At 37.8% G+C, this 230,864-nt stretch overlaps 2 protein-coding genes and 1 pseudogene across 6 annotated transcripts; all 3 read right to left on the bottom strand.

Annotated features, from left to right (window-relative positions):
- Positions 1-28,042: 28,042 nt before the first annotated feature.
- Positions 28,043-57,947, bottom strand: PLSCR4 (phospholipid scramblase 4). 3 transcript variants are annotated; one of them, XM_030873286.3, is made up of 9 exons: positions 57,806-57,947; positions 46,049-46,075; positions 44,750-44,854; positions 37,758-37,993; positions 34,319-34,361; positions 33,164-33,390; positions 31,440-31,601; positions 29,924-30,082; positions 28,043-29,025 (listed from the first exon to the last, which is right to left on the bottom strand). In XM_030873286.3, exons 2-9 carry the CDS (start codon positions 46,053-46,055, stop codon positions 28,972-28,974), a joined length of 993 nt encoding a protein of 330 aa, XP_030729146.1. In that variant the 5' UTR covers positions 46,056-46,075; positions 57,806-57,947; the 3' UTR covers positions 28,043-28,971. The 3 variants fall into 3 exon arrangements, with proteins under 3 accessions (XP_030729146.1, XP_030729147.1, XP_060154495.1); XM_030873287.3 differs by having other exon boundaries at positions 57,351-57,941; XM_060298512.2 differs by lacking the exons at positions 44,750-44,854; positions 46,049-46,075 and having other exon boundaries at positions 57,806-57,942.
- Positions 57,948-61,665: 3,718 nt separating this feature from the next.
- On the bottom strand, positions 61,666-160,974 carry LOC115862104 (phospholipid scramblase 2-like; annotated as a pseudogene).
- A 21,621-nt stretch (positions 160,975-182,595) lies between these two features.
- PLSCR1 (phospholipid scramblase 1) lies at positions 182,596-213,766 on the bottom strand. 3 transcript variants are annotated; one of them, XM_030873281.3, is made up of 9 exons: positions 213,214-213,766; positions 207,041-207,066; positions 204,472-204,552; positions 199,657-199,859; positions 197,409-197,451; positions 194,458-194,678; positions 192,772-192,933; positions 185,958-186,119; positions 182,596-183,588 (listed from the first exon to the last, which is right to left on the bottom strand). In XM_030873281.3, the coding sequence occupies exons 2-9, from the start codon at positions 207,051-207,053 to the stop codon at positions 183,535-183,537; spliced, it is 939 nt and encodes a 312-aa protein (XP_030729141.1). In that variant the 5' UTR covers positions 207,054-207,066; positions 213,214-213,766; the 3' UTR covers positions 182,596-183,534. The 3 variants fall into 3 exon arrangements, with proteins under 3 accessions (XP_030729141.1, XP_069901497.1, XP_060153609.1); XM_070045396.1 differs by having other exon boundaries at positions 213,403-213,766; XM_060297626.2 differs by lacking the exon at positions 213,214-213,766 and adding an exon at positions 210,937-211,049.
- Between the last annotated feature and the right edge of the window lie 17,098 nt (positions 213,767-230,864).

Raw genomic sequence — 230,864 nt, 5'->3', positions numbered from 1 at the left:
TCAACGTAGGTTTTGAAAAGGATCACAGATGCTGAGTGAGACTAAACCAAGGGAGATGGGTGGGAAAATGAACCGCAAAGTCTGGAGGCCAATTTGGAGTCTAAGGCAGTGGTCCAGGAGACGATGGTGGTTTCAGCTTGGTTGGTAACAGTAAAAGCAAGTCAGTTTCGAAATAGATTTTTGATTGTAGGGCCAACAAAACTTAATGGTTTGATTGTGGGTGTTAAGAGGGAAAAAAAGGAGTCAAGATATTTATTCAATGAATATTTGTTGAATGAATGAAAGGTAAAGCCTTGAAAACACATATAAAAGCCCTGGGGGTGGAGAAGGAGGGAGGGGTTAAATGCAGTAGATGAGAAGGAAAAACAACCAGACAGCCAAGAGCTGAAACTCGGGGAAGCCAGACCCAATAGGGGGTGGAGGAGGAGAGAAGTCAGCAAAGGAGACTGATAAAGTCAGACAAACAGGAAAACATCTACTGAAGAGAGACTTGGGAAATGGGAAGAGGAAGCCTGAGAAAAGGTCATTGATTTTTAGCACTGGGGACACGAGTTTCCTATCAAACTTTAGATGGGAGCAGAAAGGACAGTGAACGTAAGGTCCAAACTGGAGATGAGGGAGTGGAGGGTCCCGTGAGACAGAGCTTTCATTCTGTGACTCTTCAACTAAATCAGACCTCTCCTGCCCATGTCAGGGGGCCACCTTTCTAATTGTAGGGTGAGAAAGTTGCCACCAGTCTGAAGGTACCCTCTATATATGAGAGGCTTGTGGCCCCAGCTGTTTTCTTTTTAAATTCTTTAAGTTGCAACTTGAAGAGAACAATTTCCAAAGTGACTTTTTCAAGAGTTGGAAATCCAAACAAAACCAGTGTGAGAAAAGAAAGTGAACTGCTTAACAGATGGTAAGCAAAATAGATTTCTTCAGCCAACAAAAACAATTATTTATCACAGGGGAAATGTGCCTTGCTTATCTTCTGAAGGTTTTTACTCCTCCCTCTGGTTTCAAGAACCCTTTATTTATGAACCCTGGTTCTCATTCAGCACATCTAGACAAAGCACCATTTTTTTTTAACCTCCATTATATGTTTTAGTCATCTGAACATGATTATATAGAATCTTCCCTCTGCAGATATGAATTGTGAAACCCTTGTAACTAGCAGAATGATGTCAGATGTAAAACTATACGCAGCCAGATTCAGAGTTAGAAGAGGAGGCCAGGATAGTAAAGAGAGCCAGAGTATACAAGTGTTCCAAAGATGATCCTAGCAGATGTTTTCTGACTAGTCACACTGATTGGGATAGAACTATCTAGGCCATGAGTTACCAGCAGACATTTGTGGCTTCTGCATCCAGTCTTCCAAACATATTTTACCAAAGTTTTAAGCTATGACATATTTATTGACATAGGTAACTCCAGAATAACATTAATTATGATTAACATAATTACATAGCCTCGTGTCAAAAATTTCTTGTTCAGCTGTAGTTTCTCATGTTTTTTTATGGCTCTCTGCTCTTATGGTCCCTCATTCTCCTGCTTCCCAGGACCATTGAACTCCTTTCTCTGGAATCATCTCTGTCCAGAGGCAGATTTGCCATGAAGCTAATAAAGTTTAAGTGTCAGTGTCCCTCACTTGCAAAGGCCTCTGTGAGTGTTGGGAGTGGCTGGGGATTGTACAGTATCCTGGGTTGGGAAGGAAGCCAGTTTGTTATCAGGAACTATTACTAAGAAAGCATTTCTCAGAAACTATCCAAGGAGATCTTAGGAAAAAAAGACTCGAGCCCAAGAATCCCATAAATTTTTAAGTGGTTAGATTTTCTTTTCTTATCCTAAATAAGTACTCACTTCTTTACCTTATTTTATATTTGTACCTCTATTGTCTTTTTTTTTCTTAACGATCCCTAAAATGATATAAACCTTAGGCCTCATTAAACTTTGATTCGCTCCTTGTCCTATCCCTAGAATCTAGACCCAATCCTTTCCATAAGTATTGCGAATATAAGGAGTCTACAGTCAACTATTTCTGGGCTCAGCACCGAGATGGGTCTTACTTAGTCAACTAGGATCCTACACTCTGCCCAGTTTCCTATAATGAAATTGTTACCTTATTCCTCTGTGACTGAGCTCTTCCTTACACACCTGTTATTTTTTTTAAATTTTATTTATTTTTGGCTGCGTTTGGTCTTCGTTGCGGTGCTCAGGCTTCTCATTGCAGTGGCTTCTCTTGTTGCAGAGCACGAGCTCTAGACACAGGGTTTCAGTAGTTGTGGCGCACAGGCTCAGTTGTTCCACAGGATGGGGGATCTTCCCGAACCAGGGCTCGAACCAGTGTCCCCTGCATTGGCAAGCCGATTCTTAACCACTGTGCCACCAGGGAAGTCCCCCTTATGCACCTTAGCTCAAGCATCTTAGTCCTTATCTTGGATCACTGTCTGATAGCCTACTTCATCTCAGACCGAGATCTTTCCTTGTCATCTCGTAAATCTCCGGAGAACAGAGTTCTGTAACTGCCTCCCACGTCTGAACCCCCTCCAGGCCTCCTGCTGGTACTACCTTACCACCTGCTATTGGATGCTTCCTTATGTCCCCTGCCCCATTACTGGCTGGTCTGCTTGTTCTGGTCATCTCTGTCCTGGCAGAGCTGATTTTGATAGAATTGAACTTAACATATGTTGATTACAAGTGTCTGATTTAACAGAATACTATGAGTTAAATAACTGAATTATAATGTCACTTGGTGAGATCTCCAAGAATGCTTATTTGAAATGAAGCAGAGCCTAACTAAGAAAATACACAGATCCATCACCCAATAAAACAGATGTAAGTAACTCTAATATTAGATATCATAAAAAGAACAGAGAGGATAAAATAATAGAAAATCATAAAGCTTATTATAAATGGATATTATTTAGAAATGTGTCATAAAAGTGCTAGTATTATTTTTAATCCATCATTCCTAAAATCTGGAAAATGAATTTCGTGACCTACACTAAGGAAATATCTTGGCAATGGAACTGAAGGAGAATTTACTGTAAAGGGTGTAGCAATAGGGAAGAGCATGCCGTGCCCAGTCTGAATGCAACACCCAGGATTATAACTATTGTCTTCTTTAGAGCATTTTCCATTACAGGTTTCCAAAAGGGATGGTTTGCTTCAGATATAATTTTCTGTACTATAGACACAGATCATAATTCACAGAGCCCCTTCATACTTTTCGAAGCTAGCCATAATGATCATGTAACCCATCTGCTGACTGCTTCTGAGCGTCTTCATATTGTATGTGAAATGTTCAGTGAACTCCCTGCAGGTAGCCATTTGGTGACTGCCTTCTAATTTATATTTTACTTCAATCACAGTGTTTTTCTTAATTGCTGCTCTAGTGTTACTTTTTTCCCCAACGGTTAATATGATTCTTAAAAATCACAATTTAAAGATAACTATTTGGCCAATTTTAGCCCAAAGTGAAAACACTATTTAGGTGCACAGGATTATGGGTATTTTTTTGTTTTAGGTATAGACTATAAAAGGCAAATAATCATTTAAAGAAGAAGTTTTGGGCTTCCCTGGTGGCGCAGTGGTTGAGAGTCTGCCTGCCGATGCAGAGGATACGGGTTCATGCCCCGGTCCGGGAAGATCCCACATGCCGCAGAGCAGCTAGGCTCGTGGGCCATGGCCGCTGAGCCTGCGCGTCCGGAGCCTGTGCTCCGCAACGGGAGAGGCCACAACAGTGCGGGGCCCACGTACCGCAAAAAAATAAAAAGAACAAGTTTTTAAACAAGAATTGGTTTTTTTTCCTTAAAAATTTAAAAAACTCTCAAAATGAGAAATATTAGCATTCAATTACTCTAATATTTCCTTTTGAATTCTACAGTTTTTCAGTAATTATAATTTATTGTATGAACAAATAAATGTTTAAACAAATTAATGTTACAACTAGCATCCACACAGAAAAATTGCCCCAAATCCATCACAAAGGCAAAAATCCCTTTTCTTCCTTATTCCACCCATGATTTCCTTAAAGTAGGTTCACAGTTGTTCGGCTATTCATGCATGTGTAAATCAGTGTGCTAAATAGTAAACTAAATCATATTATGCATTTCTGTAGTCTATAATATACATAAATTAAAATTTATTAAAGAAAAAATATTAACCATCTTTTTTTTTGGATATTACATTATTTTGTATATCTTAATGTCCCAGATAAAATAATAATTTGAATTACCCTCTAAAGATAATATATTTTTGTCATTTGTTGTTTGTAAGGATAAGGTATATTGATTTTGGTATATAGTTGAATAATAGAAGTATGAAATATTATGTACTTTCAGGTCTTTTTTTTTTTTTTTTGGCCATGTCAATTCTCAGTATCAGTCTTTTTGGGAAGTATTGATATAATGTAGACCAAGGAAATAATTAATTTGGATACTTCAGTTACCAAAAAAAAATGCCCTTTTTATTGCAAAAAATAAAGCAATGAAAGTTATTAGGGTTTTAATGTAGTCTTTACTTTTGATTAATAGGGCATGTAACTTAAATTTCATATGCCTACATTTCTTTCTCTGCCACAAAATTGATTTTACTTTTTTTTTTTTTTTTTTTTGCGGTGCGCGGGCCTCTCACTGTTGTGGCCTCTCCCGTTGCGGAGCACAGGCTCTGGACACGCAGGCTCAGCGGCAATGGCTCACGGGCCCAGCCACTCCGCGGCATGTGGGATCTTCCCAGACCGGGGCACGAACCCGCGTCCCCTGCATTGGCAGGCGGACTCAACCACTGCGCCACCAGGGAAGCCCTGATTTTAATTTTTAAGGTATACCCTAAAGATAATTCAGCAATGCTGATATGGCATTATGTTTATCTCAAATCTTTGACTCAGGACAACATGAATTCCAATCCTAGTTCTACCACTTAGTACCTGTGACTGGGTTTCTTAATCTCTTGAACTGGCTGAAATTAAAGAAAATTTACTATTGCATATCCAAAGGTGTCCAGAAGTAGGGAGGTCCCCAGGCACAGTGTGTTAAGCCTCTGGCCATATTTTTTTCTGATGTTCTTGACATGCCCTACTCTGGTTCTTGGGCTGGTAGTAACATGCATGCAGGGGTTCTGGGCATTACATTTACAGGAAGATAGCCAGAAAAAGGAAAGAAGCTGCTTTTTTCATGTCCAGAAGCTGCCCCCACCCCCCCGCCAAAATACATATCAAAAGACTTCCCCTGATGTCATTGGTGAGAATTAGGTCACATGGTCATCTTTAAACCAATCACGGTGGGGGAAAAAGGTTGTTTAGCTAGTGGGGATCTTTCCCTAGAGCTGTGGATAGGGTTGGCTTTCTGTGAGTCACATGAAGAGAGTTTGTTTTGGAAACTTAAACAAAGTTAGCTTCCATTAGGAAGAATGTGTAAATGTTGACAGCCAACATATCTCATTATTTATTAGTTGACTGGCTACCAAGGAAGTTGGGGATTCAGTACTCACCACACACACACACACACACACTCACACACACACACACACACACACACACACTTCTTCTCCAAACCTTCCAAAGTATGTCATGATTTTAGTTAGATTAATATCTAAGGTTTGCATGATTATGGCCGTGTAAATAATATTCACTGTTAAGCTAGATAATTTACTTTGGTTTTGTTTCCTTTTTTATACTCTCTCTGCTTTTCCTGGAATTAATAATTACATTTTTTAAAAATTTAACTATCTTGTTTTCAGTGTGGTATTTTATATCATTCTCAGCGGATCTGGGTCCCTGTGTCCATGCCTCTCTGTTCCATATTCTGCAGAGAATAAACCTCCATGCTCCTGGAGGGTAGGGAAGGGGGAATCCACTGGAGGGATGGGTTTCTGGCCATGCCTGTTAGGATAGGGGATCTACATAGACCTTCCTATACATACCTTAAACCAATCCTTTTGCTTGTAGCTTTACCACTTAAACTTACATTCCAAGGAGTTTGATAGTTCCCAATTATGAGCCTTTCACTAGAAAAAACTGTTTTGTTTCTTGTTGAAATCCCTGTTCTGCAGGCAATCAGGTTTCAGCTTCCTCCTCCCTGCTAAGAGAGTTAACATGGATTTATCTGCTTTACATCTGCCCATAATTTACTGACATCATCCACTCCCATTCTACTCATATCACCTTTTGGGTTTACCCATTTGGATTTTATTCCTTCACTTACATTTTAGTGGGATTTCTGGAGAAAGTAGACATAAAAGCATGTGTTTAATCTTCTATGTTTAACCAGGTTTCTCTTTCTTAGCTATAGTAAGTCTCAACTTCCCCATCAGTAAAATGAGAATATTAATAGTACCTACCTCATGGTGTGGTCAATGGATTAAAGGGGCAAAGCATGAAAAATTTTAGTATATTTCCTAACACATAGAAAGCAGCAACTTAATATTTATTATTATTCAGGTTATATAAGAAATATACATACATTTACATACAGTAAATAATGCATAGGAAAATATATTTCCCTCTGCCTCACCCAGCAAATAATTATCTCTTTGTGTTGGTTATAAATAACTATATTTCTGTAATCCTTTCCTAAAGGAAAATTATTGATTTTAATAAAATAATTTGTGAGAGGGAGGCAGATGAGACTTGAAAATGGATCTATAAGTATTTCTAATATTTCTAATTCTGAAACTTTCATTTATCAAAAACTGAGGGACTACCCTAATCTTGCCCGATAGAAAATATCATCACTAAAGGATACATAAAGTCCAAGTGATCAACATATTATTAAAGGTATGTTCTTAGAAAACTGTATCATCAAGATGAATGCAGTCACTAAAGAATGAATTTAGTGGTGCCTGGACATTCCATTGAAAAAGGGAAGCAGTTAATCATCTTATCACTAAAGGGTTTCCCTGATCCCAGCAGCTGCAAGTCCTCCCTCCCTCTCTGCCCTGCCTGGTATTTCATCTGCATCCCTTCATCACCCTTGTTATCTCAAAGTTCACATACTTCCTCACACATGGGTTGTATTCTCCTTTGGGGCAGAGCCGGGCCTGATTCATGTTTGTATTTCTCACAGTCCTGGCATAAAGCCTTGAAAACTGCTGGCGTGCCATAAATATCTGATGAATGAATGACTACATTTGTTATTTTCTCCCTTTCTGTCGCATGCAAAAATCTAATTCATTGGCTCCCTTTTCTAACCCAGGTTTCACTAATTGATATATTTTTATTTTACTTACTATACTCGGAATAGTAAAACAGGACATTGACTTTTCTTTTTTTTTGTTTTAGGACATTGACTTTTCATACATAATTTTAACCACCCCAGATCCAAAGACTATCATAATTGCACTTCCCTGTCTTTAATTGCTCTCTTCTTTTGCATCATTATATATGAATCTCCACTTCTCCACATCTTTTTGGTCAGATGCTAGGAAGCTGGTATTAAGCCTGTCAACATGTATCATTTTGGAAAGAGCGATACATGTACTTTTTCAGTCCTGTGAGGGGTGTTTGGTTGAACCATACTTTTTTTTTTTCTGCCATATTCTAAACTTTTATTATAAATGAAAAACAGTGTTAGTTTGCAGTCTTACATTTTAACTTATTGTGAAACTTATCAGAATTTATCTCAAAACTGGCATTTAAAAAATATTTAAAAACAAGTGTGATAATTTATCAGGTTTGAAATAATATGTCAATAAGAACCAAAAATGTTTTCTATAGGAGTACCTCTCTCATTGGAATCCAAGTCAATGGAAAGACAAGAGGCAGCTTATAGGCACGTTTACAAAACTATACCTGGTTGATAAAAACTTTTTCTGATTTTAATAATATATAGGCCAGTACTTTATAAAGTCTACTAATCTTGACTGGGCTTTATTAATAACACGATGTCATGATGATTTCCTCAGAAGACATTCATTTTCATATCAACTGTTTACTATAAAATATTTGTTGTTTCTCCAGTGTATAGAATTATGGAATTTTTTAAGGACAAAAGTTGCATGTATTTTGAGGGGCTAAATATGTAAGGTTTAATTTGGGGCCATGGGAATTTATTTAAACATATGCTTGTTTTCTTATTGTATAGATAAGTAGGTCTTGGTGTGCCCCTAGCAATCATTACACATATAATAATATAATTCATTGCAATCATGGGGCTAGAAATTTCAAAAAATGAATACGGTGTATTGGATGAAATTTGAAAGCATAGAAGTATTTGAAGAAAGAATTTTTGAATTAGCAATCTTTCTTGTATTTTTAAAATGTTTCCCATGTGCCTGCCTCCAAAGCCTGAGGACCAAGACTTGCTATGCGTCTTAGTGCAGAGCAGATCCTTATCAGTACGTGACGGCAGCCAGAGTTATGTTGAAGGAAGCATTTTAAAATCTGGTTATTCACAGAAATGGAATCATAGTGTGGGTTCTTTGTGTCTGGCTTCTTTCACTCAACGTAATATTTTCGAGATTCATTCATATGGCTGCCTGAATCGATTGCTCCTTCTTTTGTGTTGCTGGGAATAGAAATCAGAACAGTAGTTGTTGCTGGGGTAGGAGGGGGATTGACTGGAAAGCAAAATGAGAGAATATTCTATGGCGATGGAAATGCTCTATATCTTAACTAGTGTACTGTTTACATAGGTTATATATTTGATACCATGTTAAGATTTGTGCATTTGATATATCTATGTAATTATACTTCAATACAACTTAAACTTGATCTAAAGGAATGAGGTGATCTGGAGAGAAATGTTTTAAAGAGGTTTTTATAGATAGTCTGTGCTTGTTTTATCTGTCAATAGAAACGCATTTGTGCTTCCAACTAAACTGCCCTGCTTTATTATTGCTTTCCCTTGAAGAAATAAAATGTGCTAACAGTATTCTAAATCAACAGAGGTAGTTCAAAAGGTCTGGATGAAAACATCTTTTATGAAAACCATTTTGATGCTTTATTAAATGCCAAATATATTAATTCATTTTTGAAGTTTTGAGCATTGTGGACATCCTGAGTGATGGGGCTAGAGTGTGTTGAACTCAACAGAAGTATTCGCAATCCTCCTGGAACCTCCAAGCTATCAGAGAGGACAAAGGTGGAAAGAGGAATTACAAGCGTGATAAGTGTCTCGAAAGGGGGAAGCACAAAGTGCTTGGAATTGGGTGAGTGTGGGAGGCTAACGTAGCCAGGGAAGACTCTGATGAGGAAATGTTTAAACAAGGACCTGAAGGGTGAGCTGAAGGAGGAGCTGGGGAGAGGGTGTTCTAGGAATCTGAGGATCACAGGCAAGAGAGCAAATATAAATTGCTGACTAGTAATGAGCAAGAGGTGTGGGAGGAGAAATGGACTAGAGAAGGAGAATGGAGTGGCGGTGGGCGGGGCGGAGGGTTCATACTGGCAGAGGAGACAACATAGAGTATTAAAGGCTACGGTGAAGATTTGGGCTTTGGCCCTTGGTCACCATCAAGAAAATCCAAGTTGGTATTGTGCTTTTCTCGTCAATTGTTACTGAGACTTTCATATGTCCATCTATGAAAGATATCTATGTGGCTTTTTGACGCATCATTTGAAGGAGGGTTTTTGGTCCCATGACAGCATGAAGAGGTTGTCATTGACATGAGACATAGGTTTTACATTTCCCTGAATCATCACAAGGCTCTGCTGATACAATTTGACATCATCGTTGGTGTCACTAATCTCTTGTGCAGTTCAGCAATAAAACATGTAGCCTCTCCTAGAGGGATGTAGCTGACTGTAAAAAGTAGGATGATTCTATTGATATAATAATGAATAAGGTCACCTTTTGTGCCTCAAGGTCTTCTGCTTCTCCACTGAGTTCTCACTGGAAATTGCCTTCTCTCACCTCCCAGCCCGCTTCGCGTGACAGGCCCAGAGTTATACCAAGGCCTTCCATCTGCCTTGCAGGCTCTAACTCCGAACCAACTTCCCCCATGAAAACATTTTTCAGCATTCTGAAATATGAATTAAGTTGATATAGCATTTTAAATATACTTTCATAGAATTGCTTGAGAAATAGACATGTCTTCTTGGGTTGTAACAAAAACAAGGTAGAGCCCACCACGTATTTTTAAAGTTATGTCAGTGCAATTCTGTTTTAGGGAACTTTGCGTGCTAGTTCCAGGAAAAGATTTTTGATCAAGTGTGAATTTTCAACCTTACAAATAGTGTAACTCTTGCCCTACCCTTTTAAACTACAAACTAAATTTGAAATAATCACATTGCTTTTACTCTACAGTAGGACATGCAAAAAGAAGATGGGTAGTGACTTTTCTAAAAGAAAAAAAACCCATTGATTTGCTGTGCAGTTTAGTAAGATTTACCTAAGATGTTTAACTCCAAGATGTTGTCATATCTTTTTCATAACAACCTTTTCCTCATTTTTCGTTCTTCACATGAGCTAAGCACATATGAAAGAACCAAATTCAACAACAACAAAACATTTGTTTTTCCATAGGAAGTTTCAGGAATTCAAAAATTCATTTTTAATCATTTGCCGACATAAGACTACACGCTCCCAGGGAGTTTTCTCTACCATTTCCATAATAGTTTGTAGAGTTCTTTACTTCTTTCCTCAAGATTCAACTCACAGTTGCAATCTCAAAAGAATCCTTTGTCTTCTACTTAATAGAAAAAGTGGAAGCCACAAGTGTGAAGGTTTTTGAACTACCTTCTCTCCCTATTCCCATTGCTCCGATGAAAGATGTAAGTTCATTCATTGCCATCACTGACCCTCCCAGGTGGGTCCCTCCACCTGTGCTCTGGGATGAATCACTTCAACTCACTCACATACTGGACCTTATCAATGGTCTTCTCTCCTATACCTGCAACACCTTTCTTTGCACTTTGCTAAAGCGCTTGTATACACTACAGATTCCATTATAATAAAATCAAAAGACCCACTTTTTTGGCTCCACATAACCATCCACCCAATTTCAGGACCAGAGACTCTCAAACTTTTTGATTTTAGGAACACCTTACACCCTTAAAAATTATTAAAGGTCTTGAAGGACTGAATGTTTGTTTGTCTCCCCAGAATTTATTTGTCCATATGCCCCAAGGCTTAATCCCTAATGTGATAGCATTTGGAGGTGGAGCCTTTGGTAGGTAATTAGGTTTAGATGAAGTCACATGAATGGAACCTCCATGATCGTATTAGTGACTTTTTAAAAAGACCTATCTTAACCTCTGCCATGTGAGGATACAACAAAAAGATATCAATCTGCAAAACCAGGAAGAGGGTGCTTACCAAACATGGATTCTCTTGACACTTTGATCTTGGATTTCTCAGCCTTCAAAATTAAGAGAAATAAATACTTGCTATTTAAGCCACCCAGTCCAAGATATTTTGTTATAGCAGCCCAAATTGCCTAAGACAACTCCCAAAGACCTTTTGGTTATGTAGGTTATCGTCATTGATATTTAACAATTCAAAATTAAAACAAACTTTTTAATAATATTTATTCATTTTAAAGTACAAGTGAAAAAGCTACTATACATAAGTAACATATTTTTATGAAAAAAACTATATTTTCCATAACAAAAAGTTTAGTAGGAAGAGCGGTAAATTTCTTTAATATGTGGCTTAATAGAAAACAGCTAGAGTCTCATAGCTTCTTCTACATTCAATCTGTTGTAATGTTTTTGCTTTTTGGTTGAAGTATATGGAGAATATCTAGTCTCACACAAATATGTAGTCTAAAAAGACAGGATTATTGTAACTGACTTTTCACATTCTTCCTTGACGTCACATGAACATTTGAAAAGTAGCAGTTTCTGAAAGATTAGTTGCAAAGTGAAACCTCAAAGCATGTCAGTGAACGTTTGGCACCCTGTTACATTAAAATCCGTTGGTCTATTTTGCGCTTTGAAATGATCTTTGACCCACATGTGATGTTATAACATTGTGCATTGGAAATTTGAGAAACATTGGGTCTTTGAGTTATGCAGCTGTTCCCAATACACAATGGAAAATTCACTGCACACTCATTAGAAAATAAGGGTGAAAAAAGTCAAACTTTAATATTATTATGAAAATAGTTTTGACTATTTCTAGACTGTATGGTCTAGTGGTTAAGAGGGCAGGATCTCACGTCAGACTCCTGGATATGACTATCAGCTCTGCCACCCTGGGAAAAATCTGTACATCCATTTATTATGGGGATAATAAAAATACCTTCATCACTAGGACTGATGTTATATTGAAATAATATAATACATGTAACATACTGGCACCCTGTAAATAACCAAGAATAATTCTTTTCACATTTCTTTTAGTTCCTAATTTTCTCCTGTACTTTCCATTTCTATTCTTTTTCTTTACCTTTACCTCATCTCCTCTTCAGATCTCTGACATTCGTGGTATATGTGACCTTAGGTCAAGCCTGAAGAAAATTCTCAGAAATTAAAATCTTCAGCTAAATCCAAATTGGAGGGCCTGGAGGCAGGATAATGCACGCTTTTTAGGAAATGATAAGATTTCTAGGACCTGGGAGGCAAAGAAAATGAGCCCTTAAATTCCAAGGGTCCAAAAGTTTCACAGAGGAAGGAAACAACTTATTAAGGATATTTCCTTATTAAGGAAAGGATATAACATATTAAGAGGAGTCTCTAACAATTCCTAGGGCCTCCTTGGGCATCTCTGTAATAAGAAGCAGAGTTTCTCTTTCAGGTTCCTTAGACTGATGAAACACTTGGGAAAAGCATTATATCAACCTGAGGAGAATGGTTGCATTTGGCTCCTGGGCCGTTAAAAAAGAAAAAAAAGGCTGACCAGCTCTTTGTCAGAAGTCTGACTCAAATTGGGTTCAAGTTTCCTGTTTTGACTGCTATTGCTGTGTAACAAATTACCCCCAAATTTGGCAGTGCATTTTAAAACAGCCATTTTATTAAGCTCAAAGATTCTCCTGTAAAGAATTCAGACAGGGCACAATATAAACAGCTTGACTTTGCTTCACCATGTCTGGACCTCAGCTGGAAATATTTGAAGGTGGGGAGAAACCCTACAGAGCTGGGATCAGCTGAGAGCTCATTCACTCTCATGGTTGGTCTCAGCACCTACACATGGTGTTTCCACGGATCGGAGGTTAACTCACAACATGGCAGCCTCAAGGTAGTCAGACTTGACACAGGGACTCAATGTGAGTATTCCAGAAAACAAGTTAGAAACTGCAATGCCTTTTATGACACAGATTCATAAGTCACATAGTGTCACTCTCACCACTCTGGATTGGTTGAAACAGTCTATCACAAGACTGCCTGTATTTAAGGGGAGAGGACATAGACCCCACCACTCAATAGGACTAGTGTCAAAGAATTTTGTGACAATGTTTTAAAACTGCTTGAGTTCCAGGCAAGGAAGCTATTCTTTGGAGCTTAAGGTAAAGAATGTCTAACCCTGTGAGCTTGGACCCAGGGATGAAGAATGAACAGGAGTGGCTTCAGAGCCCAGTGAGTGAGAGGTAGACTTGGACAGCTTGGAACTTGGCTGGATTGGGCTTGAGAAGAATCAAGGGTTCTTTGGGTGCAGAGCTGGGTATGAGGAATTTGAATGAGAAAGCTCGGTGAGCTAAATGGGAAAATAACGTAGAAATAAAATAACATCACTCATAATCCACTCATCACCTAGAAGTGACCAGAGTTTACATTCTGATGTGTTTCTTTCAGTGTTACGTCTGCATGTACGTGAGTGAGAATGTTTATGAGTTGTGTGAGTCTGTGTGTGCATACACGTGTGTGTACGTATAATGTGTTGTATTTTCAAACAAAAAACTTCTTTTTTTCTTATGGCCAATGAATATGTCCAAAAAAGTAGTGTCTCATTCAAAGTAGCCATCATGGCTAGAGATGCAATTATTCTAATGATGCTGTTCTCATTCATACCCTTTTAAATTCCTCTTTTAAAACTATCTTCACAGAAACTATCATATTATTTTACCTATATTCAATGGCATTTATTCAACATTCATTAGTCTCTGCTTCTTGTTTGTCACTCTTGTAGGCACTGAGGATATAGTGATAAACATGACATACAAAATTCCTGCCTTCTCAGTAATTATTATAAACAAAAAATAATATTTCTGATGGTGTTGGGTGCCGACAAGGAGAGAGTGAATTTGGGGGACTTAGAAATATTTTAGATAGGGGACTAGGGCATGCCTTTCTGAGGAGGTGAACTGTGAAGACAAGGAAAAAGCAAACTTAAGATCTGGGAAGAATGATCCAGGGCCCGGAGAGGAAACACAGTTTGCTTTTTGACATGTGGATAAATGGAAAGCTACTGCAGCGTTTTCAGAAGGCAGTAACTTAATTTGGATAATCTTTGAGAGTAGATTTGAGATAAGTAGGTGAATGTCGTCAGTGAGTCTTTGGAGTCATAGAGTTTATGGTACAAACTGAGTTTTGTAGTTTGGGAAGTCATTTCTAAAGGATGATTTTCAAAACTCTGTTAGCAACAGAGACCACAGAAGGCTCCCCACACCAGCCTTGCCCTCACTGAGTCCTTACAAAGAGTAAATATATCATTAACACTGGATGTATATATCCGTTGTTATATACATTGTGTATATACAGTGGAAGTATATACCATTGTTAATGAGATATACAAATATATAATATATAATGAGGGCAGATAAGTTTATAAAGAATTTAGTGTAAAGGACTGAACATGTAAATTATATGTAGCTAGATAATATGGTTACTTATATTACTTTTTAATTTTTTTTCTTTTTGGGAGGATTTAAGTATACTGTTTGATTTTTTTTTTTTTTTTTAGATTCTTCATGAAAACTGTAATAGTATACTTGACTCCAGAGCTTGTCCAAATGATCACATATTCAAACTTAGAGAAGCCAGATGTAATGCAGTTTCCTTGAACTCTAAAAACAGAAATGATTCTGGTTCATAAGGGAAACTTAACCTAGCTAATCTATTTAAGTACATAGAGACATGGCATCCACACACATTTTTTCCATCTCATTGACTTTACCAGTCAGACTTTGAGGATCTTCCCGTAAGTTTGTCTGTGACTCATCCTTGGTTCAGATGACTTAATGCTTCCATCTAACCCAGGGAAGGGAACATGATCATTTAACAAATCCACGATCCCCAGTTAGGATGCCAGGAGGCTCTGAAGAAACTAACCTTGTGGCTTTGGCACTTTTCATCTTTTCTTTTTCTTTTAAAAAAATCAGTGCTTACAGTTGGCCTACTAACTGGAATTTCTTTCATCCCTTGTAGGTATTTCTGGACCAGTTTGCTTTGATATCTCATTACAGACTACACAAGAGCCTGGCTAAGTTTCCTCGTATATATACAGCAAAACAAACCCTGTCCTACTCTTCCTTCTTTTCTTGTACTTAGTAAAAATGCTGATGTGTGAAAAAGTCCAATTTTACACACATAAATTGTCTCACTGAAATTCTCACAATAACACTGTTATCAAAACAAGTCAGGCATAATGGTTTTGGGGCTTCCCTGGTGGCGCAGTGGTTGAGAGTCCACCTGCCGATGCAAGGGACATGGGTTCGTGCCCCGGTCAGGGAAGATCCCACGTGCCGCGGAGTGGCTGGGCCCGTGAGCCATGGCCGCTAAGCCTGCGCGTCCGGAGCCTGTGCTCTGCAACGGGAGAGGCCACAACAGTGAGAGGCCCGCGTACCGCAAAACAAACAAACAAACAAAAAGAACAAGTCGGACATTATGGTTTTAATTTTACAGATATAGAAGTGGTGGAGCACAAGAGCTTCATTTCAAGCCTAGTGTCACTTAGTTAGCAAGGGCGGCTTCTGAACAGGGAGCAAAGTCTGGGCCCCGCAAAGTCTACTACATTCTTTCTGATACATCACATGTCTCTGCAGAAAACACCCAATACTTACCTGATACAAGCTTCCCCACCGCCACCTGAATATTAGACATTGTATACAATTTAAACTTTCTTGTTTTCTTATCATATATTTGTTATCTATAGCTGCTATTTGTGATCTATAGCTGCAATTTGTGTGGTTAACGGAGAATTCTAGACAATGAAATTTTCAAGTTGGCAGAGACAATAGCCTTTCTTTCTCTTCAACAGACCATTGACTGAAGGTGACTCTGTGGTTTATGTTGAAACTGACACTGAAAGCAGCAGTTAGCCAATAAATTTACCCAAATTCCTAGTTCAACACTGACAGGATATATACCCTGAAGCTTACATTTCCACGTGAATTTTAAAAGCAGGATGACACCTAAAGAAAGGTTTCTAATAGCTCTGCACAGGCGCACACACACACACACACACACACACTGGTCAACCCATAGGAACATTTTCTTGGTTTAGTACCTTTTCTGTGTGGCTCAGATAAAAAATTACCAACATCTGAAAGTAGGTTGATTTAGTTGGTTGGTTGGAAGGAGGAAAGATGGAGGGTGGTGTGGGAACGACAGGAGCAGAGTTTTGGGGTAACTCGCTCATGTATTAAGTTGGGTGGAATCCAGCAAAGAAACTGAGCCAGTTGTTATAAAACATAGGACTACTGGGTAAGAGGGATGAATAAAAAAGACTTTTTGGCTGTTTTACTGGGCATTAGCAATGTGATCTCTCTTTGCTTTCTCCTCAAGGGTTCAACCTCCTTAAAGATCCTTTACATACAGAGAAAGTCTACATTGCTCCTCTGTGATTTTTGGAGTAGCATTTGTTTTGTTGGTAGGAGTGCCAGATTTCACAAGGAAAAATACAGAAAGCCCAGTTCAATGTGAGTTTCACGTAAGCACTGAATAATTCGTGTGTGTGCAAGTCTCAAATATTGCATGGGATAATCTTTTACTAAAAATTGATATTTGCAATTCAAATTTAACTGAGCATCCTGTATTTTATCTAGCAACCCTATTAGTTTGGCTAAAACATGGATACAAATAAGAAGGTTTACTTTATGGGCTTATATACAAATTGGAAGGAAGTTTCCTGGAGACTTTCAGGTTCTGGTGCTGTAGCTCTCAGACTCAGCCAGGGGACGGAATTTTTCAAAGCATCCCAGGTGACACTGGAATAGCAAGAAGCTGGTGACTGACGTCCAGTGATTCTCATCCTGTACTATACAAAACAGAAGTCTAAAGAAATTTTTGAAAGCACTTGTGCCTGGATCCTACCCCAGAGCAATTAAATCAGTATCTGGGGAGGGGGGTGGGCAGGCCCCCTACACTGCAATTAAGGAAAAGTCAATTTTCAGTGTTCCTGCAGCATTAGGAAGCCCTAAATTATAGCCTAAAATATGACATCCTAGAGACAGCCAGCTATAGAAAACTTTTTAAAGTTTATTTTTAATTTTCTAAATTATGAAAAAATTATAATAAAAATTTATTATAATAAATCCAAGAAATAAAATAGCATCTAAAATAAAGATGAACTTCCCCAATTCTACTTCCCAGAGGTATCCACTATTAAAAGCTTGATCTGTTTTGCTAGCCTTCAGGAAGGAGGAATCAATGAGAGACAAAAGATATGTCATTTGTCTTTTAAAGAAGTTGCCAGACTTCACATTTAATGGACCAGAATTTTGCTGTGTCACCATGTCAAGGAAATATTATGTGTATTCAAGGCTTCACTGTGAATCAATGAAATCAGAAGCTAAAATATAAGGGAAGGTGAGAGGAGACTTGAGGGGACAGAACCACTTCTACTGCAATAATTCACTACTCCTGACACTGCATGCGATGGCAGTGGCACTGGAGAACACTGCTGGCTACTCTCCTTCCCCTCATTTACTTGCCTCAGGGAGCAAGGATGACTTATCCAGCTAGTGAGTTTAAAAGAAGGAACGGGACATAAGCAGTTCCTTGTTTTTGCCTCTCTTTGGGGAGGCAGCCTGACATTCCCAGCTCTTCTATGGGGTAAGTTTTATAGGTGCAAGTTTCCACCAGGGACCCCTCCTGTCTTCCAGCTCTGCCTGAGACAGGGAAGGTAACTGATTCTATACCACTCTGTAAACCTACTGTTGCCAGAGAACCCCCAATATCCTTAAAACAGCCTTACAAGGATAAAAATAATTTGTGCTTCCCTCCCTTGTCTACCTCGCAATTAATTTCACTCACAAGATAAATCTTTCAAAACACCAGCAATATAGATACAGTTTCCCTTTAAAAGTTATAGAGCTCGGCTTCCCTGGTGGCACAGTAGCTGACAATCTGCCTGCCAATGCAGGGGACACGGGTTCAAGCCCTGGTCTGGGAAGATCTCACATGCCGCGGAGCAGCTAGGCCCGGGGGCTACAACTACTGAGCCTGCGCTTCTGGAGCCTGTGCTCCGCGACAAGAGAGGCCGCGACAGTGAGAGGCCCATGCACCGTGATGAAGAGTGGCCTCCGCTCGCCGCAACTGGAGAAAGCCCTCGCACAGAAACGAAGACACAACACAGCCAAAAATAAATAAATTAATTAAAAAAAAAAAGTTACAGAGCTATCAGTGAGGGAAATGGCATAAACTCTTCCCGATTTCCACATCCAGGCAAGTCCTGTGGCCTTATCTCAAACATGTGCCATGAACATGTTGTAAATAGAAATACACAAAGCCCTATAGAATGGGGAGAGATATAAAAACACAGAAAACAGAGAGAAAAATAGAAATGGCCTATCTAGTAGAAAAAAATGATAGCAAAGCAACTTAAGGGGATAAAATAGACACTGAGCATTATCAGGAATAAACCTTGTTGCTGACTCTCACCCCCTCTACCAGATCCCTGAATAAAATATTCCCACATCCTCAGCCATGTCATCTGATAGGCCAGCAGGCAGACCAGGACACATGTAGGCAAGAGTTGTGTTCAACTGTCCATTTGTCTGTATTTCCATTTCCCTACTAAGGGTAGTGCTATGATTGTCTTTGCACAACTGATACTCCATTTTGAACCAGCAATTATATTTCTTCAAAGCAGGAAAATCTATCAAACAATGAAGAGACTTTTACCAAAAAATCTAAATACATATTTTAATCAGGAAATTGAACTCAGATGTGAGTGGTGACTATAAAAGGTATCAATTGTATCAGTGGATAAATGGATAATAAATAAAGTAACCCTCTATGTTACCCATGACATAAACATTTTAAATGTTTTTGTTGTTGTTTTTGTAACATTGTAATTTAGTTTCTCCTTTGTAGTTAGAAGACCTCTGTGAAATTAGTATGGTGTACTGAAGTACTGTAGACTCCTAAGCATGTGCTTAAAAATGAGTTAGAAGATTAGAAAAATTTTAAATTGGGTTTTACTTTTTTTATTGGTTAACATTCTGGTGTTATGAAAGATGTTGCATTAAAATGTTTTAAATCGCTGCTAAATTCTTGGTCTGGTGGAAGGAAATTGGAATAAAGAATGGAAATCTGGGAATTCCCTGGCGGTCCAGTGGTTAGGACTCAGTGCTTTCACGGTGGCGGCACGGGTTCAATCCCTGGTTGGGGAACTAAATCCGGCAAGCCTCATGGCGCAGCAAAAAAAAAGAATGGACATCCATTTTTACTTCTGGTTCTGCTACTAATTCCTGCTATAACTTTGGACACATGACCAGGGCCTCTCTCAATTTCTTCATTTACATATTAGAATGTAGAGCAGATAGACCTTAATGCTCTTCTAAGTCTAAAGTCCTTTGATTCTACTCATTAAAAGTTACAGATTAGGACCAATATATCCCTGACTGAAAAAAATGAGCAGAGCGTACTAAAGAAATCCATGAGCTGGTGCTGCCCCCTATAGTAGACTGACAAGGTGTAGGGCGTGCTGTAAAACTAGACAAATATTTTGTCATTCTAATTGTGTCTCTCTGGCACCCTCTATGTACCTATTGGAAAATCAAGAGTTTTTAAAACTGTCTAATTTCTAACTGTTTTTATGTGTTATAATGAGAAGAATTAAAAAATAAATTATATTTAATGACTGTTAGCTAAGACAATTTGAGCAAACATTTTTTTTTTAAAACTGTTCAAGGAAAAGAATGTTCCTGTAATTTCCCCAAATAAATTTATCTGAGTCTGATTTACAGAAGAGCTGGCACCATTTAATTTATTTTTAACTATAATATTTTTATTATACCTAGTTAAAATTTTTTTTCATTGAAATATAGTTTATTTACAATGTGTTAGTTTCAGGTGTACAGTAAAGTGATTCAGTTACATATATTTATATAAATGTGTGTGTGTGGTTTAGATTTTTTTCCATTAGAGCTGGCACCATTTTAAATGAATCACTTTTTACTTAACAGCATTAGAAACATTAAACATATTTAGTGCTGCTGGAGGGGCAGGATGGCATTTGGGACTCTCTCCAGAGAAAAAGGCAATGGTTGACGTCATTTTTGCACTCTCTCTCTACCCTGACAGCACAGGAGGGCATATGTGGATGTGACACCCTCACACTGCCTTGCTGAGGCTGGCAGGGGTCAAAGGTTGCAGCACCCCCAAGCTCCCTGGCTCGGACCAGTGAGCATGAGTTGTGGCATCATTCTCCCGCTCCCTTGCTAAAGCCTGCAGTCATGCACACAAAGGCACTCTCTTGCTGCATCACTGAAGCTGTCTGGTAGGCACAGTCAAGGCATTTTCCCACTGCCTCTCTGGCAGTGTGATCTGACTCCAAAAGTAAAGGCAACAAAACAAAAATAAGTAAGTGGTACTACATTGAACTAAAAAGCTTCTGCACAGCAAAGGAAACCATCAACAAAATGAAAAGACAACCTACTGCACGAGAGAAAATATTTGCAAATCATATATCCAATGAGGAGTTAATACCCGAAATATACAAAGAACTCATAAAACTCAATAGCAAAAGACCAACAATATAATTTAAAAATGGGCAGAGAATATGAATAATTTCCCAAAGAAGACATGCAGATGGGCAACAGGCACATGAAAAGATGTTCAACAACACTAATCACCAGGAAAATGTGAATCAAAACCACAATGAGATATCACCTCACAGCTGTCAGAATGGCCATCATCAAAAAGACAAGAAATAGGGCTTCCCTGGTGGCGCAGTGGTTGAGAGTCTGCCTGCCGATGCAGGGGACACGGGTTCGTGCCCTGGTCCGGGAAGATCCCACATGCCGCATAGCGGCTGGGCCTGTGAGCCATGGCCGCTGGGCCTGCGCGTCCGGATCCTGTGCTCCACAACGGGAGAGGCCACAACAGTGAGAGGCCCGCATACCACAAAAAAAAAAAAAAAAAAAAGACAAGAAATAACAAGTGTTGGCAAGGATGTGGAGGAAAGAGATCCTTTGCGCACTACTGGCGGGAATGTAAATTGGTGCAGCCACTATGGAAAACGTTATGGAAGTTCCTCAGAAAAGTAAAAATAGAACTGCCATACAATCCAGCAATTCTACTTCTGAGTATTTACCCGATGAAAACAAAAACACGAATTCAAACAGATACAGGTACCCTCATGTTCACTACAGCATTATTTACAATAGCCAAGATACGGAAACAACCTAAGTGTCTACTGAAAGATGAATGGATAAAGAAATTGTGGTATATCTGTATATACATGTATCTCTATCTATCTATCTATCTATCTATCCACACACACACAATGGAATACTACTCAGCCATAAATAGAAAGAAATCTTGCCATTTGTGAGAATATGGATGGACCTTTGGAAGTTATGCTACAGGAAACAGATAAATACTGAATGATTTCCTTTATATGTGGAATCTAAAAAACAAGACAAAAATCATAGGTACAGAGAACAGAATGGTGTATGCCAGAGGGGAAGGGGGTTGAGGAGTGAGCCAAATGGGTGAAAGGGAGTCAAGATGTACACACTTCCACTTATAGAATAAGTAAGTCATGGGGATGGAATGTGCAGCATCGTGACCATAGTCAGTAACATTGCAGAGCATACTTGAAAGGTGCCAAAAAGTTAATTTTGTATGGTGACAGATGGGAACTAGAGGCATACCTCATTTTATTTCACTTCACTTTATTGTGCTTGCAGATACTACGTTTTTTACACATTGAAGGTTTATGGCAACCTTGTGTAGAGCAAGTCCATCAGTGCCATTTTTTCCAAAAGCATTTGCTCGCTTCATGTCTCTGTGTCACATTTTGGTGATTCTTGCAATATTTCACACTTTTCCAACATTATTATACTTTGTATGGTGATCTGTGATCAGTGATCTTTGATGTTACTATAACTTGCTAAAGGCTCAAATGACAGCATTTTTTAGCAGTAAACTATTTTTAAATTAAGATCTGTACTCTTTTTTTTTAAGACATAATGCTATTTTACACTTAACAGACTTCAGTATAGCATTCACATAACTTTTACATGCACTGGGAAACAGAAAACAAATTGTGTGAATCACCTTATCGCAATATTTGCTTTACTGTGGTGGTCTGGAACCAAGCCCGCAATATCCCAAGGTATGCCTGTAGATTTACTGTGGTGATCATTTCATCCTATACAATTATCAAATTATTGTGTTGTACAACTGAAACCAGTGTAACATTATATGCCAATTTTACATCAATAAATTTTTTAAAGATAACGAATGTTCATTGAGCATCTTAAATGTACAACTGTCTAGAGCTCTATGTTTACTGTAATAAACCATCAATCCCCGCTTTGTTTGATGAAGATTTACTCAACTGACCATTTCAGTTACATTCACCATGTATTCAGTTTGCCAACGCACTGTAAAATGCATCCTACTCATCTCCAGCCATGCCAGGGAGTTTACCTGAGCTTATGACACAACCAGCCAGCCTGACTGTCTGATTAAATGGGACAGAAATATATCACCCAACACTTTAGATTGTGCTAGTGACATGGCCTCTATTGAATATGCCAACATCCCATTGAGCACATGTCCACCCTGGTCCTCAAAGACGTGTATTTTGTTTAAAAATCTGTCTCATCCACTAGCCTGTGAGCCCCTGAGAGTAGTAATTATGTACTTTTCACATTTGTGCTTCCCTCTGCTTCAGAAATAGCTCAGTGTCTGAATTTAGAAGATGCTCAATAAAGTAATGATTGATAGAGCGAAATAGTGGAGAGGATGTTAAAACTTTTTACAGGCTACTATAACAAATATTGCAAAAATATATCTACTGACTTTATTGTTATTCGTTAGGCAGAGGTGAATGTCTACTGAGTGAATGCCTACCGTGTGCTATTACTAACCATACTACGTATAATCATGTAGCATACTATGCTGCCTCACTCTGACTACACTTGGAATGTGTCATTCTGTTTTTCTCTTTTCTGGGTTTTACAATTTAGGGAGCTAGAGGCAAATGGGAAATGCATTCTGCAATGGTCGACCAACTTATGGGAATAGATCCATTTTAAATATCAGCTATCACCAGCCAAAAAGCTGAATTTGGTATTCGTTGATTAAATCCAGACTATGGGTTTCCCAAGCTTGCATCTTTCAGTATAAATTACATTAAACTTTGACTACTGGGGGGAAAAAGGACTGAAAAGTAGCCAGCAGTCCCATCAGAGGCAGGATGACATTCCCCAGAATCACTACTTATTCCAGACTTGAGCTTAATTTAACATCTAGTTGTTTGGAAAATTCAGCTAGTAAATTAGTCTAGTAACCAGATTTTTATAAAATTTCTGGGAAATCTGTCATTAAGAAAAAAAAATGTTTGAAATGTACCCTTCACCAACAGTTACAAATTCTAGCAGCTTTTCTTCATGATATACTGGCATTGAAATCATACTTAAAATTTAAATGTGTCTTAAATAAGTGAATTACAAATAAGCACTTATAAATAACTTGGTTATATCAGAAAGCTAGTTATTCCTACAAAGTCCAAAGTCTTATTTAAATATTGGCCAAGTCAGCTATGGGTGAGACGCAAGGTGTGATTTATCCTGAGGCAAATTGTTCTCCAGCTGTGAACCTATGAAACCAAACAAGTTGCGTGCTTCCAAAATACGATGGTGGGGCAGGCATAGCATAGACATCTCCATTCCAAAAGGGTAAAACAGGAAAGAATAAAGGAGGACAGTTCCCAGGTATGCCAAGACCGAACAGAACAAACAACGTTAAACCTTAAGGCTCAAGAATAATCTTCTTTGACTCAATGATCTGCCTTCTAGACCCACTGGGATGGCAATATCATCCCACGGCTCAGGAGGAAGGCCTGTAGCGACTCTCTGCCTGGGCTCCATGGCTCTCTGGGTCTGGCGTCCTTGGCCCATGAGTCTCCCAGGTGGCCCCATCCTCTGAAATTTAGGTAAAGGCAGCCATGCCCCACCAGACCTGAGCCAATGGAGACAGGGTTGTATGGTCATCACCAAAGTTTGCTGCCTGTGCCCTTTGGAAGGGCAACCACTGAGGCCCATGCTACACTGGGGGTCTACCAGAGTTTCGTCTGGGGTGTTGGAGGAGTGTGGCACAGACTACAGAGATCAGAGCTCTACATGTGAATGGCACCATACAGCTGGCACAAAGGTCTCACAGGTGCTGGTGGTCCCTTCTTTGAACCACTCTGCTCCCCAGGCCCTTGCACTCAGGGTCTGTGATGGAAGTGGCAGCTCTGTTGATCTCTGAATCCCCTTTGGGGGTCATTCTTCATTGCCTTGGAGAATAGGGCCTGGCTTCTGATCAGATGGCTGATCCATACTAATCTCCTTATCAGTCACTTGACCACGCCCTTAGTGTTCTACCTTTTTGCAATATGGATAGGCTGAGAATTTTCCTAATCTTAAGTTCTGCTTCCCAGTCTTGAGGGAAAAAAACGGAGCTGGAGGAATCAAAGTCCCTGACTTCAGACTATACTACAAAGCTACAGTAATCAAGACAATATGGTACTGGCACAAAAACAGAAATATAGATCAATGGAAAAGGATAGAAAGCCCAGAGATAAACCCATGCACCTATGGTCAACTAATCTATGACAAAGGAGGCAAGGATATACAATGGAGAAAAGATAGTCTCTTCAATAAGTGGTGCTGGGAGAACTGGACAACTACATGTAAAAGAATGAAATTAGAGCGCTCCCTAACACCATACACAAAAATAAACTCAAAATGGACTAGAGACCTTAATGTAAGACTGGAGACTATAAAACACGTAGAGGAAAACATAGGAAGAACACTCTTTGACATAAATCACAGCAAGATCTGTTTTGATCCACCTCCTAGAGTAATGGAAATAAAAACAAAAATAAACAAATGGGACCTAATGAAACTTAAAACCTTTTGCAAAGCAAACTACAAACAAGACAAAAACACAACCCTCAGAATGGGAGAAAATATTTGCCAACAAATCAACAGGCAAAGGATTAATCTCCAAAATATATAAACAGCTCATGCAGTTCAATATTAAAAAAACAAACAACCCAATCAAAAAACGGGCAGAAGTACTAAATAGACGTTTCGCCAGAGAAGACATACAGGTGTCCAAGAAGCACATGAAAAGCTGCTCAACATCACTAATTATTAGAGAAATGCAAATCAAAACTACAATGAGGTATCACCTCACACCAGTTAGAGTGGGCATCATCAGAAAACCTACAAACAACAAATGCTGGAGAGGGTGTGGAGAAAAGGGAACACTCTTGCACTGTTGGTGGGAATGTAAATTGATACAGCCACTGTGGAGAACAGTATGGAGGTTCCTTAAAAAACTAAAAATAGAATTACCATATGACTCAGCAATCCCACTACTGGGCATATACCCAGAGAAAACCATAATTCAAAAAGACACATGCACCCCAATGTTCATTGCAGCACTATTTACAATAGCCAGGTCATGGGAGCAACCTAAATGCCCATCGACAGATGAATGGATAAAGAAGATGTGGTACATATATATACAATGGAATATTACTCAGCCATAAAAAGGAATGAAATTGGTTCATTTGTAGAGACGTGGATGCATCTAGAGACTGTGATGCAGAGTGAAATAAGTCAGAAAGAGGAAAACAAATATCGTATATTAACACATATATGTGGAACCTAGAAAAATGGTACAAATGAACCAGTTTGCAGGGCAGAAATAGAGACAGATGTAGAGGACAAACGTATGGAAACCAAGGGGTGAAAGTGGCAGGGGGGTGGTGAGATGAACTGGGAAATTGGGATTGACATGTATACACTAATATGTATAAAATGGATGACTAATAAGAACCTGCTGTATAAAAGAATAAATAAAGTAAAATTCTAAATAAATAAATAAATTCTGCTTCCTTGTTGCTTAACAATCCCATCTTTACGTCCATTCTCTCAGGTTGAATTTTACTGTAAGCAGTCAGGAGGAGCTAAGCTGCACTTCAACACTTTGCTTAGAAATTGTTTCACCTAGGTATCCCATTTCACCACTTGCAAGTTCTACCTTCCACAAAACACTAGAACATGGACACAATTCTGCCAGAGTTCTTGGCCACTTTACGATAAGGATCACTTCTCCTACAGTTTTCAATAACATGTTCCTCATTTCCATCCTGGTCTTTATTGTCCATATTTCTACCAATATCCTGTTCATGTTTAATTAGGTATTCTCTAAGAAGACTGAGGTTTTCTCTACAGTTTGCCTCTTTTCTTCCTAAGCTCTCATCAGAATTATCTTTAAAATTCTGTTCATGTCAATATAGGTTTTTACCAGTATGCACCTTAAAACTTCCAGCCTCTATTCCTCACCCAGTGCCAAAGCCAGTGCCACATTTTTACATATTTGTTATGCAGCATCCCCATTTCTCGGTACCAATTTCTGTCAGTTTGTTTGGGCTGCTATAACAAAAATACTGCAGACTGAGAGGCTTAAACAACAAACATTTAACTCTGGAGGATGAGAATTCCAAGATCAAGGCTGGCAGATTATAAGGGCACTAATCCCATTCATGAGGGCTCCACCTACATGACCTATCACCTCCCAAAGGCTCCACTCCAAATACCGTCACACAGGTAATTCATAAATTTGGCGGGGGCAGGGGGAATACAAACATCCAGTCTATTGCAAAGCCTCAATCACAAGTCAAAAATAAAACAGTATTTTACTATAAACTATATTATATTTATTTAGAAGCCAAAAACAATATGATGAAACATGAAAACACACACATTTCAGAGAATGGCTTGTTTTGTTAATCAATCTGATCAGTTTTACACAATGAAATATCGTTAAGAAATATAAAAATTATAATATAAACTGTAGTATAAAAATACAAGAAACATAGTATTATTTTTAAAGAAAGAAATTGTAAGAGACATGTTAATACCACAACAACTTTAAACAGAAATTTAAAATGTCATGCTAGAAATAATTTTTTCTTAGTATTATGCATCAGGTCTTAGAATGTAGGGATGTAGGCAAGTAAAAATGAAAAGTTTATATAGTAAACTTTCTGAATACTATTGTCTGATTTGCTCTATCAAATGTCAGACATCATTATAAGAAATAATATATCTGTCCATTTAAGACTACAATTGCCTTAAATATAAGGTAATTATTATTTTAGAAACAAGCAGTTTTTACATTTTTTTAGAAAGCTAGTAGTAGCATATAAAAATGAACATTACAAGAAACTGGGTAAAACAACATTTACCATGAAAAGATGAATATAATTTTAAAATGAGGCACCTTTCTTTCACTTCAATAGGAACTGTGGGTGAAGGCCTTCATCTCATACCAAAGAACACTCAGTCTTGCTTCTTTTAATAAAGAGCAGTGGAAGAATACATTCCATTCTATGTACTGGCTGTGTTGAAAGAACAGAGTTCAGGTCCAGATAGGAAGCTAAAGTGCAGTAGAGGCAAGTTGACTTATCACAGTGTATTCACTAATACACTGTGATTTTAACTAGTTAATACAAATAAGTGTAATTTATACTTTTACTATGTTGATCCAAATAATCTTTACTGATAAGCTATAGATCCCAGAGAAGCAGCATGTTTGCTGTGTTTTATCATTTTCTTTGCATAGATACAGATTTATCTACCATTTAAATAAAAAACAGCAAAACAATATTAAGCAGTGTCTGCATTTGTAATTTTTGCTTTTACAAAGTGCTATGCAGAATGTCACATTTCAAAATTTAAAAACAAAACTCCAACTCTTGCAATTTGAACAGCACAGTTCAAATCAGGGTCTTCTTGTAAGAAAAAAAAAAATCATCTCCTCTGTGTCATACCAAATGAGACACAGGTTCAATAGGCAATCCTAGAGATTCGACCAAACCTATTTTACATGTAAGACATCTATAACCAAGAGAGGTTAAATGTATTAAATACAAGCTTCTCATAAGGGCACTGATGTCTCTAAATTGCTCAGAGATCTAGATTGGTTAATGGCCCTGGTAGTCTGACTCTATCTTCATACAGAGGCAGCTCCTGATTGTGTATGCTAGTAAATGAGGCATAGAAAATATAACCTTATGATATGAAAAACATGTTTTATTTTGTAATAAAATAAAAATTTCCATTGAAATTTTTATGAAGTTTGCAAAATAAGGTTCTGATACATTTGCACAAGTAAAATTTTCCTTGGGCAATAAAACATAGTATTTCTCTCTGCCTTCCGTTTTGTTTCTAACAATGAAGAGTATCATTCTTTTCACCTGGAATCAAATTTGTCTTCAGTAACTGGACATGTTGATGGAGAGGAGAGGGTCAGAGTTAGAAGCTATATTACTCTATCTAAACAAAGATTGCTCTAAAAAGCCCATCATTTTACTATCAATTAATGTGAAAGCTTTGGGATTCATTTCCCCTCATCTCATGTTTAAAGCGTTTTCAAGTTCACTATATATATGTTTACTTGGTTAATGGGTCATAACTTTTTCAGGTAAACTCCTAGTCTACCAAGTAGAAGGGTAGACAGATACTCAATTGAAACACATGTTTAGATGTGTTCTTTCACTTACACGCTCAGCCTACCTGTCAAAGCTAATATCCAATAACAATAATCTGCAAGAGCAGATAAATATATTTGTGAATAACTGAGGGCTGACTGTAAGCCCAACCAACTTTTCTAAATTTTTTTCATTAATCAGAATTGCTGATTTGTGGTATCCATCAATTATGAGTGGATGAACGTTGTGGTGGAGAGCTTTCAAAATACATGAAGTCCTGAAATTGGAAAAAGAAATATATGTATAGATAAATATCAAATTAGATAAATAATTATATAAATAAAGAATGTAAATAGATAATTAGGTGCAATGCACAAAATGTTATTCTTCATAATTTATCAGCTGATCTCATTCCAGTTAAGAATAAATCAAGCTAATGAAATTTTCATGAAGAGAACCTAATATGAAGAACAGCAATTGCAAATCTGAAACTGTGGGTAGTCAATAAGTTTTCCATTTGGGGTACCAATTAACTAAATTTTCCTTGTTGAAAGGAGGAAAAACTTGATAATCAATATTAAAAATGTTAAATATACCAATTGCAATATGTTAATTAGGTTTTTAAGGTAAATGTTATCAATTTTATTTCTATGATTTATGAATATTAGCCACTAATCAGACAGGAATACAGCAAGGAAATTGTACCTAATAAATCTTAGGTATATTGACAAAGAGGTAATAGATGAAGGGAGAGAACATCAGCTTTAGAGTTATTTTATTTCACTAAGAAATCAAAGAACAGGAATCTTTAAGTAGTGAGAATGGTAAGTAACATGAAATGATGACAATTACACCCACTGGATGCCTAGTATCTTTCAAGCACTCTCCTGGCCCCTTTACTCATATGATAGCTAATACTCATAACCCTGAAATATATATATATATATATATATATATATATATATATGTGTGTGTATATATATATATATATATGTATTTTCATTTCCATTTTACAAATAAGGAAACTGAGGCTTGCAAGTGTTAAACACTTTGCAAGACATATAACTAGTAAGTGGCAGGGACAGCTTCAAATCGTATTGCCTTTCTACTGCACTACACTGCTTCTCATCAGAAAGAATAATTCTCTCAGGATAACTCAGAAGCAAAATGCTTACAATGAGGAAGCAAGCTCCAAAAATCATGGCTTTCATTGTCACATCCAGGTCTAATGGGAAGTGAATTTCAAAGTGGTCAGCATCGCTCATTGCAGATAACACACCATTCCACTTCCGAGTAATACTTCCGATACTGGATACACCATCAAGGGATATGACCTAGAAAGACAAGAATGTGACTTTATGATTGAAAGGTGTTAAACTACATGCTTTATTCTCCTGTTTATAAGCAGTTTACACTGAGGTAGTATAAATATGGTGCAGGAAATGAATATAGTAATAATATAATTTCAAATAGGGAATTATGGCCAAGAAGGGTTAAGTGCCTTGCAACTGGTTGACAACCAAGCTGGGGAGTATCTTACAATTCTCAGGCCAGTGTTCTTTCTTCACCCTCAAATGAGTTATTAGGGAAGCCTGTCAGAGGAGGTACGATTTCAACTGATTTTGAAATTCTTTTTCATATAGCAAAGGGTGGGAATTGGGGATTGGGAGGGAGTCTTTCCCAGTCGAGGGAAACATGTTAGCAAAAGCAAGGTGGTATGGCTCTTTTCACTTCACAAAATCCATATGATCACTCAGGCTTTTGTGGGCCCTGTCTTCTTAAAGTATGTCAGAATCCCAAAGGGCTTCAGCTTCTAGAAGGCACCTGCCACAAGGATAATAACCAAACACTACATTTTGGTGATTAAAATGACCCACACACCCTGCCCTCGAAATCTGGCTTATCTACATTTTCTATCTATCTATAATGGCCTTTTAATAAATAAGTCATGGTTGATGATATGGTTATGTAAAATGAGAACTAAGGAGAGTTTATCGGGTGTCATAGAAAATATTTGAATGAGCAATTCTGGATTATCAATTTTGTTGAACTGTGAGGCATTTAGAAAGAACTCTTTAAGAAGCCCAGGAATCTCCTTTGTCACAACTGTTAAGAGTAATAAGCTATCATTTTGTGGCCATTGAGATGAAGGCAGAACAGAAGGATTTTCCTTCTTCCAGAAAATGTTATAATCCACTATAAGATTTATTCTGGTTTATGAGTGTTGTCTTGTTTCTTGAGGATGCAGACAGACTTCTATCTTGCAAATAAGCAATTTGCACAACCTCAGGGGTGCTCTATTGGTTCTGTGATATGTGGGGCCTTTTCATTACTCAGGACCTATATTCTGTTCCTGGAAATCTTTGGTAAAAATGGTTAGTGAAATACAGCCAAGAATAAAATAGACGGATTAGGTTAGGCTATTTATTCTCAGGTTTAATGTTTTAAATGGTTTCTTCTTATCTTTATCAAACACTGAAATCATGCAAAAGAAGCTCACATTGTGGGAAACATGAAGCAATCCTCTAATGATAATTTGAAAATTTTTCAATGTCAACTGGTTAGTTAACTCTTTCCTCACATTACTTTATTCATTCACACACAAAAAAATCATCTAAAAGCACATCATTCTGAGGTCTGTTAGTAGATGTAGAAAAAATAGTAGAAACATTTATTTTTATATTTGTTTACCTCAAAAACAGAATCTGAACCACAGCCATAGGTTGAGCATGGCCCAAGCACTCCCATCATATCTTCTTTCTTCTCATTTTGGATGCTGTACACTGCCCTGCACAGGTTCCAGTGTTCGGCAACAAAGCCAATGGTGACACCAGGAGGACACTGCACCTCCAGCTGCAAATGAAGCAGTGACAGAGGCGAAGATGCTACATGTATAGGTATACACATACACAGAACATCCTAGGTATGTTCCTAATTCATTCAAGAACTAGGGAAACTGTCACTGGGAAAGAGTCTTCCATTATCCCCAGGCTATTTCTTAGGGCTGTATTTCAGTGAACAGCCTTGAGAGATGAAGTCATGTTCCCTTTGGGACAAAATTACTCCTTGTTATGAAATGGTCAGTTCTCCAAGCTCCATGTCCCTTAGCTGCATATGTAGCATCTACCTGGGATCCGCTGAGTCATCCTTGTAGAACTTGGGGATGAGGGGACCTACGCACATGTGCTGGAGCTCATGCTGCTTACTGTGCTGTAATAAAGTTCTTTGCCCCTGACCTAGGGGTCTCATGTCTTCTGGCACAATCCATGAAAAAGTAACATGCTAGCTTCTTAGACTGACATCTCAGACATGACAAGTGTAATAGGAAACAAGAGGAAAGAGGCATTCTGAAAATTGTAGGTTGTGAAGACAACAGTATGTGTGTATAAGTATACGATGAAGTGCAGACTGAAATCAAATATAAGACTGCTATTATACAAAGACAATAATGACAAAGGAGTAAGCTATCTGACAATTGCTAATATTCACTGAGCACTAAACTATTTGCCAGGCACTATGCTAACACAGTTGACATTTATTTACTATATAATCCTCAAAATAACCATCCTATGAGATAGGTACTATTAATACCTCCATTTTATAGGTGAATAAATCAAGGCACAGAGGCTATAAGTAAATTCTATTGAAAATGCTGGTACTTAACATATAATTAAAATCCCAGTAATCCTAGGAGGTATTTTTTTCTGCCCAGTTAACGTATTAAGAACACTGAAGCTAAAACAGGTTAAGTAAATTGCCCACTTTTAAGTAGGTGGCATATTTGAAATTCAAATTCTCTTGGATCTCTCTCTAAAACTTTTCTTTTCCCTGTAGCAAACAATTTTCCTAGGGCAGCACAGATTATAGAAGAGCAACTAAACTGTAACTTGGCACAACTGCTTTCTAGTTCTAGCATCTACCAAGTGTAACACCATCCTCAGGCACTTATTCTTTTTTAGCCACCCTTTCTTTATCTGTAACAAGGTGTAGATTATGATGGGTAGAGTAAAAGTATCTGAAGTTTCTTCCAATCCTATTTAAAAGCATGTCTACATTTAGTGTGACCTTATTTGGGGATATGTAGGCACATTTAGACAAATGTGTGTTCTAGGTAACAGACTAATTTCTAATTCAGTAGACACAACTGATAGAATTGCGATCACTGACTAAATAACCCTCATTTGTGCTTGACCCCCGCCCCCCGCAACTAGCACCTGAAGACATGAACCCACATGAACAATGTCTTTGTGGTTTTTCCATAGGTAAGACAATTTGGCATTTGGCTTCCTTCCTCCCCCCACCCCACTATCTTCTTCCATTCTGCCTGTGCCATGAAAGTCCCCTCCTGTGTAGCTTTGGAAGGAGCACAACCGTGGATCAGGAAGAAACAACGGATGAGACTTCTGTCCTCTTACCTCTTGCCTGGTGGAGGGGCAACAGAAGCAGCAGCAGGTGCATCTGAAAGGTCTCTGCATGGTCATGATTTCTCGGCCCATACAGTCAGTGACCCGGAGCACAAAGGGCCTCAGTGTCCGATAAGCATTCCTGGTATAATCATCTGTGTCTTCGGTCACAAAGTAAACCATCTGGCCCAGGTTGTTTTTAATATCATATGTATTAGTAGTTTCAAAACCTGTTATCACTAAAAATGAGAGAGCCGTCTTATTTTAGAAGCAGTTAAAATGGGCCTCAAGAAGTCCTTTTGTAGTATTTCACAGGGGCCTAAAGCAAAAGAGCTTTTTAAAAAATTTCAGGTGAAAAATATGCAATTATTAGAACGTCATTGTAATTCACATGCCCTATAAGTATATAGGTAATTTTGAAATTTTAAAACATTTCTTCTGAGAAGTTCAGTGTAAAATGATTTTTAAAACTTTTCCACATAGAAGCAAAGATTGGAAACAATATTCCTGGAGTACTTGAATTAAGAAAACTTTAATTATAAAAACATTTAAAGGAAATTATACACCAGACCATGAATTAATCAGCTTATGAAATATGCTGAGAGGATTAGGGTCATTACTAATTGCAAATAAGAAAACCAAATAAGAAAAGTCAAAGGCTCTATGTGGAGGTAAAATGAATGAAATGAGGGTGTAGATCTGATACAGTGAGGGGAACTGAGAACAGGCCTTGTGCTTACCGTGATTTTTTCTTACTTCCACAGCATTGGACTTAGAACTCAGCAGACTGAGTCTCTATTTCCAGCTCTGCCATTGATTAGCTGACTAGGGTGCCCTTGACTAGCTCCTCTAGTCTTTTTGCTCCTTCTTTCCCTTGTCCATGAAAAGTGAATATGGAGGAGTTGAGATGGGTAAAGGATAGGGCGTTCGATCAGGTAAAAATGTTTAAGTCCTTTTGAAATCTAAGAGCTCATGTATGATGTGTAAACATATAAAATTATACAAAGTTAAGTCCCTTTATTACTTTCTTGAAGATAGGGTAATAGAGGATAGTCTTTTCTCTTTGAACCACTAAAAAATGATCAATATAAATAAGGAACTAGATATTGGATGATGCAAATTTTCACCTGATTCAAATATTGCTGGACACTACAAAAGTATACATACTTTCCAGGGGTTCAAAATGCTGAAGAACATGTATGTTGTCCAACTGTTGGGAGAGAACAAAGCAATTAGGAGAGAGAGAAATAACAGAATCAAATCAAACCAGTATTAGAAAAAAAACTGATGAGACAGAAATTAAATGTATCAATTGATACAAAAATATCTCTCTGAAACTGAATGGAATCAAAAACATTTTTATCAAGTAAAATCAGCCCATCTGCACCTGATCAGATGGTTATTAGCAGAGCTGTCCAGATAGAACACTTTCCTCCAGGTCCACTGTAAAATACTGAAACAATTCTCTAAAATATCAGAAAATCATCTTCCTGCTTCAGTAACAGCACCCAGAAGAAGCTATGTTGCCTAGTTCAGTTCCTACTCATTGGTCTCTCTGATATGTCACCCACAGACTGGACTTGTCAGGAAGTTCGGGACCGTTTAACATGGACCAGCCACAGAGAAGCCAATTTTCTCAGTGGCTTAGGGAGAGTGAATGAGGTAGGGTGGACCTTGCACAGGAATGTCCAATCTCATTTTACTTCACAGTACCTCTGAAAGAGGTTAACACACTGACTTCCATTCACTTGGGCTGCTGATGCCAGGGTCTTCCCTAAGTGCAGACTTTAATAGGGGAAGATCCAAGAGAGCTGGAAGCATGTGAATAGGATGAGGGCAAAGGAGAGGAAACATTCTCCAAGGATGGAATCCCTTGAAAAGGGAGGTTGGTAATACCATTAGACCAACTTCTACCTTAACTTTACTTAGGAATCACTGTAAAGATAAACACTTTGGCCCATCATCTGTTATACTTGAGAACATCCTAGCAGAAAAGAAACCCCCTTAAGGACAGACTACTCATATCTATCTAATTGTAGATAATTTAGATCATTAGATCATTCCTAATGCCTGAGCCCAGAACATTGCCTGAAATGCCATATTTTACCAAATGTTTGTTGAATACATTAATTAATAAACACTACATTACTGGGTAATAAATAAAATTTAAAATAATGTAACCTGACATAAACATTTTGTGGCGTGATCCATTACAGGAGGGTATAGAGAGGATACAATCTTTCTTTCATTAAAAAATTTTTCAGGCTTCCCTGGTGGCACAGTGGTTGAGAGTCCGCCTGCCGATGCAGGGGACATGGGTTTGTGCCCCGGTCCGGGAAGATCCCACATGCCGCGGAGCGGCTGGGCCTGTGAGCCATGGCCGCTGAGCCTGCGCGTCCGGAGCCTGTGCTCCGCAACGGGAGAGGCCACAGCAGTGAGAGGCACACGTAGCACAAAAAAAAAAAAAAAAATTTCTCTTATGAAAACACAATCAGGTGAGAGGGCCTAAACATGTCTTACAAAATTATCAAAAGTGGCCACTAGGGTGGTTTACAGTCCCTTTGAAAAACTCTAGGGACTCTTAAACATCTATAACTAAGAAGTAAAAATATTCACTACTTGGTAAGAGCTTCTACTGCTGAGCAAAATATTCTAAAGAAATGCCTGTTACTGTGAAAGCAGTTTACCCAACAAGACACTATGGTTGTTAAGAAGCAGTTCTAACAAAGTGTGGAGTCACTGGCCAAGCCGATATTCTAGAAATAATGTAAACCTGCTACTCTGGATGTTAAAGTGTCAGGATAGTCCTGATAATGATTCATGTAATTTGCACACGAGATGGCAAAAAGACTATGATAGGGACTTCCCTGGCGGTCCAGTGGTTAAGACTCCACACTTCCACTGCAGGGGGCATGGGTTCAATCCCTGGTCGGGGAACTAAGGTACAGCCAAAAATAAAAAAATAAAAGCGTAGGATGAAAAAATGCTTGGATGCCTGGCTCTGTGTCTTCCACATACACACAAGGTGTTTCAACTAAAAACATCCACACAGCTATTATCCACTGGCTGGGTCCCATGTGCCAAAAATATTAGGCATGTTACAAACTTATCTCATTAAAAATTCTCCTAACAACCAATAGAGTAGGTATGACTAGCACTATTTTATAGATGATGAAATTCAAGCACCAAGAGTTTAGAAAAGTTACTCAAGGTAGCAGAGTGAGGAGAGAGTAGAGCTAGAATTAAAACCCAGGTTTGTCTGGCTCTAAACCTGTTTTATTTGTTTCTTTTTCAATTTTTTTTTTAACTAAAAACATTGCTGAAAGGGAAAATAGATTTCATAAAATATGCCCATTTAACTTCACCTAAAGTAATAGAAGAAATTAAGAAAATGGTTTTTTAATATTTAAATGAACAATATTAAAGCTATACATTTTTAAAAAGAAATGACTCTAGATATTGGATTTCTAAGGAAATTTTCTACATTTATCATCAAGTAAAAAAATAAACTTTCTAAACTTGGTTAACTTATAAACATTTTATAAGCTTCCAAAATAATGTAGGGGTTACTCTAGCACTGTACCTGAATGACTGGCTTTGCCAAACAACAGGTTAATAAAGTTTTTGGTTTATGTAAAATCCAAATTTTCCTGATACAACTGTATTACTTTCAAAGATCAACACTAGAACTTTGTAACAATGGTTTTCAATACACAGGATTAACAGTCAGTATATAAAACTGAAAAGAGAAACATGTCAAACTCCAAGGAACATTTGGTTGACTACGGTGGGGAGACATGTATTGAATTGGCAAGTCCCTTGCTTATAATGTATCAATATTCCAACACTTGCTTTTTCTAAAAGTGAAACATGATTTAGTAGTTTCTAGGGGATTTGCAATACTAGGTTTATCTTATTTTCATTAAGCAACATTTTTATTTCTGATATGGGTTTTTAAACAGTACCATTTGATGGTACACAAACCTGTGGGCATGTTGCCCCAGTTTCTGAAATGGGTGGCCCAGTCCTAGAATGTGCATCTAGATAAAAATTAGAGAGTCTCTGTGTTGTGGAAAGGGGTTCTCCGGAACTTGACCTGAAACAGTATCCTTGGAGGTCCCCTATTTTTATTTACCTTGTATGCTTTGGGAGGTGACAGGACTGGTTGATGAAAACTATGGGTGGTGAGAAACAGCAATGGCCTGAGGCACTGTGTGATTTACTCACTGTCTACCGTTCTGTTCTGTTCCTTGTAATGTTGCTTTTCTTGACATTCAGCCTTTACTTCTAAGCAAATGACACTCCAATTAACATCTTTGATAATTTTTCTTCTATTCCAATTCCTAGTTTTTAAACTGCCTTCATAGGACATCTTGAATGTCTTAAAATTCAATATACAACCTTCACAAAAACCGTATCATCCCACCAAAAAAATCCCTATCTTCTTTGTTCCCCATTCACATTTCTGAAATTAGCACTACCACTCCTATAGTCTCACAAACATCTGTCATCACTGACCCATCCCTTTATCCACTCTATCCAGTCTCTTTTTGTTGGATCCCCAGTCATACTTTGTAAGAAAATAATTTGGATTTGTGTGGAGTACCTGGGCTAAATATTCCAGACCTGGAGGACAGTTTGGCATAACAGTTGGCATTGGCATCCATACTATTGGAGCAGAATGTTGTGGTGCAGGATATTTTCCAGGCTGGTACTGGATAGGATGGCTACCACCAGTTTGCATGTACAAGGGGAAGGTAGTGGGCTGATGTGGACTGTAGTATCCCACAGGCAAGCTTCCTGGGTGGCCTGCAGGAGGAGGGACAGCTGGTCCAGGGGGCCCTGTGTTCAAAAACAAATGAAAGTGTTATACATTATAAACACTACAATATATTGGAAATTAGCATGACTTTTTACATGGAGATGATATGGCTCACACAACCTCCACTTAAAAATAACAAGGTGTTCCATTTTACGAGTGTGTAGGATGTACCAAAATGTACTAAGGGGATTTACACATTAACTCACTTAATCCTCTTAAGCCTTATGAGACAATTATTCCCATTTCAGAGGTACAGAAGTAAGGTTGAAATATCAAGTTAACATGTTAGCCTCTAGGCATTAGCTTCCTTCTTTGGAGATAATAATATACCTACTTCATTAGGTTATAGTAGGATTAGCGCAAGGTCTAGCATATAATTAGCATGGTTAATTTTTTGTTACTACGTTTACTGTTATTATTGTTTAAGGTCATAAAGATAGTAAGGTCTACTTAACTTCAAAGGGGTTCTTCTTTTTTTTTTTTCTCTTTTTGCGGCTCGCGGGCCTCTCACTGTTGTGGCCTCTCCCGTTGCGGAGCACAGGCTTCGGACGCGCAGGCCCAGCGGCCATGGCCCACGGGCCCAGCTGCTCCGCGGCATGCGGGATCCTCCCGGACCAGGGCACGAACCCGTGTCCCCCGCATCGGCAGGCGGACTCCCAACCACTGCGCCACCAGGGAAGCCCCCCAAAGGGGTTCTTTTAATGACTGCTGTCTAACTCCAGAACAGTTTCATCACCCGTCCCAAAACTCCCATACCCATTAGCGGTCATTCCCCATCTTTTCCCCCAGTCCCTGGAAACCGCTATCTCTATAGATTTGCCTAATCCAGACATTTCATATAAATAAAATCATGTGACATGGCCTTTGTATCTGGTTTCTTTTACTTGGCAAGTTTTCAAGGTTCATCCTTGAACTTTGCATTAGTACTTCATTAATAAAAACTAGTGAAATAACAATACTCATGTCAGACAAAATATACTTTAAGACAAAAACTGTTACTAGAGGTAAAGGACATTTTATTATAATAACAGAAGTGTCAGTCCATCAAGAAGACATAACAATTACATACACCTAAAAACAACTTCAAAATACATGAAGCAAAAACTGACACACTTTTGTGAAATAGGCAATCCAACGAACGATAACTGGAGGCTGCAATACCCCACTCACAATAAGGGATAGAACACCTCAGCAGAAGATCAAAAAGGAAATAGAAGCATGAAAAACACTATAAATGAAACAATACATAACAGGCATGTATAGAACACTCTACCCAACAACTACAGACTAAACATTCTTCTCAAATGCACATAGAACCTTCTCCAGGATAGACCTACTGGTTGGCCATAAAGCAAGTCTCAACAAATTTAAGATACCTGAAATCATACAGAGTATATTCTATTACAATGGAATAAAACCAGAAATCAATAATAATAGAAGAAGTTTTGGAAATCACAAATATGAGGAAATAAATCAATACACTCTTAAATAAACCAAGGGGTAAAAAGAAATCATGAGAGAAATGAGAAAATACTTTGAGATGAATGAAACAAAAGCACAATATACCAAAGCTTATGGGATGCAGCTAAAACAATGCTTAGAGGGAAATTGACAGCTGTAAACACCTACACTAAAAAAGAAATATCTCAAATCAGTAACCCAACTTTCCACCTTAGAAATAAATCAAACCCAAAGCAAGCAGGAGGAAATAATAAACACTGAAGTAGAAGTGAGTGAAATGAAACAGGAAAAACAATAGACAAAAATCAGCAAAACTGGGCTTCCCTGGTGGCGCAGTGGTTGAGAATCTGCATGCCAATTCAGGGGACACGGGTTCAAGCCCTGGTCTGGGAGGATCCCACATGCCTTGGAGCAACTGGGCCCGTGAGCCACAACTACTGAGCCTGTGCGTCTGGAGCCTGTGCTCCGCAACAAGAGAGGCCACGATAGTGAGAGGCCCGCGCACTGCAATGAAGAGTGGCCCCCGCTTGCCACAACTAGAGAAAGCCCTTGCACAGAAACGAAGACCCAACACAGCCAAAAATAAATTAATTAATTAATTTTTAAAAAATCAGCAAAACCAAAAGTAGGTTCTTTTAAAAGATCAACAAAATTGAGAAACCTTAAGCCAGACTAACCAAGAAAAAAAAATAGACTTCAATTATTAAACACAGGGGTGAAAATGGGGACATTACTAAACTTACAGAAATTAAAATGCATCATATGGAAATATTATGAACGGTTGCATGCAAAAGCAGGGTCCTGTGCATGATCTCTGCACATAGCACCACCAAGGGGGTGGGAAGACCACCCAGGCTACGCCTCCTGCCCAACCCACTGACCCGTCCCTACCCTCACCCCATTTAAGGAACCAGCTCAGCCCCTGCCTCGGGGAGTGAGCAAGGCCACCTGCTTCTTGTTCTCGCTCCCTCTGCTGTAGCAGGAATCCCAGTAAAGCCCTGCTTCAACTTCTCATCTGGCCTCTTAACAATTTCTGTTGATTAAATTGTCCAAGGACCTGGGTCTGTAACATATTCACTGGTAGACGCATAGTATGTGAAGTGATTAGAGAGGAGGGGCAACTAACCTAGACAGAAGAGATACCCTGTGATGTAAGTGCTGACACATTAGACCCAGCCAGCACCTTTAAGATGAGCAAAGGTTTTAGATACAGCAGGTACAAAATGAGCAGCTGCACAGAGGAAGCTCAGTACCACAGGAGTAAAGGCCATGCATATATAGAGATTTAGCAAACAAAACAGAAAGGAAGCTGGGGAGGAAGTGACGATTATGAAAGACCTATGCTCTGTGCAAAGAACCTGAACTTTATGCTAGTAAAATGTAAAATGGAGTGACCAGTTTTACATTTAGAACCTTTATGAATGAGAAGGTTAAATTAGGAAGGAGGTGCCTGCAGGAGTCTAGATGTGAGGTAAGGAAGTTTAATTGTGATGAAAAGAGTAGAAAGTGGAGAAATAATAATCGACGTTTAAGAGACATATTGTCTTGGCAATAGACCGGATGTGAGGAAAGATTCTCAAGTTTCTGACGTGGGTCCCTGCAGGCCTCCAGTGTAGAGAAAGAACAGAGGGCACGTGTTCCGGAGTGAGATGCCCAAGATGCACTGAGGAATCACTGAGTTTGAGATCCTGGGTCACCCAGGGCAAGTGGTCTACAGGCAGGTGGAAATGCAAGTTTAGAGCAGAGGAGACTGATGTGGGTAGGGGCTAAGGGATTCGTAAGTGGTTAAAGGCAAATGAAACCATATGGGGTATTCCCAGTATAACTTAGGAGAGTGTAAAAGGACAGATGAATGGAAGAGGTGAGAGAGAGGACAGGGCAGGGCAGGGCTGGACAGGGGAGTGGCCTAAGGACTTCTGGGGAATACCCATTTTTAAGGGTAGAGAACACAGACCTCTTGACAGAGACCAGGAGTCAGGAGAGACTAACAGAAAAATAATGGTAACTAGAAACAATGTTAAATTAGAGCTAAGTGAGAAAAAAAGTGCTAATGTCTTTAGAAAAAATGGAGGAAATTTCACGTTTCAGTTTGTTGTGAAGAATAGACTTTAATTCCTTTAAGAGCTGTGTTTAAGAGTACCCAAATTGGATTGGAAATCGGATATCCTGCTCATCATTTTTTTAGAACTATTATTAAAAAGCATACAATGCACCTAAAAAGTCACACAAACTATCTCAAAAATACTAATTGTTATATCACTTCAATGAGTTGATGATTAATTCTTCTGGTATTAACCATGTGATTTTAAGATAAAAGTACGTCACGGAACAAAATTTGAGGATCAATAAATTAGAAAGGAAATTACAATTTAGATTATGGTGCTATTCAGTTTAGAGACTATACTTCTAAAAAAATTGTATACAAATGTATGTAATCAAATGATTTTTGTTATAAGTATGTATTATTCAGAGATGTTAAGAGAAGTGAAGAAAAAAACATAATCTAATTACGTGCGGTAAATGTTTTATACTCTCTTTTAAGCTTTAAAATTGCCGTTAAGGGTTCTGATTGTTCTGCAGGAAAACACAACAAAACATGTTTAACTTTGTGTAGCTATAGTATCCCACACTTATTTAAATAGAGAACTCTGTTATGGAGCATTTTCCTACCAATGCTAGTGTGAGAAATACTGCTTTATGGGATTTGTGTTTTCTTAGTTATTTTGAATATTATCATCCTTTTTTATTTCAAAAAAGTATGTCATTTTCCTCTTTAAATAGACTACATATAACAAAGGCTTCTTTATTAACTATGTTTTTAAACATATTTGGCTCAAAATTATTTTCAATGGTAACAAATATCCAGTAATGTAATGCAAATGGAATTATATAATTGAATTTAAAGAAATTCATTAAAGCTAAAATTTCAAGTATAGTATTTCAAGTTCCTTAATGTGAATCAAGGGCACACAATTTGCATCAGTATAAATAAGTATATAGTTCAGCCACTAGATGGTGATCACAGTGAATTTTTGTTGCTGATTTTCATAACTGAAAATTCATTAGTTGTGCTATTTTTTTGATACAGAAAGGAAGAGACAGACACTTTCCCAGATGAGCAGAACATGATTTATAACCAAGGTTTACTTCTTAGAAACGGTGGAGTTTCTGTTCTACTGGAACCTAAGTTCTCGGAGATAGAGTGACTGGTGAATCTAAGACAGATTATGTAGATAATGTTGATAGCCACTGAAGTAAAACATAGAGAAATGTATATATAGTGATATTACAATGTAGGGTTGTCAAAAACTTGGATTTAGCAGGGGTTAAGCCATAATGAGGGGTTATACTGGATCAGATTCACACAACATGCATACACATGAGGGAAAGGGGAAAAGGAAGCCCTGTTTTCAGAAAACACTGCCGGGGCAAAGGCTACCTGAGCTCCATGAATCGTATGTCTGGAGCCAAGACAACATCCTTGCCATCATCCTGTGGATACTGGGGTTTCTTCTGCTCTTTCACAGCCTAACTCACTGGTTTCTGCCTCTAAACAAACACTTAAATATATATTTAAAGAAATATCACTATACTTTATCATTTTCTAAATCACTAAAATGTATTTGAATATAATCCTGATTAAAACTATTTCCTTAGTCAAAAGTAAGAGTTGGTTTTTTTTTTTTTAGATGTTTTAGGGCTTTAATGTCCTTCACACGGTCAACATAAAACACTGACAATGGATGAACAATAGGGGAAAAGACTGTTCAGCGAAGATCTTCCCGAACTCACGGCATCACTGGTCAAACACCATAAAGAGAACGGTCACATGAACAGTAAGGGAGTTTAACAGAGATTTTTAGTTTAACAGCATAACTGAAAAACAAAGAACCAACCAAGTAAACAAGCAAGCAAGCAACCAACCAACCGTTCTTCTACCCACTGAAAGGAAAGTAAAAGTGAATCAGGGAGCTTCCAAATCTCGTGAAGCAGCTTAAAAAGGGAGAGGGGAGGGGGAAGGGGAGGCACACAACAGTTGAGAACGTAACACTCTAATGAACAAGGTCAAGGATCCTAACATTCTCAAAGTCTCAACATATACCAACAAGAACCATATTATTAGAAATATAAAGGCACAGAGATATAAATGCATAGAGATATAAACTATTTGGTATTAAAAACAGACTTTGCTATATAAACGTATAGTATGTCACTTTTATCTCTTTATGAGAATAACAGTATAAAGAAATATCTCCAGTTTGCCTTTTAGTCTGGAACATCACAACACGGTCGGTGGTGACCTGAATTAACAGCTGCAGAATCCAGAAGACCCCACTGCTGTCATCTTGCAAAGGATCAAAATTCAGCACCCAGAGGGCTCCACCCACCCTCCATGCTGTGTGTCTGTGTGTCTCTAAAAATAATAACGTGCAATTTGCATATAATTAAACCCATAGGCATCTTTGAATATGAGATCTAGGGAGAAAAACAGCAGCAAAGACAACAGTAGCTAGAATTTGGTAGAAAAGCAAGAGAAGATTTTTTAAAAGCTTCCACTTCAAGTCAGGATTAAGGTTAAGTTTCAACAGCTGGGCTTAGCTGTGGATGTTTTGCTGTTCTCTGGAAAAAAAAGAAAATCTATCATAAGGATGTTCATTCGAGAAAAATACTGTTTGTTTAGTTTTTTTAGCCATGACCAAGTGAAAGAGTAAGAGTATTTTTAATTTTAAAGAATTTACATATTGCCCAAATACTTAGGAGTATCTATTTTCCTGAGTCCCTGAGTACAGTATGAGTTGTGTATTCAGACTTATAAAAATATTTGCTGAACTACAAGCTCCTGAATCAGAACTCAAAGCCATTCACTTCCATTTTTCTGCACTTCTCCTGCCATTTGTCCCAACCAGACCTTCATGACCCTGAGCTTTTGGACATATTGTTCTTTCTGCAAGTATGGCCCTTTCCCCCTTTCCTTCGATTGATAAATTCCTCACGTGCCAGTAAAACTTGATTTCCTCAGTTAGTGCTTCCCTCAAATCCCCAGTAGAGGCAGTTACTGCCCTCTGTGCTCTTCACGGGAAAACGTTCTCTTCACATTCAAGCAAAGAGAATGCCATCAATGTTTGCACAACTTCCTTCCTAAGACAGGAATATAATTCTAATTAACATCTAGTAAACGACTCGGCCCGCTGTAGGCATCCAGTATTTATTTACTGAATCATTCCATTAATTAATTAGTTAATTTTAAAAGCAATCTTAACTATGAGCATGGTTTTCTGGAGAGGGGCAAGATTCTTTCTGAATACTTAACCTACCTGGTACAAAATGGGAATTGTACTCAGGAGGGGCACCAGGCCTTGGATCAGGTGATTTTATTTGATTCTCCATTTCATCTGCAAGTTGTTCAGGGCCTGTGGGGACTATATTTTGGGGGAGAGAAAGGGGACCTGATTTACAATGGGAATGATAATATGATTACAGAAGATACTCATTTTTTAAATTTTGGTATGCATCAATGAATATAACCAACATGACATACACTCATTTTTTATAAAAAAGCAATTCATTATGTAATTAGACATCAACCTATTAATATATTTGATGAATTTTTAGCTTGAATATGGACTTAAAAATAAAACTAAGCAATTATATTGTTATGATCAAAGCAACAGGCTTTCATGCTAGTGTTCAGCTGACCTGATGCTCATTCCTATCTACATAAACTCCTTGCACAGTAGCAAAACTTCTTTCTCCTATTATATAATAGGGAGAGTACAGTCATTTATAGAGTGCATCTGATTTAGTCCCGAATTCTTTTTGGAAAATGGCTGTGTTTAAATAAATTCAAAGCACAACACAATAAATACTTAATAAATTTAATATATAACATGATGAATACTTAATAAATTTAAAACATAACACAATGAATACTTAATACTTTAAATAGCAGTAATGCTACACACAACTCAGCTGGAGGTGGTTCAGTCTTCATCTCCAGTGAGTCACATTTTTACCATATTCCGCCTAAAAGCAACCTAGATCATGGTAATTGCTGCAAGGGAGGTACTGAAGTCACTTTTGTTATGTTATAGCTTGTCCTCTTGTTGAAATTAGAGAAATTACTCACTAGAAGGTAGTCCTAAATCTCTTAACTGGTTGACTTTTATCTCATAAGAAACACAAATCCCACAGATGTGGTGTTTCTCTCCTTGTATCATCTCCTACATTGCTTGAAAAAGCAGCGCTACTTTTGAGTCTTCTTCTGTAAAGGCAAGCTGCCATCACAGGCTTTTTATTACTATTACCTCTCTTTGCAGATTTACTCTCCTACCTGTATTTTTCCTTTACCTAACTTTCCCCCACATACTTTAGAGATTTTTGCAGTACCTATATGCCAGTATAAAACCCTTTTAATCCTTTTCTGTCAAAGATAAAGAGGAATGTTCATATATATAAATGAACAAATGAATGTATATATATGTATATATATATATATTCTTCAAATATTAAACAAGTGACTTAAAAGTGAAATAAACTCCAATTTTTTAAGGAAAGGAATCACACAGTTCACATTTGAAAATAAAGCATATTAAAATTTATTCACAAAAACTTACCTGACATTTGAAGAATTCTAATTAATCCTGAAAAAAAAACCACATTTTATACCTTTAAAAATATATTTATATAGTTAGTATTATTATTTAGTGATACATGTAACAAGTTCTGTGATTCTTTTAGTCCCCAGTTACCTTTCTTTCATTCCTTCATTAATTCAACAAATATTTCCTGAGCATCTATTATGTACCAGGGACTATTATAGGTGTTGAAAATACAGCAGTAAACCAGATGGACACTCTGCTGGACATTATATTCTAGTGGAGTGAAACATATCAAGAGATATTTAAGATTAAATTTAGATAGTACAGTTATGAAGAAAACAAAGTTAAAGATTAAGAAAAACATGGATGAGGTGCTCGAGGAGGGTCAGGGAAAAGCTCTCTCAGGAGGTGAGCTTTCAGCTATCTGAACTATGACAGAAAGCATTATACTAAAAATGTAGGAAGAGAGTTCCCAAAAGACAAGAAAGTAAGTGCAAAGGCCTTGAGATGGCAACGAGCTTGGGCAATGACCAAGGGAGAGAAAGAGGTCAGGTGTGACTGGAACACAGGGAAAGAAGAGAACCGAGGTCAGAGATGGAGACAGAGGTCTGATCATACCTGAAACTCATGGCAAAATGTTTGGAATCTGTTGTAATTGCAGTTGGGGGTCTTTGGAAGACTTTAATCAGTGGAGTGACCAGATCTGATTTAAACTTTATCTTGAGGGGCAGGAGTAGAAGCAGTGGGGGAGGGATGGCAGCAGTAATCCAGGTGGGAGCTGATGCTGGCTTAGACTGGGGAGGTGACATGAGAGAGGGTCAGATGCCGTCAGATGCATAACAAGATTTGGAAGCAGAACCCACAGGAGTTGCTGATGGACTAAGTAAAGAGAGGAGTCGAGGATGAGTCTCATTTTTTAAGCCAGGGTACGCGAGCTGATGGTGATGCCATTAGCTGAACTAGAGAGGAAGATGGTGGGAAAATGTTGGGACTGGGGAGGGCAGGAATCAAAAGTTTAAATCGGGACATGTTATGTTTAAAGAAGAGTCCAAGAGAAGACATGTTAAACATTTAAATAAAAAACATGTATATGTGAACATTATGAGAATAACTCAGAGAAGTAATCTAGAAGTTGGGATGATATTTGAAACAAGGGGTGGAGGTTGGGGAGAGAGTTCATTGATTTCATTAATTCAATCAAGGGGAAAAGATTATTACAGAAAGGAATTTCAGTATTTCAGGTTTCTGAGTTCTGGGTGATGACAAATAACAAGGAGAAAACATCAGCAAAAGCTATAATACACTGAATGCTTAACAAATGTCAGGAAAAGGCAGAGCACTTTTCATATATTATCTCCAATTTGCACAGCAAAGAAACCATAAACAAAATGAAAAGACGACCCACAGAATGGGAGAAAATATTTGCAAATGATACGACCAATAAGGGATTAACCTCCAAAATGTACAAACAGCTCATGCAGCTCAATATCAAAAAAACCATTCAGTCAAAAAATGGGCAAAAGATCTAAATAGACATTTATCCAAAGAAGACATGCAGATGGCCAAGGGGCACATGAAAAGATGCTTAACATCACTAATTATTAGAGAAATGCAAATCAAAACTACAATGAGGTATCACCTCACAGCAGTCAGAATGGCCATCATCAAAATGTCTACAAACAACAAATGCTGGAGAGGGTGTGGAGAAAAGGGAACCCTCCTACACTGTTGGTGGGAATGTAAATTGGTGTAGCCACTATGGAGAACAGTATGGAGGTTCCTTAAAAAACTAAAAACAGAGCTACCATATGACTACCATATGATCCAGCAATCTCACTCCTGGGCATATATCTGGAGAAAAACATGGTTCGAAAGGATACATGCACCTCAATGTTCACTGCAGCACTGTTTACAATAGCCAAGACATGGAAGCAATCTAAATGTCCATTGACAGATGAATGGATAAAGAAGATGTGGCACATATATACAATGGAATATTATTCAACTATTAAAAAAATGAAATAATGTCATTTGCAGCAACATGGATGGACCTGGAGATTATCATACTAAGTGAAGTAGGTCAGACAGAGAAAGACAAATATGATAACGCTTATATGTGGAATCTGAAAAAAAATGATACAAATGAACTTATTTACAAAACAGAAACAGACTCACAGACATAGAGAACGAACTTATGGCTACCAGCGGGGGAAGGGTGGGGGAAGAGATAGATTGCAAGTTTGGGACTGACATGTACACACTGCTATATTTAAAATAGATAACCAACAAGGGCCTACTGTATAGCACAGGGACCTCTGCTTAATACTCTGTAATAACCTAAATGAGAAAAGAATTTGAAAAAGAATAGACACATGTATATGTATAACTGAATCACTCTGCTGTACACCTGAAACTAACACAACATTGTTAATCAACTATACTCCAATATAAAATAAAAATTAAAACCAAACCAAAAAAAAAAAAAACAAGGACTTCCCTGGTAGTGCAGTGCTTAAGAATCCACCTGCCAATGCAGGGGACACGGGTTCGAGCCCTGGTCCGGGAAGATCCCACATGCCGTGGGGCAACTGGGCATGAGTGCCACAACTACTAAGCCTGTGCTCTGGAGCCCACGAGCCACAACTGCTGAGCCTGTGCGCCTAGAGCCTGTGCTCCACAACAAGAGAAGCCACCGCAATGAGAAGCCCATGCACCGCAACGAAGAGTAGCCCCCACTCGCTACAACTAGAGAAAGCCCGTGCACTGCAACAAAGACCCAACACAGCCAAAAATAAATAAATAAATAAATAAACTGGAAAAAAAGTAAATAAACAAAACAATGTAATAGTGAAAAAAACAAATGAAAACATCTAATACGTAAATGGCCAATGCTGCTAAACTCAAGTACTTCTAAGTTCCCAGTCCATGTTCTTTCCAATGAGTTGTCCTGCTTATCAGAGTACAGAATGTGGTCATTTGTGTTGCTCCAGTAGGGTAGAAATCACCGATGCAGGGTAGGTATGCCAAAGAAGCATTAGAACACTATATGAGTGAGTAGTCAATACAGACTGAGTTGACCCAGCAAATGTTACCATGGCATAAGCCAGTATGTAGATTCTAGCCTCCTGCCAAGCCTGCGTCAGTCTTGGACCATTTCCTCTCCCTCTCTGGAGCTGGAGTTAGTTGTACAACGTCCTACGTGTCTTAAAAGTAAAAACAGCTCCCTGGAGCACATCACAAATCCGGACCCAACTGCAGGCCAACCAAGAGTTTCAGGAACTGGTCCTATTCCTTTAATGATGGTAATATCTGGTGTTTAGGAAAATGCCCCTACCTTTCTAGAACCTTAAATTCTGGACATTCCTAGGAATGTACTCTCAAGTGACTGCATGTGTACACACAGGTTATATACGAGAATATTCTTGACACACTGTTCATACTAAAAGAAACTAAAAACATTTCCAGTGCCCATCAGTGGTACACTGGATAAATATATTCTGGTATATTTATATGATATAATAGTATACTGTAGTGAAAACAAAGTACAGCCATACCCATCAACAGAGATGAATCTCGAAATTACAACACTGTACAAAAAAAAAAGCAGTCATAGGAGAACACATATGAGTCCATTTAAGAATGTTCAAAAGCAGGAAATGAGACAAAACGCTTTTTTTCTGATACATGTATGGGGGAAACTTTAAAGAATAAAATTAGGTAATTAATAACACAAAATTTAGGAAAATGGTTACCTGTGGAAAAGAAGTGATGTGGGTAAACTGTTTAGCTCTGGCCCCCAAGGGGCTTGAAGTTCCTGCTAATGTTCTAGTTCTAATAGGGTGGTGAAACAGGGGTGATGGGTTGTTACTAGTTTTTAAAGAGTACATATACGTTTATATCTGCATATTTATATGTATGACATTGTTTCACAATAAAAAAGAACCATCTGACAGTTATATGTTTAGTGTAACTTTCTAACTAAACATCTATTGTTCCTTTCTACATCAAGCCTGGGGATTGCAAACTGTCAAATAACTGTGATGGAAAGTAATTAGAACAGATTATTGAGTGCCTTAGTAAAAACAGGCCAAATTATCAATCTATCTATCCATCTATTCATCCATTCATCCATATATCCATCCAACTATCTAGAGTGGCAAATGGTACAGCATAGTGCAAAAGTGGCATATGTTAACAATTGCTGAAGCTAAGTGAAGACAGATTTGAATATTTTTATTACAAAAACAAAAAACTTGAAGGAAAACAAGTACATAATTCTGGACCCCAAAAGTGAAATAATACCTCTGGGGTCCAGGCCTGGAAATCTGTACTTTTAACACAGTCCCAGGTGATCCTTTTGATCAGGCATGTTTGGACTGATATAGTGTAAAGAAAAATAACAGCTCTCAACCATGCCAGGCAGAAATTAGCATTCAAATGTGATTCCAGTGATTGAAAAACACCTTGAAAAAATAAACCAATTTTGAAAAAATTTTAAATCTATAAAAATGTTTTTTAAAGTAACTAATATCAATGAATTTAAAGTAAAATACACCTACACATTGCCTAACAAGCTGCAGGTGCTCTTGGAATTTGTTTAGTCCTCCCTCCTTTGAGCCACTGGTTTCTTTTTTCTCCACCACTCTAAATGCTCTCCCCATTCTTAAAAATTTTACAATATAGTTTTGGTTTTTTTTTAACATCTTTATTGGGGTATAATTGCTTTACAATGGTGTGTTAGTTTCTGCTTTATAACAAAGTGAATCAGCTATATGTATACGTATATCCCCATATCCCCACCCTCTTGAGTTTCCCTCCCACCCTCCCTATCCCACCCCTCTAGGTGGTCACAAAGCACGGAGCTGATCTCCCTGTGCTATGCGGCTGCTTCCCACTAGCTATCTATTTTACATTTGGTAGTGTATGTATGTCAGTGCTACTCTCTCACTTTGTCCCAGCTTCCCCTCCCCTGCTGTGTCCTCAGGTCAGTTCTCTACATCTGCGTCTTTATTCCTGCCCTGCCACTACGTCCATCAGTACCATTTTTATAGATTCCATATATATGCGTTAGCATACGGTATTTTTCTCTTTCTTACTTATAAAAGAACCTTATCTTAATAAACTTCCTTTAAAGTTCAAATATGTTGTAAGATTTTTGTTTTAAGTGATACATTCTCATTCTCATAGGAGTACAGAATGAAACAGTAGTAACTGTAAACTACATAAATATCTAGCACATAAATATCTAACACATATAAGAAAACACATTATAGTGAAACGTTATAAAAATCATATTCCTTTAAAAATATGGTCACAATAATTTCATAAAAATAATTAAGATGCTTACAATAATCTGCATAATTATAATATGGAAAGTTTTGTTTTTAAAAGTATTTAAAATCTAGAGAATATGCTAAAGAATAAATAATATTTCCTTTTCAAATTTTCTATAAGAAATGTATAATAGGGCTTCCCTGGTGGCGCAGTGGTTGAGAGTCCGCCTGCCGATGCAGGGGACACGGATTCGTGCCCCGGTCCGGGAAGATCCCACATGCCGCGGAGCGGCTGGGCCTGTGAGCCATGGCCGCTGAGCCTGCGCGTCTCGAGCCTATGCTTCGCAACGGGAGAGGCCACAACAGTGAGAGGCCCGCGTACCGAAAAAAAAAAAAAGAAATGTATAATAGATTTTATAATCTGAAATGAAAAAAATAATAGAAATAGAACTGACAATCTAGACTCTTACAGTGAATTTAACTAAAAAGACCTGAGATCTATAAAAGATGAAAACTTTACACACCCTTCCAAACACAATTCTCTTTACAGACTTGAAGCCAAAATCTTGGCTCCTGTGGTGTATTGTGTTAGTTTTATGGGTTTCCTAGTCACCAGGGAACTAGATAGTTGAGTGGACTCAGTGTGAATGGATTAAAGTCCGATGATTGTGAAGGATTCTGTCATTTCTGTTCCACACCTTGGCAACTTAATAGGTTGCTGTTACATGGGCTGGAATTAAGAAACTATCCTACTCAAAAAGCAATTACAGAGGCCTGCACTAACAAGATAAATTTAGGTCTGTTACTTTGGAATAAAACATGCAGTAGAAGTAACCCAGAGACACATAGAATCTTTCATTAGAACAATACATGGAATATACATTTAATTATATATTTGCATGAAATTAATCCTACAAGAAACTTGACAGAAATGGTGACTAATTTTCACTATGAACAAATAAAAATGTTGGAAAATCTAATCAATTTATGAAAAATCTAATCAATTTATGTTCTGTTTTTATAATTTATACAAATATTTTTCTTATTTTAGTCACACTATGGTTCCTTCCAAACAAAAGGTCTATGGTAGGACATTTCCTTTTTTTACCAGGAGGTTGGTTATTCAGCTTTATTTAAAAACAAAAGAATTAGATTAAATGGGAGCAAACTGATAGTCACAGTTGATAGATAACTTTTTTTTTTTTTGCGGTACGCAGGCCTCTCACAGTTTTGGCCTCTCCCGCTGCGGAGCACAGGCTCCGGACGCGCAGGGTCAGCGGCCATGGCTCACGGGCCCAGCCGCTCCGCGGCACGTGGGATCCTCCCAGACCAGGGCACGAACCCATATCCCCTGCATCGGCAGGCAGACTCTCAACCACTGCGCCACCTGGGAAGCCCGATAGATAACTTTTATTAAACGTATTAGCTTAATTTTTTAAAAGAGAATATGAGGTCTCTCCATTTTAGCTTTCAGAGGAGGCATGTTTTTGTTACCTGGAGTACAAAAAATTCCAGAAGAATAATATAATCATGATGTTTATATAATACATTTTAGGAAACATTACCATGACAATCATGATATCTAAAAGATTGCCAGATAATGCCTTATTGTGTCATTTTCTGGCTAGTCTTCTAGTATTAAAAACTGTAACAAAACAGGATGTCAGGTGACCTACAATTAAATCATTTTGATAAGTAACCTTACATTTTAAAATGTGTTATCTGCAAAAGTACATATATTTATATCACAAAAAGGATCCTTCCTACCTAGAGCCCCATTTCCCTTCTCAAAAGGCAGCCACAGATACTAGATTTTTTGTGTCTTTCAAGAGGTTTTCTAAGCAAACACAAACTAATATATATGCCTTTTAATACAAACGGCAGTTTCCTATATACTGTTTTGTATCTTGTTTTTTCATTTATTAAAATTCTTTGATGTTGATTACATTTCAGTTCATATAACCTTATTATTTTTAAAGGCTGCACCACAGTTCAACCGGCTGCTTGATGAAAATTTAAATTGTTCCCAAATGTATGCCATTACAAACAATGCTGAAATAAATTTATATATTTTATGCACCAGTGTATTGACTCCCTGGAAGCAGAACTGATGGATAAAAGTTTTGAACATTTTTATTTTGACATATATTGTCAAACTCTTCACCAAGAATCTGAATCAACTCACATACCAGACAAAAATGTGTTACATTTCTAACACTATGTTTTATCAAAATTTTGTCATTGTTAATCTGAAAGGTGAAAACATTCCAGTTTTATTTTCCATATCTTGAGCATTTTTTACTCTTTGCTTAAAAGTCATTTTCAGCTCCATTTCTGTGAACTGCCTGTTTGTCATGTGCCCATTTTTCTGTTTGCTAGGTTTTGTAAAAAGTTTCTTTTCAAGCTGCTCAACATCACTAATTATTAGAGAAATGCAAATCAAAACTACAATGAGGTATCACCTCACACCAGTTAGAAGGTATCACCTCACACCAGTAGATTTTCATCAGAAAATCTACAAGCAACAAATGCTGGAGAGGGTGTGAAGAAAAGGGAACCCTCTTGCACTGCTGGTGGGAATGTAAATTGATACAGCCACTATGGAGAACAGTATGGAGGTTCCTTAAAAAACTAAAAATAGAATTACCATACGATCCAGCAATCCCACTACTGGGCATATACCCAGAGAAAACCATAATTCAAAAAGACACATGCACCCCAATGTTCATTGCAGCACTATTTACAATAGCCAGGTCATAGAAGCAACCTAAATGCCCATCGACAGACGAATGGATAAAGAAGATGTGGTACAGATATACAATGGAATATTACTCAGCCATAAAAAGGAACAAAACTGGGTCATTTGTAGAGACGTGGCTGGATCTACAGACTGTCATACAGAGTGAAGTCAGTCAGAAAGAGAAAAACAAAATCATATATTAACCCATATATGTGGAACCTAGAAAAATGGTACAGATGAACCAGTTTGCAGGGCAGAAATTGAGACACAGATGTAGGGAACAAACATATGGACACCAAGGGGGGAAAGCGGCAGGGGGATGGGGATGGTGGTGTGATGAATTGGGCGATTGGGATTGACATATATACACTAATATGTATAAAATGGATAACTAATAAGAACCTGCTGTATAAAAAGAAAATTTCATTTTATGTTAAGAATTTTTTCTCAAATTTGTCATGAATGTTTACATTTTTGCCACGCATTCTTTTTGATTTTTTTTGTAGTCTAATTTTTGCCTGTTTTACTGATTTTGAAAATGTGATAATACTCAGTAGTGTTGATAATGTGATGAGAGAAATATACTCTTACAAACTTTTTGAAGTACAGCATCTCTCTCATCCTGAAGAATGAGTACTATAAAAGTGATTTTAGGACAATGTTACTGAAATATATAAAGAGTATAAAAACTACTGTATTTTCTGTTTATAAAAATGTTAACAGGCTGTGAAATCCCTCAAGCAAAACTTCAATTATGTGCTTATAGGAAACATCATAGCAATCAATACTGAGGAAGTAGATAAAGGAAGGGATTTTCAAAGAAAGAAGCTGAAAGAGAACATTCAAAGAGAAAGTAAATGAAGTGAACAATATGAAAAGCTCTGTGAAAGAAAATATATTTCTTCTACACTGAATGATAACTAATATATCCAGAAAGGAATTATATACCTAAATTACTAATTATAATCTCAAGATCTTTACTATTTATTATTTTATTTTTCCTATTATAAAAATATCACATTTTATTTACAAATATGCATATATTTACAGAAAACATGAATCTACATAATATATGCATACCTCAGAGCTATTGCATGTTCAGTTCCAGACCACAATAAAACAAATACACATATATACATATAAATATATGTATATATACACACCATATACATAAACATTTATACATACTGTGGTACAACTTGTTTTTTGTTTCTGTTTGTTTTCAATTTATAATATACTTCGGACATACTTCCACCTTAGAACATTTAGAACTATCAAATGTTTTAAACTATTATTATTCCACTGTAGATGTACAATTAATTATGTAACCAAATTCCAATCAATGGTTACAAAACTATTCCCAAGTTTTCTATTACAAACAATCCTACTGTGACCATCTTTTTTGGTTTTTTTTTTTTTTGTGACCATCTTTGACACAGATTTTTATGTGCACACTTAGGAGCACGATGAATTCCAATAAATGAATGGATATTAAAATTTTTAAGTTATCACCATAAAAAAGTTTTACCAATACATTTCCACTAAGAGTTTGTAAGAGTATATTTCTCTCACCACACTATCAACAATACTGAGCATTATCACATTTTCAAAATCAGTAAAACAGGCAAAAATGGTCTTACTTTAATTGCATTTTTCTGATAATTAATGTGGCTGAGTCTTCATTCCCCTTATCATTTGTGTTTCTCTTACTTTGAAATTCACACTTTTTATTCTCAGATTGGATGGCTGATCTTAAAAGTCCTTAATGAGAGTTCTAGGCATATTAGAAAATAAGCTCTTTTTCTGTTAACAATTTCCATTTGTATCTGTTTTGTTTTGTTTTTCTTGCACGCAAATGTTAAGAATCATGTCCCTACATGGGCTTTAGGTTTTTCTATCAACCTCAAAAATGCTTTCCCACATGCTACACTAACAAACATTCATTCAGCTTTTCTTCTTTTTTAGGTTTCATATATTTCAACTTAAATTAGTAAATCATCTAGATTTCATTTGTATGTTAAGAGTGAGGGAAAGTTCAAGTTTTATTATTAGGTTTCCCAAATAAACACCTGATTGTCCATACATGATGGATTAAATGTTATTTATTCTCCATTCCCTATTTTAAATGTATGTTTATCAAATGTCAGCTTTCCTTTTATTCTTAAATGTCTCTTCAGTTTCTTTGATTTGTCTGGTAGTAGATCTATTCCCCCTAGTGGCCTTTTAATCACTACAGCTTTATAAGACCTTTTATTATATTGCAAAATCCCCAGATATATGTATACATATGTACATTTTTCTTTGAATTGAAAACTTCCTGGCAAGTAGTTATTTTTCCCCTTGAGCTAAACAGTTGCTTTAAAAACAAACAAAAAAATTCGGTTAGGATTCTGTTTAATTTATATGTTCTTTTAGAGAAATGATACCTTTGTCTAGAAGAATGTTATGTATTTCATTGTATTTTTATCTATACATTCTCATATATAGTATATTTTCATCTATGTCCCTAGATCTTTACATCTTTTTTAAAATACGTTTTTCAAGTTATTTCATGCCAAACGGAATGGTTTATTTTGTTCTATTTTCCAGTTTATATATATATATATATATATATAAAACATCTATTGATAACTAAATTGCAGTTAGATGCAATTAGACACTTCACTAAATTTTCTTATTTTTTCTATGAGATTTTCAGTTGTTTTCTGTTGATTCTCAAGGTACACGATTGTATTATGTGTAAAAAGTGATAATGTTGTGTCTTCTTTTCTAATCAGAATGTTAACGTGTCCTCCTGCCTACCTCACTGGCCTATACAACTCAACAACGTCATAGAGTATGATGATGAGCATTCTTGGCTTTTCCAAATTTCCTGGAAGTGATGCTAGTGTTCCAAGATTTACCGTAAGAGCAAGACAGACAGATGGAGGGTATCCTACTCGTAATGCAGTAACACCCAATATAAAATATTAAAGCTTTACCCTTTTACGTAGGTGGGAAATCGACCTTAGTGCATAATATATTCATCTCTGTACTAGTTTGGGTAGATAACACACTAAATACGCAACAAAGTAAAAACTCAACTAAATCGTAGGTCCTAAGAGCAGAAAACAAATGAAAGAAAATTCTAAGTCTTGAAACATAAACGTTTTATTTTATAGAAACAAACCAACTGTACGCCGAAATAAATTACCACCCGCCCCCCAAATCTGCCTGAATGCTAAAGCGAGAGTTGGGTTCTCTCCTGTAACTCCCGTCGCTCTGCCAGCAAAGCACGTCAAGAAGTGGCTGCAAACCCTTTTACCTGCGAGTCGGCCAGGCCCGGGTCCGCAAAGCTGCGCTGAGCGAGCGCCCGCCAGAGACGCCAGCGGAGCCGCCTCCGGGGCAGGAGACGCGGGAAAGGTGCGCAGCGCGGCCGGGCAGCGCAGCCAGCTCTCCGGGGCACGCTTCTCCGCGGCCGGAACGCTCTCCCCAACACAGCCTCAGTCCCGGGGCCACGACCGCCGACTTCAGATCCAGGGGGCCCCGACCCCTCACCCAGCGCCGGAGACGGCTCGCTGCCAGCCAGGCCCACGCGTCCACCTGGCAGACATGCGCCGAGCGCCCCGAAACTTCGGAAACCACCTGGGGATGCGGCGCGGGGCGCGGCGGGCCGGGGGGCAGCCAGCCCAGGACACGGCGTGCCCCCGCGTCCGCCGGCCTCGGGCCTCTCTTCGAGGCGCCCGCGACCCGGCTCTCCGCCCGCCCGGCCCCACTCACCGCCCGGCCAGCCGTCCACTCGGCATCCGCGACGCCAGGCCTGGGGTCTGAGTTTATCCAGGGAGAAAAGAGAAAGGGGCGGGGCGGGGAAATGGAGAAGGAAGAGGAGGATTTTGCAATGAAAAACCACACAGAGCCCCGCAGGCGACTGGGAGGAGGGTCGGGGGCGTGGTCCCGCGGGCGGGGACCCTCCCCGGGGCGCCGTCTCCCCGCCCCGCCCCCGCGCTGGGAGCTCTGCTGCCGCGGGTCCGCTGCCCCTGGAGGCACGGGCCGCTGCTGAAGCCGGCTTTCCAGTAAAAATGCACAGGAGACAGGAAAAGAGGGAAAACTAGTTGTCACCGCTCACATGTGAGGTGAAGAAAAAGATAAAAGCAAGTCGACGGCTGCCTCTAATCCTAAAGGCACTTTCTAGAGCCTGTGAGGCAGGGCTTCGTGGCAGAGAGCAAAGAGCCCAGAAAGGAAAAGAAGAAGCCAGCCTTTCCTAAGAGCCCTGTTAATTTGCATCTGTCCCACACCCCAGACCCTTGGCTTGGAGAATTGACCTTGGCGATGCAATGCGGGCTGGAAACACTCAGGCGCGGGGCCCAGGCATTTGTTTTCCTTTCCACTGGATTGGAGGAGGCCAGTTTGATGTTAGAGGGAGGTAGGGAGGAAGGGGTGCCAGAAAAGAGGAGTGGGGGAGCTGGATCGCCTATGTTTTCTGAGAGAAAAATGGCATTTGTTAATTACTGTTGTTAGGCACAAGTATTGGTTTCAAACTAATGAAGTTTAGATCTGTGGTCCATGGGAAGGAACACAACCCACTGACAGGAACTTAGGGAATCTAGATATCTCTGACCTTATAAAGAATCAGAACTGGACAGAAGTAAATTAGATTAAGTTCTGAAGAGTACTTGGCAGTGCCCCACTATGGGAGAAGTTTGGATAGGGGAAGGCGTATGGGAGTGGAGTTCTGGAATTTTCCATTTTCCCCTTATGAATGCTATCTGCTACTGTGTATGTGAAATAGATTTTAAAAATTCATATTGCATTTCTCAGTAGTAATTGCATGGGACATTACCCAGATACTGAAATAATGTTATATTGAAAGCATAAAACGAAGTAGTGCCGAAACTACAGCTAAATATGATACTATTTATTAGCTTTGTTTTAAATTCATGAGAGTGATTCAGAGATTGAGTTTATGAATGCAAACCTCCAAAATGATCACATGAATGATCCCCAATAATTCAGGAGCAAAACATGGCTTGTGAAACATATTGCTTTGGGGAGGGATAAAGAAACGATTGAAAGTATTTCATATGCCCCAAATCCCAAGTTTTGAGGGGAAGAATAATGATCAAACCTATGTCTATGAAATTCCTGATCTGGTGATGTTCCAACTCAAATCCTTCAGGGGATGAAAACTTTACTGTTTTTTGTACTAATCCTACGTTACTTGCCCTATTGCTCCTTAGCTACATCTCTTAGTATTATTTTATTTTTATTGTTTTTTCCCACATTACCACAATCTTCTTAGAGTTAATATTGTACCTCTTCACGTGAAATTAGGAAGTTTGCAAAGCACTTTTTGGTACCTCAATTCTATATGTCATTGCTATCATGTTTTACATGCACACAAATTATAGACTACATAATTAAATGTTATGTTTTGCTAAAGCAATCAGTTGTCTTTACAGCTATTAGGAGATGAAAAAATAGTTTTTATATTTACCCACAAATACACAGTTATCTGCTTTTCATTTTTTCTGGTAGTTAAAGAGTTTTATCTATTGTCACATCCCTTCAGGCTGGGGAATTTCCTTTAGCATTTCTTGTAGTGCAGAACAGCTAGAGATAAATTCTCTCAGCACTGTTTAATCTGAAAGTATTTTTTTGCATGCATTTTAAAATATCTTCACTGGATATAGAATTCTGAGTAGACAGATTTTTCTTTTCTTCCCCAACAGTTTTGAGTTACATTTTTATCTAATGGGATTCAGATTTTTGGCTTTAAGGTAAAGTTTTTAGCTTTGGTTTTCTGCAATTAGGCTGTGATGTGTGGTTTTCTTTGTATTTATCCTCATTGGAAGTCTTTGAGCATCACAGACAGATGATAGGTTGATATTTTCACCATTTGGGAAACTTGCAACCATTATTTCTTTAACTTACCTCCCTACACCATTCTCTGTTCTTTCCTTCTGTAAATTCAATTAAATGTATCTTAGACCATTTAATGTTGCCTCACAGGTCAGCAAGACTTGTTTACTTTTTTCCAATACAGTAAGTCCCCTACATACGAATGAGTTCCATTCCGAGAGCATGTTCGTAAGTCCAACAAAGTTAGCTTAGGTACCCATAACACAATCAGCTATATAGTACTGTAATAGGTTTATAATACTTTTCACACAAATAATACATAAAAAACAAACACAAAAAATAAAGAAAACATTTTTAATCTTACAGTACAATACCTTGAAAAGTACAGTAGTACAGTACAACAGCTGGCATACAGGGGCTGTCATCGAGTGAACAGGCAAGAAGAGTTACTGACTGGAGGAGGGAGAGGAGGTGGGAGATGATAGAGCTGAAGGATCGTCAGCAATAGGAGACGGAGGGCAAGCTGCAATTTCACTCACACCTGACATAGATGACACGGGTTCTGATTCCTTACTGGATTCAATTCTATCTACCCTCTTGAAAAAACAATACAGCGATGTCTGGGTAGTAGCTCTTTTTTTCTCATATAGATAACAGAGACTGCTTTCTGAACAGCTGCTGCAACCTTCGTGAACCATTCTACATTCAGGTACTGTGCCTCGAAAACTAACCGCGCCTCCTCAAATAAAGAAAATCCCCTTGCCATTTCCTGGGTCGTGAATCTCTTCAGTTCTTCAGTTACTTCTTCTTCCTCTTGTCTCTCTTCATCCTTACTCTGGGCCACCAATTCCATCAGGTCTTCATTAGTAAGCTCCTTGTGTTGCAGAGCAAGGAGTTCAATGAAATTGTCCTCTTGCAGATCTATCTTCTTGCCAAGGGTCACTAAGTTGTTGAAGACCTCTTTGGACTCCTCATCCACCTCAAATCCATGAAAATCATGAACAAACTGCAGGCAAATGTTCTTCCAAATCCCATTCATGGTAACGGCCGTAACCTCACACCAAGCAAAGTCAATGTTTCTTATGGCCTTGTAGATGTTATAGTCCTTCCAAAATTGTTGCCATGTTGTTCCTGATTCATCACTTACCTGTATTGCCTGACGAAAAATGTGACATAAATAATATTTCTTGAAAGTTGCTATAACTCCCTGGTCCATAGGTTGGATGAGCAACATGGTATTCAGTGGCGATGCACTACTTTGACATTGGGATGAAAGTCATCCATGAATGGGAGGTGGCCCAGAGCATTATCAAGCAGCCAAAGAATGCTGAATGGGATCTCCTTCTCCAAGCAATATTTCTCTACCTCTGGGATAAAGTGGTAGAAAAACCCATCCTCGAAAAGGGCCTGTGTAAACCCAGGCTTTGGGATTACTCTTCTGTACAACAGGAAGAGAGCCCGTGGCTATGTTTTTAAGGGCTTTTGGGTTCTCTGAATGATAAACTAAGAGAGGCTTCAGCTTCATATCACCAGAAGCATTGCCACCAAACAACAGAGTTAGCCTGTCCTTTGCTGCTTTATAGCCTGGCAACAACTTCTCCTCCTTACTGATGTAACTTCGGTCTGGCCTCCTCTTCCAGTACAGTCCTGTCTTGTCCACATTAAAAACCTGCTCAGAGTGTCCTTGTCCCCATGGTGAGCCACAGCCACTGCCTGCCTCTGCAGGAGACCCTCCAACACTAGCAGGAGAGGGGGAAGATGGTGGAAGAGTAATACGCAGAGATCACCTTCCTCCCCACAGATACACCAGAAATACATCTACACGTGGAACAACTCCTACAGAACACCTACTGAACGCTGGCAGAAGACCTCAAACTTCCCAAAAGGCAAGAAACTCCCCACGTACCTGGGTAGGACAAAAGAAAAAAGAATAAACAGAGACAAAAGAATAGGGACGGGACCTGCACCAGTGGGAGGGAGCCGTGAAGGAGGAAAGGTTTCCACACACTAGGAGCCCCTTTGCGGGTGGAGACTGCGGGTGGCGGAGGGGAAAGCTTCGGAGCCGCAGAGGAGAGCACAGCAACAGGGGTGCGGAGGGCAAAGCAGAGAGATTCCTGCACAGAGGATCGGTGCTGACCGGCACTCACCAGCCCGAGAGGCTTCTCTGTTCACCTGCTGGGATGGGCGGGGCTTCGGTTGGAGCGCAGGGAGAGGACTGGGGTTGGCTGCGTGAACACAGCCTGCAGGGGGTTAGTGCACCACAGCTAGCTGGGAGGGAGTCCGGGGAAAAGTCTGGACCTGCCGAAGAGGCAAGAGACTTTTCTTCCCTCTTTGTTTCCTGGTGCGCCAGGAGAGGGGATTAAGAGCACTGCTTAAAGGAGCTCCAGAGATGGGCGTGAGCCACGCCTAACAGTGCAGACCCCAGAGACAGGCATGAGACGCTAAGGCTGCTGCTGCCACCACCAAGAAGCCTGTGTGCAAGCACAGGTCACTATCCACACCTCCCTTCCGGGGAGGCTGTGCAGCCCGCCACTGTCAGGGTCCCGGGATCCAGGGACAACTTCCCTGGGAGAATGCACGGCACGCCTCAGGCTGGTGCAACGTCACCCTGGCCTCTGCCGCCGCAGGCTCGCCCCGCACTCCGTGCCCCTCACTACCCCCGACCTGAGTGAGCCACAGCCCCCGAATCAGCGGCTCCTTTAACCCTATCCTGTCTGAGCGAAGAACAGACGCCCTCCGGCGACCTACATGCAGAGGTGGGGCCAAATCCAAAGCTGAACCCCGGGAGTTGTGCAAACAAGGAGAAACGGAAATCTCTCCCAGCAGCCTCAGGAGCAGCAGATTAAATCTCCACAATCAATTTGATGTACCCTGCATCTGTGGAATACCTGAATAGACAACGAATCATCCCAAATTGAGGAGGTGGACTTTGAGAGCAGGATTTATGATTTTTTCCCCCTTTTCCTCTATTTGTGAGTGTGTATGTATATGCTTCTGTGTGAGATTTTGTCTGTATAGCTTGGCTTTCACCATTTGTCCTAGGGTTCTATCCGTCCATTTTTTTGTTTGTTTTTTACTTAAAATATTTTTTCTTAATAATTATTTTTTTATTATAACTTTATTTTATTTTACCTTACTTGATTTTATTTTCTTTTATCTTCTTCCTTCCTTCCTTCCTTCCTTATTTTTCTCCCTTTTATCCTGAGCCGTGTGGATGAAAGGCTCTTGGTGCTGCAGCCAGGAGTCAGTGCTGTGCCTCAGAGGCAGGAGAGCCAAATTCAGGACACTGGTCCACAAGAGACCTCACAGCTCCACGTAATATCAAACAGCGAAAATCTCCCAGAGATCTCCAACTCAACACCAACACCCAGCTTCACTCAACGACCAGCAAGCTACAGGGCTGGACACCCTATGCCAAACAACTAGCAAGACAGGAACACAACCCCACCCATTAGCAGAGAGGCTGCCTAAAATCATAATAAGTCCACAGACACCCCAAAACACACCACCAGACGTGGCCCACCAGAAAGACAAGATCCAGCCTCATCCACCAGAACACAGGCACTAGTCCCCTCCACCAGGAAGCCTACACAACCCACTGAACCAACCTTAGCCACTGGGGACAGACACCAAAAAGAAAGGGAAATACAAACCTGCAGACTGCAAAAAGGAGACCCCAAACACAGTAAGATAAGCAAAATGAGAAGACAGAAAAACACACAGCAGATGAAGGAGCAAGATAAAAACCCACCAGCCCTAACAAATGAAGAGGAAATCGGCAGTCTACCTGAAAAAGAATTCAGAATAATGATAGTAAAGATATCCAAAATCTTGGGAATAGAATAGAGAAAATGAAAGAAACATTTAACAAGGACCTAGAAAAACTAAAGATGAAACAACCAACGATGAACAACACAATAAATGAAATAAAAAATACTCTAAAGGGATCAATAGCAGAATAGCTGAGGCAGAAGAACGGATAAGTGACCTGGAAGATAAAATAGTAGAAATAACTACTGCAGAGCAGAATTAAAAAAAAGAATGAAAAGAACTGAGGACAGTCTCAGAGAACTCTGGGACAACATTAAAATCACCAACATTCGAATTATAGGGGTTCCAGAAGAAGAAGAGCAAAAGAAAGGGACTGAGAAAATATTTGAAGCGATTATAGTTGAAAACTTCCCTAATATGGGAAAGGAAATAGTTAATCAAGTCCAGGAAGCACAGAGAGTCCCATACAGGATAAATCCAAGGAGAAATACGCCAAGACACATATTAATCAAACTGTCAAAAATTAAATACAAAGAAAACATATTAAAAGCAGCAAGGGAAAAACAACAAATAACACACAAGGGAATCCCCATAAGGTTAACAGCTGATCTTTCAGCAGAAACTCTGCAAGCCAGAAGGGACTGGCAGGACATATTTAAAGTGATGAAGGAGAAAAACCTGTAACTAAGATTAATCTACCCAGCAAGGATCTCATTCAGATTTGATGGAGAAATTAAAACCTTTACAGACAAGCAAAAGCTGAGAGAGTTCAGCACCACCAAACCAGCTTTACAACAAACACTAAAGGATCTTCTCTAGGCAGGAAACACAAGAGAAGGAAAAGACCTACAATAACAAACCCAAAACAATTAAGAAAATGGGAATAGGAACATACATATCGATAATTACCTTAAATGTAAATGGATTAAATGCTCCCACCAAAAGACACAGACTGGCTGAATGGATACAAAAATAAGACCCATATATGTGCTTTCTAAAAGAGACCCACTTCAGAGTAGAGACACATACAGACTGAAAGTGAGGGGATTTCCATGCAAACGGAAATAAAAAGAAAGCTGGAGTAGCAATTCACATATCACACAAAATAGACTTTAAAATAAAGACTATTAGAAGAGACAAAGAAGGACACTACATAATGATCAAGGGATCGATCCAAGAAGAAGATATAACAATTGTAAATATTTATGCACCCAACATAGGAGCACCTCAATACCTAAGGCAAATACTAACAGCCATAAAAGGGGAAATTGACAGTAACACATTCATAGTAGGGGACTTTAACACCCCACTTTCATCAATGGACAGATCATCCAAAATGAAAATAAATAAGGAAACACAAGCTTTAAATGATACATTAAACAAGATGGACTTAATTGATATTTATAGGACATTCCATCCAAAAACAACAGAGTACACATTTTTCTTAAGTGCTCATGGAACATACTCCAGGATAGATCATATCTTGGGTCACATATCAAGCCTTGGTAAATTTAAGAAAATTGAAATTGTATCAGATACCTTATCCAACCACAATGCTATGAGACTAGATATCAATTACAGGAAAAGATCTGCAAAAAATACAAACACATGGAGGCTAAACAATGCACTACTTTTTAACGAAGTGATCACTGAAGAAATCAAAGAAGAAATCAAAAAATACCTAGAAACAAATGACAATGGAGACACGACGACCCAAAATCTATGTGATGCAGCAAAAGCAGTTCTAAGAGGGAAGTATATAGCAATACAATCCTACCTTAAGAAACAGGAAACATATGAAATAAACAGCCTAACCCTGCACCTAATGCAATTAGAGAAAGAAGAACAAAAAATCCCCAAAGTTAGCAGAAGGAAAGAAATCATAAACATCAGAGAAGAAATAAGTGAAAAAGAAATGAAGGAAACGATAGGAAAGATCAATAAAACTAAAAGGTGGTTATTTGAGAAGATAAACAAAATTGATAAACCATTAGCCAGACTCATCAAGAAAAAAAGGGAGAAAACTCAAATCAATAGAATTAGAAATGAAAAAGAAGTAACAACTGACACTGCAGAAATACAAAATATCGTGAAAGATTACTACAAGCAACTCTATGCCTATAAAATGGACAACCTGGAAGAAATGGATAGATTCTTAGAAATGCACAACTTGCCAAGACGGAATCAGGAAGAAATAGAAAATATGAACAGACCAATCACAAGCACTGAAATTGAAACTGTGATTAAAAATCTTCCAACAAACAAAAGCCCAGGACCAGATGGCTTCACAGGCAAATTCTTTCAAACATTTAGAGAAGAGCTAACACCTATCCTTCTCAAACTCTTCTAAAATATAGCAGATGGAGGAACACTCCGAAACTCATTCTACAAGGCCACCATCACCCTGATACCAAAACCAGAAAAGGATGTCACAAAGAAAGAAAACTACAGAACAATATCACTGATAAACCTAGATGCAAAAATCCTCAACAAAATACTAGCAAACAGAACCCAACAGCACATTAAAAGGATCATACACCATGATCAAGTGGGGTTTATTCCAGGAATGCAAGGATTCTTCAATATACGCAAATCAATCAATGTGATACACCATATTAACAAATTGAAGGAGAAAAACAATATGGTCATCTCAATAGATGCAGAGAAAGCTTTCAACAAAATTCAACACCGATTTATGATAAAAACCCTGCAGAAAGTAGGCATAGAGGGAACTTTCCTCAACATAATAAAGGCCATATATGACAAACCCACAGCCAACATTATCCTCAATGGTGAAAAACAGATAGCATTTCCAATAAGATCAGGAACAGGACAAGGTTGCCCACTCTCACCACTATTATTCAATATACTTTTGGAAGTTTTAGCCACAGCAATCAGAGAAGAAAAGGAAATAAAAGGAATACAAATCGGAAAAGAAGTAAAGCTGTCACTGTTTGCAGATGACGTGATACTATACATACAGAATCCTAAAGGTGCTACCAGAAAACTACTAGAGCTAATCAATGAATTTGGTAAAGTAGCAGGATAAAAAATTAATGCACAGAAATCTTTGGCATTCCTATACACTAATGATGAAAAATCTGAAAGTGAAATCAAGAAAACACTCCCATTTACCACTCCAACAAAAAGAATAAAATATCTAGGAATAAACCTACCTAAGGAGACAAAAGACCTGTATGCAGAAAATTATAAGACACTGATGAAAGAAATTAAAGATGATAGAAATAGATGGAGAGATATACCATGTTCTTGGATTGGAACAATCAACATTGCGAAAATGACTCTACTACCCAAAGCAATCTACAGATTCAATGCAATCCCTATCAAACTACCACTGGCATTTTTCACAGAAGTAGAACAAAAAAATCTCACAATTTGTATGGAAACACAAAAGACCCGAATACCCAAAGCAATCTTGAGAACGAAAAGCAGAGCTGGAGAAATCAGGCTCCCTGATTTCAGACTATACTACAAAGCTACTGTAATCAAGAGAGTATGTACTGGCACAAAAAGAGAAATATAGATCAATGGAATAGGATAGAAAGCCCAGAGATAAACCCATGCACATATGGTCACCTTATGTTTGATAAAGGAGGCAGCAATGTACAGTGGAGAAAGGACAGCCTCTTCAATAAGTGGTGCTGGGAAAACTGGACAGGTACATGTAAAAGTATGAGATTCGATCACTTCCTAACACCAAAAATAAGCTCAAAATGGATTAAAGACCTAAATGTAAGGCCAGAAACTATCAAACTCTTAGAGGAAAACATAGGCAGAACACTCTATGACATAAAGCACAGCAAGATTCTTTTTGACCCACCTCCTAGAGAAATGGAAATAAAAACAAAAATAAACAAATGGGACCTAATGAAACTTCAACGCTTTTGCACAGGAAAGGAGACCATAAACAAAACTGAAAGACAACCCTCAGAATGGGAGAAAATATTTTCAAATGAAGCAACTGACAAAGGATTAATCTCCAAAATTTACAAGCAGCTCATGCAGCTCAATAACAAAAAAAACAACAACACAATCCAAAAATGGGTAGAAGACCTAAATAGACATTTCTCCAAAGAAGATATATAGACTGCCAACACACACATGAAAGAATGTTCAACATCATTAATCATTAGTGAAATGCAAATCAAAACTACAATGAGATATCATCTCACACTGGTCAGAATGGCCATCATCAAAAAATCTAGAAACAATAAATGCTGGAGAGGGTGTGGAGAAAAGGGAACCCTCTTGCACTGCTGGTGGGAATGTGAATGGGTACAGCCACTGTGGAGAACAGTATGGAGGTTCCTTAAAAAACTACAAATAGAACTACCATATGACTTGCTTGCTTTTATTCTATCAGTCTTCTCAGAGTAGAAGCCAATGACCTACGTGATCTGGCAACTCTGACATCATCTCCCATTGCTCTCTCACTCTCTTGCTTTTACTTCAGTCACTGGCATCATTCTGATTCCTGAATATCAGTCACACTCCTACCTCAGGATCTTTGTAACTGTTGTACCCTCTATCTTTTTCAAGTACTATGGAATATACTTATTTTAACTTCTTATATCTATGAATGCATTTATTACATTTATTTTCTGCCTCTCTCAAGCAATATCATCTCCATCCGTCCTTAAAAAGGAAAGAGTTAAAAAAAAATACTATGCACAGTGGAGACAACTTTGAAATTTAAGAATAAATTTAACAAAAAAATCGATAGGGCCTTCATGAAAAAGACTGAAATTTTAATGAAATCTGTAAAATATAGGATATGTAAGCAATGTTTTTGGATGAGAAGAATCAATATTTTTAAAAATCAATACATTAAAAATTAATATATTAATAATACCTGACAATTTCTAACTTTCAAATAATTGACTAAAATGATCTTTCAATATAGAGGGGAAAAATAAATGTCCATGAACGTACAAGGAAAATATTGGAAATGCATTATAATTTAGTATATAATTCACAGTAACAGGGCCATTGAATATTTTTTCCAGTGATTCAATATGAAAAATGATTTTGCCAACCATGTCCATTAGCTTTCAAATCTGATTTATTTGTCAGCAACTCAATTATATATACTCACAAACATAATTATTAAAAGTTTTGCTAATCTATTCGTAGGCTTGTTTAAACCTCATAGTATATTTCTTCCTAATATAATTATACTGTGATGACTTATATCTTAGGGACATAAGACTACCAGAAATGGGTTTGTTTACAGGTTCTAAAAATGAATAATAAAGCATTTAAAAAATAAGTCTGGTAATTTCTAGTCAATATGTAGAATTAGTTTGCTTTCAATGTTTGTATTTATTTTTTCTAAGTATGATACCTGTGGGTCTAGTGCCTTCTGAGTTAATGTAACAAGAAAGGAACTCTGTCCATTCCCCTCCCATTGAATTTAGTCAGATGTTTTCCTTCAATTTCTCTAGCCCATTGATTCTTGTTATGTTCATGATAGCAACATTCTTAACATTTTTCTGATTGTGAAAATGATCCATATATATATTATGAAGACTTGAACAATACAGAGGAGAAGAAACACATACTCAAACACACACAAGTGCAGGATAGAAGAGAAAATTAAATTCATTCTTAATTTGAATATTGCACTTACTGAATACAAAACAATTCCAGTCTGGGAATATGTGAAATTTAGGTGTGGTAGCCTGGTCTAGCCAAATCCATCTTAACTAACCAACCTGTGTCGATGCACTGCCAACCTCTGGACCCTGAGCATATAGATATTTCCTTTCTGGATTGATAACATGAAACAGAAACCATCTGTCTTCCTCTTATCTCCTTTTCTTCTTCCTGGCAATTCCTCTGAATTTTCCACTCCTATCCCTTTGAAATGTCTACCTCCTGTATCTTCAACTACTTTCTTTCTTTTTTGTTTTCTTTCCCTTAGACAAAATTTAGGCTTATCCCTCCCATCCGAAAAAGTCATCTGTTGTCTCTACTTTTCCCTATATCCACTATAGAGTCTAAAAGCATTTCTACTATCTTATTTTCCATTTATTTCTCAATTACTTGCAATCTGGCTTGCTTTATCAACTCTCTGTGGAAATGATTCTGGCATAGTTCACCAATTACTTCTGTATTTCCAAATTCAGTGGAAACAATTTAGCTTTTATTTATTTATCCTCCATGGCTCTCTGCTCCCTGATATTACATCCTTCTGGTTCTCATACTTTTGCAGATATTTGTCTCTTTCACAACTTATATTTCCCACATAAACCTTAAATGTCCTGTTGCATAGGATACATTATGTAGCAAATCCTTATTTGCTAAAATGAGATGGATAATCTAATCTTTTAAAATGTTTTCAATGATTACCCACATATACAAAATTCCCCAAACTCTACTTCCCACAGATATCTCTGTCCTCAGCTACAGATTCACAAACTCAGTTCCCTACTGGACGTTTCTATCTGGGTATGACAGTGGCATCCCAAATTCAACAGATTTAAAACAAAACTGATTTTACCTTAGGCATCTTCTTGTATGCTCCCTGTCTTAACTGGTAGTACCACAATCCACTTAGCCAGAAACCAGTTTTTCTCAAAATTTCTCTATCTTTCAGGGTTCGAATCAAGATGGCAGAGTAAGAGAACATGGAGCTCACCTCCCCCCATGAACACATCAAAGATATATCTACATTATGAATAATTCTCACTGAAAACTAACAGGAAACTGGTAGAAGAACTTCCGTACAACAAAGGCTGTAAGAAATATACACATGTAATTGAGTAGGAAGGGAAGAAAATTGATTGGGTTGGGATCTGTGCCCCTGGGAGGGGATCAGAGGAAAAGAGACATTACATGGGCAGATACCCACCTTGGGAAGTGAGAAAGTTGAGCCACAGATTGGGAGCTCTAGTCCTAGGGTCCTACACAGGGGAGACAAGCCTCCTTGGCTGGTTGGAGGACACTGGGACAAATGGAAGAGTTGTGGGAAGCCTGGACTCCATTCATGAGGAGTCTGCACATGCTGGCTAGACCTTTAGGCAGGGCAGAGAGAGGTCTTCTCTACTGGCTGCCAGGTTTCCTGCAACCACCATGTCATGTGTTCCAGCCCAGACTGAGTGAGTGCTGTGGCCCTACTCACTCATGTCACAGCATGGCACTGGATCTAGGGTGGCCACAACCCAGTAAAATACATGACCATGGGATGCAGAAGTGACTTGGTCCAGGGAGAGCGACTGCATGGGGTGGTGGTGGCTATTGCTTGTGTTTGCTCAAGCAATGCCTCAGAAGCAGCCCAGATCTCTGATGGTGGCTACTCCACCATAGCTTACCTTGTATACATGCCAAGAATCCATGCAGGCCCCACCTGCCCTGTGGAGCAGTTCCACAACAGGGCAGGGATGGCAGAGGCTGGGGCACTCAGAGGCTGTGGGGGACAAAGGGGGCTTGCATCCAAGGCTGCATTCGAGCAGAGCTGCAGGTTCTTGCACAGGCAGAGCACTGGTACTCTGTCTGCACATGGGCCCCACTTGCTTCAACACTCCCCCTCTCCAGGACAAGGGTCCTGGTACAGGGAGAAGGAAAAACACACACTTAAAGGGAACAGAGCAAGCTTGGGCCCAACCCACAAGACTTCTGCTCTAGCAACTTGGGATCAGACTCTGCCTCCAATAGGGTGGTGCTGGCCACTGAGCAGATGGGAAGACCTGAGTCATACCTGGTGCCAGCTCTAGCCTCTCCAGCTCCAGCCCCACTTCCCAAAAAGGTGATAGCTGCCAGCACTCCCTGAGAAAAGATGTTCCTAGAGTCCTCATCAAATCAGCTCTCCCACCAAAGGCACTGGGCACGTTCAGCCTGTATAGGGATGCTCCCACATAAGATCACCTCTTCAAGACTGCAATACTTAACTGTTTCACCTAAATTCATAGAGGCAGAGAAAGTTAAGCAAAATGAAAAGGCAGAGGAACTAATCACATTTGAAAGAGCAAGAGAAAAACATCTGAAAAAATAAATAATGAAACAGAAATAAACAATTTACCAGATAAAGAATTCAAAGCATTGGTAATAAAAAAAACATTAATTGGATTAGGGAAAAGAATTGATATAAACATTGAACACTTTAATGAGGAACTAGAAAATAAAAAAGACCTAATCAGAAATGAAGAATTCAGTAGCTGAAATAAAAAACACACTAGAAGGAATGAACAGCAGACTAAGTGATACAGAAGAATGCATAAGTCATCTGGAGGATAGAATAATGGAAATCACCCAATCAGTACAGCAAAAAGAAAAACAAATTTTAAGAAATAAAAGCAATTTAGAGATCTCTGGGATAACATTAATCATACCAATATTCACAACTCAAAATTCACACTCAACATTCTCCCAGAAGAAGAGAGAGAAGGGGAATGAAAATGTATTTGACTAAAGTATAGCCGAACACTTCCCAAACCTGAAGAAGGAAACAGATACTCAGATACAGGAATCATAGAGGGTCCCAAACAAGATGAACCCAGGCAGACCCACATCAAAACACATCATAAGTAAAATAGCAAACGTTAAAGAGAATTTTAAAGGCAGCAAGACAAAAACAAAGAGTCATATACAAGGAAATCCCCATAAGGCTATCAGCTGATTTCTCTGCAGAAACTTGGCAGGAAAGAAGGGAGTTGCATGATATATTCAGAGTGATAAAAGGGAAAAACATGCAATCTAGGATGCTCTACCCAGCAATATTATTATTTAGAATGGAAGGAGAGATAACGAACTTCTCAGAAAAAGAAAAACAAAAGAGTTCATCAATACTAAACCTACCTTAAAGGAAAGGTTAATGCATCTTCTCTAAGTGGAAAAGAAGCAAGAACCTATAGGAAATGGAAAATCCCACTAGGAAAGGCAAATATATAGTCATGACTGAGGATCAACCACTTAAATAAGCCAGTATGAAGATTAAAAGTTAAGGGATAAAAATGAAGATGTAAAATATGAGATCAAAAACACAAAATGTGGGGGAGATGAGTAAAAAATGTGATCTTCCTGAATGTGCTTGAACTTATGAGACTAACAGTTTAAAACAAGTAAATATAGGTCAACATATATGAACCCTAAGGTAAACGCAAGTCAAAAACCTACAATAGATTCACAAAAACTAAAAAGAGAGGAACACAATCATACTAGTAGAACCACAAGGGAAGAAACAGAAAGAATAAATAAACAGAGAAGAACAACAAAAACAACTGGAAAGTAATAAAATGGCATTAAGTACATACCTATCAATAATTACTTTACATGTCAATGATTAAATGCTCAAATCAAAAGACATGTGGTGGTGGATTGAATAAAAAACAAGATCCACATATAAGCTTCCTGAAAGATATTAACTTCAGAGCTAAAGACACATAGAGACTGAAAATGCAGGGATAGAAAAAGATATATCATGCAAACAGAAATAAGAAGAAAGGGGAGGTACAAGACTCATATCAGACAAAACAGACTTTAACACAAAGGCTATAAAAAAAGATGAAGAAGTGCATTATATAACGATAAAGTGATCAATATAAGAAGAGGATATAACATTTGTAAACATATACGCACCCAGTACAGAAGCACCTAAATATATAAAGGAGATATCAACAGACATGAAAGGAGAAATATACAATAATAGTGTGGGACTTTAACACCCTAGTTACATCAATGGACAGATAATTCAGACAGAACATCAATAATGAAAGAGTGGTCTTAAATGCACAATAAATATCTACAGGACATTCCATCCAAAACAAGCAGAATACACATTCTTTTCAAGTGTACTTGGATTGTTGTACAGGACAGATCACACGCTATGCCACAAAACAAATCTCAACAAATTTAAGAAGACAAATTATTTCAAGCATTTTTCTGATCACAATGGTATGAAACTAGAAATCAATTACAGGAAGAAAAATGGAAAAAGAACAAACACGTGGAGACTAAACATGATACTAAAAAACCACAGGGTCAACAGTAAAATCAAACAGGAAATCAGAAAATACCTCAAGACAAATGAAAATGGAAACACAACACTCTAAAATCTATAGGATGCAGCAGAAGCAGTTTTAAAAGGAAATTTCATAGTGATACAGGGATTCCTCAACAAACAAGAAAAATCTCAAATAAGTACTCTAACCTACCTCTTGAAAGAATTAGAAAAAGAAGAACAAACAAAGCTCAACTTCAGCAGAAGGAAGGAAACAATAAAGATCAGAGAGGAAATAAATGAAATGGAGATTTTTAAAAAACAGAAAAGATCAATGAAATCAAGAGCTGATTTTTTTGTAAATGTAAACAAAAGTGATAATCCTTTGGCCAGGCTCACCAAGAAGAAAAGAGAGAGGACCCAAATAACAAAATAAGAAAGGAAAAAGAAGAAATAACAACCGATACCACAGAGATACAAAAAAAATCATAAGAGATTACTACAAACAGTTATATGCCAACAAATTGGACAACCTAGAAGAAATTAAGAAATTTCTAGAAACATACAACTGGCTAAAACTGAGTCAAGAAGAAACAGACAATTTGAACAGACTGATCACTATTAGTGAAATTAAATTTGTAATTTAAAGAAAAAAAGACTCAGCAAGCAAAAGTCCAGGACTGGATGGCTTCACTGGGGAATCCTCCCAAACATATAAAGAAGTAATACCTATTCTTCTCAAAATACTCCCCCAAATTGAAGAGGATGGAATAATACCAAATTCATTCTCTGAGTCCAGTACTACCCTGATAACAAACCCAGAAAAAGACACTACAAAACAAAATCACAGGCCAATAACTTAGATGAATATAGATGCAAAACTCAACAAAAAGAATCCAACAATATATAAAAAGGATCATACATCACGATCAAGTTGGTTTTGTTCCAAGAACGCAAGAATGGTTCAATATTCACAAATCAATGTGATACACCACATTAACAAAAGCAGGATAAAAATCACATGATCATCTCAGTAGAGGCAGAAAAAGCATTTTACAAAATTCAACATCCATTCATGATAAAAACTCTTATCAAAGTGGGAATAGAAGGAACATAGCTCAACATAATAAAGGCCATTTATAACAAGCCCTCAGCTAACATCATACTCAACAGTGAAAAGCTGAAAGTGTTTCCTCTAAATTCAGGAACATGACAAGGAGGTCCACTCTCACCACTTCTATTTAACATAGTATTGAAAGTCCTATCCACAACAATAAGACAAGAGAAAGAAATAAAAGACATCCAAATTGGAAGGAAAGAAGGAAAACCATTACTATTTGCAAATGTCATGATACTTTATATAGAGAACTCTAGGGGACTTCCCTGGTGACACAGTGGTTAAGAATCCACCTGCCGGTGAGGGGACAAAGGCTCGAGCCCTGGTCTGGGAAGATCCCTCATGCTGCGAAGCAACTGGGTCTGTGTGCCACAACTGCTGAGCCTGTGCTCTAGAGCCCATGACCCACAGCTGCTGAGCCCGTGTGCCACAACTACTGAAGCCTGTGTGCCTACAGCCTGTGGTCCACAACAAGAGAAGCCACTGCAATGAGAAGCCCACACATTGCAATGAGGAGTAGCCCCTGCTCACCACAACTAGAGAAAGCCCACGTGTAGCAACGAAGACCCAACGCAGGCAAAAAATAAATAAAAATAAATTTAAAAATAATAAATAAATATGAAACTGGAAAAAAAGAGAAAACTCTAAAGCCTCCAACAAAAAGCTATTAGAACCAATAAATTAATTCAGTAAAGTTGTATGATACAAGATTAATATACAGAATTTATGACTTTTCTATAAACTAACAGTGAAATACAGAAAGAGAAAGTGAAAAAAACAATCTCGTTCAAAACTGCAACAAAAAGAATAAAATACCTAGGAATAAACGTAATCAAGGAGGTGAAAAGCCTATACTCTGAAAACAATAAAACATTGATGAATAACACTGAAGATGATAAAAAGAAATGGAAAGATATTCCATGTTCTTGGATTGGAAGAATTAATATTAAAATGGCCATACTTCCCAAAGCAGTCTACAGATTTAATGCAATCCCTATCAAAATACCCATGACATTATGATAACAGAACTAGAACAAATAATCTTAAAATTCATATGGCACCACAAAAGATCCCAAATTGCCAAAGCAATCCTGAGAAAATGAACAAAGCCAGAGGCATCACATTTCCAGATGTCAGACTATATGACAATGCTACAGTAATCAAAACAGCATGATATTGGCACAAAAACAGACAAATAGATCAATGAAACAGAATAGAGAGCCCAGAAATAGCCCATGCACCCTATGGTCAATTAATCAATGATAAATGAGGCAAGAATATGCAATGGAGGAAAGACAGTCTCTTTAATAAGTGGCACTGGGAAAATTGGACAGTTATGTGTAAAACAATGAGCTTAGAACATTTCCTCACACCATATACAAAAATAAACGCAAAATGGAGTAAAGACTTAAACGTAAGACATGAAACCATAAAAATCCTAGATGAGGACACAGGAAAGACATTTTTAGACATAAATTATAGCAATATTTTTTTTGGATCTGTCTCCTAAGGAAAAAGAAATAAAAGCAAAAATAAACAAATGGAACCTAATTAAACTTAAATGCTTTTTCACAGCAAAGGAAACAAATGACAATATGAAAAGACAACTTCCAGAATGGGAGAAAATATTTGCAAATGATATGACCAACAAGGGGTTAATATCCAAAATATATAAACAGCTCAAACAACTCAATGTGAAAAAAAGAAACAATCCAATCATAAAATTGGGCAATGACCTGGATAGACATTTTTCCAAAAAAGACATACTAATGATTAACAGGCACATGAAAAGTTGCTCAATATCAGTAATTATTAGAGAAATGCAAACCAAAACAAAAATTAGATATCACCTCACACCTGTCATAATGGCTATCATCAAAAAGTCTACAAAGAACAAGTGTTGACAAGGATGTGGAAAAAAGGCAACTCTTGTACACTGTTAGTGAAAATGTAAATAGGTGCAGCCAATATGGAAAACAGTATGAAGGTTTCTCAAAAAGACAAATATAGAACTGATCCAACAATTTCACTCCTTGGTATATATACAGAAAAAAATGAAAACACTTATTCGAAAATATACATGCACTCCAACATTCATTTCAGCACTATTTACAATAGCTGAGATATGGAAGCAACCCAAGTATCCACAAACAGACAAATGGATTAAGAAGATGTGGTGCATATGTGTGTATATATGAAATTTTGCCATTAGCAGCAATGTGGGTGGACCTAGAGAATATTATGCTTAATGAAATGTCAGACAGAGAAAGACACAATACTGTATGATAACACTTATATGTGGAATCTAAAAATAATACGAGGGATGTGTATAGCAAAACAGAAGGAGTCACAAATATAGAAGACAAACTTGTGGTTATCAGTGGGGAGAGGGAAGGGGCAAGGGGAAAGCTAGAGGTATGGGATTAAAAGATACAAACTACTATGTATAAAACAGATAAGCAACAAGGATACATTGTATAGCACAGAGAATTATAGCCATTATCTTATAATAACTTTTAATGGGGTACAATCTGTTAAAATACTGAATCACTATGCTGTATTCTTGAAACTATTACAATATTGTAAATCAACCATACTGCAATGAAAAAATAAAAAGATGTACCAATGACATAAAAAATCTCTTTCACTAACTCACTTCTAATCAATGCTCTATGTGTATAGATCTTACACCCCAAATATTTCTCAAATAATTTTCCTCTTTTCTTCCTTAGTACCACTAACGTACTGCTTTCTATACACAGTCATAAAGATGTAACCAAAATACAATTCAAACCACATTAGTCAACTGTTGAAATCTTTCAGTCCCTTATTAACACATTCAGGATAAAGCCCAACCTCTTAGAGTGCACACATGGCCCCTCTGCCTCTGTCACCCTCTCTCCCATCACTTCCCAACACTGTGTTTATCATAATCCAGTTGCTAGCAAACTCCCCATTCACTATGCTATTTGTCATTTCTGCTCCTTGTTTAATTTCATCCCTTTGTTCTGGAATCCTTTCCTGTTGTGAGCTCCCATATCTGCTCTTTACCTGGGTAATTCCTATGTAAGACTTGGCTCAGGCCTTACTCCCAAAGTCTTTCTAAGTCTTCTTGCTATTCTTTTTTCACCCCATTGTGTTAAATACTCTTTCTATGGTCTTCCCAATGCCTCTCTCTATCATCAACCTCACACAGTATGTTACAATTAGCTTTGTAGGTTCATGTATTGCCTTCCCAGCAGACTAACAGCCCAATGGGGGCAAAGATTGTGTACAAGTTGGCACCTGTACAACCCCAGTTCTTAGCACAGTAGTTGGCATGTGATTGGATTCAATACATACTTTTACTGGACAAATGCATTGTATCTTTTACTAGAATTCTTGAATAGTCTCTTAGAGAGTGCCAACTAAATGGAAAATAGCACAGGCATTTTGGCCAAAGACATATTGTTTGTTCTATTTTTCTGATTTTCATCTAATTTTAATTATATTAAGATTCAAGAACATTTGAAAATGCATCTTGAAAACAAATTAACAGTACACTGAATACCTACTTGTTAAACGTTTCGATGACAGTTGTAATTTTTTCTCCATTTCTCTGGTACACATCCAAAGAGGAAGTTACAATCATTGTTTTATTTAACCATGTTTACACATTCCCATTCCTTTACTCTGCAGAGGTTTTCAACAAACTTAAAATGTTCTTGGACACAAGAACAAATATGATACAATCTACTGCAAAATTAGACATGAGCTAAACATGATCTAATAATACCCATTATGTGTTTATTTTACATTTTAATATTTATTTGCGCTCTGCTAGACCTGAGCCAAGTCTTAAATGATTGGCTTTAGTACACTGAGACATGACTGAGTTTCATACAGGTAAGAAAAAAATAAAAACCAATGGAGAGATATCAACTACACCACATATGTGTTTTAAAATAATTGTAGAATAAGAACATATTTTAGATGATTTAAAGAAAGCATTTTATATGAATCATATCATTCACTGCATAAAAATATGATTTTTAATACTTATTTGATATTCCTAATAACTCTGAATACTGCACAGTAGAAAATTAACTCCTTACTTTCACATACCAAAAACATCCTGCTTTTCAGATGAAGAAAACTAGTGCACATAATCCTCTGCTGCTCTCTTAGATCTGTGATGTCATGACTTGTGACTGCTAGAAGCCCTGGCTAGAGGTGCCATTTCACCTTCAGTTCCATGTATCCACAAAAGATTTTGTGTTAACATCTAAGGATTTTAGGATTACTAGGTAAACAGTTTCCTGCCACATTCTTTCTTCTTGATTTTTTAAAATCTATTTCAATCATATACTTTTTAAAAAACAGATTTATTTAGATATAATTCACATACAATAACATTTACCCTTTCAAAATGCACTGTTCAGTATTTTTTGGTATATTCAGAGAGTTGTGCAACAATCACCACCAAGCAAATAATGAGCCCAAAACACACAATAGTCTGGCTGTCATCCCAGACCATCCCTACTCTTATGTTCCTGGCCTGCTCACTCTTAAATTCCATCTCCATCTGTTTCCTGACTTTTTGATCCTTTTTCTCATGTAACGCTTGCTTCTGCCCCGGAGATTTGGCATTTATATTTTGTCTCTGGTTTCTGACAGTCTTCAAGAACTTTGGCATAGAGCTGCTCACCAGCTCTCTCATTTTGGTTACCTCCCGGGGTGCTCCTGTCTTAGCTGTTCTTTAAAAATCTATGCATGGTTATAGCCCACCCCAACACTCCAGCCAGTTAACTATTTCCTGTAAGAGGGTCATGCAAACATTTTGCTCCCAATTTTTGTTTCTTGGGACTCTGTCTTCAATGAAGCTCTAACAACAGGAATGAGCCCAGAATATCTTGATATACATCGCTTGTGAAACAAGAGGTGAAGAAAAAGTAGAGATCTTGTTGAGGAGAAATTTAGGGCATCCTCAGGAATTGGGAATTGCTTCTAGGCCAGGTACATAAAGATATGAGGTATATATACCCCAGAGAGGTGCAGATGAGTTGCCTATGGCTCCTGAGTCTAGATCATCCCTGAAGGCTTTGCACAGATATACACGGGTGATTCTCAGCACAGAATGAACCACGTCTCAGAGTTCATGTTGGGAGTGGGAGAGTATGTGAGGAAGCATTTATGGCTGTCACTTTGATAGGGACATTACTGGCATTGAAAGGACAGGGACCAGAGATGTTGAACTTCCTGCAGGACATAGGGCAGCCCTGCACAAAGAGTATTTGTTAGTGTCCTGCATGACTTGGAATGCCTAATGGGAGACATGAAAAAATAGGTGTCATCAAGTGTTAAATGAGTCTGAATGGGTGAAGACTACTGACCTATCCCATCAGCACTCTGCATGTCTGCTGCCTTTGGTCTTACACCCTGCCCTAACCAGTGACGTGGGCCACAAACCCTGCCCTGCCCTCCTGGGGCTGCCCTGAACACCAACCTGACCTCTGACAAGGAGATCTTTCTTTTCCTTTTCCTCAGAATAAGCTGGTTATGAGGCCCAGGAAGAGCTATGGTTGGACAGCTCCAGCCCTGGGAAAGGGTTTCAGAGCCAGAATAAGAGCGTGGACTCTGCACCCAGACCGTGTAGATTTGAACTACAGCTTTGCAACTTACTATCAGTTAAGACCTTGAGGAAAACACCAAACTTTCTCTTGCCTCAGTTTCTCCCTCTGTAAAAATGGGGTAATATTGGTCCCTGTCCTAGAGGTTTGTTGTAGGATTAAATGTGTCAATAAGTATAAAGTGCCTGTGAGAGGATCTGGTATAGAGTAAATAATATGTTAGCTATTATTATCAAGAAGCCTACATCACTGATGACTTATCCCGGCATAGGAAGGTCAAATGCCACATCAATCAAGATATGTGACCTTGAGCATTTCACTTTATCCATCCGACTTTGTGTTCCTTACTGTAAAATGAGATGAATAATTCCTGCCCCTATTTGTCCCACAATGACTTAAAGGTTATCTTGCAAAGGCTCAGGGCACACAGCAGCAAGAACCACATAATGCAGGCAGGAACTCACAGGTGAGTGCCAGCACGAGCAAGAGACCCCTGCTTTTACAATTTCCTGGAGAGATGTGTTTGGGGCATAGGGCTGGGTGCTGGCAGAGGTACTTTGCCTCCTGCTGTTTTCTTTCTTTTTTTTTTCTTTTTGCGGTACGCGGGTCTCTCACTGTTGTGGCCTCTCCCGTTGCGGAGCACAGGCTCCAGACGCGCAGGCTCAGCGGCCATGGCTCACGGGCCCAGCCGCTCCGCGGCACGTGGGATCTTCCCGGACCGGGGCACGAACCCGCGTCCCCTGCATCGGCAGGCGGACTCTCAACCACTGCGCCACCAGGGAAGCCCCTGTTTTCTGTTTTTAATGGGGAGTGCGTACCAGTGATATGCCTTTGGGGAACAGATGCTTTGAGCTTTGGTGTCAGTTTTTTAAAGATGTACTGGAAAAAGCCAGGTTTCTAGCACCTGGAGACGGTGAAGGAAGTGGCCTGGCCACCCACAGAGACAGGTCCACAGTCAAGAACCAGCACTCCTGTTTTTCAGTACAAGAGTAAAAGATAAAATGTAAGTAAACAGATTTTTAGAATTGTTAAGCACTATGTAAATTATTCTACTTATGAATATCAAAAAGTCATGGCAAAAGATTACAATGAAGAATACCATATGTAGACTATATAGTGCCCACGATATTATGTTCTTAATCCTAAATATATAACTTTGTTTAAATAATAAGCGTTTCTGATTTTAAAATGACCTTTACTTATGACTGATAGCTCACAACTGGGAAAAGGGACCCCAAGGATTGTGGGGGAGAAAAGCAAAAGATTGTTTTAATTAATGTAATTCTTGTTTCTAACACTAATAGCAAGATTTTAAAGTCACTAATTTTATAACTTTTGTAATACATTCAGTTATTTGTAAATTCACTAGAATAAAATTCACATGTGTAATTCATATGCGATGCTGGAACTCGCAATGGAAATTTAATTTGCATGGCCACATTTCGGAGAGGAAACTGAAAATAACTTGTCCCAAATCCAACAGGTGATATGTGACAGAGCTAGGACTCACATCTGCATCTGCAACACTGTAAACCAACAATTTCCAGTACCAGACAGAAATGGAAAATATTTAGCTTGCTTCAATATGTAAAGTGATACTGCCAGCTGGCCAGGGCTGGCCTCAAGGGCCTCAGAGAAAGTGCAGTTGCTTGGAGTGCCACATGGTAACCTAACCCATTATCAACATGTTAAATACTAGCCGCAGTCCAGAAAGCTTCCTCATGCCCCTTTCAAGCAAACCCCCACTCCACTCATTATAGGTAACAACTGTTCTGATTTTTTTCTTACCATAGAAATTTTTGCCTGTTTATAGATGCTATAAACGGAATCAGTATGTACTCTAGGTGTGCAGCTTTTTTCGCTCAGCAGAATATTTATGAGACTAGTCCATGCTGTTGTATATACCAGTAGTTCATTCATTTTATTGCTATGAAGTTTTCCATTTATGAATATATTACAATTTCTTTATTCATTATCCTTTTTTTCTGACCCAGATCCTTTTACTTATTTATTTTTAAATATTTTTTATTGAAGTATAGTTGATTTATTTTTTGTTTCGGGTGTACAAAATAGTGATTTGATGTTTTTATAGATTATACTCCATTTAAAGTTACTATAAAATATTGGCCATATTCCCTGTGCTGTACATTATAACCTTGTAGCTTATTTATTTTATATTTAGTGATTTGTACCTCTTTTTTTTTTTTTTTTTTTTTGCTGTACGCGGGCCTCTCACTGTTGTGGCCTCTCCCGTTGCGGAGCACAGGCTCCGGACGCGCAGGCTCGCGGCCATGGCTCACGGGCCCAGCTGCTCCGCGGCACGAACCCGTGTCTCCTGCATCGGCAAGCAGACTCTCAACCACTGCGCCACCAGGGAAGCCCGGTTTGTACCTCTTAATCCCCTTCCCCATCGTGCCCCTCACCTACCCATCTCCCCACTGGTAACCACTAGTTTGTTCTCTGTAACTGTGAATCTGTTTTTGTTCTGTTATATTCATTCTTTTTTTTTTAGATTCAACATATAAGTTAAAATATACACTATTTGTCTCTCTCTGACTTACTTCACTAAGCATAACACCTTCCAGATCCACCTATGTTATTGCAATGCAAATGGAAAAACTTCATTCCTTTTATGGCTGAGTAATATTTCATTGTATATATGTATATCTACACCACAACTCCTTCTTCTTCCTTTTTTTTTTTTTTTTTTCAGTTGCATCGCGTGGCTTGTGGGATCCTAGTTCCCAGACCAGGGGTCGAACCTGGGCCACCACAGTGAGAGTCCCAACCACTGGACCGCCAGGGAACTCCCTATACCACATCTTCTTTATTCATTCCTCTGTTGATGGAAACTTAGGTTGCTTCCATATCTTGGCAATTGTAAATAATGCTGCTATGAACATTAGTGTTACTGTTTTTGTTTCCTTTGAATACAATATCCAGAAGTGGTATTGCTGGATCATATGGTAGTTATGTTTTTAATTTTTTGAGGAAACTCCATACTGTTTTCCATAGTGGCTCTACCAATTTACATTCCCGCCAATACTTCACAAGTGTTCTCTTTTCTCCATATCCTTGCCAACACTTGTTGTAGACATTTTGATGATAGCCATTCTGACGGGTGTGAGGTGATATTGTGGTTTTGACTTACATTTCTCTGATTATTAGTGATGATGACCATCTTTTCATGTGCCTGTTGGCTATCTGTGTGTCTTTTTTGGAAAAATGTCTCTTCAGGTTTTCTGCTCAGTTTTTGGTCAGGTTTTTGTTTGTTTTTTGATATTGTGTTGTATGAGCCTTTATATATTTTAGATATTAACACCCTAGCAGATATATCATTTGCAAACATCTTCTCCCATTCAGTAGGTTGTCTTTTCATTTTGTTGATGGTTTCCTCTGATGTGCAAAAGCTTTTAAGTTTGATTTGGTCCCATTTGTTTATTTTTGCTTTTGATTCCCTTGCCTGAGTAGACAGATCCAAAAAATATTGCTAGAATTTCTGTCAAAGAAAGTACTGCCTATGTTTTCTTCTTGGAGTTTTTTGGTTTCTGGTCTCAAATTTAGGTCTTCAATCCATTTTGAGTTTATGTTTGTATATATTGTAAGAAAAAGTTCTAATTTCATTCTTTTACATGTAGCTGTCCAACTTTCCCAACACTACATATTGAAGAGACTATCTTTTCCTCATTGAATATTTTTGCCTCCTTTGTCATAGATTAATCGACCACGTAAGCATAGGTTTATTTCTGGGCTCTCTGTTCTGTTCTATTGATCTATATGTCTGTTTTTCTGTAAATGCCATGCTGTTTTGATTACTGTAGCTTTGTAGTATGTCAGAAGTCAGGGAGCATGATACCTCTGGCTTTGTCCCTTTTTCTCAAGATTGCTTTGGTTATTTAGGGTTCTTTGTGGTTCCAAAAAGTTTAGAATTACTTTTTCTAGTTCTGTGAATAATGTCATGGGTATTTTGATAGGGTTTGCATTAAATCTATAGATTGCTTTGAGAAGTATGGCCATTTTAATAATATTAATTCTTCCAATCCAAGAGCATGGAATATCTTTCCATTTCTTTTTATCATCTTCAGTTTGCTTCATCAATGTTTTATAGTTTTCAGAGTACAGGCCTTTCACCTCCTTGGTTAAGTTTATTCCTAGGTGTTTTATTCTTTTTGATGCAATTTTAAAATTAAAATTTTAATATTTCATTATTAGTGTATAGAAAAGCAGTGGATTTCTGTAATTAATCTTGTATGCTGCAACTTTACTGAATTCATTTATTAGTTCTAATAGTTTTTTGTGTGTGTGTGGAGACGTTAGGGTTTTTTACATGTAGTGTTATGTCATCTATAAATAGTGAAAGTTTTACTTTTTCCACTCCAACTTGGATACCTTTTATTTCTTTTTCTTGTCTTATTTTTGTGGATAGACTTACAATAATATGTTAAATAGAAACAGCAAGAATGTGGATCCTTGTCTTGTTCCTGATTTTAGAGGAAAAGCTTTTAGTTTTCACTAGTGAGTATGATGTTAGCAGTGGGTTTGTCATAGATGGCCTTTATTATGTTGAGATGTGTTCCCTCTATGCTCACTTTGATGAGAGTTTTTGTCATGAATGGATGCTGAATTTTGTAAAATGCTTTTTCTGCATCTACTGAGATGATCATGTGATATTTATCCTGCTTTTGTTAATGGGGTGCATCACATTGATTGATTTGTGAATATTGAACCACGCTTGCTTCCCTGGAATAAATTCCACTTGATAGTAGTGTATGATCCTTTTATAAAATATAGCTGAATTCAGTTTGCTAATATTTTGTGGAGGATTTTTGCGTCTATATTCATTAGAGATATTGGCCTGTAATTTTCTTGTTTTGTAGTGTCTTTGTCTGGTTTTGGTATCAGGGTAATGGTGGCCTCATATAATGAGTTTTCGAATGTTCCCTCCTTTCGAAATTTTTGGAATAGTTTGAGACAGATAGGTATTAACACTTCTTTATGTTTGGTAGAATTCCCCTCTGAAGTGGTCTGGTCCTAAGCTTTTGTTTTGGGGGAGTTTTATGATTGCTGATTCAATTTTAATTCTAATAATCTGTCTGTTCAAATTATCTATTTCTTCTTGATTCAGTCTTGGAAGATTGTATGTTTCTAGGAATATATCCATTTCTTCTAGGTTGTCCAATTTTTTGGCATATTATTCTCTTATGATTGCTTTTATTTCTGTGATATCAATTGTAATTTCTCCTCTTTCATTTCTTACTTTGTTTATTTGGGCCTGTTCTTTTCTTAATGAGTGTAACTAAAGGCTTATCAATTTTATTTATCTTTTCAAAACACAGCTCTTGGTTTCATTGATCTTTTCTATTTTTTTGTTTCTATTATATTTATTTATGTTCTGACTTTTATTATTTCCTTCCTTCTGCTGACTTTAGGATTTATTTTTCTTATTTTTGTAATTGCTTTAGATGGTAGTTTAGGTTATTTATTTGAGATTTTTGTTGTTTCTTGAGGAAGGCCTGTATTGCTGTATAAACTTCTGTTTCTGTAGAAAAAATCAGCTGATACCCTTATATGTAACTCTTTTTCTCTTGTTGCCTTAAATTTCTCTCTTTATATCTAACTTTCACCATTTTAATTATGACATGTCTTGGTGTGGATCTATTGGGGTTCATCTTGTTTGGGACTCTGTGCTTCTTATTCCCAGATGTCTCTTACCTTCGCCAGCTTAGGGAATTTTTCAGTCATAATTTTATCAAACAAATTTTCTACCCCTTTCTCTCTCTTCTCCTTCTGGGACCTTTGTAATGCAAATATTAGTATGCTTGATGTTATGTTAGAAGTCCATTAAACTATCCTCATATTTTAAAATTTATTTATTTATTTTTGGCTGTGTTGGGTCTTTGCTTCTGTGCATGGGCTTTCTCTAGTTGCGGCGAGTGGGGGCCACTCTTCATCGTGGTGTGCGGGCCTCTCACTATCGCGGTCTCTCTTGTTGCTGACCACAAGCTCCAGATGTGCAGGCTCAGTAGTTGTGGCTCACGGGTCTAGTTGCTCCGCAGCATGTGGGATCTTCCCAGCCCAGGGCTCAAACCCGTGTCCCCTGCATTGGCAGGCAGATTCTCAACCACTGCGCCACCAGGGAAGCCCTATCCTCATATTTTAAAATTTGCATTCCTTTTTGGTATTCTGATTGGGTAATTTCCATTATTCTGTCTTCCAGATTACTTACGTATCACTGAATCTGCTAATTCCTTCTAGTGTACTTTTCATTTCTGTTATTATTATTATTTTTTTTTTAGCTCTGATTGGTTCTTCTTTACATTTTCTTGTTCTTTGTTGAAATTTTCACTATGGTCATCTTTTCCCAAGTTCATTTAGCATTCTTATTACTACTGCTTTGAACACTTTATCAAGTAAATTATTTGTGTCTGTGTCATTAGGGTTTTTTCAGAGATTTTTTTCCCTTTTTTCTTTTGAAACATATTTGTCTTTTCATTTTGTTTAACTTTCTCTGTCTTTGTAGATTAGATGAAACAGTTACCTATCCCAGTATTAAAGGCGTGTCCTGTGTGGGAGCATCCCTATGCAGTTTGTGCCCACTGGCTTTGGTGGGAGGGCTGGATCTGAAGTGAGCACAGGCTATGTCTTCTCCAGGGGTACAGTGGCAACCAATGCATTGGTGGGATGTAGGGCTGGAGTGGGAGGATCTAGAGCTAGAGCCAAGTATGAGTCAGGGCTCCTCCTATGCTCAATGGCAGTCACCACCTTATCAGGGGTAAGGGTAGGACCCAAGGGGTGGGCAGGAGCTGTGAGGGAGTTGGGTCTCTCATGGGTGTGATGGCAGTCTCCATCTTGGTTGGGGGTGTCACCAAGGCCCAAGGACTTGGGGCTGTACTTCTGTGCTTGTTTGACATTTTCCCCCAGTGTGCGTGCCCTAGTTTTAGGCTTGGGTGGGGCCAGAGAGGTTGGAGCCATACTACTGAGTAGGTTTCATTCCCTCCCAAGTGTAAACATGGATGTTTGTGCCAGAAATGCTGGTCTTCTCCCTGGAGCTGGTTTTACGTCCTCCTAAATGTGTGCACACATGCATATATCTGCAATGGCTGCCTCTGTCCTGGTCAAAGGCAGTGCCAGGGCCCAAGCCAGCTATGTTCCCTCTTAGTGTGCACACCCTCATTTGCAATGGCTGCCTCTGTCTTAGTTTGGAGCAGCACCAGAGCAAAAGGGGCCCAAGCAAGAGCCCAGTGAGAGCTGGGGTGTATGCTAGTGGTGGTCCTGGCAAGCCAGCCAGAACACCAGGCAGTTTTCAATTGGCTGTCGCCATGCTGTGACTGGGAGTAAGCAAGTTTGTGAGTATAATCTTGAAGGGCAGAGTCTCAGTTTCTTACAGCCCTCTGGTAAGCTTCACTGATTTTTTTTCTTTTTTTTAAAATTTATTTATTTATTTATTATTACTTGGCTGCATTGGGTCTTCATTGCTGTGCACAAGCTTTCTCTTGTTGCGGTGAGTGGGACCTACTCTTCATTGTGGTGCATGTGCTTCTCATTGTGGTGGCTTCTCTTGTTGTGGAGCACAGGCTGTAGGTGCATAGGCTTCAGTTGTTGTGGTGCACACGCTTAGTTGCTCTGCAGCATGTGAGATCTTCCCAGACCAGGGCTCAAACCCATGTCCACTGCACTGGCAGGCAGATTCTTAACCACTGCACCACCAGGGAAGTCCCAAGCCTCAGTGATTTTCAAACCAGCTAAGAGGGCTCATCTTCTTAATGTCAGACCCCAGGGCTGGGGTGCCTATTATGTGACTTGAACACCTCACTCCCCAGAGGGACTCCCCAAGCCTGTGATATCCCCCTATCTTCTGGGTCCCCAGCTAGGGGTGTGGGTCCAGACTAGAGCGCTCCTCTTCCCTACCTACCGGACTCCATGTGGATCTTTCTTTATAGCCTTGGTGGTATACGAGATGTTCTAATAGTCTTCAGGTCAATTTCAGAGAGAGTTGTTCCCTATGTAGTTGTAGTTTTGATGTACGTGGTCATGATGAGGGAAGGTGAACTCAATGTCCTCCAACTCCACCATCTGGATCCCACCTTCTTTATCCATTGTCCTCAATGGAATCATGAGCTATTTCCAGGCTTTGGCTATTACAAATAAAGACTGCTATGAATATCTTTATACAAGTGTTTTTGTGAACATGTGTTTTTATTTCTCTTGAATAAACATGTAGGATTTGAATTACAGTGTCAAAATATAAACATATGTTTAGTTTCATAAAAAATTGCCAGAGCTTTTTCCAATTTGGTTGTACGATATTACACACCAGTTAAAAATGTATGAGAGTTACAAGTGCTTCACATTCTTCCCAACATTTAGTTAGGTCATTCTTTTTCATTTTAACCATTCTGATGAGATGTGTAGAAATCTTCATGTGAATTTATTAGACATCTTCCTGTCACAAGCAATACTGAGCAGTTTTTCATGTGCTTATTGGTCATTTATCTCTCTCCTTTTGTCAAATTTCTGTTGAAATATTTTTCTCATATTTAATAGATTTTCTTTTGTCTGTTAATTATTGAGTTATAGGGTTTTAAAATATATATATTGTACATAGCAGTCTTTTGTCAGATATGTTTGTAAAGTTTCTTCCCTGTCTTTGGGTTACCTATTAATTTTTTTAATGTCTTTTGATGACAGAAGTTTTTACTTTTCATAAAGTCTAACTTATATTTTTTCTACTCTAGTTATTGCTTTCTTAGTATTCTACAAAACTTTTGATTAAATCCACATTTCAAAGATATTATGCTATGATTATTTTTCTAAAACTTTACAGATTTAGCTACTATATTTTAGTTTATGTTATAGCTTGAGTTAATTTTTCTGTATGGCATTAGATAGTGTTTGAAATTAATTATTCCCATATGGATACCCACCTTTTCTGGATCATTTGTTGAAGACATTCCTATCCCTTTTGGAGTTCAGGGGCACCTTTGTCAAAACTACCATCAATATATGATTGTATTTCTGAACTCTATTCTGTTACTCTCTATTCTGTAATTTGTTTATCAGTCCTAGACTGATTATATTATTAATATATAATATTATATATATAATTAATATATAATAATAATAATATTATTATTATTATCGTGATTGTGTTAGGATTGCCCTAAATCTATAGATCACTGTGGAGTGAATTGATGCCTTAACAATTTCAGGTCTTCAAACCAATAAAACCCAGTAAATTGATTCCATTTATTTAGGTCTCCTTTATTACCTTCCATCAATGTATAGTAGTTTCCAGTGTGAATGTCTTTCATAGCCTTTGTTAAATTTCTAAATATTTTATGATTTTTGATGCCATTATAAATGGAATTATTTCTGTAATTTCATTTACCAAATTTTTTTCCTGTTAGTGTATGAAAATACAATTGATTTTTAATTATAATCTGTGAGCTTGCTAGCTCATTTATTATTTTTAGTATCTTTATTATAGTTTCCTTAGTTTTTACTATGTTAAAAATTATGTCACCTACCAACAGAGACAGTTTTGTTTATTTTTGAACTTTAGGCCTTTTAAGTATTTTCATTGCCTTACTGCAATCAGCTTATAGCTCCAGTACAAAGTTCAGTAGAAATGGTAGGACTGGGGACAGAGTCAAGATGGTGGTGTGGGAAGACACGGACTTCGCATCTCCCCACAACTAGGGTGCCTGCCAGATGCTGGCGGGGGACCCTAACGCTTAAGGAGATGGGAAGAACCCCCAAGCGAACTTGTAGGAAGGACATGGGGGGACTGATGGGGGAGGAGAAGTGGAGGGCAGACAGGACTGGAGCCCCTGAGGGGTGGCTGAGAGAGGGAGGGGTTCCCATGCCTGGGGAGACCCTCAGGAGCTTGGATTGGGGGGGAGCATGGTCAGAGTTTCCCCTGCCCAATTAGCCAGGGAAGTCTGCCCAGCTCTTGGGCTGGGTCCTATGCCCTCAGAGGTCCCCTCTGGGCTGGGTTGGTCCTGGGGGCGTAGGAGGGAGGCCAGGAGAGAACAGGAGAGGCAGGTGGGAGAGGCCCTCTGGAACCAGAGGAGCCAGAGAGGAGCAGAGGGCATTTTCCCCACCTCTCAGGCTCAGGAAGCCTGCTAAGCTCCAAGGCTGATCCCCTGCCCTCCAAAGCCCACTCCAGGCCATGTGGTTACTGGGGGAATAGAAGGGAGGCCAGGGAGATCAGGAGAGGCAGGTTGGAGGGGAACCCCAGGACCAGAGGAGCAGGAGGCTGTATGCCCTTCCCACTCGAGCCCAGGAAGTCTGCTGGGCACCCAGGTGGAGTGCCCCACCCTCTGAGATCAGAGGTGGGAGGCACGCCTGGGCCCCTTCTGTTCTGTTGGGCCTAAGCCCCATCCCCAAACCCCCAGAGCCATTTCCAGCCCCGTGGGGCCTAAGCATAGGCCCCACCCACCACCCAAACCTCGCCCCTGCTTAGGCCTTGCTCTCCACAGCCAAGGCCTTTTCCACTTTTTCTTTTTTTGTTCTCTTTTTTACTATTCTGGTTCTGTTTTACCTTCTGGTTGTTATTTCATCTATATTTTTATTTTTATATTTTTTCTAACATAGCTATTAGTTTCCTAGTCTAATTTTATTTTTTACTTCATTATTCTTCTTCTTCTTTTTTATTTTTGCCACCCCACACAGCTTGTGGGATTTTGGCTCACAAGCAAGAGGTCCAGCCAAAGCTCCTGAGGTGGGAGCTCTGAGTCCAAGCCAGTGGACTAACAGAGAACCTCAGACCCAAGGGAATATTCATTGGAGTGAGGTCTCCTGGAGGTCCTCATGTCAGCACCAAGACCCAGCTCTACCCAACAGCCTACAAACTCGTGTTGGAAGCCTCACACCAAACAACCAGTAAAACAGGAACACTATCCCACTCACAAAAAAGAAAAAAAAATGAGGTCAAAAAAACATGTCACAGATGAAGGAGCAAGGTAAAAACCTACAAGACGAAATAAATGAAGAGGAAATAGGCAATCTACCTGAAAAAGAATTCAGAGTAATGATAGTAAAGATGATCCAGAATCTTGAGAATAGAATGGAGGCATGACTGAAAAGATACAAGAAGTGTTTAACAAAGACCTAGAAGAACTAAAGAACAAACAAACAGAATGAACAACACAATAACTGAAATGAAAAATACATTAGAAGGAAATAACAGAATAACTGAGGCAGAAGAACGAATAAATGAGCTGGAAGACAAAATGGTGGAAATAACTGCTGAGGAGCAGAATAAAGAAAAACAGAATGAAAAGAACTGAAGGCAATCTCAGAGACCTCTGGGACAACATTAAACACACCAACATTCAAATTATAGGGGACCCAGAAGAAGAAGACAAAAAGAAAGGGTCTGAGGAAATATTTGAAGAGATTATAGTGGAAAACTTCCCTAAGATGGAAAAGGAAATAGTCACCCAAGTCCAGGAAGCACAGAGAGTCCCATACAGGAAAAACCCTAGGAGAAACACACACCAAGATGCATGTTAATCAAACTAACAAAAATTAAATTTAGGGAAAAATATTAAAGCAGCAAGGGAAAAACAAAAAATAACATGCAAAGGAATCCCCATAAGGTTATCAGCTGATTTTTCAGCAGAAACTCTGCAGGCCAGAAAGGAGTGGCAGGATATACTTAAAGTGATGAAAGAGAAAAACCTACAACCAAGATTACTCTACCCAGCAAGGATCTCATTCAAATTCGGCAGAGAAATCAAAAGCTTTCCAGATAAGCAAAGCTAAGAGAATTCAGCACCACCAAACGATCTTCACAACAAATGCTAAAGAAACTTCTCTAGGTGGGAAACACAAGAGAAGAAAAAGGCCCATAAAAACAAACCCAAAACAATTAAGAAAATGGTAATAGGAACATACATATCGATAATAACCTTGAATGTAAATGGTTTAAATGCCCCAACCAAAACACACAGATTGGCTGAATGGATACAAAAACAAGACCCATATATATGCTGTCTAAAAGAGACCCACTTCAGACCTAGGGACACATACAGACTGGAAGTGAAGGGATGGAAAAAGCTATTCCATGCAAATGGAAATGAAAACAAAGCTTGAGTAGCAATATTTGTATCAGATAAAATAGACTTTAAAATAAAGACTGTCACAAGAGATAAGGAAGGATGCTACATAATGATCAAGGGATCAATCCAAGAAGAAGATATAACAATTATAAATATTTATGCACCCAACACAGGAACACCTCACTACATAAGGCAACTGCTAACAGCTATAAAAGAGGAAATCGACAGTAACACAGTAATAGTGGGGGACTTTAACACTTCACTTACACCAATGGACAGATCATCCAAACAGAAAATAAAGAAGGAAACACAAGCTTTAAATGACACAACAGACCAGATAGATTTAACTGATATTTATAGAACATTCCACCCGAAAGTGGCAGAATACATTTTCTTCTCAAGTGCACACGGAACATTCTTCAGGATAGATCACATCTTGGGTCACAAATCAAGCCCCGGAAAATATAAGAAAATTGATATCATGTCAAGTATCTTTTTTGACCACAACTCTATGAGATTGGAAATCAATTACAGGAAAAACACTGTAAAACCCACAAATACATGGAGTCTAAACAGTGCACTTCTAAATAACCAAGAGACCACTGAAGAAATCAAAGGAGAAATTTAAAAATACACAGAAACAAATGAAAATACAACAACCCAAACTATGGGACACAGCAAAAGCAGTTCTAAGAGGGAAGATTACAGCAATTCAATCTCACCTGAAGAAACAAGAAAAATCTCAAATAAACAATCTAACCCTATACCTAGAAGAATTAGAGAAAGAAGAACAAACAAAACCCAAAGTCAGTACAAGGAAAGAAATCATAAAGATCAGAGAAGAAATAAATGAAAGAGAAACAAAGAAAACAATAGCAAAGAACAATAAAACTAAAAGCTGGTTATCTGAGAAGATAAACAAAATTGATAAAACATTAGCCAGACTCATCAAGAAAAAAAGGGAGAGGACGCAAATCAATAAAATTAGAAATGAAAATAAGAAACCACAACTGGCATTGCAGAAATACAAAGGATTATAAGAGACTACTACAAACAACTATATGCCAATAAAATGGACAACCACGAAGAAATGGACAAATTCTTGGAGAGGTATAATTTTCCAAGACTGAACCAGGAAGGATTAGAAAATATAAACATACGTATCAACAGTAATGAAATTGAAACTGTAATTAAAAATATTCCAACAAGCAAAAGTCCAGGACCAGATGGCTTCAGAAGTGAATTTTATTAAACATTTAGAGAAGAGCTAACACAGACCTTTCTCAAATTCTTCCAAAAAATTGCAGAGGGACGAACACTCCCAAATTCATTCTATGAGATCACATCACCCTGATACAAAAACAAGAAAAAGATATCATAAAGAAAGAAAATTATAGACCAATATCACTGATGGACATAGATGCAATCCTAAACAAAATAATAGCAAACAGAATCCAAAAACATATTAAAAGGATCATACACCATGATCAAGTGGGATTTACCCCAGGGATGCAAGGATTCTTCAATATACACAAATCAATCAATGTGATACACCATATTAACAAGGAGTAAAAACCATATGATCATCTCAGTAGATTCAGAAAAAGCTTTTGATAAAATTCAACACCCATGTACAATAAAAACTCTGTAGAAAATGGACATAGAGAGAAACTACCTCAACATAATAAAGGCCATATATGACAAGCCAACAGGAAACATCATACTCAAAGTTGAAAAACTGAAATCATTTCCACTCAGATAAGGAGCAAGACAAGGATGTCCACTGTCGCCACTATTATTCAACATAGTTTTGGAAGTCCTAGCCATGCAATCAGAGAAGAAAAAGAAATGAAAGGAATACAGATTGGAAAATAAGTAGTAAAACTGTCACTGTTTGCAGATGACATGATACTATACATAGAAAATCCTAAAGATGCCACCAGAACACTACTAGAATTAATCAATGAATTTGGTAAGGTTTCAGGATACAAAATTAATGGACAGAAATCTCTTGCATTCCTATACACTGACAACAAAAAATCAGAAAGGGAAATTATGGAAACAATCCCATTTACCATCGCAACAAAAAGTATAAAATACCTAGGAATAAACCTACCTAAGGAGGCGAAAGACTTGTACTCAGAAAACTATAAAACACTGATGAAAGAAATAAAAGTTGACATAAACAGATGGAGAAATATACCATGTTCTTGGATTGGAAGAATCCATATTGTGAAAATGACTCTACTACCCAAAGCAATCTACAGATTCAGTGCAATTTCGATCAAATTACCAATGGCATTCTTCACAGAATTAGAAGAAAAAATTTCGCAATTTGTATGGAAATGGAAAAGACCCCGAATAGCCAAAGCAATCTTGAGGAAAAAAACAAAGCTGGAGGAATCCGGCTCCCAGACCTCAAACTATACTACAAGCCTACAGTAATCAAGACACAATGGTACTAGCACAAAAACAGAAATATAGATCTATGGTACAGGATAGAAAGCCCAGGATAAACCCATGCACATATGGTCACTTAATTTAGAACAAAGGAGGCAAGAACATACAATGGAAAAAAGACAGCCTCTTCAATAAGTGGTGCTGGGAAAACTGGACAGCTACATGTAAAATCATGAAATTAGAACATTCCCAAACACCATACACCTTACATTTAAAGACCTAAATGTAAGACCAGATATTATAAAACTCTTAGAGGAAAACATAGGAAAAACACCCTTTGACATAAACAACAGCAAGATCTTTTTTTTGACCCACCTCCTAGAGTAACTGAAATCAAAACAAAAATAAAAAATGGGGCCCATTTAAACTTAAAAGCTTTTGCACAGCAAAGAAAACCATAAACAAGATGAAAAGACAATTCTCAGAATGGGAGAAAATATTTGCAGATGAAACAACGGACAAAAGATTAATCTCCAAAATATACAACCAGCTCATGGAGCTCAATATCAAAAAGCAAAAAACCCAATTAAAAAATGGGCAGAAGAACTAAATAGACATTTCACCAAAGAAGACATACAGATGGCCAACAAACACATGAAAAGATGCTCAACATCGCTAATTAGAGAAATGCAAATCAAAACCACAATGAGGTATCACCTCACAACAGTCAGAATGGCCATTATCAAAAAATCTAGATAACTACAATCCTGCAGCCTGTGGAACAAAAACCACAGTCACAGAAAGATAGACAAGATGAAAAGGCAGAGGGCTATGTACCAGAGGAAGGAAAAAGATAAAACCCCAGAAAAACAACTACATGAAGTGGAGATAGGAAACCTTCTAGAAAAAGAACTCAGAATAATGATAGTGAAGATGATCCAGGACCTCAGAAAAACAATGGAGGCTAAGATCAATAAAATGCAAGAAATGTTTAACAAAGATCTAGAAGAATTAAAGAACAAACAAACAGAGATGAACAACACAACAGAAATGAAAAATACACTAGAAGGAATCAATAGCAGAATAACTGAGGCTGAAGAACGGATTAAGTGACCTGGAAGACAGATTGGTGGAACTCACTGCTATGGAACAGAATAAAGAAAAAAGAATGAAAAGAAATGAAGACATCCTAAGAGACCTCTGGGACAACATTAAACGCAAAAACATTCGCATTATAGGGGTTCCAGAAGGAGAATAGGGAGAGAAAGAACCCGAGACAATATTTGAAGAGATTATAGTTGAAAAATTCCCTAACATGGGAAAGGAAATAGCCACCGAAGTCCAGGAAGTGCAGAGAGTCCCATACAGGATAAATGCAAGGAGAAACACACCGAGACACATAGTAATCAAATTGGCAAAAATTAAAGATAAAGAAAAATTATTGAAAGCAGCAAGGGAAAATGACAAATAACATACAAGGGAACTCCCATAAGGTTAACAGCTGATTTCTCAGCATAAACTCTACAAGCCAGAAGGCAGTGGCATGATATACTTAAAATGGTGAAAGGGAAGAAACTACAACCAAGATTACTCTACCTGGCAAGGATCTCATTCAGATTCGATGGAGAAATCAAAAGCTTTACAGACAAGCAAAAGCTAAGAGAATTCAGCGCCACCAAACAAGCTTTACAACAAATGGTAAAGGGTCTTCTCTAAGTGGGAAACACAGGAGAAGAAAAGGACCTACAAAAACAAACCCCAAACAATTAAGAAAATGGTAATAGAAACATACATATTGATAATTACCTTAAACATAAATGGATTAAATGCTCCAACCAAAAGACAGAGGCTTGCTGAATGGATACAAAAACAAGACCCATATATATACGGCCTACAAGAGACCCACTTCAGACCTAGGGACACATTCAGACTGAAAGTGAAGGGATGGAAAAAGATATTACATGCAAATGGAAATAAAAAGAAAGCTGGAGTAGCAATACTCATATCAGATAAAATAGACTTTAAAATAAAGAATGTTACAAGAGACAAGGAAGGACCCTACATAATGATCAAGGGATCAATCCAAGAGGAAGATATAACAATTATAAATATATATGCACCAAACACAGAAGCACCTCAATACATAAGGCAACTGCTAACAGCTATAAAAGAGGAAATCGACAGTAACACAATAATAGTGGGGGACTTTAACACCAACTTACACCAATGGACAGATCCTCCAAACAGAAGATAAAGAAGGAAACACAAGCTTTAAAGGACACAATAGACCAGATAAATTTAATTGATATTTATAGGACATTCTTCCAAAAACAGCAGATTACACTTTCTTCTCAAGTGCACATGGAACATTCTCCAGGATAGATCACATCTTGGGTCACAAATCAAGCCTCAGTAACTTTAAGAAAATTGAAATCATATCAAGCATTTTTTTCTGACCACAACGCTATGAGATTAGAAATCAATTACAGGGGAAAAAAACGCAAAAAACACAAACACATGGAGGTTAAACAATACGTTACTAAATAACCAAGAGATCACTGAAGAAATCAAATAGGAAATCAAAAAATATCTAGTGACAAATGATAATGAAAGCACGAAGATCAAAAACCTATGGGATGCAGCAAAAGGAGTTCTAAGAGGGAAGTTTATAGCTATACAAGCCGACCTCAAGAACAAGAAAAATCTCAAATAAACAATCTAACCTTACATCTAAAGGAAATAGAGAAAAAAGAAAAACAAAACCCAAAGTTAGCAGAAGGAAAGAAATCATAAACATCAGAGAAGAAATAAATGAAATAGAAACAAAGAAAACAATAGCAAAGATCAATAAAACTAAAAGCTGGTTCTTTGAGAAGATAAACAAAATTGATAAACTGTTAGCCAGACTCATCAAGAAAAAGAGGGAGAGGTCTCAAATCAATAAAATTAGAAATGAAAAAGGAGAAGTTACAACAGACACTGCAGAAATACAAAGCATCCTAAGAGACTACTACAAGCAACACTATGTCAATAAATTGGACAACCTGGAAGAAATGGACAAATTCTTAGAAAGCTATAACCTTCCAAGACTGAACCAGGAAGAAATAGAAAATATAAACAGACCAATCACAAGCACTGAAATTGAAACTGTGATGAAAAATCTTCCAACAAATAAAAGCCCAGGACCAGATGGCTTCACAGGCGAATTCTTTCAAACAATTAGAGAAGAGCTAAAACCTATCCTTCTCAAACTCTTCCAAAATATAGCAGAGGGAGGAACACTCCCAAACTCATTCTACAAGGCCACCATCACCCTGATACCAAAACCAGACAAGGACGTCACAAAGAAAGAAAACTACAGGCCAATATCACTGATGAACCTAGATGCAAAAATCCTCAACAAAATACTAGCAAACAGAATCCAACAGCACATTAAAAGCATCATACACCATGATCAACTGGGATTTATCCCAGGGATGCAAGGATTCTTCAATATATGCAAATCAATCAATGTGATACACCATATTAAAAAATTGAAGAAGGAAAACCATATGATCATCTCAATAGATGAAGAAAAAGCTTTTGACAAAATTCAACACCCATTTATGATAAAAATACTTTCCAGAAAGTGGGCATAGAGGGAACCTACCTCAACATAATAAAGGCTATATATGACAAACCCACAGAGGGAACCTACCTCAACATAATAAAGGCCATATATGACAAACCCACAGCAGACATCATTCTCAATGGTGAAAAACTGAAAGCATTTTCTCTAAGATCAGGAACAAGACAAGGATGTCCACTCTTCCCACTATTATTCAACATAGTTTGCAAGTCCTAGCCACAGCAATCAGAGAAGAAAAAGAAATACAAATTGGAAAGAAGAAGTAAAACTGTCACTATTTGCAGATGACAGGATACTATACATAGAGAATCCTAAAGATGTCACCAGAAACTACTAGAGCTAATCAATGAATTTGGTGAAGTTGCAGGGTACAAAATTAATGGACAGAAATCTCTTGCATTCCTATACACTAATGATGAAAAATCTGAAAGAGAAATTAAGGAAACACTCCCATTTACCATTGCAACAAAAAGAATAAAATACCTAGGAATAAACCTACCTACGGAGACAAAAGACCTGTATGCAGAAAACTATAAGACACTTTTGAAAGAAATTAAAGATGATACCAACAGATGGAGAGATATACCATGGTCTTGGATTGGAAGAATCAATATTGTGAAAATGACTATACTACCCAAAGCAATCGACAGATTCCATGCAATCCCTATCAAATTACCAATGGCATTTTTTTCAGAACTAGAACAAAATATCTTAAAATTTATATGGAGACACAAACGACCCTGAATAGACAAAATAGTCTTGAGGGAAAAAAATGGAACTGGAGGAATCAGACTCCCTGACTCCAGACTATACTACAAAGCTACAGTAATCAAGACAATATGGTACTGGCACAAAAACAGAAATATAGATCAATGGAAAAGGATAGAAAGCCCAGAGATAAACCGACGCACCTATGGTCAACTAATCTATGGCAAAGGAGGCAAGGATATACAATGGAGAAAAGACAGTCTCTTCAATAAGTGGTGCTGGGAAAACTGGACAGCTACATGTAAAAGAATGAAATTAGAACACTCCGTAACAGCATACACAAAAATAAACTCAAAATGGGTTAGAGACCTAAATGTAAGATTGGACACCATAAAACTCTTAGAGGAAAACATAGGAAGAACATTCTTTGACATAAATCACAGCAAGATCTTTTTTGATCCACCTCCTAGAGTAATGGAAATAAAACCAAAAATAAACAAATGGGACCTAATGAAACTTAAAAGCTTTTGCAAAGCAAAGGAAACTACCAACAAGACGAAAAGACAACCCTCCGAATAGGAAAAAATATTTGCAAACGAATCAATGGACAAAGGATTGATCTCCAAAATATATAAACAGCTCATGCAGCTCAATAGTAAAAAAACAATCCAATCAAAAAATGGGGGGCTTCCCTGGTGGCGCAGTGGTTGAGAGTCCACCTGCTGATGCAGGGGACATGGGTTCGTGCTCTGGTCCGGGAGGATCCCATATGCCGTGGAGCGGCTGGGCCCGTGGGCCATGGCTGCTGGGCCTGCACGTCTGGAGCCTGTGCTCCACAGCAGTAGAGGCCACAACAGTGAGAGGCCCGTGTACCTCAAAAAAAGTGGGCAGAAGAACTAAATAGACATTTCTCCAAATAGAAGATACAGATGGCCAAGAAGCACATGAAAAGCTTCTCAACATCACTAATTATTAGAGAAATGCAAATCAAAACTACAATCAGGTATCACCTCACCAATTAGAATGGGCATCATTGGAAAATCTACAAGCAACAAATGCTGGAGAGGGTGTAGAGAAAAGGAAACCCTCTTGCACTGTTGGTAGGAATGTAAATTGATACAGCCACTGTGGAGAACAGTATTGAAGTTCTTTAAAAAGCTAAAAATAGAATTACCATATGACCCAGCAATCCCACTACTGAGCATATACCCAGAGAAAACCATAATTCAAAAAGACACATGCACCCCAATATTCATTGCAGCACTATTTACAATAGCCAGGTCATGGAAGCAACCTAAATGCCCACTGACAGACGAATGGATAAAGAAGATGTGGTACATATATACAATGGAATATTACTCCACCATAAAAAGGAACAGAATTGGGTCATTTGTAGAGACGTGGATGAATCTAGAGACTGTCATACAAACTGAAGTAATTCAGAAAGAGAAAAACAAATATCGTATATTAACGCATATATGTGAAACCTAGAAAAATTGTACAGATGAACTGGTTTGCAGGGCAGAAATTGAGACACAGATCTAGAGAACAAACGTATGGACACCAATGGGGGAAAGCAGTGGTGGGTGGGGGTAGTGGTGTGATGAACTGGGCGATTGGGATTGACATGTATACACTGATGTGTATAAAATGGATGACTAATAAGAACATGCTGTATAAAAAAATAAAATAAAATTCAAACAAACAAACAAATTTAGAAAGAATAAATGCTGGAAAGGGTGTGGTGAAAAGGGAACCCTCTTGCACTATTGGTGGGAATGTGAATTGGTACAACCACTATGGAGAATAGTCGGAGGTTCCTTAAGAAAGTAAAAATAGAACTATCACATGACCCAGCAATCCCACTACTGGGCATATACTCTGAGAAAACCATAATTCAAAAAGAGACATGTACCACAATGTTCATTGCAGCAGTATTTACAATAGCCAGGACATGGACTGATGAATTGATAAAGAAGATGTGGCACATATATACAATGGAATATTACTCAGCCGTAAAAAGTAACTAAATTATGTTATTTGTATTGAGGTGGATGGACCTAGAACCTGTCATATAGAGTTAAGTGAATCAGAAAGAGAAAAACAAATACCATATGTTAACACATGTATATGAAATCTAAAAAGAAAAATTGTAATGATGAACCTAGTGACAGGGCAGGAATAAAGATGAAGACATAGAGAATGAACTTGAGGACACAGAGGGGAGGGGGAAGCTGGGGTGAAGTGAGAGTAGCATCAACATATATACACTACTGAATGCAAATTAGTTAGCTATTGGGAAGCAGCAGCATAGCACAGGGAGATCAGCTCAGTGATTTGTGACCACCTTGAGAGGTGGACAGGGAGGGTGGGAGGGAGGCTCAAGAGGGAAGGGATATGGGGATATATGTATGCATATGGCTGATTCACTTTGTTGTACAACAGAAACTAACAATATTCTGAAGCAATTATACTCCAATGAAGATCTATTAAAGAAAAAAAAATTGTAGGACTGAACATCCTGACTTTTTTTCAGATCTTAGTGGAAAAGCACTCAATATTTTAGCATTAAGTAGCTTTCCCATATACCCTTTATCAAACGGAGAAAGTTTCTTACAATACCTTGTATGTTGAGAGTTAATCACAAATTAGTTTTTATTTTTTTTTTTTTGCGGTATGCAGGCCTCTCACTGCTGTGGCCTCTCCCGTTGCAGAGCACAGGCTCCGGACGCGCAGGCTCAGCGGCCATGGCTCACGGGCCCAGCTGCTCCGCGGCATGTGGGATCTTCCTGGACCGGGTCATGAACCCGTGTCCCCTGCATTGGCAGGTGGACTGTCAACCACTGCGCCACCAGGGAAGCCCTTTTCTCCTATTATTTATTTATTTATTATTATTTATTATTTTTTTTTTGTGGTACGCGGGCCTCTCACTGCTGTGGCCCCTCCCATTGCGGAGCACAGGCTCCAGACGCGCAGGCTCAGCGGCCACGGCTCATGGGCCCAGCCGCTCCATGGCACGTGGGATCCTTCCGGACCGCGGCACAAACCCGCGTCCTCTGCATTGGCTGGCGGACTCCCAACCACTGCGCCACCAGGGAAGCCCTTCTATTTTTTAAATAAAATGTTAATAGTTTTAAGTTTTACATTTCAATATCTGATTCATTTTGAATGAATCATTTTGTGTAAGGTGTGAGATTTAGGTTGAGGTTTATGTTTTTACCTGTGGATTTCCAATTGCTCCAGCTATTTGTTGATAAAGCTATCCTTCGTACAATGAATTGTTTTTCCACTTTTGTAAAAATATCAGTTCAACAAGTCTGTGTGAATCTAACTTTGGACCCTGTATTCTGTTCCACTAATCTATTTGATTATGCCTCCACCAATAGCACACCGTCCTCACTACTGCAGCTCTCCATTAGGCCTTAATATTGGGTAGAAGGATTTCTACCTCTTTGTTCTTTTTCATGATTGTTTTAGCTATTCTAGGGCCTGTGTCTTTATATATTGTTAACATGAAATAAACAGATTGCCAGATATTTCTCTAGCAAAGGTGAGTTTATTTGATCAGCAGAGAATTGCAGTTATGTCTGTATCCATGGCCAGAGTGAAAAAGAAGTTGGGAGGGCTATAGTAAACACAACTGTCCATGGCTTTTCATTGGCTGAGTCCTTGCCAGGGAAGAAAAGGAGTCTTTCTTCCTCCTGTTAGGCTCTGCTTTTGTCGCAGGGCATGCGAACTTCCTGTTCTGGTCTCCTAATTCTAGTTAATTGAAGGTTTCTGTTTATTAATTTTTTGTAATATAAATTTTAGAATAAGCTTGTCTATGCCTACACAAGTTTTTCCTCTGTTTTTTTTTTCTGACTCAATAGAAATTACATTAAACCTATAAACCAATTTGGAGATAACTGTCTTTACTATGTTGAATCTTCCAATACATGAAAACAGTATATCTTTCTGTTCATTTACATCTTTGATTTCTTTCATCAGAATTTTGTAACTTTCAGCATATAGATCCTGTACATGTTTGTTAAGTTTATGAATAAAGTAGGAGAAATCATTCTACCTAAAACTAAGGCCTGTTAAAGACTACCTAAGTCCTTTGTTTTCTTTGGAGTGATAGTAAATGATATTGCATTTCTAATTTTGATTTTCTATATGCTCATTGTTAGTATATAGAAATGCTGTTGATATTTATGTCTTGATCTGTATCATGTGACCTTGCTCATTAGTTCTAATTTTCTTAATTTGTTATGTAGATTTCTTGGGATTTTCCATGTAGATATACCTGTCATCTACTTGCATCTGTGAATTTATATCTTTCATCAAATTTAGGGAGTTTTCAGCCATTATTTTTTAATACCCTTTCAGCCCCCCTCTCTCTGTTTTTTCTGATGATACAAAGGTTGGATTCTTTGTTACTGTCCCACAGGTCCTTGAAGCCCTGTTCATTTTCTTTTTTTCAGTCTATTTTTTTATTTTTGTTCAGATTAGCTCAATTATATCAAGTTCACTAATTCTATCCTCTGTCATCTAGAGAGTTTAAAAGAATTTGTTACTGTATTTTTCAGCTCTATCCTTTCCATTTTGTTCCTTTAAGTAACTTCTGTTTCTATGCTGGGCTTCTATTTTTCCATCTGTTTCAGAGAATTTGTAATCGCTTGTAAAAGTCATTTTTATGATGGCTGCTTTAAAATCTTTGTCAGATCATCCAATACCTGACTCATCTTGGTGTTGGTGTCAACTAATTTTCTACTCTCATTCATGTTAATTTTCCATCCTCTGTATAATGGGTCAATTTTTTTTTTTTTTTTTACTGTATCCTGGGCATTTTGCCTATTTTTAAAGGAAGCCCTGGGTCCTATTAATATTTTGTTTTAGCATCAGTCCTCTGTTTATCTTTGGCCTAATTCTGTGAGCTGTGGTTCCAATGACAATCTAATTTTCAAAGTCAATGCAGTGCTATTTTGCTGTCTGCTGCTTCTCTTAGCTTGTAACCTGAGGCTGCCACTGGTCTCAGCTAATGCAATTTGAGGGAGATGAAGGAGCTTCCCCAGGCTGAGTGATCTCACACCTCTAAGGTGCATGGGACAAAGAACATTTCCTAGATTGTGTATTAATCTTGGCATGATGCCGTCTGCCAGTGCTGCCAGCAGAATGGTGTTTCTGGGCTGCGGAGAAGAGTCTTGTGCCCTGTGGGGGAGAAGAGAACCTCAAGGGCCAGGTACTTGTGGTGGGATCCCCCTAGCTAGTGTCCCCTACTATGTGGTGTCTCTGGGAAAGTGAGCTGAGTCTCAGCGCTGGCAGGGAGAAGGGCACTTCCTCTGGCTATTTAAAGTCAGTAAGCCTTTCCAATCTGTCCCTTTGTTGGTTCAGTCAGTTTTGCCTAGTGATGTAGGCAGGACTATCAGCCAGGGAGAGGAATTAGCCTATCTGTGCCAGCTCAAGGAGCTTGTAGTTGGTGTGCAAGATTGTCCAAGGACTAGAGAGTATGATCAGAGCTCAGGGTGAATCCAGATTTTGAAGGGCCAAAGCAGGTAGGATTTTGCAAGCCTTCCTTAAGAAAAACAGTACAAAATTAGGTATGAAAGTGAGTGCTGCTTAAGACTTATAAAAGAAATACACATTTAACAAATCTAAAATTTTTAAAATTGATAAATACCACAAACACCTCAAATCCAGAAAAATAAAATATTTTTATTCATTAAAAAAAATCACAAATCAAATTGCAACTGTTTATGAGACAGCACTATAGAAAATGGTAAAGCAAGCTCAAATGATTGCAATTTGACTTTGTTGACTGTATTACTTTTCTGTTGCTCTGTAATTAATTACCACAAACTTAGCAGCTTAAAACAACATACATTTACTATCTCACAATTTCTGTAAGGAGTCTAGGCACAGTTTAGCTGGATCCTCTGCTCAGGGTCTCACGAGGTATCAATTAAGATGTTATCTAGGCTGAATTATCGTCTGGAGCCTTGAGTGGCTGAATCCGATCCCAAGCTCTTTCAGTTTGTTGACATAACTCACTTCTTTGCTGCTGTGTGACTGAAATGTCTATTTTATTGCTGGCTGTCAGCTGAAGGCCATCTGCAGTTCCTTGCCACCTGGACCTTTCCCTGGGTTCACAAACAAACTGGCAGCTTGCTTCCTCAAGCCAGCAATAGAGAAAAGTCTCTAGTCAGCTAAGAGTGACATCTTATGACTTTTGTCATATAATTAACCTAATCAAGGAAGAGATATCCCATCTCATTTTCATATTCTATTATTTTAGAAGCAAGTCATAGGCCCTGCCTACATTCAAGCTGTGATAAGTGCTGTCATAAATGGATGTAATTTCAATGTATAAGAAATTATGCAGTAGGAAAAAGCTGTTAAAGGCAGAGATCAAGATGGTGGAATAGAAGGATGTGGAGCTCACTTCCCTTTACTAACACATCATGTTTGTACATGTGGAACAATTCTCACAAAACATCAACTGAAAACTGGCAGAAGACCTCTTATACAATCAAAGCTGCAAGAAAGATCCCCATGTAACTGGGCAAGATGGAAAAAAAAAAAGGCATTGGGATGGGACTGGTGCTCCTGGGAGGGAGCTGTGAAAGAGAAAAGTTTCCCTTGCCCTGGGAACCCCCTTTGTTGGCTGGGAGGTTCACTATGACAGATAGAGAGTTGAAGGGGCATGGTATCTGCCTGCCTAGCAATCAGGGCAGAGAGAGACAGGAGCTGATGGCTTTCATGTCCCTGCCCTTCCCAGCCCGAAATGTGCACCAGGTGGGGCTGCTAGTATGTGCAGTGCCTAGACACTGAAACTAGGGCTTCAGTGGATGGACCCTGGGAGAGGACTAAGTCTAGCTGCACACAGACAGCCTGAAGGGCCTGGTGTGTGGTCCGGGCTGCCTAGTGCATGCAGGGTGGGGGGCGGGTATGCCATAGGAGTTCCAATATTAGCATGTGCAGGGCAGGGTGTGGGTATGCCATGGGAGCCTCATTGTCAGCATGCCATGGTGGGGTGTGGCTCCAGAGGCTGCAAGCTTTGTGACTTGAGGGCAGGGGCAGAGTGATTATTAACTCTCCCAGAGCAGGGGTGTGTCCAGGGGGCAGGCCCAGCAGCAGCAATGTTTGTTAGCCTGCACATCAGGTGGTGGATGGCATCACAGAATCGCATGTCCTTGGAGGACAGCCCCTGGGGAGGAGTATGGAGTGGTTCCTTTCCCAGCAGGAGCATTCCATTCCCACCTATATCACACTGCATCTTGGAGCTGGATCTGGGGTGGATGGGTCCTAAGAGATGCCTACCACAGAGGCAGGTCAGGTTCTAGGCAGCAGTATAACCACTTTGATTCCTGCAGCCACAGCACTCCGGCCCCCTGCGCCAGCCTAACACTAGGTCTGGGATGAACACAATGGAGAAAGGGACGTGACCTTGGGCTACTTCTGAGAAAAACCAAGGACACCAGCATAGGTGGCACATAGGTTCACTGTGACCACACAGGCCTCACTTGCTTCAGCACTCACCTCTTTAGGCACAGAGCACACACTAAGGGCAACAGAGTTTTATTGAACCCAAATCTCAGGGCTTCTACTCCAACAACTGGGGAGCAGACCTGCCCCTGACAGGGTTGTGACAGCCACAGATCAAAGAGGAGGCCCCACCCAACTTCCAGTGCAGGCTCTGGTCCCTACAAAACCAAACACACCCCCTATCAAGGAATAATAGCCAGCACACTCTGAGGAAAGTTATGGCAGGCATCCATACCAGAAACAGCCCTGGCACCAAAAATAGTAGACTCACACAGTCTACACAGTGACTCTCCCACATAAAAACAGCCCTTCATGACCACAGTATAACTGTTTCTCCTAAATACACAGAGACAGAGAAACTTGAGTAAAATGAAAAAGCAGAGGAACTACTCCCAATTAAAAGAACAAGAGAAATCCCCTGAAAGAACAAACAATGAAACAGATCTCTCCAGTCTACTAGACCCCATTCAAAAAAGGAGGTAATAAAAATGCTAAAGGGGGCTTCCCTGGTGGCGCAGTGGTTGAGAGTCCACCTGCCGATGCAGGGGACACGGGTTCGTGTCCCGGTCCGCGAAGATCCCACATGCCGCGGAGTGGCTGGGCCCGTGAGCCGTGGCCACTGAGCCTGCGCGTCCGGAGCCTGTGTTCCGCAACGGGAGAGGCCACAACAGTGAGAGGCCCGCATACCGCAAAAAAAAAAAAAAAAAAAAAAGGTAAAGGAATTAAGAAAGATTATCAATAGAAATGCAGATCACTGTAACAAGGAAGTAGAAACTATAAAGAGGAACCAATCAAAATTAGACAACTCAATTGCCAAAATAAAAACCAAGCTAAAAGCAATGAGCAGCATTCTAAATAATGCAGAAGAACAAATAAGGGATGTGAAAGACAGAATAATGGAAATCACCCAATCAGAACATCAGACAGAAAGTCAAAACATTCTCTGACATAAATGGTAGCAATACTTTCTTAGATCAGTCTCCCAATGCAAAATAAATAAAAGCAAAAATAAACAAATGGGACCTAATCAAACTTAAAATCTTTTGCACTGCAAAGGAAACCATCAACAAAACGAAAAGACAACCTACAGAATGGGAGAAACTATTTGCATATGATGCGACTGACAAGGGGTTAATATCCAAAATATACAGACAGCTCATACAACTCAGTAAAACAACAACAAAACACTCAATCAAAAAACAGGCAGAAGACCTAAATTGACATTTCTCCAAAAAAGACATACAGATGGCCAATGGAACAGTACTCAGCCATAAAAAAGAATGAAATATGGCCACCTACAGCAACATGGATGGACCTGGAAATTTCATACTGAGTGAAGTAAGTCAGACAGAGAGAGACAAATATTTTATGATATCACTTATATGAGAAGTCTAAGGAATAATATAAGGGAATATATTTACAAAACAGAAACAGACTCATGGACCTGGAAAACAAACTTATTTTTACCTAAGAGGAAGGGAAGGTGAGGAGGAATAAATTAGGAGTATGGGATTAACAGATACACAACTCTACATAAAATAGCTAAGCAACAAGGACTTACTGTGTAACACAGGGAACAATATCCAATATCTTGTTATAACCTATATTGGAAAATAATCTGAAAAAGAATATATATATATATAACTGAATCACTTTGTTGTACATCTGAAACTAACACAACTTTGTAAATCAACTATATTTCATTAAAAAAGCACTTATTCAGTAAAATTATATAATTATCTAAGTTAATGGTAAGATAAGATAATGAAGAATTACACTGTGGCCCATAAAATGGTTTCAGAGCATTGTAATCCAGTCCACTGTTGGACTGGATTACTTTCTGGAACCTTGTGTGAGAGCACAGTATTGAGAAGCATCACCCTCAATTATATGTATGAAAGAGAGAGACACACTACATGTAATGTGAATCAGAATATTCTATTTTGTACAAGGTTCAATAAAATAAAAAGGAAGACCATACTAATTCGAAACAGGAGTGAAAATGATATTAAAAATAAAAAAGAGAGAGAAATTGTGAACACATGAGACCTAGAAGTGTAGTGTTAGGGATGCTATGGAGGAGCTGCCCTTGTGCATGACCCCCTCCGCTCACTTCATCCATGGACCTACGGACAACACAATTGTCCTGGACACTTTTACGTCCCCTTGAACAAAGGGAAGAGAATTGGAAATCCTGTGAAAGACTGTGGGTATAAAAGTAATACCTCACACCTGTCCACAGTGTCAGTGAACATTAATTAACTAATACTGGAGCCTCAGTTTTCTTATCTATAAAATAATACTCTCTGTAAAACAATATTTTACCTGTTAAAGAATACTAAAGTTTCTTCTAGTTATAAATCCTGTGATTGTATAAATGCTCTCGAATTCTCCTTGCTGTACTCTGAAGGAAAGTCATCACATATTTTGAGAGGTAAAAGTTAAACTGAATTATGGATTCTCAACTTAGAACAAGTCTTCAACAAGTCTTCACAAAAACTAAAATTTGGAAAATATTGTTGGAAAACTAATCTGGAGAATGTATGGCTTATTTACATAAATACACATGTAAATAATTATAGTTGTTATTTGAATTGAGTATCAAAAATCAAAAATACGTTACAAATATACACCAGTATTGTAGGAGAGCATCTAATTCCTCAGTGTGGAAAATGCTAGATTAGATATATCCAATATTTAGAATTAGTAAAACTTTACTTTCTCATTATTTTTCTGAGAAATTTATCTCCCACTTTGAGTACTTACGCATCATCTGAAAGCCATAAAAATGTTTATAGGTGAGAATCAAGGGTGTATTAATAATATAAATAAAATAATAATGGTAAAACATACTTATTTAATCATAACAAAAATCCTAAAAAGAGGGAATTATTACCTTTACTTATCAAGGCTAACAGAGGCTTCATTGAGGATTTTGTCCAAAAAGGACAGAGCCAGGAAATCAAACCCTGGTCATATTTGGATTTCTGAAGCAAAAATGACATAATTTTATATATTTTTTATATCTGATAATATGACTGAATTTAATTATCTAGCACTTGCTCATAATTCCCTAAGGATGGATGAAATCAAAACGCTATTAGAAGAGTGGTTTGGCTAATAATCCTCAAAATACCAACTCCCATGAAACTTTGAGGCATGGATATGAACTTAGCACTATTTCAGTTAAAAAAAAAAAAAAACTACATCAGTTCCAGATGTGGAGGTCTATGACCTGTACAATAAAATAGGACAGTGCCAAAAACTAAGGAGGAAACAAAAATGACAACCATTAGTTAAATGGGCTGCACGGATGTGTTTTTGAAAGCCAGTGACACTGTGGTCTCATGGTGTCAGAAGCCTGGAATACTATCGGCCTGATCATTTGGCAGAATTCCAAGTTTTGTTCCACAATTTGACCAGATGAGAAGCTCTACATTATTTTATATCCTGGGACACTATATAAATTAACAAAGAGTGATAAGTCAATTCTTTCTCTTAAGGAAGTGATTGCTTAAATAACACATCCATATTTTCAGTAAGAAAAGAAAATGTAATAAAATAATTACTGGTTCAATTTTGTGTTTCTGTTGCTCCCAGTTTTTTACCCTTCAAAACCTATTTCCTTCCCACATTCTTAAAGAGGGTGTCATAAAAATACCACATATGATAAAACTGGAGAGTCAGTACCTAGATATGATTTTACAACAGAGGGAAGAACAAAGGAATCTGGTAAAAGTTGTCCTGCTTTTTACTTTATGCACAACTTAGAAAAACTTATTTACAAAATACAAGCTCACTTTTGTTTTGATTGGCCTTCCCCTTCTTTAAATTATTTACTATTACTGTACAACTAATACTTATTAAAACTTTGCTATCACATAGCTTAAAATACTTCACAATTATACTTTATCATAAAAATGATTAGACCTCATTAAAAGTAATGGCATACACACACACACACAAATCAGAAGCAAGAAGAGATTTGTTTGCTTATTTTTTAGCAGAGCGTTACCTGGAGGTTGGTGACATAAAGAAGAACACCCAAGAAATCCTCTCTTAAATGAGTAGTAATCATACGAATTACCTGTCAGTATAAGAATGAGTAACTAGTTGTTTTGAAAAAAATGGCCCAAATGTCCATGGTCCCCACTCCTGCCACATTGCCCTCTCTCTCTCTCTCTCTCTCAGAATGCACCTACCATCAGCTCACAGAGGAGGAGAAGACTCAGGCTTGATTTACAGATGGTTCCCCATGATATGCAGGCGCCACTTGGACGTGGACAGCTGCAACACTACAGCCCCTTTCTGGGACAGCCCTGAAGGACAGTGGTCAAGAAAATCCTTCCAGTTAGCAGAGCTTTGGGCAGGACACATGGTTGTTCACTTTGCTTGCAAGGATAAAAAGCCAGATGTGTGATACTGATTCATGGGCTATGGTCAATGGCTGGATGACCATTTGGCTAGATGGTTAGAGACTTGGAATGAACACGGTTGGAAAATTGGTGACAAGGAAATTTGAGAAAGAGGTATGTGGGTAGACTTCTTTGAATGGACAAAAAAACATGACATTATTTGTGTCCCATGTGAATGCTCATCAAAGGGTGACCTTAGCAGAGGAGGATTTTAATAATCATGCAACTAGGATGAGACGTTCTGCTCTACTAGCCAACCCCTTTCCCAGCCACACATCATTGCCCATTGGATTCATGAAAAAAGTGGCCATGGTGGCAGGGATAGAGGTCAACATGGGCTCAGCAACAAGAACTTCCCCTCCCCAAGGATGACTGGGCTATGGCCATGGCTGAGTAGCCAACTTGCCAGCAGCAGAGACTAACACTGAGTCCCCGGTATAGTATCACTCCATGAGGTAATCAGCCAGCTATCTGGTGGTAGGTTGACTGCATTGGACTCTTACATCATGGAAGGGCAGCGTTTTGTTCTTATTGGAATAGACGCTTACTCTGATATGAATTTGCCTTCCTTGCATGCAAGGCTTCTGCCAAAACTACCATCTGTGGACTTATAGAATGCCTTATTCACCATGATATTTCACACAGCATTGCTTCTGACTGAGGAACACACATTACAGCAAAAGAAGTGTGGCAATGGGCCTATGCTCATGGAATTCACTGGTGTTACCATGTTTCTCACCATCTTGAAGAAGTTGGATTGATATAATGGTGAAACAGCTTTTTGAAGATTTGGCTACAGCACCAAGTAAGTGGCAATGCCTTGCAAGGCTGGGGCAAGGTTCTCCAGGAGGCTACATATGCTCTGAATCAGCAACCAAAGTACAGTGCTGTTTCTTCGATAGCCAGTATTCATGAATCCAGGAATCTAGGGGTGGAAATTAGCAAATCCATTAGCAAAACTTATGTTTCCTGTTCCTGTGACCTTATGCTCTGCTGGCCTAGAAGCCTTAGTACTAGAGTGAGGAATTCTCACACTAGGAGGCAAAACAGTGATTCCTTTACTCTGAAAGTGAAGACTGTCACCCTGGCACTTTGGACACTTCATGCATTTGAGTCAACAGGCAAAGAAGGGTGTAACTACACTGGATGAGGTGATTGATCCTGATTACTAAGGGGATATTGGATGGCTAGTCAACAATGGAGGTAAGGAAGAATATTCTGGAATACAGGAGATCCTTTAGGGCATCTCTTGGTATTACTATGCCCTGTGTTAATGTCAATGGAAAACTACAATAACCCAATCCAGACAGGACTACTAATGTCCCATGACATTTAGGAATGAAGGTTTGAATAATTCCACCAGGTAGAAAAAAACCACAACCAGCTGAAGTGCTGTCTGAAGGCAAAGGTAATAAATAGTGGGAGAAGGCAATTATAAATGCCAGCTATGACCATGTGACCTGTTACAGAATTGAGAATTACAACTGAGTATTCCTTACTCTGTTATATGTTGTATGTAGAGCAAATATCTTTGTTTTCCTCTCCTATTCCCTTATCATGTAACGTAAGATATATTGACTTATTATCATGGTATTTACATATTAATTTTATATCATAGTATTTAAGTTACTGGATATCAGGAGAAGAGTAAACAGCACCCAAGGACTTTCTCTTCTAGGGAAGAGGTTAGTGTGTTTTCTTTTTTCTCTTTTTTAAATTAATTAATTAATTAAATTTTGGCTGCATTGGGTCTTCATTGTTGTGTGCGGGCTTTCTCCAGTTGTGGTGAGCGGGGGCTACTCTTTGCTGTGGTGCACAGGCTTCTCACTGCAGTGGCTTCTCCTGTTGCAGAGCACGGGCTCTAGAGCGCAGGCTCAGTAGTTGTGGCGCACGGGCTTAGTTGCACCGCGGCATGTGGGATCTTCCCAGACCAGGGCTCGAACCCGTGTCCCCTGCATTGGCAGGTGGATTCTTAATCACTGTGCCACCAGGGAAGTCCCAGTGTGTTTTCAACTGTAGGAAGTATAGCCCTATCATGTCAGGTGGAATTATCAACTTGTTATTATCTGTGTTCAAAGAGTAAGTATGGTTTAAGGAGATATGCATGGATGCCAAGTTGACAAGGAGTGGACTTGTGATGGTTAGTTTTCTGTGTCAATTTGACAGGGCCATGGGGTGCCCAAATATAGAGTTAGACATTCTGGGTGAGTCTGTGAGGGTGTTTCTGGATGACATTAATATTTGAGTCAGTAGACTGAGCAAAGCAGATTGCCCTCCCCAACATGGTTGATTCTCTTCTGATCAGCTGGATGCCTGAATAGAGAAAGTGGAGTAAGGGAGAATTTACTCTCTCTCTGTCTGAGCTGGGACATCAGTTTTCTCCTGCCTTGGACTTGTACTAGAATTATACCATTAGCTCACCTGTGTCTCCCAACTGCAGATTGTGGGACTTAGTCTCCAAAACCCAATGAGCCAATTCCATATATACATTCTCTTGGTTCTCTGGAGAACCCTAATACAGACACCTTCTGAGATTTTTCCATCTGCCATGTTGTGTTGTACACCGCAGTTTCTCCCTTTTATTACTGTGGTACTCCATTGTGTGAATACAATACACTTTAGTCTCCTATTGATGGATATTTTGGGATCTTTGAATTTGGTGCTATGAAAATAGCTGCTAGAAACATTATTGTACATGACCTTTGGTAAACATTTGCACTTACTTTTCTTGAGTATATACCTAAAAGTTAAATAGCTGAATAATAAAGTATATGTCTAGTTTTATTAGATACTTCCAAATGGCTTTCCAAAATGGCAAACCAATTTATGAGAGTTCCAGTTGCTCTCTACTCTCACCAACACTTGGTCTTGTTAGTCTTTTTAATTTTAAGCATTCAGGTCAGGCAAACTTCGAAGTGAGAGAAAGTATAGCTTTGATACCACTGCCTGTGTCCAGTCGAGAAGCTTCCCTCTATTTTTCTCATTTTCCTTATCCCTAGGGCCTTTCACTGCCTTTACTCAGCTGCCAAATTTATCCTAGCTTCTACTAAGATGTTAGCTGTTAAAAGTGAAAAACTAGAAGCCAACAAGCATCATCAACCTAACGATGTGTTTTTAAAATGTAACTATTTGCCCACATTTATATATGAAGTGATTTCATATAAGCTCTTCTGAAGAAAAAGAAAACAAAAACAAAAAACCAGAACATCTGTGGGGTAGTCATTAACGTTATTTACAAACTCTTTTCTTTCCTTCCAGGTATATAAGATTGCATTTTTTTTTTTTACTCATTTAAGTTGGTTGTATCTACATGGCTTGTGTTAACCAATGAATTGTGAATTCAGGTGAGGTACTTCACTTCTGGGCAGAAACTTTAAGATCCAGTCTGTGAGTTGCACTGTACACCTCCTCACATCCTGGCAATTATGAAAGATTGAATCAATATGGAGTCTTACCAGCATATGTCCTTGAGAAACTCTGATGAGCAGAGGTGTTCTGATAACTTGCACTGGACATATGGGGTAAGCAAGGAACAAACCTTTTTTCTTATAAGCCACTAAGACTTAGGAGTTGTCACCACAGCATAACCTAGACTACCCTGACTGATATTCTATCCATATTACTCTCACATGCTCTGATGACTCAATCTGCTGATGGTAACAATCAGCTTCCCCCTTTAGATGGGGTCTCCAGTTTGCAACAATCCCCGGTAATTATTCCTCACTCATTAATGTCATTTACAAGGCCTCTATAAGAATTTTGTTTGTTTTTAATAGACTACTTTATAGAGTGGCTTTAGGTTCACAGCAATATTAAGCAGAAGGTAGAGATTTACCATTTACCCACTGTTCCCACACATGCATAGCTTTGCCATCATCAACATCCTCTATCAGAGTAGTACATTTGTAAAAACTGATGAACCTACATTGACATATCATCATCATACAAAGTCCATAGTTTACATTAGGGTTCAGTCGTGGTGTTTTACATTCTATGGGTGTGGACAAATTTATAATGACATGCATTCACCGTCATAATGTCATACAGAGTAGTTTCACTGCCCTAAAAATCCTATGCTCTGCCTGTTCATTTCTCCATCCCTTCCAACCCCTGCCTAGCAACCACTGATCTTTTTATTATTTCCATAGTTTTGCCTTTTTTGATATTTGCCAGAATATCACATAGTTGAAATCATATAGTAAGAAGCCTCTCAAGACTGACTTCCTTCACTTAGTTATTATACATCTAAGTTTCCTCCGTGTCTTTTTTTTTTTTTTTCACTGAATGATACTCCATTGTCTGCATGTAATACTTTATTGCAGGTTTTTAGGTGGAGATGTTTTCAGCTTCTTTGGGTAAATACCAAGGAGCAGGTTTGCTGGATCATGCAGTAAGAATGTTTAGTTTTGTAATAAACTGCCGAAGTGTTTTTAAAAGTGGCTGCACCACTTTGTATTTCCACTAGCAATTAATGAGAGTTCCTGTCATTCCACATCCTCACCAGCATTTGGTGTTGTCAGTATTCTGGATTTTGACCATTCTAATAGGTATATGGTAGTATCTCACTGCTGTTTTAATTTGCATTTCCCTGATGACATATGATGTGGAGCACCTTTTCATATGCCATTTTACCATCTGTATATCTTCTTTTGGTGAGGCATCTGTTAAGGTCTTAGGCCCATTTTTTTATTTCGGTTGTCTTCTTATTGTTGAATTTTAAGAGTTCTTTGTATTTTTTTTGTAATAGTCCTTTATCAGATATGTCTTCTGCAAATATTTTCTCCCAATCTGTGGCTTGTCTTTCATTCTGTTGACATTCTCTTCCAAAGAGCAGAAGTTTTGAAATTTAATGAAGTCCAGCCTATCAATTATTTCACTCATGGATCATGCTTTTGGTGTTATATCTAAAAATTCATTGCCAAATCCATGGACACCTAGATTTTCTCCTCTGTTATCTTCTAGGAGTTTTATAGTTTTGCACTTTACATTTAGGTCTGTGGTCCATTTTGAGTTAATTTTTGTGAAGGGTTTAAGGTCTGTGTCTAGATTCATTTTTGCATGTGGATGTCCAGCTGTTCTGGCACTGTTTGTTGAAAAGACTATCTTCACTTCATCGTCAAAGATCAGTTGACCATATTCATGTGGGTCTATTCCTGGGCTCTCTATTCTGTTCTACTGATCTATTTGTCTGTTCTTTCGCCAGTGCCACACTTTCTTGATTACTATAACTTTACAGTAGGTCTTGAAGTCTGGTAGTGTCAGTCCTCCAACTTTGTTCTTCTTTTTTCAAAATTATGTTGGCTATTTTGTGTCTTTTGCCTCTCCATATAAACTTTAGAATCAGTTTGCCTATATCCACAAAAGAACTTGCTGGATTTTGATTGGGACCACATTGATTTTATACACAAGTTGGGAAGAACTAACATCTTGACAACATTGAGTCTTTCTATCCAAGAACTTGAAATATCTCTTCATTTATTTAGTTCTTTGATTTCTTTTATTAGAGTTCTGTAGTTTTCCTCATATAGGTCTTGGACACATTTTGGTAGATTTATACCTAAGTATTTCATTTTTGGGGGGTACTAATGTAAATGGTAATGTGTTTCAAATTTCAAATTCCATGTGTTCATTGGTGGTGTATGGGAACGTGATTGACTTTTGCCTATTAACCTTGTATCCTGCAACCTTGCTATAATCCCTTATTAGTTCCAGGAGTTTTTGTTGTTGATTCTTTCAGATTTTCTACATAGATGATCTTATTTTTCCTGTCTTATTGCATTTGCTAGGACTTCCAACACGATGCTGAAAATGAGTGGTGAGAGGGGACATCTTGCCTTGTTCCTGACTCCACAGGAATTTTAGTTTAGATGTGACAATGTGACTAGGAGTAATTACATTTTACTGGAAACATAGGAAGACTGAACATCCTACTTGATTCAGATAAATAAATTTTAAATAGTCAAATCTCTTCAAAAATGTTTCTTAAGCCAGTTAAAAAGATAATAATTTTACATATTTTATTAAGTTTTGATCACAGTGCATAGGAGGTTTCCTTACATTTTGGGAAAATGGTGAAAGACTTAGTTCATTTAAGAATCAAGAAAAAGGGAGAGAAATGGAGGACTGGGAACTACCAGTATGAAGTATATTACTTCCTACCTACAGTTAAGTATAACAACATGCCACCTTATAGGAAGCTATTTGCAAATAACCTAGTCTGCTTATACTCTGACAAGAATATGCCCTAGGAAAACAATTTCAAAAAAATCAATTAACCTAATTGCTCAGTTAAATTCATCAATTCTTGGACAATTTTTATAATAGTCCATGACTCATGATTTACATACTTAGAAAACATGTGTTTTCTTTTGAAAATCATGAGTGAAAATCATGTGTCATGGACTATTATAAAAATTGTCCAAGAATTGATGAATTTAACTGAGCAATTATTTAAAATAGAATAACCTAATTGATTTTTTTTAAGAGATGTATCTTTTAGTATTATGTTTAGGTGCAAGTAACAGAGACCCAGAACAAGATACAAGTTACATGAAAGTCTGTGCCATTGGGCAGTCCAGGAATCATATAATATCTTTATGTTAGCTCTATTAGCCCTAAGGAGTTCTTAGGAACCCAGGTTTTTCCTACCCTGTGGCTCAACTATTCATGGTTTTCATTCCCCAAATCAGCTGGTGTCCCAGAAAAGATACTCCCTGAAATGAGGAAAGGTGTTCCCTGGAATCAGGAAAGACTCAAAGAGAGGCAAATGGTGTGTGCCAATTATCTTTTAAAACAGTTGCTACAATTCACATATAGTAGGCCCAAATTTTGCTAAGTCATCACACCTAGCTGCATAGTAGGATGGGAAATTTTCTCTTTATTCCAAGTTTTCATGTGAAATCAATGAAATCACAGGTTATGATATTATGAAAAAAGAGAAAAGACTTAAGGGACAAGCTCACCTCTACCACAATTACTCTCCACTCCTGAAATTTCCATGTAGAGACAGTGACTCTAGAGAACACACCTGACCTTTTCTGTCACCTCATTTGCTTGCCTCAGGGAATAGGGATGAGTTATTGGTCTGGTGAGATTGAAAGAAGCTGGGTAGGAGTAGTTCAGCCCTGTTTATCTTTGACTCTCTTTGGAGAGGCAGCCTGTCTGCAGGGAGAATACATTCCTAGCTCTTCCATGGAGTAACGTTTATAGTGGCAGGCCTCTATAAGAAAGGACTGTGGATTTTTGGCTCTGCCTGAGACAAGAAGAGTAAATCTCAATCTGCATCCTTCTACAAGTCTATTGTAGTAAGTCCCCTACATACGAATGAGTTCCATTCCAAGAGCATATTCGTAAGTCCAATTTGTTCTAAGTCCAACTAAGTTAGCCTAGGTACCCAACTAACACAGTCAGCTATATAGTACTGTACTGTAATAGGTTTATAATACTTTTCACACAAGTACTACATAAAAAACAAACAAACACAGAAAATAAAGAAAACCTTTTTAATCTTACAATACAGTGCCTTGAAAAGTACAGTAGTACAGTGTAACAGCTGGCATACAGAGGTTGGCATCGAGTGAACAGGCAAGAAGAGTTACTGACTCGAGGAGGGAGAGGAGGTGGGAGATGGTAGAGCTGAAGGATTGTCAGCGATAGGAGACAGAGGGCAAGCTGCAATTTCACTCACGCCTGACATTGATGGCACAGGTTATGGCTCCTTGCTGGAACCAGATGCACATTCACATCTTTGAAAGTTTGCAACTTGAAGGTTCGTATGTAGGGGACTTACTATGTTCCCAAAGAACATAACCATGCCCTCTCAACAGCTTTGTCAGGATAAAGATAACATATTTCTCACTCCTATGTCTCTCAATTGATTTTATTCACTGACAAAGAACAGTGATAGTATAAAGTAACCTCTCGAAATGCAAAATATATGAACATGTTCTCTCTTAGAACATTATAAAGCTATAAGCGAAGAAAACAGCACAATCTCTCCCTGATATCCATGTCCAGACAGGTGCTATAGCCATATATCAAATTAGTGGCATGGATTACATGTAGACAGAAACATACAAAGACATACAGAACAGAGAGAAATATACAAACATAAAAAAAAAAGAAAAAATGGAAGTATTACAGTTGTTGTAAAAATAAAGGAAACAGTGTAGCAGTCCCCAGGTCATAGCTGACTATGAATCTGCTAGACCCCTGAATAAAATATTCCCACATCCCCAGTTAAGTCTTTTGTCAGGCCAGCAGGAAGGCTAGGTCACATCTGGGCATTGCCCATTAAATAGATACATTTCCCTTCTCCTAATCAAGGTAATAGTTTGATTCTGTCTGTGCTCATCTTATATTGTGCCACCAATAATTAAACTACCTCAGTACAAGTGAATCTGTCAAATGCTAAATATCCTTTTACAAAAAAATCTAAAAGTAGCTATATTAATAAAAGAAATTAAACTCAGATGTGAATGGTAGGCATGACAATAAAGATACAAGTGTATCAATGTTTGAAATAAAATAAATCTCTATGTCATCCATGATATAGACATTTTTAAAGTTTTTTTTTTTTGTAACAGTAATTTGCTTCTTCCTTCATAGTTAGAGGATTGCTGTGAGATCAGTCTGGATTATTGAAATGGGCTCTATTTGCATGTGCTTAAAAATCATTTAGAATTAATTTAGAATGATTATTAATTAAAATGTCATTGTTATGAAAGTACCTTGAAATGACTTAAATCAAATTTTTGGTGTGGTTCCAAAAATACTGGACAAAAAGGGGGAGTGCGTAGTCATAGTTCTGGTTCTATTACTAATTCCCAGTGTAACTTTGGATACACAAACTAGAGCTTTTCAGCTTTCTATTTGTACATTAGAATGTAGACAGTCCTTAATGTTCCTTCTAACTTTAAAATTCTTTGCTTCTATTCATTAAAATGTTCTAATTAGAACTGACATAATTTTGGCTAAGAAAATGAGTATATTTTAGTAAAGAAAGCTATGAGTTAGTGCTGCCCCCTTTTGTAGGCTTGTTTCATTCAGTTTTATAGCAGAGAAGGTGGAAAAGGCTTCCAGCAGCAATAATATTTTAAAAAACTAGACAAATATTTTTTCATTTTAATTTTCTCTGGCATCCCTCATCTGCCTAAACTTGCATAAGCAAGAGTTTCTAAAATTGTTTATTTTCTCAATCTGTTTTGCATATTTTAAACAAAAAATGAGTAAATAATGTTCAGTGATTGTTAATGTAGACAACGGAGCAAACATGCTCCTGAAATTTTCAGGAAAAACATGGTTTCAGCAATTCTTCCAAAATAAATTCTTCTGTGTCCTAGATCATAAAAGAGTTGCTACCATATATATATTTTTAACATTTTTATTGGAGTATAATTGCTTTACAATGGTGTGTTAGTTTCTGCTGTATAACAAAGTGAATCAGCTATACATATACATACATCCCCATATCTCCTCCCTCGGGCGTCTCCCTCCCACCCTCCCTATCCAAACCCTCTAGGTGGACACAAAGCACCGAGCTGATCTCCCTTTGTTATGTGGCTGCTTCCCACTAGCTATCTATTTTATATTTGGTAGTGTATATATGTCCATGCCACTCTCTTACTTCGTCCCAGCTTACCCTTCCCCCTCCCCATATCCTCAACTTCATTCTCTATGTCTGCGTCTTTACTCCTGTCCTGCCCTTAGTTTCTTCAGAACCTTTTTTTTTAGATTCCATATATATGTGTTAGCATATGGTATTTGTTTTTCTCTTTCAGACTTACTTCACTCTGTATGACAGTCTCTAGGTCCATCCACTTCACTACAAATAACTCAATTTCGCTTCTTTTTATGGCCAAGTAATATTCCATTGAATATATGTACCCCATCTTCTTTATCCATTCATCTGTCGATGGACACTTAGGTTGTTTCCATGTCCTGGCTAATATAAATAGAGCTGCAACGAACATTTTGGTACATGACTCTTTTTGAATTATGGTTTTCTCAGGGTATATGTCCAGTAGTGAGATTGCTGGGTCGTATGGTAGTTCTATTTTAGTTTTCTGAGGAACCTCCATACTGTTCTCCATAGTGGCTGCATCAATTTACATTCCCACCAACAGCACAAGAGGGATCCCTTTACTCCACACCCTCTCCAGCATTTATTCTTTGTAGATTTTTTGATGCTGGCCATTCTGCCTGGTGTGAGGTGATACCTCATTGCAGTTTTGATTTGCACTTCTCTAATGATTAGTGATGTTGAGCATCTTTTCATGTGTTTGTTGACAATCTGTATATCTTCTTGGAGAAATGTCTATTTAGGTCTTCTGCCCATTTTTGGATTGGGTTGTTTGTTTTTTTCATATTGAGCTGCTTGAGCTGCCTGTATATTTTGGAGATTAATCCCTTGTCAGTTGCTTCGTTTGCAAATATTTACTCCCATTCTGAGGGTTGTCTTTTCGTCTTGTTTATGGTTTCCTTTGCTGTGCAAAAATTTTAACTTTCATTCGGTCCCACTTATTTTTGTTTTTATTTCCATTTCTCTAGGAGGTGGGTCAAAAATGATCTTGCTGTGATTTTCATCATGGAGTGTTCTGCCTATGTTTTCCTCTGAGAGTTTTATAGTATCTGTCCTTACATTTAGGTCTTTAATCCATTTTGAGTTTCTTTTTGTGTATGGTGTTAGGGAGTGTTCTAATTTCATTGTTTTACATGTAGCTGTCCAGTTTTCCCAGCGCCACATATTGAAGAGGCTGCCCTTTCTCCATTGTATATTCTTGCCTCCTTTATCAAAGATAAGGTGACCATATGTGCATGGTTTTAGCTCTGGGCTTTCTATCCTGTTCCACTGATCTATATTGCTGTTTTTGTGCCAGTACCATACTGTCTTGATTACTGTAGCTTCGTAGTATAGACTGAAGTCAGGGAGCCTGACTCCTCCAGCTCTGTTTTTCTTTCTCAAGATTGCTTTGGCTATTCTGGGTCTTTTGTGTTTCCGTACAAATTGTGAAATTTTTTGTTCTAGTTTTGTGAAAAATGCCATTGGTAGTTTGATAGGGATTGCATTGAATCTGTAGATTGCCTTGGGTAGTCATTTTCACAATGTTGATTCTTCCAATCCAAGAACATGGTATATCTCTCCATCTGTCTGTACCATCTTTAATTTCTTTCATCACTGTATTATAGTTTTCTGCATACAGGTCTCTGTCTCCTTAGGTAGGTTTATTCCTCGGTATTTAATTCTTTTTGTTGCAGTGGTAAATGGGAGTGTTTCCTTAATTTCTCTTTCAGATTTTTCATCATTAGTGTATAGGAATGCAAGAGACTTCTGTGCATTAATTTTGTATCCTGCTACTTTACCAAATTCATTGATTAGCTCTAGTAGCTTTCTGGTAGCATCTTTAGGATTCTCTATGTATAGTATCCTGTCATCTGCAAACAGTGACAGTTTTACTTCTTTTCAGATTTTGATTCCTTTTATTTCTTTTCCTTCTCTGACTGCTATGGCTAAAACTTCCAAAACTATGTTGAGTAATAGTGGTGAGGGTGGGCAACCTTGTGTTGTTCCTGATGTTAGTGGAAATGGTTTCAGTTTTTCACAATTGAGAATGATGTTGGCTGTGGGTTTCTCATATATAGCCTTTATTATGTTGAGGTAAGTTTCCTTTATGTCTACTTTCTACAGGGTTTTTATCATAAATGGGTGTTGAATTTTGTCACAAGCTTTCTCTGCATCTATTGAGATGATCATATGGTTTTTCTCCTTCAATTTCTTAATATGGTTTATCACATTGATTGATTTTGTGCATATTGAAGAATCCCTGCATTCCTGGGATAAACCCCACTTGATCATGGTGTATGATCCTTTTAATGTGGTGTTGAATTCTGTTTACTAGTATTTTATTGAGGATTTTTGTATCTATGTTCATCAGTGATATTGGTCTGTAGTTTTCTTTTTTTGTAGCATCTTTGTCTGGTTTTGCTATCAGGGTGATGGTTGCCTCGTAGAATGAGTTTGGGAGTGTTCGTCCTGCCATATTTTGGAAGAGTCTGAGAAGGATAGGTGTTAGCTCTTCTCTACATGTTTGATAGAATTCGCCTGTGAAGCCATCTGGTCCTGGGCTTTTGTTTGTTGGAAGATTTTTAATCACAGTTTCAATTTCAGTGCTTGTGATTGGTCTGTTCATATTTTCTATTTCTTCCTGGTTCAGTCTCAGATGACTCTGATTTTCTAAGATTTGTCCATTTCTTCCAGGTTGTCCATTTTATTGGCATGTAGTGGCTTGTGGTAATCTCTCATGATCCTTTGTATTTCTGCAGTGTCAGCTGTTACTTCTTTTTCATTTCTATTTCTATTGATTTGAGTCTTCTCCCTTTTTTCCTTGATGAGTCTGGCTAATGGTTTATCAATTTTGCTTATCTTCTCAAAGAACCACCTTTTAGTTTTATTGATTTTGCTATCGTTTCCTCTGTTTCTTTTTCATTTATTTCTGATCTGATCTTTATGATTTCTTTCCTTCAGCTAACTTTGGGGTTATTTTGTTCTTCTTTCTCTAATTGCTTTAGGTGTAAGATTAAGTTGTTTATTTGAGATGTTTCCTGTTTCTTGAGGTGGATTGTGTTGTTATAAACTTCCCTCTTAGAACTGCTTTTGTTGCTTGCCATAGGTTTTGCGTTGTCATGTTTTCATTGTCATTTGTTTCTAGGTATTTTTTGATTTCCTCTTTGATTTCTTCAGTGGTCTCTTGGTTATTTAGTAGTGTATTGTTTAGCCTCCATGTGTTTGTATTTTTTTCATATTTTTTTTCCTGTAATTAATATCTAGTCTCATAGCCTTGTGGTCGGAAAAGATACTTGATACAATTTAAATTTTCTTAAATTTACCAAGGCTTGATTTGTTATCCATGATATCATCTATCCTGGAGAATGTTCCATGAGCACTTGAGAAGAAAGTGTAATCTGCTGTTTTTGGATGGAATGTCCTATAAATATCAAATAAATCCGTCTTGTTTAATGTATCATTTAAAGCTTGTGTTTCTTTATTTATTTTCATTTTGGATGATCTGTCCATTGGTGAAACTGGGGTGTTATCGTCCCCTAGTATGATTATGTTACTGTCGATTTCCCCTTTTATGGATGTTAACATTTGCCTTATGTTTTGAGGTGCTCCTCTGTTGGGTGCATAAATATTTACAATTGTTATATCTTCTTCTTGGATTGATCCCTTGATCATTATATACTGTCCTTCTTTGTCTCTTATAATAGTCTTTATTTTAAAGTCTATTTTGTCTGATATGAGAATTGCTACTCCAGCTTTCTTTTGATTTCCATTTGCATGGAATATCTTTTTCCATCCCCTCACTTTCAGTCTGTATGTGTCCCTAGGTCTGAAGTGGGTCTCTTGTAGACAGCATATATATGGGTCTTGTTTCTGCATCCATTCAGCCAGTCTATGTCTTTTGGTTGAGGCATTTAATCCATTTACATTTAAGGTAGTTATTGATATGTATGTTCCTATTCCCATTTTGTTAAATGTTTTGGGTTTGTTATTGTAGGTCTTTTCCTTCTCTTGTGTTTCCTGCCTAGAGAAGTTCCTTTATCATTTGTTGTAAAGCTGGTTTGGTGGTGCTGAATTCTTTTAGCTTTTGGTTGTTTGTAAAGGTTTTAATTTCTCCATCAAATCTGAATGTGATCCTTGCTGGGCAGAGTAATCTTGGTTGTAGATTCTTCCCTTTCATCACTTTAAATATGTCCTGCCAGTCCCTTCTGGCTTGCAGAGTTTCTGCTGAAAGATCAACTCTTAACCTTACAGGGATTCCCTTGTATGTTAATTGTTGCTTTTCTGTTGCTGTTTTTAATATTTTTTCTTTGAATTTAATTTTTAATAGTTTGATTAATATGTGTCCTGGCATGTTTCTCCTAGGATTTATCCTGCATGGGACTCTGTGCTTCCTGGACTTGACCAACTATTTCCTTACCCATATTAGGGAAGTTTTCAACTATAATCTCTTCAAATATTTTCTCAGTCCCTTTTTTTTTATCTTCTTCTTCTGCGACCCCTATAATTCGGATGTTGGTGCGTTTAATGTTGTCCCAGAGGTCTCTGAGACTGTCTTCAATTCTTTTCATTCTTTATTTTTTTATTCTGCTCTGTGGCAGTTATTTCCCCTATTTATCTTCCAGATCACTTATCGTTCTTCTGCTTCAGTAATTCTGCTATTGATTCCTTGTAAAGAATTTAAAATTTCATTTATTGTATTGTTCATCATTGTTTTTTTGCTCTTTAGTTCTTCTAGGTCCTTGTTAAATGGTTCTTGTATCTTCTCCATTCTATTTCCAGGATTTTGGATCATCTTTAGTATCATTACTCTGAAATCTTTTTCAGGCTAACTGCCTATTTCCTCTTCTTTTCTTTGGTCTGGTGGGTTTTTACCTTGATCTTCCATCTGTTGTGTATTTCTGTGTCTTCTCATTTTGCTTAACTTACTGTGTTTGGGGTCTCGTGCTCGCACGCTGCAGGTTTGTAGTTCCTGCTGTTTTTGATGTGTGCTCCCAGTGGGTAGGGTTGGTCCAGTGGGTTGTGTAGGCTTCCTGGTGGAGGGGACTGGTGACTTTGTTCTGGTGGATAAGGCTAGATCTTGTCTTTCTGGTGGGTAGGACCACATCCGGTGGTGTGTTTTGGGGTGTCTGTGAACTTATTATTAATTTAGCCAGCCTCTCTGCTAATGGTTCGGTTTGTATTCCTGTCTTGCTAGTTGTTTGGAATAGGGTGTCCAGCACTGTAGCTTGCTGGTCACTGAGTGGAGATGGGTCTTAGCGTTGAGATGGAGATCTCCGAGAGAGCTCTCGCCAAATGATATTACGTGGGGCCAGGAGGTCTCTGGTGGACCAATGTCCTGAGCTCGGCTCTCCCACCTCATAGGCTCAGGCCTGACACCCATCCTGAGCACCAAGACCCTGTCAGCCACATGGCTCAGAAGAAAAGTGAGAAAAAGAAAGAAAGAAAGAAAAAATAAATAAATAAAATAAAATAAGTTTATTAAAATGGAAAAATTATTAAAAATTAAAAAGTAATTAAAAAAAAGAATAGAGCAACCAAACTAAAATACAAATCCACCAATGATAACAAGTGTTAAAAACTATACTAAAAGAAAAAAGCAAAAAAAACAAAAAACAATCAGACAGTCAGAACCCTAGGTCAAATGGCAAAAGGAAAGCTTTTGGGAAGTCTGAGGTCTTCTGCCAGTGTTCAGTAGGTGTTCTGTAGGAGTTGTTCCACATGTAGATGTAGTTCTGATGTATTTGTGGGGAGGAAGGTGATCTCCATGTCTTATTCCTCTGCCATCTTGAAGGCACCCCCCCAGTTGCTACCATATTAACTGAATAATGTTTTATCTAAAAAACAGTAGTAGAAACAAACCTTTTCAGATGATTTGAAATTCCATATGGCAGAAACATCATATTTGTCATCTCGAACAGAAAACAAAGGAGTATCTTTTTTAGTCATTGCCAACAATTAATAATTCACAAGAAGAAAATTATTTTAATTGTTATGTTGAAGCTTGAACATTCTTCCTATGTTTTTGGCACTAAAATCTGTCCCCTTTTCACAACTGTCACTTCCATTTCTGGCAATGTGCAAAGTAGATACTGTGAAAATCTAAATGTGCTGACTAAAGTACAGATGACCCCTGAACAATGCAGGCAGTGGGAGCACTGATCCTCTGTGCAGTCAAAAACCCACATATAACTTTACAGTTCTGCATCCGTGGATTCAACCAAGTGTGGATCATGTAGTACTATACCACATATTTACTGAAAAAATTTGCATACAAGTGGACCTGCAGTTCAAACCCTTATTGTTCAAGGGACAACTGTATAATTAAAACCTATTTCCATGCAAAGCCAAACACCTAGGAAAGTTAGAGAAATCTGTGCGGCTAAAAGTAAGGAAAAATCTGAAAATCCGAGTGTTACAAAGACATTTTCTTTGGCTCCTAAGAGTTGCCAATCTTCCTTAGCAAGGTGATTTGATTTCATCAATTGTGGCAAGGCAGTGGGCCTGAGCAATAAATGTATTGTAATAGAGATGCCCCAACAAAGTGGGAACACTCAAAGGGACACAACCCGGTATAAAGGATAGACTAGAAAAAATTTACCCACCGGCAAATGAGGATTAATAAAAAGCTTGACTGCACTGGCCTGTGCCAGAGGTAGGGAAAAAACTGTCCACTGAGAATTCATAATCAAGATTTGCACTTGTTGTTTAGGGGTTCATATTTAAAACACATACAGAACTTGTGAAGCACCAAACTGACAGAATAACATAAAAAGTGGTCTTCAATTGGCTGCACCACTGGGACACCAGCAGAAGGAAAAGCAAACTGCTCATAGAGAGTGTAACCTCAGACAAGACCTCCTTGGAGACTCACGGGCTTCTAGAGGCAACATGCCACCATTTTACTCTATTTTTCTTCCTAACACAGAAAGAAACCAAATATCACACAGAGATGAAAGAGGCACATGGCACAGTGGTTTAGGGTGTAGCCTCTGGAACCACGTTCGATAGTGGCTTTCGGACATTTAGCTAACTGGATGACTTTGAACAAGATACCTAACCTCGGTTTTCTCATCTTTAAAATGAGAATTATTATAGTACTTTATCTAACATATAAGAATTAAGTGAATTATTATATGGAAAGTAGTTAGAACCAGAACCATGCCTAGAATATAGCAAGCACTAAAAAGGGCTAGCTGCTCTTATCATCATTAGCATCACTGTTGTTATAGGTAATCGGTTACATTATCCCACCTATTTCATCATTAGGATTTTTTTCCTCCATATTTACCCAGATGCATATCCATCTGGCCTGCAATTAAATTTTAAGGTAAACCTAACAACTATATATAGAAAAATTATTTGATTTCACATGACTGGTCTTTGTTGAGAAGCAGCAGAACTAAGAACCACAGGAAAATGTAATGGGCAACTATTAAGCTATCTAATTATATAATGCATTTAGAACTTACTATTTATTTTTTTAAAGCTACACTTATATATAGGTTTCCAGCATAAATCATTTGCCTTATAATGTGTTATGTTAGGGCACACATATTTTGGTTCCGTAGAATCCAGAAAATGTTACATGGATAGACGCTCTAAGATACACACAAGGCTGAGTAAACTGAATACAGCTTTAACCTCAAGAATGGATGAGCCACAGTCATCCCAGCACCTCCCCCTGCTCTGCCACACACACCAGTGACAATGACCACCAGCCTATCGGGGGACTGGGCAAACAGGGTTAGGACAGCAGGCTGCCTCACCAAGTTTCTGTTGGAACTTTGAGACTCATGAGCTCAACAGCTCTTGTATCAGCTAAATTCTACCTGTTCTGCATCCCCTCTTCCAGGACCTTTCATGTTTTTCCCTTTCTTTCCAACTCCCTTCCTTATAATTACATCTGAGGGAAGAGATTCCTCAGCACCCCATCTGCCTACTATGAACTCCTAATGAAATTTCAGCTTTGTCTCTAAAAAGTACAATTAACTGATACCTGTCTCATGATGTAGTTTTGAGAATCATATGACACACATGTATAAACTGATTAATTATTTTATATCAATAACTCTTGGTGAGCTTCATACTTTAATTATATAGTCTTGCTTTACACTTGCTGAGGGATAGAGTACTATTCTGTTCATCTTTGAATCTCCTTAAATACCTAGCAATGTCTTACAAACAACAGAACTTTTATTCATTCTGTCATTCATTTATTCAACATTAATTGAGCATTTCAGATGTACTAGACACGCCCTTGGCTTCGGTGTAGGTTAATAAATAACTAAAATTTACTGACTGACCTTTTCAATTGAATCTTGTCACAAGTCATGTACCTAGTGAGTGGCGGAGTCAGGAGATATCCTAGTTGTCACATTTATTCCCTTCCCAGCGCCCTGTACTACTTCCCATCAGAAAGGATAACATTTTCAAGATAACGCAAAAGTGACAGACTTACCATGAGGAAGCAAGCTCCAGAAAAGATGGCTTTCATCATCACATCCAGGTCTAATGGGAAGTGAACTTCAAAGTGGTCAGCATCGCTCATTGCAGATAACACATCATTCCACTTCTGAGTAACACTGCCCACGTTGGATACACCATTGAGTGATTTGACCTAGAAAGACAAGACTGAGACTTTGTGATGATTGAAAAGTGTTAAAATACATGTTTTAATCTTCTAATTAGAAGCAGTTTATATTGAGATAGCATAAAAACAGTGCATGAAAAGGATATAGAAGTTATGTAATTTCAAATGAAGAAAGGGTTAAGAGTTAGGAAAGGTTAGGTACCATGCAACTAGTTAAGAGCTAAGCTGGACTACATCTTAAAATTACCAGGCAATGCTCTTTCTTCATCCTTAAATGAAGCATTAGGGGGAACTTGTGTCAAGAGGTATGATGTGAACTAATTCCTAAATTCTTTTCAACATAGCAAAGGATGAGGACTGGGGATTGGGAGGAAAACTCCTCCAGTTCAGGAAGCCACATGAAAAAGCAAGGAGGTATGTATGGTGCTGTGCACTTCACACAATCCATATAATCACATAAGCTTCTGCAGGCTAAATTCACTGTCTTCTTTAAGGTATCCTAGGACACCAAAAAGACTCTGCTTCTAAAAGGGGGACCCTGGCACTTGCTATAGGGTAAATGTGCTAATTTCACTTGGTCATGGGAATAATACACTCTTTTCTCCCCACACTTCAGTTTATCCACATTTTCTTTTTGCTACAATGGCCTTTTTATCACATAAGCAATGCCTGATGATACGGTGAAATAAAATGGGAACTCGAAAAGTTTACTGGATGTACATGATGAACTTAGCTGGATTGTAAGGCATTCAGAAAGGAATCTTTAAAAAAATCCAGGAAATATTTCTGTGAATTTCTTTTGTCAAATTTGTTAGACAATAAGGAATTATTTGTAGCCACTGAAATAAAGGCAATGTTGGGTTTTTTTAACTGAAAAAATGCTATAATATGACCTATTATGAGTTTTACCTGTACTAAAAAAATAGATTAGGTCAGGTTATTTCTCTCATAAGGTTTTTAATGAGTTATTACTCTTTTTACCTTTATCAACTGCTGAAATCATCAAAAAAAGAGCTCACATTTTGGAAAAATACCATGCAATCCATTAGCAATCTTTGAAAATATTTTGATGTCAGCTGGTTAACTCTTTCACCATACTACTATATTCATTTTATCAGTGATATTATAAACCTCAATTCACTTAACATGAGATAGTGGACTGAAACAATATCATTCTGAAGTTGGTTACCCCAGGTAGAGAAAATTCTAAATACATTATTTTAACATTAGGTTACCTCAAAAACAGAATCCGAACCACAGCTGTAGGTGGAGCACGGCCCATGCACTCACATCACATTTTCTTTCTTCTCTTTTTGGATGCTGTACACCACCCTTCACAGGTTCCAGTGTTCCATGACAAAGCCAGTGGTGATGCCAGGACACTGCACCTCCAGCTGTAAATGAAGCACTGACAGAGGCGAAGATGCTACATTTATACATGTACACATACACACCACCTAGATGTGTTTCTTAACTCACTCAAGAACTAGGGAAACTGTTGTTGGGAGAGATAGTCCTCCATGGATCTCTGGCACTTCACTCCTACTCTTCAAGAATGTCTTTGCAGGGAGGAACTTTGAAGGATGGGGCCACGTTTTCCTTTAGGACACAGAGGAAGCTTGATTACCACCTGCTATAAAACAGCCAGTTCCCTTTCTAATTCTATTGTGGGTGTGGTTATTAAAGGGAATTTTTGTAGTGCTGAACTGTTGGGTATCTGTATTGTGGTGGTGGATACAGGAATCTACACAAGTGATACAACTTCACAGAACTAAACACACACACACACACACACACACACACACCACGAATACAAGTAAAACTAGAGAAATCAGAAAAAAATCTATCATGGGATAAATGTTCCATAAATTGAGTAGGCTTGTCATTTTGATTAGCTTTACTACATCATGGCTTCCTTTAATCTTAGGAGGCTGCACTTACAGGATATGAGAAGAAAACCAAGCCATGAATATGAAGCAAATATCTTTTGGATATTCCTAGAATATCCAAAAGAATCAAGGATTAGAAGTGAAGATTCACGCTAAATACAAGGTTATTATTACAAAAACAGTAATGATAAAGTATAATACCTGGAAATAACAACTGACATTTTTTGAGCACTGTACTATGTGCCAGGTGCTGTTCTGAGCAGTTTACATTTATTTACTATTTAATCTTCAAAAAAATCCAGGTGATATGTACTATTATTATCTCCATTCTATAGACAATCCAAACACTTAATTATTGGGCTTCCCTGGTGGCGCAGTGGTTAAGAATCCGCCTGCCAATGCAGGGGACATGGGTTCGAGCCCTGGTCCAGGAAGATCCCACATGCCGAGGAGCAACTAAGCCCGTGCGCCACAACTACTGAGCCTGCGCTCTAGAGCCCGTGTGCCACAATTACTGAAGCCCACGTGCCTAGAGCCCGTGCTCTGCAACAAGAGAAGTCACTGCAATGAGAAGCCTGCACACCTCAACGAAGAGTAGCCCCCGCTCGCTGCAACTAGAGAAAGCCTGTGCACAGCAACGAAGACCCAACAGAGCCAAAAATAAATAAATTAAATAAATAAATTAAAAAAAAACATAATTATTAAGTATCAGCATTTACTAAATGTTAATGTATTAATGTAAATATATTAATGTAAATGTATAAATTAATATTTATTTACATTAATACATTAATATTTAGTAAACACTCATACTTAACATAATATGTCTTTTAAAAGTAATTCTGTGGGGTATTATTATATGTATTTTATGTATAAGAACACTGAGCCCCAAAGAGTTAAGTAGACTGTACACATTTAAGTAGGTAACATACATAGAATTCAAAATTCTGGTTGGTCTCTATTTAAAGCTGCTTTTCTTCTCCCTGCAGCAAACAATTTTCCTAGAGCTGCACAGGTTGTAGAAGAGTAACAAACTGTAACCCAGAACATCTGCTTTCTAGTTCCAGCACTGCCACCAGCTGAACGTAACACCGTCATCAGGCACTTAAATCTTTCTGAACCACTGTTTCTTTATCTGTAGCAAGACATTGGGTTGTGATGGGTAGTGTAAAGTTATCTAAAATCTCTTCTAATTCTAAAATTATAAGTGTATGCTTAGCAACACCTTATCTAGGGATCCACAGAGACATTTAGATAAATGTGTGTGACTTCTGTTCTAGGTGATAGGTAAATTTCTAATTCAGTAGACACAACTGATAGAATTGTGGTCACTGACTAAACAACCCTAATCTGTGCTTGACCCACCAATTACCATTGAAGAGCATGAACCCATAAGAAAAAGCCCTTTGTGATTTTTCTTAGGTGAAATAATTTGGTTTCCCCCTCCCCACCAATCTTCCATTCTGACTGGCAGAGCCAGTAGGAAATCCCCTCCTCTGTAGTTTTGGAAGGAGCATAGCCGTGCGATGAAGAGTTGGATCAGGAAAAAACAATGGATTAGACTTCCATTCTCTGACTTCTTGCCTGGGGCAGGGACAACAGAAGTTGGTGCATCTGAAAGGTCTCTTGCATTGTCATGACTTCTGGTCCATACAGTCAATGACCTGAGAGCCTCAACTCGATTAGTAGTAAGGCACCTAGAATGTCTTTAATTGTGTAGTAGGGGTGAAATGGAATTTTGTCTGTGTCAGATGGAATTCCTGTGGGGTTGTTAGATCCTGTTTCATGAAGGAATAGTAGGTGGACAGCCGCTAATGTGTCTCAGCATCATTCTGAATAAAGCTGGCTGCCTCTGTCTTCAGTTACAATGTAAGCTATCTTGTCCAGGTTGTTTTTAGCATGGTATCTATAACTAGTTTCAAAACCTGCCATCATTAAAAAACAAAATGAGAAAGTCATCTTAAATTAGAAGTAGTGAAAATGGTCCTCAAGAAGTATTTGTGCAGCATTTCTTAGGGTATAAAGAAAAACAGCTTTTTAAAAATTTTATTTGAAACATACACAATTGATTCAAACATCAAAATATTTTATAACCCTTATAAGTATATAAGTCCTTTAGAATTTAAAACATTTATTTTAAGCTCAGGGCAAAATGGTTTAAAAATGTTTTTTTTCACATAACAACAAAGACGGAAACCATACTGAGTAAGACTGATCATGTTTTATATAATACCTGTATTCAGAAAACTTGACTTATAAAAATATTTTAATGAGATTATACTTTGCATCATGAAATAGTCAGTTTGTGAACTGTGGTAAGATGATCAATATCATTGCAACTTGCAAATAGAAAAAGGGCCAAGAAGAGTTAAAAGCTTTATGCTGTAGCCCAACTAATGTGTAGAGTTGTTACTTTAAGGGTCAGGAATGCTTTACTGATAAAGGACAAGCTTCATGTTGACTGTCCTCATTTTTCCTACTTCCAAAGCAAGGATCATGGACTGGAATTCAGTAAATCGAGATTCTGCTTTTCTCTTGCTAAGTCATTTAGTTTTTCTGCTCTTTTTTCCCCCTCATCTATAAAAGGTGAATGATGGGGGTGGAGAGAAGGACTAAGTGTAGGACCAAATAATATATAAGATCTGATGATTATCTGATTTACAAATAAATAAAATTACACAAAATAATTCTCTTAGTTTCTATAGGACAATCTTTCCTCTTTGAACCACTAAAAATTGATTAAAGAAGAAAGTGGATATTAGATAATTCTGATTCAAATGTTGCTGATTCAAACCTGATTCAAATATTGCTGAACATTACTGGATTATACATACTTTCCAGAGGTTCAAAACGCTGAAGAACGTGTATGCTGTCCAACTATTGGGATAGAAAAAAGCAATTAGGAGAGAGAGAAATAATAAAATTAAAACAAGTTACCATTAGAAAAGAAATTGAAGATAGATGTATTACAGCATATTAATTGATTTTTAAAGTATCTTTAATATGAGTAGAATTAATTATATATTTTTTCAAGTGAAATCAGCCTATCTGCACCTGATCAGATGGTTATTAGCAGAGCTGTCCAGATAGGAAAAACACTTTCCTCCAGTTCTACCGTAAAAGATTGAAACATTTATCTAAAATATCAGAAAATCACCTTCCTGCTACAGTAACTGCATTGAGAAGCTGTGTTGACATAGATTGCTCCTAGCTCAGTCTCCTCAGTCCATACTCACTGACACCTTTGACATGTCTTCCACAGACTAGACTTGTCAGGAAGTTCAGGACAGTTTAACATGGACCAGCCATAGAGAAGCCAATTTTCTCAGCGGCTTTGGGAGAGTGAATCAGCTAGTGGACCTTATACAGGAATGTCCAGTTTTGTATCATTTCACAGGTACTTCTGAGAGAGTAACAATGATTGCCATTCACTTGAGTTACTAAACACCAACATCTTCCCTTAGCGCACACTTTAATTAGGAAAAGGTTGGAGAGGGCAGGGAACATGACTAGGATTAGGGCACAAGAGAGGAAAGAGAGGTTGGGAATACCATTAGATAAACTTTTTATCTTAGTTTTACTTCCGAATTACTCCCAAGAGGGACATTTGACAGGCCTATTATCTATTACACTTGAGTCCTTGCAGCAAAAGGAAAGAAATCTCTTTGAGGACAGACCGATCATACCTTATACAATTTTACATCGTTCCTAATTTGTGAACACAGAACATTGACTGAAATGCCATATTTCCTTAAATATCTGTTGTATAAATTAATGAACAAGTTAATGAATTTGGTGAATAAGTTAATGAATAGATTTTGAAATGAATAAAATTGAAAGTGACTTAACTGAGCATGAATGTTTAGTCATGTTGTTGATTACAGGAGGGTAGAGAGAACACAATCCATGCTTAATTCAAGACTTTTTCTTCTATGAAAACACAACCAGATGGGAGAGGGGTCTGAACGTGTCTTATAATTTTTCAAAAGTGGCCACTAAAATGGTTTATCATCCCTTTAAAAATATTCTAGGATCTTAAAATGTAGGATTAAAAGATAAAACAGGGCTTTCCTGGTGGCGCAGTGGTTGAGAGTCCGCCTGCCGATGCGGGGGACACGGGTTCGTGGCCCGGTCCGGGAAGATCCCACATGCCGCGGAGTGGCTGGGCCCGTGAGCCATGGCCACTGCGCCTGCGCGTCCGGAGCCTGTGCTCCGCAACGGGAGAGGCCACAACAGTGAGAGGCCCGCGTACCGCAAAAAAAAAAAAAAAAAAAAGTCCTGTACATTTTGTGCTCCTTGTTGATAACCTGAAAAGAGGGTATTTTAATTTTCTAGGTGTTTATATACAGGAAATGTAACGTTTTCTGTAGATTAAGATTAAATGTAGTTATCCAGTTTACTAAATTTTCTTAGTTTTTCAAATAGCTTTTCAGTTGTTTCATTTGGATATTCAAGGAATACAACCATATTATGCATAAAGGTGGTTTTTGCATCTTCTTTTTCCATTCAGAGTAACGTGTTCTACCTAATTTGCTTGGCTGTACAATTCACAGTATTATCACATTGATTGTGTGATGGTGAACATTCTTGTCCTTTTCAAATTTGACGGAGATGATAGTAGTGTTTTACCATTAAACATGTCAGAACAACAGAAGATTATCTGTATATTCCTATCAGAGAGACGTGCAACTTAAAATACTAATTTATAACGCTTTAAGTAGGTGAGAAATGAACTTAGTACACACATATTTTCTTCACCTAGACCTGTTTAGGTGGCTCCAATTTTAAATATGTGATATAAAATTTAAAACTCAATGCAGGTTCTCAGTAAAGGTAAACAAAGGGGGAGAATATAAAATTAAGAGAAAACCTAAGTCTAGAAATATAAGTTTTATTTTACATGTAAGTGCATCCCGATATAATTACATCTCTCCAGTTTGCCTGAATGCTAAAGTGATAGATGGGTTCTTCCTGTACCCCCGCCCGTCAGGCCCGTCAAGAAGTGATTACAAACCCTTTTACCTGCGAGTCGACCTGACCCGGTTCCCCAGAGCTACGCGGAGGGAGCACCCGCCGGAGACCCCAGCTGAGTCGCATCCGGCGGGACCCGGCCTGCGGGACAGAAACAGGCGGGTGGCGGGCGGCCCCGGGCGGCGGGAGGCGCGCCAGGAGAGGCGGGAAAGGGGCGCAGCTTGGCCAGGCAGCGCAGCCCGCTCTCCGGGGCGCGCTTCTGCGCAGGCACAACGGTCTCCCCAACACAGACTCCGTCTGGGGACCACGGCCGCCGACTTCAGATCCAAAGGACCCCGACCCCTACTCAGCGCCCGAGACCGCTCCCTCCCGGCAGTCCCGAAACTTCGGGAACCACCTGAGGATGTGGCGCGGGGCGGCCTCCGGCCTCGGGCCTTTCCTCGCGGCTCCCGCGACTCGGCTCTCCGCCCGCTCGGCCCCACTCACCTCCCGGCCCGCTGTCCGCACGGCACCCACGACGCCAGGACTGGGGGTCTGAGTTTATCCAGGGAGGAAAGAGAAAGGGACGGGGCCGGGAAAAGGAGAAGGAAGAGGAGGATTTTCTCATTAAAACCAAATAGACCCCCGCCGGGCAGGGGGCAGGGGGCAGGGGGCGGGGGGCGGGGGCGTGACCACGCGGGCGGGGACCCTCCCCGGGCGCCGTCTCCCCGCCCCGTCCCGCCCCCGCGCTGGGTGCTCCGCCGCCCCGGCTCAGCTGCCTCCTGGAGGCGTGGGCCGCCGCTGAAGCCGGCTTTCAAGTAAAAAACACAGCGGACAGGAAAAGAGGGCAAACTAGTTGTCACCGCTCACATGTGAGGTGAAGAAAAAGATAAGAGCAAGTCGACGGTTGCCTCTAATCCTAAAGGCACTTTCTAGAGCCTGTGAGGCAGGGCTTCGTGGCAGAGATTAAAGAGCCCAGAAAGGAAAAGAAGAAGACACTTTTCGTAAGAGCCCTGTTAATTTGCACCTGTCAGTCCCTCACACGCTTGGCTTGGAGAATTGGCCTTGGCGATGCAATGTTGGCTGGAAACACTGGAGCGCGGGGGCTCGGGCATTTGTTTTCCTTTCCACAGGATTGGAGGAGGCCAGTTTGATGTTGGAGGGAGGGAGGAAGGGGTGCCAGGAAAGAGAGGTGCGGGAGCTGTGTTGCCTGTGTTTTCTGGCATTGGGAGAACAAAGCCATGTGTTAATTACTGTTGTTAGGCACAAGTATTGTTTTCAGACTACTGAAGTTCAGGTTTGTGGTCCGTGGGGAGGAACATAATTCACTTGTCGCTGTTGGGTCAGCGTGCCCTGAGTGTAGTAAAGCCAATCTACTGACCTGGGGTCGTGGTGAAGGAAGGTGCAGTGTTTATTGCCAGGCGCCAAGCAAGCAGTCTAGGCAGCTAGTGCTTAAAAGACCTGAACTCCCTGATGGCTTTCAGGCAAAGGTTTTTAAAGCCAGGGTGAAGGAGGCAGGTTGTGGCCTGAGCCATCAGCTGGTGGACATTCTTCTGATTGGTTGGTTGTGAGGTAATCAGGAGTCAACATCATCAACCTTCTGCTTCCCATCAGTCTGGGGCCTGAGTGTTTGTGGGCAGCATACCGTTAACTTCTTCCACCTGGTGGCGGTTTCAGTATCTGCAAAATAGCTCAAAGATATGGCTCAGAATATTATGTATGGCCCTTGAGGAGGAACTAAAGGTCCTCGACTTTGTTTAATGGCTAAAACAATTATAGGATTATTTTGTCTTGCTTGACTGTTTTCATTTCTTTCTGCATTTTCTCACTTCTCTGATTAAATGTATTCTTTGGAACTCAGTGAAGACCTAGGAGGCTAAAGTTTTTCTACAGACAAGAGGCAGGTGGAGAATTTTGGGTGGGGGAGGTCTGTCCCAGAAAGGCCCCACAGAGTCCTGCTTGGTTACTCACTGGAAGGATGAGACTCTAGAGGTCCCAGACCTCTAGATTAAGCAATCAAAACTGGACAAAAATGGATTAAGCTCTGAAGAGTACTTCGCAGTGCCCCAGTATGGGAGAAGTTTGGATAGAGGAAAGCATATGGGAGGGGAGTTCTGCAATTTTCCATCTTCCTTTGTTTGCATGCTATTTGTCAGTATGTGTGTGAGAATAAAATTTTAAAATCATACTGTAGTTTTCCTTAGAAATTGCACAGGACATTTCCCTTTTTCTTTTTCTAAAATTTTCTTATTGAACAGGACATTTTTCAAATGTAGAAAGTGTGTTAAAATATAAAACAAAGAAACAGGCACCAAAGCTATGACGAGTTAAACTCAAGTCTTTCTCAAAGTCAGGATCTAATGATGTTCCAACTTGAATAAGTCACGTGACAACAACTGCATCTTTTTTGTTTTAAGTATTTGTTTCCACTTGTCTTGATGTTTTTAGCTGCATCTTTTTGTGTTGTGTGTTGTTATTTTTAACCAGTTGCTCTTATGTTGTCACAGTCCACTTAGAGTTAATATTATGTCACTTCGTACAAAATTTAAAAATTTGCAACAGTATGTTTCAGTTTCTCAATCCTTTATGTCATTGTTATCACATATTTTACATGGACATATGATATAAATTTCACGTACATTGTTATAACTTTGGCATAGAGTCAGTTCTCTTTTATAGGTATTAAGAGAAGGGAAAAAAGAAGATAGATCTTATACTTACCCACATATACATAAGTCCATGTGCATTTTATTCTTTCTTGGACATTGGAGTTTCATATAGTGTCACCTCTCCTTGGGCTAAAGAATTTCCTTTTGGATATCTTAAAGTGCAGATCTGCTTGCAGTAAGTTCTCTCGGCTTTTATTAATCTGAAAATATATTTATTTTGCTTTCATTTTTGAGATTCATCTTTACTAAATATAGAATTGTGGATTGACAGTGTTTTATTTTATTTCCGCACATTTTAAAGATAGTATCACTTTGATTTCCATTTTTATCTGTCGAGTAGGCTGTCATTGTTTTATATCTTTGGCTTTCCTGCAGTTAGTCTAAAATATGTTAAAATAGTTAGTCTAAAATATGTGGTTTTCTTTGTGTCTTTCCTGCTGGGAGTTCTCTGAGCTTTGTGGATATGTCAGCTGATTTTTTCCCCAAAATGTGGTTACATTTCAGCCAGTTTTCTTTTAAAATATTCTCTGTTCCATTCTTTCCCTTATTTCCAGGAATCCAACTGAATATATGCCAGAACTCTAGATAGTGTCCCACAGATCACTGAGGATTTATTTGTATTTTCTTTCTTTTATTCTTTTCCTAGAACTGGATATTTTCTTTGAATCTCTCTACAGGCTTTGACCTTTATTTCAATCTGCTGTTAAGCCTCTCCAGTGATTTTTCCATTTCAGGTGTTACACTTTTCAGTTCTATTCTTTTTTTACATCTTTATTAGAGTCTAATTGCTTTACAATGGTGTGTTAGTTTCTGCTTTATAACAAAGTGAATCAGTTATACATATGTTCCCATATCTCTTCCCTCTTGCGACTCCCTCCCTCCCACCCTCCCTATCCCACCCCTCCAAGCGGTCACAAAGCACCGAGCTGATCTCCCTGTGCTATGCGGCTGCTTCCCACTAGCTATCTACCTTACATTTGGTAGTGTATATATGTCCATGCCTCTCTCTTGCTTTGTCACAGCTTCCCCTTCCCCTTCCCCATATCCTCAAGTCCATTCTCTAGTAAGTCTGTGTCTTCATTCCTGTCTTACCCCTAGGTTCTTCATGACATATTTTTTCTTATATTCCATATATATGTATTAGCAAACGATATTTGTCTTTCTCTTTCTGACTTACTTCACTCTGTATGACAGACTCTAGGTCTATCCACCTCATTACAAATAGCTCAATTTCGTTTCTTTTTATGGATGAGTAATATTCCATTGTATATATGTGCCACATCTTCTTTATCCATTCATCCGATGATGGACACTTAGGTTGTTTCCATCTCCGTGCTATTGTAAATGGAGCTGCAATGCACATTTTGGTACATGACTCTTTTTGAATTATGGTTTTCGCAGGCTATATGCCCAGTAGTGGGATTGCTGGGTCGTATGGTAGTTCTATTTTTAGTTTTTTAAAGAACCTCCATACTGTTCTCCACAGTGGCTGTACCAATTCACATTCCCACCAGCAGTGCAAGGATGTTCCCTTTTCTCCACACCCTCTCCAGCATTTACTGTTTCTAGATTTTTTGATGATGGCCATTCTGACTGGTGTGAGATGATATCTCATTGTAGTTTTGATTTGCATTTCTCTAATGATTAATGATGTTGAGCATTCTTTCATGTGTTTGTTGGCAGACTGTATATCTTCTTTGGAGAAATGTCTATTTAGGTCTTCTGCCCACTTCTGGATTGGGTTGTTTGTTTTTTTGTTATTGAGCTGCATGAGCTGCTTATAAATTTTGGAGATTAATCCTTTGTCAGTTGCTTCATTTGCAAATATTTTCTCCCATTCTGAGGGTTGTCTTTTGTCCTTGTTTATGGTTTCCTTTGCTGTGCAAAAGCTTTGAAGTTTCATTAGGTCCTATTTGTTTATTTTTGTTTTTATTTATATTTCTCTAGGAGGTGAGTCAAAAAGGATCTTGCTGTGATTTATGTCATAGAGTGTTCTGCCTATGTTTTCCTCTAAGAGTTTGATAGTTTCTGGCCTTACATTTAGGTCTTTAATCCATTTTGAGCTTATTTCTGTGTATGGTGTTAGGGAGTGATCTGATCTCATACTTTTACATGTACCTGTCCAGTTTTCCCAGCACCACTTATTGAAGAGGCTGTCCTTTCTCCACTGTACATTCCTGCCTCCTTTATCAAAGATAAGGTGACCATATGTGCGTGGGTTTATCTCTGGGCTTTCTATCCTGTTCCATTGATCTATCTTTCTGTTTTTGAGCCAGTACCATACTGTCTTGATTACTGTAGCTTTGTAGTATAGTCTGAAGTCAGGGAGCCTGATTCCTCCAGCTCTGTTTTTCGTACTCAAGATTGCTTTGGCTATTCGGGGTCTTTTGTGTTTCCATACAAATTGTGAAATTTGTTGTTCTAGTTCTGTGAAAAATGCCAGTGGTAGTTTGATAGGGATTGCATTGAATCTGTAGATTGCTTTGGGTAGTAGAGTCATTTTCACAATGTTGATTCTTCCAATCCAAGAACATGGTATATCTCTCCATCTATTTGTATCATCTTTAACTTCTTTCATCAGTGTCTTATAATTTTCTGTATACAGGTCTTTTGTCTCCTTAGGTAGGTATATTCCTAGATGTTTTATTCTTTTTGTTGCAGTGGTAAATGGGAGTGTTTTCTTGAATTCACTTTGAGATTTTTCCTCGTTAGTGTCTAGGAATGTTAGAGATTTCTGTGCATTAATTTTGTATCCTGCTACTTTACCACATTAATTGATTAGCTCTAGCAGTTTTCTGGTAGCATCTTTAGGATTCTCTATGTATAGTATCATGTCATCTGCAAACAGTGACAGCTTTACTTCTTCTTTTCTGATTTGGATTCCTTTTATTTCCTTTTCTTCCCTGATTGCTGTAGCTAAAACTTCCAAAACTTTGTTAAATAAGAGTGGTGAGAGTGGGCAACTTTGTGTTGTTCCTGATCTTAGTGGAAATGCTTTCAGTTTTTCAACCATTGAGGATGATGTTGGCTGTGGGTTTGTCATATATGGACTTTATTATGTTGAGGAAAGTTCCCTCTATGCCTACTTTCTGGAGGGTTTTTATCATAAATGGGTGTTGAATTTTGTTGGAAGCTTTCTCTGCATCTATTAAGATAATCATATGGTTTTTCTCCTTTAATTTGTTAATATGGTGTATCACATTGATTGATTTGCATATATTGAAGAATCCTTGCATTCCTGGAATAAACCCCACTTGATCGTGGTGTATGATCCTTTTGATGTGCTGTTGGATTCTCTTTGCTAGTATTTTGTTGAAGATTTTTGCATCTATGTTCATCAGTGATATTGGCCTGTAGTTTTCTTTCTTTGTGACATTCTTGTCTGGTTTTGGTATCAAGGTGATGGTGGCCTCGTAGAATGAGTTTGGGAGTGTTCCTCCCTCTGCTATATTTTGGAAGAGTTTGAGAAGGATAGGTGTTAGCTCTTCTCTAAATGTTTGATAGAATTTGCCTGTGAAGCCAGCTGGTCCTGGGCTTTTGTTTGTTGGATGATTTTTAATCACAGTTTCAATTTCAGTGCTTGTGATTGGTCTGTTCATATTTTCTATTTCTTCCTGAGTCAGTCTTGGCAGTTTGTGCATTTCTAAGAATTTGTCCATTTCTTCCAGGTTGTCCACTTTATTGGCATAGAGTTGCTTGTAGTAATCTCTCATGATCTTTTGTGTTTCTGCAGTGTCATTTGTTACTTCTCCTTTTTCACTTCTAATTCTATTGATTTGAGTCTTCTGCCTTTTTTTCTTGATGAGTCCGGCTAATGGTTTATCAATTTTGTTTATCTTCTCAAAGAACCAGCTTTAGTTTTATTGATCTTTGCTATCATTTCCTTCATTTCTTTTTCATTTATTTCTGATCTGATCTTTATGATTTGTTTCCTTCTGCTAACTTTGGGGGTTTTTTGTTCTTCTTTCTCTAATTGCTTTAGGTGCAAGGCTAAGTTGTTTTTTCGAGATGTTTCCTGTTTCTTAAGGTAGGATGGTATTGCTGTACACTTCCCTCTTAGAACTGCTTTTGCTGCATCCCATAGGTTTTGGGTCGTCGAGTCTCCATTGTCATTTGTTTCTATGTATTTTTTTGATTTCCTCCTTGATTTCTTCAGTGATCACTTCGTTATTAAGTAGTGTATGTTTAGCCTCCATGTGTTTGTATTTTTTACAGATCTTTTCTTATAATTGATATCTAGTCTCATACCTTGTGGTTGGAAAAGATACCTGATACAATTTCAATTTTCTTAAATTTACCAAGACTTGATTTGTGACCCAAGATATCATCTATCCTGGAGAATGTTCCATGAGCATTTGAGAAAAATGTGTATTCTGTTGATTTTGGATGGAATGTCCTATAAATATCAATTAAGTCCATCTTGTTTAATGTATCATTTAAAGCTTGTGTCTCCTTATTTATTTTCATTTTGGATGATCTGTCCATTGGTGAAAGTGGGGTGTTAAAGTCCCCTACTATGAATCTGTTACTATTGATTTCCCCTTTTATGGCTGTTAGTATTTGCCTTATGTATTGAGGTGCTCCTATGTTGGGTGCATAAATATTTACAATTGTTATATCTTCTTCTTGGATCGATCCCTTGATCATTATGTAGTGTCCTTCTTTGTCTCTTCTAATAGTCTTTATTTTAAAGTCTATTTTGTCTGATATGAGAATTGCTACTCCAGCTTTCTTTTGGTTTCCATTTGCATGGAATATCTTTTTCCATCTGTATGTGTCTTACTTACTTTCAGTCTGTATGTGTCTCTAGGTCTGAAGTGGGTCTCTTGTAGACAGCATATATATGGGTCTTGTTTTTGTATCCATTCAGCCAATCTGTGTCTTTTGGTGGGAGCATTTAGTCCATTTACATTTAAGGTAATTATTAATTTGTATGTTCCTATTCCCATTTTCTTAATTGTTTTGGGTTCGTTATTGTAGGTCTTTTCCTTCTCTTGTGTTTCTTGCCTAGAGAAGTTTCTTTAGCACTTGTTGTAAAGCTGATTTGGTGGTGCTGAACTCTCTCAGCTTTTGCTTGTCTGTAAAGGTTTTAATTTCTCCATCAAATCTGAATGAGATCCTTGCTGGGTAGGGTAATCTTGGTTGCAGGTTTTTCTCCTTCATCACTTTAAATATGTCCTGCCAGTCCCTTCTGGCTTGCAGAGTTTCTGCTGAAAGATCAGCTGTTAACCTTATGGGGATTCCCTTGTGTGTTATTTGTTGTTTTTCCCTTGCTGCTTTTAATATGTTTTCTTTGTATTTAATTTTTTACAGTTTGATTAATATGTGTCTTGGCGTATTTCTCCTTGGATTTATCCTGTATGGGACTCTCTGTGCTTCCTGGGCTTGATTAACTATTTCCTTTCCCATATTAGGGAAATTTTCAACTATAATCTCTTCAAATATTTTCTCAGTCCCTTTCTTTTTCTCTTCTTCTTCTGGAACCCCTATAATTCGAATGTTCTTGCGTTTAATGTTGTCCCAGAGGTCTCTGAAACTCTCCTCAGTTCTTTTCATTTTTTTTTTTTTATTCTGCTCTGCAGTAGTTATTTCCACTATTTTATCTTCCTGGTCACTTATCCGTTCTTCTGCCTCAGTTATTCTGCTTTTGATCCCTTCTAGAGTATTTTTAATTTCATTTATTGTGTTGTTCATCATTTTTTGTTTCATCTTTAGTTCTTCTAGGTCCTTGTTATATGTTTCTTGCATTTTGTCTGTTCTATTTCCAAGATTTTGGATCATCTTTACTATCATTATTATGAATTCTTTTTCAGGTAGACTGCTTATTTCCTCTTCATTTGTTAGGTCTGGTGGGTTTTTATCTTGCTCCTTCATCTGCAGTGTGTTTTTCTGTCTTCTCATTTTGCTTATCTTACTGTGTTTGGGGTCTCCTTTTTGCAGGCTGCAGGTTCATAATTCCCGTTGTTTTTGGTGTCTGTCCCCAGTGGCTAAGTTTGGTTCAGTGGGTTGTGTAGGCTTCCTGGTGGAGGGGACTAGTGTCTGTGTTCTGGTGGATGAGGCTGGATCTTGTCTTTCTGTTGGGCAGGTCCACGTCTGTTGGTGTGTTTTGGGGTGTCTGTGGACTTATTATGATATTATGCAGCCTCTCTGCTAATGGGTGGGGTTGTGTTCCTGTTTTGCTAGTTGTTTGGCATAGGATGTCCAGCACTGTAGCTTGCTGGTCGTTGAATGAAGCTGGGTGCTTGTGTTGAGATGGAGATCTCTGGGGGATTTTCGCCATTTGATATTATGTGGAGCTGGGAGGTCTTTTGTGGACCAGTGTCCTGAAGTTGGCTCTCCCACCTCAGAGGCACAGCACTGACTCCTGGCTGCAGCACCAAGAGCCTTTCATCCACACGGCTCAGAATAAAAGGGAGAAAAAGTAGAAAGAAAGTATTAGTAGAAGTAGAAAGAAAGAAAGATAGATAGAAAGGTAGAAAGAAGGAAAGAAAGGAGGGAGGTACAAAGCAAGGAGGGAAGGAAGGAAAAAATGAAAGAAAGAAGATAAAGTAAAATAAAGTAAGATGAAATATAATAAAGTATTAAAATAAAAAATAACTATGAAGAAAAAAAGATTAAAAAAAAAAGGACAGATAGAACCCTAGGACAAATGGTGGAAGCAAAGCTATACAGACAAAATCTCACACAGAAGCATACACATACACACTCAAAAAGGAAAAGGGGAAAAAATCATAAGTCTTGCTCTCAATGTCCACCTCCTCAATTTGGGATGATTCGTTGTCTGTTCATGTATTCCACAGATGCGGGATACATCTAGTTGATTGTGGACCTTTAATCCACTGCTTCTGAGGCTGCTGGGAGAGATTTCCCTTTCTCTTCTTTGTTCTCACAGCTCCCAGGAGCTCAGCTTTGGATTTGGCCCTGCCTTTGCGTGTAGGTCGAAAGTGGGTGTCTGTTCTTCACTCAGACAGGACGGGGATAAAGGATAAGGTGATTTGGGGCCTCTGGCTCACTCAGGCCGGGGGTAGGGAGGGGCACGGAGTGTGGTGCGAGCCTGCGGCGGCAGAGGCATGTGACGTTACACCAGACTGAGGCGCGCCGTGCGTTCTCCCGGGGAAGTTGTCCCTGGATCCCGGGACCCTGGCAGTGGCGGGCTGCACAGGCTCCCCGGAAGGGGGGTGTGGATAGTGACCTGTGCTCGCACACAGGCTTCTTGGTGGCGGCAACAGTAGCCTTAGCGTCTCATGCCCGTCTCTGGGGTCCGCGCTTTTAGCTGCGGCTCGCGCCCGTCTCTGGAGCTCCTTTAAGCAGCACTCTTAATCCCCTCTCCTCCCGCACCAGGAAACAAAAAGGCAAGAAAAAGTCTCTTGCCTCTTTGGCAGGTCCAGAATTTTCCTCGGACTCCCTCCCGGCTAGCCGTGGTGCACTAACCTCCTGCAGGCTGTGTTCATGCCACCAAACCCAGTCCTCTCCCTGCATCCGACCGAAGCCTGAGCCTCAGCTCCCAGCCCCGGCTGCCCCAGCGGGTGAGCAGACAAGCCTCTCGGGCTGGTCAGTGCTGGTTGGTACCGATCCTCTGTGCGGGAATCTCTCCGCTTTGCCCTCTGCACTCCTGTTGCTGTGCTCTCCTCCGCGGCTCCAAAGCTTTCCCCCTCCAACCACCCGCAGTCTCCGCTCGTGAAGGGGCTTCCTAGTGTGTGGAAACCTTTCCTCTTTCACAGCTCCCTCCCACTGGTGCAGGTCCCATCCCTATTCTTTTGTCTCTGTTTATTCTTTTTTCTTTTGCCCTACCCAGGTACGTGGGGAGTTTCTTGCCTTTTGGGAGGTCTGAGGTCTTCTGCCAGCGTTTAGTAGGTGTTCTGTAGGAGTTGTTCCACGTGTAGATGTATTTCTGGTGTATCTGTAGGGAGGAAGGTGATCTCCACGTCTTACTCTTCTGCCATCTTCTCCTCGTCTCCCTGCCTGTTTTAAGCTACGGAGCTTTAGGGGTTCTTATGCATCGTTATTGTGGCAAAAACGGACACAAATCTCTTGTACAGTTCAGTGTTGCATCTTCTAATAGCTGCTATTTAAGCATTTGTAGCTAGTAAAGAAATCTTATTTTTAAAATTTATTTTTAATTTAAAAATATTTTTTAAAATAAAAAATATAGAAGATAATTTACCAACAACCATAATCCTACCACTGGACATAGCAGATAGTAACATTTCCCCATTTTGATTCCTATAGCAAGAAATTTTAAACTTCATCAAAAGTCATTCAAAAAGTAAAAATTATAATTCTTTATGGAAAGCTTCAAATATGAACAATGAGTTACAACTGAAAAGTAATCAGAACTAGGTGATACTTACCTAAATTTCAGATAGCCTTTTAAAAAGAGAAAATCCCTATAATAAAGTTATTTCAACTTTGAAAAAATTAATTGGTATTTGTGATGCAAGAAGGAATATATATTTAGTTTTTCTGTCTGATTCCTGGCATAGAGCTCTAAAACTCTTATAACTTTCTGAGTGATAGGAATTGTAGGAGAGTTTTAAAATTATAACATGTGATCTTTGTCCCAGGTTCCTGGCGCACATATGCTAAAAGCTTTGGAAACTTCTGAGTGATAAATCTTTAGTGGGCTTATGAGATGACTGGCTGTGGGCCACTGAGAGCTTCAGGATTGGGGCTGGTCACCAGAAAGCCCAAGCCAAGGATTAGAGACTTGGCAAGTGGAAGGGGAGTGGGGCTTGTGGGGGAGAAGTCGAGGAGAGGCTACAGATTGACCTAATAACCAATGGCCAATGATTTAGTCAACCAAACTAAATGATGGGGTTCGGAGATCTTCCAGGGTGGTGAATGCATCCATATTCTTAGAGGCTGGTGCATCCCAGCACCATGAAGACAGATGTTGTTCTGTTCAGTACCTTTTCAGACCTCACCCTATATACATGCATACCTTGGATATATTGCAGGTTTGGTTCAAGACCACTGCAATAAAGTGCATATCACAATAAAGTGAGTACATGAAATTCTGGTTTTCCAGTACATATAAAAGCTATTTGTAAATTATACTGTAGCCTATTAAGTGTGCAATAGCATTATGTCTTAAAAAAATGTACATACATTAATTAAATATACTTTATTGCTAAAAAATGCTAACCACATTCCAGCCATCAGTAAGTCATAATCTTTTTGCTGGTGGAGGGTTTGAAATATTGTAAGAATTACCAGTTTGTGACACAGAGACATGAAGTGAGCAAATGCTGTTGGAAAAATGGTGCTGGTAGACTTGCTTCACTCAAGGTTGCCATGAACCTTCTATTTGTAAAAAGTGCAATATCTGCAAAGTGCAATAAAGTGAAATGCAAATAAAAGAGGTATGCTTGTACTTCATCTTGCTGTTCATCTGTATCCTGATAATATCCTTTATAAAACCGATTATCATGAGTAAAATGTGTTTCTGAGTTCTGTGATCCATTCCAGCAAATTTTTGCCTCTGAGAATGGAATTGTGAGAACCGCTGCTTTATAGAAGGTTGGTCAGAAGTGCAGGAGTTCTGGGACTTGTGATTAGTATCTGAAGTAGGGGCAGTCTAGTGTGACTGAGTCCTTAACCTGTGGGGTATGCATCAACCCCAATTAGTGTCAAATTGTAGGACAACCAGTTGGTGCCTAGAGAGTTGGAGAATTGTTTGGTGTGAGAAAAATATTCATACATTTGGTGTCAGAACTGTGGGTTAAAAATAACATTATGGGGCTTCCCTGGTGGCGCAGTGGTTGAGAGTCTGCCTGCCGATGCAGGGGACACGGGTTTGTGCCCCGGTCCGGGAGGATCCCGCATGCCGCGGAGCAGCTGGGCCCGTGAGCCATGGCCACTGAGCCTGCGCATCCAGAACCTGTGCTCTGCAATGGGAGAGGCCACAACAGTGAGAGGCCCGCGTACCACAAAAAAAAATAATAATAAAATAAAAGCGTTATGTATATTACATTTGAATTGAATTCACAAATCCATAAATTTAGTACCAATAACTATTAAGATATTCTAAAAAGAAAACTATAGACTCACATAATATAAATGCAAAAATCCCAATAGAAAACTAGTGCATAAAGCTAGGTAAGTATCAAAAGAATATACTATCATAAGTGTGAAATGCTAGAAAATTGATACAATTAAAAACAAATGATCGTATCAGTGGTTGCTGAAAAGATATTATTTAATAATTAAGCATTTATATAACATTTAGTATATGGATGACATACAAAGGCTTTACAATTGTTAGGTAACTTAATGTACATAATAACCTTGCATGTTACATACTATTATTATATACATTTTCCATATATAAAAACAGAAGCAAAGAAAGGTTAAGTAATTTGTCTAATGTTACACAGATAAGAAATTGTAGTCATGGGTTTCAAACCAAGGCATTCTGGCTCCAGGGTCTGCGCTCTTGATCGTTATAACATTCTTCCTTTTAAAAAGTTGATACTTAACTTTTAAAATTCCTAATGAAAATCTTAGTCTGGAGGTAGCAAACAATGGTCAGTGGGCCACATCTGCCTGCCTTCTGTTTTTGTAAATAAAGTTTAATGGTACACAAACATGACCATTCATTTATATATTGCCTATGACTACTTTTATGCTACAACAGTAGAATTGAATAGTTGTGACAATGAATACATGACCCATATAACCTTAAATGTTTTCTATCTGGCCCTCTACACAAAAATTTTTTTTTCATTCCTGCTTTAGGTAGATAGGAATAGAAAAAAATGGTATGAAAACAATAGTAATATCTTTCTAAATTATTAAATATTTGTTACTATTTCAATTGAAATAATCAAATTGGTAGGTATTCCCACTGTTATCGTCATCATTATTATTACTGATGTGTAGGTAGGCTGGAAAAAAATGAACAAACTGGCACATAAACATTAGAGCAGCTACCATCTCATTTGCATTGTGATTTTATACCCAGAAAAACTAAGTAAATAAAGCAAAAACACCTAAATTTAATATTAGAATACAGTCATATGACTGAATAAAGGTAAAGAAAAATATCTTTTCTCATCATTTAAAGTAAGCACCTCAAAATGTAAATATTTCTTCTTAATAATGAGAATGGCTATACATTACTTAGGAATAACTTAACAGAAAAGGCAGAGGTTCTGTATGAAGAAAACTATATGGCCTTATGAAGAATACAAAATAATATATGAATTAAAAGACATAACACTACTGGGATGGGACAGGTTTAGCGTCTCATACATGCTAATTTTAAAAAATGATAAACAGATTTTACACAATACTGATTAGATTCTAACCTCTGAAAAATTGAATGAAAAGGTCTTACTGTTCATATAAAAGGAAATATCAGATAATTCAAGAAAATATGAGAAGGAGAATAATGAGCGAACATTTTGCTATGACTAGACAGAGGACATATCATTAAGGCATCATAAGCATCATAAGGCATTGCTGTGAAAAGAGATAGATCACTGCAACAGAGCATAGAATCTCTAATAAAATTGCTGGTGAGTTAAAGATTTAAATATAAAATATTAAAAAAGTTAGATAAAACATAAGGTTTGAGAGGTACCTTTATAATTAATACAAGAGAACCAGAAGCTATGAAAATAGCCATACTTAACCACATTAAGTAAATTGATACAGTCACTATGGAGAACAGTATGGAGGTTCCTTAAAAAACTAAAAATAGAACGATCATATGACCCAGCAATCCCACTCCTGGGCATATAGCCAGAGAAAACCATAATGCAAAAGGATACATGCACCCCAGTATTCATTGCAGCAATATTTACAATAGCTAGGACATGGAAGCCACCAAAATGTCCATCAACAAAGGAATGGATAAAGGAGATGTGGTACATATATACAGTGGAATATTACTCAGCCATAAAAAGGGACAAAACTGTGCCATTTGCAAAGGTGTGGATGGACATAGAGATTGTCATACAGAGTGAAGTAAGTCAGAAAGAGAAAAATGAATATCGTATAATATTGCTTGTATATGGAATCTAGAAAAATGATACAGATGAACATATCTGCAAAGCAGACATAGAGACACAGATGTAGAGAACAAATGTATGGACACCAAGGGGGGTAAGGGGGAGTGGGATGATTGGGAGATTGGGATTGACATATACACTACTATGTATAAAATAGATAACTAATGAGAACCTACTTATAGCACAGGGAACTCTACTCAGTGCTCTGTGGTGACCTAAATGGGAAGGAAATCCAAATGAGAGGGGATATATGTATATGTATAGTTGATTCACTTTTCTGTACAGCAGAAACTAACACAACATTGTAAAACAACCATACTCCAATAAATATTAATTAAAAAATAAAAAATAAAATTTCTGTACGGCAAATATATAAAAATAAAATATGAAAACAAAGGGTAGATTTGTGGAAAAATTTGCAAATCAGAGAAGAGATGCAGGATCAATGTCTCCAATGCACAAATTATTTTTGTAAATTGACAATAAAATGTAAATGACCCAATAGATAAATGGATATTAATACACAATGCAAAAAGAGCAAATACAAACGGCTAGTAAAGGAAGAGTAAAATGCTCAAAATCTTAATTGTAGGTATTACATGTTAAAGTAGAGATAACTTTCCCCCTTGTCACTTGTTGATTTTAGATTTCCATTTTTAGTTTGAAGTTTGCTGTTTATTTAAGCTGTACTTGAGTGTCCTTTCTTTTTCTTACCCAGAACTCCTGGCAGTCTCTGAATTGGAGTATCCATAGCATAAGGTCTGAAAGAATCTTAGCAATTTAGCTCTTTAAATATTATTTAAGCACATTCTCTGTCTTGTCTTTCTTTGTATCTCCTCTGTAGCATATGCACAAGCAATTTTTTCTAGCTTCTATGTCCCTCAATTTTATTTTTGTCTCTTCAAATTGATGTCTTTTTCCCACCTCCTCTTTATTTTCTTCATATGGATCATCCAGTTCACTAATTCTCTCTTTACTTGCATCTAATTTTCAGCTCAACCTTTTTAATGTTTTTGTTTGTTTGTTTGTTTGTGGTATGCGGGCCTCTCACTGTTGTGGCCTCTCCTGTTGCAGAGCACAGGCTCCGGACGCGTAGGCTCAGCGGCCATGGCTCATGGGCCCAGCTGCTCTGCGGTATGTGGGATCTTCCCAGACCGGGGCATGAACCTGTGTCCCCTGCATCGGCAGGCGGACTCTCAACCACTGCACCACCAGGGAAGCCCTGTTGTTGTTTTTTTAATCAGTGACTGTTCCTTATTTCTGAAGGTTCTTCTGGCTTGTTTTCAAACTCTTTTCATTCTCCTCTTGTGATCTTCCTTGTTTCTTCTTTAGTCTCTTTAATATTTATTTAGGTATTTCTTATATAATTGATTGCTGACTGTTCTAGTATATGCAGTTTATTCCTGGTGGATTAGTTCCTAGAGCAGTATATAATTTATGAATCTGCTCATGTGAAGATAGGCTTTTTCTGTAGGAATAGAAGGTGCCGTTGATGAAAATCTTTTAGTGTGCTTTGCATCCGATCCTGACATCTGTATCACCACTCCAGGTCAATTTCTATGTTTTGAGATTCCTGAACTAAAATGGAGGTATGTATTCAGACTTCAAAGTCACAGAGCGTGCTGGATTGGTTTCAGTTTCATGTAGGCATATTTTTTCCCCCACCAAGAGTCCTGGAAGAAGACAGATTTGCCTATCATCTCCATGGGACAGAAAGTCTACTTGGCTTTCTTCTACTCATTCTTGGGATAATCTTCTCATGGGTTTAACTACCATCTGTATGCTGAAAACTTCCCAACCTTTTCCTCTACATACCTAAAATTGAACATGACACAAATACAAATCATTAGCTTCCCACAGATCAACTGTTTCTCCTCCAATGTTCTTTTTTTTAAAAAAAAATTTTATTTATTTTATTTTTGGCTGCACTGGGTCTTCATTGCTGTGCATGGCCTTTTCTCTGTTTGCAGCGAGCAGGGGCTACTCTTTATTGCAGTGCGCAGGCTTCTCATTGCAGTGGCTTCCCTTGTGGAGCATGGGCTCTAGCCACGTGGGCTTCAGTAGTTGTGGCACACGGGGTCCGTAGTTGTGGCTCGTGGGCTCTAGAGGGTAGGCTCAGTAGTTTTAGCTCACGGGCTTAGTTGCTCCGTGGCATGTGGGATCTTCCTGGACCAGGGCTCGAACCTGTGTCCTCTGCATTGGCAGGCAGATTCTTAACCACTGTGCCACCAGGGAAGCCCTCCTCCAATGTTCTTAACTTGGCCAGTGGATCATTATTCATTCAGCTTCTCAAACATGAGACATCAGAATCATCTCCAAATTTTTTTCTTCCTCAAATGACATCAAATCTATGAATCAGTTTCACTCAGTTCCTTATAAAATATCTCTGAATTATTTTCTCCTTTAGAATAACACCTGCTCCTTCATGTTCAGGCTCTTATCCCTTTCTACTTCAACTTTCACAGACCATTGATACCATGATGGAGTCTCTGTTCCATAGTGGTCCCTCATACTGATAAATCCAGCCTTAAGGTGTCGAGCTTTCCATCAGAAATTGATTCAAGTGACTATTTCTGAATTATCTGAAAGAATACCTAGTTAGCACCATTCTAGAAGTACAGGAGAGAAGTTAATTCATTACATATAATGTATGTTTTAAGGCATTCATTGGGAAGGATTGCTGGATGAAATCTAAATTTCTCAGCATTAAATATCAGAGTTTCAAAATGTATTCTGTGTTTTCACTTATCTCCACCAAATAAACTATCTGCCAGCTAAACTTCTGTTAATACTGTTCCTTGAATGAATAATTATCTTTCCACTGCTCTGAATCTTTGACAGACATACCATCCTCTACATGGAGAACTGATATTATATATACTTCTATAAAGTCCATTTACATATATATCACACACACATTATATGTATCTCTTTAAAAGAGCCTTTATAAAGTCTCTTTATACAATACTAGTTGTTGTTTTCGTAGGTTTGCCCATCTCTCTCATTAGACTAGGAAGTCCATGTGAAGTGATTCATCTTTAAATAACCAGTCTAACACAGGAATTGAAAACTACTAGGGAAGCTAGGCAGATAATGTAAAAGAAAGATGCTGGATAGTGGAAAATCTTAGGCAGTTAGGGGACAGTGGCAGAGTTCCCACATCTTATCATAAGGGGACAGTCCTGCTCAGTGTTAGGAGATTTTTGTCCCTTCTGTGGAAATGTGGATGTAATTGAACAGATTTTATGATTTTCTAATAGAATCATTATATTAAGATTAAGTTATAAGGCACCCAAACTTTATACGTTTGCATCTAAATAATATAAAGGCTATAAGGCTAGACCACCTGCTGGAAAACTGCTGTGATAGAATTTCTTCATGTAGTAAATACACAGATATATTGTGATTTACAGTGACTCAATTAATGCAAAGACCAGGGCCATAGAGAAGCATAATTGCACCGTATGTCTTACACCATTTTTCTTAAAATTCTCTTTGTGTAAGTGAGCTTTTCATAGGAATTCAAAGATGTCAGAGCTTCTGAAGAGGGTCTGTCTGGCAGTCTGTGTTTCAGACTAAGGAAATACCATGTGCTTTGGCATTCAGATTTAGTGACAAGGTTAATGTTCTTTTTAAAATGATAATATCCAGTGCGTCCATACAAAACCCACCATATTTAAATGTTAGATGCTTTGCTTATGTTTTTTTTGACTATAAGGCTCTGCTTCTCTTTTTCCCTTTTAATATAATCAACACTGACATTTAATCAGAGCAATAACTACCTCTGATCAAAGTTAAAAACATGAGCACATTATCTTCCTCTTGAGATATCAGTTCAAAAATATTTATTTAATATATTTATAACATCCTACAAAATTATATTCTCCTTATATTAGGAAAGCACATCCTATAAATATATCACATCTCTTACCTTAAATTCAACATTTCCACAAGTGTTGCACACAAAATATGGGCCTATAATTCTTAGAACATCCTTTTTATTCTCAGTTTAAAGTGTAAACTTTGGCAGATATGGGTGCCAGGTCTGAGTAACATAACCTATTGGTATACCAGGAGGAGCATAGATTTCTATCTACAAAAACAAAAGAGTACAGGTAATATGTAATCATCATCATCATCATAACAATATCTGATAATAGCTCTCATTTACTGAATACTTGTTTTTCAATTAGTCATATTCTTTTCTCCCATCTTTACTGAGGTACAGTTGACATACAAAATTGTAGTATGTTTAAAGTGTACAATGTGATGACCTGGTATACATACACATTGTAGAAAGATTACCACATTTAAGTTAAATGAAACAACCATCACGTCATATAGGTAACTTTTTTTTTTTGGTACGAACACATGAGATCTATCTCTTAGCAAATTTCAAGTATACAGTATAGTATTATTAACTGTAGTCCCCATGCTGCACATTAGATCCTCAGAACTTATTCATCTTATCACTGAAAGTTTGGAGTGTTTGACTAGCATACCCCAATTCTCCCACCACCCAGCTCCTGGCAATTACCATTATACTCTCTCTATCTATGAGTTAGACATTTTTTTTTCAGATTCGACTTATACGTGATACCATACGGTATTTGTCTTTTTTATCTGGCTTATTTCAGTTAGCATAATGCTTTCAGGTGCATGTATATTGTCACAAATGGCAAGATTTTCTTCTGTTTTTTGGCTGAATAATATTTTATGTGTGTATATATATACATGCATTTATATATACACACACATATATAAAGTTATTTATATATATCCATACACATCTCACATTTTCTTTATCCAATCATCAGTCAATAGACACTAAGGATGTTTCCATATTGTGGCTACTAAATAAGCGTTCAATAAACACATGAGTGCAGAAACTTCTTTGAAACCTGTTTTTATTTCCTTAGGATATATACTGAAATGTTGGATTGCTGGCTCATATGGTAGTTCTATTGTTAATTATCTGAGGAGACTTGATACTTTTTTCCATAATGGCTATACCAACTTACATTCCCACCAAAAGTGTACAGAAGTTCCCTTTTTTTCTACATCCTTGCCAACATACGTCTTGTCTTTGTGATAACAGACATTCTAACAGGTGTGATGTGATATGTCATTGTGGTTTTGATTTTCATTTTTCTGATCATTAGTGATTTTGAGCAGCTTTTCATATATATCTTTTGGCCATTTGTATGTTTTCTTTGAAAAAAACATTTCTTTAATGTCTATTTGGATCCTTTGCTCATTTTCTAAGTGCAAAACAGTGTTCTATGCACGACTTAATTCATAATACATTCTTAGCAGGTTGGTACTATTATTCCTATTTATAGAGGAACAGAGAGGTAAATTAATTTGTGTTAAGATTCCACAGCTGCAAAGTGGAAGGGAAGAGACACAAACTGCATACACAGTCTCCACTCTGAAGTACTGCTCTACTGGCCTCCTATATTTAAAAATTTTCTCTTTTATTCATACTTATGAAAAATATCTAAATTATTAAAAACTCTTTTCTTAAACTCCTTTAAAAACAGTGGTTTAGATGTATGGACAGAGCTCTGATCACTGGGGCAATTTTCAAATATTAATGGCAATTGTGCTAGGATGAAAAGAAAATGGGGCCTGGAATCTTGGCTCTGTACCTTAGCTGGATGACCTGGAGAGCATCTCAGCATGTTCCTCTGTAAATAAGGACTTCTTAGGTCTATTTTTTAAGACCAAATGTATAATGTATGCTAATGTGCTCTATAAGTTGTAGAGAATATTCCGTCCAACTCTCAGTTTTTCCTCACCTACTCTAAAGCAAGTGACATGGAAAACAAAATTTAGTATGAATAAGGTCAGTTATCCTTTCAAAATAAGTGCAGTATTGGACATCAAATCTCTATGTGCTTGTATGTCTGTGTGCTCTGCTCTCACAGCTACCTGTATGGATGACTGAGTGACCTAGGCAGCACTGGTCTCAGGCCAATGGAGATATAGGCAAATGCCGACTTCCTATAAACACTCTGTGCCCTGGCGTCTCCCCTGAGATCCATGTTCTCTATCAGAGGGCTGTCAAGTACTATGAAAGAGACACCTGGTCTTCATGGAGCTCAAGGATCTAAGATCTCACCCCCGGAGGGCACACTGCTCAGGGACGTGGGGCTAACTGCTCACTCTTTTCCACCTGCCTTTCTTCCTACAATTTATCCTCAAGCATAAACCAATAGCTGGTGGATCACTTTTCCTTTAAATCTCATTTGATTATATAAATTCAATGATAGGGTAAAAATTCTTACTGAACTACTTTACAAAGTACCCGGGTAATTGCTCACCGACCTCCTGCAGGCAGCAGGGAAAACAACAGCTGGTATACCTTAGTGGTCTCTTCAGAGTTATGACTTCTTGGCCCTTAAGGTCATGAATCCTCATGATAAAAGGCCTATAAGATCCATAGCAAAATCGGGTGCACAAAGCAGTATCCTCTGCTGCATAGTATATCCTCTGTCCAAGGCTGTTCTTAATTTCATCTTTGTTATTGGTTTCATAACTTATTATGACTAAGAACATAGAAGAGGAAACCGTAATCACCAGTATGTTAAAACTATCTAGAATCTAAATATTTTAGACTTACATATTTTTGGACATTACTTTAGATTATATTTACCGAATAGATAGAAAAGGAAAGGTGTTTAGAGATGATCTTGACAGAGAAAAATAGGCAAAGAAAAAAAGGAGGAAATGGTATTACGGTACTGAGAAATTAAGAGCATCTATGTAAGACTTGGAAGAGAAAACAACTTGTATCTTCCTAATTCCATAGACCCGTATCAGAAAGGGAGACTTTGCTGTGAAGGATGGTGCAGTGCTGCTGATGGCAACAGTCCTTTTAAGTGAATGCAGAAAATGTCTACTTGTTCATGTATTCAACTATGGAGGGGAATATAGGATGATTGCTATGTTTATGCACCATATAGTATTATATTAAGTAAATTTGCTTGAGATTTAGTTTTATAAACCACAGTCATGGCTTCTCTTTCTGCACTGTGTGAGGAAGGTGTGAGAGGGCTTTCTCTCAATGCACACATGTGAAGAGGGAGAGAGTGAAAATGCAAGGTGAGGTAGAACGTCACCCTGGGCCCAGGGCACCCTTGTTTAGCTCAGCAGTGGTTGTTCAGCAGTGGGAAATGGGTGTTAGACAAGGGGAAAGGCCCTTGGCAACCAAGGCTGCAGGTCAGAGGATATCTAGACCACTGGCATCCTAAGTGAACTCTGTACCTTAGCAGGGGCTAACCTCTTCACGGGGGAAACAGAGATGTGCTGACATCTGACACCCACGTGGTATCTTAGGGCTTCCCATATTGAACCACACTTTGGAAACCTCTCCTTGCTTAAAGCCAGGAGGGACCAATTCACGAGTCCACAGCCCTCATTAACATGGGTCATAGGATATCAGAAGCCATGAAAATAATGAGCAGAAAGAAACACGTGGAGACAAAAATCACTTTTAAATATCTGTGTCGATGGATTTAGTCAAATAGGAATATCGTTCACAAGTTCTATCACCGTGACCTCCTTTAAATGTTTTTTACTCAGACGGGCCCTGGGCTTTGCCTTAAAAGAACCATCCTTGACCTCTCTATCTCCCAGTCAAATGTCTAATGAGAAAAAAATCAAACTGATTCATGAGATAGAATCTATTATCTAGCTGATTTCATTAAGTACCTTAATCTCAAAAGTCTTTAGTTTGTTCATCTCTAAAATGAGATCAATGTTTTTACACAATCTCTAAGTTTCCTTCTAATTACTGAAAAAAATGAAAACAAATATAAGAATTCTATAGTTATATCTTTCTTGTGTATTAAATTTTGAACTGGGGACAGCTATAAATAAGTGCTTGTCTTAGTCTCAGATGCTAAAAATAAACTGAGTAAACTTTATCACTTTATACTACTCAATGTTAAAATATGATATAGACTTTCTATTTGAGAAAAAAAGAAAATTAAAGACATCTATTTTAAAAACTGAAACTTAACAACTTGTAAATTTGTTACTTTACATTTCATGCCAAAGATATGTGTTTTCACACATCAATATAAACTTTTTAATCTAAGAATTCTGTAAAATGTGTCATATCTGGTCTTTTGAGTTTTATAATCTCAATGAAATATACCTTAGAATAAAATGTTAAAAAAATTCAGAATACAAACTATCAAACATTAAAGAGCTCCTTTCCAGAGAAAACTTAGATTCAAAAAACTAAACAAACTCAATAATTTTATAAATAATAATGTATATATAAGTAATTTTTAAGATGATACTTTGAATTATTTTTATTGAGATGTAATTGGCATAGACCATTGTATTGATTTTAGGTGTACAACATTATGATTTGATATCTGTGTATATGTGAAATGAATACCACAAGTTTAGTTAATATCCTTACCATACATACATTCAAAATTTTTTTTCTTGTGTGAGAAATTTTAAGATCTACTCTCTTAGTAACTTTCAAATACACTATATAGTACTGTTAATTATGGTCACCATGCTGTACATTATGTCCCTAGGATATTTGTTTATCTTATAACTGAAAGTTTGTACCTTTTCACCACCTTCTCCAACCCACTACCCCCATACGTATGGCAACCACCAATCTATTCTCTGAGTTTAGTTTCTTTCAGATTCCACAGATAAGTGAGATCATACAGTATTTGCCTTCTCTAACTTATTTCACTTTCACTCTAACTATTTCACTTATTTCACTTCTCATATTCTGTTGGTCAAATCTAAATTGTATGGTAACTAACATCAGCTGTGTTCCTTCTTCCATGGTATAGAATTGTTGTTGAGAATTGGAGGTCTAGCTTAGAACTACAGTTCCTTGTATCTAGATGAGACCATGTGAGTGAATTTCTGGCAACAGACGTGAGATGAATCAAATGTTACCTCCAGGCCAAGGTTCTCAGAAGTAGATGAGCCTTCATCATGCTGTTCCCCCCACCCCCCATTGCAGTTGGCTTGATGCAGGTGAGATGTGAAGAAGAAAAGAACTACAAAACAGGTTATTGTGGTCCTGAAACCATGTGGATAAAAGCTGCCTACAGATCAGAAACCCACTTTGATAGTTTTTAGTAGAGAAATACAATGCTATTGGGAAAAACCATTGAAATTTTCTAATCGTAGCTACCACTATCCGACGTAATCACTCTTGGAAAAGTTGGGCAGGCAACATTTATAAAAGGCCATACACTACGCTGGAGAGATTGGATTTTATTTTGGAGGATGGATTGAAGAATGATATACTTCCTGGTGTGAGAAAGACACTATTAGACTCTTGCTTTAGAAAAACTAAATTAGTGACGGGGTGCAGGATGATTTGTAAAACAGCAGCTGGGAAATCATTTAGTGACAATCCCAGACGCAAAATAATGTAATCCTAAAAAGCTAGGTATTGTTTAGTAAATTTAGAAGGGGAGAGGGGCGTTCAGAGATGAAGAAGGAGGAGGAGGAAGAGGGAAAGAAATTGGAGTAGAAGAAACATGGTGTTTGGTGAGTAAACAGATTTGGGAGAGGGGAAGGGAAGACGATTATTTTAAGAAGGTTTCCAGCTGAGCAGTTGCATGGGTGGCAATGCACACATGTAGAGAGGGATCACAGGATGAGATTCGGGGTAAAGTCCAGTTAAATTAATGAATTTAAGATGCCTGTGGGACATCAAAGTAGAGACAACTGGTAGGTAAAGAGCACTGGTTCTTCATCTATTGCCTAAAGAAGATTGAAAGGGAGGGCAAGAAGAAATTTGTAAAACAGAAGTGTGATGGTTCTGAAACTCAGATGGGAGCGACTTTGAATGAGAGGTGGTCAAACGAGGCACAAGATACAGGAAGTAAAAGAAGTTGTGGCTGTGGTGGTCTAGTCCTGCTGCTCAGGTCACAGGGTCATGTCCTTTTGTTTGTACCTAATGACAAGGAAACAGTGCTCACACATACCTTCTGGTTAACAACAATGTCTAATTCATTGTGCCCTTCTCTTCCCCAGTTCCAGAAGGGAAGGGAGATCACCAGTCAGAAGACATTATTTACAGTCTTATCTACAATCTGAAGCATGGTAGGTAGATGGTATCAGTGTGAAGAAAGTAGGATTTCACTCTTTAGAATTCTAACTACTTCAGCATTTGTTATGATCACTTTGGTCCCATGACATACCAGTTGTGCTTTTCATTGTCATTCCTGAATATAATCTGATGCTGATAAGCAGTGAAATGTGTCATATCCTTGATTCTCCGCCCCATTACTCTATTCACTACTCCTGGTTGAGGTAGCACCAGTTATTGCCCTGGCATGACTGGGTGGGGTGTATCGTTGCATTTACACCTGTTTTGTCATGTGGACCAGTCCTGATTCCCTCTCAGTCCTCTACTGGAAGTTCTGCAAGGCTCACTGACTCCCTGGGAGGCCAGCCTCTCAGGGTCATTCAAGTTAAACTTTACCATTTGTTGTGCCTATAAGAAATATTTACTTCAAGCTTTCAGATTTGAAAAAGTGCTGCTGCTTTTTTCAGGGTTTAACTTTGGCATCATAGATAATAAATAGACACAAATCTGCTGTAACTCCAAATGATACCAGAAGTTTTCTGTGTGGTGTGTTGTGGAGAGTCCTATTTTGAATTAGAGTTTGTGAAAATTTAGAATCCATTCTTTGGAGAAGGATTGAGAACTTGGATAACCATAGAATTTGGCTTAGTGAATTGGGATATGGAACAATCTCTCAAAATAAGAGCATTGTGTCCTAATATAATAATGAGTTGATCCATTCTTTCCAAAATAATAGTGAGTGCTTTCTCACAAATTGTCTACACGTCTTCACAGAAGAGATGGACCATTTCATTTAAAAAAGTGTTCTCGTGAACTGTAACACAGAACACACAGATTTAGGAGACACGCTTCAGTTATCCCTTCTCACCCACTTTCAAAGGCTCACCTCAGACTCCAGTGTTTGACACAGCTAACTGGAGAGTAAGAGAGATAATAATCCACATTTGTAGATTTGGAAATGGCAACAAATTACTTCTTCTGTTATGGCTACAGTTTCCATGACTACTATCTTTTTTTTATTGGAGTGTAATTGTTTTACAATGTTGTATTAGTTTCTGCTGTACAATGAAGTGAATCAGCCATATATATACCTGTATCCCCTCCCTCTTGGACCTCCCTCCCACCCCACCTGCCATCCCACTCATCTAGGCACCGAGCTGAACTTCCTGTGTTTTATAGCGTGTTCCCACTAGCTATTTTACGCATGGTAGTGTATATATGTTAATCCTAATCTCCCAATTCGTTCCACACTCCTATTCCCCCACTGTGTCCACATGTCTGTTCTCTATGTCTATGTCTCTATTTCTGTAGGTGTAGGTTCGCCTGTAACATTTTTCTAGATTCCACATATATGTGTTAATACACGATATTTGTTTTTCTCTTTCTGGCTTACTTCACTCTGTATGACAGACTCTGAGTCCATCCACATCTCTACAAATAACCCAATTTCATTCCTCTTTATGGCTGAGTAATATTCCATTGTGTGTATGCACCACATCTTTATCCATTCATCTGTCGTTAGACATTTAGGTAGTTTCCGTGTCCTGGCTATTGTAGATAGTGCTGCAGTGAACATTGGGGTATATGTGTCCTTTTGACTACTATTATTATTATGACGACTTCTCCTACTAACAACCCAGTTCGGTAGAAGTTCAGAGGGCCTATCTTAACTGTATACAATGAAATTAGAAATGTTATCATTTTTCTTACACTATTGTAACAAAAAAATTTTGGATTCTTAATCTAGAGAAGAACTCTAATGAAATTAAAATGAACCTTTTTGAAAAATTAGAAACTGAAAAATGGATAATTTGTGAGGTGCTTTGGTTCACATATTATTTAGATCAGACTTCAGTAAGTAAGAGCAAAGCTTCTTCAGTTGGTCTCCAACATATAAAAAGATTTTTCAGTCTCTACAAAATAAATGCTGGGGTGCTTGAATAATTATTTGAGGATTGTTTGATTAAAATATAGATCACTCTTTGTTCTTTATAAACTTAATGACAAAGTAATAAAAAATAAAATGCTTTAATAAAAGTCAATAATTTAAAAAATCCCCAAACCACTATTTTGGGAGTATGTCTAAAATTTTTTATAATTCAGCAAGATCAAAGGTGCTAATATTTATCTTTGACTGCTTCATAATAAGTCTGGGATGGAAAAATGTAAGTAGCAATTCTGTGATTTAGTCTTTCACTTTACCATCTTGGCCCTCAAGAAAAAATGTGACCTGGTCAAATCTTCATGTAAAAATACTAACGACCGATCTCCTGGCTAAGGAACTAAAAGTATTTGCTAGTAGGAAAGATTTTATCCGTTTATGCTTATAATAGGATGGAGCTGTCTTGTCTAGGGTTTATACTGTGAGCAAATCTAGAATCTGTGGATTTAGGGAGCACTTCTCCCTGGAAAATGTCAAATGAGCTGTTTAACTGTCTGGGTATAAAATGGAGATGTTTCAGACCAAAATAACTCCCTTCTGTTAAGTAATGTAGGTACATAAATTATTTAGCAATCTGTTACATTAATTTTGGCCAGAGTGTGTCCTGAAATGGAAAGATAGGACCCAAGGAGTTCTGTCAGTGTTCCTGGGCCTCCTCCTGAAGCTTCACCTCTGTGTGGCAAATAGACTATTTATATCTTTTTTTTTTTTTTTGCGGTACGCGGACCTCTCACCGTTGTGGCCTCTCCCATTGCGGAGCACAGGCTCTGGACGCACAGGCTCAGCGGCCATGGCTCACGAGCCCAGCCGCTCTGCGGCACGAACCCGCGTCCCCTGCACTGGCAGGTGGACTCCCAACCACTGCGCCACCAGGGAAGCCCAGACTACTTATATCTTGAAAAATTCTAGTAAAGCTTGATACTGGATAAGATCTCTTGTTTGTGTGAGTTTGATTTTACATTTGGATTCCTCGTGTCATCTCACTTATTATAATTAATATCTATATATCTGTAGTTTAGATGAACATAGTCTGTCATCTGACTACTCATATTCCAACTTATACCACTTAAAAGTAACAATTCAGTAAGTTTTTCTTTATCAATATGTCAATTGATGGACATTTAGGTGCTTACATGTCTTGACTATTGTGAATAGTGTTACAGTAAACATGTGAGTGCATATACTTTTCAAGATCCTGATTTTGTTTTCTATGGATATACAGCCAGGAGTGGAATTGCTGGATCATATGGTAGTTCTATTTTTAGTATTTTGAGGAACTTCCATACTGTTGTTTATAGTGGCTGCACCAGGTTACATTCCATGAACAGTGTACAGATGTTCCCTTTTCTCCACATCCTTACCAACACTTGTTATCTTTTGCTTTTTTTGATTATAAACATCCTAACTTGTGTGAGATGATAGCTCATTGCGGTTTTGACTTGTATCTCCCTGATAATAGTGATGTTGAGCAACTTTTCATGTGTCTTTTGGCCATTTGTATGTCTTTTTTAGAAAGGTGTCTATTCAGTCCATTTGCACATTCTTTTTTTTTTTTTTTGGTGCTATTGAGCTGTACTTTGTATATTTTGGATATCAACCCTTTCAGCTACACAGCTTACAAATATTTTTTCCCTATTCTCTAAGTTTTTTCATGTTTTTAATGGTTTCCTTTGCTGTGCAGTAGCTTTTTAGTTTGACATAGTCCCACTTGTGTATTTTTGCTTTTGTTGCCTGTTCTTTTGGTGTCACAGCCAAGAGGTCTTTGCCAGGACCAACCTCAAGAAGATTTTCCCCTATATTTTCTTTAGGAGTTTTATGGTTTCAGATTTTGTGTTTAAGTCTTTAATCCATTTTGAGTTGAATTTTGTGTATGGTATAATAGAGTTCAGTTTCATCCTTTTGCATATGGATATCCAGTTTTCCTAACATCACTTACTGAAGAGACTGTCCTTTCTCCTGGGTTCAGATCATGGCCAGACCTAAAATATCATAAGATATTTTAAAGTTGAAAATTAACATCACATTTTAATATTGCTCAAACCCATTTTGTGTTCTACCATATGTTATACTTGTTTATATGTTCTAAAACTAAAGTTTATATATTTTCTATTGAACTAAAAATTTCTTTGAAAATATATAACATGTCATTTGAGTATTGAAACTTCTCTACCCCTGACATATTTTAAGCCAGGTAAGGAAAATTATTTTTGCTGAAAAGTCTTTTAAACATTAGAAATTAATGCTGCCATGTAAAATCAAAGGTAATCTACATAATATTTTTCCTACAGGTTTCAAAAATATTACTCTAGATGGATCATGATAAGTTGATCATTTTTAATAGGTGTAATATCTGATAACTTCTCACAGATGTACCTTGGTAACTGTTGAACCATTTGTCTTTTTCAGAGTCTTCCTCGGATAACAAGAAATTGAACAAATAGGCTTTCTTTCTGGAATGCTGAGACTGTGCAAGGGCATTTGAGTGCTTATGTGGGTCACCTTCATTACCCAAGATATGGCCTTGTAAGTGTTGAATTTGTTAAAAAAAAATGGGTAAGCTTGATATAAAGAGTTCCTTAAATATAAGTACCTAAATTTTTACAGTGAGGTCTTCCTCAGTAGCAATGTAAGCACATGTGTAAAAAGGTATTGACAAAGCATGAATCTGGTATTCTTTTAACCCTATGTGAATGGAGAGACTTAAGAAAGTAAAGTGCTAAGAACCAAGGCAGAAGAAAACACAAAATAGACATGTGTCCTTATTTCTTAGAAACGTCTTTTATTTTCCAAACATTTTTATAGCTCTTTGTTAATGTATTCTGTTTTGTGTTCTTGGTTTTGTTCTGCTTTGTTCTTTTTCATTATTTTTTTAATGTGAAATTAGTTTTAAAAATATTTGTCAAAAGATCCTTTGTTGTAGATTTTGGTGAATATTTCATATGTGCCTCAAAACAATATTCTTCATTCATTGCACATAGAGCAGGCGTTCTCAAAATGTGGTCAGAACTATTTACTATATCATTAAGATGTTATTTGCTTTTTTCACTCTTCTATGAGTGTACAGTGGGAGTTTCCAGAGGTTTGTGATATTTGGTGATGACATCACTGCTCTGACAGCTATTGGAGTGTGAGTCTGTGCTTTAACAATATCTCAGTTTAAATTTCTAATTCTCGTAAATATTACTAGATACAATGCATATAAACAAAAGCTTTTTGGAGGTCTTAACATAATCTGCCTTCTACTATTACATTTTCAGATTCCTTTAATCTGAAAGTGTGCTTACACCATGTGCTTACACCATCTCACTTGGATCTGGAATCTTTGTTTGTTTTTTTTTTTAACATTTTTATTGGAGTATAATTGCTTTACAATAGTGTGTTAGTTTATGTTTTATAACAAAGTGAATCAGTTACACATTTACATATATCCCCATATCTCCTCCCTCTTTCGTCTCCCTCTCACCCTTCTAGCTGGTCACAAAGCACTGAGCTGATCTCCCTGTGCTATGCGACTGCGTCCCACTAGCTATCTATTTTACATTTGGTAGTGTATATACGTCCCTTTGTACACTACCACTCTCTCACTTTGTCCCAACTTACCCTTCCCCCTCCCCGTGTCCTCAACTCTGTTCTCTAGTAGGTCTGCGTCTTTATTCCCATCTTGCCACTGGGTTCTTCATGACCATTTTTTTTTTTTTTTTAGATTCCACATATATGTGTTAGCATATGGTATTTGTGTTTCTCTTTCTGAATTACTTCACTCTGTATGACAGAATCTATGTCCATCCACCTCACTACAAATAACTCAATTTCATTTCTTTTTATGGCTGAGAAATATTCCATTGTATTTATGTGCCACATCTTCTTTATCCATTCGTCTGTTGATGGACACTTAGTTTGCTTCCATGTCCTGGCTATTGTAAATAGTGCTGCAGTGAACATTGTGGTACGTGGCTCTTTTTGAATTAGGGTTTTCCCAGGGTATATGCCGAGTAGTGGTATTGCTGGGTCGTATGGTAGTTCTATTTTTAGTTTTTTAAGGAACCTCCATACTTCTCCATAGAGGCTATATCAATTTATATTCCCACCAACAGTGCAAAAGGGTTCCCTTTTCTCCACACCCTCTCCAGCATTTATTGTTTGTAGATTTTTTGATGATGGCCATTCTGACTGGTGTGAGATGATATCTCATTGTAGTTTTGATTTGCATTTCTCTAATGATTAATGATGTTGAGCATTCTTTCATGTGTTTGTTGGTAATCTGTATATCTTCTTTAGAGAAATTTTTATTTAGGTCTTCTGCCCATGTTTGGATTGGGTTGTTTGTTTTTTTGATATTGAGCTGCATGAGCTGCCTGTAAATTTTGGAAATTAATCCTTTGTCAGTTGCTTCATTTGAAAATATTTTCTCCCATTCTGAAGGCTGTCTTTTGGTCTTGTTCATGGTTTCCTTTGCTATGCAAAAGCTTTTAAGTTTCATTAGGTCGCATTTGTTTATTTTTGTTTTTATTTCCATTTCTCTAGGAGGTGGATCAAAAAAGATCTTGCTGTGATTTATGTCATAGAGTGTTCTGCCTATGTTTTCCTCTAAGAGTTTGATGGTGTCTGGCCTTACATTTAGGTCTTTAATCCATTTTGAGTTTATTTTTGTGTATGGTGTTAGGGAGTGTTCTACTTTCATTCTTTTACATGTAGCTGTCCAGTTTTCCCAGCACCACATATTGAAGAGGCTATCTTTTCTCCACTGTATATTCTTGCCTCCTTTATCAAAGATAAGGTGACCATATGTGCGTGGATTTATCTCTGGGCTTTCTATCCTGTTCCATTGATTCAATATTTCTGTTTCTGTGCCAGTATCATACTGTCTTGATTACTGTAGCTTTGTAGTATAGTCTGAAGTCAGGGACCCTGACTTCCTCCAGCTCTGTGTTTCTTTCTCAAGATTGCTTTTTCTATGCGGGGTCTTTTGTGTTTCCATACAAATTGTGAAATTTTTTGTTCTAGTTCTGTGAAAATGCCAGTGGTAGTTTGATAGGGATTGCATTGAATCTGTAGATTGCTTTAGGCAGTAGAGTCATTTTCACAATGTTGATTCTTCCAATCCAAGAACATCGTATATCTATTTCTCCATTTGTTTGTATCATTTATTTCTTTCATCAGTGTCTTATAATTTTCTGCATACAGGTCTTTTGTCTCCTTAGGTAAGTTTATACCTAGGTATTTTATTCTTTTTGTTGCAATGGTAAATGGAAGTTTTTTCTTAATTTCACTTTCAGATTTTTCATCATTAGTATATAGGAATGCCAGAGATTTCTGTGCATTATTTGTATCCTGCTACTTTACCAGATTCATTGATTAGCTCTAGTAGTTTTCTGGTAGCATCTTTAGGATTCTCTATGTATAGTATCATGTCATCTGCAAACAGTGACAGCTTTACTTCTTCTTTTCTGATTTGGATTCCTTTTATTTCTTTTTCTTCTCTGATTGCTGTGGCTAAAACTTCCAAAAGTATGTTGAATAATAGTGGTGAGAGTGGGCAACCTTATCCTGTTCCAGATCTTAGTGGAAATGGTTTCAGTTTTTCACCATTGAGGACGATGTTGGCTGTGGGTTTGTCATATATGGCCTTTGTTATGTTGAGGTAAGTTCCTTCCATGCTTACTTTCTTGAGGGTTTTTATCATAAATGGGTGTTGAATTTTGTCAAAAACTTTCTCTGCATCTATTGAGATGATCATATGGTTTTTATCCTTCAATTTGTTAATATGGTGTATCACATTGATTGATTGATATTGAAGAATCCTTGCATTCCTGGAATAAGCCCCAATTGATCATGGTGTATGATCCTTTTAATGTGCTGTTGGATTCTGTTTGCTAGTATTTTGTTGAGGATTTTTGCATCTATGTTCATCAGTGATATTGGTCTGTAGTTTTCTTTTTTTTGTGACATCTTTGTCTGGTTTTGGTATCAGGGTGATGGTGGCCTCATAGAATGAGTTTGGGAGTGTTCCTCCCTCTGCTATATTTTGGAAGAGTTTGAGAAGGATAGGTTTTAGCTCTTCTCAAAATGTTTGATAGAACTCGCCTGTGAAGCCATCTGGTTCTGGGCTTTTTTGTTTGTTGGAAGATATTTAATCACACTTTCAACTTCAGTGCTTGTGATTGGTCTGTTCATACTTTCTGTTTCTTCCTGGTTCGGTCTTGGAAGTTTGTGCTTCTCTAAGAATTTGTCCATTTGTTCCATGTTGTCCATTTTATTGGCATAGAGTTGCTTATAGTAGGCTCTCCTGATCCTTTGTATTTCTGCAGTGTCAGTTGTTACTTCTCCTTTATCATTTCTAATTCTGTTGATTTGAGTCTTCTCCCTTTTTTTCTTGATGAGTCTGGCTAATGGTTTATCAATTTTGTTTATCTTCTCAAAGAACCAGCTTTTAGTTTTATTGATCTTTTCTATTGTTTCCTTCATTTCTTTTTCATTTATTTCTGGTCTGATCTTTATGATTTCTTTCCTTCTTCTAACTTTGGGGTTTTTTTGTTCTTCTTTCTCAAGTTGCTTTAGGTGTAAGGTTAGGTTGTTTATTTGAGATGTTTCTTTTTTCTTAAGGTAGGATTGTATTGCTATAAACTTCTCTCTTAGAACTGCTTTTCCTGCATCCCACAGGTTTTGGGTCATTGTGTTTTCATTGTCATTTGTTACTAGGCATTTCTTGATTTCCTCTTTGACTTCTTCAGTGGTCTCTTGGTTATTTAGTAGTGTATTGTTTAGCCTCCATGTGTTTGTATTTTTTACATATTTTTTCCTGTAATTGATATCTAGTCTCATAGTGTTGTGGTCAGAAAAGGTAGTTGATATGATTTTGATTTTCTTAAATTTACCAAAGCTTGATTTGTGACCCAAGATATGATCTATCCTGGAGAATGTTCCATGAGCACTTGAGAAGAAAGTGTATTCTGTTGTATTTGGATGGAATGTCCTATAAATATCAATTAAGTCCATGTTGTTTAATGTATCATTTAAAACTTGTGTTTCCTTATTTATTTTCATTTTGGATGATTTGTCCATTGGTGAAAGTGGGGTGTTAAAGTCCCCTACTATGAATGTGTTACTGTCGATTTCCCCTTTTATGGCTGTTAGTATTTGCCTTATGTATTGAGGTGCTCCTATGTTGGGTGCATAAATATTTACAATTGTTATATCTTCTTGAATTGATCCCTTGATCATTATGTAGTGTCCTTCTTTGTCTCTTGTAATAGTCTTTGTTTTAAAGTCTATTTTGTCAGATATGAGAATTGCTACTCCAGCATTCTTTTGATTTCCATTTTCATGGAATATCTTTTTCCATCCCCTCACTTTCAGTCTGTATGTGTCCCTAGGTCTGAAGTGGGTCTCTTGTAGACAGCATATATACAGGTCTTGTTTTTGTATCCATTCAGCCAGTCTATGTCTTTTGGTTGGAGCATTTAATCCATTTACATTTAAGGTAATTATCGATATGTATGTTCCTATTATCATTTTCTTAATTGTTTTTGGTTTGTTATCGTAAGTCTTTTCCTTCTCTTGTGTTTCCTGCCTAGAGAAGTTCCTTTATCATTTGTTGTAGAGCTGGTTTTGTTGTGCTGAATTCTCTTAGCTTTCGCTTGTCTGTAAAAGTTTTAATTTCTCCGTCAAAGCTGAATGAGATCCTTGCTGGGAAGAGTAATCTTGTTGTAGCTTTTTCACTTTCGTCACTTTAAATATGTCCTGCCACTCCCTTCTGGCTTGCAGAGTTTCTGCTGAAAGATCAGCTGTTAACCTTATGGGGATTCCCTTGTATGTTTTTTGTTCTTTTTCCCTTGCTGCTTTTAATATTTTTTCTTTATATTTAATTTTTAATAGTTTGATTAATATATGTCTTGGCGTGTTTCTCCTTGGATTTATCCTGTATGGGACTCTCTGTGCTTCCTGGGCTTGATTAACTATTTCCTTTCCCATATTAGGGAAGTTTTCAACTATAATTTCTTCAAATATTTTCTCAGTTCCTTTCTTTTTCTCTTCTTCTTCTGGGACCCCTAGAATTCAAATGTTGGTGCATTTAATATTGTCACAGAGGTCTCTGAGACTGTCCTCAATTCTTTTTATTCTTTTTTCTTTATTCTACTCTGCAGTAGTTATTTCCAGTATTTTATTTTCCAGGTCACTTATCCGTTCTTCTGCCTCAGTTATTCTGCTATTGATCCCTTCTAGAGAATTTTTGAATTCATTTATCATGTTATTCATGATTGTTTGTTTGCTCTTTAGTTCTTCTGGGTCCTTGTTAAACGTTTCTTGTATTTTCTCCATTCTATTTCCAAGATTTTCGATTGTCTTTATTATCATTATTCTGAATTCTTTTTATTATCATTATTCTGAATTCTTTTTCAGGTAGACTGCCTATTTCCTCTTCATTTGTTAGGTCTGGTGCGTTTTTACCTTCTTCCTTCATCTGCTGTGTTTTTCTTTGTCTTCTCATTTTGCTTAACTTACTGTGTTTGATGTTTCCTTTTCTCAGGCTGCAGGTTCGCCGTTCCCATTGTTTTTGGTGTCTGCCCCCAGTGGCTAAGTTTGGTTCAGGGGGTTGTGTAGGCTTCCTGGTGGAGGCAACTATTGTCTGTCTTTTGGTGGATGAGGCTGGATATTGTCTTTCTGGTGGGCAGGTACACATCTGGTGGTGTGTTTTGGGTTGTCTGTGACCTTATTATGATTTTAGGCAGCGTCTCTCCTAACAGGTGTGTTCCTGTCTTGCTAGTTGTTTGGCATAGGGTGTCCAGCACTGTAGCTTGCTGGTCGTTGAGTGGAGCTGGGTCTTGGCGTTGAGATGAAGATCTCTGGGAGGTTTTCAGCATTTGGTATTACATGGAGCTGGGAGGTCTCTGGTGGACCAATATCCTGAACTTGGCTCTCCCACCTCAGAGACACAGCCCTATGCCTGGCTGGAGCACCAAGAGCCTTTCATCCACACGGCTCAGAATAAAAGAGAGAAAAAAAGAAAGAAAGAAGGAAAAAGGTAAAATAAAATAAAATAAAAACGTTATTAAAATAAAAAACAAAAAATAATAATTAAAATATTTTTAAAGTAATAAAAAAGAATGAAAGAAAGAAGAGAACAACCAAAACAAAAAACAAATCCACCAATGATAACAAGTGCTGAAAACTATATTAAGAAAAAAAAAGAAAAAAGAAAAAAAAGACGGACAGACAGAACTTTAAAGTAAAAGCAAAGCTATACAGACAAAATCACACACAGAATCATACAAATACACATGCACAAAAAGAGAAAAAGGGAAAAAATACATATATGTATCATTGCTCCCGAAGTCCACCTCCTCAGTTTGGGATGATTCGTTGTCTATTCAGGTGTTCCACAGATCCAGGCTACGTCCAGTTGGCTGTGGAGATTTAATCCGCTGCTCCTGAGGCTGCTGGGAGAGATTTCCCTTTCTTTTCTTTGTTCGCACAGCTCCTGGGATTCAGCTTTGGATTTGGCCCCGCCTCTGCGTGTAGGTCGCCTGAGGGCATCTGTTCTTCGGTCAGACAGGACGGGGTTAAAGGAGCTGCAGTTATTTCGGGGGCTCTGGCTCACTCAGGCCGGGGGGAGGGAGGGGTACGCAGTGCAGAGTGAGCCTGCGGCGGCAGAGGCCAGCATGACGTTGCACCAGCCTAAGGTGCGCTGTGTGTTCTCCCGGGGAAGTTGTCCCTGGATCACGGGACCCTGGCAGAGGCGGGCTGCACAGGCTCCCGGGAGGGGAGGTGTGGAGAGTGACCTGTGCTCGCACACAGGCTTCTTGGTGGCGGCAGCAGCAGCCTTAGCGTCTTATGCCCGTCTCTGGGGTCCGCACTGTTAGCCGTGGCTCGCGCCCGTCTCTGGAGCTCCTTTAAGCGGGGCTCTTAATCCCCTCTCCTCGTGCACCAGGACACAAAGAGGGAAGAAAAAGTCTCTTGCCTCTTCAGCAGTTCCAGACTTTTTCCCGGACTCCCTCCCGGCTAGCCGTGGCGCACTAGCCCCTTCAGGCTGTGTTCACGCAGCCAACCCCAGTCCTCTCCCTGCGATCCGACCTCCAAAGCCGGAGCCTCTGCTCCCAGCCCCGCCCGCCCCGGCGGGTGAGCAGACAAGCCTCTCGGGCGGGTGAGTGCTGGTCGGTGCCAATCCTCTGTACGGGAATGTCTCCACTTTGCCCTCCACACCCCTGTTGCTGCGCTCTCCTTCGTGGCTCGGAAGTTTCCCCCCTCCGCCACCCCCCATCTCCGCCCGGGAAGGGTCTTTCTAGTGTGTGGAAACTTTTCCTCCTTCCCACTGGTGCAGGTCCCATCCCTATTCTTTGTCTCTGTTTTTTCCTTTTTCTTTTGCCCTATCCAGGTACGTGGGGAGTTTCTTGCCTTTTGGGAGGTCTGAGGTCTTCTGCCAGCGTTCAGTAGGTGTTGTATAGGAGCAGTTCCACATGTAGATGTATTTCTGATGTATCTGTGGGGAGGAAGGTGATTTCCACGTCTTACTCTTCTTACTCATCTTGAAGCTCCTGCTGGGTTTTTTTATTTGAATTCTCCTATTCTTTTTTGATTATACTGAATATTGTGGATGTATGTTCATATTTGTATTGTGCAACATGTGATGTATTTAATCAGGATTAATTACAATTACAGATATGTTAAATATTTGAAATTTGTAGGCAGTTGTACTTTGATAATCATTTTTTGGTATGCAGACTACATACAAAGACAGCATACAGGGAAACTAGTGGACTGTTGAAAAAGTATTTAAAATTGGTTTCCCAATAAACCTCATATTTCATTGGCAGTATTTCTAAAGAGTTCTTTGATGTAAATGTTAATTTAAATCCATATATGAAAGATGTCATCTATGGGCTCCAAAATGAAAAAAATGCAGTGCAGTTATTTTATTAAAAAAGTGAGTTGTAAATATATGATATTGAATCTTAGGTATCAACTAGATAGCAAAGTAAATTCACAGATTCTCTTTCAGGGTTTAGACTTTAATTATTTCAGGATAACTGTGGAATGGTAATAGCAGACACAAATAGAAATAATATGAACTTCATAGTTTTCTACCTATGTCTCACTCTTATAAGTCCCCAGACGTAGTAGGTTCTTGGATCCAGCTTAGTGAACAGTCAGAGCCCTTACAAAGGTTAAGATATTAGAAATGCTGTAAAGGAAAGAGTTTGCATATTTTTGTAAGTAAAATAGCAGTTAAGCACTTACTGCATGCCAGAACTTGATTTGAATGCTATATTGATTATAAAAATTTAATTCACTGTGTTTTAGTTAAGTGTTTTTTTTAATTTTTTTAAATTTAATTTTATTTATTTTTGGCTGTGTTGGGTCTTCGTTGCTGCACGCGGGCTTTCTCTAGTTGCGGTGAATGGGGGCTACTCTTCATTGTGGTGTGCAGGCTTCTCATTGCGGTGGCTTCTCTTGTTGCGGAGCACGGGCTCTAGGCACGTGGGCTTCAGTAGTTGTGGCTTGTGGGCTCTAGAGCACAGGGTCAGTAGTTGTGGTGCACGGGCTTAGTTGCTCTGCGGCACGTGGGATCTTCCCGGACCAGGGATCAAACCCGTGTCCCCTGCATTGGCAGGCAGATTCTTAACCACTGCACCACCAGGGTAGCCCTGTTTTAGTTGAATTTTATCACGATTTGACAGGTAATGGATGTTTATAGAGACCACAGCTGATAGAATTGAAGCCAGGCAGTACACCTTCCAGGGTCAACGTTCTTAAACATTGTATGTTCCTTCTTGGCTCAAATATATCCATTTATGAGACTTAACCAGTTCAACTTTTCCCTTGTTTTACTGAGGAAAGTAGCCATGATTCCAACATATAAAATTCTTGATTTAATTGGGTTTTGGGATGTGTTTATTTGATAAGCTCATGTGCAACAAAATATAAAAGAAACCCCCTTTCATAAAATCAGTCAGGGAAAATAATTTCAATATGAGATAAACGTCTACCATCTCAGCACAGCTGCTTTGCCTTTTCTTTAGTCACATGGGGCACGTCACACAGGAAAGGAGAAGAAAGGATAAGAGCAGATTATTCAGTGGATGCCTTAATCTCTGTAATTGCCCCAGCAACTAGATGGCATCATCAGTGCTTCTCCACCCTCATTCTCAAAAAAAAAAGTTGAAGATCCCATACATACATGAGTTGAAGATCCCATACATACATGAGTACGCACTCATGCACAAATATGTATAGATGTATGTACTGCAAGCTACGTTTACTGAACCACTTGGTCAGTGGGTCATGACATATCAAACTTCTTAACGTTCACTGGTTGTTCATGTACAAGTAGTATGAGGTGTGAGCTTAACTGACTCAGTGCTGTCTCAATTGTAAAGTCTACAAAGATGCTGTGTGGTACCTCCACCACTCTGCACACTTTCCTCATCTGCTGTCTCATCTCTAAAGTGGAGATAATATTATAAAAATATTAGAGTCAAATAAGTTAATGTATAGTCTTAGTACACGTCTAATACATACTAAATGCTCAGTATCTGTTAAGTATTATCATCATTATTATCTACCAGGGGTAGAAAATGTGCTTGGATTTATTGCTGATAGGTTCTTTCTTTCTCACCCTTTTTCATTTCTCAATGCCATGTTTGTAGAATAAAGTTTGCCAAATTAAATGAACAGTTTATATTAGTGAGAAGAAGTACAGCTGACTAGACAAAGTAGGAGGTGAATTTTCACCTTGGAAAGATGAACACAATGCACTAAGCAGCCACATTCCTTATCTATAATTTAAATTATACTATTTGCAATCTTTGTTTATGGTTGAAAATATCATATTTACAATTGAGAGATGCTTTTCATTTCCACCAGTTAGAAATCTAAAAGATTTGGGAAATTTATGTGTGAAATCGGCTTGCTTTTTAATTGTAATCTGTTTCTGTTTAGTACCCTCTGGGTTTTCTTAATTTGTTTATTGAGTTCATTAAAACTGGCCATTGTAGAAAACAAACATGAACACATTTCTTATATTTATTTACTTGTTAATTTATATTTTGTTGTTACTGTGCTTTAGAAATCAGTTGATAGCAAACATACTAACTATAGTTAAACTGGGATAACAGTCTAGGAATTTTCCAGATTGCCTTTCTGTATTAAATTGAGTTCTGAAGACTTAACTTGAGATAATACATATATAACTACTAATAGATGTAGCTCTATCATAATACCAGAATTTATCCATAGGTATTCACAATCAGATGAGGATTACAAAATATATATATCCACTATTACATAATCCAAATAAATCTATCTGTGCTATTTATTCCATTTATATTTATAGGGAATAAGTATAATGGAAATTTGGCACATATATTTTGAGTCAGAGGCTTTCATTCTGAGTCAGATTGACTTTCATTTGGCAAATACTGATATTTATCAGGCTTCTTCTATCATATCAGGTACCGTGCTTTGCACTAGAGAATAAAAATTGAAAGGGACTCTGTTCTTGACTGAAAGTAGTGCAGTCTAGTGGCAGGGACGCATAAGTTGTATGTCTATAATGACTATATGTAACGTATATTACCATTTTAAACTCCGTAATTTAAAAAATGTGTGCAAGTTAGTATGTTTGTTTCTTTTTCAATATGAGAAGTTTAGCCTTCTAAAATAGCTACATCTTTAGAGGTTTGAAGTTGTAAATGTATTGTAATTTAATAAGGCTTTTAATGTTGTTTGAAAATTTCAAGTTTTCAAAAGTCATTATAATTTTGGAAAAGCAGACAGTTAAGATACTTTAAAAGTATAAAAAACAACCATTGCTGACACATGGAAAAGAAGACAACTTCTTTTACAACTTCTGCTTGAAATAATATGTACAGGATTTTCTTTCAAGAACCAAAATTCAGTCTTTATGATTCTGATTGCTAGTGAGATTGAATGTTTATTTGTAAATACACTGGATACTTAATGATTGTTATCATATATTTCCTGTTTATTTATTTTGACTTGTATTTAACTTTTATAGATTTCTGGGAAATTTAAATAGCTCATTGATACCAATATTATCTTTAAACTTTTTGCTTTTAATTTAGGGCATTTTGTGTCAACAATATAAGATTCTAAATATAAAATTAAAAATTTTCAGTATTTTCCTGAGTTTTTTGTTGGGACACCTTCATCAAAAGAGTGATTATAAAAAAGTAAACTCTTTTGGTTTTTCTACTCTTTTTATAAAGTTTTGTTTTTTGTATTTTGTTTTTCATCTGATATTTACTTTTCTATGTGACACATACAAGGATTTTAACTTTTTCTTTCTTTTTTCAAATATTTTCTGATTATCCTAATGTCATCTTAAAAGTAGTTGACTTCTTACCACTGCTTTAAGATGGCATTTTTATCATATGTGTAATGCCCATATTAAATATGACTTGATTATTATTTTCATTATGGTGTTTGCCAAGGGTAGGATGGGAGAGAACTTATTTGACATCTTTCCATGTGCAAATAACTGAATGGTTTGAGACAGCAGAATTTAGGGTAACGTAAGTGGAATTAATGACTTCAGTGTAATTACTGAGCTTATGACATGAACTATTTCCTTTATGAAGAATTAGGGCTCACTTTTTTAGTGCTGAATTGAATCCTGGAGTCTCTCGTGTTATCCTTTTTAACAACAGAATGAGTAATATGGAAAAAGAACATATTCTGTTCATAGTTCTTTCTAGTAACCCCAATACGCACACGCGTGCACACACACACACACACCAGCACATAGCCTCTCCTCTACATGACTGTGGATTTTCTAGGTAGAAATAAAACACTGTTAGGTACTCTAGTTGGCTATCTCCTGGATGATCAGAGAACTCCAGGCAGATTAGGGACATTATGCTTTCAATGGCATATTCTCCAACTGATGCCTTTGCTTAGCCTCTATAAAAAAGGTGTACTTTAGAGTGTATTTTAGAGTCATGAAGTAGACACCTTGTCAATGCCTTATTTTTTCCTTCTAGCTTTCTCTTAAACCCATACCCTCATTGTTCGTTATGTCTAAAGAATCCTAATTTTAGTGTTCTGTTCATATGGTCATAAATCTCACCATGAAAACATACCAGTATGAAGACATTGCTGACTGAAAGCATAAGTAATTGCAGCTCAGCGCCGGGAGGGGAACATGGAATGCTCCAGACCATCTTGCAAACACATGCAGAGTGCTCACTAGTGACTTTCCAAGGCACTTGTCACTTATGGTTACAGCTGCATTCAGGTCATCAGTAGTCCCTACATAGAGTCTGGGAGGTTGTGTAGTCTGACTTCTTCCCAAGACTAAAATACTCTAAGTTTCTGACCTAGAAGCATTTAAGTTGAAAGTTGAACTGTTTCACTATTTTGAGAGGTTGGAAAATTCTAATTATGATGAAGCACTTTCTTATACAAAGAAAAATCTGTCTATGTATATCATTGGTCCTTGTTCAACGCTTTGGAGGAATAATAGTGGTAATAGTAGCTAACATTTTTATAGTGTTTACAGTGTGCCAGGAACTATTTTAAGAGCTTAACATGTAGTGACTTAACTCTCACAACAACTCTATGAGGGTTATACAATTATTGTATCAGTTTTATAGCTGAGAAATCTGGGGCATTACAGAGCAGTTAAGAATAAACTTATCCCACTTCCATAGTTCAGCACCCACATTTTCCCTTCTTGAGGCTGTATACCATTAGTCATTCTTCAAAGAACATGGTTTCCACACTCTTCATCCTTTTAATCATATTTTCTCAGGTGCCAGAGTTCTAAGAGTTTGGATACTCTTATTATAGTATTATTATAGTATTTATAACACCCAGGATGAGGATTATAGACACATCCAGTGCCATAGCTACCAATCTTGTTGTGCACATTATATTTATGTCAGTTCATCCTTAAAAACTGTAGTTTTTTTTGGAGGTTTCTTGGGTTTGTCATTAAATAAACTCCTGTTCTCCTTTTACATGAAATGTTGGTATCTCTCAATTTCAAAATTTTTCATGATTTTCAGTCAAGTCTGAGATGTTACATGTATCTGTTTAAAATTTTCATTTGTTCCACAACAAGAAGAGAAATATTTATTGAAATTAACTATATGCAAGTCACAATGTTTTGGCATCACTGGGGATAGGTACAAAAATGATTTTGAGGCAGAGTCTGCCCAGAAGGAGTACACACTGTAGTAAAGAAAATAAATCATAAACAGAAGATACATAGCTATAATATAGGGTAAAATGTGCTCATATTCATAATAAAATTACCATTTTATTTATGGCATGAAAAGAAGAAATACAGACTGAACGAAAATCAGAGAATTCTGATGTAGCAACAATTTTGACATTAAAAAAATGAAGAGCCACTTCTGACTCTAGTTCCACAGGTAAGGAGCTTGGAAGTCGCTCTCCATCCTAACAAGTAAAAAGCTGAACTGACTGAAAAGTTAACAGCTCTTCTAGGATCTGCAACAGAAGTGAGGATACAAGCCCAACTGCTGTCCCCAAGGTTGGAGAGACAGGTGAACACAGGGAGTCACGGCTTACTGGAGCTAAGGCTCAGGAGCGGAAACCACTGCAGAACCAGTGCCAGAAAAGGAAAATGTATTAATGTACTGATACTCAGTGTGCACAAGTCAGTGAGTTAGAAACTCTACAAGGACCCTGTCATTGGTGGGTGTGGGGAGATGGGGGACACAATTTTGTGAGATTCTCCCTCAGAAGCTCAATCAAGTTCTCACAGTAAATTAAAAAGATAAAATCCCCTCCTGCTTCCTGCGTGGGAGGGGAAAAGGTATCATTTTGAAACACACCAGAGCACTCTGTTCTTAACAAGGTCTGCCCTCAGGAAAAAGTACTTACCCACAGCCTAAATGACCTGGTGGAAAGGAAATAACCCAACTCCAGTCAGCTCTAGCCTTACATGTGATAGAAGGGAAATACCCAACTCCAGCCCACTATAGCCATCCTGTTCCATCAAAGAGGGGAGGAAAAAATACTGAAAAAACACCTGTGTAGTTCCCAGTCCAGAAGGGAAAGCTCAGTAAAAGACTGAGATGTAATCATCAGAGTACAGAACACTTCCCACTCCCCTGCATCTCACCACTACATTATGAAAAGCCCTATTTACAGCATTCCTTTTATTCCATATATCATGCCCAGCTATCAGGAAAAAATTACAGGGAATACCAAAAGTCAAAGAACACAATTTGAGGGCTTCCCTAGTGGCGCAGTGGTTGAGAGTCTGCCTGCCGATGCAGGGGACATGGGTTCGTGCCCTGGTCCGGGAAATCCCACATGTGGCGGAGCGGCTAGGCCCGTGAGCCATGGCCGCTGAGCCTGCGCGTCCGGAGCCTGTGCTCCGCAACGGGAGAGGCCACAGCAGTGAGAGGCCCGCGTACCGCAAAAAAAAAAAAAAAAAAAAATAAATAAATAAATAAAAAACAACCCCCCCCCCCAAACCCACACAATTTGAAGAGACAGGCATCAGAAATAGACATGGAAGGGGTGTTGGAATTACCAGACTGGGAATTTAAAACAACCGTGATTAATATGCTAAGGTCTCTAAGGGATAAAATAGCATGCAAAAATAGATGGGCAATGTAACAAAGTGATGGAAATCCTAAGAAGGAACCAAAAGGAAATGCTATAGATAAAAAACATTGTGACAGAAATGGAGAATGCCTTTGATGAGCTTATTAGTAGGCTAGACACAACTGAAGAAAGAATCTCTGAGGAGGATGTCTCAATAGAAACCTCCAAAACTGAAAAGCAAATAGAACAAAAACTGAAAAAAACCAGAACAGAATATTCAGGGACTATGGGACAAATACAAACGTGCAACATAAATGTAATGTGAATACCAGAAGGAAGAGAAAGAGAGGAACAAACAGAAGAAATGTTTGAAACAATAATGACTGAGAATTTCCTCATATTGTCAGGCACCTAGCCACAGGTTCAGAAAGCTTAGCAAACATGAGGCAGGAAAAAAGTGAAAAACCCTACACTAGCATATTATTTTCAAGCTACATAAAATCAAAGATAAAAAAAAATTGTGAAAGGAGACAGAGGAAAAAGCACCATACCTATAGAAGAACAAAGATAATACCCGACTTCTGTTTGGAAACCACGCAAGCAAGAGGAGAGTGGAGTGAAATATTTAGAGTGAGAGAAAAAACGCAACCACCCAGAATTCTGTATATGGTGAAATTATTCTTCAAAAGTAACAAAGAAATGGGTCATTTTCATTAATTTTGTCTGGTATGTGATAAATCCATTCACCTAGCGATGACAGCCTGTTTGGAAATATTCTCTTGACCTCATCTAATTTCTGCTTGTGGAATTTCTGTTGTGCATAACATGAAGTGAATGTATCTGTTCCTCAGGAATCACCTTTTCCTCTCTATACTTTGTGTTTATCTGACTTCTGGGAGAATTTTAAAAAATCTCTTTTATCTTATTGTGTTATTTTTCTACCTAAATCAATCGACTATACCAGTGCCACCACCATACTTTAAAGTGTGGTTATCATACTTTTCGACTTTATTAAAATTTCGCATCATCAGAATGTTCCTTTTTTTTTTTTTTTTCGCGGGCCTCTCACCGTTGTGGCCTCTCCCGTTGTGGAGCACAGGCTCCGGACGTGCAGGCTCAGCGGCCATGGCTCACGGGCCCAGCCGCTGCGTGGCATGTGGGATCTTCCCGGACCGGGGCACAAACCCGTGTCCCCTGCATCGGCAGGCGGACTCTCAGCCACTGCGCCACCAGGAAAGCCCAGAATGTTCCTTTTTCTCTACTGCCTGTTCCAGAAATAAATATGCAACATTTCCTCAAATCTCATTGAGATTACAAATGAAGACATTTGTTTCAAGTCCTGATATTTTTCTCACTTAAATTTCTAATTTTCCATGTATGATGAGTCTTTTCTTCGTAAATATTTAATGAGAGCACATTTTTCTAGTATTTGAACTTAAATAGATTCTGCTGATAGTGTGTGGGTTTCTGCTCAGACCTTCTTTGCATAGTTGAAGAAGGAAGGAGCTGTTCAGATAAGTTGCAGTTTTACTTTGCTTAACCAAAGATCTTGAGTCCTATGCAAAGAAGGAGTAGGAGTAGGGGAGATTGGGAGGAGGAGGGGGAAGTGAAAGCAAGATGTAGCTGTCACAGGGATAATGTCAGTCTCTTAGTCTCATTTTGGGTTGGTTGTGGTACCTGACAGCGGGCTTGGAAAACCCTCCCTTCTCTAACTGGCATAGCTAATGCCACTAGGTCCAGCTGTGCAAGTACCTCGCCTTACCTGGCATGCTGTCTGTACCAACTATAAACTGAATGTGAATGCCTCGGTTACACGTCATCATAGGAATCTGGCATCTGGTGCATTATTTAGGCTAATGAAAGGTGGTCTGGACATCACCTTTTCTGCAGCTTCCTGCCATCCCAGTGTTCTCAACATTAGGAGCTGATGGTGTTGGAGTTCTGCTGAGGATGAAAGGGAATCTCTCCCCTAAGTTCTTATTTCCTAAACACACTTTTCCTTTCCATGAGGTAAACTGTGGGTTGGACATCTCCTCTCACTTGATTCAGTTTTCCCTACAAAACAGGGTATAAAAATTCCTTTAACTTTCTGACAGGAAGAAAACTTAAGTTTCCAGCACAGGTATATATTTTGCTAAAGATTATCCTATGCTTTTGCTCTTTTAAAGGAGATTCGAAAGGGAAGGTAAATGTGTAAAGTTCAGAATATCATGTGAGTTAACTGTTCACAGTTTGTTTAAAAACAAAAATCAAATATGCAAAGAAATATATCAGCAATTTTTTATTTTAGTTATTTGATTGTTGGTAAAAATAATCTAATAGACCATTGTAGGCATTTATACTCAGAATATATATGTTCTATTTAATTAACACCTGAGTGATCTGAAAACTATTATGTTCCATGAATGACAGAATACAGAACAGGAGCTAACCATTCCATATATAAATAATTACTTCAAAACTTATAACAATATCCCAGTTTTAGAGTGAGTGAGTCTTTAAATGTGTCTTTCTTGGGGACAGAATCATTCTTTTTTCACGAAAAATCGTTATCAAAAATTGGTAATTTATCGTCTTGTCAAAATGAAAATGTTATTTATAGTTGCAGATTAGCTTACAGGAGAAGTTAAATGTAGTGTGATTTTCTGATCAAAAAAATGATTTTACTTTCCCTTGACATAAGAATATTGAGTATTATTTGAATGTAATTTTAAAAAAACACTGAAATTATGTTCATTTTGAATTCTTTTGAATATACGGTATTTGCAAAATAACAGTTGTTACATATGAAATAAATTGTAACTAGATTTAATAAAATAATGTGTAAGTTTATATTAAAATTACTTTAAAAAGTCTTCAATTAATTTTGCGATACAAATTGAAAATAAAGCAGAGACTGTAGTTCAAAGTAATTAATCATAGGAAGTTATGTTTAAATGTAAAAATTTCTATATCCTTTCTCCAAAATACACAATGAAACAGGAAATGTATAAAAGAAAATGTGTAAAAACATTTATAAGTAAGTGATATTAAAAATAAACTTTAATTTGAAAAGTAAAATCATATATCTGGAGCTTCAGGCATCACAGTGTAATTCACATATGCTATAATAAGTCATTTACATAAAGAGAAAAATCCACCAGTTCTTCTTTTACATAGTCCCAATCGATATAGGGACTTCAGATTTTCTGAGGAGATGTCAATGAATGCATTACCACACTCCTGCTCTCTGTTCATTTCTAGTCGTTTCAAAAAACATGAAGTCCTAGATAAAAACAAAATACGGAAATGGGTTTTCAGCAACAAAACAGAGATCAGCTCTCAGATGCATAAATGCTAAGGGATCTGATGAAACACAATAACGTATCTGCTAAACAAGAAAAATCAACTAATAGGTAGATCTGGGAAAGGTTGATAGCTTCAGCTTTCCATTTTAATGGCAATTAAATCCTGTAATTCTTTTCACTTATTGATACCTGTATGAACTTAATTAATCCTCTGGTAATTTCTCTAAATTCCACTTTTTTCATGCCTCTTAGAATGTTCCTCTTTCAATCTTTGTTCCTCAACTTTTTGTACTCCTTCTCTAGTAATATAACTTGTGTTGTGACTGGAGTTCCATGTACAATTTTTAGATTGTTTCTGGAGAATGACAGCCATCTTAGAGTTAGAATAACATCTTAGAATTTTTTGGCCCAGTTTTATGATTTCTCTTCCAAACTTGTTGTCCACTGTGTTCCTCAGCTTGTCTTACTCCATCAATTTCTAACCAGACCCTCTCCCCTACAACTTCTGTGGTCCTGTGGATTGTACCTCTCTCACATCTATCATTTTCCTTTTTCTCTTTACAAAGAAATAATTGAATCTTTATCACCATTCACTTGCAATTGCACTATTACAATTTTACCTCTCTTCAATCCATTTGGTACACAGTCACCAGGATTTATCTTTCTAAAATTTGGGTTTATAACTCTTTTATTTATGCATAGCTTAAAATTAACCAGTTAACTAAACAATTTTCAATATCTTCCCAAGGTCTATAAGATTGGGAAGACTGCCCAATCTACCCCATATTCACTTCCTAATAACCGCACCACCACCACCCCTATCCCATTTCTCACCTATCCAAACACCCCAGACTACTCTCTCCACCCTGTACACACCGTATCTTTGGTTATGCTGTGTAAACCTTTGGTTAAACAGTTCCCCAAGTTAAGGTTAAAATTTTCTTCTCATGTGAAATAAACACTTACTGAAAACATAGTTTTTAGATAGAACTGTGGTTATATTTAAAAGTTTATTTAAAAGGTTATATTTAAAAGTTTATATAGAAAATACTAAGCCTGTCCCAAAGTAGATAGAATAGTATAAATAAAGTCCCAATGACCACTCACCCAGCTTGGTTCACCAGTTACTCCATCCGCTGTGTCCCTTTTCCCTCACCCCCATTATTTAAAAGCAAATCTGTGATACCATATCATTTTATACCGAAATACTTCAGTATGTGCCCTTGAAGAAAATGGACTGTTTTTGTATAACCACAATAACATCATATTTTTTTAAAAAACCTTAATAATTCATTAATATCATCAAATTGCCAATGTTCACATTTCCCTGAGTGTCTTGTAAATGTCTTTTTATATTGGTTTGTTTAAATCAGTTTCCAAACATGGTCTACAAACTACATTAAGCTGATGTTTCTCTCTTTTTATTTTATTTTTATTTTATTTTCCTGATATGTATTTGTTGAAGTAACTGGATCCTTTTTCTGTATGTTCTTTTACTTTTTATTTTTTTTCTGATTGCATCCATATGCCAATATTTAAGGTATTAATCTAGTGACTCCAAACCTTTCTTGCTTTGGAATCATATGATAGCTCGAACAGCTTGAAGGCTTGGATCCACCTCAGGATTTGGTTTACTAGATCTGGGTACATAGTCTTGACACAGGGAGTGTGAAAGCTACCCAGGTGTTTCTACTGTGCAGCTAAGGTTGAAAACCACTGCTCTGTCCCAGGAGCCCTTGACATCGGCTGTATATGGAATCATCTGAGGAGCTACACAAACTTTTAATTCTGAGCTTCTGATTTAGTTAAACTGGAATATGGCCTACTACTAAAAGCTCCCTAGGTAATTTAATGTGAAGACAAGTTCAAAGTCATTGCTGTATCTCATATATTTCCTCTTAATTGGTAGTTCTGTCTAAGGCTTGATTGAATGTAGATTCTTACTACAATTTGTATTTCTGTATTAGATGGTTTAATTTAATAATGAATCAGGCAGAAATCTCTTTGTTTCACTGAGACTTATTCCATTTAAACACACTGGAAGATTCAGACTCTTTTCCAAATCACCAATTTTTTTTTTTTTTTTTTACTAAAACCAGAGCCTCTCCTTAATATATAAGATCCTCTTGTTACAATGTGAAACTGCATAGACCCTCCAGAGAGAAGCTAGTCATTTGTGAACCCAGAGTAGCAGAAGAAAATGGAATTTCAGAGCTAAAATTAAATAGGACCACTTTCAATAAAACCTACAAATTTAAGGTCATTTAAAAATGTAAAATTTACCAAATTATTTCAGAATGATCCTAGAGAAACCATCTATACCCCAGATTAGCAAGAATAAACTTACAATGAGGAAACATGCGCCGAGCATCACAGCTTTCATTTTCACATCAAGGTCTAAAGGGAACTGGATGCCAAAGTTATCGACATCTGTAAATAACTCTCTCACAAGGCCAGTCCACTGCTTGGAAATCTTGCCAACCACATATTTATCGTCAAGAGATTTAATCTAATTTTAAAAAAAGACAAAGAATTCTAGAAAACTAATAATAAAGCTGCTTTCCAAGTAGGAGTAAAATAAAACAAATATTATATTAAAATTATACGCCATTCATAACTATGAACATTATATCACTCATTACATGCATGTAGATTCCTATATCCATTTATAGATTCATTTAAAAAAACTGTTTCTTTGGTACAGAGAATATGAAAGTAGTTTAGCTGAAATATTTAACATTTTCTATTCTCCATTAAGACATACAGTAATAAGTTAGTTGAATTGAGCCAAAATAAAATTTAAGCAGGAAATATTTCTTTGATGAAATTTCTAGAAGCCATCAGGAAGGTAGTAAGTGAAACTCCTATCTGACTTCTGCTTCAACACAAGCACAGAGAGTTGATATAGGCAGAGTTTTAAAGGTGATGGGAGGCCCCATTATCACCCACTGTCAGTAGGAAAACATGAAATGCCAAGAGCCTGGTAAAGAGGACTGGCAGTTTTGAGTGAAGGTTAAGTAACCAATAGTAACTTGATGAGATGCCTCAGGTCAAAGGTTGGGGTACGACTCGACAACAGGAGGAGGATGAACAACAAAAGAGGAAATGTGTATGGAACAAAAAAAGCTCCAAAGTAAAGTTCTTCTAATTTTTCAGTTCTGCCTGAGGAAAGCTCAGGGCCATGATAAAGAGTTGAACAGCTTATAGCCAGAGAAATGCACCCCACCAAGTGGGCATGTGGAGGCTGAATGTAGTCCACACTTGTCAGGGTATATATAGGCAGAGTTGTGTCAAACCAGTAAGAGAAGTGTCCTTTTCAAATATGCACAAGGTACCACACGTGCTGGCAACAACCTTTGAAGACCTAGCTTAGGTTGGGACAGCTACATAAATGTGGGCAAATTAGAAACAGTTGACTCATTTTATTTGGATGTGGGTGGTTAAGTTCTTTAAAAACTTGAAACCTCTAATATGAAAAAAACTGTGATAGCATGGATTACTGTTCATCAAATAGTCATTTCAGTCCCCTCCCTCTGTAAGCCCAGTATACTTTCCTGCACATTGAAATTAGGCTTGGCCTTGTGCCTTGTTTGACCAGTGGAGTGTTAGTGGATGTGACACCAGCAGAGACCTTAAACATGGCTGAGTGGTTCTGCCTTGGTCTTGCTCTCCAGTGATCAGCCACTAGAAAGCATGATCCAGGCAGCTGCTGTTGCTGAAGCTCCAGGATGAACATACCTGGAGCAGACCTGAGACCAACTGGAAGCCTAAATCAGAGCCATCTGTCTGAGCCTAGGTATATCATTTGACCTTCAGACCCATAAGCATGTTTTCTTAAGCCACTGAGCTTTAGGGATTATTTGTTACGCTCTTGTGGCAAAACAAACTAATACAAATTCCCTATTGCACACCTTCATGTTTTGTCTGCTCATAGCTGTCATGTAAGGATTTGAAGCTAGTAATAACACCTTACATTTTATTTTTTAATTCAATTATTTTTAATTTTTGAAAAATAATTTTTAACAAAATATACAAAAGATAATCAGCCATCATAATCCTACTACTACACTTACCAGATATTAACACTTCCCCATTTTGATTACTATAGCAAGAAATTTAAAAATTCACCAAAAATTTATGTAAGAGGTAGACATATAATGTTTTAAAGGAAAGGAACAGAAAAGTGAATAAGGATCTACACCTGAAAAGTCAACAGGACTAGGTAATTTTTAGCTAAATTCTAGAAAATATTTTAAAAACAGAAAATCTACATAATAAAATGATTGCAACTTCTGGAAGTAATAAACTGGTATTATATTACTATTAAATTTATAAACCTATAAATTTAATACAAATAATTGATAAAGGTATTCTAAAAAGAAATCTATAGGTTCATCTCACAACATAAATATAAATACAAAAATCCAAATAGTACATTAGCACAGAGCCCAGTATAAAAAATACTATAATAAAGTACAAAATACTAAAAAAAAAATCATATAATTCAAAAATATGAGTGTATCCATAGGTCCTGAAAAGGTATTTTATTTACTTACTAATTAAGCATTTATATAACATTTAGTATATGCTAGGCATATAAATGCTTTACAAGTCTTAGGTAATTTTTTCCTCATAATTTCTCTATAGGATATATAGTATTATTACACACAATTTTCATATGAATAAACCAAAGCAAAGAGAGGTGAGTCACTTGTCCAAGTTCACACAAATAAGAAGTCATGGAAATGGATTTCAAACCCAGGTGTTCTTCTCCAGAGTCTATATTCATGACTGTTATGATGCTCTGCTGTTTAGAAAGTTAAGTATCAATTCTTAATAAAAATCTAGGTCAGGGTCAGCAGGCAAAGGTCAATGAGCCAAATTTAGTCTGCACCCTGTTTTTGTAAGTTTTATTTGGACACAGTTACACCCAATATTTGTGTATTGTGTATGACTACTTTCATGCTAAAATGGCAGACCTGAGTAGTTGTAACAATGACCATATGGCCCAAAACTCTAAAATGTTTTCTATCTCTTCCTTTACCAAAAAAAAAAAAAAAAGTATGTTGATTCTTGCTCTAGGTAAAACAGGAATAGAAAAATACTATGAAAAATAGCCAGTATCTTTCTAAATTATGAAACATTTGCTGCTATTTCAATTGAAATCATCAACTTAGTAGGTATACACAAAATTGGCAAATATTATTCAGTTTTGCTGTAAGAAGTAGTCTGGAAAAGAAAATAAGTTAATTGGCAAATTAGAAGAGCTTCCATTTGCTATATGATTTTATACCTAGATAAACCAAGTAAGTATAGCAAAAATGCCTTCCAAATTAAATACTAGAATATAGTCACAAGGCTGAATAAGAGGTAAACAAAAATAAATAGCTTTTCTCAATATTAACAATAAGTACCTACAAATAGAAATATTCCTGATTAGTAGTGATAATGCCTATAAATTACTTACAAAAATTTAAAAAAAGAGATAGAAGTTCTATATGGTCTTATGAAGAGTACAAAATTAGATATAAATGAATTAAAATATATTACACTTTTGGGATGAGACACGTTTAGCATCATAAATATATTAATTTTAAAAAAATCATAGACAATACAATACTAATTGGATTCTAACTTCTGAAAGATTTAATGAAATGATCTTAAGGTTCACATGAAAGGAAACATCTGACAATAGCAAGAAAATATGATAAAACAGAATGATTAGTGACTGTGTGGCTATGACTAAATATAGGATACATCACTGTTACCATAATTGAATTATAAGGCATTACTGTAAGAAAAGTGGTAACAATGCAATAGAAGAATGAATCTAGAAATTGCTTGTGGAAATTTAATGTATGTCATTTCAGCTTAGCAAGAAATGAATAGTTTACTTAATAAATTGTGATGACACAGTTGTCCAGCCAACTGAGATATATTTATAAAACAAAGTACAAAAGGGGTAGATTTGTGGAAAATATTTGCAGATCAGAGGACAGAAATACAGATGCAGGGTCAATGTCTTCAACACACAAACTATATTTATGAATTGACAAGAAAAAAATAAACAACCCAATAGAAAATACAGGCAACCAATATTAAAAGATAATTCAAAGAGCAAATACAAGTAGCTAGTAAACTTAGAGAAATGTTCATAATCCCTAATGGTCAGAGAATTACGTATTAGAAATAATCTTCCCCACTCCCATTTGATGATTTTAGATTTCCTATTTTAGTTTGCAGTTTGCAGTTTATCTAAGCTGTATCTGGGTGTTATTTCTTTTTCTTACCAGAACTCCTTGCAATTTCTGAATCTGAGAACCAATGGCATCAAGTCTGCAAGATTCTTAGCTATGTATCTCTTTGAATATTGTATCAAAACATTTCTGTCTCCTCTTTTTTTGTAACTCACCTTTGGCGTATGCAGTAGTTTATTCTAGCTTCCATGTCCCTTCAAGTTTATATCTTTTGCCCACCAACCTCCTCTTTGTATTCCTAATATGGGTGATCCAGTTCACTAACTCTCTCTTCACCTGTGTCTAATCTGTAGCTCATCCTTTCAAATGAGGTTTTATCAATGACTGTTCCTCATTTCTGGAGGTTCTATTTGGCTTGTTTTTATATCCTCCTGGCCTTTATTATTTGTTTCATCCTCCCCTTATGACCCTTTTTGTTTCTTTGTTAGGCTCTTTAATGTCTATTTAGGTATTTCTTGTATGACTGGTAACAGACTGTTCTATTATATGCGGTTTGGTTTTGGTAGATTAGTTCCTAGAACAGTATGTTAATTTTTGAATCTGCTCATGTGGAGATAGGTTTGTTCTGTAGGGATAGAGGGTGACCTTGGTGATCAATCTCCATCTAGTATGTTTTTGCATTCAATTCTCCCATGTGTATCACCACTCAAGATCAGTTTCCATGTCTTAAGATTCATGAATCATACTGGTGTTATAAATTTTTGTTTTGTTTTGTTTTGGTTTTTGGTTTTTTTTGGCGGTACGTGGGCCTCTCACTGCTGTGGCCTCTCCTGCTGCGGAGCACAGGCTCCGGACGCGCAGGCCCAGCGGCCATGGCTTACGGGCCCAGCCGCTCTGCGGCACGCGGGATCCTCCCAGACCGGAGCACGAACCTGTGTCCCCTGCATCGGCAGGCAGACTCTCAACCACTGCACCACCAGGGAAGCCCCATACTGGTGTTATAAATTCAGACCTCAAAATCATAGAGGGGGCTAGATTGGGATATCAGTTTCATGTAGGCATATTTTTTTCCTACTCCTAATAGCCCTGGAATAAGACAGATTCCCTCATTATCTCTAAGGGTTACAAAGTCTACTTGTCCTTCTTCTACTCACCCGTGGGATAATCTCATGGCTTCAACTGCCATGCCAGTTGCCATGCCAGTATGCCAAAAACTCTAAAATTTTCCCTTACACACCTAAAACCAACATGACTCAAAAACAAATCATTAGCTTCCCACAAATTAACTGTTTCTCCTTCAGGATTCTTACCCTGGTCAATGGCATCATCATTTAGCTTCTTAAACATTCAGCTTCTTAAACATCAGACATCAGACATCAGACTAATAAGACTTTAGAATCATGTCTAAATTTTCTTTCTTCCTCCACTGACATCAAATCTATGAATCAGTACCACTGGGTACACTTATAAATGTCTCTGAATTATTTTTTTCCTTTAGAATGACTCTTTTCCATGTTCCATAGTGGTCCCTCATACTGATAATTCCTGCTTTCAAAATTTCTATTATCTAGTATATAGAAAGTGATTCAAGGTACTATTTTCTCAATTCCCTCAAAGATGTTATCTAGTTAGCACCATTCTAGATGCACAGGAGAGAAGTTAATTCATTGCCTATAATAGATGCTTTAAGGTATCCACTGAGAAGGGTTGCTGAATGATTTCCAACTTTCTTATCATTAAATATAAGAGCTTCACACTCCAGTGTGACTTACTTCACCAGTATTTTTACTTATTTTACATAGATAAAATATATGTCAGCAAAACTTCCATTAATATTCCCTGAAACAACAATTACCTTTCAGTCTTCTGAATCTTTTATGGGAATGATAACCCCTACATAGAGAACTGTTATTATACACAAACCTATAAAATCTTTAAACATACATAGTTTATATCCCCCCCACACACTATGCATTCTTTGTAAGAGTCTTTATAAAGTCTCTAATTACATCATATGTACTTTTCTTAGAATTGCCTGTCTGCCTCATTAGACACTGAAGTCAATGAGAGGAGTGATCCATCTTTATATAACAGAGGAATTAAAAATCATATGACTAGCAAAGACAGGCAGATAATATAAAAGAATGAAGCTGGATAGTGGAAAACCTTGTCAAGTCAGGGGCAGTGGCAGAGTTCCCACTTATTTATCATAAGGGGGCAGTCCTGCTCAGTTTTAGATTTTTGTCCCTTCTGTGGAAATTGTCCAGTTTACCAGATTTTATGCTTATACAAGAGAATCGTGGTATCAAGATTAAGTTTTATAATCTCTCAACTTTTAAGCATTTGCAACTAAATAATTTGGGCCATAAGTCTGGGCCCCATTTGTTGAAAAACTGCTGTGATGCAATTCCTCCAGGTAGTAAATACACAGATATATTGTGATTTCTAATGAATGAATTTAATACAAAGATAAAGGAGAGATCATAGAGAAGCATGATTGGGTAGTACATCATATATTTGTTAAAATTCTCTTTGCATAACTGGGCTTTTTGTAGGAACTCAAAGATGTCGGAGATTTTGAAGAGGGCCTAGAGCACTGGCAGCCTGTGTTTCATGCTAAGGAAGAACCATATGCTTTGGCAATCAGACTTTGATGACAAGGTTAATGTTCCACTTAAAATGGATAACGTACAGTACCTCTACACAAAAACCACCAATGTTAGATGCTTTGTTTATATTTATTTGACTACAAATCTCTGTTTCTCTTTTTTCCATTTAACACAATCAACACTGATGCTTAATCAGAGCAATAACCGTCTCTCTGACCAAAGATAAATATGAAGGACACTGAGACCCTCTTGAGATATCAGGACATATTCATTTACTATATTTGTAACATCCTCCCAGCTTATGTTATTCTTATACTAGGAAAGCAAAACCCATAAACGTTATCACACCTCTTACCTCAAAATCAACATCTGCACAACAGCTGCAGACAATACATGGACCAGTAAGTCTTAGCACATCCTCTCTCCTCTCATTTTGAAGTGTAAACTTTGGCAGGCATGGGTGCCAGGTCTGAGTAACATAACCTACTGGTACACCAGGAGGAGCCTGGATTTCTATCTACAAAAGCAAAAGAATATATAAACTGTAATCATAACAATGTCTAATAAGAACTCTCATTTACTGAATACTTTCTAAGTGTCAGACACTGTTCTAAGCACCACTTAACTCACTCCACATCCTTACCACGTTGGTACTATTATCCCTGTTTATATAGGAAGTAACTGAGGAACAGAGAGGTTAATTAACTTGTATCAGATTCCCCAGCTGCAAAGTGGAAGAGATGAGACACAGACTCGGGGAGGCTGCATGCACTGTCTCCATTCTGAAGCACTGCTCTACTGGTCTTGTATATTTTAAAATTTCCATACTTATAAAAAATGTCTAAATTATTAATAGCTATTTCCTCAAATTCCTTTAAAAACAGTGGCTTAAGTGTATGGACAGAGCCCTGATCACTGGGGCAGTTTTCAAATATAAGTGGCAATAGTGCTAGCATGGAAAGAAAATGGGGCCTGGAATCTTGGCTCTGAACATTAGCTGGGTGACCTTGACAGCATCTCAACATGTTTATCTGTAACTGAGGACTTCCTAGATCTCTTTATTAAGACCAATTGTATAATGTATGCTAAGGTGCTCTATAAATTATAGAGCATATTCCATCACACTCAGTTTTCCCTCAGCTATTCCAATGAATATTATTACATCTAAACTAACTGACATGGAAAACAAAATAATTCAGTATGAACAACTTCAGTTATCCTTTCAAAATAAGAGCAGTATTAGACATCAAATCTCTATGTGCTTGTATCTTTGTGTGCCCTGCTCTCACAGCTACCAGTAAGGATGACTGAGTGACCCAGGCAGCTCTGGTCTCAGGCCAGTGGAGATACAGGCAAAGGCCAACTTCCTATAAACACTCAGTGCCCTGGCGTCTCCCCTGAGATCCATGTTCTTTATCAGAGGGCTGTCAAGTACTATGAAAGAGACACCTGGTCCTTATGGAGCTGAAGGTGTTCACAATTCGCATACCCCTATTACAGGGACTCAAATATATTACTTGTTTTTTTCAAATGGAGAACTGAAAAATACAGGAGTTGAGATTTCTCAGAGGGGGCCTCTCCTAGGTTTGCTCCTTGTAGGTTGGCTAAAATAATGAGATGAACTGAACATATGTGTTCTTTCCCTCACTCTTCTGTCCACTTGCCTCTGGGATGGCATTCGAGGATATTCTCTATTGGGCCCTCCTCTGGCTTTGGCCAGGCCCTCATGGTCATTTCAGGTGAGGGACTTGACCAAGGTGACCTACGTTCTCAGCTCTCCCTGAAGATCAAGAAGTCTGGTCTCTGAGATCCCTGATCTCACCCCCGGGGGGCACACTGCTCAGGGACATGGGGCTAACTGCTCACTCTTTTCCACCTGCCTTCCTTCCTACCATTTACCCTCAAGCATAAACCAATAGCTGGTGGACCACTTTTCCTTTAAATCTCATTTGATTATATAAATTCACCAATAAGGTGAAAATTCTTGCAGAACTACTTTGCAAAGTATTTGTAAAAATTACCCTGGTAATTGCTCACTGACCTCCTGCAGGCAGCAGGGAAAACAACAGCTGGTACACCTTAGTGGTCTGTCCAGAGTTATGACTTCTCGGCCCATATTATCAAGAATCCTCATTGTAAAAGGCCTAGAAGGCCCACAGCAATTTCGGGTACAGCAATCAGTATCCTCTGCTGCAAAGTAAATTCTCTGTCCAAGGCTGTTCTTAATTTCATACTTGTTACAAGTTTCAAAACCTGTTAAGACTAAAAACATAAAAGAGGGATTCACTATGACTATTGTGTTAAAAGAATAATCAGTCTATCCTAAGATACTACAATATCTAGTTATACCATTTTAAGATGATACTTCATATAATACAGGAGGAAGAAAAGGAAAGATGTTTAGAGATGATCTAAACAGAGAAAAAAAGGCAAAGGGAATGGATGAGAGGGTATTAAAGTACAAAGAAATTAGGAATTCCTGTATGAGACATGAAAGAGAAAACAACTCGTATCTTCCTAATTCCATAGACCCATGTCAGAAAGGGAGACTTTGCTGTGAGGGATGGTGCAGTGCTGCCGATGGCGACAGTCCTTTTAAGTGAATGCAGAAAATGTCTACTTGTTCATGTATTCAGCTATGGAGGGGAATATAGGAAGATTGCTATGTTTATGCACCGTATAGTATTATATTAAGTAAATTGGCTTGAGATTTAGTTTTATAAACCACAGTCATGGCTTCTCTTTCTGCACTGTGTGAGGAAGGTGTGAGAGGGCTTTCTCTCAATGCACACGTGAAGAGGGAGAGAGTGAAAATGCAAGGTGAGGTAGAACGTCACCCTCAGCCCAGGGCACCCTTGTTTAGCTCAGCAGTGGTTGTTCAGAAGTGGCAAATGGGTGTTAGACAAGGGGAAAGGCCCTTGGCAACCAAGGCTGCAAGTCGGAGGATTCCAGGCCACTGGCATCCTAAGTGAACTCTGTACCTTAGCAGGGGCTAATCTCTTCACAGGGGAAACAGATGGGCTGACATCTGACACCCACGTGGTATCTTACCAAAGGGCTTCCCACATTGAACCACACTTTGGAAACCTCTCCTTGCTTAAAGCCAGGAGGGAGCAATTCATGGTGCCACTTGTCCATAGCCCTGATTAACGTGGGTCATAGGGTATTAGAAGCCACCAACATAATGAGCAATTAAAAGAAACACAGAGACAAAAATCACTCTCTAATATTGGTGTGGATGGACTTTTAGTCAGATAGAGATGTTCTTCACAAATTTTATCACCATGACCTCCCTTAAGTATCTCTGCTCTGACTCAGACAGGCCCTGACCCTGCCTTTAATAGAACCACCCTTTACCTCAATATCGGCCAGTCAAATATTTCATGTGAAAAAATTAAACTGATTCATGAAATGGGATCTATTACCTAACTGTTTCATTAAGTAGCTTAATCTGAAAATTCTTCAGCTTGTTTATCTGTGTAATGAGATCAGTGGGCTTACACAATCTAAGCTTCCTTCTAGTTACTTAAAAAATGAAAACAAATAAAACAAGAGAATTCTATGGTTATGTCTTTATTGTCTATTAAGTTTTGAATTGGGAAATGTATAAGTGCCTGTCATAGTCTCAGGTGCTAAAAATGAACTGAGTAATCTTTATTTCTTTATACTGCTCATAATGTTAAAATATAAACTTTCAGTTGGAGACAAAAAGAAAAGAAAATTAGACATCCTTCTTTAAAAAACTGAAGAATTTATAACTACTAAATTTGAAATTTATATTTCATGATTAATACATATATATTTCCAAATATATACATAAAACTTATAAACCTTAAAACTATAAATGGAGTGCTATATAATGTATAGTGTCTGTTTTTTTGTTTTTTATAATATCAAGAATAAATTCCCTAAAATGAATCATTAAAAAAGTTAAGAATATAAATTATCATATGAAGAGTTCCTTTCCAGAGAAAATGTAATATAAACAAACTAATGAAAATGAGAACATTCTAAATATCTAAGTGTACATTACAAGTAATTTAAGTGTAATAAGCAACAATTATATATTCTAACCAAATATCAACCGTATTTCTACAGTAGCACAGTTCACATAATTTCTATCAATGGAAAAGAACTTTGCAAAGATGTGAAGAAAGAGTTAATAGATATATTCTAAAATCTATTAGAGTTTTCACTGACCTCTTTATACCTATAAGGAGGATACTGTAGTGCATGAATCTACCCAGATTCCCTTTCCCCCGGCAGCAGTCCTGAAACATCTAGTGGCTTCTTAAGTTTACTTTGCACCTGACGAGCACTGGACCTAAGGAAACAGCTGTAGGAGTCAGGCCCTGTTCAAAGGAGCACCAGTGGCATTCTAGGAAGTCAGGCCTCTTGGCCGGCTGGTCAACACCCTCCAGTGCAGTGTCCCTGTGCCCAAGGTGATATCCACAGCCTGTGGAAAAAAGGGTTTTATAGGGTTCCTCTGGACTCCCAAGAGAAACTGTGGGCAGTAATGCAATTTTCCAAAACATTCCCATCCATCCAAATTCAGAGTTCACTTGCTCTGGAAATATATTTACTAAGGGAACTGAACTATTGCATGTGGCTCTGTGACAACTGCAAGGACATCACAAACTGGGGAAAAAACGGTTGAAGGGACAGAGGTTAGGCAAAGTGATAGAATCACTGAAATGATTTCTAGAGAGAAGGGGGAACAACAGTAAGTTTTGACTGGTTTCCTTCTAAGTTAGGGTCTGTATCATGAGGAGAGATGTCCAGCATAATAGTATTTTACCACTTGGCTCCTAACTCAAGAAATGAGCTGCTGATAATCCTTATCAATTCATTATCACGAAGAGAGACATTTGTAAATAACCAGTTTTAATATCCAGCATCACTGAAGGTGTTATATCTGTGGTTGGTGATATGCCTTTATCTGCATAAATGTCCTCTCTTCCTAGAAATATGATAAATACAATGAATACATACCTTCCAGAAGTTCAATTTGCTGATGAATCAATAGTTGATCTATCTATTATAATAAAAAAAATTAAGCTGTAACCATATGTTATTAAGCCAAACAAATTAACATTAGTGTTCTTATATTTTAGAAGAATGTATGTAATCAATTATCAACATTTATCAATATTTAATAATTGTTTATATTACTTCTAGATATAAAATTAAAGTTAATATGTTCCTTCCAGAAGGGCCTAAGAAATATTAAGACCTTTTCATCCATTTAAAGAGCTTTTTTCTACAAATCTAAACATTTTTTCTTCCTTTTGATATCATCATTTGTAGTAGGTGACAACGTCCCCAAATATTTTGTAAGGGCCTAATTTAAAAAAAAAATCTGCTTAGGGTATTTCTTAGAGAACTTAGGAGCTACCAAAATTCTTTTTTTTTTTTAAACATCTTTATTGGAGTATAATTGCTTTACAATGGTGTGTTAGTTTCTGCTATATAACAAAGTGAAGCAGCCATATGTATACATATATCCCCATATCTGCTCCCTCTTGCGTCTCCCTCCCATCCTCCCTATCCCACCCCTCTAGGTAGACACAAAGCACCGAGACGATTTCCCTGTGCTATGCAGCTGCTTCCCACTAGCTAGCTATTTTACATTTGGTAGTGTGTATATGTCAATGCCACTCTCTCACTTCGTCCCAGCTTAACCTTCCCACTCCCCGTGTCCTCAAGTCCATTCTCTACGTCTGCGTCTTTATCCTGTCCTGCCCCTAGGTTCGTCAGAACCATATATTTTTTTTTTTAGATTCCATATATATGTGTTAGCATACGGTATTTGTTTTTCTCTTTCTGACTTACTTCACTCTGTATGACAGACTATAGGTCCATCCACCTCACTACAAATAACTCAATTTTGTTTCTTTTCATGGCTGAGTAATATTCCATTGTATGTATGTGCCACATCTTCTTTATCCATTCATCTGTTGATGGACACTTAGGTTGCTTTCAAATACTGGCTATTGTAAATAGTGCTGCAATGAACATTGTGGTACATGACTCTTTTCGAATTATGGTTTTCTCAGGGTATATGCCCAGTAGTGGGATTGCTGGGTTATATGGTAGTTCTATTTGTAGTTTTTTTTTTTTTTTTTTTTTGCGGTACGCGGGCCTCTCACTGTTGTGGCCTCTGCCGTTGCGGAGCACAGGCTCCGGACGCGCAGGCTCAGCGGCCATGGCTCATGGGCCCAGCCGCTCCGTGGCATGTGGGATCTTCCCGGACCGGGTCACGAACGCGCGTCCCCTGCATCGGCAGGCGGACTCTCAACCACTGCGCCACCAGGGAAGCCCTATTTGTAGTTTTTTAAGGAACCTCCACACTGTTCTCCATAGTGGCTGTATCAATTTACATTCCCACCAACAGTGCAAAATTCTTATATTATAGGCTGCCCAAGTGCATTGTAGTAAATTAAATTAGTGCAGACAGTGCAAGAGAGACAATTCATTTACTGAAAACTAACCTACCAGATTTCTAATGGCAGACAAATACTAAATCTCACATTGCTGAGATAAGCTATCATGTAGTACATTAAAATCCAGGAATTTTTTTTTCTTATTGGTAGCATTAATAAAATTGGGTCTTCCAAAGAACAAAAGGAACATAAAAATGTAATTTTCTTAAGTATAATGAAAGGTAGGTCATATTATACACAAATCAATAACTCCTTTCTTGGTACCACTTACGGAAAATCAACACTAAATCGAGTTTGATGGTTCTTTCCAACTCCTAGGAAATTGTTCAGTATTGGGATTAAAGGGCAGGATCCAGAACTAAGGTTCCAGAAGTAAAAAGCCATTCCCAATTCCTCTGCATTTTGATGTTAAGCAAATTATGTAACTTCTCTGGACCTCAGTTTCTTCTTCTGTAAAATGGTGATAATTAGAGCACTTGTATATCACAGAATTTTTAAAAAAGAATTTAAATGAGTAAGTACATGAATTATACTTAGGAACAAAGCCTGGAAGCTTAATAAAGGTTTGCTATTAGCTATTATTGCAGATTATATTCAAGATCATAGAAAATACAATTTCCTAAGACATTTTCATTTTGCTTTAAAAGTAAACCTGACCTAGAAGAATTAGAGTAATCTGTAAGCAAAACATGTTGTTTTACCATTTCAGACTTTTGTGAATTAGCCAGTTGTTAATCTCATTAAGTAAACTGGAAGCACAGTTTTGTTTTTAATGAGTCTTTTATGCATTGAATTACCTGAGTCAAATATTCCAATCCGGGTGGACAGTTTAATGGAGGTGATGGTGCTGGCATCCATGGTACCCCTGCAGGTGCGCCTGGCTGACTAGTCACTGGTTGGTATGGGACAGGAAAGCCGACTGGGCCAGCACCTGAATAGCCAGCTGGCGGGACTGGATAGCCAGCCTGGGTGCCAGGATAGCCAGTATATCCTGGAGGTCCTGAAATATGAACATGTGAAATTATTTGTAACTGCAGAGAAAAATGCAAACTTCAACTCTTTTAGGATCACCCAGCTATCTACAAACTACAATTTCTACTTAGAAATCCTGTTTCTATGAAGCTTAAGGTTTGTGTTTTTCTCTCTCAGTGACGTTTCAATGAAATACCTGTGGTTTCAGGTCCACTCCTATTCTGAGGGTTTTAGGCTGTGTTTAGAGTTGCCCCACAGCCTTACCCTTATCATTCAAAACTCAGGTGAAAATATGCTTGAAATCTAATAAAGTGAAAGAAAGTCAACAACGATCTAGAATCAGGTACATAAAAATTCTGGAATGGCTTCCAGGAAAAGAGGGATGGCATTGAGTAGAAAGCCCAGAATAAAGGCTTTGAGTCAGCATTTCTAGGACCAAACCACCCTGTAAAAAATGATAATTCTAGAATTCCAACATGTGACATTTCTTATCTGTATAGAACTGATAGTGGTTTTGTCCCCTCATGGCATATTTGGCAAGGTCTGGAGACCCTTCTGGCTGTCATAATTGAAGGGAAGGGAATACTGGCATCTGGTGGGTAGAAGCCAGGGATGCTGTTAAATATCCTACAAGGACCAGAACGGTGCCTTGAAAAAAGAAAAAGAATTATCCATCCTGAAATACTGTAGTATCTTTGTTGAGAAACCCTAGTATAGTGGTAAGGGTATGTCATTCCTTCCAGTACTGCCCAGATACTCCTCTGGGTTAACAATTTGCCTGAAGTTTTAACACCATGGGTGTTAAAACCCTCCACGTGAAAAAAAAAAAAAAGTTAAGTTATGATATTAGGTCACAAATGTAAATTTCACAGTTTGGCACCCTAAGCTCTCTCGAAAATACAGTTTGAGAACCAAGGAAGGTAAAACCTTATAGTAGGCAAAATTGTCTCAAGTACTTATTAAGCACAGTAGAGGAAGAAATGAGTATATACTCTATTCCACATGAATTTGTGATTACAAATATGAAGCTTCATAACTTTATAACTTAAATGAATAGTCTGCAGAGTAGCTGTTCCACAGGAATGGAGGATGTAGTTGCAAAGAACTGTGTCCCACAATATTTTAACAGTTAAGGCTATGCAAAATTTAACACTTAGAGCAGGAAAATTGTAAATACTTTTAAGTGGAATACTGACAACAAAATACATACAACAATAAAAAGTAAGACTCAGAAGACAGACTAAACCTCATAGCAATGTCTTTTAAGTATAGTTTTATAACTTATTCCCTCTTAAATGAATAAATATTTACAGATGATCTATAATGTGATTGGGTCTAGAATCAGAGGATACAGCTATCAACAAGGCAACCTGCTCTCAGGGAGCTTAGAGGCAACTTCTAGGAGACAGAAAATAAATTTTAAAAAAAGATTTCAGATTGACCTGATGGAGAAAATACATGGGGAAAAGGGCAAGGTATCAACCAATTACTTTAGATAGATAAAATTTATGGTTGACACCTAAAAGTTGAGAAGGGAAAAAGTGTGTGTGAAGATATGGTAAGAAATATTCCAGGAGGCAGGAATACCAAATACAAAATCTCTGACTTTAGGAATAAATCTGACATGTTTGAGAAAGAGAGGGACGTTATAAGGGAGAGGAAGAACAGAAACAGCTGTCAGTAAAGAAATAGGATCAATTCATCTTGAGAGCCCCTTAATAAGGAGTGTGGATTTTATTCCAAGTGTGATTGACAGGCTTTAGGGATTTTAAACAAAAGACTGAGTTCCATGATCTGTGTGATATCTTGCAAAGTTTTTAGGAGTACCAAGCACTGGGATTTAAAATGGGAAATGCAAATGCAACCCCTGCCCTCATTGCCTAATGGGAGAGAGAATTTTACACTCACCCTTACTCTAGGGATCTACAACACCAGTGTCAGTAAGTGATTAACTAAAATCAGAGACAAGCACTTTGAAGGGAGGGACCAGGGTTTTATGGGCCAAAGGAGGGCGTTTAGATGGGGAGAGACAGAGGGAGGGAGTTGGGACAGCCTCCCTGAGGACCACCCTCAGCTGAGATCTGAGGGATACAAAGGAGTTGAGTAGCTGGGCAGCAGGGAATGAATATTTCAGAAAGAAGCCCTGGGATAGTAACAAACACAGTGCATTTAAAAATCTGCAAAAAGGCCAGTCTACCTGAACAGGAGAGACAATCTTAAGAGACAGATAAGGAGAAGGCAGGGGAGCCCCTTGGGTTTGGTGGACCAAACTAAGCATTTTGGTCTTTATCCTGAAAGCAAAAGGAAGCCAATGATGTACCCATTGGGTACTGTCTGTAATATTAACAGATAACTATTTTTAAACATCACTGACTACAGTGCAAAGATGAAACCACAGGCAAGCCAGTGAGGGGGAGGAGATGTGAATTAATTGGTTACATTATTAGCATTATTAAACCTTCACGAGATTCTTAGAGAGGATAATTATTTCCCAAATCAATGGATTAAGCATATAGAATTACCTGAAATTTAATTTACCTAAAGCCCAATTGATTTAATATATTATTAATATAATAGTTAGCAAATATTTGTCATTTATTAATTGTAAGGCATTGTGCTAGTTGCTTTACACATACTCTCATTTAATCTCCAAAACGCCTGAATTAGAAAATATTATGCCCATTTTATAGATAAGAACTGAGGCTTGGAGGTACAGCAACTTGCTTAAAACCACAACACAACTATTAAGTACAGAAGCCAGAACTTGAAGCCTGATCCAGCCTCTCTATGCCAGTTTTCCCACTTGCATAATGGTGATAATTAATAGTATTAACCCCATAATATTGTCTGAGAATTAAATGAGTTAATTCACATTAGGCACAATAAACTCTCAGTTTTAATCTATTACTATTGTTAGCATCACTGTCATAAAAGACCTGTGCTATACTGGCCTTCGACTTGAGAAATAAATTTGAGCTATTTTTCTCACAGACTCTCAAGTCTCATTATAACTTAATTATGTATCGCCTACTATTATTTAGCCATGGGTGGATTAAAATATCCTCCAAGTGCCTTGGGTGCATACTATAGACTTGCTAATAATTCTTCAAACACCAACCATTTAAAAATTGAGAGCAGCAGTTCTCAGCCCTGGCTGCACGTTAGAATCACCTGCGAAATTAAAAAATGACCAATCCTGGGGTCCCACAACCAGAGCTTCTGTTTCAGTTTTCCTGGGATAGTGCCCTGGTACTAGTGTTTTCAGCAGTTTACAAGTAATACTTAAGTATAGGCACCTTTGAGAACTATCATCTTAGAGCCTTGGGAGTCTTTCTACCTCGCATTCGTTTAAATGCAAACATCTGGATGAGATCCAGGCTCCACTGAGGTTTCTGGCTAGACAACTAAACAAGCCATTCAGCTCCTAAACAGATTTGTTTGCTCAGAGTAGAATAAAAAATGCATACACCCTTCTGGCCAAACAAGACTCCTTTTGATCCTAAGTCCTCAGGATGGTCTCTCAAGATGTGGGTAGCCAGCCTACTTGCAAATGTAGGTGCACCATGAACTCTGCCATTTGGTAAAGTTCTGGTAACGTTTTTTATTTTATTTTATTTTATTTCTGGCTGCGTTGGGTCTTTGCTGCTGCGCGCGGGCTTTTCTCTAGTTGCGGAGAGCGGGGGCTACTCTCCGTTGCAGTGTGCGGGTTTCTCACTGTGGTGGCTTCTCTTGTTACGAAGCATGGGCTCTAGGCGCATGGGCTTCAGTAGTTGTGGCACACGGGCTCAGCAGTTGTGGCTCGCGGGCTCTAGAGTGCAGGCTCAGTGGGTGTGACGGGCTTAGTTGCTCCGTGGCATGTGGGATCTTCCTGGACCAGGGCCTGAACCCATGTCCCCTGCATTGGCAGGAGGATTCTTAACCACTGAGCCACCAGGGAAGCCCAAGTTCTGATAATGTTGATAACTGCATTTGTCTAAATGAAAATCTCTGAAGTCTTCTATGCAGTGGTTCAAAAGAAATAATATATTACTTGGTTTGTAGTGATATGACTCAGTTACTTTTCTTAGAAAGGCAAGGCATGTATATAAAAGCAAAGGTTTCACATTTTTGTATGTTACAAAATAAAAATGAGAATTATCCCAGGTAGCTATGTTTCTATTGCTTGAAGCTTCCAGGCTTAAGCAGTCATATCTTTTGCATGACAATCACTTAACATAATTAACCCTAGATAATAAATGACTCAAAAACACCCAGAGATAAATCTCCTAAATGTGACTGCATGACGATAATTTTCAGAACGAATGGAGAATCGATAAAATCTGTTATTTAATATGTGTATTTTGGGGTTTAATTTATGTGCAACCTTATATCTTATTTGCTAAATGTCAATTCATTACTGTTTTTATTAACACAACACTTTTACTATTCTGTATAAATAAAAAATATTTTAATGATATTTATGATAACGTATAGTCAAAGAAAAATATCCAGAACTAGGCTACAAATTTCATTATTGAACTTTTAGTAAAAGACACTACTAAAATACAGAGACAGACAGACAGACAGACACACACACACCCTTTGGGGAATATCAATAACTCATAAATTTTGTTTTTTTATTCTTTAAGCCAGTGTTTTACCTGGGAAAGCTGCCGGAGGATGTTCAGGGGGATACCCGCCTGGCAACTGTGTTCCTGGGTGAGGATCATTCATTTGCACATCTGCAATTCAAGGAGAGGTAAACATATATCTTCTTAAAAAAATACATATCAGAAAAAAAAATGCATTGTTCTTAGATAATTTCATTTATATGCTCCTGTGTTGTATTGAAACAAAGTGAATTCTTCACTTAACAAAAGCTATGCCTGTTATCAGAGTTAGTCTGCAGTAGAATCTTGTTTCAAACAAATTCCCTTCTGATAAAATAGGCAGCTAATTACTGGGGCTGAATTTCTAGTTTTCAAATATGCCTGATGAGTGTTCTCTCCCATACACTGATTTTGTTGTTACTAGGAAAAATAGATTGTTTCAAAACTACATAGACTCTTTTTGAATTATGGTTTTCTCAGGGATAGGGAGGGTGGGAGGGAGGGAGACATAAGAGGGAAGAGATATCGGGACATATGTATATGTATAACTGATTCAATTTGTTATAAAGCAGAAACTAACACACATTGTAAAGCAATTATACTCCAATAAAAATGTTAAAAAAAAACAACTACATAGACTGTGAAGAAGGAGATAAATGAACCTAGTTGGATGTGGGTTTGGTAATAGAAGGATAATAGGTGATTTTAAAGATATCTATAATTGTTGCTATAAGAATTATGTTTTAAATATTTAAAATAATACATGCAATTCAGTATTTAAATATCCTTTTTATGCTTACTCTGAAACTACCCCATTAAGTTTGAACTATAGGAAATTCCCAGTATTTGACTGATTTTGAACTACAAAAATCATAACTGACTTAGTTACAATAAATAAACATACTAACTTTTGTTATCTGCTAATCAATGTAGTTTGAATAATCTTTAATATGTATGTACAAATGGTTCAGTTTCCTAGTTCTTCATATTTGTGTTTACCTAATCATTCCTTTAGCAAGCACCCTGGCCAGAAAATAAATATTTCGTACTAGCATCTCCTGTGTCACCCTCAGTTAGGCTCTCCGGCTACACTGGCTCTGCCTTCATGGAATTTATGGTCTAGTGGACACTACACTTACACCATATTCTCGTCTCTTCCCTATGGCTTATTAACTGTAAATTCAAAATAGTTTATTTTTGAATAATGGGGACATGGCAACGGTGCAGAAGAAAAAGTTGACCAAACTTTCAATCTGACACATTTCCTGTATGTATCATGGGCCTTGAAAGACTTAAAGACCCATCCTTAAGTGATATGTCACATTTTGGCACCTCTTAACAGGTACCACTGTTTAAACAAGAGTAAATATACACACATATCAAGGAGTTGACATATTCAAGAAATTAGGAGCTCATAATCCCTGGGGTTTTGGTACTAGAGCAATGATCCTGGTTTCAGGAATTCCAGGGGAATTTATACAAAGAGAAAATAAATGCATGGGCGAGTGCTCAAGTAGATCAGAGAGCATATGAATTATGGATGGATTTCTGCATTTGTGAAATGCAACTTAGAATAACTTACAAAAATCACAGGAATTTCATACTGTCAACAAGTTATTATTATTTCTCTCTATATTTATATACATACATACATTCTATTTCAATTTATGCACACATATACATACAAACACATGCATTTGTATATAGGAAGCTGAAGAGTTAAAAGGTTAATTGTCACCATGACCCAATGATTTTTTTAAGTGATTTGAAGCATCCTATTTTTGTAGCAAAGAAAATAGCTTAATACTATATAAATTTACGTTTAAAAAGTAAAGTAAGTATTGTTAATACAATTAAATTAGTACAGCAAGCATTAAGAAAAATCATGAAACTTCGTGAAGGAAAGTCAAGGTTTCTGGTCCTAAAGAGTATCTAGTATATGTAGCAAGGCTGGCATTGTGGTAGAGATAAACATCTCTTTAGCTATCTAAACAAACATAGAGAATAGAGATCCTTCAGAAAACAGGATTTTGTTTTCCCTATTTTTCCCATAGGATTTTTTTTCTCTCAGAAAAAGTCTTTTTTTACATGTTTGGTTAATACTCATCTTATTTAGAATTTTCTTGGAAAAAAAAAAGCCATAAAATAAAGTTGTATTTATTTAAACCTATTCACATGTGTATTTTATGAGATATATATTGGGGATGTATCTGAGCATTTTATTACAATGTCCTGGCATATTAAAGTCATTGTTTGTTAAACAATATGATAGGAACAGTCTTTCTGTATATAAAATGCACAAAGAAAAGGGAAGCTTGATTCAGATGAAATGTAATTCAGATGAAATGTAATATAAATTATACAACATATTTCCCAGTAAGCCTAAAATTTCTTAGGTTTATCGAAGGCTTTTTTACTTTTAAAGGAAAAATTAGTGGTCATGGATATTTGTGTACATCTTCTCTATAGCCAAAACACTGGCCCAGACTTAGGATTCTGGAACATAAACAACACAAAGCAAATTATATCCTTTCAGAAACTGAATAGAACATTATGACAAATAACACATTAACAAGAGATTTAACATTATAGGTGGAAAGTGAACACTTAAATTACTTACTTTGTTTGTCCATGATTTAAACAGTTCTGAAAAAGAAGACCTGATATAAATATATAATTCAAATATGACAGTTGAAACAAGATACTCTGAAACTATATACACATGAGATATTCCTCTATTCATCTAGTCTTCCAGAATCTGGTCATTTAAACCCTTCAGTCTTGACTGTATTCCCCGCTGCTATGTTTCTGAGTAGGATTTTACAAGTTGTAGGTCAGTCCAGGATGGTGAACAATTTCTAAAAATCTTGGGAAGAGAGGGTTCAATGAGGCAGAAAGACAGAAACACTGTGAACCCAAGGCCCTCCAGTTAAAAACTGGAGGCTTCCAACCCACACAATCTACAGGGAGCGTGCAATCCAGCATCCAGCTGTTAGGGCTGGGCTGCAGGCGTGGTCCAGCAGGAGAAGGAAAAAGGTTAGCTATCAGGTCACACTGCTGTAAATATCTCTGGAAATTCCAGGTCCTGAGGACATGTTCTGCCCAGCTTCAGCAACAAATTTGAGAAGGCCTGACCCCCTGTTTGTGTATCAATACATGATTTTAGCCTAAAAACATATACTCAGGGGTTATAGTAGCTGTAACACCATGATAATCCAACTGAAACTTTGTCTTGCTTATTTCTACAGAAAAATAATGATAAAAAACATTATACTCAATACTTCTGCCTTCTACTGCCTTGATCCCATCCTAGTCTTTCCCACAATTATCCAGTCACTACTTTTCCTATCTCTCCACTTTAAATCCCAACCCCTATCTGCCTGTTAATTACAATTAACACATTAGGCAAAAACTTGCTACTCAGTTGTTTTATCTGGGACCCACACACTAATATGAATTGGCTCCACCCTTCCCAGGCCTTCTCCAGTTTTTGCTGCCCCTTTACTAGCTCCTTCTACTGTGTTATCCTAAATGGTAAATAAAAGTCAACTGATCCTTCCATATCCTTAACTAAAATCCAATGTTCCCAAGAGGAAACCATATCCCTTTTCTCCTTTTCTAAGTTATCGATTTATCATTGCCTGTTATAAGCATAAAATTTAATAATATAGTAAAACTTTTAAGAATATTCCAATTACAGTCACCTCTTAATTATATATACTCAAGGAGTTCAGTAATGGGTTTTCTTGGCCCTGGAATAAATTTAAAAATATGTTTTTTGTTACAGATTTGACTTCCTGGATTTTCTTAGAACAATACTACCCTGTTAGCATTAACTGGTCAGAAACCAAGTGCTATGGACCTCCTCAGGACAAAAGAACAAAAAGATTAAGATTTATGTTTTTCTGCAGTTATTCAAGAAGGTGAACAATAAGCTAATAAACACATGTAACAAAAGCATACCAAAAGTTTTCAAAGGCCATTATTGTGTTTTATGTTCTATCATATGAAGGACAACTAAGAAAGGAGACTAAATTCTTATATACAATAGACCATGATTACTTTTGTCAACATGCAGTTCTGTGATCAAAGACTGTATATTAAAATTCATACCCATTATCTTCAATACCCTAACATACATAAAACATTTAAAAACTACTCCATTTCTGGAGTAGAAATGCATAGTATCCCTTAGTTAACAAACTGGACTAAACAGCTCAAGATTTTACTTAACTACTGTTTCTCATAGGACCACTTCATAATATGATTAGTTTTTTAAAAAAATGTTATATGGCCCTTCAATCAACTTAGCAATTTTAAGGGACTACTGTTTCAGTCATTCCTGCCTTGCCTAAAATGTCAGAAGGGCGCTCAGCTCAAGGAAAAATCCGAAATAATACCTGAGGTCTAATTTTTAGAAATAAACAATTTAGTTTTGTGAACAAATCACTGAATTGGCAAAAAAATTCCATAGTTTCTGGAGGGCAAGTCTATACATCTGAGAGGAAAAAAAAAATTAGTTTTAATTTAAAATATATTTCCTCTTAGCATTTAGTTGTTTGAGCCTGGGAAATTCAGTGCCAGTCAGAAATAAAGAATGTGCTAGAAAGAGAGGGAATTCATACACGAGTGCTAGGCATCACATTAGGAACAGGTGGAGGCTCTTAAGCAATGGAGCAATAAGTACCCAAGTCCTTGCAGAATGAGTACCAACTATGAATATGAGTATTTACTTTTCATGAAGCCAGAGATAATTCTCTCCTTGCACAGAAGTCAAAGAAAAGGAAGTGAAACAGACTCAAACAGAGCTCATTTGTTTGTATTTACTCTTTCCTTCCTACTTGGTCACAATATCTTGAGTCTTAAACTATAGTTTTGTGAGGATGAGTACCTGTTGGCAAAACTACTGCAGTATAATCTGGGTCCTCATTTTCCTGTAGTTTTTAGAATTTTCACAAGTTCCTAATATCTCAAGCATGAAAAATGTTACATCATAAGCTCTGGTGCAAAATGTGAAGTGACAGTTGAACCTGTATGTGTGCCACAGGCAGAATAACGCACTTGTGGACTAAAGACATCCCCCATGTTCATCCCTGTCTGCTCTCCTTTGCTGTTTTAAGGATGTTCTGGTTTTCTCAAACTTAATGGTTCTATTACAAGACATAACATCACTCAGTTTTGGGAATGATCGGGCTGTGTGTCCTGGATGAATTAATTTATTAGTTAATTAATTTAATATTATAACTTTTAAATAATGTCTTCCACTACTCCTAGTAAGAAACAAATCACAGCAAGACTTGCAAGAAAATCATATTTATCCTGTACTAAAAGAAAAAGAACTCTAATGAAGTCATATTATACATTGTACCACTGGAATCATAATTACTTCAGGACAAATACAGAATTCCAAATTATAATCTGATTACTACACACTTATCCTAACTTGTTAAATGAGAGCTTCTGAGGAAATTAAGGCATCATATACTATACATATAAGCATGTATCTGTTAAATTTATTCTATCAGACACCATTAAGACTTATTCTATTGGTGCTATGGGATACTAGATAATCATAAACCTCTACCACCCGGGTGAAGGGGAAATAGTGCACGTGATATCCAGTTGTGGCTCCACAATTCATATTACAGGAAACCCTTTGACCCATCTCTTGGGGTTCTGAAATTTCTATCTTATTTCGTCAAAACTATTAAAGTATAACCTGCAACCCAAAGGGGAAACATCCCTAATTCTGAAAGATCCTGAAACTACTAAGCCTATGAACTAGGCATAAACAAGATTTGGGTTACTTATCCAATTTTACTTAACTGCCAAAAACCAAGCCAGTTGACAATTTTTCTCAGAGTCCCAAAATGGAGATATGTGTCCTTAATTATTTTAACAAAACTTTACTGCTCTAAACACAATCGCAGAATTCTATATCCCTAACTTCCTATGAATAAATGAAAATGAGATACTAGACTAGGGGGAGAGGAGGAATTAGACAGAGCTAGCGGAGAACCCAACCCTTGCTGAGGTAAGTCACAAATCAAGCAATTTCCATGTTGTTCAGCTTATGTTTGTAGGTAAATTTTATGCATTTAGAAAGGTTAACACCTAAGGTCAAAAGCACTTCATCTGTTGAACTGTGGTTTTGGTAAAACACAAGCAGAGCAAAAACAGATGGGTTCACACAAACAGGTGGCCAAGATGTTGGTGAGGATTTGAATATACCAGTACACGTATGTCCAAGACAGGGGACCGAAGTGGGGTGGCTGAGGCCATCATCAGTGCAAGGAACCTGATAAGAGAGACTCTGCCTATAAAATACCACTTCTGTATTTTAGATTCAAGAAATCAAAACAAATATGCTCAGAACCACATTGGGATAGCATTTCATAGTAAACCTTGAAGAACAACGTAGACATTTCATCAGCTGGGACCAACAGAGAGAGAGGTGGTCAAGTGTTGTACAAAACTAGCAACTAAACCAAAGAGACCAAAGACACATAAACTAACCTTTATGTCAGCTATCCTAGTTTGGTTGCTTTATTACTCCTGAAGAGCCTTTCCTGACAACTGAGAGCTCTCTCACAAATTTGTGTTGTTCCCTTTCCTCCTTAAAAATGAGGAAACTAAGGCCAGAGAGGTTAATGGTTACTTAATGTCATACGGCTCAGTAACTAGCTCATATGAATGATTCACGATTCATTTCCTTTGCAGTCATGTCCTTGATTCACTGGGAAAAAAAAAAAAAAGACATTATCCCAAATTGCCAATTTTCAGAGAAATTTGTGAAGAGACTATCTTTATGGTGTTTTTCTTATGTAAGGCAGAGAGCAGGAATTTCAGATTTACTGCTGCCTATTTGTTTTTTTTACTAGGCCAGGCAAGAGTTTTTTGTAAGTACTTAGTATTTGAAAAATTTGAAAAATGTAAAGCACAATAGTTAGCACTGCTTAACTACAATGCTTTGGTTTTTTAAAATTTAGCACTATTAAAGAAAATGCAGTAGAGTATACACACTCATGTACACATATATAAATGCACATATACACATATAAATGTGTCTGTAAATAGTCACTCACTATAAAGTTTGTGCCTCTTTCCAAGGAATATTGCTTGAAGGCACAGAGCATGTAAGGCACTATAACAATCACTAGAACAAAATGGCAGACAATTAACAATATATTATTACAAATACTAGCGCTATGAATAAAAATAATGGTTCTATAAAAAGAGTTATGGAGGCACTAATTTAGATAGTGTAGTGGGGTTGTCAGAAAGTCACATCTGAGAGCCAAAGGCAGTTTAAAATCAACTAGGCTATGGAGGTGTGTATTTGGATGGGGTGAGGCATTAGAGGCAGGGGGAACTGCATAGGTAGCAGTCCTGAGGCTGGAGGGAGGGAGCTTGGCTCATTCAAGGGAATAAAGATCTGTGGGTCACAGAGCATAGAAGGAGAGAGATCACTGGACCAGAGGATGGAGAGGTGAACAGGGAACAGTTCTTACAGGTTTCCTGTCTAAGCTCTCAAAGGCCAGAGCATGGCCTGTCAGGACAAGACGCTTAATTGGTGCTTGCTGATTCAATAGTTGTGTACAGTATTATTTCACTCCCTTCAGTCAGAAAGGACAGTTACCTTACAGATGTGAAGGCTGGCTAATCTGTGACTCAGCTGTTTCATGTGACGCTTCTATCCAACTGCAGAAACCCACTCACTTCCCTTTTCATTTATTTTTCATTTCCTTGTGTTTGTTCAGTGTTCAAAGCCCTACAATTGTCATACTCGCCAGGGTGGTATTAAGAGAAAGTTCCATTGTTAAGAAAGCTCCAGGAAGAACAAGGGGACCCTGAATCTCCTGATACTTCACACTAAGCAAGTGACACTTGCACTAACCATGTATCTCAAACTGCTCAACTAGGAGAAACACTGACTGCCTGTTCCCGGAACTGGGAAGTGGCCATTCCAGGATTTGCTGGAATAGCTGTCTAAATAAAACCACATGGGAACCAGACAGTGAGCTTGGAGGATCAGGGACTTGCTCAAATATTTAAAGTAATAAATCTAATGTTTACTGAGTACACTCTGCAGTGCCAAAGTTATACGTCACACTCTAACTCTTGTAACTTTTGATCGTTACCCAGTTTCAGAGATGAGCCAAGGAAGGAACATGTAGGAAGAAACTGCCTGGGGGTCCACAGATATTAAGTAGTAGAGGCAGGTTCAAGTCAGGCAGGTGGGCTCCTGAGCTACTGGCTTTAGCCTCTATGTGATAAACCGCCTGTCTTCCCAATTCGTCTGGTGTCCCAGGGTGCCTACTATAGTTTTGGCTGCAGCCACACTCCTCATTAATACTGACTGTTCAACGACAGCTAGCAGGATCTATTAATCGTCCCTCTGAATACCCCTAAATGCTCGCAGATACCGCTGAGCCCAGGTTCTGGCCATGATCCAGCGCACTTCCGCGCTATTAAGAGATGGACTAAGCGCGTTCGAACCTACGAGGCGGTTTCAGGCAGAAAACACCTTGGCCTTGGAAAGGTCCTGGGACGGGCCGGGATAGGACTAGGTCAGCCGGGCTCCCTGCTGAGTCCCTGGTCGGCTTCTGCGGTCGCTTCCCGAGGCCACTGGGGCCCGAGCCCCCCGCCCCCAACCTCAGCGCAAACGCAACCCGCCGGCCCTCGCGCCCCTCGCTCCCAAGCAGCCCCCAGTGCCCCCCGCCTGGCCTGGGAACCCGCGCCAGCCCCGCGCCCGGCACCCGCAGGAGGAGACCGGGCACGCCGCCCACCAACCTGTAGCCGCCGCAGCTCCGGCGCTGCCTGCGGTGAGACGAGCTCGGGGAACCCGGGCGCGGAGCCGATGCTCGGCTTCCGACCCTTGGCAGTCAAGAGTGCTCCTTACACAACCTTCCCTGAAGTTACCAGGAAAGAGACATCCGAAAGACCGTGGTGACGAAACCCGTGGCCTCTGGTTTCGTTTACCTAGACCCTGAGTTCCAAACGGGCTTCCCGCCCTCGTCCCCGGACTGGCGCTTCCGCGTAGCTGCGGGAGGCTTGAGACCCCGAGGCGGGACCGCCGCCCCAGTGCAGCGCGGAGAGATTGTCAGCTCCCTTTCTGATCCCTGGGAGGCTCCAAAAACGTTGGTTCTGAGGTTCAGGGCCGCGAGGAACTGGGAGGTCGAAACCAGCTGGAACTTGGTCATTAACAGGGGAGTGGCCGCCCCCGGGGTGGCCTCGCCAGGAAGCAGGAAGCGGTACAGAGTACAAATGAGGGCGAGTCAAACTTGTTTTTTCTTTATGGTGTCTTTTCTGTTTCTCTCTCGCTCTCTCTCTGTCTCTCTCTTTCCACTAAATGATGTTAACTCCTTTGGAGAGTCCAATCAACCAGATGTGTTTAGAATGTTCACTATTTCCAGCGCCCCTACTGGCAAACTGGCGCAGTAAGAAAATATTTGTTGACCGGAAGGATTCATTGTTGTTTTTCTAGTAAAATTTTTATTTACCAAAGTAACACATGATCTTCCAAACAAAGCTGGATATGGAGAAAAGAAGTGATATGTACCTTGCCGTTTAGCTTTCTGACTGCTGATATCTGCTGCAGAAGGAATAGGAAAACGGTAGAGATCCAGTACCTTCCGTTTTCAATGTTTTTTTTTCAACCTCTCCTCCTCCATGAATATTGTTTTTGAATCTCTAGAAGTTTCTGTTATCTTTTAAACAGAAAAAAGCTCTTACACCTTGCTTAGGGTGGTATATACCATTGCCACATTCTCTCCGTGGCGAGAGTGAATGAGGGTTGGTGAATAGACCTGTGAATATAGACTTTCAAGCATTTCTCATTTTGATCTTTAATTTTCAACTGTATTCTCCCTTTTACTTGAAGTCACTAAGTCCTCAGTCTCTCTGGGATTCTGTGGTAGTAAGTTGGATCTCTTTATTCTTACATCTGTCTATACACACGTTGTAACTTCCTGTTATAAAATAGTTACCACATCTGCCTCTTTCCATTTTCTCAAACATGTTAAGATTTTATTCCCCTCTGTACATTAACATTTTCTTGTTCTTCTTGTGCTTTTTATATGTTTGGTTTTTTGTTCGTTTTGTTTTAACTGTATTTGCTTTCATTTTGTTATGATCTCTAAAGAAAAGTACTTTTAATTAGAAAATATCTTTAATTAGAAAATGTCTAGGCATAGCATAAACAATTAGTTGCCTACCCCAAACTCAGTATCTGCTTTTATATGGTAGAGTAGTGGGTCTCAAATTTTAATGTGCATCAGAAGCACCAGAAATTCTTGTTAAAACTCAACTTGTGAAGCCCTATCTTCAGTTTTTCTGAATCAGTAGGTTTGGGATGGAGCCTGAGAATGTGCTTTTCTGATAAGTTCATGTGTGGTGCTGATAATGTTGGTCCATGGACTTCACTTTGAGAACCACTTGGTAAGGGAATCCTATTTTGGTTACGTATTGGGGAGCAATGTGTTCACGGAACAAGTGTCCTAACCCGAAGTATGAATTTTCATTGGTAGACAATTGTATTGACACCGGCCTGTCTCCTTTGCCTGTGATTGGTGCACACGTGGGCATATTTCTCAGATTTGGCTGAGGAAAAATCTTCTTGAGGACTTTGAGAAAAGCATTCCTGCCTAATTTTATATATGTATGTGTATATATATATTTCTGTATATACACACATACAAATGTACATACCTACACACATACATGTATATACACTTACATACACACACATGCACACACACATACATATAGGAATTGTGGAACGATCTCAAGAGCATAATGACCCCTTTGAGCCACAGCACTGACCCTGACTTACATAGTTCCAGATGACTTGTTATGTGTAAGCTGGCTGTGGTTATGGACTCACCAAGAGTATTTATTTTTGTTTTTCATCTGATTGCATACTAAAAATAAACAGGATTCTGTACTGCTGTCCTTTTCTGCATGGAGGGGTTTATGTCTTTATAATTTTACACCATGGTTATAGCTCTTCATGATTCTTTCTTTTTGTTTAAGCTGTTTAAAGTTATTTTTAAAATAATCTTAACATTGTACCACTGAGAATCTTAATATATTCTTTCCAAAATCCTCTTTTTTGCTTTTTGTTTTCTTGTTTAGGCCAACTGCTGTAGCCGATAGCTCCAAGAGAGTCCCGCAGCCCCACGGTGAAATTGGTACAATAGGGAAGCAGCAGAAGGTCCTGACATCTGAGTGCCTCAGGCTCACCATTGGTCAGGCAAATTTATCTATTTTGAAATATTAATGTTAGCAAAGATTTTTAATTTTCCAGGAGATCACCAAACATGAATTCTTTAGTCATCAACACTGGGCTGTATAATTTGGGATAATGCTGGTGGCATTATCAACCTCAAAACTTCAATGACATAACATAATAAAAGTTGTTTGTTTTTTTTATTCACAACATAACAGCCAAATGGAAGTGTTCCCTTTTGGTAGGCTGGGGGCTCTGCTTTACAGCATCACTCAAGGACCCAGGCTCATGGAAACACTGACATCTTTAACATATGGCTTTCGAGATTTTTCTGGGCTTTGACACTAAGTCTGCAGGGGAAAGAAGTTGGTTGCATATGAGAGGTTTTTATGGGCCAGATCTGAAATTGAGACACATCATTTCTGTCCACATTTCCTTGGTCAGAACTCAAATGTATGGCCACACCTAACTGCAAAGGAAGCTGAGAGATGATGTCTGGTGTCTCTTCAGAAAAATAAGGAAGTGAGTGTTATTAAGCAAAAGATTTTTATACCATCTTCTACAGGTTTTTCACTTAAGATTAAAAACACACAAAAAGCTCCTGTTTAACAAATTGTATATTACCAGTTGTATGATAACAGCTATTTATAAAATCATAAATCCTTTTACTTTACCAAAAATATTTTCATAAATTTGTAATAAGAATCGCTCCAAATGAGTCAGGTTTCATTTTCAACACTCATATTTTTTAGATCCCACTGAGAAGAGAGATGAACATTTTTGAACTTAAAATGTACATAACTGAGTCTATCAAGATTTTCCAAGCACCTATTGCAACAAAAAAATATAGAACACATAGGGAGGATATTAATCCAGAAATAAGAGTTCTGTAATGGCTTTCTACACAAAAAGATTTCTCAGCTGCATTTTTAAAGATGAATAGAAGATAGCCATGAGCAGAAGGCAGCAACATATGCCAAGGGATGCCATAGTGTATTTCAGGAGTACGAGGGTTAAGTATGGCTGCCATGCAACAGGGAGCAAGATAGGGAACGGAAGGAGACTTTTGATGTTGACGCAGAGAAAATGAACTGTTCGCCAAAATTTGTGTTCCTTCTTCCTTGGTATAGAACTGCTGCTGACAAGTGGCCAGCTACTATTTGGCCATATGACTGAATTTCAGCCAACAGAGTGTGAGAAGAAACCAAGGTATTACTTCCAAACTAAGAATCTTAAGCTCTAGGTGAGCCTTCACCATACTGTTTCCTTCCCATTGGCTTGTTGCAGAAGATGCTGAGACCCTAAGGGATGACAGAACTACAAAACAGAGGCCTTCGTGGCCCTGAAACACTGTGTGAACGAAAGCTGCCCAGAGACTAGAAACTCTCACCTTGATAGTTATGGGAAAGAAAAAGAAAGTTGTATTAATAAAAGCCATTAAAATTTGTTATAGGAGCTATCATCAACCAAACTAATTAATTCTGGAAAGGTTGGGCAGGAAGCATATGTAAAAGGTCCTACACTGTGCGGAAGAGATTGGGTTTGATCTTGGAGACTGGATTGAAGTATGATATAATTTTAAGTATGAAAAAGACACTATTAGGCTCTTGTTTTAGAAAGACTGAATTGTGACAGGGAGAAGAATGATTTGTAGAGTAGGAGAAGAAAGGAGATCATCTTAGTGACAAAGATACTATCCTGAAAAAAATAGTGAGATGGTGTTTAGTGAAGTGAGAAAGGAGGAGATGAATTCCAAGGATGGGGAAAAAAATAAAAGGACAGATGCTGCTTGGTGACTACAGATTTTGAGGAGAGAATGGGAAGGGGATTATTTCCCGTTCCCTTTGGGGGAATGGGGAATGTCTCCATTTTGAACAATTGGATAGATGCTAGTGCATACGTATAGACATCAGAGAATTAGAATAGGAGTAGAGTTTAGCTAGAGTTGTTGAGTGTGAGATGGCTGTGGGACATCAAAGTAGAGACAATGGGTAGGTAGTTAAGGTAGATAGTTAAGATATTCCTCCCTACCTGTTGAGAGAACTTGAAATATGCACAGTAATTGATGTTATAGAAACACCCACACCACGGAATTTGCAGCGTGAGGAATGGGTCAAGGATGGAAATGAGAGACACTGGTATTTAATGAGTGTGGGTACTGTATCCTTCCCTTAAAGAAACTGAAAGGGAGGAAGGACAAAGAGCGCCATGTAAAGCAGAAGTGTAATGTTCCTGAAACTAAGGAGGAAGAGGCTTTTTTTTTTTTTTTTTGGCGGTACGCGGGTCTCTCACTGTTGTGGTCTCTCCCGTTGCGGAGCACAGGCTCCGGACGCGCAGGCTCAGCGGCCATGGCTCACGGGCTTAGTTGCTCCGTGGCATGTGGGATCTTCCCGGACTGGGGCACGAACCCGTGTCCCCTGCATCGGCAGGCGGACTCTCAACCACTGCGCCACCAGGGAAGCCCAGAGGAAGAGACTTTTAATGAGGAAAATTTAATGGTGTCATTATTAAATTTAAAAAATTTTAAATTTAAATTTTAATGGGAAACTTTTAACGGTGTCACAACTGCAAGAAATAAGAGAAGCTGTCGTTGCGGTGGCTGAGTCTTGCACTTAGGTCATAAGATCATGTCCTGTTTTTGCACCGGATGACAAGGAAAAGAGACCTTCTGGTTAAACGCAATGCCTAATTTATTGCGCCCTCCACTTCCCCAGTTCTAGAAGGGAAGGGAAGTCACTAAACAGAAAATATATCCCACGATCTTATCCACAATCGGAACCCTAGTAGGTAGATACGAGCAGAGTGGAAAGAAAGTAAGATTTCGCTCTACAGTTTCAGGTCCCTGTAATGTACTAATTCCCATTTTTTTTAGACAGAGACAGAGATAGAGAGCTGTGTTTCAGTGAACAGGGTGGGAGTGGCCAGGCTGCTGCACCAGGTTGTCCTGCAAGGAGGTGCAGGGCTGAATCTTTTCCTGAGGTTTGAAGTTGTAGCTATAGCTTTATCAATCACCATCTGATGAGCTTATCTGTTTTGATTCTTCACTTTGCACAAGTCAAACAATTTTCACTTACCGCAAATCCAAACCAGCAAAACAAAATAGTCAGATCTGGGGCCTAAATTTTCTACTTATTTAGCCAATATCAAATAACCATCTAAAGAGATAATTATTAGGTTAAAAAAAAATCCAAGAAATCTGAGCACAAGAGATATTTTAATATACATTTGTCCTGGCTTGTCAGTTAAAGATTTAACAGTTTCCAGATGGTCTAACAAGTATAAAGGCCATTACCAGTCTTAGCAAGGACAATTTTATTGGAATTGTGGGAATGGAAACCATATTTCAATGGTTTACGGAATAAAAAGGAAGGCAATGAAATATAGACGACTTTAGGATTTTTTTTTAAAGTAAATAAAATGACTGCTAATTAAGCTTACTTAAAAGTAATTATAAGTAATTGTAAGATTACTAACCATGAAGATGTAATGAAAAACCCTAAAGGGGATCAAGTTCATTGGACTAACCCTTTGTTAACTGAAAACATTAACTTTCTTGGATGTATCACAAGCAAAAACAAGAGAAGAGACACTTTAATAAAACTCTAAGAACAGTTTGAAACCCTGTTAACTGAGGAATTCATATTCAGATTATAAGCGTTCCTGCTTATGAAGTACAAAATATCTGGTTACTGAGTCAGAGGGTGAGTTTGAGTGTCATACTCCTTTATGAATGCCAAATTTAAACAAAACAAAGTAACTCATTACAAACAAAACCCCATAGCAGGTCAATAATGCTTTCATCTCCTCAATAAGTCATTATATTAAGAATGTCATATGTCAATCTGTGTTCAGTATAGATAGTATATTATATAAGGTCAACAGATAAAAATTTCAGTTACTTAATTACACTTTATCATGTTTGCCCTTTTCTTGCTTTCTCCTCTGATCACGTCTTTGCTTGTTTGTATCACCTACAATCACATTACCAGTGGAATCAACATTGAAAACAAACCACAACATACGGCAACAACTAATCATGGTTCTGTTAAATATTAGCTCTTCTTTCACCAGTTTAGTAATTCAACATTTTATCTACATTTTTTAAAAAAGAAAACTTTAGTCTTGATCTTTCCAATAATGATGTTGTTATGTTTGTTTTGTTTTATTTTGTTTGTTTTTGTTTGTTTTGTTCTGTGGTACAAGAAAGAAACTGCTTGGTATTGACAGCACATATTTGCAAACTCAGATGGTGAACTGAATTCGTTTGCAAAGTAATATCATTTAAATTCATACCAGAACAGGAATTGCATTTATTTATATGGTTTTATATTCATTTGTGAAGAGATAATAGTGAAGAAAAAAGTTTCATAGCCATTTGTAATAACTTAAATATAGTGATATTTCAAGGAATGTTATTTGCACTTATTAGTCTGGTTAATAGATTCCAAACCATTCCTTCACTGAGTACCAAATTTCTAATGCATTCTTTAGGCTTAGAGGGTTAATGCAAATTAGTACATTAAGAAATTAGGTTTAATCTGGGTTGTGTAGATGAGAAATTCAGACAATTCAGGATGAATGCTAATAGATTTTTTAAGCTCATAACTGAATGAAAGTTTTTTAAATGGAAGTAAATATCCATCATTGATCTTTTATTTCTTTTGAATCATTTCATAAGGATAAATTTCCAGGTGGATTTTGAGGTCAGATTGCTTAATCATTTTAATTCTCTTTGTGTATCGTGCTAAAATGCTTTCCAAAAGAATTGTACCAAATTTGCTTCCACCTGAAATTTTATTTATACTCCTACATATAGAATGAAATATATGAAAGACAGGATTTAAAAAAAATGAAAACAGATATGCATAGAGTTTATTAAGTTTTAAACTAGATGGCTGAAATATAATTTTAATGATACAAAATAGATTTGATAATTTTTAAAATAATGAATTCAATTAAAAACTCTTACAAACAAACATATGCAAACCTTATTTTGGTATGCATAATGTTAATATAAGGCAATGATAAGAGCATAAATATTTTGAAAAGGAAAATCACAAATACTTCTATGTAGTTGTCATTTATGTAAGACTATTACTTAAAAAATATAAAGAAAAATTAAGATAGCAACTTCCCAATAGTTTGTACTCTTGTTTGTACTTTCTTAATTGTCTTCAAAACTCATGTAGTGATAGGATGATAAGAAGATCATTTATTGTGGTTTAAGAGATGATTCATGTTCAGAGTTCAAAAAGGGCTCATAAAGGACCTATGGCAACGATGACATGAAGGAGAAAAATAGCAAAGTGCCGAAGACCAAGTGATGATTCTAGGGCTATACATTATAAACCTAGGGTTTTCGTGACACTTCTATATTTGGATATTCTTAGAATTTTTGTGTTCAAAGAGATGTTAGGTTCTTTGGGTCAATTTATTTTGAAGATGAGGGAACCAATGTGCTAAAAGGTCAATTTGGCAAAGTAGTATATAGAATTAGTGCCATATGTATAAGTAGCAAACTAATTCTACAGATTAATATTCAGTATTTTTTAAAAAAAATCAAATTGCAAAGTAATAATATATAAAAATTTGATAAAATATGTAAAAATTACTAATAACCTACCACACATTAATGACCACCATAACAATGTATTTCTTTCCTGTCTTCATTGTGTGTGCAAGTGTATTTGTAATTTTAATAAAATTAGACTCAGATAGTTGATACAATTTAGTATCCTGCTTTCATTTAGCAACTGGAGATCATTTCCTTCAAAAATCTATTCAAGGGTTACATAATATTTCATGTAATAATTGTGCCATGATGTATTTTATTTATTCTTTATTGTTATATAAAATGCTGTGAGCAGTCTCCTACATGAAACCTGTGAGCCTCTAGAATGTTTTAAATGGATTAGAATCCTAGGTATGAAATCATTACTATTACAGGTAATCCTAGGTATGAAATCATTACTATTACAGGTATCAGTACTATTGCCCTTGCCACTAAATACCTGTACAAATGGGACTAGTGTACGTGGATAATGAATATTCAGGTATTTAATTTATGCATTATTTGACTGTAAATAGAATGTAGGAGAAAATATGCAGCAACAAACATTTTGTACTTCAGTAGTTAGATAGGCAGCAACACTAGTTTCAGGTAAAACATTACATGGCATAGCCAGGGGTGGTAGTTAGCAGTTACTGTGTGTAGCCTGTGTGCAAGCTCTACTGATAGGTTGGGCATTTATATTAGATTTTTATTGCTGCTGTAACAAATTACCACAAATTTAATAGCTTAAAATAACACAGTTTTGTCATTTCACAGTTCTGTAGGTCAGAAGTCTGTGTTGGCTTCACCGGGTTCTCTGATCTGGGTCTCAAAGGCTGAATCAAGGGCTCTTAACTGGAAGCTCTGGAACGAACCCACTTCCAAACTCATTCGGGTTGTTGGCAGAATCCCTTTCATTGTGGTTATAGAGCGTGGTCCTCATTTCCTTGTTGGCTGTCAGCTTAGGGCCTACCCTTAGCTCCACAAGGGTCCATACATCACAGAACTAGCAATTGTGTGTTGAACCTTCCTCATGCTTGAAATCTGTCTGACCTCCATCTCTGCTGCATCTTTCATACTGCGTCTTCTATCTTCCTGTTTTGCTTTTTATGCTCGTGTGATGGCATTGGGCCCACCTGGATAATCCAAGAGACTATCCCTATCTTAAGGTCAGCTGATTAGCAAACTTAATAACTTTCACAGCAGTACCTAGATAAGTGTTTGATCAACTAACCAGGGAATGGAAAACTGGGGGAGAAATCCTTACAATCTATCCCAGCTACTATTCTATTACGTTGGTCTCGTGCCATCCCAGTTACACGTTTGATTGTCATTCCTGAATAAAATCTAATACCGGTGGCAGTGAGATGTGTCATAGCCTTGGCAGTCAGCCCTATTCCTTGTCTCACTCATCTTGGCTGAGGAAGCACCACTTATTCCTCTGCCGTGGTTGGGTATCATAAGGGAGTCCAAATCTAGTAGCTGCCGCTGATGTATCATGTGGACCGGTCTTGATCCCCACCTCAGCACTCTCTCAGAAGTTCTGCAAGGCTAACTCCCTCACTGAGAGGCCAGATTCTCAGAGATCAATCAAATTAGACGTTATCATCTGTTGTGCCTGTAAAAAAATACTTTAAGCTTTGAGATTTGGAAGAAAGATGCTTGTTTATTTGGTATTATCCTTGGGATCATAGAAAATTAAAAAATACAGGTCTGCTCTAGCTACAAATGATATGAATAGGTCTCAGTATGGTGTGTCATGAAGAGACCTGTTTTGGATTAGAGTTTGTGAAAATTCAGAATGCATTCTTTAGAGAAGTTTTGAGGCCTGGAATAACCATAGAGTTGGTTCAGTTACTTTGGGTTACAGAGAGATCTCTCAAAATAAGAGCGTTATCTCCATTTATAATTAGAGCTGAGCCATGCTTTGCAAATAATACTTACAGGACTGTCTCACAAATTGTCTGTAATTCTTCATAGCAGAGATGGACCATTTTTTTTTACAGAAGAGTACTCAGGAGCTGTGAAACTGAACATAGAGATTCAGTAGACGTGCTTCAATTATCCCCTTCCCTCTATCCTTCCTCTATTCTTGGAAAATAAAAAACAACCTCCTAGGTTAGTTTCCTCTGGACCAGAGAAGCCTGGTGTTTCAGTGAGTCCAACACTGGTTGCACATATAACTTCTCATTTAATTTAATTTATTTATTTATTATTATTATTTTTTAAGAAGATGTTGGGGGTAGGAGTTAATTAATTAATTAATTAATTTTTGCTGTGTTGGGTCTTCGTTTCTGTGCGAGGGCTTTCTCTAGTTGTGGCAAGCGGGGGCCAGTCTTCATCGCAGTGCGCGGGCCTCTCACTATCACGGCCCCTCTTGTTGTGGAGCACAGGCTCCAGACGCGCAGCCTCAGTAGTTGTGGCTCACGGGTCTAGTTGTTCCGCGGCATGTGGGATCCTCCCAGACCAGGGCTCGAACCCGTGTTCCCTGCATTAGCAGGCAGATTCTCAACCACTGCACCACCAGGGAAGCCCTAACTTCTCATTTTAATTGGTGTTAAAATCAAACGCAAATTGACAAGCAGCCTTGAAAATTCCCTGAGCGACAAAAATCAGTTTAGTCATACAAACAAAGCTTAATTTAGCTTGTTCATGATATTGACTTGGGTCGTTTCTTGCTTATGCGTCTGGGAATCATAAGCACAACTTAAACTGGTTCCCAAAATGGATATGAGGTAGCCACTAACCAATTCTCTATTATTTAAGAAAATTCTAAGGTTATAACCAATCACTGTGAAGAAAAAATAGTCATTACTTTTAATAATTTACCCAGAGTCTCATTCAATATTTAATTTGAGTGTTCCCAATTCTCAAACTGTCTTTCTGGTGTGTGCACAGAAAACTTTTACTACTTTGGTGATTAATTGGTTTCACTTTTTGACAACATCCAAAGTAAACCAGAATTCCCTTCCTAATAGGGTTTTCAATTCACCTTTCTCTTTCAATTCTCTCCCTTTTCCTTCCCCTCTACCCTCTCATACCTTTTCTTCCCTATTTTCCTTCTTGGTACTTTTTGTTTGTTAAAATTTCTGAGGGATTTTTCTCAATTTATCTTTCATACCCAAACTTAATTTAAAACTTTTGCTATTATGTTTTCAACTCCTGCCCACCACCCCAAATACTCTTTCTTGTAGTTTTGTATTCTTGTTTTATAAATTGATTTTTATGTCTCAGAGGATATTAATTATGGGTTTGGATTTTTTTTCCTATTTTTTTCAGCAATGTGTCTTTTTTTTCCCAAGTTTTGCTTTTCTTTTGTTTGTTTTTGTCTCTCTTGTCTGATACCTACCTTAGGTGTCTGGTGATCCTTAGATAGCCTATTTATATATATGCCAGAGGCAGTAAAATATTCAGTAAAAGATTTCAGCAGCAGACCGTGTTGATTGGTGTGCCTAACTGTAGCGTTAATGGGTTGAAACTGAATTTTCTTCTTTCAGATATCCCAGAAATCTAGAGGTTTTTTATTTTCCTTTGACTATTCAATTTCTCCAGGAAACAATTTTCTGACCATGACAGCCTCAAGCTAGATTGGTCCCTGTTCAATTTCAAAGTGTTTGCAGCAAGCTAGATTATCTTGGGGGTGTCTGCATTTGGCTTTGTGGAAATTGTTAATAACAGATTGGAGAAAAGATGCCAAAAATGACATGACTCGCTTTACTGAGGATAACAAAGATAACGAAGATAAGAAATGTAATTTGTAGTTGGGCTTTAATTCCTTTCTTCCCTCTTTCTACTACTCACCTGTCAGAACAGGACCATGGTCATATTACCAGTTTTGTTTTTTCCTGTCCTCTGAAATTATTATCAGATTAGTGAGTTCATATCATTTAGTCCTCCCATATGACAGTGAACCAATATTATCCGCTCAAGTAGAAACAAAATTAGGCAGTTAAAATATGTTTTTTAAACCACTTTATTGAGGTATGATGGACATTCATAAAGCTGTCCATTTAATGTATACAACTGGATAAGTTTGGACATGAGTATACATTTGTGAAAAGACCACCACAATCAGAAACATATCCATCACCTCCAATATCTCACTCTTGCCCTCTTTATTTATCATCGTTATTATTTTTTTGATAAGAGCACCTAATATAAGTACTACTCTCAGTGAATTTTTAATATACACTACAGTACTGTTTTCTATAAGCACTATATTTTACAGTAGATCTCTAGGGCTTAGTCATCTTTCATAACTGAAACTTGTGCTCCTTGACTAACACCTCCCCATTTCCCCTCTCCCCAGCACCTGGCAACCATCATTCTACTCTGTGCTTTTATCAGTTTGACTATTTAGATTTCTCATATAAGTGGTATCACATAGTATTTATCCACCTGTACCTGACTTATTTCACTTGCCATAATGTTCTCTAGGTTCATCCATATTGTTGCAAATGGCAGGAATTCCTCCTTCTTAAAGGTGAATAATATTCCACTGTATGTATATACCACATTTTCTTTATCAGTTTGTTCATCAAGGGACATTTAGGCTGCTTCCATTTTTGGCTGTTGGGAATAGTGCTGCAATGAACATGGGAGTGCAGATACCTTTTTAGATCCTGATTTCATTCCTTTGGGTATATACCCAGAAGTGGAATTGCTGGATCATATGTCACTTCTATTTTTAATTTTCTGAGGAGTTTTCATACTGTTTTTCATAGTGGTTGCAATAATTTACATTCCAACTGACAAGTGTACAAGGCTTTCCTTTTCTTTACAACCTGCCAACCTTGTTCTCTTCTGGTTTTTTCATATTAGCCATTCTAACAGGTGTGAGGTGATAGCTCATTGTGGTTTTCATTTGCATTTCCCTGATGATTAGTGATGTTGAGCATCTTTTCATATGCTTGTTTGTTGTATGTTTTCTTTGTAGAAATATTAACTCATTTCCTCTGTCCATTTTTTAAATTGGATTGTTTTTTAACTGAGTTGTGTAATTTAAAAATATATTTTGGATATTAGCCCTTTCTTTATCAGATATATGTTTTGCAAATATTTTCTCCCACTCTGTAGGTTGCCATTTCATCTTGTTGTTTCTTTGCTTTGCAAAAGTCTTTCAGTGTGATACAGTCCCACTTTTTAATTTTTCCTGCTGTTTCCTGTGCTTTTGGTGACATATCCAAGAAATTATTGCCAAGACCAACCTCAAGAAGCTTTCCCTTATGTTTTCTTCTAGTAGTTTTATGGTTACAGGTCTTTTGTTCAACTCTTTGATCCATTTTGTATTGATTTTTGTGTACAGTATAAGGGTCCCATTTCATCTTTTTGCATGTGGGTATCCAGTTTTCCTAGCATCATTTATTAAAGAGACTATCCTTTCCCTTGGTGCCAGAGTCCATAGCCAGGTCTAAAATATATTAAGACCTTTTAAAGTCACAGATTAAACATTTATATTTTAACATTGCTCAAACCTGTTTTATGTTCTGTGTGTTATATTTGTTTATATTTCTAAACTTCTAAAACATAATTTATATATATTTTTCTACTGAGGTTAAAATATTTTTGAAAAAATCAAATAAGTTATTTGAGTTCTGAAAATTCCCAGCCCCTGAGATTTTTAAAGCCAAGTAAGGAAAATTATTTTTACTGGAAATTCTTTTAAATCTTAGAAATTAATGCTACCTTGTAAAATGAAAGGTAATCTATATAATATTTTTTTCCTACAGGTTCAAGAATATTACTCTAGATAGGTCATCTTAAGTCCATAATTTTTAATAGGTATAGTATCTGATAATTTCTTACACATGTTTGTTAATGAATGCTGAACCATTTATCTTTTTCAGAGTAATTCTTGGATAATAAGAAATTTAACAGACAGGTTTCCTCTCTGGAAGTCTGGAAAAATTTTGACCGTTCACAGATATTTGAATACTGATTCAGGTCATCTCTACTATCCCAGATATGGCCTTGCTAGTGTGAATTTGGTCCCCAAATTAGGAGAGCTTGATATAAACAGTCTTTATAAATAAACATCTAACTTATTCAAGTGAGTCCTTTCTCAATGGCAATGTAATCCTAATTGTAAAAGGGTCGTGGTGGAGCATGAACCTGGTGTCTTTCTTAACTCTACCATGATCCTCTGTGAATGGAGAGCCTTAGAAGGTACTGCTGGGAACCAGAGCTGGGGAAAAGACATCAAATGACATGTGTCTGTATTATTTAGAAATGTCTTTTTTCTAAACATTTTTTTAGCTTTTTGATAGAGTATTCTTTTTAAAAAATTTTTCAGTATGAAATTAGTGTTTAAAATATTTGTGAATCTTTGTTTCACAATTTGGTGAACACTTCATGTATGCATCAAAACAATATTTATTCTTTATTCATTGCACACAAGACAGAGTTCTCAAAGTGTGGTCAAAAGTATTTCCTATATCACTAAGATGTTATTTGTACTTTTCACTCTTTCTCATATGAATGCACAGTGAAAATTTCGAGAGGCTTGTGTTATGTGGTGATGACATCACCACTCTGTTAGCTAATGGAAGATGAGCTTGTGTTTTAACAGTTTCTTAGTTTAAATTTCTAATATAGTAAGTATCAGTAGATAAAACCCACATAAAGAAAAGCTCTTTGGGGTCTTCACTTAATCTGCATTTTACTATTAAATTTTTGGAGTCCTTAAATAGCAGGTCTATGTGCAATCCAGGTTTGTAGCTATGTTAAGTGGGAGAGTCAGGGAGTAGTGTGCTCATTCCATCTTACCTGGATCTAGAATTGTTGGATATTTTTTTAATTCTCCTATTTTTTGTGTGTTATACTGTATATCATGTATATATTTATGTTCATATATGTATGAACATTATGAACTGTACATCATGTGAGGTATTTAATCAGGATTAATTACAGCTATGTTAAATATTTGACATTTGTAGGCAATTTGATAATCATTTTTGGTATGCAAATTACATACGAAGAGAGAAGGGATACAGGGAACCTATTGGATTAATTTTAAAATATTTCAAATTTGTTTCCCAGTAAACTTCAGGTTTCCCAGGCAGTATTTCTGAGGAGCTCCTTGATGGAAATATTATTTAAAATTCATATACGAAGATGTCCTTTCTATAAGCCCCCAAATGGAAAAAAATGCAATGCAATTATATCATTTTAGTAAAAATTAAATTGTAAATTATGATATTCAATCTTAGGTATCAACTAGATATCAAACTATATGAATTCATAGATTCTCTTTTAAGACTAAACTTTAATTACCTCAGGATATACTTGGAATGTTAATAACAGACACAATAGAAATAATATGCCACTTCATATTTTTCTACTAATGCTTTACTCTTATAAGTCTCCAGATATAGTAGGTGATTGGATCCAGAACAGTCAGAGCCCTTACAAGGCTTAAGAGATTAAAAATGCCATAAATGAAAAAATCTGCATATTTTTATAAATAAAATAGCAGTTGAGCACTTATTATATACCAGGCCTTGATTTGAACACTATATTGGGAATAAATTTAAAAAATATGTATATATATACACACACACGCATACATATACACACACTTATTTGATTCTCTGTATTTAAGGTTAAATTTTCCCCAGTTTTACAGATGATGGATGTTTGTAGAGAGTTAAGGAATGTGACCACAGCTGGTAGAATTGAAGCCAGGCACTCTACCTCCAGGGTCAGTATTCTTAAACATTATATGTTGCTTCTTGGTTCAAATGACATCAAATATATTCATTTATGAGACTTAGCAGTTGAACTTTCCCCTTGTTTTACTGAGGTATGTAACCATGATTCCAATCTATAAATTTCTTGATTTAATTGAGTTTCAGGATGTGTTCCTTTGAAAGGCTCATTCTGAAACAAAATATAAGAAGTCCTCTTTCATGGTGCCACTCAGGGAAAATAATTTCTACATGAGATAAATGTCCGCCATCTCAGCACAACTGCTTTACCTTTTCCTTAGCCACATGGGGCACGTCACACAGGAAAGGAAAAGAAAGGATGAGGGCAGATCAGTCAGCCTTAATCACTGCTATGGTCCCAGCAACTAGATGGAATCATCAGCGCTTCTCATTCTCAAAAAGAAAAACCTTTCTAAGCTGACGGCCTCATGTGTATATGGGTATAGGTACACACACACACACACACACAGAGTCAAATATATGTATGGATGTATGTATATTTACAGCTACATTCACTGAGCTAATTGGCCAATGGGCCATGACAAAATTTCAAACTCCTTAACATTCACTACTAGTTGTTCATGTACATCTAAATATGAGACACGAGCATTACAGACTCAGTGCAGACTCAAGTGTAAACTCTTCAAAAAAGATACTGTATACCAGCACAACTCTCTGCCTCAGTTTCCTCTTCTTTTGTCTCTTCTCTTAAGTGAAGATAATAATATTTTAAAGATATTAGAGTCAAATCAGTTAATATATAGTACTTGGTATATTGCCTAATATACAGTGAAAACTAGATATCGAACTAATATACAGTGAAAACTAGATATCGAACTGTTAGCTATCATCATCATTATTACCCACTAGTGGTAGGAAATGTACTTTATTTGATTGCTAACCTATTCTTTGTTTCTAAGTCTTTCTCCTTTTCTTTTAGCCCTATTTTGGAATAGGGATTTCCACATTAAATGAGCAGTGTGTATTAGTGGGAGAAAGTACAGCTTACTAGACGAATTGGAGGTGGATTTACTACCTTGGAACAATGAACGCAATGCACTAAACCAGCCACATTCCTTACATATAACTTGAATTATACTCCCTGCAATCTTTATGGTTGAAAGTTCATATTTATAATTGAAAAATGCTTATTCATTTCTACCGGCTAGAAATGTAAAAGATTGAGAAACATGTATGAAGTTGGCTTGCTCTTGGTTGTTATCTGTCTCTGTTTAGTTTCAGCCTATTCCTCTGGGTTTTCTTTGTTGATTTACTGGATGTATTAAATCTGGCCAATGTAGAAGACAAACATGAACACATTCCATTCATTCATTCATGTTGTTACTGTGATGTAGAAATCAACTGCTAGGAAAGGTACTAACTTTAATGAAGCTAGTCTAACAGCGTAGAATCTTCCAAATTGCCTCTTTCTATTCAATGAAGTCTTGAAGAATTAACTTGAGATAATATATCCACAAAGCCTAATAGTTGCAGCTCTGTTAAATCATGATATCATAATTTATTTACCAGTATTCAGAAGCAGATGAAGATTACAGGATATATACATATATATTCACTATTAGATAATTCAAGTAAATCTATGTGTGGGACATATTTCATTTATATTCATGGGGGTAAACAAAGAAAAACTTGGCATACATACATTCTGGGAAGGAGGATAAAGATTGGCTTTCATTCAGAAAATATTTATTAGGCTTCTTCTATGATATAAAGAACTGTGCTGTGCACTAGAAAATAAAAATTGAAGAAGACTCTGTTTGCTTGAAAGTATGCAGACTCTAGTGGCAGGGACACACAGGTTGCATAGCTATGCTGACAATATGTGTATTACCATTTTAAACTCTTAGTAACTTTTAAAAACTGTGTATACATTATTCTTTTTGTTTCTTGTGTGTTTTTAAATATGAGAAATTTAGCATTCTAAAATGCCTATATC

The sequence above is a fragment of the Globicephala melas genome, chromosome 4, assembly GCF_963455315.2.
Source record: "Globicephala melas chromosome 4, mGloMel1.2, whole genome shotgun sequence".
Classification (NCBI taxonomy): Eukaryota; Metazoa; Chordata; class Mammalia; order Artiodactyla; family Delphinidae; genus Globicephala; species Globicephala melas.
The sequence above is the reverse complement of the archived record's forward strand: the minus strand, read 5'-3'. Positions and strand labels throughout refer to the sequence as shown.

Coding starts and splice junctions, on each gene's coding strand:
- PLSCR4 (XM_030873286.3), bottom strand. Junction 37,994..44,749: donor CAATTCCCATTTTGTACCAG/GTAGGTTAAGTA, acceptor TTTTGAACACAG/GGCCCCCTGGACCAGCTGTC. Junction 29,026..29,923: donor TTGGAGCTTGCTTCCTCATT/GTAAGCATTTTG, acceptor TTCCAATTTCAG/GACTTCATGTATTTTGAAAG.
- PLSCR1 (XM_030873281.3), bottom strand. Junction 197,452..199,656: donor GATTGGAATATTTGACTCAG/GTAATTCAATGC, acceptor TTATTATAATAG/ATAGATCAACTATTGATTCA. Junction 183,589..185,957: donor TCGGCGCATGTTTCCTCATT/GTAAGTTTATTC, acceptor GTTTTTATCTAG/GACTTCATGTTTTTTGAAAC.